The sequence below is a fragment of the Tamandua tetradactyla genome, chromosome 6 (assembly GCF_023851605.1).
Source record: "Tamandua tetradactyla isolate mTamTet1 chromosome 6, mTamTet1.pri, whole genome shotgun sequence".
Taxonomy (NCBI): domain Eukaryota; kingdom Metazoa; phylum Chordata; class Mammalia; order Pilosa; family Myrmecophagidae; genus Tamandua; species Tamandua tetradactyla.
This window is the reverse complement of record NC_135332.1, coordinates 9,450,033-9,686,210: the sequence shown is the minus strand read 5'-3', so window position 1 is coordinate 9,686,210 and position 236,178 is coordinate 9,450,033. Positions and strand designations below refer to the sequence as shown.

The 236,178-nt window shown below is 38.7% G+C and overlaps 1 protein-coding gene, 2 long non-coding RNA genes, 1 other non-coding gene and 1 pseudogene across 8 annotated transcripts; 4 read left to right on the top strand and 1 right to left on the bottom strand.

Moving 5' to 3' along the window:
* Window positions 1-5,378: 5,378 nt before the first annotated feature.
* LOC143686558 (isopentenyl-diphosphate Delta-isomerase 1 pseudogene) lies at window positions 5,379-6,579 on the top strand (annotated as a pseudogene).
* A 55,325-nt stretch (window positions 6,580-61,904) lies between these two features.
* On the top strand, window positions 61,905-61,975 carry TRNAD-GUC (transfer RNA aspartic acid (anticodon GUC)). Its single transcript has one exon. It is a non-coding gene; the product is annotated as a tRNA-Asp (tRNA).
* A 1,070-nt stretch (window positions 61,976-63,045) lies between these two features.
* On the top strand, window positions 63,046-139,103 carry LOC143687063 (ABC-type organic anion transporter ABCA8-like). 2 transcript variants are annotated; one of them, XM_077163677.1, is made up of 39 exons: window positions 63,046-63,301; window positions 74,768-74,869; window positions 75,520-75,724; window positions 82,317-82,487; window positions 86,240-86,343; window positions 87,009-87,235; window positions 89,439-89,580; window positions 89,844-90,029; window positions 90,946-91,093; window positions 92,561-92,729; window positions 94,572-94,630; window positions 95,516-95,626; window positions 96,404-96,579; window positions 97,021-97,140; window positions 97,383-97,521; window positions 98,090-98,180; window positions 101,050-101,189; window positions 102,797-102,916; window positions 106,379-106,577; window positions 107,912-108,078; window positions 109,667-109,800; window positions 110,358-110,495; window positions 114,986-115,093; window positions 118,736-118,909; window positions 119,110-119,223; window positions 127,007-127,126; window positions 128,202-128,264; window positions 128,714-128,805; window positions 129,990-130,110; window positions 130,726-130,843; window positions 131,509-131,600; window positions 133,577-133,737; window positions 134,099-134,174; window positions 134,245-134,339; window positions 135,030-135,149; window positions 135,336-135,476; window positions 136,770-136,849; window positions 138,230-138,285; window positions 138,387-139,103. In XM_077163677.1, exons 2-39 carry the CDS (start codon window positions 74,774-74,776, stop codon window positions 138,483-138,485), a joined length of 4,872 nt encoding a protein of 1,623 aa, XP_077019792.1. In that variant the 5' UTR covers window positions 63,046-63,301; window positions 74,768-74,773; the 3' UTR covers window positions 138,486-139,103. The 2 variants fall into 2 exon arrangements, with proteins under 2 accessions (XP_077019792.1, XP_077019793.1); XM_077163678.1 differs by lacking the exon at window positions 74,768-74,869.
* Window positions 139,104-143,252: 4,149 nt separating this feature from the next.
* On the bottom strand, window positions 143,253-218,111 carry LOC143687062 (uncharacterized). Of its 2 annotated transcripts, XR_013177377.1 has the most exons (5): window positions 217,919-218,111; window positions 159,609-159,668; window positions 156,529-156,617; window positions 148,687-149,337; window positions 143,253-145,368 (listed from the first exon to the last, which is right to left on the bottom strand). It is a non-coding gene; the product is annotated as an uncharacterized LOC143687062 (long non-coding RNA). The 2 variants fall into 2 exon arrangements; XR_013177378.1 differs by lacking the exons at window positions 143,253-145,368; window positions 148,687-149,337; window positions 156,529-156,617; window positions 159,609-159,668 and adding an exon at window positions 170,774-171,013.
* Window positions 163,085-171,776, top strand: LOC143687061 (uncharacterized). Of its 3 annotated transcripts, XR_013177376.1 has the most exons (4): window positions 163,085-163,881; window positions 166,980-167,101; window positions 168,421-168,854; window positions 170,454-171,776. It is a non-coding gene; the product is annotated as an uncharacterized LOC143687061 (long non-coding RNA). The 3 variants fall into 3 exon arrangements; XR_013177375.1 differs by having other exon boundaries at window positions 163,085-163,492; window positions 168,421-171,776; XR_013177374.1 differs by having other exon boundaries at window positions 168,421-171,776.
* Window positions 218,112-236,178: the final 18,067 nt, after the last annotated feature.

The window sequence follows — 236,178 nt, the reverse complement described above, 5'->3', positions numbered from 1 at the left end:
AACAGTATAGGACTTGGGGTGGCTTGGAGCTGTATGTACCCCCAGAAAAACATATTCTTAAACTTAATCCATTCCTGCGGGTGTGAACCCATTGTAAGCCCTTCTGATGAGATTACTTCAGTTAAAGAGTGGCCCACTCTTAATCCTATTACTGAAGTCCTTTATAAGCAGAATGAAATTCTGACAGATAAAGAGAATTTAAGGAAGCAAGAAGTTGAAGGTCAATGGAACCTGGAGAAGCAGCGACAGGGCAAGAGGGGTCACGACGTGCACTGTCCTGTGACAGAGAAGCCCAGGACCACGGGTCACCCACAGCCAGCCCCAGAACACCAGCCTTCAGAAGAAAGCTTGGTCTTAATGATGGCTTGGTTTGGGCTCTTTCCTATCTTCAAAACCATGAGCCATTAAATTCCCATTGTTAAAGCCAAACCATTGCATGGCATTTGCTTGGGCAGCCAAGGAAAACTGAAACAGGATGTACAACGCAAATAGGGAACCTGAATGTAAGCCATGGACTATCATTAGTATAACTATAATAATATTCTTTCATCAAGTGTAACAAACGTACAGCACTAATATAAGGTGCTAATAAAAGGGACCAGAGATAAATAGGAATTCTATTTTCTGTATTATTTTTCTGTGAACCTACAACTTCTCTGGTGAAAAAAAATTTTTAAAGAAAAATGGGAAATAATATAAAAGGATAATTCACAAAGAAAGTATTTTAAATGAAAGGATGCTTGATTTCTCTGGAAAGCAAAGGAATACAAACTAAAGCAGCATTGACATACCTTACACATTCATCAGCCCTGCAGGACTAGAGAAAATGGAAATATTCAGCATTGCAGTGAATGTCAGAAAGATGAATTCCCATATAGTTCAGGGGAGAGTATAAACAAGCAAATCATAAAATCATTTTGCATATTCATATGTATATACACATATACACATGCATGCACACACATACGTCCTCTCTACATAATTCATACCTATATCTATATATATGTATATATATTAATCCTATAATTTCCATACTCTATAACTCTGCAATTCTCTTTTAGGTATATTACCTAGAGACATTCTCACCCTTGTGCACCAGGAGTCAAAATTATTCTTCATATAATCCTCTCTACATTGTCAAAAAGCACAGAATCTTCTGGGTCTAAAAATGCTGGTAAGGTTTCTATTTCAACACCAATGTTTTCAAAGAAGGAAAGTGAAGATAAAATTTTCCTTACAGGGTGCACGGGTAGTTCAATGGTTAGAGTGCACGCCTTCATGCAGGAGACACGGGTTCAATTCCTGAACCATGCAGCCCCCCCCAAAAAATTTTTCCATACAGAACAGAGGGACTTCAGTAGTGACCCACCCAAATTAATATAAATAAAATGATTTCTGTAAGAATTAACAAAGAAGCCCTTACATTGTCCTAGATAAATCAATTTCAGGAAATTGGTATTTATTGAGGTGTTTAAATGGCTAAATATTATAGAAAATCTAAGTTAAAATACACATGTATTAAAATGTACTTATGGAAACGAGAGATGTGTAGAATTTTTTAAAAAATGCAATGTTGAAACAGTCTGGGCATAGGAGAAGGGAAACACAGAGGGTACCTATATGCTACAAACCTGTAAGTCAAATTTTTATATGCTACATATCTATAATTAAGTATCCATACATTAAGACTTATACATTTAGTTTCGAACTCAGAAATTTTAAGCACTTCATTGGAAATGTAGAGTGATTAGGCTATGAGTTGTTTGTGGGAAATTTCTTCATTATGAGATCCTAGCATTTATTTTTTTCTTCTCTTTTCCTTTCATATTAAAAAGGAAAAAAAGAGTGAGAGATAAATTTATGTCAACAAGCATGGGCCTTATTATGCAAGAACTTCTTTAATAAAAAGAGAATGAAATGAGACACTTTAATGGTATGAATCAATATCTATATTGCTTTCTATTTATAATAGGAAACTGTATTTCCCCCAGGAAATTTAGTTTTGTATATCTCTAATGAAAAATAAAGCCACACCTTCATAAAACAAAAGCATGGAGCTATAAATCAAGGGTTATAAATGTGAAGTGGGTGAGCAATTACAAATCCAAGAAATATTTAAAAGCTACTGGTGCCACTTTTTACTAATGTTTCCATTCATTAGTACTAAGGTTAAGATAGTGTTGATTTGAATAAGTAGTGCACATATTAACCAATAGACACAGTTTAACCGAGATTTTTGTTTTGGGAGTTCTTTCCTCAAAAAAAAGGATTTATTTTCTTGAGAAAATAGAACAGAATTTGGAAAATTCAGAAAACAGTGGAGCCGAAATATGACCTTTAGTTCTTATATTCTAACCATCTAACCATCAGACAGATATAGGTAGGTAACATTTTTAAACTAAATTAGAATTATACTGAATATGAACTGTGGATTGCTTTCTAAGGTCAAGAATTTTGGATGTAAAAAAGTGATTTGTAATTTGCAGTTTCCAAGATGGATAACTAACCAACCAGAGCAGCGTTCCCAAGATCTCCTACATTCTGTTGAGTTTCCAATCCCAGAATCTTGTCATGTAAACAATATATTGATTATTATTAAGAAAGAAATGCCTTAGAACCACCTCTTCTCATACTTAGACTTGCAGCAAAATCAAATATGACAGCAGCACATCATAACGTTTAAGCACCTGATAACAATTTTTCAACCTGCTACCCCTGCCTCTGATACTCTACACAATCAAGTGCATGCTTTAGTGCATTTGTCGAAGATCAATAAAATTGAATTCTGATTAAAATCCCACTGGAATCACTGAGACTGCTCAATTTATATACTGTGCATATTTCAAAAGGCACATACAGAGGGAAATATAGGAATTAGAAAATTGGTCAAACAAAAGCCAAGTTGTATGACTAAAGATAGTGGCTATTTGGAAATCATAATTTTCTTTATTCATTCTCTTGGACTGTGTAGGAATTTTTTTTAACTCTTTACATATTTCCTAAAAATCGCTGAGTTAATTATTTTTCATCACTGCCTACCTTAGACCTGGGACATGTAGATTCGTTAAATGATTCTAAATGTTAGTGCATACATACCTTCTACCAAAACAACTCTACAGTGATGAACAGTCTCTTTTGCCTCCTTTGTGGTAGGTGAGTTTTCTATCAAACCAAGAGGAATTTATGACATTAATAGCTCACTCCCTGGTATATTTCCGACACTCGTATCTCATTCAATCAATGAATATCTCATTCATTGGTATATCGTCTGATTATACATACCTGTATTTAATTTGAAGTTCATGTGATAAAAAGTGCAATGTAATATGGCATGCTAATATACTTTCCCTTGATTAAAATAAAGGGACATCATTCAAGATCTGAAAATAATGAAATCTATTGCTTGCTACACAAGGGAGAATTTGCTTAGAGGACACAATCTCTGAACAAAGCAAATAGCTGAACTCATATACGTTATTAGGAGCATGGAATAGAGAGTGTTCTAGTTTGCTAGCTGCCAGAATGCAATATACCAGAAATAGAATGGCTTTTAAAAAGGGGTGTTTATTAAGGCACCAACAAGAGGTTACCTTTACTCAAGAAGGGCCAAAGGAGTTCAGGATTTTTCTCTCAACTGGAAAGGCAAGTGGCAAACATGGCGACATCTGCTATTCTTCTCTCCAGGCTTCTTGTTTCATGAAGCTCCCCCAGGGGTGTTTTCCTTCTTCATTTCCAAAGGTCTCTGGCTACGTGACCTCTGTGGTTCTCCTAGCTCTCATGTGGCTTTCTCATGGCTCCCTCTCTCCCAAATGTTTCCTCTTTTAAAGGATTCCAGTAGAGTAATCAAGGCCCACCCAGAATGGATGGAGTCACATCTCCCTCTCACCTAAGGTTAATAACACCCACAATTGGGTGAGTCACTTCTCCATGGAGATAATCTAACAAGAAAATTCCAACCTACATTATTGAGTAGGGATTAAAAGAAACTTGCTCCCACAAGATTGGGTAAGGATTAAAACACGGCTTTTCTAGGGTACATAATCCTTTCAAACCAGCACAGAGAGACTGGTGGCTTTTCAGACACAGGACTGTTTAGGGAGTTCTTGCTATATTTTGATCAGCTGACTTTCAGAAGTGTTACTGATGGTTGTTTCTTGACTAAAGAACAATTGGCCTTTACTTTTCTTGAATTTACATTTAAATCACACTTTTTTACCAAGAAGGTTTTCCTAACCAAGTTTGAGGGTTCTATTTACGAATTTCTGTATTTCAAAGTTTCTCCTTTCAAAATTAGGGTACTTATTTAACATGTGAGGAGAATATTACTCCTGCCAAGATCACCTCAATAAATTGTTTTTTCACAATAGCAGAGAGACAGAAATGGACTTGGGACCAGAGAACTTTAGATTGACAGTGGTTATTCTACATTGTGCTCTAGTATCTTGTGTATGCAATAAAACACATGTGAGCTCCATTATTCTCATACAGAAATTAAGCTCAATAACATGTTATTTCCCTTGAATTTTTTAGTTACCACTGAAAGAATGCAAGCTCATACAGTCATGAAAAAACAAGGAAATTAATTGCTGGCTGAATATTTTCCAGATTTGGTCAACAGACTTCCAAGACTTAATCCTACCTTATTACCAATGCCACCGGAAAGACAGCACATCTTTCCCAATAGTTCAACCCCTGTATTCCCAGGCCACTCAAATAACATCACATTATATTAGCGGAGGGGGCAATATCCCAACCAAATCTTAGGTTGTTTACTAGAAGAAGGAGAATTGGATGTCAGGGAGAAAAATAATAACAGACTTTATTTCTAGAAATACCAAGATATACTTCACAGTGTCCTTTAACATAAAATGGAAAATTAGCAAATCATCTTAGTCTTGGTGAGTACTCCAAAAACGTGAGTTGAATCTGAATTAGGAGGTTAACTTAGAAAGGACTTGGCATTATATGGGAGCATTAAAATCCCCCATCAAGAGCACTTCTTGTTTGAAAACCAAGGAAAGATAGGGCTTTCTGGCTAAACTTCCTGATTTTCGAGAAGACAGTTGTGGTAGGGGACAGTCCTAGCATGGCCTTCTGCCTTTCCCTGGGACCCACAATTACTTCCTGAGCTCTGGACCAGGTAAGTCAGCCAGACAGGATAAAACACAAACCCCTGGTAGTATGGGGACTGCCAGTCATTCGTTCTCTTATTGTCCCAAGTAATGTAAACATTCACTGGAGTCAGTCTGCCTCTGGTGGGTATGTTTTAGGACAACCAGCTCGCCTCTTGGGCAAATCTGTCCCTGGTGGGGAAGAAGCAGAGTTCTTGCCTAGGTAACTATTTATATTATTTGGGTTCTAACTCCAAAAGTGGACTCAGTATTCATGAATCTACCCTCTGAATCTGGGTTCAGTCACTCACTATTTAGTGTGTGTAATTCCCTACCAGGCTGAACATTTCCTTCCTGCCTGTTCTTCACTGCCCTCTGCTGGACTGGAGGATGTGAGCCACCCTACCTTGCTTTTTCCGTGAATCCTCACCAACCATCACATCACTTCCACCTGATTCTGAACACCTGCATGGTGCATCTTGCCTATGAATAGCAAAGCCACTTCTGATTCAAGTTCTGAACTTTTCACCTAAGGCCCGATCTCCCAACTTATTTTGAGGTATGAATGCTCTTACCCTCTGTTTCACAGACATCGTCCAGAGGGTCCCAATTTCACAAGTTAATGCTTCTCTATACCCTTCTTCAAAGTCACATGGTGACAAAGGCAGATGGTGTTCTCAAGGAGAGGCTCAGCGACCTGGCATCCTTCCGTGGCAGGAATGCAGCTACTTTAGGACAGATCAGAGATATTGTAGCAATGACGGAAATAAACACCGGACAACCTCCATGAGCAACAGGCTCAACTTTTGGCAGAGATGTGTATTATTATTGATGAAACTGATAATAAAATTGGAGCTGAGACCAAAAAGGAATTGTCACCTGAATGAACACATTGACGAAGGATTATTACACAAAGACTTTAGTGTCTTCTTATTCGACACTGAATATAAACTCCTACTTCAGCAGAGATCAGATGCTAAAATTACCTTGCTAGGTACCTTACCAATACTTGTTGTAGTTATCCATTAAGTAATCCAGAAGAACTTGAAAAAAAAAAAAAACATGACGCAATTGGAATAAGACCAGCAGCAGAGAGGTGTTTAAAAGCTAAATTAGGAATTCCTGTGGGAGAGGTTCCTCCAGAAGAAATCAATTATGTAACATGAATTCAATATAAGGCTCAATCTGATGATCAGTGAAATTGATTACATTTTGTTTGTGAAGGAGAATGTAAATTTGGATTCAGATCTCAATGAGATGAAAAGCTATTGTTATGTGTCAAAGGAAGAACTAGAAGAATTTCTGAGAAAAGCAGTCAGTGGTGAAATTAAGATAACTCTTTTACATTTACAATTACAATATTTGTAATTGGTTTACAATTATTGCAGAAGCTTTCCTCTTCAAATGCTGGAATAATTTGAATCATTTGAATTAGTTTATTGACCATGAGAAAATATATAGAACATGAAAATGGGAATGAATAATTAGTAAAGTCCTGATGATTTCTATACAGTAAACTTAGAATGATTTTTAATTTGGTTCTCTATTTGGAAAACTCTCATTCGATACACTGATACTTTTACAACTAGAATTTGGGTGGAAAAGACTATTGACTTCTTAATTTTATATCATATGCCACACTATATGGATCATTCTTTGTAAAAGAAAACATTTATAAGACATTTGCATTTATGAGACATTGTAAAATAGAATAAAATAAATTTAACCAATTGAAAATATGCTTAGAACAAATTTGAACAAATAAGTGAAGGTTTTCATTTTGTATATTGTTGTGGTAAACATATTCAGAACATTTGTACAGAACTTTGCTATTTACCAGATGCTTTATATATCATTGATTTCTATTCTTAAATCATGCCAGGAAAATGTACAAAGAAGCTATTTGCATGGCTACCTCAAAACAGTGCTAATTAAGTTTCATTATTAACAGACTAAACTAATAGAGAAGATTCAAGAGAAATTAAATGGTATGTATCCTAATCTGTATCATTGTAAGTTGATTTTGTGGTTTAATATTTCTGGAATATCATTTGAAATTTAAAGTTAGCTATTATTTTTGGTAATTGAAAGGTTTAGGAGGTGAAAGGGTGAGAAAGAAGGAAGGTAGACCGGGAAATTAAAAGCGGGCGGGTTTATTTCTGCACTCCCAGGCAGAGCTCACCAAATCCAAGACGGAGGGAGGTGAGTCCATGCCTGGTGATGGCGTGGGCAGTTTTTAAGCAAGCAGGTCAGGTGATGTCCAGAAGGGGCGGTTCTCTGGAAGTCAGGTGACTGGAAGGGGCGGTTCTGGAAGTCATGTTGGGACAGGTGACACAGCCTCCGCAGCTCCAGTTGTAGTGCCCTTCCCCATTCCCCCGACCTCACATTCCAGCCTTTTTGTGATAATAGGGCGTCGAGGTTCTTCTGGCTACTTCCTGCTGTACTGGGGTGATGTGGGGTGATAGGCTGGGGTTGTCATGGTCAGGAGAAGGAGGAGGTTAGCTATAGGAATGCGGTGATGAGGGTAGGCGGTGAATGAATGTAGGTAATGAAGCAGGAGCATTTGGTTGACTCTTACCCATGACGGTTCCTTCATGCGTCCCTGAAGGAAGTTGAGGAGGCAGGGAGCTAGGAGAAAAAAGAGACAGATTAAGATAACTGGTCCTAGTAGTGGGAGGAGCCATGTTGCAGGGGGAAATAAAACCAGTCTAAGGCACAGTTGGTTCCTTGTTTTCTGTGGTAGAGATCCTCTTTTAGTTTGTTTAAGGTGTGAATATTTTGTTCCACCAGATCTGACTCGTTGACGTAATAGAAGCATTATTCTTGAAGGAATATTCACGTTCCTCCTTTTTCGGCCGTTAGCAGGTCTAAGGCCCATCAATTTTGAAGAGTTACCTGGGCTAGTAAGGTAAGTTGACATTGTAGAGAGGAAAGGGATTCTGATGTCGATTCCAGGGCTACCTGTAGTCGAGTCTCAAAGTTTTGAGAGGTTAGAATACCATGTCCCAGTGCCCCTCCCACTGTGGCTGAGGCTGTGACTGAGGCAGTTAGGCTGATGCCTACCAGGATGGGATGAAAGGCAGCCCTTTTGGAGTGAGGAGAGTGCAGTGGCCAAGTTAGTTCGGATTCCCCACAGAGAGTTAATTGAGGAACAGTAGTTACCAGGAAGCATGGTCCTGGGATAGTGGAGTTAAGGCACTGGGTAAGAGTTCCATTACACCAAAAATATTGTCCTTTGGGGGCATGGGTGGTGTTGCGGGTAGTGACATTAGTTTGGCATTTATTATGAAGTTTTGTCTGATTTATAGTTGCATGTGTAATGTAGCAGGTTTTAAGGGGGAAGGGAAGGTCTCGGGCTCTGGTTCCCATAGGGGGGTGTTCTTTAGAGTGGCATGGCAGGAATCAGGGCTATGGTTGTAAATTTGGGTTAGATTTATGGGGATGAGTATAGGCTGGCTAAAACCTGTCAGAGGGCAGTCTTTTGCACCAATTATATGAGGGGTTCATTCATCGTTTTGGTTAAAAGTTTCCCTGATTTTAAATTCCCATACATAGACTGTGCCCTCATTGGGGGTTAGGAGAATGAATAGCACGAGTGATGCAGACATGAGTGGGCCCCGGGGATTGACAAGTGTAGGGGTGCTCATCCTGTTTATATAGTTTGACCCATGATAGGTGATGCCAAGAGGAGTCACCCTATAGTTTTACTGCCGTAGGAGTGGTGAGAATCACTGTATGTGGGCCAGTCCACCATGGGTTGAGTGGTCTGGGCTGAAGCTGCTTAAGGAGTATTTCATCTCCTGGCTGGAGGCTGTGAGGAGGATCAGCGGGATCAGTTTCCCTGGGTTGTGGCAGGTATCGATTGGCGTGTTCCTGCAGCAAATTCTGATTAAGGAGAGATATGTTAAAAGCCCAAAGGAGGGAGCTGCACTGGCAGATGGTGATTAAGGAGGAACAGGAGGCCATACATGAGCTCAAAAGGACTTAAGAAAGTAGGTGCCCATGGAGCAGCGCATAGTTGGGCAAGGGCTAGAGGAAGGAGGTCGACCCAAGATTGTTGTAGTTCAATGGCTAACTTGGTTAGTTGTGCCCAGATGAGACTGTTAGCTCATTCTACCTTGCCAGAGGATTGGGGTCGGTAAAGAACATGTAGTTTCCATTCTATTCCCAAGGCCGACGAGGTTTGCTGGACCACCTGAGAAGTAAAGGCTGGGCCATTATCGGATTGAATGGAGGTGGGTAATCCAAAGTGGGCAATGATTTGTTTCAGGAGGATGTCAGCCACATCAACGGTCTCCCGTGTAGTAGGGAAAGCCTCTATCCAGCCTGTTAAGGTGTCAGTTATAGTTAGAAGGTATCGTAATTTTTTGTGAGTGGGCATGTGTGTGAAATTGATTTGCCAGTCCTGCCCTGGAAGGTGGCCCCTCAGTTGATGGGTTGGGAAAGTGGGGCGCAACCCTCCTTGAGGGTTTGTTATTTGGCAACTGGGACAGGAGGAGCAGACCAATGTTATGAGGTGAGTCAGGGATGGGTGATGGAATAAAGGCTGGAGGAACCGTGTGAGGGCCCTGGGTCCAATATGAAGTGACAAATGTACCTGAGAAAGAATATCGGGGGCCTGTTTGATTGGGAGAGCCACTTTGTTATTGAGGAAGATCCAGCCCTCTGGTGTAGCAGAACCTCCCTGTGCAAGGAGGTTTTCACATTCCCTGGAAGAGTAGGCAGGTTGGAGGGAGGGGAAAGTAAAGAAAAGAATTGGTGCTGGAAGGTTTAAAGGTGAGGACTCTTTGGTCAGTCCTCGCGTGACAGCATCAGCCCAGTTATTTCCGCGGGTGATATCGGAGTTATCTGTTTGGTGCCCTTTGCAATGGATGATGGCTACTTGTGAGGGCAATAGAAGTGCTTGAAACAAGCGTTGGATAAGCTTAGCGATAATTACAGGTGAGCCATTGGTGGTAAGGAAACTTCATTCCTTCCAGATGGCTGAGTAACAGTGTGCAATTAGGAAAGCATATTTAGAGTCCATGTAGATATTAGCGGATTTGTTTTTGGCTAGGTGTAAGGCTCTAGTGAGGGCAATTAGTTCAGCTTTTTGGTATGTGGTTCCCTCTGGGAACCGTACGGCTTCAAGTATTTTGGTGGGAGACACTATAGCATATGAAGCCCTGTGCCTTCCCTGTTGGTCAATAACTGAGCTGCTGTCTATAAAAAGGGTGAGATCTGCTTGCGACAGTGGTGTGTCTGAGAGGCCCTCGTGTGGGGAGGCAAGCTCATCCATGATTTCGGTGCAAAGGTGAGTGGGTTGTGGAGGGGGGCCTGACAAGGGATCGTGAGGAAGAAGAGTAGCAGGGTTGAGGCTAGGAGAGACAGAGAGTGTGACTTCCGAGTTTTCTAGGAAGAGCAAATGAAATTCCTGAAGATGGGAAGGAGTGAACAGAGAGAGAGATTTATGGGATAAGAGGTCTTGTAGACAATGTGTTGATGACTTGGAGAGGCCTACCCAGAGTAAGTTTAAGAACTTTATGTGTTAGGGTAGCATCCACAGCCAGCGCTCAGAGACAGGGAAGCGATCCACGGGTGGTGGGGTCCATCTGTTTAGAGGGATAGGCTACTAGATTATAAATTGGTTCCAGAGGTTGGGTTAAGACTCCCACCTCTATTCCTTGCTTTTCATCAGTGAAAAGGAAGAAGGGTTTGTTAAGATTTGGAAAAGCAAGTGGAGGTGATTGAAGTAAGGCATCACAGAGAACAGAGAAAGTTTTGGTTACAGTAGAGGGGTCGTTTAGGGGTCCCACGGGCGTCGCCTTGGCTCCCTCATAAAGAGGCTTTGCTAGGAAGGAAAAGCCAGGGACCCAGTGTCTGAAGAACCCCACAAAACCTAGGAGAATAAAATTTGTTCAGCGTTTTCTGGAGGTTGGAGCTCTCAGAGGGCTTGCTGTCTGTCTATTGTTAGATGTTGGAATGTAGGAGTGAGGCAGAGCCCCAGGTAAGTAACAGTGGAGGAGGAAAGTTGAGCTTTGGCGGAGGAGACTCCATATCCTTTTTCAGCTAAAAAATTTAACAGGGTGTCTGTAGCCTTTGTGGAAGTTTTTTCAGAAGGGCTGCAAGTTAACAGGTCATCTACATATTGGAGAACGACACTGGGAGTTAGATTACACTATTTTTTTTATTAATTAAAAAAAATTAACTAACACAACATTTAGAAATCATTCCATTCTACATATACAATCAGTAATTCTTAATATCATCACATAGATGAATATTCATCATTTCTTAGTACATTTGCATCAATTTAGAAAAAGAAATAGAAAGACAACAGAAAAAGAAATAAAATGATAATAGAGAGAAAAAATTTTTAAAAATTAAAAATAAATAAAAAATAAATAATAAAAAAACTATACCTCAGATGCAGCTTCATTCAGTGTTTTAACATAATTACATTAATTAGGTAGTATTGTGCTGTCCATTTCTGAGTTTTTGTATCCAATCTTGTTGCACAGTCTGTATCCCTTCAGCTTCAATTACCCATTATCTTACCCTATTTCTATCTCCTGATGGTCTCTGTTACCAATGACATATTCCAAGTTTATTCTCTAATGTCTGTTCACATCAGTGGGACCATACAGTATTTGTCCTTTAGTTTTTGGCTAGACTCACTCAGCATAATGTTCTCTAGGTCCATCCATGTTATTACATGCTTCATAAGTTTATCCTGTCTTAAAGCTGCATAATATTCCATCATATGTATATACCACAGTTTGTTTAGCCACTCGTCTGTTGATGGACATTTGGCTGTTTCCATCTCTTTGCAATTATAAATTGCAAACTTACTTCGCAATTTACAAAGTTGTATAACTATTTACAACTGCTATATACATTGGTGTGCAAATGTCCGTTTGTGTCATTGCCCTTAAGTCCTCTGAGTAGATACCTAGCAATGGTATTGCTGGGTCGTATGGCAAGTCTATACTCAACTTTTTGAGGAACCGCCAAACAGCTTTCCACAGTGGTTGCACCATTGGACATTCCCACCAACGGTGGATAAGTGTGCTTCTTTCTCCACATCCTCTCCAGCACTTGTCATTTTTTGTTTTGTTGATAATGGCCATTCTGATGGGTGTGAGATGATATCTCATTGTGGTTTTGATTTGCATTTCTCTAATGGTCAGGGACATTGAGCATCTCTTCATGTGCCTTTTAGCCATTTGTATTTCCTCTTCTGAGAGGTGTCTGTTCAAGTCTTTTTCCCATTTTGTAATTGGGTTGGCTGTCTTTTTGTTGTTGAGTTGAACAATCTCTTTATAAATTCTGGATACTAGACCTTTATCTGATATGTCGCTTCCAAATATTGTCTCCCATTGTGTAGGCTGTCTTTCTACTTTCTTGATGAAGTTCTTTGACACCCAAAAATGTTTAATTTTGAGGAGCTCCCATTTATTTCTTTCTTTCTTCAGTGCTCTTGCTTTAGGTTTAAGGTCCATAAAACCGCCTCCAATTGTAAGACTCATAAGATATCTCCCTACATTTTCCTCTAACTGTTTTATGGTCTTAGACCTAATGTTTAGATCTTTGATCCATTTTGAATTAACTTTTGTATAGGGTGTGAGATATGGGTCTTCTTTAATTCTTTTGCATATGGATATCCAGTTCTCTAGGCACCATTTATTGAAGAGACTGTTCTGTCCCAGGTGAGTTGGCTTGAGTGCCTTATCAAAGATCAAATGTCCATAGATGAGAGGGTCTATATCTGAGCACTCTATTTGATTCCGTTGGTTGATATATCTATCTTTATGCCAGTACCATGCTGTTTTGACCACTGTGGCTTCATAATATGCCTTAAAGTCAGGCAGCATGAGACCTCCAGCTTCGTTTGTTTTCCTCAAGATACTTTTAGCAATTCAGGGCACCCTGCCCTTCCAGATAAATTTGCTTATTGGGTTTTCTATTTCTGAAAAATAAGTTACTGGGATTTTGATTGGTATTGCGTTGAATCTGTAAATCAATTTAGGTAGAATTGACATCTTAACTATATTTAGTCTTCCAATCCATGAACACGGTATGCCCTTCCATCTATTTAGGTCTTCTGTGATTTCTTTTAACAGTTTTTTGTAATTTTCTTTGTATAGGTTTTTTGTCTCTTTAGTTAAATTTATTCCTAGGTATTTTATTCTTTTAGTTGCAATTGTAAATGGGATTCGTTTCTTGATTTCCCCCTCAGCTTGTTCATTACTAGTGTATAGAAATGCTACAGATTTTTGAATGTTGATCTTGTAACCTGCTACTTTGCTGTACTCATTTATTAGCTCTAGTAGTTTTGTTGTGGGTTTTTCCGGGTTTTTGATGTATAATATCATATCATCTGCAAACAGTGATAGTTTTACTTCTTTCTTTCCAATTTTGATGCCTTGTATTTCTTTTTCTTGTCTAATTGCTCTGGCTAGAACCTCCAACACAATGTTGAATAATAGTGGTGATAATGGACATCCTTGTCTTGTTCCTGATCTTAGGGGGAAAGTTTTCAATTTTTCCCCATTGAGGATGATATTAGCTGTGGGTTTTTCATATATTCCCTCTATCATTGTAAGGAGGTTCCCTTGTATTCCTATCTTTTGAAGTGTTTTCAACAGGAAAGGATGTTGAATCTTGTCAAATGCCTTCTCAGCATCAATTGAGCTGATTATGTGATTTTTCTGCTTTGATTTGTTGATATGGTGTATTACATTAATTGATTTTCTTATGTTGAACCATCCTGGCATACCTGGGATGAATCCTACTTGGTCATGATGTATAATTCTTTTAATGTGTTGCTGGATACAATTTGCTAGAATTTTGTTGAGGATTTTTGCATCTATATTCATTAGAGAGATTGGTCTGTAGTTTTTGTTTTTTTTTTTTTTTGTAATATTTTTGCCTGGTTTTGGTATGAGGGTGATGTTAGCTTCATAGAATGAATTAGGTAGCTTTCCCTCCACTTTGATTTTTTTGAAGAGTTTGAGCAGGGTTGGTACTAATTCTCTCTGGAATGTTTGGTAGAATTCACATGTGAAGCCGTCAGGTCCTGGACTTTTCTTTTTGGGAAGCTTTTGTATGACTGATTCAATTTCTTTACTTGTGATTGGTTTGTTGAGGTCATCTATTTCTTCTTGAGTCAAAGTTGGTTGTTCATACCTTTCTAGGAACTTGTCCATTTCATCTACATTGTTATATTTATTAGCATAAAGTTGTTCATAGTATCCTGTTATTACCTCCTTTATTTCTGTGAGGTCAGTGGTTATGTCTCCTCTTCCATTTCTGATCTTATTTATTTGCGTCCTCTCTCTTCTTCTTTTTGTCAATCTTGCAAAGGGCCCATCAATCTTATTGATTTTCTCATAGAACCAACTTCTGGTCTTATTGATTTTCTCTATTGTTTTCATGTTCTCAATTTCATTTATTTCTGCTCTAATCCTTGTTATTTCTTTCCTTTTGCTTGCTTTGGGGTTAGTTTGCTGTTCTCTCTCCAGTTCTTCCAAGTGGACAGTTAATTCCTGCATTTTTGCCCTTTCTTCTTTTTTGATATAGGCATTTAGGGCAATAAATTTCCCTCTTAGCACTGCCTTTGCTGCATCCCATAGGTTTTGATATGTTGTGTTTTCATTTTCATTCACCTTGAGATATTTACTAATTTCTCTTGTAATTTCTTCCTTGACCCACTGGTTGTTTAAGAGTGTGTTGTTGAGCCTCCACATATTTGTGAACTTTCTGGCACTCTGCCTATTATTGATTTCCAACTTCATTCCTTTATGATCTGAGAAAGTGTTGTGTATGATTTCAATCTTTTAAAATTTGTTGAGACTTGCTTTGTGACCCAGCATATGGTCTATCTTTGAGAATGATCCATGAGCACTTGAGAAAAAGGTGTATCCTGCTGTTGTGGGGTGTAATGTCCTATAAATGTCTGTTAAGTCTAGCTCATTTATTGTAATATTCAAATTCTCTGTTTCTTTATTGATCCTCTGTCTAGATGTTCTGTCCATTGATGAGAGTGGCGAATTGAAGTTTCCAACTATTATGGTAGATGTGTCTATTTCCCTTTTCAGTGTTTGCAGCATATTCCTCATGTATTTTGGGGCATTCTGATTCGGTGCATAAATATTTATTATTGTTATGTCTTCTTGTTTAATTGTTCCTTTTATTAGTAGATAGTATCCTTCTTTGTCTCTTTTAATTGCTTTACATTTGAAGTCTAATTTGTTGGATATTAGTATAACTACTCCTGCTCTTTTCTGGTTGTTATTTGCATGAAATATCTTTTCCCAACCTTTCACTTTCAGCCTATGTTTATCTTTGGATCGAAGATGTGTTTCCTGTAGACAGCATATAGAAGGATCCTGTTTTTAAATCCATTCTGCCAGTCTATGTCTTTTGATTGGGGAATTCAGTCCATTAACATTTAGTGTTATTACTGTTTGGGTAATACTTTCCTCTACCATTTTGCCTTTTGTATTATATATATTATATCTAATTTTCCTTCTTTCTACACTCTTCTCCACACCTCTCTCTTCTGTCTTTTTGTATCTGACTCTAGTGCTCCCTTTAGTATTTCTTGCAAAGCTGGTCTCTTGGTCACAAATTCTCTCAGTGACCTTTTGTCTGAAAATGTTTTAATTTCTCCCTCATTTTTGAAGGACAATTTTGCTGGATATAGAATTCTTGGTTGGCAGTTTTTCTCTTTTAGCAATTTAAATATATCATTCCACTGTCTTCTAGCTTCCATGGTTTTTGCTGAGAAATCTACACATAGTCTTATTGGGTTTCCCTTGTATGTGATGGATTGCTTTTCTCTTGCTGCTTTCAAGATCCTCTCTTTTTCTCTTTGACCTCTGACATTCTAACTAGTAAGTGTCTTGGAGAAGGCCTATTTGGAGCTATTCTCTTTGGGGTGCGCTGTACTTCTTGGATCTGTAATTTTAGGTCTTTCATAAGAGTTGGGAAATTTTCAGTGATAATTTCTTCCATTAGTTTTTCTCCTCCTTTTCCCTTCTCTTCTCCTTCTGGGACACCCACAACACGTATATTTGTGTGCTTCACATTATCATTCAATTCTCTAAGCCCCTGCTCAAATTTTTCCATTCTTTTCCCTATAGTTTCTGTTTCTTTTTGGATTTCAGATGTTCCATCTTCCAGTTCACTAATTCTAACCTCTGTCTCTTGAAATCTACCATTGTAGGTTTCCATTGTTTTTTCATCTCTTCTGCTGTATCTTTCATTCCCATAAGTTCTGTGATTTGTTTTTTCAGACTTTCCATTTCTTCTTTTTGTTGATCCCATGCCTTCTTCATGTCCTCCCTCAATTTATTGATTTGGTTTTTGAAGAGGTTTTCCATTTCTGTTCGTATATTCAGAATTAGTTGTCTCAGCTCCTGTATCTCAGTTGAACTATTGATTTATTCTTTTGACTGGGCCATATCTTCAATTTTCCTGGTGTGATTTGTTATTTTTTTGCTGGCATCTGGACATTTAATCAGATTTCCCTGAGTGTGAGACCCAGCAGGTTGAAAGACTTTCCTGTGAAGTCTCTGAGCTCTGTTTTTCTTATCCTGCCCAGTATGTGGTGCTTGTCTGTCTGCTGGTCCACCAGCAGGAGATGTTGTGGCTCCTTTAACTTTGGAAGGCTCTCCCTGCTGTGTGCGTGGTGGAGACAGAGGAAAGTTTGTAGGCTGGTTTTAATGGCTTCAAATTGCGAAGTCCTGGAATCTGAATTCCTTGAGAGAGGAATTCCGCCTGAGTTGCATTTCACCGCTCCCCTGGGGAAGGGTCAGGTGGTAGAGAGCCCTGAAAGCAGCCTGTTTCTGAGTTTGGGGCAGTTGCAACTTGTGTAATCCCGGCGCTGAGCCCAGAGGTAACCAAGCCTCCGTAGAAACAGCCGCAGAAGGCTCTGTTTCACCCCCTTTCCTCTTTTTCAGTTAGCCCAATAGGCGACTTCCACCTTGATCAGTTTCTCCTGAACTGGGGGCCTACTTCTGGTAGTCAGAATTTGTCCATTAACGCCACTATTGGTGTTTGGCTGGACTCAGTCCCCACTACTGTTGGAGACTCTTTCCTTTCCCTCCAGATAGCCGGCTGTAGGGGAGGGGCACCCGTCGCCGACCGCAGCGGCTTGGGGAATTCACTGATCGAGACCCACGGCCGGACCGGGAAGCCGCCTGTGGGGGAGGGGTGCCGGTCACCGGCCGCTGCAGCTTGAGGAATTCGCTGATCAAGACCCACTGCCGGATCGGGAAGTTCCCTGTAGGGGAGGGGCGCTGGTCGCCGGCCACCGCGACTTGGGGAATTCGCTGATTGAGAGCCACTACCGGACCGGGAAGCTGCCTGTAGGGAAGGGGCACCGGTCACCGACCACAGCGGCTTGGGGAATTCGCTGATTGAGACCCACGGCTGGACCGGGAAGCCGCCTGTGGGGGAGGTGCACCGGTCGCCAGCTGCCGCGGCTTGGGGAATTCGCTGATCAAGACCCGCTGCCGGACCGGGAAGCCACCTGTGGGGAGGGGCACCGGTCACCGGCCGCTGCGGCTTGGGGAATTCGCTGATCGAGACCCATTGCTGGACTGGGAAGCCGCCTGTGGGGGAGGGGCGCCGGTTGCCAGCCACCGGGCTTGGGGAATTCGCTGATCGAGACCCACTGCCGGACCGGGAAGCCGCCTGTGGGGGAGGGGCGCCGGTTGCCGGCCATCGGGCTTGGGGAATTCGCTGATTGGAGACTCCCAGCCGGTCTGGGAAGGAGGGAGGGAGGGGCGCTGGTCGCCGGCCACTGCGGCTTGGGGAATTCGCTGATCTGAGGCTCCCAGTTGGTCCGGGAAGGAGGGAGGGAGTGGTGCTGCCAGCTGCCAGCTGCCGCGGCCCAGTGAAGCATGCGCCGCTCAGGGAGCTCACCACAGCAGAGTCTCGCAGCGGGTCCAGCCGGTCCAGACTGGGGTACACTGTGTGTCCAGTCTCTATCGTGGCTCCAGGAGCTGTTCTGCACTATTTCTGGTTATTTAGTAGTTGCTCTGGAGGAGGAACTAAGACGCACACACCTTACTAAGCCGCCATCTTGGCCCCCTCTCCACTAGATTACACTTTATTTGGTCCGTGGCTAGAGCTTGGCCGAAGATATGGGGGCTATCACAAAACCCCTGAGGTAATACCGTCCATGTAATTTGTTGGGCCACTGAAGAGTCTGGGTCTTGCCAGGTAAAGGCAAATAAATTGTAACAGGAAGGGTCTAGAGGGATTGTGAAGAAGGCATCTTTAAGGTCCAGGACAGAATAATGAGTAGTGTGAGGAGGATGTGTGAGAGAAGAGTATATGGATTGGGAACTACTGGGTGGATGGGGATGACAGCCTCATTAATTAGTCGGAGGTCTTGGACTAAACAGTAAGAACCATCAGGTTTCTTGACAGGCAAGATGGGAGTGTTAAAAGGTGAGTTAGTGGGTATGAGGAGTCCCTTTCCCTTGAGACGATTAATGATGGGTTGGAGTCTTTTCCGATGGGTTTTGGAGATAGGAAATTGTGGCCTAGATGGGAATGAGGATGGATCTTTTAGTTGGATAAGTACTGGTTTATGATGGGAAGCTGTTGGGGAATTGAGGTAGTCCATACTTCTGGGTTTACTAGGTGAGTTGGTAGGGGAAGAGCGGGAGGGGTGGAAACCTGAGTGGAGGTGGAGGCCACACATAAAGGTAATAGTAAATTTGTTTGGGTTTTTTGTATCCAGTGAAGTGAGGCCCTTAACTTGGTGAGAAGATCCTGCCACATTAGTGAGCTGGGGCAAGAAGGCATCACCAAGAAAGAGTGTGTAATGGGGTACCCTTCTATTAAACATGTAAGTGGTCCAGTAGTGAAGGGGCATGAAGGATGGCCATCTATGCCCATAAACATGACCTGGGAAGGAAGGAGTTGACTTGTGTAGGAGGGGAGAATGGAGAAGGTAGCCCCCGTGTCCACTAAAAGGAGGTGTACTTACCTGCTACCTAGATTGTTACCCTGGGCTCTACGAGGGTGATCGGGGTCGCTGAGGCCGGGTGTCATCAGTCGTCAGTGGCCAAGCCCAGGACCGCCAGCAGTGGGTTAGGGGTTGGAAGGACGGCCCCTCCACGGCCGGGCACTGAGGGGCAGTCACTTTTCCAATGTCCCTTTTTCCCACAGAGGGGGCATGATCCCTTGGGCGGTCGAGGATTGGGGCACTGGCAGGACCAGTGTCTGTCAAGGCCACATTTGAAGCACTTGCCTGGTGGTGGATTAGTCGTAGCTGGCTTCTTGTCAGTTGAAGTGAGCTGCAGAGCCGCAATCAGGGATTGGGTTTGTAAATTCACCCTTCAGCAGTTGCAGGATTCCTTTTCCACCCTCTCCAACTCATCATGAGTATTAGAAATTTTAAAGGCCGTGTTTACCAGGTCACAAATAGGGACCTGAAAACCGTCCTTGATTTTTCTAAGCTTGAACCTAAGGTCTGGGGCTGACTGGGTTATAAAATGTGTGGCTAAAACTGTTTTACCAGCCTCCCAGTCAGGGTCTAGGCGGGTATATTGGGAGAAGGCTTCTGTAAGCTGGTTTAGAGAAGCGGCAGGATTTTCTTTAGGACCTTGAGTGATTTCCCTCAGTTTATGAAAGTTTACAACCTTGTAGGAAGCTTTCTGCATGCCGGCTGTGAGGCACGTAAGCATTTTGTCTCGCCTAATTTGTCTGTTTCTCCCCGCTGGGGTGTCAATCTGATAGTCCCACCCTGGCTCTTGATCTGGTACTGCCTTGGCCCCCACTGGCATGGTGTGGTTGGTTATATGCACCTGGTTAGCATGAGCTCTGGCTGCATTGAAAATGTGGTCCATTTCATCTGTAGTGAGGGAAGAAGAGCAGATGACATGGATATCATGCCAGGTAAGGTTGTAGGCATTAGCCAGATATTGGAATTCTTTAGTATAGGTAGTTGGGTCATTGGAGAAGGAGCCCAACCATTTCTCAATGTGTGAGAGATTGGCCAGGGAGAAGGGAGTGTGTACTCGAATTAGCCCTTCAGGTCCTGCAACTTCCTGGAGGGGACAGAATAAAGTCTTTTTGAGTGGGTACAGGAGCTTACAGGTGACGATGGCAAGGCTGTTGGGGACAGTGAAGAATTAGGCAGTGGTGGAAGAGCCAGTGGAGGGGGAAGTGGGCGGGGAAGAGGGAACGGTGGTGTTTGGAGAGCCACTGGAGTAGAAGGAGAAAGGGAAGGAGAAGATGGCGGCTGGATAGCTGCTAGTCCAGAAGGGGAGAGATAAAGACAAGATGGCGGCTGAGGTGCTGCCAGAGGGAGAGGAAGGTAGAGCTGGGGAGGAGAGGATAATTTCCCTAAATCTGGTGGATGCCATGGTCATTTAAAGGGAGATAAATCGAGGGGATTGGAAAAGGTGGAAGTTTTATCGGGCTGTTTGTTTAGTGTGCATTGTAGGATGTTTAGTAGCATCACTGACCTCTGCATACTAGAGACCAGTATCACTCTTCTTCCCCAGTTGTGACAACCAGAATGATGACAGACATTGCCAGATGTCCACTGAGGGTAAAAGTTGCCCCTGCAGTCAAGAACCTCTGCTTCACAAAGTCAGGGCATAGTATAGGAGGAAAACAAAAATAACAAAGAAAAAGATTCAGGTTATGAAATATGTGTATAATAATATTAAAAGTATACCTTAACTAATGCAGTTTTTAAACTATTAACATAGATTTCTTAGGTTTGAAATCTTAAGACATCTTTATAAATGCTGTGTAATAATGAAAAAATAGTTTCTTACAAAGTTAAACAATTATATAGTCAATATAAAAATTCATTCTTTAACTCTGTACAGTGTGCTTACACTTTCAGGTAAGGACTGCTTTATGTAGCAAGTACTTATTTCATTGATAAGTAAAGGCAATAAAAACGTACTACATTTAAAAAAAAAAGGCACATGAAGGCACAATGGTGGCATAGGGAGGTGTGGGACTTAGTTTGTCCACTAGGGGAGATAGTAAGTAGTCAGGAACTGTCAGGAACAACTATTTGGGGGATTTCTGTGACCAGATGCATATAGTACACCAGCCTGGAATAAGTGGAAGCACCAAGTTCACAGCACAGAACTGTAAGTAAATTATTCCACACTGTAGAAGCTGGTGCTCCTCTCCCACTGACACAGCCATCTGACTCGGACTCTTTCCCAGTGGGAAACAGAAGCCCTCTCTACTAGGAGCAAGGGATGGAGACCTCAACCAATCTCCAATTGTGGATTTACTAAACAAACTCAAACTACTACATATCAGTTCTGAGGACAGATATATCTACAGTGCAAACCAGAAAGCAATCGGGAGAATGATAGCAGCCCTGACCCCAGTAGGAAGTAAACAAGGCTGGTGAAAAACAACAATCAACAATAACAACAGAGATTTCTGGCATGGGCCGAACTCAGAATACTGGAAAAGGGCTGTGCCTCCAAAAAGGGGCACATAGAGCCAGGTGCCAAGTCCAACTCTTGATTGGCAAACCCAGGTGGGGGAGGGTGATGCTGGGGATTGGCTCTGAAAAGGATTTTTTTTCCTTTTCTTTTTTTTTTTTTTTATCAACGTATTAAAGAAAGCCTCAGGAATTTGAAGTTTTTAGCTGAGCCCCAAGCAAGAGTGTAATTAAAGAACGGCTGAGAGACAAAGTAACTAATCAAGTGGAGGAGATAGTTTCCTAAAGGTCATATCTTCCCCCAAGAAAAGGGGGGCTGGGGTCTAGATTCTCTGAATAAGAACTGCCAAGTACAAGTGGCAGCTCTGATTCAGAGAATTCAGACCCCAAAAGCTGGGATATCAGCAGCCACTTCAGCCTACAAAAAGTGAAGCTCAGCTTCTGCTTTACGTGTAACAGTTTCAACCTACAAAAACTGGAGCCCAGCCTGTATCAAACATGTTCCTGGCATGGGGGAAAGAGGAGTGGCTTGAGAACCTGTAACATTTCCATCCTGCAGGTAATAGGGGCCTGAAAAACAACTCTTGCCCCCCCCCCCAAAAAAGAGGGGGCCAAGGCCCAGCACAGATGGTAACATTTATTTAGAGAATTCAGACCCCATCTGTATTAGCTAGGGTTCTCTAGAGAAACAGCATCGGCAGGAGATATCTGTAAATTTAAAATTTATAAAAGTATCTCACATAACCATGAGGATGTAGAGTCCAAGGACCGTAGGACCGGCCATGAGCTGGCAGCTCCAATGAAGGTCTTCGGTGAACTCTCAGGAGAGGCTGGAAGCAGGAAGAGTTATTGTCTCTTCTGAGTCCTCCTTAAAAACCTTCCAGTGATTAGATTAAGCACACTCATTGCAGAAGAAACTTTGCACATACATGGTAGCAAAAGGAGTGCTAAAAACATATAAAAGCAAAAACAAACAAACAGCAGATCAACATACAGTGAGGATGAAAGGGAAAGAGATACCTTTTGCCTGGGAATGAAACAACTACAGACACAGAAAAGGTCAGTCTCAAAAAACTCCCATATAGGCAGGGCAAAAATCAAAAAAATAATTGCTGAAAAATTCTAATCAGTTAAACAGAAGCTATGCTAGAGGTCTAGAATATGTTGAACTGAATGTCAAAAAACAGTTAGAGAACAAAGCCAACCAACAAGAAAACCTTAGGCAAAAAGAGTGAAAGCGACCACAGAATAATCTCATTAAGAAAATCAGATGCCTAAACACCAGGAAAAAATCATGGGACATACTAGGAAACGTGAAGATATGGCCCATTAAAGGAACAAACTAACACTTCAAATGAGATACAGGAAGTAAAATAACTAATTAAAGATGTTCAAACAAACCTCCTAAATCAATTAAACAAGTTGAAGGAAAATGTGACAAAAAAATGAAAGATGCAAAGAAGGCAATGGTTGACCATAAAGAAGAACTCAAAAGCATGCACAAACAAATGGCAGAACTTATGGAAATGAAAAACACAGTAGAAGAGATGAAAAGCACAATGGAGACAGACAACAACAGATTTGAAGAGGCTGAAGAAAAAATCAGTGAACTAGAGGATGAGACATCTGAAATCCTACACACAAAAGAACAGATAGACAAAAGAATGGAAAAATATGAGCAGGGCCTCAGAGAATTGAATGACAACCTGTAGTACATAAGTAAACACGTTACACATGTCCAAGAAGGAAGAGAATTGAAAAGTGGCTGAAAATATAATGGAGGATATAATCACTGAAAATTTCCCAACTCTTATGAAAGATATCATGAATCCAAATAAATCTACTCCAAGACTTTAATAATCATATTGTCAAATGTCAGAAACAGAGAGTGAATTCTGAAAGCAGCAAGAGACAAGAGGCCCATCCCACACAAGGGAAGTTCGATAAGACTAAATGCAAATTTCTCAGCAGAAATCATGCAGATGAGAAGGGAATGGCATGATATATTTAATATACTGAAAGAGAAAAATTGCCAACCAAGAATCCTATATCCAGCAAAACTTTCAAAAATGAGAGTGAGTGTAAAATATTTACAGATGAACAAACACTGAGTATTCATGAACAGGAAATGTGGTCTACAAGAATGCTAAAGAGAACACTACAGGCAGATAGGAAAAGTCAGGAGAGAGAGGTTTGGAGAAGAGTTTAGAAATGAAGATTAGCAGTAAGGGTAAGAACTGAGGTAAAACAAGGAAAAAATAGGATATAACATATAAAATCAAAAGAAAAAATGATTGAAGAAAGTACTGCTTTTACAGTTATAACATTGAATGTTAATGTATTAAATTTCCCATCAAAAGACATAGGTAGGCAGAATGGATTTTAAAACAAACAACAAACAAACTGGATCCATGTATATGCTGTCTATAAGAAACTCACTTAATTCAAGGACAAAAATATGTTGAAACTGAAAGGTTGGAAAAAGATATTTCATGCATACAACAACCAGAAAAGAGCAGGGGTAGCTATGCTAATATCTGACAAATTAGACTTCAAAGCAAAACAATTAAAAGAAACAAAGGAGGACACTGTATTAATAAAAGGGCCAATTCATCAAGAAGAAATAACAGTCATAAACATGTATGCACCAAGATAAAGTGCCCCCAAAACAACTCTACGGTAGTATTTGGAGACTTCAATACACCACTTTCATCAATGGATAGAATAACTACACAGAAGATCAAAAAAGAAACAGATAACATGAATAATACGATAAATGAACAAGACCTAACAGACATTTACAAATATTACACTCTACAAGAACAGTATAAACATTTCTCTCAAGTGTTTATGGATCATTCTCCAGGAGAGACCACATGGTGAATCACAAAGCAAGTCTGAATACATTTTAAAAGATTGAAATTACACAAAACACTTTTTTGGATCATAATGGAATGAAGGTGGAGATCAATAATAAGCAGAGGGCCAGAAAATTCACAAATATATGGAGGCTAAACAATACACTCTTAAACAACTAGTGAGTTAGGGAAAAAAATAGCAGAGAAACCATTAACTATCTCTAGGCAAATGAAAATGAAACCACAACATATCAAAGTTTATGTGATGCAGCAAAAGCAGTGTGGAGAGGGAAATTTATTGCCCTAAACATCTATTTTAAAGAAAGAAGAAAAAAAAAATCAAGGACTTAACTGCTAACCTGGAGGAACTATAGAAAAACAGCAGACTAATCCCAAAGGAAACAGTAGGAAAGAAATAATAAAGGTCAAGGTAGAAATAAATGAAATCGAGAACATGAAAATAAGAAAGAATCAACAAAACCAGAAACTGGTTCTTTGAGAAAATCAATAGAATCTATGCACTCTTAGCTAGGCTGGAAAAGAAAAAATGCAAATAAGTACAATCAGAACTGGGAGGGGAGGACATAACTACTGAACCTACAGAAAAAAGGAGATAATGAGAGGGTACACTGAGCAACAGTATGCTAATAACCTAGACACCAGAGATGAAATGGTCAACTTCCTGGAAAAGTATGAACAACTAACATTGACTCAACAAACTAATCACAAGTAAAGAAATTGCATCACTCATCAAAAATCTCCCAAGAGCCTACCCACAGAAAAAAAACAAAAAATAAAACTTTCCAAGATATGAGCCTTGCCCTGGCACTGTGGGATCAACAAACCCATCCTGACCAAAAGTGGGAAAAGAAGTGTAACAAATAAGGTATCAGTGGCTAAGAGAGTTCAAATAGAGTTGAGAGGCTACTCTGGAGGTCACTCTTATGCAAGTTTCAGTTAGTCATTGCTACCTATCATAGCTTGCCAAACCCCAACCAAAACCATTCCTGCCAATCCTAAAGAATACCCAGGGCATTATATAAGAATTTACAAAGGTTCAGTGCATTAGGGTAACTTTCCAGAAACCTAAAACTTCTAGATGGGTCCCTGGATCAGATTAATTCCTGAAATGCAGAGGAGCCAGCCTCTCCAGAACATCAACTACTTCAATTTCCCATCCCATATTATCAACAGCTCCTTCCAACATGGAAAGTTAGAATGGGCATGGCCCAAATACCCCTAAAGAATGGAAGAATGATCAAAGATGATGGTGGGAGTTATGCAGAGAAGGTAGGGTTTACAAATGAGTATGATTGCTAAATCATTATATTGATATTTCTTTTAGTCTCCCGTATCTTAGAGCAGCTAGAACCAAAAGCCTAAAATTGTGGAATTGTAACCAATACCAGACTCTGAAATCTGTTCTACTACTAATTGCTGCGATGTGCTTTGAAATTAATTGCTTTTTTTTTTGTATATATATTATTTTTCACATACACAAAAAAGTCGATTGTGATGATAAAAAACAGAACCATTAACACTTGGACAAAAAAAGAAAAGAAAACAATTATGGAATAATTATGCTGGCTAGAGCAAAAATCTGGGTACCTATACTTAAATATAATTCAGATTTCTTTGTCTTCAGAGCAACAGGACCTTGTGCCAAATGCACAACCTGTGATGTTGGCATCACAGGAGATATTCATGAGTCAGAATAAGCAAAAGTTAATGACTGATGGAGTAGTTTAGATATGATATTTCTGAAAGGTGCCTGAGATATGCAAGAAATGTCATCCAGGCCTGGATATATAAAAATGTATATTATCAGCATTAGATGGTAAATTAAGTCATAAGAAAATACAAGACACTTTAGGGGGGATCTACTGTAGGAAGAGAAAAGAGTTCAGTTATTCTTTTTTTTTTATTAATTAACAGAAAAATAAGAAATTAACCCAACATTTAGAAATCATACCATTCTACATATGCAATCAGTAATTCTTAACATCATCACATAGATGCATGATCATCGTTTCTTAGCACATTTGCATTGGTTTAGAAGAACTAGCAACACAACAGAAAAAGATATAGAATATTAATATAGAGAAAAAAATAAAAGTAATAATAATAGTAAAAAAAAAAAACCTATAGCTCAGATGCAGCTTCATTCAGTGTTTTAACATGATTACTTTACAATTAGGTATTATTGTGCTGTCCATTTTTGAGTTTTTGTATCTAGTCCTGTTGCACAGTCTGTATCCCTTCAGCTCCAATTACCCATTATCTTACCCTGTTTCTAACTCCTGCTGGACTCTGTTACCAATGACATATTCCAAGTTTATTCTCGAATGTCGGTTCACATCAGTGGGACCATACAGTATTTGTCCTTTAGTTTTTGGCTAGACTCACTCAGCATAATGTTCTCTAGGTCCATCCATGTTATTACATGCTTCATAAGTTTATCCTGTCTTAAAGCTGCATAATATTCCATCATATGTATATACCACAGTTTGTTTAGCCACTCGTCTGTTGATGGACATTTTGGCTGTTTCCATCTCTTTGCAATTGTAAATAACGCTGCTATAAACATTGGTGTGCAAATGTCCGTTTGTGTTTTTGCCCTTAAGTCCTTTGAGTAGATACCCAGCAATGGTATTGCTGGGTCGTATGGCAATTCTATATTCAGCTTTTTGAGGAACCGCCAAACTGCCTTCCACAGTGGTTGCACCATTTGACATTCCCACCAACAGTGGATAAGTGTGCCTCTTTCACCGCATCCTCTCCAGCACTTGTCATTTTCTGTTTTGTTGATAATGACCATTCTGGTGGGAGTGAGATGATATCTCATTGTGGTTTTGATTTGCATTTCTCTAATGGCCAGGGACATTGAGCATCTCTTCATGTGCCTTTTGGCCATTTGTATTTCCTCCTCTGAGAGGTGTCTATTCAAGCCTTTTTCCCATTTTGTAATTGGGTTGGCTGTCTTTTTGTTGTTGTTGAGTTGAACAATCTCTTTATAAATTCTGGATACTAGACCTTTATCTGATATGTCATTTCCAAATATTGTCTCCCATTGTGTAGGCTGTCTTTCTACTTTCTTGATGAAGTTCTTTGATGCACAAAAGTGTTTAATTTTGAGGAGCTCCCATTTATTTATTTCCTTCTTCAGTGCTCTTGGTTTAGGTTTAAGGTCCATAAAACCGCCTCCAATTGTAAGTTTCATAAGATATCTCCCAACATTTCTTCTAACTGTTCTATGGTCTTAGACCTAATGTTTAGATATTTGATCCATTTTGAGTTAACTTTTGTATAGGGTGTGAGATATAGGTCTTCTTTCATTCTTTTGCATATGGATATCCAGTTCTCTAGGCACCATTTATTGAAGAGACTGTTCTGTCCCAGGTGAGTTGGCTTGACTGCCTTATCAAAGATCAAATGCCCATAGATGAGAGGGTCTATATCTGAGCACTCTATTCTATTCCATTGGTTGATATATCTATCTTTATGCCAGTACCATGCTATTTTGACCACTGTGGCTTCATAATATGCCTTAAAGTCAGGCAGTGTGAGACCTCCAGCTTCGTTTTTTTTCCTCAAGATACTTTTAGCAATTCAGGGCACCCTGCCCTTCCAGATAAATTTGCTTATTGGTTTTTCTATTTCTGAAAAATAAGTTTTTGGGATTTTGATTGGTATTGCATTGAATCTGTAAATCAATTTAAGTAGAATTGACATCTTAACTATATTTAGTCTTCCAATCCATGAACACGGTATGCCCTTCCATCTATTTAGGCCTTCTGTGATTTCTTTTAACAGTTTTTTGTAATTTTCTTTGTATAGGTTTTTTGTCTCTTTAGTTAAATTTATTCCTAGGTATTTTATTCTTTTAGTTGCAATTGTAAATGGAATTCATTTCTTGATTTTCCCCTCAGCTTGTTCATTGCTAGTGTATAGAAATGCTACAGATTTTTGAATGTTGATCTTGTAACCTGCTACTTTGCTGTACTCATTTATTAGCTCTAGTAGTTTTGTTGTGGATTTTTCCGGGTTTTTGATGTATAATATCATATCATCTGCAAACAGTGATAGTTTTACTTCTTCCTTTCCAACTTTGATGCCTTGTATTTCTTTTTCTTATCTAATTGCTCTGGCTAGAACCTCCAACATGATGTTGAATAATAGTGGTGATAATGGACACCCTTGTCTTGTTCCTGATCTTGGGGGGAAAGTTTTCAATTTTTTCCCATTAAGGATGATATTAGCTGTGGGTTTTTCATATATTCCCTCTATCATTTTAAGGAGGTTCCCTTGTATTCCTATCCTTTGAAGTGTTTTCAACAGGAAAGGATGTTGAATCTTGTCAAATGCCTTCTCTGCATCAATTGAGATGATCATGTGATTTTTCTGCTTTGATTTGTTGATATGGTGTATTACATTAATTTATTTTCTTATGTTGAACCATCCTTGCATACCTGGGATGAATCCTACTTGGTCATGATGTATAATTCTTTTAATGTGTTGCTGGATTCGATTTGCTAGAATTTTATTGAGGATTTTTGCATCTATATTCATTAGAGAGATTGGTCTTTAGTTCTCTTTTTTTGTAATATCTTTGCCTGGTTTTGGTATGAGGGTGATGTTGGCATCATAGAATGAATTAGGTAGCTTTCCCTCCACTTCGATTTTTTTGAAGAGTTTGAGGAGAGTTGGTACTAATTCTTTCTGGAATGTTTGATAGAATTCACATGTGAAGCCGTCAGGTCCTGGACTTTTCTTTTTAGGAAGCTTTTGAATGACTAATTCAATTTCTTTACTTGTGATTGGTTTGTTGAGGTCATCTATGTCTTCTTGAGTCAAAGTCGGTTGTTCATGTCTTTCCAGGAACCCATCCATTTCATCTAAAGTGTTGTATTTATTAGCGTAAAGTTGTTCATAGTATCCTGTTATTACCTTCTTTATTTCTGTGAGGTCAGTAGTTATTTCTCCTCTTCCATTTCTGATCTTATTTATTTGCATCCTCTCTCTTCTTCTTTTGTCAATCTTGCTAAGGGCCCATCAATCTTATTGATTGTCTCATAGAACCAACTTCTGGTCTTATTGATTTTCTCTATTGTTTTCATGTTTTCAATTTCATTTATTTCGGCTCTAATCTTTGTTATTTCTTTCCTTTTGCTTGCTTTGGGAGTAGTTTGCTGTTCTTTCTCCAGTTCTTCCAAGTGGACAGTTAATTCCCTAATTTTTGCCTTTTCTTCTTTTCTGATATAGGCATTTAGGGCAATAAATTTCCCTCTTAGCACTGCCTTTGCTGCGTCCCATAAATTTTGATATGTTGTGTTTTCATTTTTATTCGCCTCAAGGTATTTACTAATTTCTCTTGTAATTTCTTCTTTGACCCACTTGTTGTTTAAGAGTGTGTTGTTGAGCCTCCACGTATTTGTGAATTTTCTGGCACTCTGCCTATTATTGATTTCCAACTTCATTCCTTTATGATCCGAGAAAGTGTTGTGTATGATTTCAATCTTTTTAAATTTGTTAAGACTTGCTTTGTGACCCAGCATATGGTCTATCTTTGAGAATGATCCATGAGCACTTGAGAAAAAGGTGTATCCTGCTGTTGTGGGATGTAATGTCCTATAAATGTCTGTTAAGTCTAGCTCATTTATAGTAATATTCAGATTCTCTATTTCTTTATTGATCCTCTGTCTAGATGTTCTGTCCATTGATGAGAGTGGTGAATTGAAGTCTCCAACTATTATGGTATATGTGTCTATTTCCCTTTTCAGTGTTTGCAGTGTATTCCTCACGTATTTTGGGGCACTCTGGTTTGGTGCATAAATATTTATGATTGTTATGTCTTCTTGTTTAATTGTTCCTTTTATTAGTATATAGTGTCCTTCTTTGTCTCTTTTAACTGTTTTACATTTGAAGTCTAACTTGTTGGATATTAGTATAGCCACTCCTGCTATTTTCTGGTTGTTATTTGCATGAAATATCTTTTCCCAACCTTTCACTTTCAGCCTATGTTTATCTTTGGGTCTAAGATGTGTTTCCTGTAGACAGCATATAGAAGGATCCTGTTTTTTAATCCATTCTGCCAATCTATGTCTTTTGATTGGGGAATTCAGTCCATTAATATTTAGTGTTATTACTGTTTGGATAATATTTTCCTCTGCCATTTTGCCTTTTGTATTATATATATCATATCTGACTTTCCTTCTTTCTACACTCTTCTCCATACCTCTCTCTTCTGTCTTTTCGGTTCTGACTCTAGTGCTCCCTCTAGTATTTCTTGCAGAGCTGGTCTCTTGGTCACAAATTCTCTCAGTGACTTTTTGTCTGAGAATGTTTTAATTTCTCCCTCATTTTTGAAGGACAATTTTGCTGGATATAGGAGTTTTGGTTGGCAGTTTTTCTCTTTTAGTAATTTAAATATATCATCCCACTGTCTTCTAGCTTCCATGGTTTCTGCTGAGAAATCTACACATAGTCTTATTGGGTTTCCCTTGTATGTGATGGATTGTTTTTCTCTTGCTGCTTTCAAGATCCTCTCTTTCTCTTTGACCTCTGACATTCTAACTAGTAAGTGTCTTGGAGAATGCCTATTTGGAGCTATTCTCTTTGGGGTGCGCTGTACTTCTTGGATCTGTAATTTTAGGTCTTTCATAAGAGTTGGGAAATTTTCAGTGATTATTTCTTCCATTAGTTTTTCTCCTCCTTTTCCCTTCTCTTCTCTTTCTGGGACACCCACAACACATATATTTGTGCGGTTCATATTGTCCTTGAGTTCCCTGATACCCTGTTCAAATTTTTCCATTCTTTTCCCAATATTTCTGTTTCTTTTTGGAATTCAGATGTTCCATCCTCCAAATCACTAATTCTATCTTCTGTCTCTTTAAATCTATCATTGTAGGTATCCATTGTTTTTTCCATCTTTTCTACTTTATCCTTCACTTTCATAAGTTCTTTGATTTGTTTTTTCAGTTTTTCTATTTCTTCTTTTTGTTGATCCCATGCCTTCTTCATGTCCTCCCTCAATTTATCAATTTCGTTTTTGAAGAGGTTTTCCATTTCTGTTCGTATATTCAGCATTAGTTGTCTCAGCTCCTGTATCTCACTTGAACTATTGGTTTGTTCCTTTGACTGGGCCATATTTTCAATTTTCTGAGCGTGATCCATTATCTTCTGCTGGCGTCTGGGCATTTAGTCAGATTTCCCTGGGTGTTGGACCCAACAGGTTGAAAGATTTTTCTGTGAAATCTCTGGGTTCTGTTTTTCTTTTCCTCCCCAGTAGGTGGCGCTTGTGGCACACGTTTGTCTGCCGGTCCCACCAGTGAAAGGTGCTGTGGGTCCTTTAACTTTGGAAAACTCTCGCTGTGGAGGAGGTTCGCCAGCTGAAGCGGCTTGGAAGAGTGCCAGCTGGCCCGGGGGTCCGAATGCAGGGAGGGTCGCCAGCCGCCACAGCCCGGGAGAGCGCCCATCCGAATTTCCTAGTCAGCTCGGGGCACCAAGCCTGGCGGGAGGGCGCCAGCCGCCGCAGCCCGGAGAGTGCACCGTTCCCAGCCGGACCGGGGAGTCACATGTTTGGAAGGGACCCCCCCCGTCACCATTCTCCGCGGCCTGGGGATTTCCGATCCAACTCTCTCAGTTGGTTCGGGGGGCCGCGCGTGGTTGGGGCACCAGCCGCCTCGGCTTGAGGGGACCGCCTGCCCAATTCTGCCAGCTGGCCCGGGAAGGAGGAAGGGAGGGACTCTGGCTGCTTGCCGCCCTGCCCAGGGAAGCCCGCACCCCTCGGCGATCTCACCGAAGCGGGTTCTCTCAGCCAGTCAGCCTTTCCAGGATGGGGTACGCTGTCTTTTTTATCTCTGTCGTGGCTCCTGGAGCAGTTCTCTATCGTTTCTACTCCCCTAGTAGCTGTTCTGGAGGAGGAACTAAGATCCGCGCGTCTTACTAAGCTGCCATCTTCTCCGGAAGTCTCAGTTCAGTTTGCTTATATTTAAAGTCAAGTTGAAGAAGGAAAGCCAGTAAATGAGGTTGAAAAGAATTACCAAAGATGTTGAAGGGCAGTTAGAACACGATGCTGTAGGTAGTTGGAATGAGTTCTATGTCTATGCTGTTAGGAGAGCAAGTATAATGATTATTTAAAAATGTGTATACTGAATTTAGCCACATGAAGATAATTGATAATTGACGTATGGGCAGCACAGAAGGTGGCGGGGAGAAAATACAGTTTGGAATATTTTGAGGTGGGGAAAAAGAGATGAAGAAATTGAGGGAATGATTGTTGACCAGAAGTGGCCTGCAGACTGCATTTAGTAAACCATGACCCCCTCCTTTTGTTTTAATGACATTAATCACCAATTTTTAAGTAAGAAGTTATTCTATATAAATTTTCAGATTCCTGGCTTCTCTTTAAAAATATGATAATTGCTCTTTCCAAACTTCCACCATGGAAAGTAAAAATAGCTAGAACTGAGTAACTAGTAATTTACACTAGTAATGAGTAATCTGAGGAGAAAATCAAGTGGAAAATTCCTTTTAATAGCAACCAAAAGAATCACATGCTTCAGGATGAATTTAACCAAGGACATGAAAGACCTATACACAGAAAACTACAAAATATTTCTAAAAAATATCAAGGAAGACCTAAATAAATTGAAGGACATACCATGTCCAATGAATTGGAAGACTAAATATAGTTAAGACATCAATTCTACACAAATAGATTTATAGATCCAACGCAATGCTAATTAAAGCCCTAACAACTGACTTTGCAGAAATACAAAAATCAATAACCAAATTTATTCATAAGGGCAGTGTGACCCAAATAGCAAAAAATATCTTGAGAAAGAAAAATGAAGGAGGTCCTGCACTCCCTGGCTTTATAGTGTATTACAAAGCTATAGTTGTCAAAACAATGTGGTACTGGCATAAAGATAGATCTACTGGCCAATGGAATCAAATTGAGTGTTTAGAAATAGACCCTCTCATCTACAGACAATTGATTTTCAATAAGGCAGCCAAGTCCACTCAACTGGGACAGAGCAGCCTCCTTAACAAATGGTGTTTGGAGAACTGAATATCCCTACTCAAAAGAATAAAAGAGGGCCCGTAACTCACACCTTATAAAAAATTAACTCAAAATGGATCAAAGATCTAAATATTAGCGATAAGAGCAAAGCTTTTAGAAGAAAATGTAGGGAAATATCTTAATGATCTTATAGTAGGAGGTGGTTTCCTAGACCTTACATCCAAAATACGAGCAATGAAAGAAGAAATAGATAAATGGGATCTCCTCAAAATTGAATACCTCTGTGCATCAAAGAACTTTTTCAGAAAAGTAAAAAGGCAGCCCATGAAATGGGAGACAATATTTGGAAACCACTTATCAGATAAGGGCTTAATATCCAGAATATATAAAATGAACCTACAACTCAGCAACAAAATGACAAACAACCCCACTGAAAAGTGGGCAAGAGGCATGAATTGACACTTTTCCAAAGAAGAAATACAAATGGCTCAAAAGCATATGAAAAGATATACCACTTCACTAGCTATTAGGGAAATGCAAATCAAAACCACTAAGAGATATCATCTCACACCTGCTAGAATGAACATTGTAAAACAAAAATAGAAAACAACAAGTGCTGATGAGGATGTAGAGATTAATAACACTTATTCACTGTTAATGGGAATGTAGAATGGTCTAGCTGCTCTGGCAAGCAGTTTGGTGGTTCCTCAGGAAGCTAAGTATAGAATTGCTGTATAATACATTAATTCCGCTACTGGGTTGGTCTATATTCAAAAGAACTGAAAGCCGGGACATGAACAGATGTTTGCACAAAAATGTTTATAGCAGCATTATTCACAATTGCCAGTAGATGGAAATAGCCCAATTATCCATCAGCAGACAAGTGGATAAACAAACTGTAGTATATACATATTATGCAATATTACACAGCTGTAAGACAGAATGAAGTCATGATGCCACAATGTGGAAACCTTGAGGACATTATGTTGTGTGAAATAAGTCAGAAACAAAAGGTCAAATACTGTATGGTCTCATTAATATGAATTAACTAAAATGAACAAACTCTGAGAGTCGAAATTGAGAACACAGGTTATCAGGAGATCGAAAGAGGGTAGAGATTGGGCATTTTATGTTAAAGGAGTACACAATGTTCAACAGGATTGATTGTAAAGTACCAGAAATAGATAGCACAATACTGTGTGATGGTAGCACAATGTTGTAAGTATCATGAACAAAGCTGAGTGGGAGTATGGTTGAAATAGCAAAGCTAGGGGCGTGTATGACCAAAAGAAAGACAGAGGATAAAAACTGGGTCTTTATAATTTAGTGAAACCTACAGTGATCAATGATGGTGAGTAAATGTACAACTATAAGAAAGTTTTTACATGAGGGAGAGCATTGTAAGTTGTTAAACTGGGATAGTATGTGGAAAAATTACAATTAATGGTAATTAGGGTCTATAGTTAACAATAACATTGTAATATTATTTCATTAATTGCAACAAAATCAATATACCAAAGCTAAATGTCAATCAGAGGGAGATATAATGGAGGGGGGTGGGATTTTTGTTGTTTCTCCTTTTTTTCCTCTCTCTTCTTCTTTCTTTGCAGAAAAAATGGAAATGTTCTCTTATAGATTGTGGTGATGAGTGTGTAGCTATGTGATTATACCACAAGTGATGGATTGTACAATTAGGATGGATTATATGGTGTGTGAATAAAACTGTTTAAAAAAAAACAGAAGATACAAGTTCTGGAGAAGAGGTGGAGAGAGAGAGATAATATACCTATTCACTGGTAGTAGGGAAGTAGAATGGTGCATGCCCTCTGGAGGCAGTGTGTTGGTTCCACAGGAAGTTAAGTGTAGGGTTGCCGCATGATACTGCAGCCCAGTTATCAGGCATATACTTGGAAGGACTGAAAGCAGGGACAGGAATAGACATTTAAGCACACAGGTGTTTATGGTGGCATTATTCATGATTGCTAATGGATGGAGGTGGCCTAAGAGCACATCAACTGATGAATGGAAGGGCCAACTGGTGTACACACATGATGGAATATTGAATGGCTGCAGGAAGGAATGAAGTCATGAGGCATGCTGCTAGATGAATGAAAGTTGAGGACATCATATTGAGTGAAATAAGCCAGAAATGAAATGACAAATATTGTATGGTCCCATTAATGTAAACTAACTATAATGACCAAATTCTGAAAATGAATTTGAGAACATAGATAGAAAGTGGGAAGATACTGGTCAATCAACTAAGGAGTACAGAATGTTTATTAAGGACCATTGTAAAGATTCCTTAACTGAAAGCTCATAAGAGCAGTTACATTTATTCCTGAGTTTTAACTGTTATTTCTAAATTCTGAGATGCTGTGCTCTTTATATATAGCCTGGTAGTTCCCTGGAACTTTAGGTGTTTGCTTGACACCTGAGACTCAGAGTTATATTCCGCAGCTCTGAAAGTCAGCATTACTCCATACAGAAACAGTTAAAGACGGTGAAAAAGCGATCAGACTTCAATTAGAGATATGAATGAAGTGGCGCTGGTTAGGACTAAGATAATCAGAAAAGGGTAAAGGATGATATTGTTTGTATTTTAAAACTTCAATTCAGTGTGAGACCAAAGAGAGAGATTTTTACTTTGTCCAAAATTTTAATTTTCTGTAGCACACTATCTAATTTAACCTCTTGTCAGTTTATTTAAACAACCTAACTATATGGAACCTAGAATAGGGAGTGACATGTTGTTATTCTGTAATGTAATACGCTGTTACATTCCAAAATATTTCAGGCAGAAAATTTAAAAATATGTATTTGCAAAGTCCCCTTGAAGGACTGGGGGAAATATGTGGAACTACTAAACTTGCCCCCCTGGGGAATTCCTGACACTCTCTTAAGCATTAGGGACTCCCACTACAGATATTTATTATTTTGGAATAAAACATTATCACATTCCAAATGATGAGCTCTGGAAAAAATTTAAAATTAGATGTCCTTTCAGAAATATCTAAAATATTGAAAACAAGACAACTGTTTATTTCTTTCTGTGCTTTCATGTAGATACAAGGAAACTCTGGTGTTTCAAAACAACTATGATTGGACAATATTGAGATTTCAGAGATTATAGCATAAATAACCAGAGATAGTGAGAGCACAGTGGAAGTACTAAGAACAAGTTGAGTTAACTCCTAAAAATTAAAAAAGTAAATATATACGTAAGTATATATAATATATGTCTGTGTGTGCATGCGTATATGTATATTTATATGTGCACTAAAAATCATTACCTGGCATGATTTACTTGCCGTTTATAGAAGTCAGCCATTATTGCCAGCTATCTACACAGGAGTCCATAGACAAGAAGAAACAGCTCTTTTCCAAGAGACAAAGAAAAGTAACAAGTAATACTTCTTTCTGTGTTAGAAACGGTTAGACACAGAGGCTCCTCTGACTTTTGGCTCAAGGCCTTTCTCAAACTTGAGAATCCTTGAACTGAAGAATTCTTCACAGTCAGATTGTAATGCTAGCTTTGTTTGACATACAGGGTGGTCTTGTTTGTTTCTTTTCAACTGAAATGAAATTTTCCCCATGATAAGGACATGGTCACATCTACATTAAAACCCACAAGTTTCTGTTAAAAAAGAAGTGCTGAACCCACAATCTTTCCATCTAATTAATCTGATTGATTCCTAATGGTCAGTAGTCTTCAAAGGAAACTGACCGGGGTCATGCTAAGACATCTGAAAGCTTGGCCAAGGTCTGCAAGGCAAGGCCACTTTGTTGACTTGTGCCTCCCTCCCTCCAATGCAGCTGGCCTCCAAGGGTGCCTTTGCTGGTCCCCATCTGAGTGAAGTTGGGCAAATAACTGAACTTCTGGCAGTTTCCCTCCCCAAACCTGTGAAGAAAGGATTGTGAGAATAACCTCTTGGTGTTATGAGAATTAAATAAGATACTATTCATAAAACACATAGTGTCACAAGTTGTCACATAGTGAAACGTCTAATAATGATTTTTCTATTATTTCTATCTTTTTTTTTGAGGTGAGGTTTTAGGGTTATTAGGACATACTGGAAATGGTAAAAGTATAATAACATTAAGACAGTAACTGGACACACAAAACAGAGCACAGAATTGGTGGGTGGGGCTAGATGCATCATGTTATCTAACAATACCCAGGGTAAATTTATAAAGATGTTAAAACTGACAAACTTGGCAACTCATTAGTTGATTGGAGCAATTTGGGGACTATGTTGCAGAATAAATTTATAAATTCTTACACCACCAGGCTTTTACTGTCCCTCTTCGCCTACAATTTCTTTCCTCTGGCCTTTTCCAAGGCAGTTGCTTCTGGCTCTTCTGCTAAAATAGCTGCTCAGCAGACAAGCTCTCTCTAATCACACTTTCTAAAGTCACTTCCCCTCTTATTCTCCATGCCATCATCCTGAATATTTCCAATAAATCACCAATTACAAACTGCATTTATTCGATTACTAATTATTTGTTTATCATACAAACAGAGACTGGAAATACCCTGTGGGCAGTGATACTGGTCAATTTTCCTCTTCTTTCTGGACAAAGCATCCCTGACACAGGAGGAATTTAATAAAAATGTGCAAATGAAGCAAAGTCATGACCATTTTGCTTAAGATGCTTTATTCTGACAATGATGAAGGAATTTATTGTCATATTTCAACCATAATGGCAAAATGAATGGATTTGGGGTACTTGATTTTTTCAACATCAAATGCTACCTTTGCACACACTTAACTGTGTGTGTTCATTTTCTGACCTCCTTTTACTTTTGCTGGTCTATTATGGAGCCTAATATAAAGAGAAAGATAAACGCAAATAGAAAGGCAGTGCAGAATGTAGGCTGTAAGAATGAACCCTTCCCTTTAAAATTTGTTTTTAAATGTAAACACCACACATATCATTTAGGACTAATATTTCACCAAAAAAATCCCACTCACCTATTATTACATTATAAACTTTTGAAAACTTTTCATTTTGAAATACTGTCAAACTTATAGGACAGTGACAAAAATAATATAAATACCATATAGAGAACTCCAACATATCCCAGATCTACCAATTTTAACGTTTTCCATAATTGCCCTGTCTTCTACCTTCCTTCCTTCCTTCCTTTCTCTCTCTCTCTTTCTTTCTTTCCTTTTTTCCTTCCTCCCTTCCTTCTTTCTTTCTTTCCTTCATCATCTATCATTTATCTATCCATTTTCTGAACACTTGAGTGTAGGGTGTATACATTATGCTCCTTGAATGCTTAACATTGTGGTTTATATATTATACTTAATATTTCTTAAGAGCAAGGATATTCTGTAATCACCTAGAGTGCAGTTGTCAAGTTCAATAAATTTTAACATTTATCTACAGTTTGTAGGCTGTATTCCAACATTTTCACACTCCAATCATATCCCTTAGAGCCTGTTCTCTTTCATTGCTAGATCCCATCAAAGATTGTATATTGCATTTAATTGTCATTGGCTCTTTAGTTGCTTTTTTTAATTGTGAGAACTTATGTACAACATGAACTTTCCCACTTCAACCACTCCTGAGCATACCATTCAATAGGATTAATCACATTCACAACATAGAGATATCCTTACCATCTTTCCTTACTCAAACTTTCTCTTCACCCCAAACTAAAACCCTACACCTATTGTACATTAACTCTCCATTCTCCCTGCTTCCCTTCCCTGAAAATTTATACTCTAATTTCTGTCTCAATGAGTTTGCATAATCTCTGATGTTTTCTTTGCAGTTTTCATGGGGGCTTAAATTTAGAATCCTGTATCTATGAAAGTCTAATTTGCTTTGATAACAACTTAACTTCAACAGTATACTCAAACTATGTTCCTAAACCCTTTCATCCTCTAACCTTTGCGTAGTTTTTGTCACAAGTGGCATGCTTATACTTTGAGTCCAAAGTGACCAGTTTATCATTGCATTTTATGCATTTGCCTTTCAGATCTTAAAGGAAGTAAAATATGGAGTTGCCAACCAAAAACATAACAGTAGCGGCATTTATATATTTATTTAAATTTTATTTATTTATTTCATTTATGTTTACACTTACCAGAAATCTTTATGTTTCATGTGATTTCATTCTATTGTCTATTGTCTTTTCCTTTCAACCTGAAGAACTGTTTTTGGCATCTCTTGTAGGGCAAGTCTAGTGGTAACAAACTCCCTCAACTTTTGTTTATCTAGGAATATTTTAATCTACCCCTATTTTTTTTTTTTTGGCATGGGCAGGCATCAGGAATCAAACCCAAGTCTTCAGCATGGCAGGTGAGAACTCTGCCTGCTGAGTCATGATGGCCTGCCCACCCTCATTTTTGAAAGTCATTTTTGCTGGATATAGAATTCTTGGTTGGCATTTAAAAAAATATGTCATCTCATGGCCTTCTTGCCTCCATGGTTTCTGATAAGAAATCAGCACTTAACTTATTAAGGCTCCCTTGTGCGTGACACATCGCTTTTCTTATGCAGCTTTCCAAAATCTCTCTCTTTGGCGTTAGTTTAATTATAATATTCCGTGGTGTGGATTTATTTGGGTTTATCCTGTTTGGGGTACACTGAGCATCTCCAACATGTATATTCATGTCTTTTGTTGCATTTGGGAAGTTTTCAGCCATTATTTCTTTGAGTATTATCTCTCCACCCTTCTCTTCTCCTTCTGGGACTCCCACAATATGTATGTTGGTAAGTTTGATGGTGTCCCACAGGTTTATCAGGCTCTGTTCACTTTTCTTCATTCTTTCTTCTTTCTACTCCTCAGATTGAATGATTTCAATAGTCTGAACTTCGAAGTTCTCTGATTCTTTCTTTCTGATTTCTTTCTTCTGCCAGCTGCAATCTGTTCTTGAACCTCTCTAGGGAATTTTAAATTTCTGTTACTGAGGTCATCTTCAGGTATTTTGGGTTCCCTTTCCTAATTTCCATCTCTCTATGGATACTCTCTTTATGTTCATCTATCATTTTCCTCATTTACTTCAGTTTTTTTGTGTATATTTTCTTTAACTTTTTAAACATAGGTAAGACCATGGTTTTGAAAGTCTTTCTCTGGTTGTCCCAGGTGTGGTCACCTACATTGATGGTTCTCTATTATTTTAATCTTCTTCTCTGCCTGGGCAATCATGTCCTGTTTATTTGTATGGTTTGTAATCTTTTGTGAAACTCAGACATTTCAACATTTTAATAATATTTTAATGTGTTATCCATGGAATTTAGACTCTGAAGTATCTGTTCTTTAAGCTCACATCTGGCTAAGGTTATGACAGGGCTTTCCTTGATTGCCAGGAACTAACAGAGGGAGAGGGGAAAGAGAGAGAAGAAGGAGAAGGAAAAGGAGGAGAAGGAGAAGAAAAGAAGGGAGAGAAGGAGAAGGAGGAGGAAGAGAAGAAGAAAAAAGAAAACACCTTTCCTACTCTTTGCAGGTTCATCTGTGTGAGTACTCTGCTTTAGGGCTTATACAAAACAATGAGATAAGAGAATAATTCCAGGCCAAAGCATAGGGGCCTCCCTGATCCTTTCTACATGTGTATCTTGTCTTGGGCATGCATATATGGCTCTAGGAATGCCACTGTTTAAACAGTTTCAAGTATCCCCTCTTCCCAAGGAAGCAGTTTCTTCACAGTTCCCAGCACTGCACTCTATGTCCTACAGCCAGCACTCCAACTCCACAAGCAGCACAACCGGCTGCTCACCCACAGCATTCTGTAAGTGAGCTCTGTGAATTGGCTCTACATGCAGGGCAAGTTCTGGGACAGCAAGTCCTTCAGGCCACAACCAGACAGAATGGGCCAGACATATAAGCTCTCCGTATGTGCGTGAGGGTTACTCTGTCCCCTCTGAAAACAGGACACCCACAGCATTCTGTAAGTGAGCTCTGTGAACTGGCTCTCCATGCAGGGCAAGTTCTGGGACAGCAAGTCCTTTAGGCCACAACCAGACAGAATGGGCCAGACATATAAGCTCTCCGTATGTGCGTGAGGGTTACTCTGTCCCCTCTGAAAACAGGACACCCACAGCATTCTGTAAGTGAGCTCTGTGAACTGGCTCTACATGCAGGGCAAGTTCTGGGACAGCAAGTCCTTCAGGCCACAACCAGACAGAATGGGCCAGACATATAAGCTCTCCGTATGTGCGTGAGGGTTACTCTGTCCCCTCTGAAAACAGGACCAGGAATCCCCATTGGGGGTACAGGCCAGCTCCTCACTGAACCATTTAGGGTTGAAGAGGGCCCAAGTGTCACAAGAGCCTACCACTTTTAAAGAGCCTTCTTGATTTGGAACTTATCCTGCTATTGCAGGCATTAAATTATTTTCTGAAAGTTTGAGAAAGATGTTTCTGCCAGTTCTTAGTGGTTGTTCAAAGCTTCTGTGAGGGCATGGAGCCTTGAAGCATCTCATTCCCTTATCTTGATTGGGGCATGGCCCTAATATTATTTTATATTCAATACTCATTCGTGGAAAAATAGACTTTCTGAGTCCAGTACTCTCTCAGTGTTTCTGTTGTTTGTCGATATGCAATCACTCCATGTTTTTAGTGCCATAATACAATAATTCTAGTACTTAAACTTAACTTGAGGATAGAGTTTTCTATGGGCTATACAGTTTAAGTTTCAGGATGCTCTTAGTTTTCATTTCCCATGTGTTTCCTTTCTTCCTGGCAGGGCCTGGCAGTTCTGTAGTCCAGTTAGGTCTCTCTCTGCTCACTTTCCCACTGCCTTCTCATAAACAATTGTCTCTTGCTCTAAATTTTTCTATTAAATGTATTTTTTTCACATCCCTCTTCCAATTTAAGTTGCCAGTTTTTCCTCTCTAACCTGATTATCCTGTCCCCATCCTGCCAGCCTCCCTTTCTCGCTTAATCTGGGTTTGCTAACTGTTTCATATTTCTGATATTTGTAATTTTTTTATTGCACCATTTTGATTAATTAGAGGATTTCCTTTAATTGCAGACATCCTCTTGACAGTTTAGACAGCTGATCTGAGTCACCTTTAGAAACACCTTTAATAACACATTACATATCAGAGGCCAAGACTCTGCGTGACCATGTGACCATCACAGTGTCTGGAATGCCGTGGTGGGTGCCTGTCCAGAGCTAACTCTTGACCACCACGTCTTATGACCAGAGGGAAGCAGGTTTTGCTGTTGAGAGAGTCGGTTTATGGGGAAGCTGCAGGGACTGCTGCTTCCTAATCTGACATTGATAGGACTATGGTATTTGCAGTAGACTCAGCAACTTGAATATTGTCTTAAATTTATTTCTCTTTTTCCTCTTGTCTTCTTATTACTCCTGCTCCTAGGTGTATTGGTTCCATCCAACACCTGAAATTTGACAAATACTATCTTCTCAAAATAAGGTGAAGACCCCTCTCCTCAAAGGAAGCTTCTTCATGCCCAACATTGTGCAGCTTTTCCTCCAGGCTGCTCAGCAGAATTGGTAAAGATGTTTACTGTTTTCATCTCATACCAAATTCAGCTTTTTCCTTTTAGTTATTTTGCTTTGTAGACACTGGGGACTACTTTAATCACAAAAGAAAACCCAAAATAAAGAGATTATTTGTAAGAAACTCCAGGAAGTAAGCTAGAGAAGAGAGAGCTCATTTAGAAGCTGATGTAGCATGGGTTGCAATCCTACCATGTGCCAAGTGTGTCTGGTTTTGTGTTATCTTATCCAGTCCTTCCAGAGACCTTTACAAGTAGAAACTGGCATTGTACGAATAATTTGAGTAAAGCAAGGTAAGGTACTGGCTTTACCAATGAGTTTGATGCAGGGCATTTAGTAGTATCTTTATTAATAGGAAATTGTTATATAAACCATTTAGGTCATGTGATGTAACTGACTGATAGCCAAACTAGATGTAAATCTTTTTTTTAATTCAAAGTATACAAGTGCTTCCAATTTCATATAAAAGCTCATGGATGACACCATACTTAGGAAAGTAATTCAGAAATTTTACACCTAGAATTTGTGGCAGAAGTGAGATGGATTAAGAATTAGAGAAAAAAAATCAGATAAATAAGGAAATTAGCTCACAATGGCAAGAAGAGAAGATTATAATACAAAGTAACCTGTGTAGCCTGTTACTAAATTTGAATGCAAGGACATAATAGTAAGTAAATATCGTGGGTGGAGATTATTGCCTCATAAATATAAGAAATTAAATCCTATGAAATTGGATCTAATTCATTCTGGTTATTAGTGGTGTATAGACAAAGATTTATCTGAATAACAAATGATGAACATCGGACACTCCTAAATGGAATTTAGTGCTGAGCTCCTGAAGATATTCAGTTGCCACCAGAAACGTGTTCACTTTATCCTGTATTAGGAAAGCAGTTTGACTGGGTGAAGGGAGAAATAATGGGGCTCTAGAGAGCCTAGAGATCTAGGTTTCTGCTATATTAGGAAATGATAGGGTGCTGTGAGGAACTGAATTTCTGGTTGGCTGTGAGTATGACCCCAACGGCCAGTCTCACATTGTCTCTTGGACTGCCCCTCCTCAATTTCCTCCAAGGACCCTGAGTTACTAAAGTGACTGGTTCTCACTCTCCTGTCCCAAACCTGCTTGGGAACAGGCTTATTTTAATTATGGTGGATTCACTCCAGGCTTTTCTGCCATCCCAACAGACTTCTCTTTATGAAAATAAATAGTGAGGCTGTTTTCCATAGATTTAGATGGGTCATAGGAGGTGATCTGGGAGCCCAGACTAGTCTCATTCGAATCTCTTCCCAGGTACTTGTGAAGCAAGTTTTTACACATACATATCTTACACATACAGGCTCAGGCACAGCAGGAGCTTTCAGAAAATGACTGCTTTATTACTTACACAGCACAAACAGTCCAAAAAATCAGGGGAAGAGATCTCATCATGGCCGGTCTCCGGAGGAGGCCATCTGCTCAGGTCAGGGTAGTTGGATGGCAGCACCGCACACTCTACCTACTGGTGGGAAGGAGAGACTCTCTGCTGTTTGAGTGTTGAATATTTATGCAACCCCAGAGGAAGGAGTCTTGCCACTGAGATTTCCTGTCCTGCCACTAGGGTTGTTTGTTCTTGGTTTCTAGGTTCAAGGTATTAGCAGGCCTTTTCATTAGACCTCACATCTCCCCTGGACTTTGGATGGAAACAGACTGAAACATCTGCATGTGATAGAAGAAGGGTGGGGAGATGGCTGCTGAGCATGTGTCTGTGACACCCCCCACCCAGTACTCCTCTCTGATGGTTTATAAACGTTCCCATGGAAGATGTGTGACCTTTATCACATTATCACAAGCTTTCTTCAAATTAAAGACAGGTAAGAGAGTAAGTTGGAAATAAGACCCCGGGAAGCAGGTAGTTCCAAGACTTAAAATAACCTGCCTAGATGATAAATTGAATTGAGCTCTAACATACTAAATCTCAGAGTTAAAACCTCACTTTGAATGTCAGGAGCACAAAACCAATGATGAGAGGAGGCTCAGTGTGTGCCTGTGTGTGCAGTGTGCATGTGTGTGTGGAGTGCAATTGGTTCTTTCCACTTCTACTTAGTTTATTTTTAATTTTTTGGCACATATAAGGCTACTCTAGCCCATGGACTCTACTGTTCTGAACTGTGCCAGTCTGAACTCCCTTTCTCTGCTGTTCTTTTTTTTTTTTTTTAATATAAGGAAACAAACAATACACTTAGAACCACCCAAAAATGGACATCTTAGTTAGCTTAACCATAAGCATATTTAAATAAAGTATCCATATAATCATTGTAAAGGTTGTGTTTGCGCAGTAAGTTTCATAAGCCAATTTAAAATTAAGGCAGCAAGGGAAAAAATCTACATATTCAGATAGCAAAGTTCTTAAACTCTAATTCTTAAATTCTAAACACTAATTTAGATACCATTTGATCAGCTGTCAAAAGTGGAAATGTTCTCAAAATAGCAAATAGAAAATTCTTGCAAATATCTGTGTTGCTTTAGTAATGACTTACATTACTAAATATTTTCCTAACTTCAGGAAATATGAAGATGCAAATATTTTTACCATTAACATATGGAAATCTTAACCCCTTAAAATGGATATCCTAGTTCGCTTATCCATAGGCATGTTTAAAAAAACATCTAAGTAATCATCGTAAAGCCTGTTTATGCAATCTATTCCATAAGCCAATTTAAAATTAAAGCAAGGAAGGAAAAATAGTCTATAAATACAGATATCAGAGTTACTTGAACTCTAAATATTAAGCAGTATCTTTTTTTAATCCACCATTCCATTTAATTCTCATAACATTCTTCTTTTTTTGAAATTCATATTAACATATATACAAAAAAGCTATAAATTTCAAAGCACAGCACCACAATTAGTTGTAGAACATATTTCAGGCTCTGACATGGGTTACAATTTCACAATTTTAGGTTTTTACTTTTAGTTGCTCTAAAATACTGGAGACTAAAAGAGATTTCAATTTAATGATTCACCATTCATATTCATTTGTTAAGTCCTATCTTCTATGTAAAATTCCACCATCACCTTTGATCTTTCCATACCTCTCTTTAGGGTTGTTTGGGCTATGGCAATTCTAAATTATTGATATTGGAAGCATCTGTCACTAATATGGAGTAGGGAGATGGAACCATCTGATGTTCTGGAGAGGCTGGGCTAGGTTTCAGGACTTATCTGGACTAGGGACGCATCTGGAGGTTGTAGGTTTCTGGAAAGTTACTCTAGTGCCTGGAACCTTGTGGAATCTTATATATTGTCTTAGGTATTCATTAGGATTGGCTGGAATGGTCCTGGTTGGGGGTTGGCAGGTTATGATAGGTAACAAGGTCTACCTGAAGCTTGCATTAGAGCAACCTCCAGAGTAGCCTCTCGACTCTATTTGAACTCTCTCTGCCACTGATACTTTATTAATTACATTTCTTTTCACCCTTTTGGTCAGGATGTAATTGTTGATCCCACAGTATCAGGTCTGGATTCATCCCTGGGAGTCATCTCCCATGTTGCCAGGGAGACTTTCGCCCCTGGATGTCATGTCCCACGTAGGAGGGAGGACAATGATTTCACTTGCAGAGTTGGGCTTAGAGAGACTGAGGTCACATCTGAACAACAACAGAGGTCCTTCAGAAGTAACTCTTACACATACCTATAGGCAATCTAAGCTTCTCTGCTACCTACACAGGTTTCACAAGAGTAAGCCTCTTGATTGAGGGCATTGTCTATTCATTTGGATTCCCTAAAGTTTGACACAGTATCAGGGGATTCCCTGATGGTAAGGCTTAATAGTTCCATATTCTTTCTCTTCTCCCTCAGGGGACTTTGCCAATACTTTTAAATTATCTGCTTAATATACTTTAGGATGTTTCTAGGTATTACAATAATCTGTACAGGATTAAAGGACCTCTTTCTTAATCTGTGCTTCCTGTGTTTCAGTTGTTCAAATGAGCTATACAGATAGGTTGAATTAAATTATGCACTACAGAAAATTTCAGTTCCAGACCAAATAAACCTTTCTTCCATTGGTCTCAAGAGTATGTGTGTTTCTAAAATACAGACATTGTCTTCCTTACCCCTATGTCCTGAATTACTTTAACCCCAGCCTGTTCGGCTTTGTTCTTATCTCTGTATATCAGGTTACATATATAAAAGAGCCTTTCAAAATCCACAAATAATAATCACCACTCAGTACTTAATGTGTCTACTCTAAAAGCGTACACTCTAGGCCCTTGTTTTCTTGTAAGCATTTTCTAAAGGTGACCATACCATTGTTGGTTTTTTGTTTCTGTCTTATTTTGTCTCACATGTTCATTCACATCGTTGCATGCCTCCTGACATTATTCCTTTTTGTAGCAGCACAACCTTCGTTCATGAATATACAACATCGTTTGCCAATCTACTTCTCTGTCAGTGCATCCTTCAGCCACCTGCATTCATCCAGCATCATGTATAGGGCCCAAAGCCACAGTCCATCAAAATTCTCAATTTTAGAAAATTTCATTGTTCACAAGAGGCAAAAAACCCATAAACACACTGTCACCAAAGGAGAAATCTAAATCTCCTCTTAACTCTTGTCCCTCACCCCATTATTTACCTCTGCTGTTGCTGTGGTAGTGTTGATGGTTTCCTTTTGAGCACAGCTCATAGTATGCAATAACAGTTTTCCTCCTGAACCCTAGACTTAAACACTCTTTATATAAGAATCATTTCTTTGAAGTAATACTTGCAAAAACGCATTCATATTTCAAGTGTGAATCAGTGGGACACGTGGGTCTATACAGCCCCTTTCAATCTTCAGTATGGTAATGTTACTTCTAGACCCACTAGAGAACCACCTTCACTCCTATCTATTCCCTTACATTGGAGTTCAACCTCATTAGTTATCGGTTCACCCATCTCTAGCTTCTATGTATCTCTAAGTCCCCTATATTCTGTATTATAAGCCTCTAATTATACCTTTATGCTGGTCATAAAAGTGGAATCATACAGTATCTATCCTTTTGTGTCTGGCTAATTTCACTCAGCATTATGTCCTTGAGGCTCATCCATCTTGTCATGTGCTTCAAGATGTCATTTAGTCTTACTGCTGCATAATATTCCATCGTATATACCACATTTTGTTAATCCATTCATCTGTTGATGGGCATTTGGTTTGTTTCCATCTTTTGGCAATTCTGAATAATGCTGCTATGGACATCTGCGTGCAAATGTCTGTGTTGTTGCTTTCAGCTCTTCTGGGTATATACCAAGTAGTGCTATTGCTAGGTCATAGGGCAACTTGATATTTAGTTTTGTAAGGAACCACCAAACAGTCTTCCATAGTGGCTGCACCATTATACATTCTCACCAGCAGTGCATAAATGTCCCAGTTTCTCCACATCCTCTCCAATATTTATGATTTCCTGTTTGTTTAATAGAAGCCTTTCTTATAGGTGTGAGGTGGTATCTCATTGCTGTCTTGATCTGCATTTCCCTTATAGCCAGTAAAAATGAGCATCTCTTCATGCACTTTTGAGCCATCTGTAGTTGCTCTTCAGAAAAATGCCTATTCATATCTTTAGCCCATTTTATAATTGGATTGTTGTTCTTTTGTTGTTGAGTTGTATGATTTCTTTGTATATACAGGAAATCAAACCTATGTCTGATATGTGATTTCCAAATATTTTCTCACATTGACTTGGCTGCCTCTTCACCTTTTTGACAAAGTCTTTGATTAGTTGTTCCAATGTCTGTGTCTCCTCTGGTGTTTTAATTTGGTCATTAGGCAGGTCTATATCTTTCTGCTTTGTGATATGCTTCGTGATTTTCTTCTGTCTTCACAACATGTAAATATCTTGATTGATTTATTTTTGGAGTTTATTTCTTTCAGTAGTCTAAGGTCTTGTGTTTGCATGACGGTTGTGCAGCAGGGAGCAAGGCACAGGGTGGAGCACTCAGTATAGTGCTTTGTTTCAGGGTAGGTATGGGCACAGGTTGGGGATGTTAAACTGATGCTTATGAACGTGGGCACCCAGTGGCCAGGGAAGATGTAGCTATGCGGGTACACCGGTCTGGGGGATGTAACTTAAGGCATGGGGCCCTTTGTGTGCATGCTTAGAGCCGTGGCAGCAGATTGTCCTTCATGGAATGTGACCTGGCTTTGCAGGTCAGCACTTTCTCAGAACTCAGTAGTGAGGCTGAGGGCTGTGCACATTGGTGGTTCTAGGACTGCTGTAACATGTGCTCCCAGAGTTGAATGACGTGATTGGGGGCCTGTGCGCATGCGTGGGCCTGGGAGTGCCGTAAAGAGATGCATTGAGCTCGGGGGTGGGATTGGGGGTGGGGGCGTGGGGGGTGAGGCTGTGCATCTAGGTATGGTGACACTAGGTATGGAGGTTAGTGTTCATAACCTTTATGCGTTGGCAACAGCTGCAGGGAACAGGGAAGGGGAGGTAGTGCTCAGGAGGGGTGCAGGAGAGGTAGGATGAGCTGCACTTGGGGTGGGAGTGTGGGGCAGATGTGTGCACTGGAAGCTGGTGGGGTAGGGACACCTGGAGGGTAGGGAATGGGAGTGGGTGATGGGGTTCAGAAGGGTGTGGTGTGGGGTGAGTCACTGGCCACAGGGCTGCGCTGGTGAGGGCAGTGTGCCCAAGGAACATGGCCTGGCTTACTTCTTAGCCCTGCATTCCTATCTGTGCACTCCCGCAGGTTCCACGCCTCCATGCCAGTCTCCAGCTTTCTGCCTCTCAGTTCCTCAGCCTCTGCAACCAGGGCTGCTGCACGTGGTGCAGAAGGCTCTCCCAGGTCAGCCTCACTCCCGTATTGCTGCTTCAGTTGTCCTCCTGTCCCTTCTCTAACTTCCGTGGAGCAGGACTCATCTCGAGTCACTCTAGTCCACCATCTTCCCAGAAGTGTCTGCTGTTCTTATTGTCACTGCTTTTCTCTGCTTGCTTGCTTAACACTCGTCCTAAGGAAGAGGATGTCCCCTAGTGCTAGAAGAGGCTCCTTTGTACTGGCGACAGCATCTGGGCTCACAGTGATACATCTTCTGTCCATTCTTTGGTTGACATGAGCATCCAACTTTCTGGATCTCATGGCAATTTGTTTTTCTCACCAAGTTGTCACTTTGGCAGTACTGGCCTGGGATTGTGATGGCATATGTCCAGTCTGCTGGTCTTTCACTGTCCTTCCCAGATTATTTTGGTAAATGAAAAGGGTTTTTAACTTTTTCTGTGTAGGGGTCCATGAAAATATTTGCTCCCTCAAAAAACACAGATAATCTTTCTCTGCAATCTTCTGAACTTCCCTCTTCAAAATGTCTCTTCCTTCCACAGCTTCCTGTTACTGTGCTGAATGCACCATAATGCTGGTTCACATGCTGGTAAGAAAGCTTTTCTGCATTGTTTGCTCCCTTTAAATCCTGATCACAATTATTGCACAACTTGGAAACAACGCAAGCCCAAAACCTAAGCAAATGTGTTTTTATAGTTTAGCTGTGAGATGGACTCTGGACTCTCATCTCGTCATTTAATGCATTTGCTACTTGTACCTTATAATGACATAGTAACCCACCTTGTGCAGTTACACAAAACTTCGACCCTTCAGTCCACCCTGGAACAGTGGGTCATTTTAATGATTTTATGTCATTCATCTAATATAAAGGTATAATCTGTGCATATTCATTGCACTCATGTGGAGCACTCTCTTTATTCCTTTCCTCCCTTTCAGATTTTCATGGAACTCTCCAAGGAGCAGGAGTTGGGAGATTTTGAGGAAGAAACTTGATTCCTCAGTGAAATGGAAGCTCTTCTGACCCCTGATATTCTATATTTCTATAAGAGAACTATAATGTTATAATTCCACTGCAATATTGTACAATTATAACACTTTTTCTTTTTTGATCATTCTTTTCTAACGGTAATATTTTAAAGTTTTAGTTGTAATGTTATAATTTTACTCAGAAAGGCTGAAATGTTTCTTGCTGTGGCGGGGAGTGGGAGAGCTCATGCTGGGTAGACACAAGGACAGCTCAGAGGTACTTGGCTGAGCAGAACCCCGCCGCTATCCCAACTCCAGTTCCAGCCTCTTTCTCTGCATGTCACACCTCTTTTGTGTCTACCTTGTTTGGCTTGACATTATGACTCTGAAAGTCACCCATACGGCAGCAGATGACTTTTATTTGTGGCTGTGTAGTATCCCATTGTATGACTATGCCACAGTTCATGTATCTATTCTGGCTAAAATGAAAAACGCTGCAATCAATGCCCTCGCACATCTTTTGGTACAGAGAAACACTCATTTCTCTTGTGCACTTGCCTAGGAGTATAATTGTGGAGTCATAGAGTAGACGTTTTATTTACCTGTAGCAGATACTGTCAAACAATTATGCAAAGCAATTATGCAGATTTGCAATCATATCATCAGTATGTGAGAATTCTGTCTTCCACATAATTACTTATCTGCTTGATATCAAGCACTTTGTTGGGTGTACAGCATATGTCCTTGTGATTTTAATTTACATTTCCCTGATGACTAGCAACATTGAACATCTCTTCATGTGTTTATCAGCCTTTGAAAGTTTTTGCATCAAGTGCCTACTCAGATATAACTATCTGCCTCTTGTTTATTGACTTTAGGAATCTCACATATATTATAAATATGAGTCCTATGTTAGATAGAACTGCAATGGATATATGCTGTGAATAGCTTCTCCCATGGTTTGCATTTTCTCTCTCTTAATGGGTCCTTTCAGTAAACATAAGTTTGCTACTAATAATAATTTATTAGTAGTACTGGTGTATACTGTTTTAGCAATACTTTGTTTATCCCAAAGTTACAAAGATATTCTCCAAATGATAGTCTTAATTCTTTGTTTCTAATTATGTCATTTATGTCTGTTTTTTCCATCTTTTTGACACTGCTAAGATCTTCAGCACAATTATGAATACCACTGCTGATTGTGGAAATCTTCCTCTTTTCCCCGAACACAGGGGTAAAACATTCAATATTTTCACCATTGAGTGATATTAGGTTCATGGATTTTTATAGATATCCTTTATCGTATCAAAGAGTTCCTTTCTTATCTTAATTTGCTTGAAAGTTTTTACTATGCATGGGTATAGAATTTTATCAAATGATTTTTCTGTATCTTTTGAAATAATGATATTGTTAATACAGTTAATTAAGTTGATTGATTTTTAAATGCCAATCAACCTTGCATTCTTGGAGTGAACTCAGTTTCGTTAAGAGATATTACCTGGATTTTATTTGGTAATATTTGTTTAGAATTTTTTGTCTATATTCACGAGGGACATTGTGTTTAATTGTTCATTTCTTGTAATATCTTTGTCTGGATTTGATGTTAAAGTAGAGTTGACCTCCTAAAATTGATTGGTAAGTTGCAGAGATTGCACAGTGTCAGCTATCTGAAAGGACTTCTTACATAAGGCTTTAATAAAGGTCAGGAGTATGGTACAGTGGAAGAAACAAACAAAAGCAAGACTCAGGGGCCTGAAGTTACACGGAAAATGCTACCTCTTTGGATTAGGAACAGCCAAAATATGTGAAGAAGTTTGACATCAGGAGAGCCTGGGAAAAAAGTTTCCAGCCAGGTCTTCTACACCCCGCTGGTCACTTAGTCAAGCCAGATTATGGAATCAGTTTAACCCGGTATAAGTGATTAATCCATACGTCTCTCCACAGTGTGGACAAGCTAGCCCTGGGGGCCACCAGGGGAGTTTCCACCTTTTAAAAGCACATTGTAAAGCACTAGCTGGCCCATACTGGCCTTGTCTTGACGGAGGATCAGGATCCGACTTCCAAGCATTCATGGAAATAAACACAGAATGGTCCCAGGCCAGCTGGAAGATGAGGCTTTCTCACAGAGTATACTACCCTGCTCTTGGGCAAGCTTCTTAATTATGGATCACTTTTCATCATCCTTTCTTCTGTAAATCTTTACACCATTGACAAAACCAAAAAAGCAAAAAGACAAACATTAAAATTCTAAATGTGTGAATCACTCAGTGACCTGGAAGGATGGTTTAAAACAGCGTAGACAAACCATGTTCCACAGTTTTGGTATGACCTGCAAGATAAAAATGTTTTCACTTTCTTAGAAACGGAAATAATGAAACAAAGAAGCACATGTTACCAAGATTGTGTAGCCCACAAGGGCTGAAATATAAATTATCAGGTCCTTAAAAGAAAAGTTTTGTTGATCTCTGATTTAAAAAGACATTTTAAGACTGCTAACATTTGAAATTTTGAAAAGTAACAATAGATAGATTCAATGTACTAGTTTATTATTAGCCAAATCTGGTTTTTCGTTCAGCCTACCAGCTTCCTGAACATGTAGGGGTTTTAAATTCAATTTTGCTATGTATTTGATCATTGCTACCAGCCTTTTATAGGCTTTGTTAAAAGTAACCTTACCAATTACCAATCAGTATGATAACAAATTACATTATAAGTGAGACTAAGATCATTAAAAAAAATTAACCAGTTAGAACTATAACAGTATTTTCTCAAACTTCCAACAAAAGCAGTCCTTTCCTATACATCAAATGTTGTCATGGATTAGGGTATAAATCAAGTGTGGATTCCAAGTTTCTTGGCATATCCATATATTTTGTTTACTAGCATATGTTGTACTGAAGTGGATTCTCAGTTAACCTTCTTTTTAAATAATGTCCCTTTCTCCCCAGCAGTAAAATCCTATTCAAGTGTAACAGGTTTTCATTTCCAAATAACTGCACTATCGGTTTATGAATAGGGTCTTGGTAGTAAGAGTGCATCAAAACAAATTACAGTCTCCTTTTACGTATTTGCGTGGGTTTGAGGATTCATCCCTTTTGCTATCTCTTCCAAGATCTCAGGTCAAGGTCCCTATGCTATCTCTGCTTCCCTCTGGATGAGGAGATGTGTCAACTCTTCTTGGATCAGGTTGCATGCTCTTTCCCATCTTTATTCCCTGACATGATGTCTAATTATACATTAAGTTTCTTTTTTAATCCATTTTTCTAAAACTGTGTTATCGATTCAGGATGCATATCATCCTTTCCCTTCTTCCTGAAATAACGTCAGCATATTCCCCTTCAGCTTGTGCTTCTAGACTTGTACCGATTTCATCTACTCTTTATGAGCTTTCACCAATGGCTTATCCACCAAATTTGTTGGTATTGAGCGCTTATTGCTTGAGTATAGTTTGAGGATGTATTTTGATTCAGAAATGGCAAGCATCCCAGGATAATATCTTATGGGTAGTAATCACCCCAAAATGTACTTTAGTTGAAGGATACCAAAGAGCTTCCCACAACACCTTCAGTGGACATGGGGGCTACCAGAAATATGTATGTGACCCACCAAGTCGCCTCTATACTGATTTAGGTTCAGTTAGCCAACTTCTTTTTGCCGTGATGACTGCCACCCCTCCACAGAAATGTTACCTGCAGGCACATGAAGCCATGCCACATTAGGTGCACTGCACATATTCTATGTTCATTACATCCAGGAAACTTTCTCAACGGGTTATCAGTTAGATAATAGTTGCATGATGATTTGTAGCTCTGTTGTTAGACAAAGTTATTTATTTGTGTTCAGAAGCAATTTGAAAGCCAGCATTTTACCTCTCATAAGGGGCATCTCTGTAAGAGGTATAACCTGTTAAACACAAACCAAAAGATAAAGCAGCCTTAAAATTATTTCAAGGGTTCATTCACAGGAATTCCCAGTGTCATCAAGTTGTATTGGTTAGAAGTTTTGTTCATAAATTACTACTTTGGGTCATACTTTCCCTTGTAAGCCTTCCATGGTTGCATCACCATACCCCTGATTTAATTCTGTTGTTCTTTGACTTTTCATTGGCAGATTTAGGTTTGACTGTATTGTGCACCAGTGTCCAGCGATCCAAATGAACATTTGCCACCATCCCCAGGCTATCTTACCCATTAACAGTGCTCACCTTGAATATTATGCCACAAGAACCTGGTTCTCCCATCTCTCAGGATCATAAGCCTATCATTTATCTTGCACTATTTTAATTGGCATTGACTCTGAAAGTACCCTAGATCCTTCTTATGTGTAATCATCAAAATTTTAAAAATTCATCAAGGCCAGGACAAATCGAGTGGCTTTGTCGAAAGTCTTTTTACAGTTCGAGGTGTTGATGGAATAGCTAGAATACTTAATCTATTTTAATTATCCATTTCAATTTTAGTAGCTACTTTATCATTTTCATTTTGAAACATATTTAGTGAATCATATGAACACCACACCCAGTTAATTGTTCCAAGACTTTTTTCCCACAGCTTCCATTCTTGTTTCCTTTCTTCTAAGTAATTCTATTACTTTCCCTTCCCTGTTCACTGACATTGGTTGTAGCAGAGTGAGGAGATTTGCAACCCCACATGTCATTCTGTCCCCCTAGCAATAAATTCCCATAAGGAAAGTAAGCAGCTGGAGCCCCTTTTATCATAGCATCAACCCTCACTTGGGTTTAAAGCCAAGTATTAGGAGAAAATTTAATATTACATTTAACATATCCAAAATTGCTTACATTCTCAACATTTTAGCAGCCTCAGGAGTATTCCATCTAGCATCTATGGAAGAAGTTGCTTAATTCCCTTTCCCAATGTGTTTTATTTAACCCTACATTTGCTCAGTTTAACATTTTTGGGATTTGCCCATTTATACACATTTATGCAAAAGCTGCTGTAATTGAGAATCAGTTGCAAGGATCATACTCCTATGAAACAGATAAACACCAGTGTCCCACTTGGTGTTGTGTCCCTCCGCTTTATTAACCGTACCACCAGCCATGATTCAGTGACTCTGGCAGCCTTGGTTTGTTTCTCAGTTACTTTCATTTTTGATGAAAGATCCAAAAGCAACTTAAACGTCTTTTGTAAGTCACTTAGCTGTTTTCCTTGGCCTTGTATGTACCAACTCCAGGTCCCATCGATATGCTTTTCTTCTTGTTAGTGGTGGCAGAGAAATCAAAGATTGTATTAATTCTGCCTTAAATTTTTAGCATCAGGGGCTTGAAAGACTTCCAGAAGTAGCTCCACAGGATCCTTTCTCAGTTACGGAGGATAAGTTTCACCTTTGAATTATCAGGTTCTAAGATAAATGCAAGGAATATTGGTTTCAGGAGAGCGGAGGGGAAAGTTGACAGCAGAGTCTTTTATGCCTAACTGGTCATGTAGTGAAGCCAGGCTGTGTGACTGGCTAAGCTGAGGGTAAACAATCAGTTCTAGGCGTTTCTAAACCATGACACAGGGTCGCCTCAAGTGCTTTCAGGAGAAGTTTGACCTTCATGCTGTTCATCAAAAATCACTAGCTGGCCAAGCTCATCTCCTGGCCGAGGGTCAGTAGCAGACTTTCCACATCCTAGGAGATGAGCATGGATCTGTCCAGCCACTATAATAAGGTAACTCTCATTTTATGAAGTGTTCCTTCTTCTTCTAGTCTCAAGAAAAGTTTGCAAAAGATTGTATTAATTCTGCCTTAAATATTTAGAAGAGTTTGCCATCTAAACCTGGATATTTGTCCCCTAGGAAAAGGTTTATGATTATGGATACAATTACTTAAATTTAGATAGAATTATCCAGGTTTTATTTTTTTTATGCCACTTTTGATAAGCTGTGTTTTTAAAAGATTTTCCATTTAATCTATTTTTATTTAAATTATTGAGTTACAGTGTTGTGGAATGCACCGAAAGAGCGACCACGCAATTTAAATTGCAAGCCAATCAGGAGTCTTTATTAGCCGGCCGGCAACTGCCTCAGAAATCTCCGAGAAGAGATTCAGAAAGCAGTCCTGATTAGATTTGCAGAATTAATTTATAAAGGTTAAAACCACATCCTGGTTCATAGCTGAGAGCAAGCAAGCTTGACCACAGAAGCAGAAAAATGCTGTTAGCTCGTGCTAAACTACATCCTATTCTTTCCATTTTTTCCTGCCCTTTGTTTTGTTGGTTTGGTAAGTTGAGTCAGTTTTAGCTCTTGGGACCTTTCCACCCTAGTTGTTTTAGGGTTTTGTCGTTGTGGTGGGACCTGATTTATAGTTCCTGTTTCTGACCCCCCAGCACAGTAGTTCATAACATCCTCATTTACTTTTTGGTATCACTAGGTATTTTAGTTTACTAGCTGTCAGAATGTGATATACCAGGAACAACGGCTTTTGAAAAAGAGGATTTAATAAGTTACTAGTTTTCGGTTCTAAGGTCATGGAAATTTCCAAATTAAAGCAAGTCTATAAAACGTCCAAATTAAGGTACCAACAAGAGGTTACCTCCACTCAAAAAATGCTGATGACATTCAGGGTTTTTTTCTCAACTGGAAAGGTACATGGCGAACAGGCAATGTCTGCTAGTTTTCTCTCCAGGCTTCTTGTTTCATGAAGCTACTCCAGGGGCATTTTCCTTCTTTATCTACAAAGGTCTCTGGCTATATGGACTCTTGGCCTCCTGACTCTGTGATAGCCCTCTTGCTGTCTCCAAAATGCTTCCTCTTTTAAAGGATTCCAGTAAACTAATCAAGCCCCACCTACAATGGGTGGAGTCACGTCTCCCCCAAATCAAAGGTTAATACCTGCAGTTGGGTGAGTCAATCTCTGTGGAGATAATCGAATCAAGTGTCCAACCCAAAGTTCTGAACAAGGATCAAAAGAAACAGCTGCCTCCACAAGACTGGATTAAATCATGGTTCCTCCCCCCCAACTCCGGGATACGTAATCCTTTCAAGTCAGCCCAGGAAAATTTATAGAGATTCTTCCCTATCATTTTTGCTATAGGTAATCTGTTTTTCTTTCTTTTTTTCTTCCTCAGTTCTCCTAGTAGTTTATCAATTTTTACTAATTCTTTTCCAAAGAACCAAATGTTGTGGCTTTTTTTTTTCTTTTGGGCTCCAATTGTCTCTAAAAGTTAAATTTACTGTTCTTTTTCTAGTTCTTAAGATGGAAGTTTACTTTCAATCTTCCCTCTTTTCTAAAAGAAAATCTGCACTTAGTACTATAGCTTTTTGCTTAATTTAGGTACATTCCACAAGTCTGACATGCTATAATTTCATTATCATTCAGAAACAATATTTTGTAACTTTCCATTTTGATATCTTCTTTGACCCATTTCTTATTTAGAATTGTATTATTTAATTTCCAGTCATTTTCAAATATATTTTTCTGGATTGAATTCTAACAATTTGGCTGCAATCAGAAATCAAATTGTATGATTTCAAACCTCTGAAATGTATTTCTGCCTACTTTACAACTCAGCATATGGTCTGTTTTGGTTGCTGTCACCCAGGACATTTGAAAAGAATGTGTATTTTGCATTTGGCATAATGTTTTATATGTGTCAATTAGGTCAAATGGGTTAATTGTGTTTTTGAGGGCTCCTGTATCCTTACTTATTTTATACTGTCAATTACTAGGAAAAATGGGTTAAAATTTCATCAAAAGCTATTGCATTTGTCTATTTCTCTTTTTAGTTATGATACATAGATACACACACATATACATACTTGCAAACATATATACACATATAATTTCTGTATTCAAATTTAGGGTTGGTATATCTGTGTAATATCCTTATCTCCATTAAAACACCTTTAAATTTAAAAAAAATTGTTATAAATTCAGACTTACAGAAAAGTTAAAAGAATTGTAAAATTAATTCTTGCTTATCCTTAACCAGTGGAATCATACATCCATGCCCTTGCATCTGACATTTCAGAGGGAGGTGGTTTTGTCTCTTGCTTTGTTGTTTTTCATTTGCTTTTCATACGCAATAAGACAAAACACAGTTATACATTCTTCAAAGGAGATTATATTTTTTTAGAGCATAAAGATACACACATTAAGTTTAAAATGTGGCCTCTTTTACTTGTACATTTTATCAGTTTATGCCATAGATTAAGAAACAGACCACTCTTCCTAACATGATGACACGCTGTCCTTTGGCTGGTTACACTTTGCAATTGCACATCCTATACTAGCCCTGTGGTGGCTGGGAGCTGCACGCATCAGAGAAAAACATGTTCGTAAATTTAAGCCATCACTGTGGATGTGAAGCCATCACAAGTAGGACCCTTTCAGCCCAATCAGGGTGGGTCTTAAGCCTATTACTGGAGTCTTTATAAACAGAATGAAATTCAGACATAGAGAGAAAGTCACAGGAAGCCACCAGCAGCTGAAATTCAACAGAAGCTGGAAGAGAATGGGGAGACCAGGGGAGGTTATGTGACCAAGGAGCAAAGGAACTAGTGCCACCAGCAGCCAGTCCCAAAATGCCACAGTCTTTGGTGAGAAAACATTGCCTTGATACTCTGATTTGGACATTTTCCTGCTCTCAGACCATGAGCTAATAAGTTCCCATTTTTTTTAAGCCAAATCATTGCACTGGTATTTGCTTAAGCAGCCCACTAAAAATAAGTCCCTTCAGGTGCAGTTTTATTTTTCCTTGCTCCCAGCGCCCATGAACTATTAGTCTGAACTCCCTTTCTGTGCTATTTATACACTCTGTGCTAGCCTTCATCTGTTTGCTTGTTGCCTGTCCTAAGGAAGATATTCAGGTCTCCTGGTTCTAGAGGAAACTCTTCTGTCCTGCTGACAGCATCTGGGGTGATGCTGATGAATTTTCTCTGCATTCTTAGGCTGCACAGAGCACCCCAACTTTCTGGTGTTCTTTCACCATCCTCCCCAGGTTGTCACTGTAACAGTACTGGCCAGGGACTGTCCATGACATTTATCCAATCTGCTAAGCTCTTGCCGATACTCTAACTATCCCAATGACCACTGGGCCCAGAGGATGCCCACTGAAGTAAAGAGTTCCTGACTGCTCACGGTATTTATCTCCTGAACTCTGGAGCATGTGTGTTCCCCAGCCCTCCAGTGTACTAGCCATCTCTTGCTTGTCCTGGCCGAACCATTCTGACGTCATCAATGTATCAGTATGACATTTTGTGGGACATCCAAGTGGTCCAGATATCTTAAGACTATGACAGGCAGAAGAGTTAATATAACCTGGGACAAAACTGTAAATAAATACTGTTATATAATCAACCTTAATGTGAACTCTACCTGATGCATTATTCTAATCAGAATAGAAAAAAACCCAGCCTAAACACTGGCTGGATATCACGTACCAGCTCCAGGAACAAATACCACAACCGACTCAGCAGCTATGATGGGGACCCATACTTGTTTCAGCTTACCGTAGTCTATTGTTATTTTCCATGGTCCATCTGTTTTCTGCAGGCACCAGGTTGGCAAGTTAAACAGAGCTGTGCTAGGCACCCACTTCTGCATCTTTTATGTCACTAATGGTGGCATTAGTCTCTGCCATTCCCCTTTCCAGGACAGTTTTTTTCTTGATTGATTGTATTGGCTGGGATTAGGGGACATGACTACCAAAGTGTCCACTTCCCCTTCCCCACTATGATAGCGATTTGGACATTTTCCTGGTCTCAGACCATGAGCTAAAAGAAAAACAAAATAGGTTAATTAAAGTGGAATACTGAAATATGTTCAAATAATCCCAAAGAATGCAGGGAATAAGGAATAGAGAATTAAAAATGAGAGGGAACAAAAACCCCACAGGCCAAGGAAGTTGGGGTTTTTTCCACCTTCCAAATGTATTAATTCTAATAAAATGCATGGGGGATGGAGAGCTGGACTTTAACCAGTATTCCATTTGACCTGCCCCCTCACACCCACTCTAATAGGAGGAACATAGTGACACTTTGCATTCCAGATATCAATGTCCACTCTGACCCTATGCCCAATAGCCCTTGAAATGTCTAGAGATTTCCTTTCTTCAGTACATTATCACCCAAGTAAATGACTGTATGTCCTTTTGACAAAAGGCTGGGGGAGTCATCACAGCATATACTTGTTGAGGTCCTGCATGAATCTTCTTCCTAGAAGCCTGGCTACTTTTTCATAAACACTTTTTGGGTCTGAAAATTGGCTCAGGATTAGAAATTAAGCAACAGATCATAACTTAACTTGGAGAATGGCTGTCCTTAGCTCTTCTTCCTCCATTCCTGCCTCTTTCTGGTTATAGCTATTAAGCAGCACTCTTATTGGCTGCCTGTCTAGTTTGCCCCTATATAATGTTAAGGTTCTACATTCTACTTGAAGTGCTAAAATAGCTTCTAAGTAGACCATCACAAGGTAAGCATGTCCTCTGTAATATCTAGAGCAATTGCTAAAGTAACTATATGTTCTAGTTTGCTAGCTGCTGGAATGTAACACACCAGAGACAGATTGGCTTTTAATAAAAGGGGATTTATTTTGTTAGTTCTTCAGAGGAAAGGCAGTTAACTTTCCACTGAGGTTCTTTCTTATATGGGAAGGCACAGGATGGTCTCTGCTGGCCTTCTCTCCAGGCCCCTGGGTTCCAACAACTTTTCCCAGGGTCCTGGGCTGAGCTGCGAATGCTGAGATGAGGTATGCTGAGCTGCTTGGGCTGTGCTACATTGTGCTCTCTCATTTAGCACAGCCAATTAAGTTAAATGTCATTCATTGCAGCAGGCACACCTCCTAGCTGACTGCAGATGTAATGAGCAACAGATGAGGTTCACGTACCATTGGCTCATGTCCACAGCAACAAAACTAGGTATGTTCACCTGGCTAAGTTGACAATTGAATCTAACTACCACACTATATAAACAGATATAATAAAAAAAAAGAAAAACAAAATAGATTTATTAAAGTGGAATACTGAAATATGTTCAAATAATCCCAAAGAATGCAGGGAATAAGGAATAGAGAATTAAAAATGAGAGGGAACAAACAATAAACGAATAGCATAATGGTTGATGTGAATGAACACACCAATTAAAAGATAATGTCAGATTGTATTGAAAACAAACAATAAACAAATGACTCCATGACCTTGCGTCTACAAGAAACACTCTTCAAATAAAATGATATAGGTAGGTTGAAATGAAAGAATATATAAGGACAGACCATGAAAACACTTATCAAAGAAAGTAAAGGTGGGTGCGAGGGTAGTTTAGTGGTAGAATTCTTGCCTGTCATGCTAGAGACCCGGGTTCGATTCCTGGTCCATGCACTTCTCCAAAAACAAGCAAGCAAAACAAACGAACAAAAATTCAACAAATGGTGCTGCAATTATGGGATACTCACATGAAAAAAAGAATGAAATGTAAGCCTGCCATACAGCATATGAAAAAAATAAAAAGAAAGTAGAAATGCCCATATTAGTATCCTACAAGGTAAACTTTAGAATACAGAAAATTACCAGGGATAAAGATAGACATTACATTAATGAAAAAACGGGCCAATTTTCATATGCAATGGATGAATCTAATGGCATAGCTTCAAAATGCATCTGAAAGGAGAAACAGGTGGTCCATACTTTTCATAATGAAAAGAGGGACAATTTTCATTATGCAATGTAGGCATCTAACAGCATAGCTTCAAAATACATCTGAAAGGAGAAACAGGTAATCAATCCATACTGTTCATTAGTGCCTTCAATACTTCTTTCTCAGTAATCAACAGAATTACTAGAGAGAATATCGGCAAGAATACATAAAAGCTGAACACCATCATCCAACCAGATCTATAGATATTCATAGAATATGCCACACTACAGCAGCAGAGAGCACATCTTTCCAAGGACACATAGAATAGTAACCAAGACAGATAATATCCTGGGTAATAAAACAAGCCTAATAAATTTGACATACAAAGTCTATTTTCCAACCCTGATGGAATTAAACTCAAAATCAATAACCAAAAGATAACAGGAAAATCTCCAAACACTTGGAAATTAAACAACACATATCTAAATAATCCATAGGTAAAAGAATACGTCTCAAAGGCAATTAAAAATATTCTGAACTGAGTGAAAATTAAAATGGGGAAGAGAGTAACAAAAATCCTAAGAGATTAGACAAGTGAAATATGAATCAGACATTCTACAACTCTAGGGTAGAGAGCAGAGCTTTTCTCTGACTAAACTTTACATTCTCACAGTTTAAAGATAGAGTTTTTAAATTTCGTTATATTCACTTTAGACATCAAAGAGAAAAGTTTACACAGATTGGATTTCCTCTGAAGATTGCTCTTTATAATATGGTACAGCAAGTCATCCAAATAACTTCCTCTATTCTACAGAAACTAGTTGGAAACCAGTGAAAAGGCACAGTCCAAAAGTGGTCACGTGAACATGATATTTGGCAAGCCTACGGAATTGAGATCTTAGCCTTCATCTGAAAGCAGTCATAACAGGAGCTTTTCACAGAAGGCAAACAATTAATGCAAAATCTGGAGGTGTGGTGGAGAGCAGGAAATAATGTGAATTATTTTCTTTAAATTACAAGACCAGTGGATAAACTGTGCTTCTAGAGTCCTTGCGTCAAATTTCCCAAAAGTAAGTTCTTTGCATTTTTTTTCTGTTTTGCTTTGTATTTTCTGTTTTCTTCTTTTTTCTTCCTTCCTTTTTATAATCATGCAGTTGTAAATAACTATAACTATAAATATCTATACTTATAAATATTTATAAATTTATATTTATAAATACTATAAATAACTGCCTGCCAACCATCTGTGGAAAAATTATTTTGAAAACTAATGGGTTATTTTGAAGTTGTTCAATATCTGGTGTTTTATACTAAAAGCATAAAAGTGTTGACATAAAATATAAGTTTTTTTAAAAATATGCAACCATTGTATCATTTTAAGCTAGACAACTGAATATGGGAATAAACTGAAATTTGCTAACAAATTGATTGTCAGGAATAAAGAATCTTGAGGACCAAATTATAAGCCTGAGTTGTTTTTGAAGTTATGGTATTCACTGCAAAATAATTTTCAGGCATTTTGTGTAAACTGTTTTTTGGGCTTTGAAACCATTATACCAATAATATTTATAGAAATATTTTCATTTCCCCTACCACCTACTCTAAGGCTACAAGAATTTTTAAAATGTAGGACGCTTTCCAGGATATTTTACTCTTTGGATCAATGTGTTGAGTCAGCATGTGAACTATGTAGCTTTTCATTACCAGAATATTATTTCAAATACATGTTGTTTGCAGTGAACAGAGTTTTATGCACCTACACATTATGTTCCGAATTTACCAATGGTACGAGAGGAGAAATATCAGAGATGTTACAATTTGAAACTACTTCTTCCTTGTACATGAAGGAGTTCATGGGTGGTCAGTCTCCCAAAAAACTACAGAGCACACACGAATGAAGGGTGGTGAATAAAGCAGGCAGTATTAATGTGGAATGGAAAATCTAAGGGATGGGAGTGAGACTGAGTTCTGTACCTTATTTTGAGCCATGGCCAATTCCAAGGTGGGACGATCATTCCCTTGGCCAGCTCACCCTCCCATAAAGCAAAATCCTTTTAAGTTCCACGCACACTTCTCCACACTAAGGCCAGTCTATAGAGCTCCTCAGTTCCCGCTCCTTGTTTGTCCCAAACACCCTGACTAATGCTGCTTTATTCTCAGAACTATCTTCCCCCCTCCTTCTTTTATTCCAGAAAGCTGCCTTTCATACTGAAAGGTGTAGGTTCTTCCTCTGGCAGTTGCTGCCTGGGGATGCCCTGGCTGATATGCCTCACCTTGGGTGGAGGACACCACCTGAGCTCTTCTCTAGGAAATAGCACTTCCTTGGGCATGATCCTGCTGCACGAACAGGATGAAAGTTCCAGGGGGGGGGGGCGCACCCACTCCTTGTCTTTCCAAAGACTTCCTGGGAGTTTTGTGGTTTCTACCTCTGGCAAAACTGGCATAGAGAGGGAAGGATGAGACCCCTTTCTTCAAAAGTCGGCACCTATGAGCCAACGCACAGAGGTCGGAGTGGGGCTGCTGGCTTTGCGCCTATAAGTCCTGATCCAGTCACCCAAGCCGCATCTCTGGTTTACTTCCCAGAAAACTGATGATCCTTCCAAACTCTCTTTACTGTTTATAATTCAGATTAGAATCTCTATTTCCTCCCACAATAAAGACCTTTGGGAACCCTCAAGCCCCACAGTTTTCACGAGAGGCTCAGCAGATCATCTTGGCGTAGCATCAGTTGATGGGGCCATGGAAAGTCGTGGTTTTATTATTATGCACTTTCTAGGAGATAATTTGGGGTCCTGCTGCCATAAAATGCCTGTATAAATTCCCTGACCAGACACCCTCCACGCACACACACTCAACACAGACACACTCATGGAATGTGCTAAAACTAACTTGCGCTTCTATGAGGGTGGGGGGCAGGTAGGGGGCTGATCTACTACTGGACTTCCACTCTCTGGTTACTGATGCAATATCCATGGGAGAATCATGCTGCTTTCTGCAGGCAATTTTAAGTCAAGTCCAAGGGAAGTTTTTCACAATGAACTAGCCTACGCATAGGTTCTTATAAATAAGAACATGGGTTCTTAATTCAACCTACTTAAACCCAGTTCAGATAGAATCTCTTCCTACCACGCAAAGTATAAACCCATATAATATCATATGACCAATTGATCAATCTAATTAATTATGGATGGCAAAATAAATCTACTGTATGGATGCTTCAAATTTAAAATTGAACCAAATTTCTATAAAATAATAGCCAAGATGATCAAGGTTGCAAGTTAGCAGAGTGAAATAATCTAGAAGTTCTTTTTTCATAAGACGAGGATAGAGCTAATGAATGGTGATGTTTCCATAAAATAAATTATAGTTCCCTAGAAAAGTCCAAAATTTAAGAATTTAATAAATTTATTTATTAGCAAATAAAGGAATAAATGGAAAAAAAAATATATATATACATTTTATATCTTTGGGACAAGAGAGGAAACATGGGGGAAAAAACACTTTATCAATTCAATACAGGGTAAGAATATAGATGAAATTAGAAGCAAAGGAGAAGCAGGTTTAGCATAAGAATAAAACAATGACATAATAAACAAAATATATACATAATTAAATTCACCACTAACATACAGTATTTATCAGATTGGAGTTTTAAAAATAAAGTGGCCATGAGCTTCCCATATACTAATCAAGTGTAAAAACAGTCATCAAAAAGTTAAAAAAAAGATAGATCAAGCTATACTAGGCAAATATTAGCCTAGAGAAACCTAGAGTCTCTGTGTTATTATTAGAAATAGAAGGAACCTACTATTAAGACATAAGCAATATAAATTTTGTGCACCTAACATCTTAGCCTTTAAAGGTACATACATAACACTTACAGGAGATAAATAATAATAAATTGACAACTCTATCATCAGAATGGGAGATATTATAGAATTCTTTCATGAACTGATTGATCAAATAAATACAGCATTAGAAAAGATGTTGACAGTTTGAAGAAAACAGCTAAAAAGAAAGAAAATATGTACAAAACACAGTCTAAAAGGTGATACATATACATATCTGTTTCAAGCGCACATGGTGCATTTACTAATATTAAAATATGCTGCATCACAGAAGAAGTCAAGGAATTCCCAAAAGCAACCTTAAAACCAGTAATCTCACAGATCACAATAATTAAATTCGAAATCAAAAATAAAACATCACTAAAAACAAAGGAACATCAGTATTGTGAAAACTAAAAAGACAATTCTAAATAATATATCTGTGGTTGATTACTGCATTTATGTTACATAAAAACATATACATGTCATACAGTAGCTACTTATGATATATATATAAATTATATATATATATATATATATATATATATATATATATATATATATATATATATATATATATGATGTAGTAGGCAGTCACTGCAGGTATCTAGAGTGGTTGCTCAGAGGCTCTGCTGATCTTAGATGGACTTGCTCACCTCCCTGGGGAGTTGGCTGCCCATCCGCTGTCAAGGCTACCCTTAGGTAGGCTGGCTGGGATGGCAGCCTTGCTTTACTTGCCTTTTGTCTTCCAGCAAGCTAGCCCAGGCGAGCTCTCGTGACAGAGACACAAGGGAACAAGCAGATACACTAAAGGCCTGGTAAGGTCTGGATTCAGGACTGTCACATCATCATTCCTACCTCATTCTATTGACCAGAGAAATGATCTGCCTTAATGGAAAAAACTCCAACCTCACAAGACAAGGAGAGATGAAGAGTGGGCCATCAATGCAGCCAGTCTACCACACTTGGACCCCACCCAGCTCTAGAGTTCATGAGCTCAACCACTATGCTGAAATTAGTTCCTCATGTAAGTCAAGAAACTAAGGGAAAAGGTAGCAAGCAAACATAAAACAGTATAAATCTTAACCATAATAAAATAAGGAAGTAACTTTAATAAAATTGAAAGCATAATGTACAATGGAAATGATCAAATGATAACACAGCTGTTCTTTTAAAAAAGACCATTAATAAATACAAAATTCTAGCAAAACTATCAAGAAAAATAGAAAGAAGATAAATATACATATATATATACATATACACATACACATATATAGACAGATATAATTTTTTAAATGTATCCTCAGTTATAGTATAGATTTTTAAAATTCCTAAAAGTATGTTAACAACAGTATGCTATTAAATTTTAAAACTTGGATAATGGCTATAGATAACCTGAATTAAACCAATCATTAACTGATTGACTCTTTGTCAGTTAATAATAATAATCTAGTCCTATCCCCTTCCTAAGACATCAATCAGGTTCATAATATTTAATTGGCAAATTTGTTAGCCTTCGAAGAACAGAAAATTCCTATGTTTTACAAACTGCAGCAAAGAATTGTAAAAGAGGGAATGCTACCCATATTGAAACCAATATAACACTAGGACTAAAATTAGGTAAGACAGTAAAAGACAAATAACTTATGGTCCATTGTAACTTATCATTATCAAAATTCCAAATAAAATATTAGCAAATTCAATCTAGTAGTATTTTAAAAAAATCTTATGAGAAATTATAATATTTCTGGAAAACGTGAGCAAATCTATCAATCTATCTTACATATTAACAGATTATATTAGAAAATGCCATAAACATCACAAAAGGATTTGGCAAAAGTATTTCCAAAAGGTAAAATTCATCTATGAATGAAAACCTTAGGAAAGTAGGACAACAGTGACTTTCCTTGGCCTAATAAAACCCGTCATATACCATTCTTAATGGTAAAACTGCCATGAATTCATATTAAATCAGGAAGATAACAAGAACACCTCCTATATCCCTAACTTTTCAATGCTGCAGAGTGGTCCCTGCCAATGCATTATAACTAGCACAAATGTAAAAAGTTAAAGGATTATTTTCAGATGATAGAGCTGTCCAATCAGAACTTAATATTATTTATTAATTAATGTTTCTCATATCCATTTAGAAGAGTGTCTTAGTTAATGTAAATTAGGCTCCGGGGCTAAATCTACTCAAAATTATATAACAGCTTAAGTACAATACAATAGAATATATTCTATATACATACAACAGAATATGCTTTCTTGCTCATTAAGCAGCCTAAGGTGTCTGGGCAACCCTGATTTTCCTCCCGTGGTGACTTAGGGAACTGGGTTCCAACCCTGTGTTAGTTAGATTCAGTTGTCAACTTGGCCAGGTGAACGTGCCTAGTTCTGTTGCTGTGGACATGAGCCAATGGTACGTGAACCTCATCTGTTGCTGATTACATCTGCAGTCAGCTAGGAGGCATGCCTGCTGCAATGAATGACATTTGACTTAATTGGCTGGTGCTTAAATGAGAGACTCCACATAGCACAGCCCAAGCAGCTCAGCATACCTCATCTCGGCACTTGCAGCTCAGCCCAGGCCTTTGGAGATGCAGAAAGGAATCACCCCTGGGAAGGCTGTTGGAACCCAGAGGCCTGGAGAGAAGGCCAGAAGAGATCACCCTGAGCCTTCCCACATAAAAGAACCTCTGATGAAAGTTAGCTGCCTTTCCTCTGAAGAACTAATGAAATAAATCCCTTTTATTAAAAGCCATCCATCTCTGGTGTGTTGCATCCGGCAGCTAGCAAACTGGAACAATCCCTCTTTTGGCTCTGCTGTCTCGGCAAGGGGAAGAAAGGCACGGAGACACCCACCCACCTGCTTCACAGAGCACGGGCTCCGAAGTGGCACCTCTTACGGCTGCTTGCTTCCCGTTGGCTGGAGAGCACTTGGCCAATGAATGGATGCAGATCTGTACTCAGGAAGAAAAGGAAATGCATTTTGATGAAGAGCTACCAGTCTCTGCCATAAGTGGTAAAATCCTAGAATAGCCAAGAATTTCTAAAAAGAAGAATGAGAAGAAGGACCGTTCCTACCACTTATGAAGGCTTATTCTAAAACCCGTATAACTAGGCTGTGTGTAAGGGATGGCATATAACAGGAGATTAACAGAAAGGATGGAACTCTTTGAAAGGCACACACACACACAACCATCCACATGCACATCTAGTATATGATGAGAGGAAGCATGAGAAATTGGTAAAGAAAAAAGGAACAAAGGATAAAAGCAGATGATCACCAGAGATGACTTAGGTCACTGTCACATTGCACACAGAAATAAATGTAGATGGATTAAAGAGGTTAATGTGATAAATATATGTGAATCTGTTAAAAGAAAATTGAATAGATTGTGTTCATGCCTTCCAAAAGGGAAATGTTTCCTAAACAGGACACATACACAAAGAAAAGTTTGTTAAATTTGAGTATAACCAAATTAAAACTGATGTATGATAAAAAAGAGATAAACCAACTTGAGATCAACAAGGTTAATGAGTGAACAAAAAGAAGTATTTGGAATACATAAAGAACTCCTACAAATAGGAGTGACAAAAAAAAAACACCTCCCATTGAATATGAAAAGGCCATTTGCAGAAGAAGTCAACGTGTGACATTATGTGCAATGTCCCTGGAAAATAAGGCAATGCAAATTCAAATAAGGAGATACACTATAGACACATCAGATTGGCACATTTAGGTCATTTCTATTTACCTATCTTTTAAGCTCACTGATTTTTCCTCTGCAGATGAACCTGTCAACAAAATTATTTATAATATTGTGGACTTTTTGGTAAAATTGCCATTCTACCCTGCATAATTGCTTCCATCTCTCTGCTAAACCTTTTCTATCAGATCTTTTAATGTATTAATCATGGTTATTTTAAAGTTTTCATGTGGGAGTTCCAACATTTAGGTCATCTGTGGGTCTGCTTCTGTTAACCTCTGGTCAATATTTTTTTCTTGCTTTTTTGTTCTCATAGTTTTTAATGTAATGCTCACCACTATACGTAAAAGAATAATAGGGACCAGGGTAAATAGCATTTATGGTGGAAATGGGAAAATTAATTCCCCTGCCAGACCATTAACGTGGAGGATTGAGTCAATCTCATAAGCAGTTAGCTGGAATTGGATTTCCTCATTGTTATTGATGCCTTCAGAGCCCCTCATGCGTCACACTCCTCCAGTGGTGGACAGCTGCTAATTTCTGCTCTTGTGGGGCCCAGGGAGCTATAGGTGTTTTCTCTGTGCTCTTGTTCCACTCTCGACTTTCAAAGGCCCTGCACATCTGAATCACAAAGAGAGTCCTTCTCCATTCTCTTCCTTTTTGCTCAGCACAATGCTTGAAGTAGAGGTAAGGAAAATTCTAGATTTTCTGCTCCTGCCCCATATTAGACAAGTGCTGGGGACTTGGGACTTGGGATAGGCTTTCAGCAATTTTCCCTTACCAACATAGAATCCAAATCCCATCTTGTATCTGTTGGGAGAACTTGGATAAAAGAGGGCTTCCTCTCCCTCCGCCATGGGAGTCAGTCTCTTCTCTGTATCAATTGAGTCTGAGCCATGTGCCTCAGCAGCAGTTCAGCTTTGCTTGGGAATGGAGGCAGGAGGGTCCCTCAGACAGCTGTGCTCTTTGCTCATGGTAGTAGGAGCCTGAGCCAAGAGCTGCCCTCCCCGGCCTTTTGCTTCTCGCCATCCTTCATCAGCAATGTCAACTTGCCTGGAACTGGAGTGGGTGTGGCAGGAGGATTTAATGACTGTCCCCCAGTGGGAGTTGGCTTTTGCTTCAACCCCTACATGAAATGCAACAGCGGGTCTTTGTGCAGAGCTGGCAGGCTTCCCTGTCTCTCTTCCAGAGGCTTAGGACGTTTGTTTTTGTGAGAAAATCTGAGAAGTACGCAGGTTTTTGTGACCTGTGAACCACAGAGAAATCTCTCAGGTTTCTTGAAGTGCTCCAATCTTTTTTATGAGTCCATCCTATGGAAGGGAGATGGCAAATGAGTGTGGGCTCCCCTTGTGTCTGGGGCTCCCAGGAATTGTAAACAATCATGCTGGCCCACGCTCAGCCTTTAAGGTCGTTTCAAAAAATATTTCTACTGTTTCCTTTTTACCTACCTTTACGGTGGCCGCATCCTCCTCCCACACATTGCCGAAGGAAAATCTATTTCCACTCGTGGACACTGCCTGTCTTAGGAGGGAAGGTTTATCATTTGGGATTCAATTCACTGGACTGCCTAGAGATCTCAGCACTCTGATAAGCTCAAGAAAAGTCATAATTTTACAAATTATCTGATTTTCTCTGATCGTTAGTAGATCCAGCAGTGTTCTCCTGAGGCTTTATGCATCCTAGTGAAAGTGGATCCAGGAAGTCTTGCAGAGAATGGCAATATCAAGCCTTGGTGAGGACTAGGAAAGGAGAATTTTCATATATTTCTTATGAGAGTACAAATTCTAGTACAAACTGCTACAATTGTTTTGGAGAAAGAAAGAGATAGAAAAATATAGATACAGATAAATAAAAACACGTATTCCTGGTGGCTCTACAATTCCTGTTCTTGAGACATTCTTGAATGCTCAAACATAGAAATAAGTAAATGTCACTGTTAATATAATCCTCTTTGCATGGTCAAAAAGCACACTAGCTCTGGGAACTTTTATATCTCAATTTTTTTTTCAATTTTATTGCAGTAATACACATTGTATATATGTATAGTGTTAAATTTTCCATTTTAACATGTGTACTATTTGTAGCCATTAATTATATCCACATTTTTTGCAGTCATCACTTTCATGCATTACCAAAACTTTTTTTTATCATCCCAAACAGAAATTCTGTATTCATTAAGCAATAATTTTCCATTCTCACCCATTCCCCAACCCCTGGTAATGTCTAATATACTTTCTGTCTCTAGATAGTTCATAAATGTGGAGTCATACAACATTCGTCCCTTTGTATCTCTCTTATTTCACTTAGCATAGGATTTTCAGGGATTGAGCATGTTGTAGCATGGATCAAAATTTCATTTCTTTTCGCGACTGAATAATATTCCATTGTGTGGCTATATTACATTTTGTTTATCCATTCATCTGTTGACAGACACTTGGGTGGTTTCTACCCTTTAGCTAATGTGAATAATAGTGTTATGCACACAGTTGCACAATTATCTGTTTGAGTCCTTATTTGCAATTATTTGGGATATGTATCTATGAACTGCTGGTTCGTATAATAATTCAATCTTTAACTTTTTGAGAAACTGCTAAACTATTTTCCACAGAAGCTATACCATTTTACATTCCCATCAGCAATACACTAGGGTTCTAATTTCTCCACATCCTTAATAACACTTGTTATTTTCCATTTCTCAGTAATAACCATCCTGATGAATATGAAATGGTATCTCACAGTTTTTATCTGGATTTCCCTAATGACAAATGATGTTGGGCATCTTTTCTTTGTTTATAAGGCAAATGATATCTTTTTTAATAAATGTTATTCAAGTCCCCTACCCATTTTTAATTAGGTTATTTGTCTTTTTCTTGCTGAATTGCAGGAATTCTTTATATATTATGGATATTATACCATTGTCAGATATATGATTAGCAACTATTTTTCTCCCGTTCTATAGGTTGCTTTTTCACTTATTTGATACTGCCCCTTGATGCCCAAAGTTTTTAATTTTCATGGAATCCAATTTATCTATTTTTTCTCAATTTGCTCATGCTTTGGGTATGAAGTATAAGAATCTATTGCCAAATCCAAGGTAATGAAGATTTTTCCCTCTGTTTTCTTCTTAAAGTTTTATAGTTTTAGCTCTTAACAATTGGATATCAACATTAATTTTTCATAGAAGGTAAGTGAAAATTAAGTTTTCTTTTACTGGGGAAAGGACAGATGTGGTTTTGCCACTTTGAAGTAAAAGAGAGTGCAATGACTTCTAGAAATAACAAAGTTCTCTCTAAATTGCCTTAGATAAATCTGTAAAGTTTATTTATTTATTGTGTGCTGTATGGCAGGGTTCACATTTCATTCTTTTGCCATGTGAATATCCCATTACTGCAACACCATTTGTTGAATTTTTGTTGTTTGTTTTTGTTGGTTTCTTTTGTCTGTTTGTTTTGGGAAGCACATGCGCTGGGAATTGAACTTGAGTCTCCTGCATGGCGGGTGAGACTTCTACCACTGAACTACCCTCGCCCCTCACCCCCCCCATTTATTGTTTCTTTTAAGGAGCTAAATAGTACAGAGGTGTTGATTTGGATGTAAAAGAATGTACTTATGGAAACAAAGAGGGATGTGTGCATATATTTTTCTGGGTCCAGTCAGGAGAATGAATCCACATGGTGATTTAATCAATGTGGATTTAACGTAAATGATTATTAATTAATGGTAGGATACTAGTTATAAAGATGGACTAAAGACTCTAAAAAGCACCCAAGGGCTGAGGGAGAGTATCCAAGGAAGAACAAGCTTGGAAGGTAAGATCAGACCTTGTTTTGGGGAAGGTGTGATTGCAGCCCCTGCAGAGCAGAGATTGTAACTGGACCTGAGCTGGTCCCAGCAAGTAGGAACAAGCCTCTGGGCTACAGACACAAAGGGGCTGATGGATGGGCCTGCAGAGGGAGACAGAGTGTTCCTGTGTGCCAAAGGCTTGCAGTGGGCTGAGTCTGTCAATAGAAGAGTCACAGGAAGCAAAGCCGGGGCAAGGACCTCCGCTGTCTGGGACTCCTAGCTACCTGACTGCTGCTGAGCCAAGAGCTAGAGAAAAAAAAATGAGCTGAAAGCTGTAGACCACAGGCATTTGGCATTGGAGAAAACCATTATCAGCCTACCTGAGCAAGAGGTTAGCAAAAAACGTGCATACTCTAGGAGCTTGGCAATGGAGCCACGGTGGCACTAGGAAGGATTCCTCCTGCACTGTCTCTCTAGGGCTCTCTACTGCCAAGATTAACAGTGGCAGTTGACAAAGAAGAAATAGTCAAAGGGCCCTGTCTTAGTTTTCTAAGCTGTATAGCAACTTAACACAAGCTCAGTGGCTTAAAACAGAAATTTATTGTCTCAATTCTGAGGACTAGAAGTCCAAAATCAAGTTGTTGGCAGGAGCAGGCTTCCTCTGAAACCTGTAGGGGAAAGTCCTTCCTTCCTCCTTCTAGCTTCTGGGGTTTGTCAGTAACCCTCGGTGGTCCTTGACTTGCAGTTGCAGTAATTCAGTCAGCCACTTTGCTGTCACGTGGCTTTTCTCCTTCTTATAGGGACACCAGTCATACTGGTTTAGGGCCCACCCCATTCCAGTTTGGGCTCATCTTAATGAATCACATCTTCAAAGACTTTATTTCCAAATAGGGCCACTTTCACAGGCCTGGGGGTTAGGACTTCAACATCTTTTGGGGGGGTTACAAGTCAACCCAAAATAGCTTCCTGTTTATTTTCACAGGCCAGGCAACAAAAACTAAATCTGGAACTGAGAGGAAACAAATTGGCAACTGGCGCACTCAGTGCAGTGCCAATAAACAGTCTAGAAGTAGAGAAAGGAGAGGAGCAGGGGAATAATCAAAAGCTAACTTTGGAATGCTCAGATTCAAAGTGCTCATTTGGTACACTGGATTTCTTCTTATTAAGAACTTCACATTTACTTCCTCTTCTCCTGTTCTTTCTTATTAAACAGGGGAAAATGAATGGAAGAGAGATAAGCGTGAGTCAACAAACCCGGGCCTTATTATGCAAGAACATTCTTAAAAAATGGAGAATGAAAAGGGAGCCCTTCCTGGTATGATTCAATATCTGTGTCACTTCATATTTATGATAGGAAAATGGATTTTTCCTCGATGGTCTACCTTTGTGTACTTTCTCCCTAAAATGAAGAACCTTTCTATAACACACAAAGTTGCATCTCAGACCATGAATCTACCTGTAGACATTTCATTGGCAAAGGGCCATAGATTAAAATCTGAAAGCACTGAAGCTGGTCAGCAACTGGGAATTTTAATAAATGTTTTAAAAGCCAACGGTCATACTTTTTACTGTTTCCACTCGTAGGTACTAGGGTTTAGATACATGGTGAACAAATTAATCCATGGGAACAGATAACTGGTATTTTCACTTTTGGATCTCTTGCTCCGAGATAATAGCAGATGATAAAAATGTATCATAGCTTGCCACTCTCACCTCTGATGTTTTTCATCAGCCAGTGTATGTTTTAGTACTGATACTGAGGGTCTGTTTTCATTCCCATTAATCATTTATTAGAAGTACTGAGATTGCCAAACTTTATACTGGACATATTTTCAAATGTTCATAATGTGGGATATATTGAAATTAGAAAAGTGGAAAAAGAGAGACAGTCTAGATGGCAAAACTGATTGTTCACGTCTAATTTGAAAGAATAATTGTATCTATTCTTTCTCTTGTATTGTATAGGAATGGTTGAATTCATTGTTCCTACTACTGATTTTGTACCTATTTTCTGGTATTCATGAAGCTAATGATTTTTCTTCACTTCCTGTCATGGACCTGGGACGGGTAGATTCATTTACCCATGCTGAGTTTACCATTGTATACACACCTGTCACTAATGCTACCCAACAGATAATGAATAAAGTAGCCTCAACTATCTTCATGACAGGTGAGTTGTCCAACAGCACAAGAGGAGTTTCTGATGTAAATATTTGTTTCATTTGACCTCAGATGCATGCATTTAAATTACATTTCAGTTAATAAATGATGTCAATTGTCAAAATTTCTAGATTATATAAAATAGTAGTATGCTTTCCCTTCATTGTAAGTAGAAGGCCACACAATGAATATCTAAATCAGAAATGAATGTGCACAGGTTCATTTCCCAGACCATGCACCTCCGAAAAAAAATGTACACAATCTCATAAGGAAGAGAACTAACTGCTCCTATTATATATTATATAGAATTAGGGGAAGTATGGAACCACAAATTGGTGAACTTTGGAAAGCAGGAGTTTTAGAGATTTCTTGGCATGTAGCTATGAAGGCCCAGTTACTAAAATGAGATATTGCTCTAGTGTTTACCTGGCAAAGAATGACCACTGTTTTCTTTTCTTGAAAATTGATTATAGGAATTTTATCTTCACCTCTTAACACCAAAAATATTTTCTTATTCCAGTTGAAGTTTCTACTGAAGAGAATTCTGTGTATTAATGCTTCACTCTTAAAGTCCGGCAGTGAAGAGTTAGAGTACTTATCAATGAACACTTAAAAAAGAGAATTATTACCGAAAAGACCCCTCTCTACACGTTCCTGACATTAGAGGAGAAGCAGCATAGTGCAAAGATAAGATCATTGGACTTAGTGTCAGAGAACATTTGACAGAAGCACTTCAACGATTTTGGGCTTCAGTGCATTATGCAAATCAAATCCTCTGAACCTCATGATTCATATATCATTTAAGATAAGCAATACTTAATTTCTCATGAACATTTCAGTGAGGGTGAGAGAATTCCAATTAAGTGTTTTTGGGGAAAAAAGCAATCTTTGCCTAGCTTAAAAGTGCAGATAATACTAAGTCAAGCCTGGATGTACGCATAACAACTGATGAAGAAATGTGCTTCCACCCTTTAGGTTTGTGGGTCTGTGTGCTGACTTCATCCGCAGTTTAGCTTTCCCCAAACAGAGGCGTGGTTGGTTTGTAGAATCTTCGCATTTCAAACCCTTCCAGATAAGCAATCCCAGGGAGAGGATAATAGATCTTTACTAGTAGTTCAAAAAAATGTCAGGGCTTATATCCATTGGTTCAGATGGGCTGGATTGGGTTAATTTGATCTTACCCCACCAAGAACTGATGGTTCTGAAGAGGGGGAAATGGTATTATCATCCATTGATTGGATTTTGCAGGGTCCGTGATTATGTTCCCTCTCCCATTTCTGATTTTATTTTTTTACTTTCTCCCTCTTCCCTCCCTCCCTCTTCCCTCCCTCCCTCCTTCTCTCTCTCTCTCTCTCTCTCTCTCTCTCTCTCTCTCTCTCTCTCCAGCCTAGCTAAATTTGTTTCTGCTCTAATCTTTGTTAATTTCTTTCTTTTTGTTTGCTGGGGTTAGTTTGCTGTTCTTTCTTTAGTTCCTTTACGTGGACAGTTAATTCCTCTATTTTTGCTCTTTCTTCCTTTTGAATATAGATATTTAGGGTAATAAATATCCCTCCCAGTACTGCTTTTATTGCATCCCATAAGTTTTGATATGTTGTGTTTTATTTTCATTTGCCTCAAAGATATTTACTGATTTTTCTCACAATTTCTCCCTTGGCCCACTGGTTGTTTAAGACGGTGCTGTCTAACCTCTATATAATTGTCAATTTTCTGGCCTTCTGCCTGTTATTGGTTTCCAATTCATTCCATTATGATCTGAGAAAGTGTTATATACAATTTAATTTTTTTTTAATTTATTGAGACTTGCTTTGTGACCCAAAATGTGCTCTATCCTGGCGAATGATCCATGAGCATTCAGAAAAAATGTGTATCCTGCTGTTGTGGAGTGTAATGTTCTGTAAATGTCTGTTAAGCCTAGTTCATTTATTGTATTATTCAAAATCTCTATTTCCTTGTTGATCCTCTCTGTGTAGGTGAATTGGTTGAACTGAATGACAAAAAGCAGATAGAGAACAAAGACAAGCAACAAGAAAAAGAGCAAAAACGACCTCCAGAATAAAATAATCAAGGAAATCAGATGCCAAGACACCAACTAAAAATGACGAGTCATACTAGGAAAAATGAAGATATAGCCCAGTCAAAGGAACAAACTAACATTTCAGAGAAGACACAGGAGTTGAGACAAAAAGAAAAGATATGTTATGGGTGTCCCAGAAGGCGAAGAGAAGGGAAAAGGGGCAGAAAGAATAATGGAGGAAATAATCATTGAAAATTTCCTATCTCTTGTGAAAGACATAAAATTACCTATCCAAAAAGCACAGTGTATCCCAAACAGAATAGATCCATGTAGGCTATACCAAGGCACTTACTAATCAGATTGTTAAAGATCAAAGACAAAGAGAAAATTCTGAAAGCAGCATCTCATCCATTGATGAGAGTGGTATATTGAAGTCTCCAAATATTATTGTACATTGTCCACTTCTCTCTTCAATGTGTCAGTGGGTGCCTAATGTATTTTGTGGTACCCTGGCTCGAAGCATAAATATTTATGGTTCTTATGTCTTCTTGATGAGCTGTTCCTTTTCTAATACATAGTCTCCTTCTTTGTCTCTTTTAATTGTTTTATGCAAGTCTAATTTATTAGAATATTAGTATGGCTACCCCTGCTCTTTTTTAGTTGTTATTTTTGTGAAATATTTTTTTCCAACCTTTTACTTTCAATCTATTTTTGGCCTTGAGTCTAAAGTGAGTCTCTTGAAAATAGTATATACATCATTCCTGTTTTTAAATCCATTTTATCAATCTATGCTTTTTGATCGGGGAGTTTAATCCATTAACATTTAACATTATTACTGTAAAGGCAGTAATTTCTTCTATCATTTTGTCGTTAGGATTTTATATGTCATGTCTTATTTTTTTCTGTTTTTACCCTTATTGATTGTCTTCATTTCTACACTCTTCTCCAGACCTCTCATTTCTGTCTTTTCCAATCTGCCTGTAGTAATTTTTGTAGAGCCATTCTCTTATTCACAAACTCTTTCAGTGACTATTTGTCTGAAAATATTTTAAACTCTTCTTCATTTTTGAAGGACAATTTTGCTCATATAGAATTCTTGGTTGGCAGTTTTTCTCTTTCAGCGTCTTAAATATATCATATCACTGCCTTCTCACACATATTCTTATTGAACTTCCCTTGTTATGTGATGGATCATTTTTCTCTTACTGCTTTCAAAATTTTCTCTTTGTCTTTGACCTTTAACAATCTGATTAGTAAGTGCCTTGGTATAGTCTATATGGATGGATCTATTCTGTTTGGGGTACACTGTGCTTTTTGGATAGGTAATTTTATGTCTTTCATAAGAAATAGGAAAATTTCAATGATTATTTCCTCCATTATTCTTTCTGCCCCTTTTCCCTTCTCTTCACCTTCTGGGACACCCATAACATACCTTTTCTTGGTTGTCTCAACTCCTGTATCTTCTTTGAAATGTTAGTTTGTTCCTTTGACTAGGCTATATCTTCATTTTTCCTAGTATGACTCGTCATTTTTAGTTGGTGCCTTGGCATCTGATTTCCTTGATTATTTTATTCTGGAGGTCATTTTTGCTCTTTTTCTTGGGGGTTTCTTATTGCTTGTCTTTGTTCTCTATCTGCTTTTTGGTTCAGTTCAACTAATTCTAGACCCCTAGCATAGTTTTTATTCAACTGTTCAAAATTTTTCAGCTCTTCTTTTTCTGGTTCTTGCACTGCCTAAATGGAGACTTTCCTTTTTTTTGAGGATGATCTTCCCAGATGTGATTGACCCTAATCAGATTTTCCCAGACAAGACAGGCCCAGGTCTCTGGAGGAGGGTGCAATTAGTATCAAATTTCCCAAGGAATGAGCTGCCCCTGGTTGTCAGAGATTCCTGTGAAGCCTTTAGACTGTGATTTTCCTATCTGACCCAGGAGGTGATACGTGTAAGCCTGAAGCTCCCCGACAGCATAAAGTGATGTGGTGCCTTTAATTCTAAACAGACACTGTATCTGCCAGCCACATAGTTGAGACAGAAGTTGAGATAGAAGGCAAGCTAAGGGCTTAGCCCTTGGGATGTGAATGCTCTAATTGAGCTGGGCCTCACCGCCACCCCATCCCCCCCCCCCCCTTTTCTTGGGGTAGATAAGACCTTTAGGGAATTACGTCCTTCACTTGACTTGTTATTTTGTGTCTCAGACCTATATTAACTCCACTTTTGCCTGGGTCAGGGCTGACAATGGAAAATGCCTGAGGCTTTCTCTGAGGAGCTCCTTAGGATAGTTCAAAAAAAAGATGGAGAGAAAAAAAAGAAATCCCTTTTCAGAGGCAGTCCCCAGAGCCGAAAGTTCATCTGTCAAGAGCTGGAGTTGGTATCTGGCTCTATGTGCCTAGGGAACAGCCCTTTTCTAGTATTCTGAGCTGAGCCACCTCCAAAAAGTCTCATTTTCTTTTCATCAGCATCATCTCCCATCTGTTGGGAGAAATCTCAGGATTCCATTCCTGCTTGTTCTTCTTCATTTTTATTTTATTTTATTTTATTTATTTATTTTTTGCATGGGCAGGCACCAGGAATCAAACCTGGGTCTCCGGCAATGCAGGCAAGAACTCTGTGTGCTGAACATCTCTGGTCCACCCCACCCCACCCCCGCCCCCCGCTTGTTCTTGGTTTATCTGTATTTGGAGCTTGTATTCAGCAATCCAAATTTGTTAATTAAAACTTTATAATTGCTTAGCTGAACTGCCGTCCCTTGCTCCTGGTAGGACTGCTTTTTTTTTTCCCACAGGGAAGTGTTTCTGACTGAGCCTGCCATGCCAATTGGGGAGGGATACTAGCCTCTGGAATTCAAGGTCTTTATTTACTGTTCTGTGCTGTGTTCTTGGCCTTTCCACCTGCTCCAGACAGGTGTGTGATGTGTGTCCAGTTACAGATGTCCCCCCCACAGTTGTTCCAGACAGTTCCTGGCTATTTGCTAGCTGTGCTAGAGGACTTACTAAATTCTACACCATCTTGCCTTGCCTTCCATTGATTGGGTCACCCAGTGAGCCACATCCAAGATCCATCAAGGAGGAAGGGCAGTATCCTAAATGAATTCTAGCATGTTAACTAGAAGGAGAATTGGATGTCAAGCAGATAAAAACAATGCATATTTTTTACAAATATAAATGCATACCACAAAAGGGGAATCTATTGTGATTGCCCTCTAAATATATGTTGAGTTATAACGTAAAGGTTACTTAGGACATGTATAACTCTGTGACTACACTAAAAACATGTAAGTATACACTTTAAAAGGACAGCTTTTATGATACATGAATTTTATCTCAATTTTTAAAAAATATACACAAGTGTCTTAGAAGGCACTTGGGATTAATTTTAAGCACTATAATTCCCCACAAAAGAGTTCTATTGGAAGGGAAACCACTGGATCTTACTTAATCCAGTTACTGGAAGTCTATATAAGCTCTCTTCTCTTTCTCGTCAACCACTGTTCCTAATTCCTGTCCTACACAGGTAGCCATCAATTTTGTGCTTAGATTCTGGTCCCTTAAGTGGATTTGGTATCCAAGAGTCTACCTCTCTGTAGTCTCTGTTCAGGCACTTGCTAGTTAAGTTTCTATGGCCACAGTTCCCACATCATCTTGGACATTTCCTTCTTGTCTATGATTCACTGCTCCCTACTAGGCTGGAAGATATGAATCATCCCAAACCTGCTGTCCCATAGGGCTTCATCAACCTTGTACCATTACTTCCACCTGATTCTGAATCTTGCCACAAATACTGAAGCCATTTCTGATTCAAGATCAAGCCCTGATCTGACCTAGTCACCCAAGGCCTGGTATCCCAACTGACCCTAAGAAGTGTTTGCTCTTGTCCTCTGTTTCATCAATGTCCTCTTAGGGTCCCAACAATGCATGCTTGTGCTTCTCAACACCTTTATTCAAACTCACATACAATTGTAATAGATATTCATCAAACGCTACTCTGTGCCAGATCTTTACAGAGTCGTTATTCTCATGATGAAATGACAAAGTAGATAGTTTCATGTTTATTTTACAAATATGGCAGTTGAGTAATAGAGATGAAATGATTTGCTTACAATCACAGATTTAAGTAACAGACTGAAGAATAAAAGTAAGTTCTGTCAGAATTCACGGTGCCTGCTTCCTCCATCTTTATCTTCAATACTCTTGCCCCAATATAAAACTTTTTACGTACCCCTTCTCATTCTTTCACTCTTAACTAAACATCTATATAGAGTTGGAACACAACATCAGAAGAAAATAGTAGTTATTTTGGTGATTTTAGCATTGTCTCTTGACATATGTAATTTTTTCACTATTTTTAAGCACATCAGCTATATTGTCAAGATTGTTAAAGGAAAATAAAGGTGCATAGTTATTTTCACCTGATATAAACCAGTGCCTAATTGTGATATAAGTGTATTCATTGTTTGACTGCCTAACTTATTTAAAGTTAATCCTTGATTTCACTTTATTTCCATAAATGACTTTATTAAAAACAATTAAACATGACATCCTAAAATTGTGCCTCTTAGTAATCAACTTACAACAATATTCTTTTCTTGTAGTGACAGATAATAAAGTCTTGGAACTATCTGATGATGAAAGTATTGAAGAATTAACTAAAAATTACCCTGGGGAGATAGTAGGAGTCATCTTTACTAATACATTCTCATACCATTTGAAGTTCTTGTTGGGTCGCAGAATCCCAACGAAGAAGGAGCACCAAGACCATACAGGTAAATTTCCAAATCTAAAACCCCATCACTGTCTGTTTCTATGATGTCATGAGCCGTATATGCAGATAGATGTTAGTGGGGCAAAGTCGGCAATGCCTGTCAGCACCATGGCGTCAGCATTGCCTCCCCACCCATTTAAAGAATGTACACTCACTTTTTTTGCATGTATCAACATACTGTAACAGTCGTTAAAGGAAAATAATGTTGGATATGGATAAAATAGAACAAAAATCTCTTTAAATGCTTAAGTAAATTCATATAAAAGTGGGCAAAGTTTTCAAGAGCCCTAAATGGAAGAAGGCAGCAAATCCAGAGTGAAATGTTATTTCTTATGTTAGATGATTTTGCCAGAGTCAATAGCCAAGAGGTTTGAGTTTTAATATCTATATGAGGACAGGTGAGAAGCCCTTTGATTTGCATGAGGTGGTGATTCTTGCATTAATTTTGAACCTAAAAAGTTATGAATTCATTGAAAGAGAAGACAAGAGAAAAAATCACCGAATGGTAGAAGAGGAACAAAAGGAAGGTTGTTTGTCCTATCCTGGGCTCTGAGGTGAGGAATAGATTTCTCCTTTGAGGATTTGTAACCCTTAGCTTGCCTTCCTATGGGTTTGGAGTTCTAATTTACCCCTAACCCCTTCCTGGGCTTGGAAAACCCAAGTACAAATATAAAGTGATCCTGAGTTTGTGTGGTACGGGGTGCCTGGAGAAGAGATTATAAATCTTCTCTAGAAAAGTACAAACTAAACTCAGGTCACAAAGATAAAATATCTCTGAGTATAAATTTACAAGCTAATATGAGAAGACCTGTCACCACAAGTGAGAGTTAGCATCATAAAAAAAGTAGAATAGATTTTCCATAATAGAATTACAAGACAGAGAATATAAAATAGGTATGCCTAAAATGTTAAAGAATAAAAGAGGAAATCAAAAACACAAGAAAGGAAAAATAAAATATAAAAAAGAAGTCCTAACAATAATTAATTAGAAAATATAATTTTAAAAGCTACAATCAATGTGCTAAATAAATTAAAATATTAGTAATTGAATTTTACATAGGAGGAAAAAAAGTATAATACTTTATACCTTCAAAGACCCCAATAAATTGAAGGATGCATTACATGCCTAGAGACTTGTATCTTATAAATTTTGTATTAATTTTCTACTGGTACATAACACATCATCACAAACTTTGTGGCTAAAAGCATCACCCCTGCATTAGCTCACAGTTCTGTAGTTGAGCAGTCTGGGCACTTTTGGCTGGATTCTCTGCTCAGGGTATCTCAAGGCTGAAATAAAGGTGTCGACCAGGCTAAGATCTTATCTGGGAGCTCTTGGGAAGAATCCACTTCCAAGTTCATTCAGGGTGTTAGCAGAATTCAGTTCCTTCCAGCTGAAGGACTGAGGTCCCCATTTCTTTGCCATCAGCCAGGGGTCATTTTCAGCAATTGGAGACCACACTGTGGTTTTGGCACAGGAACTACTCCATCTTCAAAGCCAGCAATGGTGCAATGAATTCCTTTCTTGTTCAAATCCCTCTGACGTCTTCTTCTGCTATCAGCCAGAGAAAACTCTCTGCTTTTAAAGTGCTTGTGGGATTACATTAGGTTAACTTGGATAATCTCCCCATCTTAAGTCAACTGTGCCTAATAATAAAATGTAAGCATAGGGTGATAGCTGGTCATTTTCACGGGTTCCACCCACACTCATAGGAGAAGCAATTATACAAGAGTGAGGCAGGTCATTCTTTAAATTATACTTAATGCAGATATGAATTCTGCCCAGATTGCTTCCTGGATATATTGCAATTCTAGTCTAAAATCTCAAAAGATATTTTCATAGAAATTGACAAGTTAATTCTGAAGGTTACCTTTAAAATGGTTCACAGAATAGTCAAAATGCTTTATAAAAAGAATGAAGTTATAGTAATTATGACAGTGTTCTAGTTTGCTAGCTGCCAGAATGCAATATACCAGAAATGGAATGGCTTTTCAAAAGGGGAATTTAATAAGTTGCTCGTTTACAGTTCTAAGGCTGAGAAAATGTCCCAATTAAAACAAGTCTATAGAAATGTGTAATCAGAGGCATCCAGGGAAAGATACCTTGGTTCAAAAAGGCCGATGAAGTTCAGGGTTTCTCTCTCAAGTGAGAAGGCACATGGCAAACACAGTCAGGGCTTCTTTCTCGGCTGGACAGGCACATGGCGAATACGGTGTCATATGCTAGCTTGGTCTCCTGGCTTCCTGTTTCATGAAGCTCCCCAGGAGGCGTTTTCCTTCTTCATTTCCAAAGGTCGCTGGCTGGTGGACTCTCTGCTTCATGGTGCTGCAACATTCTCTGCTCTCTCTGAGTCTCTCTGAATCTCCAAAATGTTTCCTCTTTTATAGGACTTCAGAAACTAATCAAGACCCACTCAAATGGGTGGAGACATGTCATCCCCTAATCCAGTTTAACAACCACTCTTGACTAAATCACATCATCCAGGGAGATGATCTCATTACAGTTTCAAATATACAGTATTGAATAGGGATTATTCTACCTTTATGAAATGGGATATATATTAAAACATGGCTTTTCTTAGGGGGCATACTTCCTTTCAAACCAGCACAGACAGTATGATATTATCACATAATAGACAGATGGGCCAATGAAACAGAAGAGAGAATACTGGAAAAAACAATGTAAGCATGAAACCTAAAGTAAGACAGAGAGGACATTGCAGCTAAGTGGGGGTGATTTCTAAAAAAGTTGTGTCTCCATAAAACACAAAATGAAATTATCTCACACACACAAAAAACAATCTCACATACATATGAAATAAGAAAAACAAGTCTATGCCACTTTTGGAATTCAGTATAGAAGAACACCTTTATAGCTGTGGAATATAAAATAATTTCTCAAGCAAAAAATAACCTCTAAAAGAAACGATTGATTAGTTCAGCTAGATCAAAATTAAGGGATTATCTTTGTCAAAAGACACCATAGAGAGAGTGAAAAGTAAACTTGTGATAAGATAACAATTATCATCAACTAGAGAATGGATAAATAAATTGAAGCATATTCTTATAATGGGGTTCTATAAAATCATATGAAAAAAACATCATTTATATAAATTTCAAAATCATATATAGAATGAGTGAGGTAAAGTGTAGAATCACAAATATAATGAGATGTGTGAATAGAATTTTAAAATAGAATTTTAAATAGAATTTTAAATATTTTTAAATAGAATTTTAAAAAATTTTAAATTATATATGTAGTTTAGGAATACACAGCAAAAGTTTAAAGACATTCTAACTGACACTATTTAAGCAAAAGAAGTTGTCCCGTTCAAACTTCCATTTGCTTATGTGTTATTTCCAATGTTAGTATACTAGAAAAAGCTTTAGGTAACTAAAAGCTTCTTAATCCATGTTAGACTCTGTTAACTTTTGAAAAACAAAATAAATATCTCATTTTCGCAATCCAAAATCAAGAAGGAGAATTGTTCAACAATGTCCTTTACTGGCAGATGGTAAATTACGTAAGAGAGCCTGAAAAAGTGCAGAGTATGGTTATAATTTAAGGCAGAACATTTCCTAAGAAAGCTCTGTCCTCACCACTTTGAGAACCTAACTGTAATTTTGTTTTCATATGCTTTGATTCAACATAAGAGCATTTGGGATTTGGAGTTATTGTAAAATGCACTGTTTCTTATAACCAGGACTGAAATAACCCATAATGATAGTTATGGTTTTCTTTTTTCCCCAAAGCTCATTGTTATGAAGTATTTGGAGGTATTGACTGTGAAATTTCAGAATTCTGGAAGAATGGTTTTGTGGCTCTTCAAGCTTCCATTAATGCTGCTATTATAGAAGTGAGTACAAAATGCCCCATGAAAATTAATGTTCAATGCAAGTTAATGATATTTGAGGCATCAGAAGTTTCATGGAAGAAAGTATAAATGGATAACCCGGTCTTTTCATTTACTCACTGACTTCTTTACAACAAAGTTTATTGAACCAGTTACATGTCAGGGCCACACAGACACCAGTAGAACAGAAACCTTCTCTGGAGACCCAACCTTTCTAGAAAGGGCAGGCATATAATAAGAAGAGTCTTAGGGCAGGAGAAGCAGGCTGTCAGGGAGGTATAAATAAGACCCTTGTGAGCAAACAAGCAAAAGATTCTTGGCCTAGAATATCATGGATTAATTCCTAACTGAAAGGACATTCAAACCTGAAGCTTGAAGTAGGGGGAGTTGGTGAGCATACATGGGCAGCAAAGATGTTGCAAGCAAAATTTCATGCAATTTTAGACAGGGAAGTAATAAAACATGTAGTAAATTCTGAGAACTTCACATGTTCAGAAAACCTGGAGTCCAGGCTACCAGCAGGCCAGTGACCGAGCATGGCCACAGAGAGTTAGAGCAGAGCTGGACTCACGTAGGCCCATCATGCCAGCTTCAAGAAAGAGGGGATTGAAGGAAAACAGAACATGCCCTCCATTAATAGACAAATTTTGTTTAATGTCGTTCTTCAGATCACAACGAACCATTCAGTGATGGAGAAATTGATGTCAGTTACTGGAAAAAGTATGAAGATAAATCCTTTCATTAGTCAAGGAGGAATTATGACTGATTTCTTCATTTTCTTCTGCATCATTTCCTTTTCCCCATTCATTTATTATGTATCTATCAATGTTACAAGAGAGAGGAAAAAGATGAAGGGATTGATGGCGATGATGGGTCTTCGGGATTCAGCATTCTGGTGAGTCAAAAGTAGCTCAAATAAAATGGAGGAATTCAGGAGCATTGGGCTTCTTTTACCTACAAAGCATCATGATGAAAAGCTGATGATTTCATAGCATTTTCTTTTTTCCCTGTGAATGGAACAAATGGAATAAATTATCCTTGGTGTAATGCTTTACAGGCTGGGTGCTGCTGTCCTCTGAAGTGAAAAAAACATGACGGCAGTCAGAGAACTTGTCAGTTAAGGTGATGTTTCAGAGGCTGGACAGCCTCTGACACTTGCTGACCTGTATTAAAATATTTAACTTAGTGCTATGCTAACAATGAAGACCTGTTTAGTTCAACAGCTGAATAAGTCATCATATTTAGAGCGTGAACAGAAAAGCCATCACAGTGCTGGAGTGTTCTGGGAAATAACATTTTTATTTTTCTCCCGTGTCAGCCTCTATGCAGGAGCATCAGTGTAGCAGAGTGATATAATGTGACAGCCAGGCATCCATTTAAGTCTCAGCCTCACTTCTTACCAGTCATGTCGCCGGTGGGAAAATTGCTGAAAATAGTTGTCTGGATAGGCTCATCTGCAAAAATCAGTGATAATATTTACCCCTTCCAGTTTCCACAGGTTGTTGACTTGATTAATTAGTGTGATGCTTGTAAAATCCTAACTTGTCTTTTAGGATGCTCAGATATATTGGTTTTCTGTTGCCACATAATAGATTAACCCAATTTTAGAGCTTAAGCATCATTAAGTTTCTGTGAGTCAAGAGCACAGCCACTGGGTCCTCTGCCCGGGATCCCGCAAGTCTTCAAGACGTTGGTTGCACTGAAGCTGGGGGTGCCCTCCCACATGCATTCGGTTCATTGGCAGGATTCAGTCCCTTGAAACTGGAGGGTTAGGATCCTGTTTCTCTCGGCTTCTGGAGCACCCCACAATCCATCAGCAGTTCACACTGTGCCTGTCTACTTCCTTCCTGGAAGGCGGCAGGAGCAGGTTTCCCTGGTTTCTTCCTCCGCATCCAGCTGTAGAAAACTGCTTTGAAAGGGCACCCCTCCCTGGGTTCGGTGCACCCACGATATTCTCTCTCTAGTCAGAGTCAGCTGACAGTTATTCTGGTCTATTCATAGGTTCCTCTTTCACTCAAGGACAGAGGGACACCAAGGGACACCAAGGGGCAGGAATTCAGGGGAACCTCTTAGAACCCCACCTACCACATTTAATAAAAATTAACGGTAAAAATTGATTTGGGCAGTTCCGTGTACATGGAAGAATGCAGAATTCTGGGCCCCAATTTACCACTTAACAATGTAACACCCCTTAGTCAAAGGATCTGTTGCCATTTGAAGGTAAGGGCGTAGGTCTGAATACCAGATAAACGGGTTTATCTGAATGTTTGCTTGTATTCAAAATTTGTGGTGAAGCAAACTTATTATGGGAGTTACATGAAAACCAAAAGGTTTGTAAAAAAAACTGAATATCGATATTCAAAGAATATCGAAAATATGAAATATCCTGAGAAAATAGACAAAATCTTGCCTAAGAATTATTTTTTTAGTGTTCTATCTTAACAGAGTATGAATGTAGCAAAAGACAAGTATGCAGACCTCATGGTTTCCACGTGAAAAGATGAAAATGGCTTTTGAAAAAAGAGAGAGGTGCCAGGAGTCCAAAGAAGGAAGGCTTTCTTATTTCCAAGGAAATTCACAAAGTGCCTCTCTCCAGAGGGTCTCCACAGAAGAGAGGAAGACCTGAGATTCACTGAGGGATTGCCATGTATCACAGCACGTTCCTACACAGACGCCACGTCAGGAGTCCTCACTTTAGAATATTCTATTGCCCAGGGGCATAAAAGGGCTAGAATAGTGAGACTTGGTCCAGCCTCACAGAGTTAGAATGCAGCAGAGAAAATGTTTGAACCCAAATCTGTCAAACTGGAAGCCTAGATTTTCCTCTTGTGCTCAAAGATTTGTGTGTGTGTGTGTGTGTGAAATTAATTTCATTAATTATAATGAATGCTGACTTCATTAATATATATTTAATTATAAATTAAATATAATTAATCATGTATATATATTTCACCCACAGTGTTTACATATCTTCGAAAGCTTGATAAATAAATGGTAAATGAGAAAATGGATGAATGATGTTAAGATCCTTCCAGATCCTTGTTTCTAATATTCAAAAGAAAACAAAATACTGAAGACCCACTCTGTTTCCATCTTAGGCTCTCCTGGGGTTTGCTGTACGCTGGTTTCATCGTCATTATGGCCTCTTTCTTGGCTGTCGTCATTACATCTATCCAGTTTGTCATCCTGACTGGCTTCCTGGTGGTCTTCACCCTCTTTCTCCTCTATGGATTGTCTCTGGTGAGTTGGTGAATTAACCCTCTCCCCCCGCCCCACCAGCTCTCACCCTCAGGAACAAGTGTTGGTTTCTAATCTCTTATAACCCCGCCTGCTCCTTTCTGTTTGCATGAGGAAGTCTGTAGATGAGTACACTTTGATGTGTCGTATTTGGGGATGTGACTTGCAGAACACAGTATAATTTTGTATATTAAATTTCTTATTTTTATGATGCCAATGATAATTCTCAAAGAACCACAAACCGACTGGGCCTTCTCTCATCGTAGATAGCGTTGGCTTTCTTAATGAGCGTCCTGGTGAGGAAACCTTTCCTCACTGGCCTCGTTGTGTTCCTTCTCACTGTCTTTTGGGGGAGTCTGGGATTCACCGCACTGTACAGACATCTTCCTGTGTCCTTGGAGTGGATTTTAAGTTTTCTGAGCCCCTTTGCCTTCACGCTTGGAATGACCCAGGTGAGAAGCCGTCATTGTATGTTTATGGCTTTTCCAAAATGCTTTTCTTCCCTGGAATTGAGTGATCTGTAATCATTACCAGGCTCAACGTTATAAGCTTTAAAACCCTAGAGAAGGCGCTCCTGTGAGATTGCAAAGATGAACTTTGAAAAGTTTTGCAAATATTTAGCGTAGCAAAATAGTCATTTAGTAAGTAAACAAAACAAAACAAAAAAAGGTCAATATATATTTTTGTACCCGTAATAAAGATTGTTTTCCTAGGCTATTAGATATGGCCTTGCTGTTGCAAACTAACTCTAAATAATTATTGCAATTCATATTTTACCTTAATGATTGAATAGCACACATGACTGTAAAAACCATGAAGTAACAAAGTTAAATTAAAAATACCCAGAAACACATTAATTGATTAGTAGGTTGTATATTTCTGTTCCTAAGATGTCCTTTCTCTTTATTAGACTCTTAGAACTCATCTTGCCATCCCTCCAATTAAATGATAGTTCCAGTCATTAAATACCCATTATTAAGTGCTGAACAAAAGCAATTTTTCAAGAGCATGAATTCTCTCTCAAGCTGACATCTTCAAAGAACACCATATCTTTATCCTATTTTCCATTTGATAAAGTTTGCTTAAGTTCAAGCTCAAATCTTATCATTTCCCATAGTTCCCTACCTCCTCCTAATGCTCTGAATTTTATTCGAAACATGTTTAAATAGCAGTTACTGCATTGTCTCATGGTTGTTCAGGTCCATGCCTTCCATTAGATTTGAGAACTGTAAGGCAGGCAGCCTCCTCATTTACCTGCATTCCCCAGTATGAGGCAAAACCTAGCTAGTTCCTTCCTGAGCTAAAACCTAAGTGTTTAAAATCATCATAAACCTAATCTCCTTTATTTAATTACTTTTCAATTTTCAGCTTTTACGCATGGACTATGATTTGAATTCCAATGCATTTCCTGCTCCATCGGATAGCTCCTATCTAATATTAGCAACCCATTTTATGTTGGCTCTTGATATTCTCCTCTATCTGACATTAGCAATTTACTTTGAAAAAGTCTTGCCAAGTAAGTAGTAATATTTTTTAAATCAAACATCATTTTAACAATTTTATTTCTTTAATTCAGTGTTATTTCTATTTTAAGACCCTCCTTTTGTTTGACAGGGATGAGGTGAGCACATTTATGCCACTGACAGATTGAGTTCTTCATATTTCTCTTGCGACTTGACTGGTCATAACTAAAGCCTCAATTTTATTTGTAGAATTACTAACCTTCGAAATTCCCTCTGTCTTACGTGTAAGGTTTGCTTCTTTTTTAAAAGAGATGCTTAGAAAACTAGTTCCGAAATGGGTACACCTGGAACTTAATCCTAGAACTGTGTAGCTGCTTTTGCCTAACTATTGAGCTCAGTGATTCTGAACCATCAGAACCACCAGGGGAACTTTAAAGAAATTCAGAGCCCAGCTGAACCCCAAGAGACTCTAATTTGATTAATCAGTAGTAGGACAAAGACATCTAAATATTTTACAAATCTCCCAAGGATTTTCACAATAGGAAAAGCATTGTCATAAATTTTAATTTCTATTGCCTTGCGTGTTACAAGAATATAAGTTCTACAAAAGCAGGGATGTGTTTTGTTTTCGGATGCACCCAGGCATCCACCACAGTATCCAGTGTACCCTAAGGGCTTGATAAGTGAGGCAGGAATGTTGGTTTGCTTTTCTATTCCTTCTTCTGTAATCAAGGGCAAGACCAGTGTCTTTCACCTCAACATTTCCTATTCAAGGCAGAATGCCAAGACCCTTTCATTAAAGAGGCAAGAGAAGGAAAGGTCAGTTGCAGAATATTAGAGAAATATAATACCTCCTATCATAATGTTTCCTAACAGCAGGAAGAGAAGTGATAACAAAACACAAGTATACTGTGTGTTAGTTTCCAGCAAGAAGTTCATGAATGATGTTAGTTTCCAGAAGAAGTTCTTAAAGCAGATCACAAATTGCTTCAGAGGAAAATTATTGCTCTGGGAGGAGATAAAGTATAAGTACAAAGTTGCTTTTTAAAAAATTCCATGCTATGTTAAGTTTCAGTAACTTCGTTTGCCCCATTCTTCTCCTTTCTTATGGCATGTCACTTTGTTTTGTTGAATCTGTCCTATCTTCTCTTGGAAGATTTGTCTTATAGATCCAATACTGGCATCTCAATTTCTTCTTCCTTTGCCAGTACAATGGTCTAGACAGAATTCAGCATGCACAAAATATATTTAGACTGTATTTCAATATTTGGCTTTCTTGAAGTTAAGAAACTTCTTAACGATTATTTAAAGTCCCCCTGAATTTTTAAAATAGGAGCAATTATTATAATAGATATATCTCAGTGATTTTTTTTTTCCTTATGATACCATGTGTATCAAGACGTATGCATCACCTTGTGTGGACAGTGTGTACAGGTTTAGCAACAGCACACTGCCATCGGTGAGACAGTATCCCTTAAAGTACAACTAATTCTATATGTAATTGTTTCCTGCTCATGTAGGTAAGTATGGACGCCACTATTCACCCTTGTTTTTCCTGAAGTCCTCATTTTGGTCACGACAACAAAAGGCTGATCATGAGGCATTTGAAGATGAAATAGATTCTAATCCTTCATCTAACGACGCTTTTGAGCCAGTGTCTTCAGAGTTCCGCGGGAAAGAAGCCATCAGGTAACACGGAGGCAGAGAACAGGCCAAAGGCTGAGAAGTGTATAGCTAGCATTGGGCCCGCCAAAGGCACAAACCAGGCAAGCAAAAACCTGAAGCTGCCATCAAACCTCACCCAGGTTAAATCCATCACTCCCCACTCAAAGTTTAAAGAAAAAATTCCTTCAAGAACACCTAGCTGTCTTTTAATGTTGACATTTACATGTTGCACCCCACCCAACTCTGAGTTCTATGGAAGGATAGTATATGGGATGGAAAATCACCAGCAGAGATCATTTGACAAAACTCTTATCGGGTTCCCAATTTTCCGTTTGTTGTTTCTCTTCTCCTCCCTTTGCATCCCTCATTCCTTTGTTAGTTCTCCCTGATTCACACTTTGTCCCCACCTCATTTATTATACCTCCTTTTTCTCCCTCTTAATTTTTAAACTTCTCTTTCCTTTTCTATTTATTGCCTTTTACTAGAGGATTAAAAAACCGGGAAGAGGAGGTGAAAAATGAATAAACATAAAAGGGATTGAGGAAAATATGCTTTTTGGAGCCATGCATGGTTCATTCTGGGTGACAATGAAAAGTCCTTTTCTTTTTCTTTTTTGTTAGCACTAATTGTCCTTAGTACCAGAAGAGAAAATAATACGAAGAAAATCCTCAAGGTCCTGAGGTTTCGGATCTGACCCATCCTTCAGTGGCCAGCACCTGTCCGTTCCTCTGTGAACGTCTCAGATTACACCAACCTAAAGAGCTTCTAGAACATATTTCATTTCTCACTTAGAACCCCTTCCATATTTGGCTTTGGTATTTATATTTGCAGTCTGACAAACTGGGTTTAACCTCAGGCAGAGCAGCTAAAAGCAGAACAATGGCTTTATTTGCTTTGGTTATTTGTTTCTGTTTGTTCCTCTTCTGTTCTCTGTTGCACCCCTCCCAGCTCTGAGTTCTATGGAAGGATAGTAAAATAGATGGAAACAGAGCTGAGAAAATCCAGTTAAACAGTTGAATGGGACCAGGGTAGTAGATGACAAAAGAAGAGCCATACTTTGAATTTAGTTTATGGATTTTAAACTTACCTGGTGAATAAAAACATGCAGATGAAGTGCCTAAGATTCCAGACCTATAATTAGTACCCAGCATATGTTAATTCCATTCCCTCCAATCACCAAGGATTCTAACTACCATCATCTTATGTTTATTGAATGTTTACCATGAGTTAAGTCCTGTGCTTGCAACATGAAATATTTCATTTACCTTTAAAATAACCCTAAATTACGAGTTTTCAGGTTGTAAAGACTGATGCTTACTTGAGGTAAGTGCACTGGTTAAACCGAGAGAGCTACTAAGTGGTATAGATGGAATGAGCTCAGATGAATAGGACTCATGCTTTTGCTATTACTGACATTTTAACCCTCTTCCTTCTACAATCCTTGCATTTCCTAACCAACCTCAGGAGACCTGATCCAAGATAACCAAAGGTATTATACCTAACCTGTGCCCGTGGTTCATGATGCCCTAGTGTTATCCCTTGAGCTGGCTTCCTTGGCTTTGCAGTTCAGAAATGGTTCTGGTTCCCAATACTAACGTTGGGCCGTAGCTCAAGCTATGAAATCAGAGTCTCTATTGATGGGCACCAAGTACAGGTACAACTTTAAAACTCCTCAGGTGAACTAATGTGTAGCCAGGATTGGGAAACAGTGTCCTAACTGCATTGAGCATGTAACCATGACTATGAAAGTGAAGGTCTTCCAGAGATTCCTGTACCCTGCAGATAAGATTCATTCAACCTGTCAGTCAAATTCAGAAATGCAAACTGAAGAAAACTGTCACCTTGAAGGTTTTTTCTTTTTTTCAGAATCAGAAATGTTACAAAAGAATATAAAGGAAAGCCTGATAAAATAGAAGCTTTGAAAGGTAAAAGAAAAAAAAAGGTTGTATTGATATTGATTGCCTGATTTTGTTTTTGTATGCTGTATGGTGGGGTCACATTTCATTCTTTATCCATGTGAGTATTCCCTTATTGCAACACCATTTGCTGATTTTTTGTTTATTTGGTTTTTCATTTATTTGTTTGCTTATTTGTTTGTTTGGGAAGTGCATGGTTCCGAGAATTCTACCATGAACTACCTTTGCACCCCCTGATTTCCTGATTTTGATACAATTTGTTTTGCTATTGGTGGGCATGTAGTGGTGGTATTTCAAATTCATTTGAGGCATTTTATACATTTTCCCTCCGAACTGCATTATTTCTACTGTGTGGAAGAAAGAATTAGATAATTTTGAAATTATATACATTTAAAAGATATATTGTGTTATACTGGATAGCATAGGGATATTCTGGGGTTTTTTCTGTAAACTCAAATTTTTCTAATTCTAAAGCTATTTACATAATGTAGGCTTTTCTTTTGCACAAAAAAAGTTACCTGCATCAAATAATTTTTAACCAGATAGTAATTTACTATTGATCTATTCTTTCATTCAATAAATATTAGCATCAACCTGCCATATGCCAGGAAATGTCAATGAATCAAGGAGTATAAAAGTGCTTCATGCCTTTAAAACCAAGGGAGTTCAAATTTTTCAAGAAAGGTCATTTTAAAAAATAAGTTCATTAAGAGAATGTTTTGTTATTTTTATTTTGAATTTAACAAGTTAATGTGTTTATACTTAGAAAGCATTTCATTCAGGACATAAAGAACAATTCATTGGCTCCTTAATGAAATTTTGCTTACGGTTTTAATGGTTTTCCTCCTTTCCTTCCTGCCTCTTTTACTTCTTTTCTTTCTTCCATTTTTCCAGATCTGGTATTTGAAATATATGAAGGCCAGATCACTGCAATACTTGGTCACAGTGGAGCTGGGAAGACAACCTTGTTAAACATTCTTAGTGGATTGTCGGTTCCTACCAAAGGTAAGAATTTTTACCCAAAGCAAGGTTGATAAATAAATCACTTGTTAATATAAATATAAAATAGTTCTGGCCATCACTCATAAATACATATACCTAGGGTTATAACCCTTGAACTTTGTATTTTTAATTTATAGAAAAATAATATCTCATTGGTATATATGGGACTTGAGTATTCCTATGATAATTATTTTCCTGGTCATTAGACCAATTTGGCATTTCGACTTGTATCAGTTAGCTTTTGCTGCATAACAAACCATCCCCAAACTTAATGGATTAAAACAAAGGCATCTTCTTATTTCTCACATTTCTGTGGGTTGGCTGGGCAGTTTTTGATCTAGACTGAAGTGGCTGAGGCTGGACAGATTAGCATGGCCTTGACTGGGTGATTTGCATTTCTCTGCCCATATGGACTTTGATCTCCTAGGAGATTGGCCTGGGATTCTTCACCCAGTTTCCCCATGTACCCAGAAGCATGAAAGGAGAAAATGGTAGTGTGAAATTACTCTACCATCCTCTGCTAGTATCATGTTTACTCAGGCTCCGTTGGTGAGATAGACAAATCTCAATGCTGGGGGTAGGAGGAATATGCTTCAAGTGGGGCCTTTTTGTTTTCTTTAATGTACCACACAACTAAAACGGAAGTCATAATTCCTTAATTGTATAATCCTTGAAGACAGAATCATACTTCTAAAATTTAATTAATAATTGTACTGTGATTTCCTCATTTATAAAGATCTTCAACATTATCCTGATGGGAACTTTTAATCTTTCTTATAGGTTCAGTCACCATCTATAATAATAAACTTTCAGAAATGGCTGACTTGGAAGATATCAGCAAGCTCAGTGGAGTTTGTCCACAATCCAATGTGCAATTTGAGTTCCTGACTGTGAGAGAAAATCTCAGGCTCTTTGCTAAAATAAAAGGGATTCTGCCAAAAGAAGTGGATAATGAGGTAAATAAATACAGGAGAACAAATGTGTTGGTATGAGATGCATGAGAATGTTAACTCTATCTGCATTCTTTATTTTTTCATTCAATTATTTGTGGGCAAATGATTGTATAAGTATTGGGTAAGAAGATAACAGTTAATATCTAAAATTTACATGTGCCATATTATTATCCTTAACTTTAATACACTAACTCATTTATTCTCCGCAACAAAATTTTGGAATAGGTACTATTTGATATCTGCATTTTGCACATGTGGAAACTGAGGTTCAACGAGGGAAAGTAATTTACCAAGATTATGCATTTAGTTATCATGGAATGATATTCAACCCAGGCTAGTCAGTCTGACTTTTAATCATTACAATGTACAGTCTCGTATTTATAAATTAAAAAGAAAGAAAGAAAGAAATTGTGGTTCACACTGCAAATGTTGTCTTTTGGTTAGGTACAAAGAGTTTTGCTGGAATTGGGAATAAATAACATTTCAGATGTCCTTGCTCAAAATTTAAGTGGTGGACAAAAAAGAAAACTAACTTTTGGGATTGCCATTTTAGGAGATCCTCAGGTAAGGTGAACTAAATTTGCAAGTGAATTCAAATTTTAAAATTACGAAACTTGTGATTAACAGTTCAAATCCCTTATTTGCAAAGGATATCTAAGATAAAATATTTGTTGTAGAACATTCTAGGAACAAAATCTTAACCATGATACTTTTTTAAATATAAATAATTTATAGTTTCTATATTGCTTTCTGGAATAATTTCACCTTAAGTGGAAAATGCCTTTATGTACATCCCTCCTCTGTAGGTTTTGCTATTAGATGAACCAACTGCTGGATTGGATCCCTTTTCAAGATACCAAGTATGGAACCTCCTGAAAAAGCGTAAAGCGGGCCATGTGACCCTCTTCAGTACCCACTTCATGGATGAAGCTGACATACTGGCTGGTGATTGCCAATTTCCTTTAGTATTATGATGAGGACATCAGGAGACCTGAGAAATATGGATTGGAATTCCAAACTTCTGTATTTTTATTGGTGATGATATCAATTAGACCCAGAGAATCTGACTCCCAACTCATTTGAACATATCCTGTAGAATTCTGTGTCACTGCAATTACCCAGGGACATGATCTGCCAGGAAATTCACTGATCTCAACATAAGTGATCGTCTATATTCTAGGGATTTACATTTTTATTCAGAATTTAAGTAAACCAATTTGAAATACTCAAATAACTTTAAGGTGTGATTCATTAAAATATTTAGTGCCATGATTCAGTATACTAGAAAATACACCCACATAATCTTGCTGATGAGTTGGACGGCAAAAGAATAGCCTAAGGTATATAAATGGGAACAAAATGCATCTATTTCAGTTAATCCTTTTTAAGCTCTGTATTTGAGACCCCAGAAGTTCATGAATTAGAGTTAGACCATGTAGCCTACTCCCTGTCTTTTCTCAGAAATGAATGCATAACTTCCTGACAAGCTTTCTTCTTGCATCTTTCCTTTCAGAGAGGAAAGTATTTCTCTCCAAAGGGAAGCTGAAGTGTGCCGGTTCTTCTCTGTTTCTAAAGAAGAAATGGGGGATTGGATATCACTTGAGGTATGGCCTCTTGAGGAGGCTGAGAATGAGAACTGAACTACAGAAAGGCCAAGTGCCTGAAGCAAAAACGAAAGAAAACCTTTATTATTATACACAGATGCTTGTGTATACACACACACACACACACACACACACACACACACACGTGTGTGTGCATTAGCATATGCTGTTTTATGTATATATGAGAGAGACTGGCTAGCAGATCTGAGAGATTGAAAATACAAATTGATTTAACAAAAGTTTAGAAAAATGTGATGGAAAATCCCTCTATAGCACACTGTGTCTTGAGGGAGACGTGCATTCAGAGAACTTTCTCCACAGTGACACATGGTTTTTCACGCCCTGATAATCTCTCACCCAGGGTAATAATGTGGTTTCTTATGTATCTCCTAACTTTTATTCCTCCTCCAAGTTCTTTTTCTCCTTTCTTGTTCTTTCTCTCATTTCCATCTTCTTCATTGTATTACTATTATTATTTTCAATAGCAACATGTTATTATTATTTATTGAGTGATTCAGAGATATAATTTTTTTACTCAAATCTTTTTTTTTTTCAATTAGTAACTATTGTTCCTCTTACTCTACAGATGACATTATAGGCTCCCTAGGTTATTGATTAATAGCATCAGGAATTGATCCAAGATATTTTTAACTTTAAGTATAGTATTCAATTCCATATTATAAACTAACTTTTAGTTTATACATGAAATTTGCTAGTTCTTCTGTAGGACGGTGCCCATGTATATCATCCATACTCAAAAAAAAATTGTGAGAACAACCAAAAATAAAATAAAATAATAAAAGTACTCTAATGGTCCCATTGTATCTACCAGAATCCCAGCCACTTAGCCAAGTAAGCTTGTGACTGCCCGTCCTGACCTGCATGATTTGCTGCAACTCAATCCAACACTCTTTAGTTAAAATGAACTATCGTTGCTCCTTGTACATGCCCTGTGATGGTCCATGTTTTGCCTTTATTTGAGGCACTTCCTGTGACAGACACAGTCTCCTTAAACCCATGCCCATCTGTCTAAGTACAAAAGAGTTATTTGAATGATCTCATCATGTAGACTCTCTTAGCCTCCAGCTCTATGTAAACTCCCAGTTTCCTGATTTCCTAAAGCCATTTGTTTGAATCTTTTTTTTTTTTTTTTGGAAATTAATTGAACATTCTGACTCTCATACTTAACCTCACTTATTTCTCACTTATAAATTGGAAGTAATAATTCCTAGTTGCAATTAAAAATTATAGAAAAAATAAATGAGATAACACCTGCCGCACTGCATGGTGACATAATGTGTTGGTGGAGGGATGCCCACTCATAAATCTCTCTTCTTATTATTTCTTCTAAACCAGGGATCAGCAAATAATTGCCCATGGCCAGACTCTGGACCCACTTCTTATTTTCGTGAATAAAGTTTGATCGGAACACAACCAGGCCCACTAAGTTCCATATTGCCTGGTTGTTTTTGCATTACAGTGGCAACACAGTTGAGTGGTTGCAGCCCAGACCCAACAGAGGCAAAGCCTAAAGTACTTACTGTCAGGCCATTTACAGGACATTGTTTGCTGAGCCCTGCTCTAAACTGGAAGCTCCTTGAAGGAGGGTGCTATGCCCTGCTCACGCAATCTTTACAGTACTCATCAGCACAAGTCCTTGTAAGTAAGCAAGAGATATTTCTTGAATTACTTTTAATTTTTGAAGTGGCATCAGTGAGGGCAATTATGATTTTTTTCTTCATTCCTTCAGTGTATTTCACTGGTTCTAACAATGGCATATATTCTTGCAAGTTCATGCATATCTTATGAGGAAATAGAATACTTTTGACTTAAACATTTGGTGAAATAAAAGTGCTGCCATTATTTGAGGGTTTGCTAAAAGAAAATCTCACTATTATTCAGTTCTTAAAACAACCCTATATATTAGGCATCATTATTCCATTTTACTAATGAGTAAACTTTAGATAGGTTAAATAACACATTTCAAATGGCAAAGCCAAGTCTTGAAGCCAGGTCACTCTCTGTTTCATCTACTTTATAACCTCGATTCATAGATTTTGTAGACCTATTTTATGTTTTCTACAATGACAAAGTATTTGTGGTGTTTTCAAAAAGCTGGACACATTTTCTCAGTAACTGTTTGTTCTTATTCAAAGTCCTGGGACTAGCACAACAGAGAATGCAAAATTTAATCACCCTACCACCCCAAACCCACATTCATCCTTAATTAGATTCGACTTCAGGGCCCTGTTACCTTCATATCACTTATTACCATTGATAACTATCTTACTTATTTGCTTGTTTGTTTTTTTGCTTGTCCTGCCCAGTAGACCATCAGTCTCATAGGAACTGACAGCACTTATTCACTACTTTCCTCAGTAATTCAGGCAATACCTGTTACATTACTGAGCACTGAAGACATTTGCACTGGATGACTAAGTGGAAAAACTGAACCAGTTTTGCTCCTATGCCTATCAAAAGATTTGCCCTGTTCTTGCTCAATGCAACAATACTATTTAGCCAGCTTAATCTTCATTTGAAGAGAATCTTCAACATTATTCATTTTGTGCTGGTATCTTCTCAGTAGTTGTTCTCCCCTTCAGAACTTGGACAAATGTCGACTTTCTCTGGGTATCATCCCCAACTAACCTGACCAGTCATTTTCATTAGCTCATTCTTTGCTTTCTGCCACCACATTTATAAGATGTGATTTTTGCCCTCTAATTTCATGTCTGCATTGGCCCGTTTCTTGCATTACATCATAACTTATTTTTGATTCATCCCGCAGAGATTACTAATTTTTTTTCCTAGTATTGGAGGATACGTCAAAAACATATCCTTTTTTTTTTTTTCTTTTTTTGAATACCAGTTTGCAGTTGAACGAAATGTGTGTTCAGGAGAAAGTAACATCACTTATTAAACAGCACATCCCTGATGCCAAATTATCAGCAGAAAGTGAAGGAAAACTGATCTATACGTTGCCTATAGAAAGAACAAATAAGTTTCCAGGTAATGTACATGAACACCATGAAATCAAATATGTAAGTAATAACAGTATGATAGCTGGATTACATAATTCATAGTAATAGTTGCATTATCATGCCTGGACATTTTAGAAAACTTCGAGTCTTCTTTTATCTTGCTATGTGTGGCAGGACATTCTAATATTCATTCATAGCCATGCATAAATGGCTGAAATGGTTAACAACCTCTGATTTAACTACTATGTTAAATGATCCATGATGTGACTGTTTCTTGCTATGACTTTTGTGATAACTTTGGATTTTTCAAACCAATACATAAAAGTTTATTGATGATGTTTTTATACAGGGACTCTGCTCACTGATAATGGGGCACAGCGGGGGTACAGGTTGAGTGACTGAAACGAATGACCTTGTCATATGAGTGGAAACTAAGGGCACATAAATTACCTCACAGTCATTCAAATATACATTTTATAATGACAACACAGGTATCCCTAGGAAATTAGTGAATTTTTATAGGAATTATAATTTGGAGAACATTTATAAAACTTTTAGGTAGAATGAAAATGACACATCATGCTCACTAACTGTTTAAATCTTACTTACTTTCTGCTTTTCTGTATATGGTACTCCAACTGAGATAGTAAGTAACATAATTCTCCTTTCATCTGCATATAAACCCAGATTGAAGCCCCAGGACTTCTTAATCACACTAGGATTTAGAAATATGTTTTAATTTAAACTTCATTGAATTAGCCATTATAATTTAAATCCATATAGGTAGAAAGATTTCGATGAATAAACTAAAAAACGAATGGATACAGAATTTCCTACTATTTCCAGAAAATGCCCTGAGTCTATTCCTCATTTCTTTCTATCACATCTAGTGAATTTTTTCTTTCATAGTCAGAAGCAGGAATGAAAAAACAAATAAACATGTATCCTATGTGCTCCCTTTAACAGATATTTTCTGAACTAGTGACGGTTCTGTACCATCCAATTATTTCTCAAAAAATTGGTACTTTTTCTTCTGTTGGATAGAATTAAAATAGCACTCTTAAAAAGACCCTTCAATTAATTTGACTTAGAATTGGAACAATCCAGAGTTCCATTATTAGATAAATTTTTAAAGCAAGTCATATAAAAATTAAAATGAAATTCTAATAAAAATACGAGTGAGTATAAAGTAATATTTGATTATAAATTAATATCTAGCACATGACATAAATGGAAAATAAAATATAAAATTTGAAGAATTGGTTTACTGCTTATGAAATTCTGGTTTTTTTTTTTTAAAGGAAAGACAGAGAGAAGGAAGGAAGGATAGAAGGAAGGAAGGAAGGAAGAAAGGGAAACATCTTTAAACATTTTCTTGTTTTTTTATTGTATTTTGTTTTTCCGTTTTTTGTTACATGGGCTGGGGCCGGGAATCGAACCGAGGTCCTCCGGCATAGCAGGCAAGCACTTTGCCCGCTGAGCCACCGCGGCCCGCCAAATTCTGGTTTTTAAACTATCTTTAACATATCACAAATACAATGTCATGTAAATATATGTATCTTAGTTTTAAAAGTTGTACTCAGTGCACTTGTGGTTTTCGTTGTTTTGATTTGCTACTGTGTGTACGTTCTTTAGAACTTTACAAAGATCTTGATAGCTGTCCTGGCTTGGGGATTGAGAATTATGGTGTTTCCATGACAACTTTGAATGAAGTGTTCCTAAAACTAGAAGGACAATCAGCAATTGATGAATCAGGTAAGTAAACTGCATGAAAGCTATCATACAAATGTTAGTAGTATTCACAATACTTAAGGCAGTATATATTGCAGGAGGACACTGTTCCAAAGATGTTTTCCTTAGAATGGATTATCTCAATGTATGCTTTGTCATGTTCACTTATTCTTTCCTCCCCCAGTTCAAATCTGCTGTTGAGCTCCTCTTTTCAGTTATTGTACTTTTTCAATATATATATGATCCTGTTTTATTATTTTTATCTCTTTAGTGATATTCCCTATTTGATGAAACATTGTTGTCATCCTTGGTTATTTGGGTGCTGTTTAAGTTGCAAATTTTTGAGGATTTCCCTGATATTGTCATTATTGACATCAAATGTTTTAGAGCAATGATAAAACATAATTATTACTTAAAATCTTTTGAAGTTTTTAAGACATAGCTTGAGCCAACATCTGGCCTGTATTGGTGAATGTTTCATGCTTATTTAAAAAGATATATCTATGTGTATTACATATGCGTGTGTGTATATGTTTAAAGCTATGTACTTTATGTATATATATATATTTATACATATATATTTATACATATATTTATACAAATATATATGCATATACTTTATGAATATATATTTATGGAACTCCTGTTGTTGTGTGGAGAGTTGTGTAAATGCCATTTAGGTCAAGTTGAATGATGGTCTTGTTCCAATATTCTTTTGCCTTACTGATTTATTTTTCTGCCTACTTCTTCTATCAGTTACAAGTGAGAGGTATTAACATCTCCAACTATGAATCTAGATGTGCCTAGATTTGTCTACTTTTCTCCCTTTAATGAGATAAGTTAATTTATCTAATTTGAGTTTCTGTCATTAAGCAAATATACATTTAGGATTAATATGTCTGTGAATTGCCTTCATTGTCATTATGAAAGCTCTCTTTTTTGAAAGTTCTCTTTTAACTCTTGTAATAGAAGTTGTCCTGAAGTCTAATTTGTTTAGAATTAATACAGCTAATTCAATTTCAATGTGATTTGTATTTGCACGGTGTATTATTCCACTGTAAATTTTTTTTTACTTGCTTATTCCTTTGAAGTGTTTATCATTAAACAGCATATAGTTTGAATTTGCTTTTATATCCATCTTTCAGTCTGATTTCCTGTCTATGTTCGTTTAGTCCATTTATTTATTTTTATTTATGCTGTGTGGCAGGTGTTACATTTCATTCTTTTTCCATGTGAATATCTCAGTATCGCAGCACCATTTGTTGATTTTTGGGGGGTGGAATGGGGAATGCATGGGCCGGAATTGAACCTGGGTTTCCCACATGGCAGGTGAGAATTCTACCACCAAACTACCCTTACACCCCCTGTCCATTTATTTATTTTATTGTTATTTGGGGGGGGGGTGCATGGTCCGGGAATCAAACACGGGTCTCCTGCATGAAAGGCAAGCATTCTGCCCCTGAACCACCCGTGCACCCCATTTATTTTTAATATGGCTATTGCTATGACTGGGTTTAAATCTATCACATGGTCCCATTTGTTCTATAGTCCTTCCTGCTTTCCGTATTTTATGTATTGTTAGTAAACCATTTTATCTCTATATTTCCTCTGTAGATGTATCTTTGTGTACATGTGTGTGTTTTGTGATCACCATATATATTATAATAGGGTCTTTTCATAGCATAGTCTATATTCCAATATTAGTATACTACTTCACACAAAATGTAATTATCTTCAAATGTATACTTCTATTCCCCCCTTTTCCTTCTGGTTGGTCTGTTTTTATATAGTTTACCTTTATATCTATTTCTTATAGCACATTAGTATTACTTGTACCACACAATTAATTGTCTTTTGCAAACTAACTCATATTTTCTGAAAAAGAAATATATATATGCAGAGAAAGAAAGTGAGAGAACTTTTGATTTTCCATTATACTTACCAGTGTATTATTCGTTTTTGCAGCTGTTAATTCTTTCTCTCACAATTTGCCTTTTATCTGGTGTCATGTACCTTCAGCCTAAAGGATTTCATTTAGCATTTCTTGTAATTCATTGCTAGAGACAAATTCTCCCATGTTTTGATTGTATGAAAATGTCTTTATTTTGTATTTTATTTTAATAATTAAAGCATAATTGCAAGTGATACAGAGTTCTGTAAAGAGTGTAGAATTCTAAATTCAGAGGTGTTTGTTTGCCTTCAGTTCAAGATATCATTCCTTTTTCTTCTAGTCTCTATTGATTGTGAAGTAGAGCTCACCATTGTCCGTATTACTATTCTCGTTTACACAACATGTTCCTTTCCTGGTTGTTTTTAGGATTTTTTTCTTTGAATACTGCTTCATAGGAATTTTTTATGTTTTTTTTGTTGTTGTATGCCATATTGCGGGGTCCCATTTCATTATTTTTCCATGGGAGTATCCTGTTATTGAAGCACCATTTGTTGAAGTTTTGGTTGTTTTTGTTTTTGTTTTGCTTGTTTGTTCGTTTTGGGGGGAAGTACATGGACCTGGAAAGGAACCTGGGTCTCCTGCATACCAGGCAAGAATTCTACCACTGAACTACCGTTGTAACCCCTTACTGTTTCATAAGAATTTGATAGCTTCATTTTGAATTTATATTGCTTGAGGTTATTAAAATTTTGGATCTCTGCATTGATAGTTTACATCTACTTTGGAAAACTTTACTCGATATTTCTTCATATATTTCCACTGTCCCATTCCTTCTCACGTCTCTTTCAGAAGCTATAATATTTTTGTTAGCTGTTTGATATTGCCCCATAGATCTCAGATGTTCTGTTTAGATTCTGCATTCTTTACTTCTTTCTATTTTGGAAATTGGATTTTTATTGACCGGACTTCAAGTTCATAAGTTCCAGGCATTATTGTTTCAGTATGCTGTAGAATTTTATCTTATTTTAGATCTTTACATCTACAATCATAATTGGAATGGTTTATTGATGTGTTTGTGTTGTGCTTATGCATTTATGGGTATGTGATTTTGAGATTTGGTATGAGGCTTATTATATCATTATATAATGGTCATCATGCTTGATATTTAAAAATTGTAGAGAACATACAAAAGAGTATACCTCATGAATAGATTATAAATCCCTCCAGCAGCAACCGTTTATAGTTCACCCCAGGTTTATAGCTTGTCATTTCTTTAGGTGCACACTAAGGTAAATTTTCCTTTTCCAATTTTATCAATCTAGGCACTGCAGTGAACTTGTTTATTTATTGTAGCCTCTTTAATGTGTTGTCTGTGTCTAAATCATTTTTCTCAGATCTTCTGCCTATTCCTTTTGTTAAATAAGTGAATTTTCATCTATTTTTTATATCAAGACAGCAATTGATACCACATATATTTCTGCTGATTATTTTGATTTTGCAGAAATTTCTACAATGATATACTTAATAACTATAGTAAGCTCAATAAAGTACAGCTGGAGTTGGATTTTATTAACTGCTTCTTTTGTGTTTTGCAGATGTTGGCATTTTGGGAGAAATACAAGAGGAAAGAGCTGGAAACACAGAAAGGCTTGTTGAGATGGAACAAGCGCTTTTTTCATTTAATGAGAGGAGAGAGACAACAAGTGCATTGGCTCTTTGGAGACAGCAGATTTGTGCAATTGCAAGGGTTCGCTTCTTAAAATTAAAGAACGAAAGAAAAGCTCTTATGACACTGTGAGTAGCAGTGCCATAATCTGTTTTTCAGTCAGTGAAAAACAAATCTGAGGTGGAAAACAAGAGCTAACAATTGCAAATAAAAAGAAACTTCTACATCTACAAAACACGATAAAGCGTAATATGCATTGTAGTCAGCGGTCCCAGTAGTCATCTACTTGCAGACCAGCAGATTGAATTTATAATGCTTCAGAGGGAAATTTAGGGGAAAAGTTGGAGTAATGTAAGTTTTTCTTAAAAGTTTTAAAATGTCAAGTTTTCTCTTTCAAATTCTCAACTATGGCAGGTGAAGGACACATTGGAATGTGTGTTTCCTTTCCTGGTACCCAAATAACAGGGCCTTAAATAGATGCTATGTGGTTATCCTACTGACTCTTCCCTGGATATCCTGAGTCTCCTATTGCCATCCTGTGGTTCTTCTCTAGATATCCCAACTAGTCTCCTCCAGCCCGCTCGAGTGAACATAGCTTGCTTTTCCTTCCCATTAAGTGTATAAGCAGCACATTCCCTAATTCCAACAGCCATGACCTCACACACGAGCATTCTGGTGTCCGTTGCACTTTAGCTGTCAACAAATACTTTGACCAAGTATCATAGATATAGGAGGCCCGGCCCCTAAGGAATCTTAATAAACACTTGCTGAATGAATAGGCAATGAGAATTCTTGAGATTAGCATGATCAAAGAAAAATCCTTGATTTAAGCTGGCAACACTGGAGACAATAAAGGATAGAGGGATGCCAGCCATTTAGCAAGAATCCACACAAAATATAACACTGTAAAATTAGAAATTATGAGTGTAGAAAGGTTTGAGGTAAGAAATATAAAGAAACTATCATAGCTAAGATTTTCAACTTGCTTGAAATGGGAAACATGGGAAAGGAGTGAAAAATAATTAAAATTTGAGCCTGGGAAACTAAGGAAATCATGCACTTACTGAAAGAAATAGGGACTATGAGAAGAGAAGAGAACATGAAGAAAATTCCACGTAGTGTTGATAGATTAGTTAACAGAAACAAGGAGCATCACATTGGAAGTCCAGGAGAAAGGTGATATCTGGGCATACAGTTAAAGGATACATATCCCATGAAATTGTCTGTTATATCCAATGGCCAGGAAGCAACAAGCGAAATGGACAAATGATAAATCTATATTTTTTACCTCCAATTTAGAGGTAGGAAAAGAGCCAAAAAGGCATTTCATGAATGAGACAGATAGCTATAGATGTTTAATTTTCATAATTTCTTTATTTCATTAACTTATAAACTGCTCAGACAGTTTTAAAAAGGTTGGGAAATGTCTGTGTGTTTATATCGTCAATTTTCCTCTATGTAGGCTGTTGATTCTGGTGTCTGGATTTGTCCCATTTCTTTTGGAGCGCATCCTCTTCAGAATACCTCAGAGCAGCTACACTTGGGAGCTTTCTCCTCATATGTACTTCCTTGCTCCTGGACAGCGGCTACGTGACCCCCTTACTCCTTTATTGATCATCAATAAAACAGGTGATAACGTGGTAGATACTCAATTTAAATATTTATATATATTTATACTATTCAGAGCACTATGTAGAAAATAGAAACGAGAGAGAAGAAAGAGTTTTCTCTTCTTCATCTGATGTTAAAAAAACTTACGAAACTTCAGGATGATGAGTGTGAGCTGAAAGGGAGTGGAGGTCATCAGAGTGCTTACTGGAGGAGAAATAAATTGCTTGGTGACAATTTAAAAAACTAGAGAGTTTGTACCAAGAAACATTTTTAACAGCTTTATTGAAACATCATTTCCATGCCATACAATTTACAGAATTGTACAACCATGACCACAATCAATTTTAGAATATTTTCACCACCCCAGAAAGAAATTCCAAGCCCATCAGCAGTTACTCTAAATTTTCCCCTCCACTAAGCCTAGACAACCATTAATTTATTTTCTGACTCTATAGACTTGCTATTCTAGACATTTCATATAAGTGGAATCATATAACGTATGGGCTTTTGTGAATAGCTTCTTTCACATGACACAGTATTTTCAGGGTTCATCAATGTCATAACATGTATCAATACTTCATTTCTTTTCATTGGTGAATAATAGTCTATGAATAAACCACATTTGATTTATTGATTCTTTGATGGGTGGTTATTTTGGTTGTTTCCAAGAATTGCTATTAGGAATACTGCTGCTATAAACATTCATATACAGGTTTCCACTTCTTTGGGGTATATCGTTAGGGGTTTAATTACTGGGTCATTTGGTGAATCTCTGTAACCTTTTAAAGAACTACTGAACTCTTTTTCAAAGTGGCTGCACCATTTTATATCCCCACCTGCACGTTTTGAGGGCTCCAATTTCTTCACGTCTTCACCAACTAGTGTTATTTTCTGTCTTTTTAACTATAGCCATCCTCACGTGTGTTAAATGATATTTCATTATGCTCTTGATTCACATTTCTCCAATGGCTAGTGATGTTACACTTGACAGTTGTGTGTCTTCTTTGGAAGAATGTATATTCTCTTTCCCTATTTTCTAATTGAGCTATTTTCCAATTTATTATTGTGTTCTAAGTGGGTTTTTTTTTTATGTTCTAGAAACAAGTCCTTCCTCAGATATGCTCCCATTTTGTGGTTGCCTTTTCATTTTCTTGAAAGTGTCCTAGAAGTTCATGGAAATCATATACCACCATTTCACATCTGTCTTCCTATACCAAGAAATGTCCTGTAACAAGAAACTAACGTACTTGTAGTAAAGAGAGCTTTAGTAAATTTGGTGATTAATTAGTAAAATTATATTCATCATTAAGCCTTTATTGGTTACAATTGTTCATTGCAAGATTCTAGGAAATAAGTATTGCAAATTGCCATACAGTGCCTTTTTATATTAGCAGTAATCATAAGCAAATGAACATATATTAAGCAAACTCAATGAGAAGGGAATAGATTTTAATGTCATAGCAGCAAACATATCCTCATGCAGACAAATATCCTGACAGTCCATGTTACAGTGTGTCATATAACTACATTAACTGTTATCTGTCTACTAATTTAGCAAGTTATTTTATTTGTAGTGTGATACTTAATATGTTTAACTACATATTAGGGACAAGAATTGATGATTTTATACATTCTGTGGAGCACCAGGACATAGCATTGGAAGTGGATGCCTTTGGAACTAGAAATGGCATAGACGACCCATCTTATAATGGAGCCATCATAGTGTCTGGGAATGAAAAGGTATGCAGGTCTCTAGTTAATGATTTTTCCCAAAGGTGTGGAAAGCTATTTAAATGTAACATTGTTATATTCAGGTCCCCAGTTGAAGAAATAAAAATGGAAAAAAATTTTATTACTTAGTGAATTGTATTCATTGGTTATAATAAAAAAATTAATTTGTATATCAATAATTGACGATCAATACAAAGTGTGTATATTAGCAAAATATGTGCTATGCAATGTCCATTGTCAAATGCAAATTTAAGTCCGCAAAATTCATATTTCCTCTCAAGGGTTTTATAATACACATATTCTGAAACTTCTGCTTTGTTCTTAAACAATAAACTTTCAACATCTGGCTTAGATATTCTTTGATCAGGCACCTCCAACTGATGTCCTGAAAATCACATGCATATATATCCAGGTTTTGTTTGACTCCCAAAGTACTTGTTTTTATTTTAGTTATTTTATGCCATTTTTAAAATCATGGCTTTTAAGTTAAAATGTTGAATTTTTACTTCTTTAGGAAAAAAACTAACATCTTTTAAAATTTATAATCTCATTTTTTTGTGTTTTAGAATTACAACTTTTCATTAGCATGCAATACAAAAAGACTGAATTGCTTCCCAGTTCTTATGGATATTGTTAGTAATGGACTCCTTGGAATGTTTAAACCCTCAGCACACATTCAAACTGACAGAAGCACGTTTTCTGGGGTAAGTATGTAATCTTACAGGTGCTATTCCATCAGGAATTTCCCAGGTCACTCCTTTAAGTACTGGAATATTACTCTTAATGAAAAAAATCAGTATATAATAAATTAGCATTTCGATTCATGCTGGCTCTGCAGCTTTGGAATATTAATACACTTTTAAGAACTTCAGGTTTTTACATGCAAAATAAAACTAATGAAAAAAGTTTTTAAGAGCATGTGAGGCAATGAAAGTGAAATTGTATAGCAATGTGACTAATATATAGTTGATAAACTATGTATCTGTTATAAGAATAAAAGATGTAAAAATAATTGACAAAATAAAAGCTTTATTATTTCTTTTAATAATGTTGCAAAAAAAATAGGACAAAACTCAGGCTAGAACTGCAAACTGGCTGCATTGGAATAACTCCAGGTTCTTGCCAAAAATATGAGTTCCCTGGGCCTATTCTAGACTTACCAGACCAACATGTCCATTTGTGGGGCAAGAAAATTCTGTTTGAACAAAAGACCCAGGTTTTTGGAATGTGTAAAGTTATTTAATTTTATGAAAACATAATATCTTCTATAGTTTGTGATTGTTCTTTTTTTGAGTATTTGGTTAATATGTTTGACCCTATTAGAAAGTTATTAGAACACAGAGACCATGCACTTTTTAATACTGCATAATTCCCTATACCTAGGATAAGGCCTGGAACATGATAAGCACTAAATTATTTGTTACATAAATAAGTGCAGATGAGATATCATCAAGTTACTCATGTCCCAGTCAAATCTAGGATTTTATGATAATAAATATGACTAATAACTATTTACTAAATAAATAGTGTACATAAAATGAATAAAATCTCCATCATTGTTTTCATATGCTCCAAAAGTTCTTTTTTAAATATTTTTATTGACAAATTTTCACACACATATATTCCATACATGATGTACAATCAATGACTTACAATATCATCACATAGTTGTGCGTTGATCACCATGATCATTTTCGGAACAGTTGCATCACTCCAGAAAAACAAATAAAAAGGAAAACTCATACATCCCGTCCCCCTACCTCTCCCTCTCATTGACCACTAGTATTTCAATCAACTCAATTTATTTTATTCCTTATCCTCCCATTATTTATTTATTTGTTTGTTTATTTATTTATACTCATCTGTCCATAGCCTAAATAAAAGGAGCATCAGACCCAAGATTTCCACAATTACACAGTTATATTGTAAAAGCTATATCATTACACAATCATCTTTAAGATCAAAGGAACACAGCTCAACGGTTTCAAGTACTTCCTTCTAACCACTCCAATGCACCATAAACTAAAAGGGGTATCTATGTAATGCATCAGAATAACCTCAGAGATAACCTCTGGACTCTGTTTGAAATCTCTCAGCCACTGTGACTTTATTTTGTCTCATTTCTCTCTGCTCCCTTTTGGTCAAGAAGATTTTCTCAATCTCATGATGCTGGGTCCTGACTCATCCCAGGATTTCTACCCCACATTACCAGGGAGATCTACAACCTTGGGAGTTATGTCCCATGTAGGGAGAGGGCAGTGAGTTCACCTGCCAAGTTGACTTAGAGAGAGAAGCCACATCTGAGCAACAAAAGAGGCTCCCTAGAGATGACTCTTAGGCATAATTTTAAGTAAGCTTCCTATCCTTTGCAGGTATATGTTTCATAGGGGCGAACTCCAAGATCAAGGGCTCAGCCTATTGATTTGGTTGTCCCTAGTGCTTGCAAGGCTATCAGGAATTCCCCAAATGGGAAAATTGAATATTTTCTCCCCAGCACACCAAGGGGACTTGGCAAATACTTTTTTATTCACTGCCCAAGTTACTCTGGAATATATTAGGGCATCACATTAACCTGGACAAACCAACAAGATCTCACATCCTGTTCAAGATTTCATGTAATTATGGTGTTCAAGTAAATTGACCATACCATTTAAATTAGATAATGTACTACCCAAAATACAAAACTTTGCACCAAATAAACATTTCCCCCTTTGGTCTCACACAGACGTTGAAGTTTTAATATATGGACCATATCATCCTTTACCTTGTATTCTGAGTTACTTCGTCTTATCCAGATCAGTGTCATCCTTATCTCCAGTTAAAGTCTGATCCCTTTTTCAACTTTTTAAACAGTTCTAGTATGGGGTAATTCTGATTTTCATAGCTGCAGAGCTCTAATTCTGAGTCTCAGTTGTCATATAAAATATTCAAAGTTTCTGGGTCTGAGCAGGTTACATAATAACAGCTCAGTATCTCAGAATTTAGATATAACAGTTACAACTCCTGAATGTATATGACTGTTGTAAGAGCTTACAATCTAGGACCTTTTGCAATAAGCCCCAACCTGATAACCCATGCTTTGACTTTAGTTCACCAAATTTTTATATCATAGTTAATCCGTATGATTGAGGCATGATAATATTCGTCTTTTTGTTCCTGACATTTCATTCAACATACACTCCTTAAGTTTCATTCACCTAGTTGCATGCCTCACAACTTCATTTCTTCTTGTGGTGGCTCAGTATTCCAGTGTATATATACACCACAGTTCTCCCTTCTTTTCCTCAGATATTGTACCCTTAGGACACCTCCATCCATTGCGAATCACGAACACTGCCACCATAACACCAGTGTGCAAATGTCCATTTGTGTCCCCACACTCAGTTTCTCTAGATATATACTGAGCAGCGGGATTTCAGGATCCTATGGCAACCCTACCCCTAGCCTCCTGTGGAACTACCACACCGCCCTCCAAGGGGCTGCACCCCTCAGTTTCCCTTCCAACAATGAGCAAGTACATCTTTTTCTCCACATTTTCTCTAGTACTTGTTTCTTTCTGTTCATTTTTAAAGTTTTATTAGAACATCATACAGTCCAACCTAAGTAAATAGACATGCCTTAGCCACCATAATCTATATGAAGACATTTCCTTTTCTTCCACAAAGAAGCTATACCTCTCCTCCCACCACCTGCTGATGTTTAGTTTTGGTCTAATGCCTTTGTTACATTCAGTGAAAGCATATTACACTGTTACTGTTAACTATAGACCCTAACTTGCATTGATTGTACTTTTTCCTATATACCATCCATTTTCAACACCTTGCAATGTTGACGTTTATTTGTTCTCCCTCGTGCAGAAATATTTTTATATTTGTACATTTAATCACCATCATTGTCCACTGTAAGCATGCCTAAATTATACCATCTCAGTCTTTCCAATAAGTTCTTAATTTAGGCTCTCATCCATACCTCACCGTGTGCTTCAGAAATAAAAAAATTCCTCTCAGTAAGAAACATAATTGTCAAAACAAAAAGTGTTGATCACCATCAAGTATTATATACCCTATGATTTATTTAATTACCCTACCATGACTCTGATGGCTTTTCCAATTTTCCAGTTTCTAACAGCAAGATAAAATATTAGAGCAAATTACCTTGAGCTTCCTTTCACCTACAAAGACATACTGTTTAGCTGGAGTGTCTGACACCAACCATCTCAGTTGATCTTGGATTTATGTGCCCAACATATTAACTTTAAATAATGTCTCTGAAAACTCATGGCATTCTTTATTTGAATCCACCTGTTTATTGTCCTCAACATAAGAAGCTTCTGTAGCAGTTTCAGAGCTTGCTTCTATCTTGTCCAAAATTAATGGATTTGCCAATGGATACTGAACTCATCCAATTCATCCTGCTTGCAGCGTGTTCTGGAAGAATTCTAATAATAAGCTTTAATCTCACCACCTTATGTTTAGCAAAGTGTTTTACTGATGGCCAGGCTGAAGACCATTGTGCCTTGGAAATCACATTCCTCGTAACGTGCTCAATCAAGCTATCACTATGTGAATCATAATAGTAAAGTTGGAACTGGCTTTCAAGACAGTTTGTGAATTTTCTATCCATACAGATTATTTAAAACAGGAGCAACAACAGGTGTAAAGGAGAGCAAAGTTTCACCTTGAAATTTTTACTTCCCCTCCTAGTACTTCATCTCAACTTTTGAATCCTCAACCAGTATTTATGGGGTCTCATAGTATATAAAAACATAACTTATTATCACTGCATCCATAAGACATCCAATATGATATTTTAGTCAAGCTGTCACATTTTAAATAAAGATCAGTTAAGAAAATGAATAGGATAACTATGAATTGTCATTATTTATTATTTAGCATCAGAATGAATTTTAGAATCACAAAAGGAGAAATAAAGAAATTTTGCTCTTTTATTACTTTCCAAACTGTATAATATTATCAATTAACTGACTTTCTTTGAATGAGTTTCCTTATCCATAAATGTGGGTGGAAAGGCAAAAGTCAAGCTCAAAATTGGATGGATGATTTAAAAGTTTGCAAATCTCAAAAGGGATCTAAGGCAGGATTACTTCTAATCAGTTTAATATTTTTTACAATGAACTCTAAAAAATGAATTTTGAATTTGCTCATTCAGGTCATTGTATTCTTTGCATTTTCAGGAAGAACAAAGTAACCCATTTAAGTTCCCAAGTCATACCATATTCTGGCTGATTTTGGCATCTGGTTGTCCTCCTTATATTGCAATGAGCAGCATTGATGATTATAAGGTAATAAAGAATAATTGAAACATACATTGCTTTGTCTTCTTAGAAGTTTTTGGTAGCATGATTATACGGTTTTTCATGAAGATACTTATATCGATTTACGTGTTGAGCAACCAATTGATATATAAAATCCAAGCTCTAAAACCAAAGGAGATGGGTAGTTGATAGATAGGTAGGTAGGTGGAAATTTATGTATATAATATTATGTAGTAAAAACTTTTGCTTCCAGCCATGATTTCATCATGAATAACTACGAAAATGGGCAAAATATTCACTCTTTGACATTGAATAGTGAAGAACTATGATCTCTTAGACAAGAGAAATAAATGAGATGAATCCTATGAGATCTCTGGCTTTCTTTCTGGTGGAATGTTCTGAACCACAGTGCAAGCAGGGACAATCCAAGGAGAGCACACGGTCTTCCTGAATTCAGAAGACAGAGCCCAAGGTTTGAGCTGACTGTGGTGGTTGAAATGTACATGACAGAATACCAGAGAGAAGGGTGACACGCAGAGAAAGGGATCTGAAATCAGCATAGGGGTTTCACAGAGTCTGATGCTGAATACAAAGCTGAGCATGTATGGGGTGAGGCCAGCCAAATAACAATTAGGGAGGTGTAAGATGAACTATGTTACAGGGTAGGGGAGTTCTTGCTAAGTACCTGAGTATTTGGTAGATACCTTAGAAGGATCATATTTTAATTGTAGGGCTAAACTAGCCCTAGAGTAAATCCTACTCAGACTGACCACAGTAAACTTATAGGCAAACTTTGATTGGATTAAACTGATCCACAAAATAACTTAATTGAATTCCAGAACAATTCAGCACTTTTTAATGGAAGCATAGAAAATATTTTCTTCAATAACGTAAAATCATCATGTCCCATATTCAGTAAAAAATTACTAGACATGCAGGAATAAGAAAAATAAGAAAAAATTAATAGAAACAGATACAGAAAAGATAAAAATGGTGTATAAATTAACAGACTGATTCTAAAATCTATATGCATATGCAAATAATCTAGACAAGACAAAATAACTTTGAAAAAGAAAGCACCCTTGGAAGACTTACCCCTAGACACCCAATAAAATGACTAAAGTTAAAACGACAACAATGTCAAGAGATGGTAAGGATGTCAGGTAAACATAACTCTCATTCATTGCTGGTGAGAATGTAAAAATATGCAATCACTTTGCAAAGCAGTTATACTGTTTCTTGTAAAGTTAAATCTTATAAAGCTTGTATCACCCAGAAATTCCTCTCTTAGGGAAAAGGAAACGTCTTTCTACAGAAATACTTGTGCATTAGTATTCTTAGCAGCTTGAAGTGTAGTAGGAAAACTGGAGAGAGCTCAAATGTTCATCAACCTGTGAATTGAAAAACAAATTCTGGTATAGCTATACAGTAAGATACTACTCAGCAATGCAAAAGGAAGGAGCAGCTAATAAATACATAATAAGGATGATTCTCAGAACTATTATACCAAAGGAATAAATCCAGACACAAGAATATGCACCGCATGATGTCTGCATGTAGAACTGTCTGAAAGGTGAAAGTAATTTATAGTGATAGAAAGCAGATGAGCGGTTGCTTGGGGTCAGGGGTAAAATGAACTGATGCAAAGAAGCAAAGGAAACTTTGCGGGGGGGTTGCGGATTGGAGAGGAAATGTTTATACCTTGATTATGGTTGTGGTTACAGAGATGTAGGCATTTATCAAAATTCATGTAATGGTATATTTAATATGGGTACCTTTATCATATGAAAGTTATAGCTCAAAAAGTTGATTAAAAATAGATTGTTAAAAACAAAATGATATTTTGGAGATGTGAGAATTGGAAGAGATTAAAAGAAATTCCCATTGTTTAACAAATTAATTACAAATTTTTATTTACAGACATTCTTTCATTAATACAAGTGAATCTTTAATATGTATACAAATTACTTGAGCATCTTGTTAAATTTAAGTTTCTAATTCATTAGATCTGGAGTGGAGCCAAATTTTGAGAGGCAATTCATAAGATGGTGAATTTAGATGATTACTCAGCCCAGGCCAACTTGCATTAGTTCTACCTACAAATTTCAATAGAATACTCATTAAAATTCTATTTTTGCAAATTCGTTATACACAATCCATGTAATCATGAGCTTCTCTGTTCTAGGTATTATCTTTATTCTACTTCCTGCCCTTCCAAGGTACTTCTGGTGGCAGGAATCAGCACTATCCATTTGGTGCTGTCTTTCTAGTATAAAACTCTCCAGGAAGCTTGGGAAATGCCATTTACTGACCTGGAATAACTGTCAGTCATTCTGGTGTTAATATAGACCAAACTTATCAACTTTTCCCATAGGAAACAAGAAATTGTTCTTCTTTGACTTTTGTGATAATGCCAAAATTTCATCGTTTTACTCCTAATTCTTTGGCCATTGTCTGTCTGTCCCCTTTGGCATATCTTATTCCTCTATATATTCTCTACATTTTGTAAATCCTCAGGGCTCTACCCTTGGCTTTCTAGGCCCACCTGACACACTGCTGTCCATGGGCAAACGCATCGAATTCTGTGGCTTCAAATTCCCTTCTCTGCTGGATACTCACAGAGTTGAGGCCCAGCTCCGATTTCTATTTGACCTCCAATCCTGATCCCAACTCCCCGGTAGCATTTCCACCACAGGCATCACAAACATCTCAGACTTCCAAATTTGTGACCTTTAATCTGTTCTCCCTTGTATATTTTCTCTCGCCATAAATGGCAGCACCATGTACTCAACCATCATGTCAGTAACCTCCATTCCTCTCTCTTCACCTACATATTGAGTTCATACCAAGTCCTTATCAGTGCCAACACCTGATGTATAATGCGTCTGTTCTCGGGAGACTTGGACAAGAATGCTTAGGTTAAATTATGTCTCAAACAGGAGTATCATTTAGCCAATCAGAGTCCATCAACAAATGAATCAAAATATATTTAAAAAGAAAAAACAATTATGTATTTTCAAAATTATTAAAATATTTCATTATAATTTGTGCTAAAAACCATATCACCTTGTGAACAGTTTAAAATCTGCATTTTTAAAATTTATTCAGGGAATAATGGAATTGAATTATATTTATATTTATGAATATATATTTATGTCATTATGCATTAATATTTGAATGGGTAATAAATATTTAAATATTAAATATTAAAAAGCTTATTTTATATAGATTAAAAGACTATTGAAAAGTTTATTTTATATAGATTAAAAGGATAAACAAATCCTATATATGTATATATATATATATAGAGAGAGAGAGATCTTCATATTGAGTCAAAGTGAAATCACTCTCTGATGGGGAGTTAGTTGCGTAGATAGATAAACTTTCCCCTGTAAGTCACGGTTTTGTTTACTGGGATGTCTTGATTACTCTGAGTTTTTCTTTCATATCTCTGCCAGCTAGGTGATAAATGTCAGCATCGTCCATTAAAGCAACAAACGGATGAGTTATGTTTGAAACTATACATATCTCCTAGCCCGGCTGACATTTGTAAATAGAATGTAGAATTATTACAAATGAAATTGTATTTGAACATTTTCTTACATAATCTACATTTTCTTAAACCTCAAATTGAAGTACCACTGTGTATCTTTGCTGTCTCCTAATCAGAACAAAGCTCGGACCCAGCTACGGATTTCTGGTCTCTTTCCTTCTGCTTACTGGTTTGGGCAGGCGCTAGTGGATGTTCCAATATACTGGTCCATCTTCATTTTTATGTATTTAGGAGACCACCTTTTAAACTTCCAAGAAACCATGTTTCAAGTTATAAACATGACTATGCAAGTAAGTGACAATGTGCATAAAACAAACATCATTGTATACTTTAAATACAAAATTTGACAATATAAGCCTTTTCAGTAATATTTAAATTATCATCAATTGAAGAATTACAAAATCCTTGGCCATGACAATATTTTGCATGCTAAATGTTTTCCTCATTTGCTTTGGTCTTTTGCTTAACTTAACAATCCTGTTCATTTCAGATCCCATGTGCTATTGGTTATGCCATATCACTTATCTTCTTGACATACATCATTTCATTCATTTTTCATAAAGGGAAAAAAAATAGTGGCATTTGGTCATTTTGCTTCTATATTGTAAGTATGTTTCTCATGAACATTTATTTTATATATTTAATATATAATTCTGAGCTAAGACTTTAAAATGTGCTCTTGGTAGAATGATAAATTGATATGGAACCTAAAATATTTTGTTCACTTATGCATGGATTCTTTTCAAATTTCCATCTTCGTTTCTTACAATTTTCATCTTTGTCTTTCTTTACAATACCTAAATTTTCTTTAGAACCATAAGATATTGAGCTAGAAGAAAAACTGGAGACCATCTGTATGTTATTTTCACTGAAAATGAAACAATCTCAAAGAGCCCCATGAACTTAAACAAGTTTACAGATTCTGTAATTAGCAGAGCTAATATGAGAAATTGTTTCTCCAAACTCCCTACTGAGAATTACTTCCATAAAACCACACTTCTTTTGTCTAAAGTAAGGAGAAAAAAATTAGGAGGAATTTGTATCTATTCTAATTTCCTGTGATTTCAGATACCAAATGGCTGTTAATTCAATAAACATTTGTTAACTCCCACAATGTGCAGCAAACTGAGACTGATAACAGAGAAATGATATGAAATGTGTAGTTTCAGCCCCGAAAGAGATCTGAAACATGAAACTGATAAAAGTAAACAGACGCCTATTAAAGCAGAGTGATAAGGAGAAGATTATCAACTGAGGTATTGTCCATTTTTAAAAGACTGGTATACAACTGAGTTTTAAAGAAGGCTAGGAATCCAAATTAATTCCTGAAAATGAGAGCAGAGATTGCCTTTAGGAAGGGAAGCTAGTAAAAGGGTAAGATTTCAACAGCTAGAGAGGAAGGATGGAGCAAATAGAAAAGAAAGTCCAGGCTTATTCTAGGAACTAGTAATAATCTGTTTTGAATATGGATGAAACACAAGGGGCAGGATGGGTTTGATCCTAGCTACAGTGAATTTAAATGTTGGTACTACAGATGGCTCTTAAAGGATGTGGAAGCTTTTAGTGTAGAAGAGATACACTTTTAGGGAGAGTACTCTGACAATTGTGAAAATGGTAGTTTGAAATAGAGACAAAGTAAAAGTATAAATCCTTAAGAATACGATTGCAATGGTTTAAAAGTGAAAGCCGAAAGACTTCAGGCTTCAGATGTGCCTATAACTTTCTTTTAACCCAGAATTCTGTATTTTGGAATGACTGCCTAAGCCACTCCAAGTTGTTAAATGCCTATATTTCCCCATTGTACAGTTAATCAAAGTCCAGTTTTGTTGTTCTTTTTGTCGTGTCCTGTTTCAGAGTAATTCCAAGTTTTCTATATGATTCCTACTTATCTATTGTTCTTAAACTTAACTTCAAAGCCCATAGTGCACCAACTTTTTTTTCCTTTTCTATACATAAAATATTCTATATAAGATGGCGGCTTAGTAAGGTACGTGCGTCTTAGTTCCTCCTCCAGAGCAACTACTAGGTGAGCAGAAACAGTGCAGAAGAGCCCCCAGGGCCACGGCAGGGAATGGACACACAGCGTACCCCAGTCTGGACTGGCTAGTCTAACTGCGAGACGCTGCTGCGGTGAGATCCCCGAGCAGCGCGCGATTCCCCGAGCAGTGGCAGCTGTGACGGCCAGAGCTCCTCCCTCCCTCCTTCCCAGGCCGGCTGAGAGTCTCGGAGAGGCAAGTTTCCCAAGCCGCGGCAGCCGGCGCCCCTCTTAGCGGGCGGCTTCCTGGACCGGCTACGAGTCTTGGATCAGGGGGCTACCCAAGCCGCGGTGGCCCTCTCCCACGGGCGGCTTCCTGGTCCGGTGGCAAATTCCCCAGGCCGCGGCAGCCGGCGACCGACACCCCTCCAGGGAGAGGAGGGAATTTCCGACAGTGGCAGGGACTGGGTCCAACCAAACACCAATAGGGGAATTAATAAAGGAGCCACAGGGTCTCCTCAAGCAGCAGTGGCTGACGCCCCCACCACGCGCGGCCCCCCGAACCAACTGAGAGAATTGGATCGGAAAACCCCAGGCCACGGAGAACGGTGACCGGGGGGGGATCCCTTCCAAACACGTGAGACAAACGTGTGCCACGAGCGCCATCTACTGGGCAGGATAAGAAAAACAGAACCCAGAGATTTCACAGAAAATTCTTACAACCTTGTTGGGTCCAACACCCAGGGAAATCTGACTAAACGCCCAGACGCCAGCAGAAGATAACGGTCCACGCTCAGAAGATTGAGAATATGGCCCAGTCAAAGGAACAAACCAATAGTTCAAATGAGATACAGGAGCTGAGACACCTAATGCTGAATATACGAACAGAAATGGAAAACCTCTTCAAAAATGAAATCGATAAATTGAGGGAGGACATGAAGAAGATATGGGCTGAACAAAAAGAAGAAATAGAAAAACTGAAAAAACAAATCACAGAACTTATGGAAGTGAAGGATAAAGTAGAAAAGATGGAAAAAACAATGGATACCTACAATGATAGATTTAAAGAGACAGAAGATAGAATTAGTGATTTGGAGGATGGAACATCTGAATTCCAAAAAGAAACAGAAACTATCGGGAAAAGAATGGAAAAATTTGAACAGGGTATCAGGGAACTCAAGGACAATATGAACCGCACAAATATACGTGTTGTGGGTGTCCCAGAAGGAGAAGAGAAGGGAAAAGGAGGAGAAAAACTAATGGAAGAAATTATCACTGAAAATTTCCCAACTTTTATGAAAGACCTAAAATTACAGATCCAAGAAGTGCAGCGCACCCCAAAGACATTAGACCCAAATAGGCATTCTCCAAGACACTTACTAGTTAGAATGTCAGAGGTCAAAGAGAAAGAGAGGATCTTGAAAGCAGCAAGAGAAAAACAATCCATCACATACAAGGGAAACCCAATAAGACTATGTGTAGATTTCTCAGCAGAAACCATGGAAGCTAGAAGACAGTGGGATGATATATTTAAATTACTAAAAGAGAAAAACTGTCAACAAAGACTTCTATATCCAGCAAAATTGTCCTTCAAAAATGAGGGAGAAATTAAAACATTCTCAGATAAAAAGTCACCGAGAGAATTTGTGATCAAGAGACCAGCTCTGCAAGAAATACTAAAGGGAGCACTAGAGTCAGATACAAAAAGACAGAAGAGAGAGGTATGGAGAAGAGTGTAGAAAGAAGGAAAATCAGATATGATATATATAATACAAAAGGCAAAATGTTAGAGGAAAATATTATCCAAACAGTAATAACACTAAATGTTAATGGACTGAATTCTCCAATCAAAAGACATAGATAGGCAAAATGGATTAAAAAACAGGATCCTTCTATATGCTGTCTACAGGAAACACATCTTAGACCCAAAGATAAACATAGGTTGAAAGTGAAAGGTTGGGAAAAGATATTTCATGCAAATAACAACCAGAAAAGAGCAGGAGTGGCTATACTAATATCCAACATATTAGACTTCAAATGTAAAACAGTTAAAAGAGACAAAGAAGGACACTATATACTAATAAAAGGAACAATTAAACAAGAAGACATAACAATCATAAATATTTATGCACCAAACCAGAGTGCCCCAAAATACGTGAGGAATACACTGCAAACACTGAAAAGGGAAATAGACTCATATACCATAATAGTTGGAGACTTCAATTCACCACTCTCATCAATGGACAGAACATCTAGACCGAGGATCACTAAAGAAATAGAGAATCTGAATATTACTATAAATGAGCTAGACTTAACAGACATTTATAGGACATTACATCCCACAACAGCAGGATACACCTTTTTCCCAAGTGCTCATGGATCATTCTCAAAGATAGACCATATGCTGGGTCACAAAGCAAGTCTTAACAAATTTAAAAAGACTGAAATCATACACAATACTTTCTCGGATCATAAAGGAATGAAGTTGGAAATCAACAATAGGCAGAGTGCCAGAAAATTCACAAATAAGTGGAGGCTCAACAACACACTCTTAAACAACGAGTGGTTCAAAGAAGAAATTGCAAGAGAAATTAGCAAATACCTCGAGGCAAATGAAAATGAAAACACAACATATCAAAACTTATGGGATGCAGCAAAGGCAGTGCTAAGAGGGAAAATTATTGCCCTAAATGCCTATATCACAAAAGAAGAAAAGGCAAAAATTCAGGAATTAACTGTCCGCTTGGAAGAACTGGAGAAAGAACAGCAAACTAATCCCAAAGCAAGCAAAAGGAAAGAAATAACAAAGATTAGAGCAGAAATAAATGAAATTGAAAACATGAAAACAATAGAGAAAATCAATAAGGCCAGAAGTTGGTTCTATGAGAAAATCAATAAGATTGATGGACCCTTAGCAAGACTGACAAAAAGAAGAAGAGAGAGGATGCAAATAAATAAGATCAGAAATGGAAGAGGAGACATAACTACTGACCTCACAAAAATAAAGGAGGTAATAACAGGATACTATGAACAACTTTACGCTTATAAATACAACAATTTAGATGAAATGGACGAGTTCCTGGAAAGACATGAACAACCAACTTTGACTCAAGGAGACATAGATGACCTCAACAAACCAATCACAAGGAAAGAAATTGAATTAGTCATTCAAAAGCTTCCTAAAAAGAAAAGTCCAGGACCAGACAGCTTCACATGTGAATTCTATCAAGCATTCCAGAAAGAATTAGTACCAACTCTCCTCAAACTCTTCAAAAAAATCGAAGCGGAGGGAAAACTACCTAATTCATTCTATGAAGCTAACATCACCCTCATACCAAAACCAGGCAAAGATATTACAAAAAAAGAAAACTACAGGCCAATCTCTCTAATGAATATAAATGCAAAAATCCTCAACAAAATTCTAGCAAATCATATCCAACAACACATTAAAAGAATTATACATCATGACCAAGTAGGATTCATCCCAGGTATGCAAGGATGGTTCAACATAAGAAAATCAATTAATGTAATACACCATATCAACAAATCAAAGCAGAAAAATCACATGATCATCTCAATTGATGCAGAGAAGGCATTTGACAAGATTCAACATCCTTTCCTGTTGAAAACACTTAAAAGGATAGGAATACAAGGGAACTTCCTTAAAATGATAGAGGGAATATATGAAAAACCCACAGCTAATATCATCCTCGATGGGGAAAAATTGAAAACTTTCCCCCTAAGATCAGGAACAAGACAAGGATGTCCACTATCACCACTATTATTCAACATTGTGTTGGAGGTTCTAGCCAGAGCAATTAGACAAGAAAAAGAAATACAAGGCATCAAAATTGGAAAGGAAGAAGTAAAACTATCACTGTTTGCAGACGATATGATACTATACGTCAAAAACCCGGAAAAATCCACAACAAAACTACTAGAGCTAATAAATGAGTACAGCAAAGTAGCAGGTTACAAGATCAACATTCAAAAATCTGTAGCATTTCTATACACTAGCAATGAACAAGCGGAGGGGGAAATCAAGAAACGAATTCCATTTACGATTGCAACTAAAAGAATAAAATACCTAGGAATAAATTTAACTAAAGAGACAAAAAACCTATATAAAGAAAACTACAAAAAACTGCTAAAAGAAATCACAGAAGACCTAAATAGATGGAAGGGCATACCATGTTCATGGATTGGAAGACTAAATATAGTTAAGATGTCAATCCTACCTAAATTGATTTACAGATTCAAAGCAATAACAATCAAAATCCCAACAACTTATTTTTCAGAAATAGAAAAACCAATAACCAAATTTATCTGGAAGGGCAGGGTGCCCTGAATTGCTAAAAACATCTTGAGGAAAAAAAACGAAGCTGGAGGTCTTGCACTGCCTGACTTTAAGGCATATTATGAAGCCACAGTGTTCAAAACAGCATGGTATTGGCATAAAGATAGATATATCGACCAATGGAATCGAATAGAGTGTTCAGATATAGACCCTTTCATCTATGGACATCTGATCTTTGATAGGGCAGTCAAGCCAAGTCACCTGGGACAGAACAGTCTCTTCAATAAATGGTGCCTAGAGAACTGGATATCCATATGCAAAAGAATGAAAGAAGACCCATATCTCACACCGTATACAAAAGTTAACTCAAAATGGATCAAAGATCTAAACATTAGGTCTAAGACCATAAAACAGTTAGAGGAAAATGTAGGGAGATATTTTATGAATCTTACAATTGGAGGCAGTTTTATGGACCTTAAACCTAAAGCAAGAGCACTGAAGAAGGAAATAAATAAATGGGAGCTCCTCAAAATTAAACACTTTTGTGCATCAAAGAACTTCATCAAGAAAGTAGAAAGACAGCCTACACAATGGGAGACAATATGTGGAAATGGCATATCAGATAAAGGTCTAGTATCCAGAATTTATAAAGAGATTGTTCAGCTCAACAACAAAAAGACAGCCAACCCAATTACAAAATGGGAAAAAGACTTGAATAGACACCTCTCAGAAGAGGAAATACAAATGGCCAAAAGGCACATGAAGAGATGCTCAATCTCCCTGGCCATTAGAGAAATGCAAATCAAAACCACAATGAGATATCATCTCATATCCACCAGAATGGCCATTATCAACAAAACAGAAAATGACAAGTGCTGGAGAGGATGTGGAGAAAAAGGCACACTTATCCACTGTTGGTGGGAATGTCAAATGGTGCAACCACTGTGAAAGGCAGTTTGGCGGTTCCTCAAAAAGCTGAATATAGAATTGCCATACAACCCAGCAATACCATTGCTGGGAATCTACTCAAAGGAATTAAGGGCAAAAACTCAAACGGACATTTGCACACCAATGTTTATAGCAGCGTTATTTACAATTGCAAAGAGATGGAAACAGCCAAAATGTCCATCAACAGACGAGTGGCTAAACAAACCGTGGTATATACATATGATGGAATATTATGCAGCTTTAAGACAGGATAAACTTATGAAGCATGTAATAACATGGATGGACCTAGAGAACATTATGCTGAGTGAGTCTAGCCAAAAACTAAAAGACAAATACTGTATGGTCCCAATGATGTGAATCGACACTCGAGAATAAACTTGGAATATGTCATTGGTAACAGAGACCAGCAGGAGTTAGAAACAGGGTAAGATAATGGGTAATTGGAGCTGAAGGGATACAGACTGTGCAACAGGACTAGATACAAAAACTCAAAAATGGACAGCACAATAATACCTAATTGTAAAGTAATCATGTTAAAACACTGAATGAAGCTGCATCCGAGCTATAGGTTTTTGTTTTGTTTTGTTTTGTTTTGTTTTTACTATTATTACTTTTATTTTTCTCTCTATATTAACATTCTATATTTTTTTCAGTTGTGTTGCTAGTTCTTCTAAACCGATGCAAATGTACTAAGAAACGATGATCATGCATCTATGTGATGATGTTAAGAATTACTGATTGCATATGTAGAATGGTATGATTTCTAAATGTTGGGTTAATTTCTTTTTTTCTGTTAATTAATAAAATAAATAAATAAATAAATAAATAAATAGCTTTGGTGTAAAAAAAAGAATTACTGATTATATATGTAGAATGGAATGATATGTTAATGTGTTTGTTTGTTTGTTGTACATTTTTCTAATTAATAAAAAAATTGAAAAAAAAGTATTCTATATATTAGATCCTGGATTCTTCTAGCAATGTCACATTCATGACTCTCTAGGCCGAAGGAATTTGGCTACCTAAGTGGAAATGCTAATGGAGATATTATTTCAAAATGGTTTATGAGGTTGGGGTGGAATTAGCTCCAAGGTGAACCATCTTAATTTGGAACATATATTGAAATTCAGAGTGCTTTGCATAATAACGTATTTGCATTTTCTTTAGATCATTATGTTTTCACTGGTTATATTTCTCGCCAATACCCTTGGAAACACTGCACTACTTTGCATCACCTTTTTCATACCACATGCCACGTTGATTGGTTGTTTGCTCTTATCTCTTCAAGTAAGTAATGCCACTCTCATTCCTGATGTCCCAGAATTCATGCCAACTGGGAAAGCTTTGCCCAGGGTGGGGATTCTACAACACATTAAGCATGCATGACATTTGAAGACTTCTACTTCTTTTGGTTTCTATTTGATCTTCTCCCAGATAGAAGAATGTACTTTGGTTGACCCATAATAGGAAATGATCCTGATTAATATGGGGTGGGGGCAGGTGGAGGGTGGCAGGAAATAGAGCAGCCTCAGCACTCATGAAGTTCCTGGGGCTTACATACTCTTGGATATGTCACTCAGCTTTAGAAGTAGACAAATTAAATGCCCCAAATCTTTGGAATATTTGGTTCTAAAGAAGCATCCTAAGTGAGCAAAGTCCCTTTCTTCTAGCTGATTGATGTCTAGACTTCCATGGAAGTAAGGAAAGAACAGTACATGTCCTTCATCCCTAATATATCCTATAGCAAGTAAGAGGTTTTCTGGGTTTCCAGATTTGAGGATCTGGAGAAATTTATAGACCCTCTATCTCCTTAGAAAAATACTCATAAGAATTAAACTTTACATGAACCCCAGGTTTAGAGCACCTATTTGTGGGTGAAGCGGTATCTATGGAGAGGGGAATTGAAGGACAATGGGCACAGGAAAATGTGTGACGTTCTGTGCTCTGAGAATAAACCCTGAAGCTCTCGCTGTTTGGATTTGTGTTTGCACAGATCCCCAGGATTGTCTCATCAGAGCGTAATGATAGCTGAATCCTTTCACCTCAAACAAAAGCATAAGACCAGGTGATGCGATGGTGACTCAGTGGCAGAATTCTTACCTACCATGCCGGAGACCCGGGTTCAATTCCTGGTGCCTGCCACTGCCCCCATGCAAAAAAAAAAAAAAAATGCACAAGAGCTCATTGACCTGGGAATAAGGAAAACAGCCCCTCGGTACACATTCAGAACTGACCCTTACCTGACACACATGGTGGAAACAGAGGGAATGCTAACAAGATGTTCAATGGACTAAATCATTTATTTTGGACAAAATTCTTGGAAGAGAAACTTTGCATTTAACCATTGTCTTTCTGTTTGCAGATTTTGTTTTCTGCTTTTGTTGGAGAAGAAGCGGATGTAGAGCCATATATGGTGTTCCTAATAGTAAGATCGCACTCTCATTTAAAATTATTGTGTCTTTTACCATACTCAACTATTTTAATTCCTGTACATACTATGAAACTTTGATTAAGGGGGAGTTATAGATATTTGTAGCCCATAAAGAAATAATATCTATAAAATAAGTAACTATTTTTTATAAAGATCAATTGATCAGAAAATATGCTTCCCAAATTTTAGAACATTGTTCAACTGTTAGACAAAATACATAAAGTAATAGTATCACATAATTGCGTTTGTTTCTAATATTTCTGTAAATGAGGTTGAAAATGAATTTGATAGTTTCATAATTTGCAAAATAGATGATGAGAAATTTGTAAAGCCTTCACCAAATGAATTTTTGTAGGAGACCACATATTACTAATTCACCTCTAATGTTAAAACGATTATCTTTCAGTGTCTCTAATTGTGCATATCCTTCTTTTTACCTCTAGCCTTTCCTTCATTTTATCATCTTCCTTTTTATACTCCGATGCCTGGAATGGAAGTTTGGAAAGAAATCAATGAGAAAGGATCCTGTCTTTAGGTTGGGAGAAATCAAATTGGATTCTGTATTTTATTTCCAGGATCAATATTTTAAAATATCTTTTCTTGCATAAACCAAACTACCAACAAAAAGATGTTATGTGCTCAAAAAGTCTCAGGCAGGAACCACATGATGATATGAATAATAGAGATATGGGTGCCTAAACCAAAGAAGATTATAATCTAGTAGAGGAAATAGAAGTAACACACCTGAAAGTTGAAGGCTCAATTGACACTACATGCAGTGAGTCCTGGGAAAAGTTACATGGGGTAGGTTCAGTTGACCAGCAATCTATAGGAATGGATGGGCTGTTGGAGCAAAGCGCCTGTCCAAGAAAGAGGAGAAACAGGACAGACATAGAATGAGTGACAAGGACAGCAAAAACTGTGCTCTTTTCTTGGGGGGTGGAATAAGAAGCCTGGAGGTGGATCATGGATGGATCTGGAGATGCAGGGTCTTAAATGCAGAGACTCTTTTTCCCCATTCAAGGATGCAACCATAAGCATCTTGTTCCTTCATCTCCCACATCACCCCAGTTTCCTCTTTGACTATGGGATAGGGTTGGACGAGAGATGACCAAAATGAAAGCAAACCTTTAGGAAATCTAAGATCAGTTTGGGGGTACAGTGAAGGGAGATCAGTGTAAATAATATTCTGGGTTGAAGTATCAAACTTAGAACGAGGGGGAAAAGACTGAATCTGACACGTATTCCAAAGAAATGACCAGGCTAAGTGAAAGCTCAGTCACCTTATTGTATTTTCTGAGGCAGTCTGAATTCACATATCCTGGCCCATCCTCCCCACAAAAGCATAAGAGTGCCAACATGTTGGTTTCAAAGCTGTGGTTCCCAGAATAATTACTTCATTAATTTATGATATAAACATCTGTGCCAGGTAATACTAAGTTGTCCATTGAGATTTTAAAAAGACGTTATTGCTATAGATAATATGATAGATAAGTAAAATACCTATAGATAAGTAAAATAAAAGACACGTGAAAAGCAAAGGTCATTAAATGTAGTAGTACCGCTGACAGAAGCAAGGAGATTTTAAAAGGGGCAAGTTTGTGGTATTAAAGGGAGATTATGGTGATCTATAATTATCTGATCTACATAAAGAATGCAATATTCTTGCTACAAGGCTAAAACCAGAAGTCAATTATTAATGGATGCTCTTGACTCTAGAATTTCTCCAAGAAGCAATGATGTGACTCAAAACCCAGAAAAGCCAGAAGAGGAGGATGAAGATGTTCAGATGGAAAGAGAGAGGACAGCTAATGCCTTGAGTTCCACAAACCTGGATGAGGTAAAACACACAATGTACTTATAATACCAAATAACAAAGATGCTTATCAATGGCCATGTCCCAGTATAATTCTCAAATGATTTTGAGTCTCTCCAATTCACATAAATGAGGATCATTATTTTAGTAGGTAGTTGTCATTCTTACATCTAAATGAGCATACAAAAATCTAGTTAATTCTCTTAGAATAGAGAGAGAGAGAACAACTGGAATTGAAAAAACCTGGAAAGAACTTGTGGTTGTTAGAAACTGAGCTAAGCATAGTGTCCAAAATTCACGACAAAGCTCAGTCCACATCATGTGCTTTTTGATCCTTTGAAGAGGATCAAGTCTCTTTGTGGCTGATCTGCAGAGAAGAGAAGGTTGTGTAAAATAATATGTACCTGAGCAACTGCCTTTGCAGGAGAGGAAAATGGCAGCCTCTTCAAGAATAAGTGCTGGGACAGGAGAATTGCCAGTGAGTGTGACACTTAGTAGAAGCCTCTTTTGATGCATGGCTTGGGCAGCAAGCCAGTGAGAGGATAGAGCTTTTTTGAAGTTAATGATGAGCTATGATTAACTAATTTGTTGTTGGTTGATAATAACTAATGTCTGACATGAGTAATTTGTTGTATGCAGAAACCGCTCATTATTGCCAGCTGTTTGCGCAAGGAGTATCCAGGGAAGAGGAAGCACTGCCTTTCCAAGGGGAAGAAGAAAATAGCCACAAGAAACATCTCATTCTGTGTTAGGAAAGGTTGGACACAGTAGCTTTTCCACTGTTGGCTTAGAACTTCATGTGTCTTGATGAGAATTATTCTGTACATCACGCCTTATTTCATATACAGACCCATCAGCAGGGCAACCTTGACAAATCCTTTTACAAATCTTGTCTCCAAATGTAATTAACTAACTCCTTCCCTGAATAGGGACATAGTCACGTCTACATTGAAGCTCTGAGGTCTCTAATAAAATGAACCATTGAAATGCTGACATTTCCACGGTTTACCATCGGTTTCCTAACACCTGTTATTCTTCACAAGATAACTGACTGAGGTTGTGCTAGTTCATTCTGAAGTCTTGGCCTGGGGTGACTTTGTGTCTTTATCACACAGTGTTTTAGGATCACAGGAGTCTGACATTGTTGGCTTCCAAGGGTGGCTTTGCTGTTTCCCATGAGTGTGAACATTTAACCTCATCTCTGAGAACTTTTGTCCCCAACTATATAAGAAAGGATTGTGATCCTTCTTCAAAACCTCTCAGTGTGCTTGTGACAATTAAATGAGATACTGCATAGAAAGCACATAGCACAATGCTTCTCACATAGTGCAACTCAGACTGTATTTTATTCTTAGTTTTATATCTTAATAGTTTATATTAAAGTCATTAATATTAAGTATATTAATATACCATGTTTTTCAGGTGAGGTTTTAGGATTATTAGGGCACAATGGAGCTGGGAAAAGCACATTCATTAAGCTGGTAACTGGAGACACAAAACCAACTGCAGGACAGGTAAGTGAATTATGTGGAAAATATGTCTTCTAGTGGTGCTAACAATAAATTTTATAAAATGTTACAGCCATAGAAGGTGCAAAATGCCATTAACCATTAGTTGATTGAAGTGATTAATACAATGTACAGAGAATAAATTCACAAATTGTAGAGTTTGTATATACAAAAACTAACTATGCAAAAGGAATAGTTAACTATCTTATGCTATTTAAAGACAATGAGATGGAATGTAACATATTCCGATCAATAATCATTATCAGAACCCATATAAATTCTATTCATAGAGCCATAAAATAGATTGCTTTGCTCTTTTAATGAGCATTGTCTTCATAGTGTGTAATATTTTAATCTTGAAAGAACTGTTAAAAATAAAACCCCCTCAGTAAGCAATTATATTCGTTGACCTTCACAGAGTGCTTACTTATTGGGGCCTACATTTTTGTGCACATACTATATTTACTTTAGGGAGCAACTGGACATTGAGCAGTGAGGATGAGAAGTTGACTTTAATTGAACATGCAGTTGAACTGAAGGAGGTGGCCGCAGGAAGGTCAGGCAAACAGGAAAAAGAGCTCAGTTTTGTCAAAGAAAGAGATATCAAAGAGCAGAGAGAAATCATTTTTATTTCTCAAATTTTAGAACGGAAGGTAGAAAACTTTATCAACTTTTCGGTAAGGTTTAAGGCAGAGGTCTGTGGAACTGCTTCATGGAAAAGGGATTAGTGATCAAACCAAGGATGGGAAAGCCAGCCAGGAACATTGTTGTCTGGAGAGGGAAGAAAGAATGGATGTCCATAGTCCCTCTGAGTAGGACCAGGGAGGGTGCTGGAGAAGGGAAATTGCTCAGTCATAATGACAGCTCAGCAGCTGACAGCTCCTAGCTGGATACCCTAATTCAGCCATGACCACATTCAAGTTCAATCATCATCATTTTGGGGAGGGGGTAGGTTGCAAACTACGAATTTTTTTTCTCATTAAGAATGAAAGAAAAAGATAGCTGTGCTTTAGAAAATTGGAATACTATATTTTTAAAATGTTAGGTCTAAATTATAAAGCCAACTCTCTAAGTGTCATGAAATCAGCTTTAATCAGGATCAGCCAGGGTGATCTTCGCAAACCATGTCATTCTCCTGCTTAAATACTTCCAATGACTTCTTACTGCAGTGTGATGGAAGGACACCTTCTCCTCTTGTTCTGCAGACTGCTGCAGAAGCTGATGTTTGCTGCCCTCCACCTGCATCTCTGCCATTCTCCCCTTGCTGACTCAGCTCCATGACCCCGTGCTTCCTTTGGGTTCAGGAGCACAGCAAGCCTCATTCTACCACTGGGCCTTTGCTCTCACTCCATCTACCTACAATTCCTTCCCCTTGGCGTTTTCCCTGGCTGACTGCTGCTTATTTTTCTGTGCAGCAGCCCCCTCTGCAGAGAGCCTCTCTCTGACCATACTGCTTAAAGCCACTTCCAGCATCCTGAATACTTCCCATTCCAGTGCCATTCATTTTCTGTTTTTATTCTATTTGCTCATTTCTCTACTCATTTATTCCCTGGTTCAATTCTGTGAATGAAAATTTCAGGTTACAGGAATGCTGGGTTTTTTGTTCTTCATCCTTTCCAAAGCACACACAGAAAATACCTGTCTCTTAGAAAACCTTTGTTGAATGAATGAATGAAGTTAAATAGTGAGTCATTAAGTTAATACACTTTATTCTGACAGTGATGGAAGGATCTGATATAAAATGCTAGCTGCAATGGCAAGACACCAGATTTATGGAATATTTGATTTTTCAGCTTAGATTCAGTTTCTGGTTGTGCAAGTCTACAACTTTTTCCCCATGCTAAATGATTACAGATAATTAAACTCTATTAGGTCCCAGAGTTTCTCTTGTTTTCTAAGTTTATAAGGTGAAAGACATCAATGAAATACACATAAAAGCAAAACATTTCAGGGCACAAGAGTCAACTCGTGCTTCCCCGCAGGTGCTACTACAAGAGAACCAAGGAGGGGACGCCGCAGGCTTCGTGGGGTGCTGTCCGCAGGAGAATGCGCTGTGGCCCGGCCTGACCGCGCGGGAGCACCTGGAGGTGTTCGCCGCGGTGAAGGGGCTGCGGGGCGCGGCCGCCCGGGACGCTGTGACACGGTACTCGCCCAGCCGCACCTGTTCCCTACCCCGGGGAAGGGGGAGCCGCGATGTTCACCCAGAATTAAGACAGAGATTCTTAATTCTTGTGGTCAGTTAGACCCCAAGTCCAGTGTCTGCTCACTTTAAGCCTGGAGGAAAAGTGTGTTGATTCTTCTTAAAATGGAAGAAAGTCATTGAAAAATAGGAATTTCACGACCAGGAAAGGTTCAGAAAATACCCCAGGTGGCCTCCCATCAGTTTTCCCATCACCCTGACTTGGAAAGATTTCTCTGTTACAGTTTTTCTCCTGATCTGCACGGTGCTCTCTATAGATTCCTGTTGTGGGGATAATGTGCGTTTTATTGACTGTTTCCGTCAGGCTAGTGGATGCGCTCCAGCTGCAGGACCAGCTGAAGGTTCCCACAAAGGCCCTCTCGGAGGGGATGAAGAGAAAGGTAAGGGGGTCCCCCGGTCACCCCCCACCCCCGCGTGGCCCGGCGCTGACCCGCTGTTCTCTGCTTGCAGCTGTGCTTCGCGCTGAGCGTCCTGGGCAACCCCGCAGCGGTGCTTCTGGATGAGCCCTCCACGGGCATGGACCCCGCGGGGCAGCAGCAGATGTGGTGAGCAGCCGCAGGGGCCTGGCGGGACTTTGTGAACTGCACTTACTCTGTTTTAAAAAAAATCAGCATTTCAATCGTTTCTTAACATGGAAAATGCTACCAATATCAGGAGTAAAATCTCTTCTCTGTTAAAAAACAAACAAACAATCTTTCTGACAATATCATAACCGTTTCTCATTGAAAGAAGATTAAGCTTTGTCAGGGCTGGGCAGACTCGCTCTGAGTATGATAATTGCTCCTTTGATCTTTTAGGTAGGTTTGGTGCATTTTTGCACTACAGGTACTGAGGCTCTGAGGTTTAGCAGGGGGATTACTAGTTCATGTTGTCAAGATATGTGGTCTCTGGATGTCGTCATGGAGTCACCTTCATTCATTTTGCTACATCTCAGCAGCTCCGCGTTGGGCTCTGTGTCACTCTCCTGCCCATTGGGTGGACAGGGCTCGCCCGCGACGGCGTTCCGGTCTCCCTGCCGACCACGCGGCGTGTTTAAGCACCCCTCTCCCAGCGCGTGCCCCACTTCACCTGCCCTCACCTGACTTGCCCTTTCGTATTCCCCACCCCACCTTGCCTTGCTTGATGCCCGTTTGCGAACTGTTTCCCACACATGCCAGTTAAAAATTCCATTCTGCGTCCTTTCCCAATTAACTGGAAGACTGCCTTTAGCTGCAACTATTCTCTTGACAATCCAGGCGTGCGATCCGGGCCGCCGTCAGAAGCGCCGAGCGGGGCGTCCTGCTGAGCACGCACTACATGGCCGAGGCCGAGGCTGTGTGCGACCGCGTGGCCATCATGGTGTCCGGGAGGCTCAGGTGGGTGCCAGACCCCAGGGGCTTGGCCGGAGGAGCTTCTCTGCGAGCAGAGGGGGTGCTGCTGTGCTCCTGGGTTTCGCAGCGCCAACCTGGAGACAGTGTTAGCACCAAGTCATGGGCTTGGAACATTGTATCCCGTGTCTTTTCCTCTACTCTACCTCTACCTCATCGCCCTCCTGTCTCCAGATGTATTGGTTCCATCCAACACCTGAAAAGCAAATTTGGCAAGGATTATCTGCTGGAGATGAAACTGAAGACCCCGGAGCAAGGGGAGCCCCTGCACGCTGAGGTTCTGAGGCTTTTCCCCCAGGCTGCTCGGCAGGAGAGGTAAAGGGGATTTTTGACCTGGAAAGAAATATCAGCCTTTCTCTGTCGTTTATATTGGTCTGTAGCCATTCAGGGTCACTCGTAGTACACAAAGAAACCTTAAAGAAAGAGATTGTCAGAGACTCCAAGAAGTAAACTAGACAAGAGAGAGCTCCTTTAGAAGCTGATGTAGCGTAGCTTGTAGTCCTACTATGCGTCAGGCACGGTCCTGGACTTGTGTTACCATGTTTGAAGTAGATACTGTCATTCCAGTGAAAAAGGAGATAACTTAAGAGAAGCATAGTGAGGTTCTGACCTTCACAAGGAACTTAATAGATTCAATTATTTTCTATATGAATAGGAAATTGATAGACACAAGTTAGGTCACAGGACAGAGCTAACAACTGGCAGAACCAGGATGGAAACCTGATTGTTTTATTCTAAATCTATTACTATTCGCAAATCCTTTGGAAAGTAATACAGCAAAAAATTAAGGTTTAACTTTATGTTCATTCATAACACCTAGGATTTACTGCAGAAGACAGGTAAGTTGGAAGGTAGGAAGGAAATAGCTAAGAGAGAGAAATAAATGAAAATCACAAGGTGGGAAAATATATCTCTTCAGTGGAGTTTAATAGAAAAGCAATGCTCTAACTCAGCATGCAGCCCATCATGGGAGAGAAATTCATCATAAAGGTGCAAAGAATGAGTCGCATGGATGAAAGTAATGGCCCCGTAAATGTATGAAATTGTATCTCATGAAATGGAACCTAAATCTTCCTGAGTTTTAAATGATAGTAATACACATATGAGAAAAAATTATTTAAAAATTGATTATTCACTCAACATAATTTGGTGCTGAATTCCTGAAATTTCTGGTCTCCCACTGAGAAACCCAATCATCATATTCTGTATCAGGAATAGTTAAGTAGGATGGAGGGAGGGGGTGAGACAGGCAGTTCTGTGGAGAACGGACCTGGATTTCTACCCTTGTTGGGAACTTTAAGAAACTAGAGGATGTCAGCTCCTGATTGGAGGATAACCACCAGTATCAAGTGTTCAGCTTAGAAAAGAAGGTAGACGATGCCTCTAGCAAATGTTGAAATTTCATATGGACAGTGCCATCCTAGGAGCCAGACACCATAAACTGCCTGGTTCTTCTCCTCCTATCCTTATGAGCTGCTTCTTTTGGGTCACTATGGATTCACCCAAGGATTCCCACCTGTGCCAAGCAGACTCTTATTTACAGAAGCAAAGACCAGAAAGATGTTTTCAGTCATGGCAATTAAGAACGTCTGTCTAATCTCCTCTCAGGTTTTCTTCTCTGATGGTTTATAAGTTGCCGGTGGAAGATGTGCACCCTTTAGCACAAGCTTTCTTCAAATTAGAGAATGGTAAGAATTATAATTTGGAAGTAAGACCCAGGGAAGCAGATAATTCCGAATCGTAAAATGTCCATGGGCATGACAAAATGAAACGTGAATTAATGTGCTCAATTTAAAAGTTAAAAGCTCAAATTGAATTTTAGGAACACAAAGCCAAGGAGGTGGAGGAATTCCGTATGTGTGTGTGAGTGCATGAGTGTGCATTTGTGTGTGCATGTGCTGGGGAAATGGGGTTTGGGAGTAATTTTTACATTTGCCTTGTGGGTTTTATTCATGTGTTTTTGCATATATATGCAAGTGATATACATGTATGACTTGCCAAAACTTGATTATATATTCACTGAAGGAAAATTCTGTTACAGCGTAGATACGTACATGTAAAAATTAAGTTTTTTGTGGACTTACATGTTGTTTAATTGCCTGAGTCTGTAGATTATGAAAGCGACTTCCTTTCTGGTCATTAAAGCAACCTTCTTGGCTCTGCTGTACTTTAAAACTGGGCACACTGCCCCATCACCTCGAGGCTCACTCTTTTCCTTGCCATCCTAGCTTGTACTAGGATGAACTTGTGATGTTCAGAGTGGCATCACACTCTGCCACTGTGAACTCTGCTGGTCTAAACTCCCTCCCTCTGCCATTTTCATTGTCACTACACAGCGATATTTTGCTTGCCTGTCACCTGCCCCAAGGAAGACAGTCAGGTCCCCAGGTTCTAGAAGAAACTCTTTTCAGTCCTGTTGACAACATCTGTGGTCAGTGATGCATCTTCTTTTCATTCTCCATTGAACTGAACATCCAGCGTTCAGGGTCATGTGGTCATTTGCCGCTCTGCAGGTTGGCACTGATGTTGGAACTGGCCCGGGACTGTGGATGGCTTATTTCCAATTCACTGACTGCTATGATGGCTCCATCCACCCTTCCTAATTTACTTTGGTCAACAAGAAGCATTTTCACTCCTATCAGGGGAACTGCTGTGGCTTCCAGAAAGAGATTCCCATAGATATCTGCTTCTTAGAAAACCACACATGTCATTCTCTACAATCTTCTGAGCTTGCCTCCAAATGTCTCTTCCTCCCACAGCTTCCTGCTACCGTGCTGAATGCACTACAGCACTCACTTTACATGCAGGGAAGGAACGCAGCCAGCACTGTTTCCTCCCTTTAAATCCACATCTAAAACCCTGCGGACCATGGAACCATAACACGTCCACCCCTCCATGCCCAATTCAGTGCCTTGCGGTGGTATATTTTTAACTGAATGATGTACTTAGGACACGAGCAACTATTACGTTAATTTGTTCGACATTTTTTTAAAAAACGTTATGTACTTACCGTATATCTGAATATTCAAAAAAATAAGAATCCCTAATACGCGATCATCCTCATGCAGTGAAGCAGAGCTTCGACCTGGAGGAGTACAGCCTCTCCCAGTCTACCCTGGAGCAGGTGGGCCATTCCAGCGATTTCCTGTGTTCATATTAATGCATGCTATGCGCCTCTCCCTTGCACTCACTGGGGCTCTTTCTTTATGCCTTCCCCCTTTGCAGGTTTTCCTGGAACTCTCCAAGGAGCAGGAGCTGGGGGATTTTGAGGAGGAACTTGACCCCTCAATGAAGTGGACGCTCCTCCAGCAGGAAGAGGCTTGAAGGCTTGATACCCCATGTTTCCATTTAAAGTTATGGTTGTTTATTGAAGGCATTTATTTTTATAGCCTCAAGGTCATATTTGAAAAATGACATTATAAAAACTGAAGTGGTTCTCGGTGTTGTGAGACAGGAGTAAGGGATGGTGTGCAGATATGAGGACAGCAAGGAAAGGGGCGCTATCCCCACAGGCCACCCCTAGTTCCTTTATTCTGTGTAATGCTGAATAAATAAATTTACTTTTATATGATTAAGTTTCTGAGTATGATAAACACATTTCATTTAAATTTTTTATTAAAATTCTAACTACATTCTTAACCTAGAATGAGGTTAAGATTCCTAACCTAGATTGAGAAGTACATATATTTACTCATCTGGAAGTTGGGTATTCTGTAAAGCTGATATTTTAGTATGACTTTACATGACCATGTCAAAAAAGATCATACTTTATAAAATATATTTTAGTATGCTTTCTTATGGCTAAAAACACAAAAATGTCATTCATCATAGTATCTGATATCAATAGGTTTGAAAACATGTAAATATATTCCAAATGGGCATGCGATCAATGATAAAGACACAGTCTGGAAAACTAAAAAATAAATTGCCACTAGGCATTTATTGGACTTTTCTATTTCTGTAAACCAATTGAGTATCATTTTCATTTTGTTTCTAAATCTGAGCTTTAAATATACTTGCTTGTAACTGATCTTCTGTGAGTATTTGTCACCTGGTCTCAGAAATCTGATAACTGTAGTAACAGCTTAAATAACCAAGTGGGTAGAAAATGTAAAATCTCATATGTTTAGTTTTGAAGAATGTTTTTTTTTTTTTACCCCATGACCTCCTGTTTACATATTTCATTGAAATCTAGGTAAAAATAATCTCTAATACAAACATATTTGATGATAAATCATTAGGGTATGCATACTGGACTTCAAGACCATCAAAATAGATTCGTCTGTTGCACTAGCATTTAGGCTACAGTTTTGGATATTGGCCTAATTATTTCCCTTGTCTGCTGAGTATAATAATAAATATTAATTCCAGATACTTCCTGGGACTTGCTTTAGTGTTTATGATCATAAAAACAGTTGATTCACATAGAGGATCATACTCATATTTCTGTTTGCTTGGACATGAGGTTACCTAATACTTCCTTTAAGCTATGTGGAAGGATGTTGGGATTTAGTGTCCCAGGAAACCTAAGTCCAGGTTGGCCTCTTCCTTGGTACATGGTCATGACTAAGTCCTGCCACTGTGCCACACGTAGGATACTTTTTTTCCCACATGTGGGACGTGAGCCTGTTCTAGTTTGCTAGCTGCCGGGATGCAATATACCAGAAATGGAACAGCTCTTAGCAAGGGGAATTCAATGAGCTGCCAGTTTACAGTTCTAAGGCTGAGAAAATGTCCCAGTCAAAACAAGTCTATAGAAATGACCAATCAAAGGCATCCAGGGAAAGATACCTTGGTTTAAGAAGGCGGATAAAGTTCAGGGTTTCTCTCTCGAGTGAGAAGGCACATGGCGAACACAGTCAGGGCTTCTCTCTTGGCTGGAAGGGCACATGGCAAACACGGCGTCATCTGCTAGCTTTCTCTCCTGGCTTCCGGTTTCATGAAGCTCCCCGGGAGGCGTTTTCCTTCTTCATCTCCAAAGGTCGCTGGGTGGTGGACTTCAGCCTCTCATGGCTATGTCGTTCTGCTCTGCTCTCTCTAAATCTCTCATTCTCCAAAATATATCCTCTTTTATAGAACTTCAGAAACTAATCAAGACCCACTCAAATGGGTGGAGGCATGTCATCCCCTAATCCAGTTTAACAACCACTCTTGACTAAATCACATCAACCAGGGAGATGATCTCATTACAGTTTCAAACATACAGTGTTGAATAGGGATTATTCTACCTTTATGAAATGGGACTTATATTAAAACACGGCTTTTCTTAGGGGGCATGCTTCCTTTGAAACCAGCACAGAGCCCACCAGGATTCAGCCAGGCCCACACATTCTCCCCACTCCCCGAAGCTGCCTCATGCACTTAGTGGGATTGCATTGGGAAGGCAACAGACATAGAAAATCCAGTTCTTCACCTTGACATGGTCACAATTTAATCAGGAAGTTAACTTATAGATACTTGAAAAGCACAGACCAGAATAGAACAATATATAATCAAATGTGACTATGTATCAACAAGGATGCTGTCTACAGAATGTTTTACATGCTTCGAACTTTTGGATTTTATTAAGAGGCAGTTGTACAAAGGATCCCAGCATCTGAGAGTAGCAAAAATAAACATTTTAGAGAGGGGCCATTCAGTAACTCTGGAAAATAAACATTTTTACATTTTTTTATTTAAGTTTTATTCACATATCATACAATCCATCCTAAGTGTACAATCAATAGCTCTTGGCATAATCATATAATTGTCTGTTCACCACTACAGTCAATATGAGAACATTCTCATTTCTTCCAAAGAAAAAAATCCCAGTCCCTTATATCCCTCTATTATTGATATTTAGCTTTGGTATCAAGCCTTTTTTTACAGTTAATGAAAAAATATCACAATGTTACTGTGAATCACAGACCTTAGTTTACATTAATTAATGCCACCCTAATGACACCTTGTAACAGTAACATGCATTTGTTCTAGTTTTCTAATTTTTATATGATCAACCACCTTCACTGTTTTCTCTACATTTTGCTAAGTTATATCGCCCCAGTTTTATCCTCTGGCTTTCGTTTTGGTGACATACACAACTCGAGCTTTCCTCTTTCAACCATACCCATACACAGCTTTGTTAATTACACTTACAGGATCGTGCTACCATCACACAGTATTGTGCCATCCACTTCTGAATCTTTACAATCAACCTTATTAAACATTCTGTACTCCTTAAGCATCGATTGCCCAATTTCTTCCCTTTTTCTATCTCCTACTAACTTGTGTTCTCAACTTTTGCTCTTAAAGTTCACTCGTTAATGTTAGTTAATGTTAGTGAGACTATACAGTATTGGCCCTTTCATTTTTGGCTTATTTCTCTCGATATAATGTCCTCAAGATTCATTCAAATCGCTGCATGCCTCAAGACTTCATTCCTTTCTGTAGCTGCACAATATTCCAATGCATGTATACACCACAGCTCGCCCTTCTGCTCATCACTTACTGTACACTTTAATCTTCCCCCACCCATTGGCAATCATGAATAATGCCACCAGATGTCATTGTGCAAATGTCTTTTCATGTCTGTGCTTTCAGGTCTTCCGAGTATATACCAATTAACGTATATATCCCTCAGTAAAGTTTCTCTCATTTAGAAAGTTTAATGAGCTAATGAGCTAGATTCTCAGAGATGGGTCAAAATTTTATTACAGCCTGTTGTATCATTTTAGCTCTCTCAGTATTTCCTCAAAGTCCCCAAAGTCAAAAGAATAAAAATTTTAAGTATAGAATTTGTAGCCAATATTTTCAGTAAAATGACCTTTCAGTAAAATTGAGTCTCAAAAGATCTCAAATCTATAGTAATTTCAAAGATGTAATAGGAAAAGGAGATAGTGAGTTCTAAATAGCGACCATTTACTGAGCATGTAACGTATATATATATATATGTAAATACATGCATATATACATATATGTTATTCATTCTTACTGCTAATTTTCACAGAAAACATGCAAAGAAAGAATATGATCTTCATTTTACAGGCAAGCAAACAGGCATTTAGAGCTTTGGATCCATGGTAGAGCCAAGTGAATTCTCTGTAAGTCTAAAGCCATTGACAAATTATGCTTCCAAGCATTCATTAAACACTCTATTGGAAACACAGTGTGAACTGATACACAGTTCTGCTCCTTGAAGTGATTATAATTGAATTAAGAAGGAACAATGTGCATACCTATGAAAATCGAAGAAAACCTACAAACAATAAACAATAAATAGCTAGTTTGCCACTTTAATGTGCTCTCAAAATATAAAGAAAGACACCACATGATCACTAAGGAGGTAAAAGTGGCAGTAAGCAGAAGCATCTCCTAAAACAATCTTCCAAAAATAACTCATGTAGTAACCGTGAATTAAAAATAGTTAAATAAGATACTCTGCGCTGTGGAGATGATTTTCTGAGTTTTCATTTCCAGTTCTTTGAACATCCTTTCTTCCCTTTTAAAAACCCTGGTCTTTCTGGTCTAAGAAAATTCTTCACAGGTCAAAAAATTGTGCCCTGGAGAGTGCGTCTCCCTGATTCTTTTCCCCCACCCCCATCCTCGGCATCCTATCAGGTCTGTTTCTTCATCTTGCACTGGGTACAAAAGCATGAAGAAAGCTCACCTCCCACCTGCAGTGAATATGTCTCTGTGTGGCACAGTGATCAAGGCTGGGCCTAAGGTCAATCTGGATCTGCTGCCTACTATCTCTGCAGACCTTTTTTTTCTCATCTGTAAAATGATGGGTTACTGTGACAACCAATGGAGACAGAGACAAAGGCAATGATAGTGCCAAACCGTTGCCTGCCTGTCACTCCCAGAAGCTCCCCATGTCCTGCACAGGTCCTTTCTTGCTCATACTCCTTCACTTCTCACTGCCCCATCAAGATGTATTTGTTTTTTGCCCATTTCCCAAGGGCCAACCAAGGTGTCTGCAAATAATCCACCAAACATATTGATTATAATGAAGGACTTCATGTTGTGACCGAAAAATAATAAAAACAAGCTCTTTCGATTCCCGGTGTCTGCCCATGTAAAAATAAATAAATAAATAAATCAAAAGTAAAAAACAAGCTCCATTTTTGTTCTTAGAAGCCAGTCGACATCTCACTAGCACCCAAGAGGCTTTAACTCAATCTGTGGATCAAACCATCCTTTTTATCATAGAAAACCTGGTCTTCAGAAAAAAGTAACAGAGAACTGTGTCAAACCTGACCTGAGCTTAAGTTTCATATCTGCTCTTTTAAAAGGGAAAACCTGCCTAATTCTTGACATAGCTTTGTTTGGGACCAAAGTCTGAGTGTAGACTTTTCCCAATATATCTGCGAAGGAAATCTGTTACCACAAGCCTGGTACCACCCAGAACACGGTAAATTGTGGGATGTTTGATGACTGATTGGCAGGTATTTTTTAAATGCAATTTTATTGAGATATATTCACATACCATATAGTCAGGCAAAGTGTACAGTGGTTCACAATATTCTCTTGTAATTGTGCATTCATTATCACAATCAATTTTGAACATTTGCACTGCTCCAGAAACAATAAAGATAAGAATAAAAATAAAATACAAGTAAAAAAGAAGACCCAAAGCATCCCATACCCCCTATTTGGCCCTATCATTTATTTATTTATTGTCTTTATTTTCTTACTCATCTGTCCATACATTGGGTAACAGGACAACTGTCACAAGGTTTTTACAATCACATGGTCACACCTTAAAAGGTATACAGTTATACAATCATCTTTAAGAATCAAGTCTACTAGATTACAATGCAATGGTTTCAGGCATTTCCTTTTAGCCATTCCAATATACCATAAAGTAAAAAGTGCTATCTATATAATGATTAAGAATAATGTCCAGAATGACTTCTCAACTCTGTTTGAAATCTGAAACTTTATTTTGTCTCATTTCTCTCTTCCCGCTTTTGGTCAAGCTGGCTTTCTCAGTTCCATGATGCCAGGTCCTGGCTCATCCTGGGAGTTCTATTCCACATTGCCAGAGAGATTTACAACCCTGAGAGTCATGTACCACATAGGGGGAGAACAGTGAGTTCACCTGCTAAGTTGGCTTAGAAAGAGAGGCCACATCTCTCTAAGAAAAGAGTGAGTTATAAGAGGACTTAACTTATCCTTTGCAGGAAGAAGTTTCATAAGGGTAAGCCCCAAGATCGAGGGCTTGGCTTTTTAAATTGGTAGTCCCCAAAGCTTATGAGAATACCAGGAATTCCCCAGGTGGGAAGTTTAATATTTCCACTTTTCTTTTTTAACCAGTCCCTCGAGGGGAATTTGGGAATACTTTTTAATCTTCTGCCTAGATTACTCTGGGTTGCATCAGGACATCACACTAACCTGTACAAACCAACAAGATTTCACTCCCTACTCAAGCTTCCATGTAATTGCAGTGTTTGAATAAACTGACCATACAAGTTAAATTAGACAGTGTGCTGCAGAAAATATAAATTTGGCATCAAATAAACAACTCTGCCTTTGGTCTCACACAGAGGTTTAAGCTTTAAAATAAAGACAATATCATCCTTTATCTTGTATTCCGATTTACCTTAGTCCTGGACATGTTCACTTCATTCATGCCTCTAATTGATTTCTGGTCTCTTTTTCATTCACCTAGCTGCATGCCTCACAACATCATTATTTTTTGAAGCTGTTCAGTATTCCATTGCATGTACATACCACAGTTCACCTTTCTATTCATCTGTCAATGTACACTTAGGCTACATCCCTTCATTGCAGATCGTGAATACTGTCACCATAATGTCCATTCTTGACCCTGCTTTCAGTTCTTCCAAGTTTATACCTAATAATGGGGTTGCAGGATCTTATAGCAACCCTATCATTAGCCTCCTGTGGAACCACCACACTGCCCTCCAGAGGGGTTGCACCATTCTACTTCCTTACCAACAGTGAACAGGTACATCTCTTGTTCTAGTTTGCTAGCTTCCAGAATGCAATATGCCAGAAACGGAATGGCTTTTAGAAAGGGGAATTTAATAGGTTGTTAGTTTACAGTTCTATGGCTGAGAAAATGTTCCAGTTAAAGCAAGTCTATAGAAATATCCAATCTAAGGCATCCAGGGAAAGATATCTTGATTCAAGAAGGCCGATGAAGTTCAGGGTTTCTCTCTCATGGAAGGGCACATGGCAAACACAGTCAGAGTTTCTTTCTCATCTGGAAAGGCACATGGTGAACAAAGTCAGGGTTCCTCTCTCATCTGGAAGGGCACATGGCAAACACAGTGTCATCTGCTAACTTCTTCTCCTGGCTTCCTGTTTCACGAAGCTCCCTGGGAGGCATTTCCTTCTTTATCTCCAAAGGTCGTTGGTTAGTGAACTCTGCTTCTCTCGGCTATGCCATTCTCCTTTGCTCTCTCTGAATCATTCTCTGAAACTTTTCATTCTCCAAAATGTTTCCTCTTTTATAGGACTTCAGAAACTTCCCACCCAAATAGGTGGAGACATATCTCCCCTAATCCAGTTTAACAACCACTCTTGATTGGGTTACATCTCCAGGGAGATGATCTAATTGCATACAGGACTGAATAAGGATTATTCTGCCTTTACGAAATGGGATTTAGATGAAAACATGGCTTTTCTAGGGGACATATGTCCTTTCAAACCAGCATATCTCTCTTTCCACATTTTCTCCAGCACTTGTATGTTCCTGTTTAACACAGAAGTTGAACAGATTTTTATTTGGTAATTATCTTTTCTCAGATATTTGCAAGTTTCAGGTGGTTTTGGTCTTTATTTTCATAAAAAGGAAAAAACTAAAAAACAAAAAGTGAAAAAACCAAGAGTCCAGTAAAGTGATGATCCCAGAGAAGTTCTGCTACCTAGAGAGTTTGGGGCTCTCAGTAAGACACAGATGTTCTAGTAATAAAAGTTCCACTGGGTACCACTTAGCACTAGCCTGAAGTTAGTTGACTTCTAGTCATGGTTTCCAAATAGGGTGAAAGAGTAGGCACATACACATCCAAAGAACTTTTGGATGACATAAGGATGAATTTAACATTGATGGTCAGGAGACCTCATACATGCCTTGTTCTAGAGATAGAGCCAATTCAGCCAGCCTGAGGCTTTTGTGGTAGGGAACTGCCGAGCTTTGTTTGGAGGATGATAAAATCGTTGTATTTTTCTTCTAATATTTTTATTGTGTGTGTGTGTTTGCATGTGGTATTAAATCTGGGGGTTTTACTTTGAAAAATGAAGTAGAGGTCTACAGTTACTTTTTAATGCACTTAATTGAAATACATTCATATACCATAAAATCATCCAAAGTGTGCAATCAATGGTTCACAGCATCATCATATAGTTGTGCATTGATCACCACAGGTTTTGAACATTTTCATTACTTCAAAGAAAAAAAATAAAAAGAGCACCCAAAGCATCCAACACCCCTTAGCCCCTCAATTATTTATTTGTTTATTGTCTTACGCATCTGAGCACACACTGGATAAAGGAAGCATCAGACACAAAGTTTCACAATCACATGGTCATACCATAAAAGTTATAGGTATGCAATTATCTTCAAGAATCAAAGTTACTGGATGTGCTGGTTTGAAAGGACATATGCCCCCTAGAAAAGCCATGTTTTTATCCTAATCCCATTTTGTAAAAGCAGCCGTTTCTTCTACTCCCTATTCAATGCTGTATGTTTGAAACTGTAATTAGAGCATCTCCCTGGAGCTGTGATTTAATCAAGAGTGGTTGTTAAACTGGATTAGGTGGCAACATCTCTCCACCCATTTGGGTTGGTCTTGATAAGTTTCTGGAGTCCTATAAAAGAGGAAACATTTTGGAGTATCAAAGAAATTCGGAGAGAGCAGAGAATGCTGCAGCACCACGAAGCACAGAGTCCATGAGCCAGTGACCTTTGGAGATGAAGAAGGAAAATGTTGCTTCTTATGAAACAGAGCTCAAAGGATATTAAGGAATGATGAGAAAGAAAGACAGACAGGAACAGGGGGTCTGAAGATCAACCATAACAAACAACAGACTCTTTGCTTTTTACACTGATTATTTAGAGAAAATTTTTATATCTTTTCATTAGAACAGGCTAAGAGTCCAAGAAAACATTGTCATTTTAAACTCATTAAATCTTTCTTGATTTTAATCACAATTTCCATTTTTATAAACCCTCAGCAAGTATTATATTAGTTCAGGCTTTGTCCTACATTTTTCTCATTTTGTAACAGTTATTCATTTCATCTTAGGATAAAACTATTCTCTTTTTCCTATTAAAAAAATGCATCTTTTTTTATTTTTCATACTGAAGTCATTATTTTAAACAAATATTTTACCACATATAATTACCATCAAAATTAAATTTGTTAGAATAATGTTAAATACTTAAAATACTTTAGTTAATGCATAGTCAAAATATCAATATATAGTTTTTAACAAGAATTTTCAGTTTTAAAGTTCTTAAAATATATTTCTTTTTCAAATGTGAATACGAGCTAAACTCATGGCCAGTTTCCAAATTGCTGTTTGTTGAGGATCTAAGTTAACAAAAGGAGATGGGGCTGCCATTCCCATTCCTTGTCACAGATTTTATTTGTAGCATTGGTATAAATTTCAGTAAAATAGTTATTTAGATTAAACCAAGGTAACTTAACAGAACACTTTGAATCAGAACTACAATCCTGAATTGCATATTCCTCAGGGGACCAATCTGTTACAATTCCATAGGAACCATTAATGAGTACTGACTTTTGTTCAGCATGGCATTGTTCCTATTGAATATTTTATGACTCGGGTATATATGAATTTTTATATAAAGGCAGCTCATTAAGAACAAGCTCCAAAATTAATTTTTTTTTATCTTGCTCTGCTAAAAGTATGGTAAGGAAGCAATTTTTAAAATCTATTGTAATAATAGAGCGGATTTTAGAAATTAAAACTGGTGTGGGCAAGGCAGATGGTAATGACTCCATGGATTGAATTACAGCATTGACTTTTATCAAATCAGTTAACATTCTCCATTTTCCTGATTTCTTTTTTACAGTAAATGTTGGAGAATTCCAGGGACTATGAGATTCTTCTATATGTCCCACTTTAAACTGTTTTTGAACTAACTGAGTTAGAGCCTCTAACTTTTCTATAGATAAGGGCCACTGCTCAACCCACAAAGGCTCATTTGTTTTCCAAGTTAAAGGTGTGGGTTGGAGTGTTATGCCAACAGTGGGCTCAATTATATATTTGGATAGCTGAGAAAAAGTACATACTGGAGTATGTTTAAGATTAAGTGTCTCATATCTGTTTCTTAATTGTTTTCCTGCTTTTGTCCAAGTTTGAGGATTAACTGTATTTTCTTCTGAAAACCATGGATAATAATCCTGTACATGACAAAGAAAAGTTTCTAATTGAGACTGAGAAAATTTTGTGCCTCCAGTGGACAGCATAGATTTATAGAGGTTCCTTTCTGCTGAACCTGAATACCCCATCCTTTACATCTAGCTGAAAATATCTCCAATTTGCTCCTTACCTTTTTTTAGCTCGTTCGCTCTTTGTAGTATCTGAAGTGGACATCCCTGGAGCGTCTCCTCACTTTATGCTTTAAGAGTTCCCTTATCAGATCCCTGTCTGGGCACCAATTGCTGAGTCTAGTTCAAGCAACTGTCCAAACACGATCAAAAGGGCAGTGGGAGATTGAGAAAAAACACAGCACAGAGTTTAAGAGAAAGCGGGGGCTAGGTGGTTCATTGCCTGACTGAACACAATGACCACATAGAAACAGGAATATCTTCCCCATTTTGTTATGCTTGCCACAAAGCCTTCATAACCAATTTCCATTGCTTAAGATTTAAAACATTACGGGTTAAGGCTGAAACCAATAACAATGCTTCTGAACCAAAGAAAAGAGCTCTAGTGACTCTGAAGTCTTCATTGAGACCCCTGTAGTTTTTAATAATGTTTTTAACACACAAACATACTCCTCCAGCCACTCATTGTGATTACCTGTTACCCTGATGCTACAAGGAAAATGCTTACTTACCAATATGGCTCGTCGAGTCCTCTTCTATCGGCTGGACAAACGTCCCTCTAACGGAGACTTTTCCTTGGTTCCTTAATATCGTCCTGGAGTCTTCTTCTTCTTTGTGCCCCACGTTGGGTGCCAGATGTTTCTTCCTACAGACTGGAGTACAAAGGATATTAAGGAATGATGAGAAAGAAGGAAAGACAGACGGGATCAGGGGGTCTGAAGTTCAGCCATAACAAGCAAGACAACTTTATTCTTAACCAGATCCTGCTTATATACTGCAGGGTGACAAAAGGCATGCATGCATTTCCTGAGGGAACAGAGTGCTTATCTTTCAGTGCTCTCTTCCTTCATACTTAACATAACCGTTAGGGGTAAACAAACATTCTCTTCCTCCCAGACTGTTCTACATAAAGCAGATAATAATCTCCACAGTTTACTGCCACCACCACCCTGATGCCAGATGCTCTCAACAAATTCTTCAGGTCTTGTTTTAACCTTTGGCTCCTACAAGAAAACGCCTCCCAGGGAGCTTCATGAAACCGGAAGCCAGGAGAGAAAGCTAGCAGATGATGCATTGTTCACCATGTGCCCTTCCAGCTGAGAGAGAAGCCCTCACTGTGTTCACCATGTGCCTTCTCACTTGAGAGAGAAACCCTGAACTTCATCGGCCTTCTTGAACCAAGGTGTCTTTCCCTGGATGCCTTTTATTGGACATTTCTATAAACTTGCTTTAATTGGGACATTTTCTCGGCCTTAGAACTGTAAACTAGCAATTTATTAAATTCCGCCTTCTAAAAGCCAATCTGTTTCTGGTATATTGCATTCCGGCAGCTAGCAAACTAGAACACTGGATTATAGTTTATTTCAGGTGTTTCCTTCTAGCTATTCTAATACACTAAAAACTCAAAAGGGATATCTATGTACTGCATAAGAATATCTTCCAGAATGACCTATAGGCACTATCTGAAACCTCTCAGCCACTGACACTTAATTTTGTTTCATTTCTCTTCCCCTTTTTGGTCAAAAGGGCCTTCTTAATCCTACAATGCCAGGGCCACACTCATCCCCAAGAGTGATGTACCATGTTTCCAGGGCAATTTACATCCCTGGGAGTCATGTCCCATGTAGGTGGGGAGGGCAGTGAGTTTATCTGTACAATTAACTTAGAGACAGAGGTCACATCTGAGCAACAAAGAAGGTTCTCTGGAGATGAGTATTAGGCATAATTATAAGTACCCTTAGCTTTTCCTTTGCAGGAAGAAGTTTCATAGGGGCTTGCCTATGAAGATCAAGGGTTTGACCTATTAAATTGTTAGTCCCCATAGCTTGCAGAATATCAGGAAATCCCCAGGTGAGGAAGTTTATTATGTCCACTTTTTTCAAGAGTCTTTCAAGTGGACTTTGCAAATATTTCTTTATTTTCTACCCAGATTACTCAGGGATGTATCAGGGCATCATGCTAATCTGTATAAACCATAATATCTCATTCCCTATTCAAGGTACTGTGTAATTATGGCATTCGAATAAACTGACCATACAAGTTAAATTAGTGTGCTACAGAAAATATAGATTCTGCACCCAATAAACATCTCTTCCTGTGGCTCACACAGAATTTTAACTCTTAAAATATAAACAATATCATCCTTTACCCTTTTGGCTGATTTACCTTAGTCCTAACTATATTAGCTTCATTCATGTCTCTAATTGAAGTCTGATCTCTTTTTCAGCTTTTTTAGCAGTTGCTGTAAGGGATAATGCTGATTGTCAGAGCTGCAGGACTCTAGCTCTGAGTCTCAGACATCACACAGATACCCAAAGTTCCAGGGGGTGGCCAGGTTATACAAAAGGGCTCAACATCTTTGAATTTCAAAATAACCATTGCAACTCAGGAACAGATGTGACTGCTGTAAGAGCTTACAGTCTAAGAACCTTTACAATAAGCCTTCCCCTGATAACCTACGTTCTTGAATTCAGTTCTCAGAGTTTTCACATTGTAGTTAGTCCATGTTAGTGAGGCATTATAATATTTGTCTATTTATTTCTGGCTTATTTCACTGAGCATACTGTTCTCAAGGTTCATTCACTTAGTTGCATGCCTCACAACATCATCACTTCTTGCAGCTGCTCAATATTCCATTGTATGTATACACCACAGCTCACCCTTCTGTTCATCAGTCGATGTACCCTTAGGCCACCTCCATCCATTGCAATAAATACCAGTGTGTAAATATCCATTCATCCTCCTGCTTTCAGTCTTTCCAAATATATACCTAATAATGAGGTTACAGGATCTTATGGCAACCCCATACTTAACCTCTTGTGGAACCACCACACTGCCCTCCAGAGGGGTTGCACCATTCTGCTTCCTTACCAACAATGCATAGGTGCATCTCTCTTTCCACATTGTCTCCAACACTTGCATGTTTCTGCTTATTTTTAAACAGTTTTATTGAAACACCATACAATACATACTAAGTAAACAGTCAATGGTTCTCAGAATAATTACATAGTTAGGTATTTACCACCACAAATTATATGAGGACTTTTCCATTTCTTCCACAACAAAAGAAGAAGGAAAAAAATAAAAAAGGGAAACAAAAACACTACTGAGAATCCCATACCCCTCTCTTATACCCCCTTTCCTGACATTTAAGTCTGGTACATTGCCTTTGTTACACTTAATGGAAGCATATTATGATGTTACTGTTAACTGTTGGCCCTAGTTTGCATTGATTGTATTTTTTCAGTATAACATCCCATTTTCAACATCTCGCAATGTTGACATTCATTTGTTCTCCCTCATTCCTTTCCCTATCTGTTCTTTTGTGTGTTGATTTCAGATATTCTGTCCTCTAGTTCACTCGTCCTTTCTTCTGCCTTTTCAAACTGCTGTTGTAATTTTCCATTCTATTTTCATCTCTTCTATTGTCACTTTCATTCCCATAAGTTCTTCCATTTGTGTTTTCAAGCTTTTGAGTTCATGTTCGCTCAATGTATTCTTTATATCCTTCATCTCTTTTGCCATATCTTCCCTCAACTCATTGATTTGATTTTGAATTGATTTAGCATGATTTTTTGAACATCTTTAATTAGTTGTTTAAATTCTGGTGTTGCATTTGAAGTGTTAGTTTGTTCCTTTGACTACCCATATCTTTATTTTTCCTGGAATGACTTATAATTTTTTGCTGGTGTCTAGGCATCTGATTTCCATTATTCATTTATTCCAGAGGTCACTTTCACTTTTTTACCTAGGGCTTTCTTATTGGTTGGCTTTGTTCTTTATCTGGTTTGTTTGTTTGTTTGTTTGTTTTATTTTGTTTTTGCTTTTATTTTTGTTTTTGGCAATCAATTCAAGTTATTCTAGACCTCTAGCATGGCTTCTGCTTTGCTGATTAGAATTTTTCAGCCCTTGTTTTTCTGCTTCTTGCCCTGCCTGTATGAAACTGTTAAGACCCATGATGATAGCTGTGGTTTAGAATTGAGAGGAAGCTTGTATCCAGGTTCTAAGTAAGTTGCTACCAGTCACAGAACTAATGAAGATAAAGCAATATAAATGCTAGGAATTCTGATGATCATGGTTTTGATTTGAAATCTTCCTCTTTTGGCTAGTTTGAGTGGTTCTGAAACTAAGTAAAGGAGACTTTGTGGCTGTGCTGGTTTGAAAAGACTACATGCCCTAGAAAAACTAAGTTTTAATCCTGATCCAGTCTTGTGGGAGCAACTGTTTCTTTTAATCCGTATTTAATAATGTAGGTTAGAGTTTTTTTATTAGACTATCTCCATGGAGATGTGACTTGCCCAGTTGTGGGTATTAACCTTAAATTAGAGGGAAATGTGACTCCACCCATTCCAGGTAGGTCTTCATTAGTTTACTGGTATCCTATAAAAGAGGAAACGTATTGGAGAGAGGAGATCCATGAGAATGCCGAAAGCCAGAGCCCACACAACCAGAGACTTCGGAGATGAAGAAGGAATATGCCCCTGGGAGACCTTCATGAAACAAGAAGCCTGACGGGAAAGCTAGCAGACATTGCCATGTTTGCCATGTGCCTTTCCAGTTAAGAGAGAAACCCTGAACTTCATCGGCCTTTCTTGAGTGAAGGTAACCTCTTATTGGTGCCTTAATTTGAACATTTTTATAGCTTTGCTTTAATTGGGACATTTTCTTGGCCTTACTACTGTAAACTAGCAACTTAATAAATTCCCAATTTAATAAATTCCCCCTTTTTAAAAGCTGTTCCATTTCTGGTATATTGCATTCCAGCAAAGCAAACTAGAACAGTGGCATTTTTGATTTATAGCCTCTGTATTACTGGAAAGCACACAGGAAGAAGGATGTAGTGAATGTTGAAATCCATATTCAAATACCACGAAACTTTCAAATATCCCCAGCCCTGACTTTTCCCTGGACCCCCACTCATATATCAATGACTTGGTCTGATTTCTTTGTTTTAGTGTCTGTTCTGGTTTGAAACTATTATGTACCCCAGTTTCTGGTGGGAAACTTTGACTGGATTGTTTCCACAGAGATATGACACACCCAGCTGTGGGTGTGACATTTTGGTTAGATTACTTCCATGGAGATGTGACACACCTAATGTGGGTAGGCCTTTTGATTAGAGGGAGATATGACTCCATCCATTCAAGGAGGATCTTGATTAGTCTACTAGAATCCTTTGAAAGGGGAAACATTCTGGAGAAACCTCAGATGCAGATGCTTGGAGAACAGTTGCTTCAGAGCTGACACAGCCAGAGACCTTTCAAGATGTGGGGCCCAGTAGACATCACCACGTGCCTTCCCATAAAATGCTAAGCAAGCCAGAACCTGGAGAGAGCCAACAGAAGCAAAGAGATGGAGCTCAGCTCCAAATGAGGAACCTTTACAGAAAGCAAAGGCTGAATGCAGTGGAGCCTAGGAGCAAGGGACAAGCAGGTGCCAGCCAGGTGCCTTCCTAGTTGACAGAGGTGTTCCAGACAGCATCAGCCTTTCTGGAGTGAAAGTAGCCTCTTGTTGGTACCTTAATGTGGACATTTTCATGGCATAGGAACTGTAAAGTTGTAATGTCATAAATTCCCTTTATAAAACCATACCCTTTCTAGCATATTGCATTCTGGCAGCTTTAGCAAACTAATACAATGTCTAATTGGCATTTCAAGCAAAATGTGCCCAAAATAGAGCATTTAATATTTCCCTTGGCCTTCCCAGTCTCAGTAAACAGCAACATCTAACAGCCAGCCTAGGGACCAACCTTGGTTTCTCTCTTCTGTCCTTCCACTGAGCTAATCCAATGGCAAGTAGTGCTAACCCCTACTCCAAAATGCATTCCAAATCCATCCACTTGTTTGTATCTCCACTGCTACCAGCCAGGTCCAAGTTGCCATATTTCTCATCCAGATGTTGCACCAACTTCCATACTGGTTTTCCTCTGTCCCATCTTGCATCTTATGTTTCATTTTTAGCACAACAACCACAAATCAGATCATGTCATCCATTCCCTCTCTAACATATACCACTGCACTAAAATATAAATAAAATTCAAACTGTTCATTCAGGCTCACAGATCCTTATCGTGTGTGGTCTCCGCCCATCTCTTCAGACTCCAGTCACATTGGCCTTCTTTCCGTCCTTTAAACAGACTAAGGCTATTCTTATCATAGGATTCTTGCATTTTCTGTTTCTTTTGCCTAAAACTTTCTCCCAAACACTCATATGTCCAATTTCTGGAGTCCTTCAGGACTCTACTAAAATGACCCCTCTTAAAAAATAAGTTTTTTATCTACTTGTGGATGACCTATCTCCCTCCCCGACTTGAATGCAATCTTCACAAGTGCTGTGGTCTCGTCTGTCTCGATAACAATTGTTTCTTCAAGGGGCTAAAACAGCGCTTATCCCATACTAAGCATACAATAAATTATCATCAAATTAAAGTATTAGCTAACTAAGTACACCCTTGGTCCCCGCTGTTCTAGCATTTACTATTCTGTATTGAAACTATCTGTCATTAAAATTTCTCCTTTATTAGACTGTCATTTTTTTACAGAAAGGAGACATGTCTTATTTGTCTTTGTATTCTTAGTGCCCAACACAGAGTAGATGCTCAATTAATATCAAGTGAATATTCAAAGTGGCAGAAAAGAACTAAAGGAGGAAGTGAAAGATCATTAAAAATAATTGCTCCTTAAAATAATTCATGTAGCTGAAATTATCTGAACATTGTTTAACCAAAGGGCTAAGAACATTTGAGCAATGATCACTGGTTCTTTTAGGAACAAATCTGAGAAATTAAATTTCAAATTAAAAATGCAAAATCAATGAAGATGGATCACACAAGGTATGAGCATGTACCGGTTTGAATCTGTTTCGTACCCCAGAAAAGCCATGTACTTTAATCCTTATTCAATATTGCTGAATGAGAGCTTTTTGATTATTCATGGGGAAGTGACCCACCCAATTGTGAGTGGTAACTTTTGATTAGTTGGTTTCCATGGAGATGTGTTTTCACCCTTTAAAGGTGGGGTTGCTTACTGGAGCCCTTTAAGAAGGAACCATTTGGGGAAAAGCTTTAGAACCCATGCAGAGACCTTTGGAGATGAAGAATGAAAATGCCCCTGGGGGACCTTGATGAAACAAATGAGAAGCCTGGAGAGAAAGCTAGCAGAAGTCACCATGTGCTTTTCCAGTTGGGAGAGAAACCTGGAACATTGTCTGCCTTCTTGAATCAAAGTATCTTTCCCTGGATACCTTAGAATGAACATTATCATAGCCTTGTCTTAATTTAGACATTTTCACAGCCTTAGAACTGCAAAATTGCAACTTAATAAATTCCCCCTTATAAAAGCCATTCTGCTTCTGATATATCGCATTCCAGCAGCTTGTAAGCTAGAAAAAGATAAACCCAATTAAACAGGTAAAACAAATTAAACAGGGCAAATTCAAATTAAAGATGAAAAATTGACAATGTAATTTATGCTCCATTCATTTCTTCAGTAAATCTATACCATGCATCCCCTATGTGTCAAACACTGACACACAGAAATGTCACAACAAATAAGGCAGTGTCTGGAAGGGGAGAGAAAATATGTCATATCGAGTAAGTATCTTCTATATATATCAGACACCTGACTTACAGTCTTACAAGAAGGATAATTATTACCACTTTACAGGTGAAACTGAGTTGCAAAGAGTTTTAGTAGCTCACCTATGATTGCACCATTGGAAGATCTGGAATTTGAAATCAAGTCTGTTTGATTCCAAAGCCCATGACCATGCTAGCAAGTCTAGAATAAAATAGAACATAATTAATGCAATGCTAAGAGAATTACATATAATTAAAGTGGCAGCACCTAAAAGAGTAAATGACTCTTGGCTCTTCCTGGTAGGGAGTGTAGCATATGAAGTAAACTTCACAGGTAGGTTTCCTTGAGCTTGAGTCCTAAGGATGAGAAGGAATACGACATGTTGTCAAGGAAAAGGAATGGCAGGCTGAACGAAAAGTAGGTACAGTGCTAGAGAGCATGGAACAGCTTGGGCCAGTCCACATTTCACTTTGAAGGAGGGAAAAAAAAACTATAAAATAATTGTTTTATGTACCTAGAGAATTGGAGGAGGGGATACTAGGATGGGGAAATCAAAAAGGTTTCCAGAACCACTTATTTTCAGACCTGTGCATGATCCCAACATCATTTGAGCATTTTTATATAATAGCCATGACCATGATTTGTGGCTATCTGGTATCAGATTATGCTGGATTTGTTGCAAAATGCAAACCACAGTTGCTGAGCATTTGGTGGCAGCTGTTTAAGCAATGAAATATCCAGTTTGTACTTGTAAATGTTGTAAGTTCCTTTATGATGGCCATTTCCTTTGTTTTCTTTGAAGAGGGAGACTGAACAGCAGAGGTGTTTAAAAATAAACACAAGGAGATTGCTATTTTTATGTGGACACAGATTCTGAAATTCCATGTTGCGCATCTACTATTCAAAAAATGTGAGGTTGTGAAGTCATGTTCCGTGGTTCAGAGAGTTGAAGAGTCTGGCTCCTTTAAGAACTTCCAACAGGGAAGAAAGTGGATGTTGGCAAAGCAAACAGGCAGGAAGAAAAATGAGTTCTAGAATAAGAGGAGTTGTGTGAAGGGACCACAGGTTGGAGAGGGAGGGAGTTGATGCACTGCCATTTAATGTGGGAATAAAAACTCGCTCAAAGCTCTAGCAGGGGAAAACTTGAGAAGTTTAGTTGAAAGGTAACAAGGAAGTTCTGTTGAGCCATTGCAGACTTTAAGACCATTGAAGAAGAGCTACTGACATAATTAACACAAATATTCCAATTTGAGTTAAAATTATGATAGTGCTATTTCTTCTCCACTCAAAACCACCATGCAAGCTCCCTTATACTAAACCACACTGCTTAATTGTATACACCAAAGGCTTAAGAACAAGGAATTAACAAAAGTTTAGTCTGATATAGTTTTCCTTACCCTTTGTAGTTACCAATGGCAGGTAATTACAGTTAAATGTAATGTAACAGGTCACTTGGGTAGGTAGAGATTTGGGTTTTGACACTGCCCAACATACTCATGTTGCATTTGGGACTTTGATGATAACAGGTCAAATTAGCTAAATGTTCTCCCTGGAGCACTTAATTGCATTTATGAATTAGAAGAAGTAGAGAGTATACTAAGGAAAGGTATTAGAACTCCAACTTCCTCTTCCTCTGAGATTCAAAGATGTTAAACTGATAAATTGATGTCAGCCAATTGAACAAGATTACTGTATATTGTTTTTAATTTCTCATATTAATAACATAGTGAGAGTATTTTGCTTATTAAAGTAGAACTTGGATTTTAAAAGACTTTAAAAACCGATTGAGTGGTTTATTTATTCCCTCTAGTCATTTGTTTTCTTGAGTTTTTTTGTAAATAGCAGATGCAGAAAGTATAGTATGGCTTCTCCAGCAGTAGGTTTTAATTGTTTCTAATAAGAATGTGCTTCTTTGCTTAAAAGCAGCAAGCCTTTAAAGGAAAAGGAAAAAGATACGAATTATAGACTAGAACATTCTCATTTATTATCCCTCTCATATTGATAAAAGGAGTTGAGATAGCTCACAACAACAACAACAACAAAAAAAAAAAACAAATGCAACCCAACTGTTAGAAAAATACAGTACAAGAACAAAAAAACAGAGACCACAATACCAAGAAAGCACTTAGTGAGCAAAGGAAATAATGAAGCAAACTTCAAAACCCTGTGAAACGATTTTTTTGTTTCTGCAAATAGTTTTAAAAGAGAACTGGACAATTTTCATCATTAAAAATGGCTACAGCTGGATCTCAAAAGGATTTATTCTAATCTGCCAGCCAGATGTCACAATAAACAAACACTTGAAAATACTGCAGCTCCAAAATACCTCTGGGAGACAGGCATGTCATTCTGGAACATTCCACAGAACAAAGAAGATATAAAAAATGGTCTTGTAGGTAGGTAAGAAAATAATTCCATAATATTGACATTCTATTAAGAAAACCTTCCTTTTTTATAAAAAAAAAAAATGTAAATACCAGTATTGGGGAAATTAAGGTGACCTGAAGAATTAATTCATCTTGTTTCACAGACCAAAGAAAGATTGTAAGAAGACTTCCAGTAAAGGCAGCACGAGGACATCAGATAATCCCACTTCACAGAAAACAAGTATAGAAAATGGGCAAAAGAGTTAAAAGCAACCATTTCAAGGACTAGCAATGACCCAAAGAAGGCAGCCCACTGTGAAAAGTCCCTCTTGACAAAGTGCTGCCACCTGTGGTTGGAGCAGCAGGAGGTATGCGGCGTTGGTGCCTGGAGGTCCTCCCATCCCACCCACACACTCAGGGGCAGAACCTAGGGAACTGCCCAGGGGAGGAAGTGCTGAGCTCATTTGGGAGCAAGCAGCAAACCCTCCAGCTCTACTACTGAAGGCAGAAAATTCAATTCAGGACAAGTAGGAGACCAGCCAGAAATTTAATGGAGAGATCCTGGAAGTCAGAAAACCAGAGAAACACCAAGAAAATAAACCTTCTGCACCTGTCTGGTTGCCTGCAAACTTGTGAAGATATGGGGGAGACCCATGAAAGCCTGGCAAAGTGGACCTGAGAGCTTGGAATGGACTCCTCAGCTCACACGGGCAGCAGAACTCAGGTCTGGAGCTTGAGTTCTGCCCAGATCACTGTAACCTCCCAAGTGCAAAGACGCTGGGGAGACTCTTCAAAAGCCAGATGTAAAGACAATTTTTAAATGATACAATGCAACATCCAAACATTAATTGTATTTCTTTACATGAAATTAACTTTTCAAAAATGTATCTTTTATCTCTGCAATATGATTTTTATCTCCCTGAGGACAAGAATTCTCTGTGATGTTTTCTGGGTTTGCCACCAACAGAAAGTCAGATTCACCTTTGAGTCCTGAAAGTCACTTCTCAGGGACCATGAGCTTCTTAGTGGCCTTTACATTTTCTATAATAGAAAAAAAAATGTATCAGTTCCAAAATACAAAAATAAAAACTCGGCCATATTGATATTACTAAATGGTAATTAGCTAGCTACAAAGATGATATCTCAACATTAACGATTGCTCAGTTTAGTATTTGAAAGAATTTTACTAAATTTGAGAGATGTTGCATGAGGATTAGAAGAATGGATTTTTTGAGTAAATAATGCCACAGGGAATGGAAAAGAATGAGTCATCATAGAAGGTTCATGAGCCTCCAAAAAGACAAAGCTTCACAGAAGAGAACATCTAGAAGATAAGCAGCTGTGAACGTGCTTATTAGAGGAGAAAGATTGCTTAATGACAGACAAAATCAGATTTACCAGAGGACTTTCTTGTTCCAGTCTTTATTGTGTTTTCATCACTAACCTGGGATCATTATACTTGCCTTCATATCCATCAATATTTATTTATGTTAAATATAAATGTTTTAAATATTTGATTTCTATATAAAATTGTCTTCTATACCCAAAGAAAATATCCTGCCCCAAAACAAAATAAAGTTATTAAACATAGTCCTTTTATCTCAGAAACTTTTTCAGTTTAATACTTTTATTTATCTATTCTATGATGGTGAGAATAATTTTAAAATGCTATTAGTGATCTTTTCCTTAATCTCATTGACAGTTCCCAACATGATGACCAAAGAAAACTCAGTTACACGTTGCGTGTTGTACTTTTCTCATTGTGCAAAAATTCTCTGAGATTTCACAGAGATTTCAAATAACTCTTTATATGTTGACAGTATTGTTCTGGTTTGCTAGCTGCTGGAATGCAACACACCAGAAATGGATTGGCTTTTAATAAAAGGGGATTTATTTTGTTAGTTCTTCAGAGGAAAAGCAGCTAACTTTCCACTGAGGTTGTTTCTTACATGGAAGGCACAGGATGGTCTCTGCTGTTCTTCTCTCCAGGCCCCTGGGTTTCAACAACTTTCCCAGGGGTGACTTCTTTCTGCATCTCCAAAGGCCTGGGCTGAGCTGCGAGTGCTGAAATGAGTCACGCCGAGCTGCTTAGGCTGTGCTACGTTGCGCTCTCTCATTTAAGCACCAGCCAATTAAGTCAAACGTCATTCATTGCAGCAGACACTCCTCCTAGCTGACTGCAGATATAATTAGCAACAGATGAGGTTCACGTACCACTGGCTTATGTCCGCAGCAACAAAACTAGGTACGCTCGCCTGGCCAAGTTGACAACTGAATCTAACTAACACAAGTATGAATGGCTGTCTTCTATACCTGAGTCACCTCTCTTAATGACAACAGTGATAAAGAGTTCAGACTCTCCAGAATCACCCCAAATTTTATTGGATTCCAAGTTTCTATTTAAACTGCCTTCTGGGGCTTTCTCCTCTTTTCTCAAGCCCAGACTTGCAGTTTCCATACATTTTTTAGGCAAACATTGAGCACTGTCTTCAACATGGGATTGCTGCAGTTCAGATAATTTGCCAAGTGAAGCAATCCAAAATCAAGAAGGAATCTTAGATTTCACAAATTTTGGATTAAATATTAGCAATGCATCAAAGAAAACCTTCACAACGCTGTTTCCATCTATATGTCAGAAAAATTATCTCAGATATGAAATAATAAAAATCTTTGATGAATGCTGGGAGAGAAACAAACTACTTAAGCTCTTACCTAAATTATCTTTTTAAAAAAGCAATTAAAATTAAGTGCATTTTACCCTTTTGCTTGTTCTTGAGAACAAGAAACTGAAACTAATTACGTTCTCACCACTCTATCCTGTGATGACTTGACGGAGAATGATAGATCCTCACGCTACCTTCCTTCAGTTACTCCAACTGAAAGTCTTTATGTGGAACTTTGTTATGGAAAATAAAGAGAAGGGCAAAAAGAAATGGGGGGTGGGTGGCTGCCACATATTTACCCCTCCACTCAGGCTTGTCATGAGGGATCCACAACATGAAAGGAAGAATTCAGAGTCACATGCAGGAGTGAAGTGCTGAGTCAGCCACAGCTGGTTGGAAGTAGAAAGGAAGTGCAGAAGTAACCTCAGTGGGTGACTCAGGAGTGAGTATGCCAAGTGCCCATTCTTTCTCAAATGCCCTAGAAGGTGGTGAGTCTGATGGAAGTGGAGAAGGCTGAAGGGAAAAAGGCTGATGCTTGGGTTTCCTATTTATTTGCTATCTCAATCTTAAGTGGAAGCGTTCTACTTCAAGACAAATATGTCTTCCTTCCCCATTCCAAATCCTCAGCGATCATGGAAAAGATTGGGGTACAACAATACAGAGAGATGGGCGCGGAAGGTTCCATAGCGTGGAGTCCTGTCAACTGTGGCAGTGGATGTGATTTAAAAGCTGTTCATACCAAAAAGAACAAAAAACCTCTTCTATCAGGTATAATGTTTTGATCAAATACAATCATTTAGATGGATCCTTGTCTGAGTTATGATATTACAAATAGATTACAGTTGAAGCAGTCTAAGTTTCAAAAAATATATAATCCATACTATTAAGTAATTCGACAAAAAATAATTTTAATACCTTGTTCTCCTGAGGACATGAGACTAGACCTTGATTTCTGAGATTAGAGCTGCTTGAGGGAGATTGTTCTTTTTTTTTTTTAATTGTGTTCTGTGTTCCCGTAAATATGATCTAAGCATTGTGTCAGCTTCATCAATAATTTGGGCCCCTGTTTTATTTTGGAATAATGTTTATTCTGTTCACATTAGCATAACCCACTATTAGAATAATTCTTTTGGTTTTAATAATTTTGGCCTTGGCTGTGTTAGTGGGTAATTTACAGGGAGGCTTTATTTTTTGGCAAACTATTAATATAGGGATTAAAATCTCAGTTCCATTACATAGTAAAGTCTTTAAAAACCATCAAAAGTTTCTGGTCCTTCCCCAAAAAGAGTTATCATTTTCTCTTTTAGGTTATGAGTATTTAAAGATTTCTTCTTTATGATGACAAGTGAACTTTATCGCCATAATATCTAAAACGTACGGGAGACAAATACTCTGCAGCAGACTTCTGCTGTTTTCAGTTTCCAGTATCGCTTTCCCCCCTTTTCTTCTTTAGTGCCCCCCTCTCCTTGAGGGAACAGCCACCCCACACTGCAACTGCACAGCTCATGAGACACTGGCAAGCTGGGATCTTTGGGGGGCACCCTCGCTCTCGCCTCTGCAGTTAGTCCAGGGCGGTGAGCCTCTGACTGCAGAATGAACAGAGATTCATCACTCAGGTGTTTAGAATTGAAACATAGGACCCTCTTCTCCTTGTGATGGTTAAGGCAGGAAAATGAAAGCTTGGAGTTGCCCTCAGACAGGATTCCAGAATCAGGGAGAAATGCCGTCTGGGGGAATGGAGCTCATAGAAAAGGCAGGTAGAGATCAGAGGTCCAGGGCTGTAGCAGTCATGTTCAAGAATGAGTTCAATTAAGGTCTTGAACGGAGTTTCCTAACACATGCCTGCAAACGGGTTGTGTTAGGAGAAGGAACAGCAAACAGTTCCTGAAACTCTTATCTCGATTTGGAACATTTTCTTGTGATGCCAAATCAGTTAAACATTCAGATGTTAAAAAGAATAACAAGGAACACACTGTTTTGTTCTTGGAGAAAACAGTAACTAAGAGCACATGTTTAGTTTATGTTTCACTGGCAATCACTTCCTCTTTGTTCTTACAAGCAATTAAAGTTATGCAGAGCAAGCTGATGCTGCTGTTTGCCTTATTGAGCTTCAGCCCTCTGCTTCACACAGCATTCAGTCTGCTGTCTCTTTTTTTTCGTTCGAGCTCGATACAACTGCGCCCAACGTGGGGCTCGAAAAAGGTAAGATTCGGGAACAGACTGAACCGGGAAGGAAGTGGCTGTGCGATAGAACGCAAAACCCACGGCATTTAAGGGGCAGTGTAAGGGAGAACATGGGGAATTCCCCTTCTGTAATGGATACTTATGTTAATGTTTTAAAATCCTTATTAAAAAGTTCTGGTTTGAAGGTTAAGGATGCTGTTTTGCGAAGTTTGCTTCGTCACGTTCAGAAGCAATGTTACCGGTTTACTCCGCAAAATAAAAATCAGTTTAATTTGAAACTTTGGCAGCAAGTTGGAAAAGCTTTGCCTAGAGCTCATCAAAGAGGCGATTGTCAGCTGATGAATGGGCTGCTTTTAATTTAATTTCATTAGCCTTACAACCTTTTCAGTAAGATTCTGAAAATTCAGGTAAGAAACCTAAAACTTCTTATTCTGATGGTGAGGATAAACCTTGTAAACCGACGCTTGATTCATTAGATGTTATCCGATTTGGAAAAAAACTAGGAAAAAAAGATTTCTAAACTGAGTGAGCATACTGAGTCATCTTCCTCCTCTGATCATTATGAAAATGTCGATGATTTACCTAAGCCTTTAAAACCTGAAAAATTATATCCAGGTATCCCGCATGCCTCTAGTATGCCTGAAATTTCGATTTTACAACGACAGCTTAATGTTATTCAGCAAAGATTACATGCTTTTCAAATGTCTAATATTCAGGCTTTTCCAGTGGTACCTTCTGCGCCTCCCGGAGATGAGCAAATACCTGTTAATCAATTGCCCATTCCAGGCAGAACTCCATTTACTGTGCCTGTTGTTTCTTCAGAAATTGTTAAAATTTTATTGGATGACGATCCTATTGTTAATAGTGGTAGTAGCGGGCTTGCTAATGATTTAATGGCCTTCCCTATTGTTCGGCAGAGAATGCCTCCTGATGCTCAAAATCCCGGAGGATATTTTCGGGGAAATCATGACCCCGTTCCTTTTCCTTTGTTAAAATTATTTTTAAAAATGCAGCTACTACTTATGGTGTGAATTAACCTTATACAGTGCCTACGCTGATGCAAATGTTTTAATCCCTTTAATTGGGAATCTATTGCTAAAGCTTGTTTAGAGTCTCTTCAATATATACAATTTAAGTCCTGCTGGAGAGAAGAAGCAGAAAGAGTTGCTAGACTCAACATTTCTCATGGAGGAGCTGATATAGATGCTTTAACTGGAACTGGTCAATTTTCCACTATGCAACAACAATTTGGCCTTCCTGATGATGCCTTAGCTCAAATAAAATCTATCTGTTTGAGAGCTTGGCAACGCAGGAACCATATGCTGACTTTATTGCTCGATTGGGAAATGCAGTTAACAGATCTATTGCTGATGATGGTGTAAGAGCCATTTTATTAGAGACACTTGCTTATGAAAATGCTAATGCTGATTGTAAAAAGGCTGTAATTCCAGTAAAAAATGCTGGAGGTGGCTTAGATCAATATGTTAAAGCCTGCAGAGATATTGGATCTAGTTCTTATCAGCTTAATTTATTAGCTTCTTCAGTGGCATCTGCCTTAAAAACAGGAACGCAACAGCAAAAAATTAAATGTTATAAATGTGGGAAGTTGGGACACCTAAAAAGAGAGTGTCGCAAAGGGCAAAATAATACTTCATCTGTTCCAGCTCGCCCTGTACAGCCTCCTGGATTGTGTCATCGCTGTGGTAAAGGTAGACATTGGACTAATGAGTGTAGATCTAATAAAGATAGGATGGGAAATAGTATTCCGCCTTTTAGCAATTCACAGTCCGGATAAAGGGCTCAACTCGGGCCCCAGAAACAATACGAGTCAGGTACTTCCTGCCCAGTATCCAATGACCGAGTCAATGGACTGCGAACAAAATTAAAAATTACTAATTTAATGCATGCAACATCAGGGAGTGCTGCTTTAGATATTCCTGCTCCACAAGATTTTACAATTTCTCCGGAACATGGAATTATTAAAGTTACTACTAATATTTATGGCCCCGTTCCGGCAGGAACAGTTGGACTATTAATTGAAAGGAGCATTTTAACAATTGATGGCATAAATGTACACTTAGGAGTCATTGACTCTGATTATGATGGTGAAATTTTGGTAATGATGTCATCTTCTAAACTGAAACATTGGAGAAAAGGAGACCAGATTGCACAATTATTATTGCTGCCTTATATTCGATCTCATGCAGCTCCTATAAAACGTGAGGGAGGTTTTGGAAGTACTAATCATTTTGCTTTCTGGCATTCATTAATTACCGATCAAAGACAAAAAATCATATTATATTTTTCTCCTGATGTTAAAATTGAAGGTCTGGTGGATACAGGAGCTGATGTTTCTATTATTTCACTTGCACACTGGCCATCTTCTTGGCCATTGCAAACTGTTAATGCTACTTTTACCGGTCTAGGACAATCGAATAATATACAGCAGAGTGTAAATATGTTATCCTGTTGAAGACCTGATGGACAGTCTGCACAATTACAACCTTATGTTACTGACATTGCCGTTACTCTTTGGGGAAGAGATTTATTAAAACAATGGGGAGCCTCTATTCAAATACCCGCTCTAGCTGATGGCTTTAAACAACATTGTCTGCATAAAACACAAACATTACTGAGATGACTAATCCTTTTTATTAGGGGGCCCTGTCATTGAGTGCCTATGTTTGAAAATAACCTGGTTGGATAATAATCCTGTATGGATAGAGCAGTAGCCCCTTACAAAAGAAAAACTGTTGGCGCTCTATGAAATTATTGACGAACAATTACAAGCTGGTCATATAATTCCCAGTTCTAGTCCTTGGAATTCTCCAATTTTTGTAATCAAAAAGTAGACTGGGAAATGGAGAATGCTTACTAATCTAAGACAATAAATAAATGTATGCAGCCTATGGGAGCTTTACAACCTGGAGTTCCAAACTTAGCATTAATTCTCCAAGGCTGGTTTTTGATTGCCATCGATCTCAAATATTGTTTTTTCACACTACCTTTACATCCTCAGGACAGTATTCGATTTGCATTTACAGTTCGTCTTCAAATAATGAAATTCCGAGTAAGAGATATCAATGGAAGGTCTTACCTCAAAGAATGATGAATAATCCTACTTTGTGTCAGCACTATATAAACCAACCACTGGATATATTAAGAAAACAGTTTCCTAATATATGTTTCATCCATTATATGGATGATATTTTAATTGCAGAACCTCCTACAGAAGATAAACAGTGTATATATCAACAAACAGAATCTCAGTTGTTAAAATGGGGATTACAAATTTCCAAAGATAAAGTACAATGACAATTACCAATTACTTACTTAGGATATAAAATTTCTGAAACTTCCATTGTTCCGCAAAAGGTTCATATTAGAAAAAATTCTCTTAATACTTTAAATAATTTTCAAAAACTTTCAGGGAATATTAATTAATTGAGGCCATCTTTAAGTATTCCAACCTATGCTTTAACACATTTGTTTCGTACTTTAAAAGGTGATCCTGCTTTAAATAGTCCTGAACATCTTACTAAAGAAGCAAAAAACGAACTACAGCTCATTGAACGAGTTCAGGATGCTCAGCTACAACGCATTACATCTGTTGTTAATCTTTGTTTGGTAATTATCCATACGGCATATTCTCCTACAGAACTTTTACTACAAGATATTTATCTTATTGATGGCTGTTTTTATCTAACAAACATTCAAAATCTTTGCAGGTTTATACCGACAAAATTAGCCAATTAATTGTTAAAGGTCATCTTCATTGTCGACAACTTACTGGCTTAAATCCTGTTATTGTTGTCCCACTAACTACTGCTCAAATTAATGATTTATTTGCTTTGTCTGATCAATGGCAAATAGCTCTAACTAATTTTTTAGGACAAATTACAAATTCTTACCCAAAATTGAAATTATTACAGTTTTTAAAGTTAACTCAATGGATTTTACCAAAAGTAGTTACAAACTATCCTATTAATAATGTTAATACCTTTTTACAGATGCAAATAAGTTAGGGATTGCTGGATATACTAATAAACATATTTACCGTACTGTTCAAAGCCCTTTTCGATCTGTTCAAAAGGCAGAACTATATGCTATTATTTTATTATTACAAGATTTTCCGAATGTGTCTTATAATGTCATTTCTGATTCTCAGTATGCCACATTGGCTGTTCAAACATTGGAAACTGTTACTGTTCCTCAAGATAATACTAAATTAAATAACCTTTTTCTTTTATTACAATCTTTATTAAGAAATAGAAGTAATCCATTGTTTATTACTCATATCAGAGGTCATAGTTTATTACCTGGACCCTTGACAGAAGGAAATGAATTGATTGATCATCTAACAGGCAATGTAAAATTAGCTGTGGATAAACATAATCAATTTCACAGTAATGGTAAATCGTTAAAGTAGAAATATAATATTACCTGGCAACAAGCTCGTCATATTCTACATTCTTGTAAACCATGTCAAATGATTAATCAAAAGACTCTTTCAGCTGGAACTAATCCCAAAGGTTTAAAACCTTTGGAAATTTGGCAAATGGATATAACTATAATTTCCTCATTTGGTCATTTAAAATATGTTCATCATTCTGTTGATACGTATTCACAATTTTCCTGGGCCACAGCTATGTCTTCTAAAAAGGCTGATGCTGTTATTACACATTTATTAGAAGCTTTTAATGTAATGGGTATTCCTTCTATTATTAAAACAAATAATACACCTGCATATACTGCTTTTAAGTGTAAGCATTTTTTTCAAAGTTATCATATTCAACATATTACAGGAATTCCCTATAATAATACTGGCCAAGCGATTATTAAATGCAAACACAGATCTTTGAAATATGCTCTTTTTGGAGAATATGTGAATGTAGCCAAAAGGCAAATAATGAAAGTTTTATTTAAATTAAATTTTTTGGATATAGGTACTGATAATAGTACTGCAGCAGAACGTCATTGGAAACGTTCTGAGCAAATCCAAGATATTGAGCAGCCTGCATTATATCATGATCTACGAACTAATCAATGGATCCCGGTGACTGTCATTAGATGGGGCCGTGGATATGCTTACGTCTCAACAGGTTCTGAAAGGCTGTGGGTACCTGATAAATGCCTGAAACTCCATGGCAGCTAAAAGAGAAGAAGTGGAAGAAATTAGAGAAGGCACCAAGATAATCCGGTTGGGGAATGGAAGAGCACATTTCCAAGTACCAGTAGAATCAACTAGGAAGGTGATTCCTCTACATGGGGTCAATTGAAGAAATTAACTACACAAGCTGAACAAGTGCTTCAGCATACAGGGACTCCTAAAAATACATCTACTTTGTTTTTGGCTATGTTATCCATTGTGACTATACAGGTGTGTTTGGGTAATTCGGATAATTATGCATATTGGGCATATATTCCTAATCCCCCATTAATGAGGGGAATTTCTTGGTATGATTCCCCGTTCCTGTATATTCTAATGAAACTTTTTAGATGCCTGGACCTTATGGTGGTCATGGGCCTTTAGTCCCAAAAGAAGAAGGGATGAAAGTTAATTATTCAACAGGAGTAATAGGCCCCCCTATATGTTTTGGAAATGGAGATCATTGTTTAAAGCATAGAATGCAAGCTTGGTTATCTGTACAGCGAAATTCAACAAAAAAGGAACATATGCATAAGCTTTACCTTTTAGCAGCATATGGGTTTGGGTGGAAACAGTTAACTAATGAATCTGCTCCTGATGTAATACTTTGTCAATTGCCTATAGTAACTCATTTAGCCAATTGGGTTCATTGGAGCCATTGTCGGGGAGATACTGGCCGAGTTTTACTTAATACTTCCTATGGAAATGTCATAGATTGGGGTCCTTTTGGATCTGCTCGAGCCAAAGGCATTGGAGGTGATTTAAGATGGCATCGAGATATTACTAACCATAGCTTTAGTATTCATACGGAAAGTAATCATTATATTACGTGGCATGGAGGGGGGTTTTGTGCTCCTAGTCCCTATTTACCTGGGTTTCCAGCACAGACTCATTTATGGAAAATTCTTAATGCCTTTTATCCTATGAATTCTTGGGTAGGAAACATGGAAAATAATACTGGAACTTTGTCTCTTAAATTTACAAGCAATCTTACCCATCCTGTGTTAATTTGTCTTCCATTACCTTACTTGTTATTAAAAGGAACTATTGCGTGGAATTTCACTACAGGAGAGATCAATTGTACAAATTGTTCTTTATACTCATGCTTAAATAATACTATTGCTTATAATGAAAGTGTGGAAAGCATTTATATTTTACAGGCTAGAACAGGATTATGGCTACCTGTACAATTAAACAGACCTTGGCAAGATAGTAGTGCAATATATATGCTTAATCATAGCTAAAAAATTAATTACTAGAGGAAAGCGAGTATTGAGATTAATCATAGCTGCTATAGTAGGATTAATATTGATTGTAACTACAGCAGTCGCCGCTAGTATTTCTTTAAAAGAAAGTATTCAAACTGCTGATTTTGTGCAAAATTGGCATAAAGATTCAGAACAATTATGGAATGCTCAAAGACAAATTGATACTGAAATGCAAGCTGAAATTGCCGATATTACTGAAGTTGTTAATATGCTGGGTGATCAAATTGTTAGTTTAAAAAGACAAATGTCTATGAAATGTGATTGGAATCATACTTCATTTTGTGTTCTTCCAGTTCCTTATAATGAAACAGAATTTCCATGGGAAAAAGTTAAAAAACATTTACTTAATCATGATAATGTAACTGTTCATATCATAGATTTGCAAAAGAAAATTCAAGAAACTTATTCAAAAAATCTGGATAAATTAGCAGGTGACCAATTGTTTGATAGTCTTATGGATGGACTATCCCAGTTGAATCCTATGGAATATCTTATGAGATTTTTGGAACTACTGCAGGATCATTGTGTATTGTATTAATGTTAATTTTCATTTTATATTTAGTCATCCGAAGAACTAAAAGAAGACAAAGAATAAATGAGCAAATGACTGCTGTTTTCTCCGTAATGCTGCACAATTTGACTATAAACAAAAAGGGGGAAATGTAGTGGCCATGTTCAAGAATGAGTTCAATTAAGGTCTTGAATGGAGTTTCCTAACACATGCCTGCAAACGGGTTGTGTTAGGAGAAAGAACAGCAAACAGTTCCTGGAACTCTTATCTCGATTTGGAACTTTTTCTTGTGACACCAAATCAGTTAAACATTCAGATGTTAAAAAGAATAACAAGGAACACACTGTTTTGTTCTTGGAGAAAACAGTAACTAAGAGCACATGTTTAGTTTATGTTTCACTGGCAATCACTTCCTCTTTGTTCTTACAAACAATAAAAGTTATGCAGAGCAAGCTGATGTTGCTGTTTGCCTTAATGAGCTTCAGTCCTCTGCTTCACACAGCATTCAGTCTGCTGTCTCTTTCTTTTTCGTTCGAGCTCGATACAACACAGGGCACCTCCAAGCACGTTCAGTTGCACATGGGGCATTGCATCATTTTAGGTGAGAGCATCTGCGGCATTGCATAAAAGAAAGTGAGTAGGTGGGTGTGCGGAGCCAAGTGGGGGGGACTAGGGCAAAATGTATCTTTCCTAATAAACCCCTCTTTCCAAAATAGTCTAGAAGGATGTGACCCATAAAAGTTAAGAGTATTGTGTGAAGATTGACGTGGCTCTAAAAGTAACAGGATTACTTTACTTTTGGACATGGTTCCAAAAGCATACTTATATACACACATACTTACACATTCATACACCCTCATATGTGCATGTATATTCTCCTTATTTGTATCTTTCATCTTTACTAATTTATTTAGTGTGAATAAAGGAAAAGTCAGGAAAAATTGAAGGGGAATTTCACTTTATCAAGCAGTTTATTCCCTTCCTTTACCAGCACTCTCTTCCAAAAGCTATTGTTAAAGCATCACTGACAACAACGAGTGGAATAGCCCTAAAATAAAGATGTTACTAAAACAATGTATAATTCACTAACACTGCATACATGTCATTTACAACACATCACCTGGAAAATTACAATTACACAGACAGAACTATCTGTAGAGATAGCATGAGATAGCTCCCAGGCATACTCTGAATCTGTGCATTAAAGGTCCTTGTAATGATATGTATTTGCACTTATTTTTCACTGGCTGAAGTTAAAGTATTAGGAACTCATATACATGGCATGAAACAGAAACAGCCTAATGTTTCAAGAAAAAATGTCCCCTAATCATGGAGTCTACATAGAGAGGGAAAAATACACACACACACACACACACACACACATACCATTTTCAGCTACATGTCAATTCTGTGCAAGTTTGTGAAATGAATACTTTTCTTTAATAGTTTATGATGAGCATATGAACATTTTCAATAATTACGGAATAACCATGAAATAAAGTGAAAATGATTGCTTGTATCCTTTCTATAGTTGAATATTTTAATGAAAAGAATCAGGTGCTTACAACTTAAAAATCCATTACACAGAATTCAAACTTATACAAGAAGCAAAAAAAATCAATTTTTATTAATCATGAAACTTTCAAACTCTTGTTCTCAATCCTTTTTTTAAAAAAAATTACCTTAAATGCCCAAATTTGTCTGGCAAAGATTTATGTGAACATTTAAATTTATATAACATTTTTTATGCAGAAATCTAAGTACAAACAACCTCATGCAAAGAATAGCTTTATTAAAGAAATCAATGCTAACCTATTAACAGTATCAATTTGATTTCATAGTAATTTTGCCAACTAATATGATTATTTGAAATTATTTACCAATTTTAATAGTCTAATTGTATATTAAACAATTGTACTGTAGTATCCAAATTAAAAATGGAGGCCCAGAATGGCCAAGAGAATTAGCATTTATTAGTTACCCTTTGCCATTCTTGAGGTTAAGACACAAATATTAGGAGGTTTTCAGCAAATCCAAGACTGGGAAACCACATGGTACAAAGTAGACTTAGCGTTTATACGAAATACCAACCCTACTTATTTTCTAAATATTACAAAACAATTTTAAAAGTCTGTAATAGACAAAGGAATTTTACAAGATTATCAATCTTTAATCTTTCTACTTATGTTTATATGTGCATAGATCTCTATTTCCATTTCCTTAATGTTTCAACTATTTATTTGATTCATTTGTTCAAATAATTTTTAGGAGGCCACTAATATGTGCTAAACTGTGGGGCTTTAAGACAAATAAGAAAACCTCTTGCCTCAAGAAACCCAGCTGAGTGGAAGAGAGTGAAGCAATTTAGATATCTCTAATGAACCGTAATAGACATTCTAATTAGCTAGTGAAGAGTATGTTATGCAAATAAAGATGAAGGACCTGCAGCCTCTCTCCCCTCTCCCCGCCCCCAACTCTCTCCCCCAAAGGCCATTATATCAAAGTAGAGTGTGAATCTTATTTCATGTTATCTCATAATATAATTTTATATTTCTTCACCTTAATTCAAGGAGACAATGAATTTAAAAGCTACTTTTTACTTATGCAAAATTTTCTGAAGGCTAAGAGCCTAGGAATAAAAATATAAATATCACAAAAGCATATTTTGAGGCAGATGCACAAAATAATTTTATGTTAGATCTGATAACTTAAATTTTACCTCTGATTTTTTCTCTTACCTACTGGCTCCAGGACAATACAGTTACTTTAATTATTATGGGATTAAATATCCACTTCACTGATTTTTTTTTCATTAACATCTTCCCTCTCCTTTGTATCTCTAAGTTAATACCATCTAATACTTGACTGCATAGGAGTTGCCCATCACTCAGTCAATCCATAATCAATGTTCTCTTCTAATAGTTGAATCTAGCCAAATTTGAGATTTGGAGCACAATTTATATGGACTTGCTTAGGAGACTTGTAATGTGAAACATATAAGATGCTGTGGCTTGCTTGTGGAACTCAGAAATCAATTATGATTAAAAATTATCTCTTTTTTTCGGAAATAAATGAACTAACTGTTTGGCCTCTGATACCCACCTAAACTGGTGTGGAACAAAGAGTAGTCCAGTCCTGGGACTATGCTACTGAATCTCTTTGAAAAGAGGCAGTTAGCATCTGCATTGATTCGTGTGGTATGAATCAGTAAGCATTTTGCACATTTTCCTGTTGATGTGAGAATTTAGTGCTGTGGTCATCCTGCACAGATAAAGCATTTGTAATGTTGCCTATTAAATTGTTGACTTCCTGCAGCTGTTGAAAAATCTCTAATTAATGTTGACAAGAAACATCTGGAGGAGTCTAGGCTTCCTGTTAATATGTTGCTTCTCACGGCTGCATGTCAGTAATGAGTAAATCCCCAGCCCCAGCCCTCTTTGGGAATTTGCGAGTTAGCAAATGCAAACTGATGTCACTTGCATTAAATGGGGCAGCTGAACAAAATGATCACCCGATTTTGCTTTAAACTCAACTTTAAGAAAGATTTCCTTTGAGAACCAGAAAATATGATCCATTGTGTTCTTCTACCAAGAAATGTGAGAGTAAAACTAAAAGGTGCTAAAGGAAATAATGCAATAAGGAGGAATGCTCCTTGGCAGCAACTGTTAAGGGAAAGTATTTATCATTTGCAGTAATCCTTTGTTCCAAAAACATTCCTAATAACTACATGCTCTGAACTTACTGCTGCCTGCCCTTGAGAGTTGAATGTTCTTCCAAAAGTGAGAATCATGGATTTTTGCTATACAGTAATGACCCCCATTCATTGGCTCCTGTGAAATTGTGTGGCCTTGATATAATTGTCCCCCTTGAGCCACCCTTGTTCCAACCCAGCTCTTGAAGACAGGTTGGCACAGTCCGAAGACCAAAGAACATGCCTAACAGGAATTAGACATGAATTTTATTAGGACTTACAAACAGGAAAATATTCTCCCCAATGGCAGCCACTAAGGAAATGGAAGTTAGTGCTCCACAAAGGTGGGGGTGCAAGACACAGCTTATGAGGGTTTAGAATCAGGACATGCCATAGCGTATAAGAACAGTGTTTCAGCAGGGTCTCATGACAGAGGGGTTTGGAGATTTGTTATCAATATATTAGGGGAGAGGAGTTGTAATGCTTCACCAGATAAGTTGTTAATGATCCCATCTGCACATTCTTTTCCTCCCTGAGGAGGTGTGTTGACCTTTAGCTTCTGTCCAAGACCCGTAAGCAGTTACTTGCCATAACTTACTTTCAGTTTAGAGGCAGAGCCTGAGCCCTTGGTCTCCACCACCCTGATCATGCTTTAAGCCTTGTCTTAGTATATTGACATGGCTTTGGGGTAAGGGTAGATGTAGTGAAAATTCAATTCCAAGGGTGCTGAAAAGTATTGCAAACATTTACTGAAAAATTTCTCTGAAGCTGAAGGGGGGATGGTGTATCTCATCACATAGCAAAGATTTTTCAAAGTCCTCTTTAAAATCTCTGGCACAAAAGCCCCCCTCTAAGGTAGGTACCACACTTTCTCCTCTTTCCCTGTTCCCTTCTTCATCCACACCCACCGGAGATTTCTGACTCCCGCCCTCATCCTCCCTGTCCACATTGCTAGATAGACTCATGTTCCTCAAAAAGACACATTCAGGTACTGTGGGTGTGAACTCATTTTTAAATAGTATCTTTGAGGACCATATTTAGATGAGGCCAAAATGAATCAGGGTGAACTTAATCCAATATGACTGGAGTCTTAAGGAGAGGGAATCTAGGCAAAGTGAGACAACTGAGCAGCAGTAGAAGCCAGAGGAGGACCCAGAGGGGTCAGATCTCTATGTGATGGGGGCAGAGGTTGACTGCCAACAAGCTACCACCAGAACACTGCAAACTTCAGAAAGTGTCTTCGGTGTTCCAAAGCTCCACCTGTCAGTACCTTGATTTTGGACTTCTAGTCTAAATCTGTGAGGCAATAAATTCCTGTTAAGCTGACCAGTGGGTGGTATTTGTCATAGCATCTCTGGCAAACTGAGACCCCCTGGATCATACTAACCACCCTCCCCATTTTCCTATGCAGAACAATCCTTTTTAATTCAGCAAACCAAAGAGACCCTCTTCATAGCTCCCCTTCTTTGGAAGGTAATGAGAGGGAGAAATAGGAAATAAATAAGACCTCGCTTTTTCTGTTTATCACTGCACACTTGGCAAGTAACTCAACTGAATCACAATGGCATTTGCCACATAGACACAAGTGCAAATATCATCACCTTTAATTTATCCTTCAGAATTCTTGCCATTTATTCAGACATAGATGCCAACATGAATAAGAAGTACCTTTTCATTGGTTCTGAGTGGTTTAGCTCAGCAAAGTTGCACTGGCAATTTTAGAAGACTTTATTTCAATCAAAAATCTTTTGGGGTAATTTTTTTCAGCAGACTTCCCTTTGTTGTTCAAGAAGAGTGGAAATTTCCTCTTTAGGAATACCATATTTGTCTACAAAATATGAATACAAGATTATGTCCTTCTTTGTGAGACATCTAAATGAGATAACGATGTGTTTGGTTTCATAAGACATAAGAAGCTGCTCTTATCTTAATCATTCCATTCCATTCTCTCCATTGTCTGAATTAGAAATGCTAGCTGGTGAATAAGCAACCCCACGAGTTTCAGTGATTTTACAGGGTAAGTGATTTCTTCTTGTGCATGCACAGCACAGGGTAGGGCAGAGTGGGGTTCAGGTCCCCTAGCTTTTGCAGAGATTGTCATCTGTTCATGCCTTGGATCTAATGCAGCCTACAGACCCATTCTCAGAATAATGTTTTGAAGCATAATAATGTGTGGCTTGAAAGGGTACTGCTAATAGGTACTGCTAATACTATTGTGATGATACTAAATTTCAGTAGACATTAGTGAAAATAAAGATACATATTTTTCCCATTCAAGTTCTATTCATGGACCCTTTGGGAACCTATAGGCTACAAATTAAGAAACTCTGACCTAGAGTGTCCGTCATCCCCAGGGCTTTGGACTTTTCCACTGGACCTTCTGAATCCCATCAGTAGAAAAGAGGAGAGTGAATATGGAGGGCACACATGCCTTGAAGAGGCTACCCATCACTTCTATTTATATTCCATTGGTGATTATTACCCATCACTTCTATTTATATTCCATTGGTGATTATGAGGCTTAGGGTCACTCCTAGTTGCAAGGGGGCTGAGAAATGCATACTGGACAAGAGCTGAAGAAGAGGATGAGAACACTGATGCTGATGAGCGTTGAACCAGTCTCAGCCATCTTTTTTCTTCTCTAAACGTCCTAGGGCTCCCTTACAAGTAACACTCTGGGTCCCTTTTCATACAAGCCTCTCTGTCCTATCCAACATTGCAGTGGGTACAGATGAGACTCCTGCTTTGAGTTCCTCATTTCCACATGTGAAGTTTTAGCGTCTACCATCTGGTTGATGTTCAGAAAGAGTTTTTGTGGTAAGAAAGACACTTCTTTTAGGATCAACATAAAGTCTCACCTCCTCTGAAAACTTTCCTCCCTAACTCTAAATCTACATAAGTTTTCTCAGCTCAGAATAGTGTTAACCTAGAAACTTCAGATTGAAATGTCCGTCTAGTCCAAATGATCATGGAAATATTGAATTCATGCCTTCAAAACTTTGTCAAGCTTAATCCATGCTTGGAGGCCTCTAGATTTATCTAAAGTGTCACCTTAATTAGTTCATTTCAAGTTTTCATTGCTGGGACAATTTGAAAGTCCTTCCTTATTTAAAGTTCAAAAAGTGTCTCACATTAAGAAAAACTCCTCCTATATCCAAATTAAATCTTCTGAAAGATTGTTTTAAGCACAAATGGATGTTGAATTTACTCAGATCCTTTCTTTAAGCCACCAGTGAAATTATTGCAAGTTTGCCTTCATTTTTTCATATTTCAAACCATGTTATTAGATTTCCAAATATTGCACTATTCTTCAATTCCTTCAATAAATTACATTTGCTCAGGATTTATGGTTTTAATCCCATGTGTGTGTGGTTTTTGTTTGCAAATATGTTTGTTTTCACATGGGGACTTGGTAACTTGCAACCATATTTATTGGTTTTGGGGACAGGAATAAAGAGTACAGACTTCCCTGCTCATGCACGGGAGGGATTTCTTGATTAGTTGATCTAGCAACCCTTGGAAGGCTAAGCTGAGTCTTCTGCATTTTTCCTGTGGCCATATGTGAGAACAGCATTGCTGAACTTTTCTGTAATTTCAAGCAGCCTAATTTCAGTTGGTGGCTTGGGTGATAATGTACTATCTGAGGGAATAAGTAAATAAAGGACAGTTTTTCTCAGGTCTAATAGAGTTTCTTTAGCAAAGCAAGTTCCTTAAAATTTCATCAGACTGCCAGAAAATTTTTTTTTAATTCCTTTGGCTTCTCCTAGCTATACTTTCCTTCTTTTAATTGCCACTTGTCTTAGTTTCCCATCTGCTATGACAAATACCAGCCGATAGGTTAGCACGAACAATGGAAATTCATTGTCCCTTGGTTTCACAGGCTAGAAGGCTTGCTTCTTCCTGGGATGGGTAGCCTTCTGGCTAGCTGGCCATTCTTGGGGTTCCTTGCTTTTCTGTCAGGGGAAACGTTCTCTCCTTTCTCTTCCAGGTTCCCTGGCTTTCAGAGGCTCCCTGTGGTTGTTTACTGCCATGTCCAATTTCCTTTGTTGATAAGAACCCCAGTCATATTGGATTAAAGCCCACCTTCATTCAGTCGACCACACCTTAACTTAAAATAACATCTTTAAAAGGTCTTATTTGCAAATGTGTAGGACCAGGGTTTGGTACCTGAACATGCCTTTCACTGGAGGCATGATCCAATCCCCAATACTGTCCAAGTCATACATTTTCTTCAGAGTGAAGGTCAAATGTCTAAAGCCCCTATGAAAAGACTTCCTTAGCTGTTTCAGGCTCACAGAGGAGTTTTCTTCCTTAAATTCTTATTGGCGACACACTTATTGGTACCATGCAATTTCACATTTGATTGTTGTTCTTTTCTCTTCCTTGGGTTTTAATTAGTATCCATATTTCCTTTCTGGATCAAATAATGAGAGGATCAAGGAGAAGAACTGAATATGCCCAATGCCTTTACAAACTAGCCCTTGATGAGTATTTGAGGCAGGTTGGAGTGGTTTGGAAAGCAGAGGTTTGGCATCAGGCCAATGTGGGTTTTAACCCTGGCTGGACTTATTACTAGGTATATGACCTTGGTGAATTACTAATCCTTTCTGAAAATGCATGTGTTGTTCTATAACAGTCAATCAATCAGTTGCTGGAATCATTGTATCAGTAGGAGTAGAACAGGCAGGCAGGGGCCTGTTTAACAGTGAAATGTAAATTCTATGAGACAGACTCTTCGTTTAGTCAGTTTCAAACACTGCACACAGCTACACAAGCTTACTATTTCGACAGACGTTGTGTTTAAAGAAGGTGTGCTGGTTTGAAAGGATATATGCCCCCTAAGAAAAGCCATGTTTTAATATAAATCCCATTTCATAAAGGTAGAATAATCCCTATTCAATACTGTATATTTGAAACTGTAATGAGATCATCTCCCTGGTTGATGTGATTTAGTCAAGAATGGTTGTTTAACTGGATTAGGGGATGACATGTCTCCACCCATTTGAGTGGGTCTTGATTGGTTTATTGGAGTCCTATAAAAGAGGAAACATTTTGGAGAGAGAGACTCAGAGAGAGCAGAGAATGCTGCAGCACCACGAAGCAGAGAGTCCACCAGCTAGCGACCTTTGGAGATGAAGAAGGAAAACGCCTCCCGGGGAGCTTCATGAAACAGGAAGCCAGGAGACAAAGCTAGCAGATGATACCATATTCGCCATGTGCCTGTCCAGCCGAGAGAGGAGCCCTGACTGCGTTCACCATGTGCCTTTCCAGATGAGAGAGAAACCCTGAACTTCATCGGCCTTCTTGAACCAAGGTATCTTTCCCCGGATGCCTTTGATTGGACATTTCTATAGACTTGTTTTAATTGGGACATTTTCTCGGCCTTAGATCTGTAAACTAGCAACTCATTAAATTCCCCTTGTTAAAAGCCATTCCGTTTCTGGTATATTGCATTCCAGCAGCTAGCAAACTAGAACAGAAGGTTATGATTTACAAGAGCTTTTCATTTGAGTTGCACAGCAATCCAGTAGGTGAGTAGGATATGAGAGAAACCCAAGAGTAAACAGGACTATAGAATTTACTTATGACCACAAAAGCTACAAAGAAGTTACTCCACTTAGATTGCTTGGGATTGCAAATCCTTTTGATATCAAGTCATTTAACTTTCTCCATGGCATATAGATATTGGTATCCTGGTTTTCTTATCATAAAGGGGTTGAAGAAATAACTAGAACCATCATTTACCACTAATTATAATATATGCCAGACAAGTAGACTAACAAGGCCAACGTTTGATAACATCAGTCTACATGTTCATTTAATAGAATAAATTAGCTCAATGCTCTTAAAATCTGCTATTTATTCTTCTTCACCAATTTCTTTTGTTAGCAAAGATAATTCAGTATTAGGAATTGTGATCAATGACATTTTAATCATTCATAAATGTGTAGAACACTGAAATACTTATCAAATTTCAAAACCGTGTATATGATATTTATTCTAAATTTTCTACCTCCTTGGATATTAGACCTATGCTACTTTTATCAACTTCCTTAGGCAACATGACAAATGCCCAAAACAATTCAGCTAAAAGACAAACTTCTCTACCTAGATTTAGAAATACAGTGGAAAGGGAATCAATGAGTTTACAGAAATAAAATATGATATAAAATAAATTCTTAAAAGCAAATATTTAGCTTTCTATTCAGACTCTAATAACACTTATTGTATTACCATATATGATATATCCAAGTGTATCAACTATGTTGATATCATAAATTATGACCAATAATATTTTATGTTTTACAACATGTTGATGAAAAACTTCACACTAAAATGTTGCACATGTATGTGCATGATATTTACTTTTAGACAAGAATAGCCAAACCAGTGTTGAAAAAGAAGAGCAAAGTATGAGGAATTAAAATACCTAATTGAAAGATTTATAAGTTTTTATTAATTTAGAAAGTATAATATTTTTGTTAAGGCAGATGGGTCAATGAAACAAAAAAGAGAGTCAAAGAGTAGAGCCACAAATGCTCATTTGATAGACATTACAAAAATGAATCTCAAAAACATTTTGTTGAACAAAAGAAGTCATGCACAAAAAAGTGCAGACTGTGTAATTCCATTTATATGAGGGCCAGAAACTATGGGGACACACATCAGAACAGTGGTTGCCTTAATGGACAGAGGGTGGGGTTGGGGGGTGCTAACTAGAAAGGTGGCACAAGTCAACTCCTTTGGGTGATGGAAATATTATATATATAGTTACATGGTTACATGGGTGTATACCTATCTCCAAAATCATCAAGCTGTATGCTTAAGATTTGCACATTTTATCTAATATAAATCAAACCTGGAAATGCATTTCTAGCATTAAAATTAAAAAAAAAACAACAAGATCTCTCTGAACTCCTATTTAAATCACTTGTAAAATAGGAGGATAACACTTACTTTCAGGTCCTTGTGGAACTTACGTTAAAAAATATGTGAATGTGAAATGTCTGGAACATTCATAGCTCTTTGCTGCCTCCTTTCCCTGTTTGTGAGACTCATCCTTCTGACCTTACTGTAGAGTGAGATTCTGAGACCCAAGGTTAGGGAAGGATCAGTTCATTTTATAAGGATATTAGATTTAAATTCTCTATGTAAAGAGTACTTTCATCAACTTCTAAAGCTTTGAGGCAATACTGCAAAAGCTAAAATAATGCAACAGGCTGCATAGGTTGTTGGTTCGGTTCCCAGAGTCTGGCTTATTAAATTTTATAAATGGCAAAAGCTTTAGCAAAGTAGTATAGCCTCTGTGTTCAGAATACGAAAGGGACAAAAATCTTACAAAGATGGAAAGAATTAAATGCAGCTAGAACAACGGTTTGGTTTCTCTTGAGGCAGAGAATATGATTCTTAACCTATCAATGGGGCAATAGTTAACTAACTAGTTATATGAGAGTAAATATTATTGGAAACCATTCTTCCTGGGCACCGTTAGAAGAATGAGCACTAGTAAAGAAAAATAACTGCATCTCTGTCCCTAAGAATGGAGGGAATTATAATTAGGGTGGGCTAGGATACTGATCAATATGACGCTCTTTGGAGTTCATGTAGACGAGACTTCATATTTCTTTAACAGCACTGAGAATTTGAAAAGAATTTCTAAACTTAAACCATAATGGTCTAGCAGAATTCTGCCAAGGAATTCTGTTACCTGCAATGGCATTTAGTGCTCAGTACTTTTCGATTACCTAGGTGTGAAGATCTTGTCACACCTCTTTCCACAATGCAAAGTATCTTCTCTTGCAGAAAAAAGATTATATCCAGTTTAGAAACTGAGAGTACTGTTGTCAAGAGGGAAAGAGGGAGAGAGAGAACTTGATCATGCTATATTGAGCTCCAATAATTTAGAGCAGGTCTTCAATATGGGCCATGCTTAGGCATATTCTAGGGTCATGGAAATGTCCAAGGGCATATATGAGCAGGGAAAGCTTTAAAGAGCTTGATTTCCAAATACTCAATCTCCATAGGTATTCTTTTCTAAAAACTGGTCTGCTTGAGAGATCATCTTTGGACAACCAGATATTTTCCCCCTCTTCCCTTTTGGTGATTCTTCGGTCACCCGTCCTGAATCTTACTGCAGTGTATTGCCCTGGGGGATTAACAAAGCTGACAAATGCCAGCAACAAACCAACAAAAACCCTCTGTAGTGCCAACCAAAGGGACAACTCCAAAATGCTCATCCTGAGAGTGTTATCCCTAAAAGCAAAGCACAGAAAAAGTGCAGGAAAGAGGCCAACAGCTTAGCATACCGAGGTAACAAATCCATGGCAAAGTTTTGTGCCATTTCTGTCCCTCTACTTCTCGATGACTTAGAATTCAGGAGTGGAAGTTCTTGATGGAGAAGTGGATTAAGATGTTCATTTTAATTAAAAACAAAACTGGACTCTTTCACCAGAAAGAAATTCTGGTTGGCATGATTGGTTTGATAATGAAGACTCACTTTGCCAATTAACTCATATGGCAGATATTTTTAAATAAATTTTCCATATAGTAAACAAAAATAAATTGGCAGCTCTAAGGTTTTGAGGGAAAAAGTGCATAGTGCATGTGTGTGCATGCATACACCACATTTTGCTGGAGAGAAGATCCTTTACAAAGATTTAAACCTAAGAGTAAACATTGGAGATGTTAATTTTAAACTGTGAGAGGGACATTAGAACCCCACAATAAGGACTGCTGCAGCCAAGAGCCACTGTTGTTGTTGAGATTAGTGGGTAAGCGCTAAGGAGAAGCAGGATATTTTCTTAGTCTCAGAATATTACCCCCCACACACACACACACACACACACACTACCAAATATTTATTATTTACTGTGGTGGTTTTTAATGCATGACCACAAATTTCTTCATATTCCCCCATCAAAGAGGTTTTGTTTAACTCTCCTCATCTTGGCCGTGGCTAGACTTAGTGCCTCCCTTCTAGTGAAAAGGGAAAAGAACTTTATAGTAGACAACAACTTTCCCAAGAGCTCAAGGTCAACATTACTGGGGAGAAGTTGTGTTGATAACCATTGAGATGATACCATAAGAAGGGCACATCCCCTGCATGGTCTTCCCCCAAATCCCTGACCTCAGTCTAATCAAAAGAAAATACTGAACAAGGGACATTTACCAAATACCCAACCAGCACATTTTTAATGTGTCCAGGTCATAAAAAACGGGGAGACTGAGAATTGTCACCGATAGGAGGACACTGAAGAGATTTGATAACTAAATACAACATTGTACCCTAGACTGGATTTTGGAACAGAAAATACATTAGTGGAAAAACTAGTAAAATCCAAATAAAGTCTAGTTTTGTACCAATATTAATTTCTTAGGTCTTGATCAACACACTATGGTTGGGTAAGTATCAACATTAGGGGAAGCTGAAAGAAGGGCTTATGGGAATTCTCTGTACTATCTTTTCAATTCTCCTATGTATCGCAAATCATTTCCAAATAAAGTGTTGTTGTTGTTGTTGTTTAATTAACTTTTTTTTTGTGTGGGCACAGACAGGCTCCGGTATCAAACTCAGGTCTCCAGCATGGCAGTCAAGAATTCTGCCACTGAGCTACCATCGCATTGCCCCAAATAAAGTGTTTTAAAAATACCAAGTTCACTTCAACCACAAAAACAACAAATATTGTGTGAACAGAGTACCTGTTCTAGTTTGCCGGCTGCCAGAATGCAACACACCAGAAACGGATTGGCTTTTAATAAAAGGGGATTTATTTCGTTAGTTCTTCAGAGGAAAGGCAGCTAACTTTCCACTGAGGTTCTTTCTTATGTGTGAAGGCACAGGATGGTCTCTGCTGGTCTTCTCTCCAGGCCTCTGGGTTCAGGGGGTGACTTCTTTCTGCATCTCCAAAGACCTGGGCTGAGCTGCAAGTGCTAAGATGAGGAATGTCGGGTTGCTTAGGCTGTGCTACATTGAGCTCTCTCATTTAAGCGCCAGCCAATTAAGTCAAACGTCATTCACTGCAGCAGGCCCCCCTCCTAGCTGACTGCAGATGTAATTAGCAACAGATGAGGTTCACGTGCCATTGGCTCAAGTCCACAGCAACAGAACTAGGTGCCTTCATCTGGCCAAGTTGACAGCTGAATCTAACTACCACAGTACCTAAATTTTCAAAATTAATTAGTAGCAAAACATTTGAGTCTCTCTGTCCTGGAAGTTGTATTGCAAAGAGTTTCAAGAAAGAAAGGCTGATCCATTGTCAGATGCTGGTGAGAGATTAAGTAAGATGACGATTGAATATTGGTTAATTGATTGAGCAATATATAGGTCATTGATAACCTTGAGAAAAGCAGTACATGTGGAAAGGTGATGAAAGCCTGGGAGTGAATTTAAAAGAGAATGGGAGCAGAAGAAGTGGAAGCAGTGAGTATACACAACTATTTCAAGAACATTTGCTATAAAAGGAGATCAAAGACATGAGCAGGAGTTAGAGGGGGGTTGAGGTCAAGAGGATTTAATTTAGGATGGGATAGATTACCACATATTTTCCTTCTGTGTGCTAGTGGGAATGAAGTAGAGGAAGGAAGAATGATAAAGCAGAAGAGAAGGTAGATTTGATGAACATCTCTGAGTGGATGAGAAGGAACGGGAGCCATGGTGCAATTAGTTGTCCTTGGATAAAATCCCTGAATTAAAGCACAGACATTCATCCATAACAATAGGAAGGAAGACAGAAGAGGTGGCATCAGTTGGACCAAAATGCTGAGGAGTCTGTAACTTAGCACCTGGAAAGAGGATCCCCTAGATGCCCAAGAGTTAAAGAAATTTTCTTCGCTATTTTAACCTCAGAGGGCTCCAAGCAGAAAACAAGGCATAGAAATAAGAGACAGTTGTGGCACATTGAAGAATTTCTTGAATTGGGCTGATGCCCAACTATGCAAATTGGATCATTTGCCATATAGAATTTCTTTGTGTGTTGGATGAGTGAATTAGTGAGTTTTATGGGGCAGGACACCAACAAACTACTAGAGCAAACATGGAATAAAGTTTTAAAAATCAAGAGAAGATTTTAAAAATCACTTAATGGACTCAACTGTTTCAAAATCTCGTTCACTAGATTTCACACAGCTCCACCCAATAGCCAGCCCTGAAAGCACATGCACAGAGGTAGGGGGATCTGCTGGGAGCAATTAGCAGGGAACAGTGATGGTGCCCAGGAGACCAGAGAGAGCCCTGCACAGATAGTAGTTGTCCTCATGCTGAGACCTCATGAGGTAAGGAAGAGCACTTAAGGGTCAGTGGGGTTGTTTAGGCCAATGACCCCTACAGTCACCCACCTAATGGAAGCTAGCTCCCAGTGCAAAATAAATCCTAAATGCAGCAAAAGATTTCATGCAGAAAGAACGTCTGTGCAAAATGATAGACTAAGCACATACTGAAATCTTCCCCCTGCTAAACACAAAAATAATGATGAGGATTAAAAAAAATGTCCACTGAACATCTCTAATCTTTTTGTCTCTGTGAATTTGCCTACTCTAGATATTTCATTTAAGTAGACTCAAACAATATTTGTCTTTTTGTATTCAGCTTATTTCACTTAGCATAAAATGTTTTCAAGTTTCAGCCACGTTGTAGCGTGTATCAGAACTTCATTCAGAAATATCAGAAAAAGAGAGGGAGAGATTGAGGACAAAGCAAATGTAGCAAAATGTTAATATTTAGGGAGTTTGGACCAATTGGTATTGTTACTTCATTTTGATGCTAATATGGCCATGGGCATTGCCTCATGATACATTAGCAATCTTTCCAATATCATATACTTTAGATAATCCACTTTAAGTCGATAACTTATCCAATTGGACTGTTGGGTTGAAGGTCTCAGCTCATCACTGACTATAGGCTGGAGGCTGCCCTCAACTCTTAGCCTGATGGGCCTCTCCAACTTGGCAGCTTTCTTCATCAAAGCATGTGCATCAAGAAAACAATAGATAGAGTCCACTAGCAAGATAGAAGTCATAGTCTTTTATAACCTAATCATAGGAATGACATTCTGTCACCTTTCCTGTGTTCTGTTGGTTAGAAGGCTGTCATTAAGTCCAGTCCACCCTTGAGGGATTGGTACTTAGATAAGGGAAGAATACCAGGAAGAGAAGATCATGGGAGGGCTATGATACTATCCACTCACATCATAACAGCAAAGTTAGAAATTCATGAATAAAATACTGCATGGTTGGTCAGATAAGTAAATAAGACACATATAAGTATATAATTGTGCCATAATCACAAGCTGTGAGACTCCCAAGGCAAAAGGAAATGCAAATACCTCCTTAGATAAGAAAATGCAAATATTAGACCCATCATAAAGAAATTTGATCATAAAGGTTTCTAAAATGGGCAAAATAAAGACAAAGAAAGAAACCTGGCCCTTGAGGGTTAAAATAATCTCTACAAGAATCTGAGTACCCAGCTCAGTCAGTTCCACTTGGTTCCCAGATTCCCTTTGTAGAACTTGTCAATATTTACTTGAACAGGGCCCTGTGGAAGATGCAAAGATAAACAAAGGCCCCTGACTTCACGAAATTGTAATCTAATATAATTATTTACAGATACGGTTAATTGAAATACAAAGCAGATGATGGTAAGTGCAAGGCAGGGAAAAAATGCTAAGGGGGGAACCTAGAAGGTGGGGAGTAAATTCAACTACAAAGATTCCCTTGACAAGTGATATTTGAGCAGAGTTTCAAATCTTCCTTAGAAATAAGTGTAGGGGTGCAGTATATTCCACAGGACATGAACTACAGAACATTTGGCTCACAAGAGCAAAAGCTTGGAGGAGAAAATTTTGGTCAATGTTCAGGGAACCTTGACTAACTTTATATTACAGACTAATATCAGATGGAAGGATCATGGATAATTGTAGCATGGAAATAAACTAGATGGCCTATAAGATTCCTTCCACCTCTATAATTCTAGTATTGTAGATTCAACCCAAAAGGTAAGAAATTCTTACTAACATAAACAGATGTGTTTAAGCCATCTCTATGCTAAAAAGATAAAGTTGATTTATCTGGGGTATAAGGCTTAAGAAGGGTTGGTTCTATCATTCACCAAATATAGAACAAATTCTTCTCCATCCAGTTTGGAAGATGTAATTAATTCAACCATTACTTGTAAATGCTTGGGAAACATCAATAAATGAAACCAATTGAAATACCTGCTTTCTTGGAGCTTTTCATGGGAGGAGGCAGTCAATAACAATAAACATTGTAAGTAAAACATAACTTGGTGCTAAGCATGATGGCCAAAAGGGGGATGGAGAATTATGGGCAAATGGAGAGAGAGGTGCTCTTTTAAATAGAGTGGTTCCAGTAGACCTCATCGAGTGCCATCTGAGCCAAGACTTGAAGAAAATGAGGAGTGAAAGATATGAAAGAATATTCCAGGCAGAAGGAACAAGAGTGAAGTTAGGATAATATGAAATGAAAGGAGCAGAAGAGGTTGTAGGATAAAACCATGGAAATTACCATGGGGGTAAGTGGGTGGGATGGCATTGTAAGTCCTTTTGTTTGTACTGTAAGTGGGATGGAGAGCCACCAAAGAGTTTGAGCCTGACGTGATATGCTGGCATATATTCTGAAAGGGTTACTCATTGCTGGTGGACAATAAACTGTAAGGATGTCTTGGGGATTAAATCATGTCCCCCACAAGAAATGTCGGTCCCAACCCTTGGTCCTGTGGCTGTCACCCATTGTAAAAATAAGATTTCTTGAAGATGTTACTTCAGTTAAGGTGTGGCCTTACTAAATCAGATTGGGCTTTAATCCAGGTTACTGGAGTCCTTTACAAGCAGAATGAAATTCAGACAGAGAGAAGCCACCTGGAGCAACCAGAAACTGGAAGTCAAAGGAACTTGGAAAATAAAGAAAGAAATGCTGTATGTGCATTCCATGTGAGGAAAAAGTCAAGGACCAAGGATTGCAGGCAGTCCGAGGCCACAGTCTGTGAGGAAAAAACATCACCCAGATGCCACCTCAATTTCAGACTTCTTGTGGCCTCAAAACCATGTGCCAGTAAATTCCCCTTTTTTGAGCCAACCCATTATATGATATGTGCTTTAGCAGCCAAGAAACTGAAACAGACTGAGAAATGGAAGACTTAATTTCTGTGATATCTAAGTAAGGATAGTTTGTGTTTCCCCTACCACATCTCCCAGAAAATCATGCCATCAGAATAAACCCATGATAAAAACTGGACCTGAATTGACCTTTTTATCGCACTCTGACTTTCTCACTTGAACAAACAAGTGCTCTTAAAGGCTTTCTGACTGTATGCCAGTCTTCAGGCAACTTCTGAAATCTATAAAATGCTCCGAAAGCTCAGAGAATTCCTCCAAGCTCTGCCTTCCACTTTTGACTTTGAATTTTGTCATTGAACTCATAACTGCATTCTCTTCTTAACCTTGTTCTTTGGGATCCATAACCAAGTTGGACTAGCTGCTTGGCTCTCTATTTTGGTTTCTTCATGAGATATCTTTCCTCCATCTCTCGCTCTTAGCTTCATCTGTAATAGGTTATGAACAAACAACTCTCTACTCTCTGATGACAAATCCAATTCATATTGAAAAAATAATGTCTATTTAGTTGCTATTAATGAAAACAAAGATGTAATTGTGACCTATCCAAACTCATGGACCCCTGAATTCTATCTTTGAACCCTTGTTCTGTGGACCCCATTTAAAGTGTCCCTGAACCACATGGAAGGAGCCTTAATGTCTGAGCAATAAGTCGATGAGACTTGAGGGTCTTTGTAATAGCATTTAGCCTGTCCTGATTAATGTATTTCTTACACCGAAAATCTTTTCAACTCCCCTCTCTAGCTTCTGATCTCAGCTTTTTGCCTAAGTCTTAGTACACTAACTGGCGATGGGATGCAGATGGCAAAGACATGAAATTGAAGCAAATTTCAAGAGCAAGAGGTAGAAACTCACGATCACTCCTGTTTCCTTCCCTTTACAGAGCACTGCAGTCCCAGACTACCTACAGCCTAGACAAAGCATGAAGCTACTGGTGGCATTTAAGGCACAAAACCTTGTAGAAAGGGCCTCCTGCCTCTAAAACAGTCACACAAACTCCTCAGGTTCACAGCCCCCAGTGCAGCATTGATTCCTGGAGCCATCACTCTTCTAAACTTGATCTATACCTGAATTAAGAGGAGTATATCAAGCTTTTGACTGAGAGAAATATTGGGACTTACAATCTATTATCCTGTATGTAATACACTATATTACACTAAAATTAATATCTGAACTTCCAATTTTCCACAATTATAATAGTAATCTAATATTCTAGTATCTAAATGAAGTGAAAAGTATAAAAATTCTCTGAAATACAGCTAGCGCTTATTCCAAAAGTCAATCTCTAATGACTGATATGAAAATGCTATTAGTAGAAAACACTCTTAAAACTAATATAATTAAAATACAAGTATAAAAAAATTTTAGATGACAAAAAAACAAACTCTGATCAATTTCTATAATGAGGAGGCAATTTCATAAGATTCCATTTCAGTTCAACAAGTAGAACCTCCAAAGTTTTTTCTTTTGAATTTTATTTATATTTGTTTGGACACTAGTTAATCTCATCCCAGTGTCTGTACTGGGAGCTGATCCAGTGCTCTCTGGTTCTACTATTCCATGTATTAAGTGTGGGTTGGGAATATACTTGGTACTCAGATGCTGGGAACACACAGACATATCTGAAATTTTGCCATTACTAGTTGACAAGTGCTGTAAGCTATAAACTGTCCAGAACCCTTAAGGAGGGGATATGAGCATTAGATGGGACTCATGAAGAATGACAGCTAAAGCTTTGACCTGTTTTTCTGTTGTGATGATAACGGGAGAGGAGCTTGGATATGGGAAGGCTAGGAACAGATATTGTAGTAATGAATCAGGTACATTCTCACAGGCTCTGGGGAACACATGCTAACAGACAGAATGGTGGTTCAGTGGATATAGATGGGAAAGATATAAGCAGATAACAGAATCGTAAACTAGGTGTAGAGCCAGAAAATTATGAAACAATATCAAGAGCTTTGTCATCTGGCATGTCAGGAATAGCTAACTTGCTTGGAAGATGAAGGGGTGCTCTGATTTCCAATAACACACCAAATAAACAGTTGATCATTGTTCAATATGGGACACAAAGATGAATATATTAATGTTATCCATTTGTATGTTTGAACATGGAGACTGTGGGGTGCAGAAAATAAATCAGACCAAATTATTTACTTCCAAATAAGAGCTGGGGGGAACAATAAATTATGCTTCTAGAAAACAAGAAAACACAGCCAGTCCTCAGCAGAGTTGCACAGTAAGTAATATTATCTCTTTGTAATTTTGTGTGTGTGTGTGTGTGTGTGTGTGTGTGTGTGTGTGTGTGTGAGTCCCTCCCCAAAAGATCTCCCAATTTGGTGGTCAGAAGCTTGATGCCTCCATATGCTACTTTATTGTTGACCAAAATCACCATTTCCTCTAAATTTCTCTCTGTTCCTTCTTTCACCTCTCCCATCCAACTGGACAAAAACCCACTTCTCCTTTGTGTAACATCACTATCTTTTGGGAATGCTTCATCAAGAGTAGCTGGGTTGGAGAACAGATTGGGCAGTAAAATCATAGAAGGACTAATGAGGAGGGTTTGGCAAAAAGGTTTCAATGTATATGGGGTGAAGGGACAAGAATGCATTTGGAGAAGGAATAGAAGTGAAACTAAGACTCTCCTCAACATGCAGAGAAGGTTTCATGCAAACTCTGTGCAATTCTTAGAGCAGAGAAGGAGTTCTGAAGACCATGAGCTCAGATGGTGGGTTCCCAAAGCTGGTGGACACACATATTTAATTGTTTATTTTATCTCAGGCTCTGGAAAAAGGTTGGTCAGCAAGACTGCCCTAGTGGATGAAACTCCTTCATTAGAAAATCATCTCAAGTCAACCTAGAGGACCCATAAAGATAGGAATAGGGAAGTATGAAAGAACAAAAGGGGTTTTTCCAATTTTCTATAATAGCAATTTAAGTAAATGTTAAAGTTTCTGTTCCTATGTTTTTTGAACTACCAACCTTTCAAGATATGGGGATCAGAGATGAATACCATCTGATTTAGAGTGAAAGATATTCCTACATATTACAACTTCTAAATATAGCAAGATTTTTGTGAAATTCATATACTGGGCACTCTTGGTTCATTATGGGAAGAACTAATTAAACTAAATGCTAGGTATTAGAATGTTAACTAACTACACCTGCCCATAATATCAGTATACTGGGTCTCAGGGCCTAGTCCCTTACTTCATTTTATTATTATTATTTTTTATTTTATTGCCTCCTCAGCAACTAACTGTTCTTACCTAGAAAAGAGAGAATGGAAAAGAAAAAAAAAGTCCCTGACCACCCTATTATTTACACGAACAAAAGAGGCTTTGTTTGCAATTTTCTTTGGAACATTGTAAAATGTCTCCAACTTTCCCAGAAAGGACAAATCAGATTTCTTTGCCAATTTTTCAAGACAAAACAATTTAACAATAGCAGAAAAAATCCCCTCCGAGTTTGAAACTGTTATTAAGATGCCATTCAGGGTCTTTCACAAAAGCTGTTCTTTTTCCAACTCTGCATTACATTTCTGGAATTGACATAAAGAACACGTGTTTTTCCGTATTTTGTTTTTGTTTTTGTTTTTGTATGCTGTATGGTGAGGGTCACATTTCTTTCTTTTTCCAAGTGAGCATCCCGCTATTACAGGATCATTTGCTGAATTTTGTTTTTTGGCAGGGGTGGGGGGGTGGGGTGGCCAGTACATGAGCCGGGAATCACACCTGAGTCCCCGCAGATGAGCATTCTACCACTGAACTACCCTTGCACCCCCAGAACACGTTTATTTCTTTCATTTGCCAAGCTAAATTTTAAGAGTGCCATCTTTTGATCTGGTTTTTTAAACGTACATGATCTTCCAATTTAAGACACTTCTAGAAGCTTAACATTCAGTGGCCCTACACTAACAGAGGAATATTTACTTTTCACTTCCAGCCACTTGGGTGGCATCAGATGCTTTGGTCGTCTGAGAATCTGACCCAAGCCTCTTGGAAGGCACTGGCTGGAAATGCATTCTAACAGGATGAATTGTTTTAAAAGTGTAATGTCTGCAGACTTGAAGGCAGCTTTTAAGTATAAACATTAGGTTTTACAAATACACTTAGTCCCTACAATAGGAATAAGTTGCTACCCCAAAGTGATCCCTCCTGCCAAAAGAACCAGAGCCACACAAGTCATGTGTTTTCCAGCCTTTCATACATATTCAAAACAGCATCAATATGCAGATAATTCCAACACAATATATTTTAATGCTCCTTATTTGAGTCATTCAATAATTTATCATGTCAAATTTTAAGGTCCTGTCTTACTCCTTTGAGTGTAATGTACAACTGAAGTCCTTATTAGTGAGTGCCAATATCAACCATGACAAACTAGCTAATGTCAGAGTAATCCTCCTGAAGATAACAATTATGAAACTGAGGAAATGGGAAGTGGGAATGTCCAAGGCACTGAAGAGCAGCCAAATCAGAAATTGGAGTAGATACAACCCTTGAAAGAAGGGATGCACACTTGGTGGACTCCATATTTTCCTGGCATTTCCTCTAGGGAAAATTTCCAATACGCTCCAGCACTGGAAATAAGAGTCCAAGTAGGAGGTAAGAATTTTACTGAATTTAGGGTATAGAAATGAGAATCCAGGGTTTCTACAGTGGCTGGGATTTAATCCTGGAGAGAAAGGAGTCACAGGGGGTAAACCCAAAAACCTGCACACAAATCCCCATCCCCAATAGTTAGCTAATGCCTGAACTGTATGTGTGAAGAGTGAAACTCCAAGAAATCTAATGGAAAGTGGCAGGAGGGAGGCTAAAGACCTGAAAGAGATTTCATTAGCTACTCTATACTTGCAAATATGGCCAAGTTAGAGGGTCTGTAAACATCTTGAAAATCCTGTTGAAAACCAGAAAAGCACAGCTTAAGTAGACAAGCCTTAAAAAGCTCATGATAAAGGGGAATTGCTGGTTATCTATCTGTTCTCAGAAAATTTAACCCTCTTTGAAAGAAAACATCTTCCATAATCCCTATGGGTTAACGATTTTAAAAGGATCAGTTGACTATAAACTAAGAGAAACAGCAGACAAGAAAACCAGAACAAGGGGAGATTCAGATTATTGGTGTTGTCAGACAAGGAATTTAACAGCCATCCTGAATTGTTAAAGAAAATAGAGACTAGATAAACAAAATGGAGTTGAGGAATTATACAGAGAATTGGAACTGATTTTTTGAAAGAATCAAATGAACATTTTATAAATGAAAAATGCAACACCTAAAAATCAATAGCCCATTCTATATGTTCAATAACAAATAAGACCCAAAAGAAAGCATAATTAGTGATTTTGAAGACAAGGCATCAGAAAATACCCAATCTAAAACACAAACAGAAAAAAAAAATAAAGGAAAGATAGAACAGGAAACATGTGAGATATAGTCAAATGGTTCAACACACATATTATTGGAATCCCAAGAGGAGAGGAAAGAATGAATATGGCAGAAGTAGTATCTGAGGAAAGACAAGCAGAAAAATTTCCCAAACTGGTGAAAGTATCAAACCATAGATTCAAGACCTTCATGAATCCAAGCCAGCATAAGTACAACGAGAACACACCTAGAGAGTGGTAAACATTTTAGTTCCAAATTTTTATTATTACAAACATGGCTATTATAAAGACTTTTACACAATATTTCTACACAAATGTGAGTATTTTGTTAGTGGGGAACAGAGGTGATGGCTAACAAATGGTGCTGAAAGAGTTCCAATTCCAAAACTTGCTGGAATATAACTATAGGAGGAGATGGGGCAAGATGGTCGCTTAGGGAGGTGTGTGATTTGGTTAGTCCTGTAGAGCAGCTAGTAAATAGCCAGGAACTGTCTGGAACAATGTTTGGGGGACACAAGTGACCAGACACACATCGTACACCAGTCTGGAGTGGGTGGAAGGGCTGAGATCACAGCACAAAACTGTAAGCAAAGCCCCCAAACTGCAGAGCTGGTTCCCTCTTCCAATGGCATGGCAGGCTGTTGAAGACACTTCCCCATGGGAAAAAGAACCAGTCTCTACTAGAAGCAAAAGTTCAAATAAGCTCCAAATGTAGTTTTAATTAACAAATTTGGACTCCAAGCACAGAGAACCCAGAGCAAGCAGGAAAGGAACCCTGATGTCTCTCCCAGCAGAGAGGGACAGGGCTGGTGGAGAAAAAAAAATGGAGGCTTTGGATTTAGCCAAGTTCAGAATACTGGAAAAGGCCTGTGCCCCAAGAACAGGGGCACATAGTGCCAGGCACCAGCTCCCTCCAGCTCTTGAGTAGTGAAGCTTGAGTACTGGAGATTGGTACTGTAAAGGAATTTCTCTCTTTCTCTCTCTCTCTTTTTTTTTTTTAACTATTCTAAGTAGCTCACTAGAGAAAGCCTCAGGCATTTTCAATTGTCAGCCCTGACCCAGGCAACAGCAGAGTTAAAAAAAAAAAAAAGGTCTGAGAGACAAAGTAACTAGGAGATAGTTCCCTAAACTTGGTATATTTTCCAAAAAAAGGGTTGGTGGAGGCAGACCTAGATCAAGTATCAGCCCACATTCAGAGAATTCAGGCCCAAATGTTGGAAAACAGAAACAGCTTAAGCTTGCCTTCTACCTCAGCCTCTGACTCAACCAAGCCCCTGGCAGGAATAGGGTCTGTTGAGAATTAAAGGCACTGCAGCACTTTACACAAACAGGGAGCTGTGGGGTGTCAAGGGCCCCCTGCTGAGTAAGATAGGAAAAGCACAGAGTCTAGAGGCTTTACAGGAAAGTCTGAAAGCCTGCTGGGTCTCATCCTCAGGGAAGCTTGATACTGATTACTCCCTCCTTCTGAGACCAGGACTTGCCTTATGTGAGAAAATCTAAAGTGGGGTTGATCATATCTGGGGAGACCTTCTTCAAAAAAAAGGTTCCATATAGGCAGGGTAAGAGCCAGAAAAGCAAGAGCTGAAAAATTCTGATCAGTTAAACAGAAGCTATGCTAGAGGTCTAGAAAACTTGAACTGAATGCCAAAGAACAGATAGAGAACAAAGCCAAACAACAAGAAAACCCTAGGTTAAAGAGTGAAAGGTGTTCTTCAGAATAAACTAATCAAGGAAAGCAGATCCCTGACACCAGCAAATTTATGAGTCATTCTAGGAAAAATGAAGATATGACCCAGTCAAAGGAACAAACCAACACTTCAAATGAGATATGGGAGTTGTAACCACAAATTAATTAAAGACTTTCAAACAAACATGCTAAATTAAATCAAATCAACAAGTTGAGGGCAGATATGGCAAAAGAGATGAAGGATATAAAGAAGACATTGGGCATCCATGAAGAAAAATCCAAAAGCTAGAAAAAAAGCAAATGGCAGAACTTATGAAAATGAAAGGCACAATAAAAGTGATGAAAAACAATGGAGATTTACAGGACCATATGTGAAGACGCAGAAGAATGGATTAGTGAACTAGAGAACAGGGCATCTGAAATCCTACACGTAAAAGAACCGATAGGGAAAAGAGTGAAAAACTATGAGCAGGGTCTCAGAGAATTGAATGACAACGTGAAGCACATGCATATGCGTTCTGGGTGGCCTAGAAGGAGAAGAGAAGGGAAAAGGGGCAGAAAGAATAATAGAGCAAATAATCACTGAAAATTTCCCATCTCTTATGAGAGATATAAAATTGCAGATCCAAGAAGTACAGTGTACCCCAAAGAGAATATATCCACATAAACCTACTCCAAGACACTTACTAATCAGATTGTCAGATGTCAAAGACAAAGAGAATTCTGAAAGCAGCAAGAGAAAAGCAACCCATCACATACAATGGAAACTCAATATGATTATGTACAGATTTCTCAGCAGAAACCTGGAACTTTGGGTATCTGTGTGACACCTGAGATTCAGAGCTAGAGCTCTATAGCTATAAAAGTCAGCATTACCCTATACAGCAACTGAAAAAAGAGCTGAAAAGAGATAAGACTTGAATGAGAGATATGAATGAAACTAATATAGTTAGGACTAAGGTAAATAACACTAAAGGGTAAAGGATGATACTGTCTGTATTTTAAACTTCAACTTTGGTATGAATCAAAGGAAGAGATGTTCCCTAGATGCAAAATTTATATTTTCTGTAGCACACTAGCTACATTAACTTGTATGATCAGTTTATTAGAATGCCATAATTACACAGAATCTTGAATAGGGAATGAGATATTGTTGGTTTGTACAGGTTAGCATGATGCCCTGATACCTCTCAGAGGGTATCAGGCATCTGGGCAGAAAATAAAAATGTATTTTCAAAGTCCCCTTGAGGATCTCATGAAAAAAGTGGAAATATTAAAGTTCCCCACCTGGGGAATTCCTGGTATTCTCACAAGCTTTGGGGACTACCAATTTAATAGGTCAAGCCCTTGATCTCGGGCCCTGCCCTTATGAAGCTTCTTCCTGCAAAGGAGAAGCTAAGCCTATTTATAAATTATGCCTAAGAGTCACCCCCAGAGAACCTCCTTTGTTGCTCAGATGTGGCCTCTGTCTCTAAGTCAACTCTGCAGGTGAGCTCACTGCCCTCTTCACCTATGTGAGATATGACAGCCAGGGATGTAAGTCTCTATACTGGATGCATAGCACATGACTCCTGGGGATGAGCCTGGCCCTGGCATCATGGGATTGAGAAAGCCTTCTTGACCAAAAGGGGGAAGAGAAATGAAACGAAATTAAGTTTCAGTGACTGAGAGATTTCAAAATAGTGTTGATAGGTCATTCTAGGAGATTATTCTTATGCATTATATAGATATCCCTTTTTAATTTTTAGTGTATTAGATAGCTAGAAGGAAATACCTGCAACTGTTAAACTACAATCCAGTAGCCTTGATTCTTGAAGATGATTGTATAACTATGTGGTTTTTATGGTGTGACCATGTAATTGTGAAAATTTTGTGCCTGATGCCCCCTTTATCCAGGAAATCACATTGACTCATCCTGCATAGGAATGCTTGGAGAGGGTGATAGGTTGTATAAGGTAGACTTTTATGTACTTCCCAATGCAGAATTACAGTATATTACATTAGCTTGACACATTCCATTAGAATGCTGAAAATAAAGTTGTTTTCCTAATACTAATAAAAACTGCATCAAATTCTATGGACACCTAAGTTTTGGTTCTTAAAATTAAAATAAGTGCATGAAAGTTGAAAACTGTGAAGTATATCTTCCATTTCCCAAAGAATAAATCTTTATTTGGCATTTATTTATTATTTCAACACTATTTTGTTCAGTAAGAAGAGATAGAGCGTCAGATAAATATACAAGATTTTTCTCTATATTTAGCAATATTTTTTATTTCAACATGATAACACAGGAAATATTATAGCCACCATCTTCATAAGGATTTATTTTTACCTTAACTCTTGACTATTCATGTCTAAATTTATTTTACGTAAATTTTTTCCGTGTAAACTTTATCAAATCTCCTACGTTTATTCTAAGTGAAAGAATTGCTGAGGCTTATTTTCAAAATACGTTTTTGGGAAGCAGTATTACCATAACAATTTTTTGTGTATTTCTATCTACTAGTAAAACCCTTTGCTGCCGAAAGAAATTGTGTATGGTTCAAAAATTGGTGGTAGAGACTCTGAGTTAACTCAATGCCAATTTCAAATTCTTTCTCACTTTCCTTTCTCTTGTATAGAAACTAGAATGCTTAAGATTGCTTTGCAAAAATAATAAATATTTTTATTATTATATAAAATAATAATATATAAATAATAAATATAATTAAAAAAAGATTCTCTTGCAGCTACAGCTGGACATGTGACTCAGTTCTAACAATGAGACATAGCCAGAAGCCCGCTGGTGCTGCCTCCCTTCCTTCTCCACGTTTCCTGCCAGGAATGATATGATGCCATTGCCAAGGACAGCAGAAGAGGGAGAGAGAAGGAGCCTGTTTTTTGGTGTCATTATTGAGCCACAATACCAGCCAACGATTGTTTGCTTCTCAATCTCCTGTGGTGTGGGACTAAAATACTCCTTTCTGTCTGAGCTGCTGTTTCTTTAGGTTTTCTGGTCCTTGAGGCAGAACACAATGCAGCTATATCCCTTCGTGGACATTCTGGTCAGTTTCTCAAAGTCATCTAATTGACAAAAGTGTGTGTTGGGTACTAGTTGGGGTAAGCTGGCTGCTGGACCACTGCAAATCTCAGTGGCTTAACAAAATTGAAGGTTAGGATTCATTCATGTCACAGTTTTTTCAGGTGTTTGGCAGGTGACCTTCCAAGTAGTGATTCAGAAATGAGGCCCTTTCCCTCTCGAAGCTCCCTAGCGTGTCCTCTAGATGCTCTGTGTGATTAGAAACCCGGGAGGAGAGAAAGCAAGGAGAGTGTTAATAGGTGTTTTAGGGGTCCAGACCTGACATTGCATACATCACTTCCTGCCACATTCCATTGACCACTAACAAATTGCACTAGCTACCCAACCAACTAGAGGGAAAATTAGAGGATTAGTTTAGCTGTGCATCCAGGGGAACAATGAAATGGGTCTGGTGAACACAAATTATTGTCTCCTATGGATTACAGACTCATCAAGTTCTAGATCAGGGGATGGCAAACCAATCTGGCCCACCACCTATTTTTGTAAGTAAAGTTTGATTGGAGAACAGCCATACTTGCTTATTTACATATCTCTGTGTCTATTTCACACTACAATAGCAGAGCTAAGTAGTTATACAAGAGACCACTTTGCCTATAAAGGCTAAAATATTTACTATCTGACACCTTATGGAAAACATCTGCCAACTCCTGGTATAGAGTGATAACTTTAAGCAGTATATTTTACTCTTCTTGCTTCTTGCAGAACTATTATAGAAAAAATTGCTTAAATTATAAGTCTGCATAGAAGTAAAATGAGTTTACAAATAACGCATTTAAAGTTTCTATACCTTATACCTTTTCACAGTGGATTACAGTATATAATGAGGAAATACTAAAATGTCAAATGCTGATTTCTTCAAACGTTTATGTCTTTCTCTTTTATTATTTTTCCCAGTGTTATGCTTTCCTCTGAAAGTTAAATCTCCAGAGAATTCAAAACTTTTATAAATGCTTTACATCACAGTTCAGTGTTCTATTGTTAGCCCATTTTCATTTTTTATCAGATGGTTTATACATTCTTTCCTTAAAAGTATAATTTCTAATTACTTTATCTCACAGGCTAATTAGCTAATAATTTCCCTAATTGCTTTCATAATGTTAATCTCTTGGGGAAGTGCTGCTTCTGATTCTGCCAATATTTCTTTTGGTCTTGACCAAGTAGAATGCATTGTCTTTCCTTTTTTCCCTCTTTCTTCATAAATGCTTGCAAAACTCTTGGCTGTATCATTTTCCTTTTCTTGGGAGGTCTCCTACTCCTTTGGCGGAGTTTTCAGTGGTTAAGGAAGTACAAGATGAGGAAAAGACGGAATAGAAATAAGATTATTTGTGAGAATCTGGCTATGAAAGAAGGATAATAGCATAATAGTTGGAAGGGATAAGAATATATTAGTCAGGGTTGTCTAGGGAAACAGAAATGACTCTGGGGATAAGCAAGTCCAAATTCAACAGGGCAGGCTGCAAACTGGGAACTCCAATGAAGGTGTTAGGTGAATTCCTCAGGAGAAACTGAGTAGAGAGGGAAATTCTCTCTTCTGACTGCAGAAATCATCACTTCTCCTTTTAAGGCCTTAAACTGATTGGATTAGACTTCTCTCATTGTTGAAGGCAGTCTTCTCGTCAACTGTAGATGTAATCAGCCATAGATGCAATCAAATTACTGATGATTTAAGTCCACAAAATATTCTCACAGTAACAATCAGACCAGCGCTTGCTTGACCAACCAACTGGACACTATAGCCTGGCCAAGTTGACACATCAAAGGGGGAATCTAATGAAGTTGTGTTGTCATTACTATTGCTTTCCCCAAGTGTTTTTTCATGGTTAGGTGGTGATTTAGTGGTGTCCTTTACCCACCTATATCAATAACCTAATTCGCCTTCACTGGTCAAAATGTTTCCTTACCATAATGATCAAATCACCCCAACATAACCTCATCAACTTTTCATTATATTCTCTCCATGATTTTATTTCTTATTCATTTACTTATATTCCATATTATTCAAGAAGATATTTGAAATGATACTTTCCATGTTGGTGGAGAAGTGAAAGTTAGAATATTACATCAATAGACTCTTGTCCTTTGAAAAAATAATGGTATTTGAAAAGTAAAAACAATGTTTTGAATTCTTGAGGTCTGTGGGTAAGTTTTCCACTGATAAGCAAAAGAATATATCCATTATAGAATATGGTAGCTTCCCACAGACATGTTACAAGGCAATGGTGGAGAGATATCACAAAGTTATTCCAGATTTTTGTGAAAACTAAAGACTACAAAACAGTTTAAATAAGGACTTAAAAGACATCATCCAGCAAAGTAAGTATATCCCTTTCCAGCAACTAAATTGGAAAGTTGGAAAAGCCATCCATGTAGGAAAAGTATATACAATAAAGCATCAAGAAAAATTGTGAAAGATTTTGAATTGAGATTTTTAAAAAAGAGACTACTGAGTGTCCTGTGAGAGAACTCTTCTGGAATCTCTCTGCCTTTCATCGTCTTGGAGCTATATTACCACTATGTAAATTGGAAAAAACTGAAAAAATGCAAATGATTCCTGTCCATAGAAATAAAAACAGTGTATCCAGGGGAATGCAAGTGAATATTGTCCCATGGGTAGAACTTTTTAACATCCTATTATGATTCTGTACAATATTCCTCATCTGTCTATATCTGTACGCTACTTTAAATTCTCCTTTGAACTGGTTATAACATCTTACTGGTTCTCTCATAAATTAATGATTGAAATAAAATCTTTGATATATTTTTCTTTCATATCTACATCAGAGATATGATCATAAATAATCTCTCAAAGTTATCTTTTATCAAAAGAAACTATAATTTTTCCTTTCATGTATACTTTCTATTTGATTGGAACATTGTCTTCATCCCTAACGACAAAGGTTGGAAGTAACCTGATGTTTTAGTTCGCTAGCTGCTGGAATGCGATATACCAGAAACAGAATGGCTTTTAAAAAGGAAATTAGTTAAGTTGCAAGTTTACAGTTCTAAGACCATGAAAATGTCCAAATTAAGGCACCAACAAGAGGCTACCTTCACTCAAGAAAGGCTGATGAAGTTCAGGGTTTGTCTCTCAGCTGGGAGGGCTCATGGTGACATCTGCAAGCTTTGTCTCTAGGCTTCTTTTTTCATGAAGTCTCCTGGGGGCATTTTCCTTCTTCATCTCCAAAGATCTCTGGCTGTGTGGGCTCTATTGGTTCTGGTGTCTCTAAAGCTTTTTCCAAAATGGTTCTCTCTTAAAGGGTTCCAGTAAGCAACCCCACCTTGAAGGGGTGGAGACGTATTTCCATGGACACCATCTAATCCAAAGTTACCACCCACAGTTGGGTGAGTCACATCTCCACGGAAACAATAAAAAAGACTCCACCCAGCAATATTGAATGAGGATTAAAGGACATGCCTTTTCTGGGGTATACAATAGCTTCAAACTGGCTCACGTGAAAATAGGGTTTTGCTCAACCTCATATTTACTTCCCTGCAGAGTTCTGCACTGTTGGATGGAAATCACAATGAAGAAGACAAAAGAAACAACTTTTATTAATTAATTCCCAACTCCATTAAAAAATTCTCTACCACGTTTGCAAAAAGATTATTTTCAAAAGAGAACAACGGGTCTTATTTTTTTAAAGGCAAACACTGTGTAATCATTACTGAAGGTCTTGATGGAGAGAAGCCAGTGCCTGACTGTATTTCCTTTTCTTAATCAAACATGTCGAGTGATTGGAAATGCAGAGCCAATCCCCCACCCACCCCACAATAACTTCTTAAAAGAGTTCTTGGGATTTCCTCCAGTCCAGTAGCTTTTATGCTTTAAAGATCATTTTCCAGAGGTCCTCCTTCTCTCCTTCCCAGATGCCCTCCACCTTTTGGCATTTCACGGTTTCTGGTACTCACCCCAAGTGCTCAGTATCTTCGTGCTATTACCTGCCCCCCCCCCCCCAAAACTCCCTGGCAGCATTCACCCTCTGGCTAGTAACACAACACTTAAGTCCCAGGGTTCTACTAGAAACGCAACTGTGTTTGAATCCAGACTCCACTTAACTTCTCTGAACCTCAGTAGGCAACTTTCTCTTGATAATGTTTTTAATGGACAGAACATAAGTTGGCAAGGGTTAATTGCTTAGCACAAAGCCTAGTGCATTGGAAGCACCTAACAACTATTTAGCTATCCTCCTGTGTTCTCTGCCCATTTTCCTTTATTAAAATCCACTTGTCTCTGCCTAATCAAGCTAAAATAGCACACTAATTCATAATGAGATGATAGGAAGCAATCGATAATTACTTAATGTTAAAAAGGTTTTGTTCTTTACATGCATTACATGCATCATCTCGCATAATTCTCACAACAGCCCTTTCAATGGATGCATTTAATAAGGCTCTTTTTTTGCAGATAGGTTAAATAATGTGTCAAATATCGCACAGTGGGAGGATGACAGAGACTGCCTCAGATATCTTTCCTACCTGGTACAAATCACATGCTCTACCTGCCCCCATATTCTCTATCCTCCTGCGGCAATTTAGGTTCACCACATTTCCTCCTCCTCTTGCCACTCAATCCCCAAACTCCCACTTCTTCCCCACCCCAAGGAAGTGCTGCATTTTAGCCGAGACTCTAATGTTTTAACCTAGATCATGAAGAAGTACACTTTTTCTGTGAAGATCCAGATAGTAAATAATTTAGGCTTTGCAGGCCATACAGTCTCTATCATAAGTATTTATCTCTGTCAGAGTAGCTGAAAGCAGCCATAGATGAACTGTAAATGAATATACACGGCCTTGTTCCAATAAAACTTTATCTACAAAAACAGGCAGTGGGCCAGATTTGGCCCCTAGGCAAGAGAATACTGACCTGTGAACCTGGATCATAACTTCAAATGGCAGTTTCAGGCATCACACAGCCAAGCACAGAAGATTTTTAGGGTATTTTTAATAATAATTCTTATACTAGTATTTATTTCATGCTTATTACAGGGTGCAAAGTTTGTGCATAGATATCTCATTCATCTAATTGCTAAAACTGTCTATGATGTAGTTACCTCCATTCCACAGATGAGGCAGAGAGCAGTTAAGTAACTTACCAAAAATTTTCAGAAGATGTTCTAGTTTGCTAGCTGCTGGGATGCAAAAGGGAATATTAATAAATTGCTAGTTTATAGTTCTAAGGCCGAGAAAATGTCCCAATTAAAGCCAGTCTATAAAAATGTCCAAATTAAGGCACCCACAAGAAAGGCCAATGAAGTTCAGGGTTTCTCTCTCAACTGGAAAAGCTCATGGCAAACATGGCAGTGTCTGCTAGCTTTCTCTCTAGGCATCTTGTTTCGTGAAGCTCCCCCGGGGGTGTGTTCCTTCTTCATCTCCTAAGGTCTCTGGCTGTGTGGGTTCTCGTGGTTCTCCTAACCTTGCTGGTGGTTCTGTGACTCTCTCCAGAATGTTTTCTCTTTTAAAGGACTCCAGTAAACTAATCAAGACCCACCTGGAGTGGGTGGAGTCACATCTTCATGTAACCAAAAGTTCACACCCACAATTGGGCATGTCCCATCTCCACGGAAATAACCTAATCAAAAGTTACTGCCCATCAGTATTCAATTAGGATTAAAAGAGACGGCTGCCTCCACAAGATTGAGTCAGGATTAAAACATGGCTTTTCTGGGGTACATAATCCTTTCAAACCAGCACAGCAGGTAAGTGCCAAGAGCTGAGATGAAGAGTCAATGGACACCTCTTAACCGAAATTGCTACACCATCCTGCTTCCCTCAAGAGCAAATTCTCAAAACTCTTTTGTATCATCTTCTTGAGAGGTAACAGCGGCATAGTGCTTACATGCATGCAAGGGCCTGGGGTCAGTCTTCCTGGGTTGAAATCCCCATTCCAGCTTTTCTCAGTTGTGTACAATGGGGATTAATAGTTTTGCTTATACTGTTTTGTTAGGATTAATACACAAATACTTGGAACAGCTGCTGGCCCATAGTCATAAGTAGCTCTCGGTAAATGCTAGGCTGTGGTTATCATCATAAGAGCAAATATCTAAACAAAATAGATGCAACGTAAAGTGGTTTTAAGAGGGCCCAGGATACTGGTCCCTCCTGGCAACACCCCAAACTTTTTCTGCAAAGAGTCAGATAGTAAATTTATTAGGCTTTGCAGATCACATGAGATCTCTGCTGCATTGCTCCTCCTTTTTCCTTTTTCACATCTCTCTAAAAATATAAAAAGCACCCTTAGCTCATGACGGGTTGCACAAAACAAGCCAAACTGAACACACACGCTGAGACACCACCTTCTTTATGATATTTACTAGAAAGAGGCTAACTGTTAAATGACCGAACTGATGAAAGTCAGTTTGTAACACATGTGATCATCGTGCACACGCTATGCCTAAATTTGCCTCATCTGCAAGGATATTAAGTGGAGCCATAGGAATTGCCATTTCTGTAGGTCAAAACACTCGATTATTGGCACTTCCCTGTGGCTCAATCTAACGGTACAGGCATGCGAACCAAGACTTGGATCCCTCATGGTCTTACTTTATATTTTTGTTTGCATCCATAGATGGCAAGTAAGTTGTTGCCATGGAAAAAGGAAACCTACCAAATCTCGTGTTCTGCAAAAAGGAAAACAAAATGCATGGATAGTTCAATTTGTTTTAACTTTTCAACTGCTTGTCTTCACAAGTGTAAACATTTCCTCCACACTGTTTTCTAGCCTCTTCCCTGATCACCAATTTCCTTGGTTTTGGGTTTATGGCTCTTTTCTGTCATCTTTTTTCTATCTTGCTTGTGTTTATTTGTTACACACTTAAGAGATTCTGCAGGCTGCCAAGCTGCTTTGAGGTAAGAATAATGGATTGTTCTGTGTAAATGATATGGAAAAAGATTGAGTAGGTGGGAGTTCTGGAGACAACTTGAACTTGGGGCCCTGGGAGCACTTTCTATGCCCAAACCTCACAGCAAGAACATCTGGTACTACATGCAGCTGCAAAATGAACTGATTTATGAAAAAAAAAAAATACACAAAGCCTACTATACAAGGAAAACCATGTTTTTTGTTGTTCTTGTTGTTTCAAGTTTACATGTGCTCCATCTTCTGTCAACCTGAAGGATTTGTGTTCTACCCAGCCATGCTGCACATCCAGGAAAAGAGTCCTCAACCTAAATAAAATAGTGATCCAGAATAAAGTTCTTAGCCTGTGGAAGCTTGAATTATTTAAGCCCTGGGTGAGAATGCAGTGACATTTTAGAGGGTAGCATGAACATTAAATGAAAATGGTGGTAGAAGCCAGAGTTGTATTTGGATGGCCAAGTCACTTCACTGCAGACATGAGCCAGTTTCCTGGAGGTTAATTTCTTATTCTAAAGGCTCCACATAGTTCACTGAGTCTGGACTCATAGACAGATGACTCCAAAGCATTGAAGCTTCTCACTCCAACACTCCAGTGCCAGCCCACTGGCTCCATGACTCTGACTGAAATCCACCAGAAGATAAGAGGCTTAGAATGGGTTTATTCATGTTACTGTTTTTTGTTGCCTTTTGCAGCAGAATCCATTAAAAATAACGCCGAGAAGCAATTACTTCCAAGGTCTTTCAAAACACATTGTCAGGGTCTTCGTTTTTGAGTGAGACACTGCAAACTTCTAACATTAGGATCGGATCTCATCTGAAAATCAGAAAACTTATAATTTAGTGACCCCAGGTTCCAGCCTTCTGGGCAGTCTGAGTGACTTTGGAAACAAAGTATAAAGAATACTTATAAACTGGCACATTTTTACATATTCCCACTGGGATGCTTGGTATCCTTTTGCAGCCAGATTCCTAATGACCCCAGTTGCACTCAAGAAATACACAGGAGAGAGGATTGCCAGCTGAGGGGAGAAAAAAGGTTTGGGCCAAGGGTATTGTCAGGTCTCAGAACAGAGACCCCTCAGTTCCCTCCCCACCCCTCAGTTTCCTCAGCAGGGTTCAGGAATCTAGATGTCCATTAACTACCCATACCAGCTGGTGCTGCATCCTGCAGATGGCGAATGAAGGCATCCCACATAACTAGAAACACAGGCATAATCTATTTCTGTTGACAACACCCTTCCCTAACGGGGCCTTACTCTACCTGATGCCTGCAGGTGCACTTCAAAGGAGAACAGCGTGCCGGTACCGCAACAATCTATTGCACCCTAAGTCAACAAGGCGCTTCCCTAGTGCAGTCTTGTTGGCAGGATATTTTTCTTTAAAAGGCAGCCCCCTAAAAGGGGACCCGAGGCCACATTTCTAAGTCCCTCAGACCTTCTGTGTGGGTAGCTTCCCTCTGCTCTCTCCCGCCTAATAAATCTATTTCTTTACTTTGACTTGCTGTCTCATGTGGAATTCTTCACGACTCTGCCTAACAGATATATGCTGCCTTAAAAAAAACATGAATGAATAATGCATGTGTTTAAATTTTATACTCATAAAAAGAGCATTTTAATGAAAAAAGTCACTCAATATTTTAGCATGTCTTATTACTGAAAGGCAATTTTGGAAGTTACTCCGTTGCCTGCTCTTTTTTTTAAACTAGGGGTGCAAGGGCAGTTCAGTGGTAGAATTCTCGCCTGCCATGCCAAAGACCTGGGTTTGATTCCTGGTCCATGCACTTCCCCAGACAAACAAATAAAAATTCAACAAATGGTGCTGCAATAAGGGGATTCTCGCATGGAAAAAGAATGAAATGTGATCTCTGCCGTGCAGCATACAAAAAAAAAAAAACTCTTAGACAAAAATAAACATTTAATCCAATCATGTATACTTAAATTTAACGATACTATTTTGAAGTCCTTTTTTCTCAATTGTCATCATGAGAAACCCTGTGGAAAGTCGAAGTTACAGAACTGAAGCTTCTAGAAACGTCCAGAAATAACCCCAGAATTACACGTTTCTCCCTTTGGCATGGAATTTGAAGACTGACCTTGAATTCCATCCTGGAATGTAGCATTGGTCAATTACTGTAGCAAAGGACAATAGAATGCTTAGAAGAAGTTGTAGGGAGTCAAAATGTGGTTAAGTCTACCTGTAGCAAAATCGTAACAACGCCACAACCCTGGAAACCTGGGGATGTGATTTTGATGAAAAGTAACAAAAGATACTACAACACTCCTTTCCCAGAAAGCATGATTTACCAGCAAAAGGACTTGGGTCCATCATAAAACGTCGTTCGTAACCTTAATTGATTATGGGTATTTTGGTGTGACTAGATTTAGTAAATTCTGAAGGAAGCAGGAAGCTGAAATAGAATAAACAGGCCAAGGTTTCACTGCAGAATGTCCCAAAGCCCAAAAAAGCAATATACAGACAAAATAACATGCATATTGTCAAAATTTTCATTAACTATGGTCAGGGTTTATGAGAAGAGAGAAGACAGCAAAGAGTAAGGCTAAAATTTTGGTCTTCCATCAAGATTTGTCATGTGGATAGACTTACCCGGTAGTCTATGAACCACAAAAGGGAAAAGGGTATTACCCAGTCCTCAAAAATTTCTGTTTACAAATGAAAACCTTCTGTGACAGTGTTTATGCAAATAACTCTGCAAGTTAGGCAAGTGGCTGAGCTGGCTATGGATAGAGGGATACCTGGCTCCAAAGCCTGGAATCTTTCCAATATAATTTTAAAGATAAAAGAAAGGAGAGAGAGGGAGGGAGGGAGGGAGGAAGGAAGGAAGGAAGGAAGGGGAGGAGAAGAGAGGAAAAAGAAAACAGCACAGCAATGCCTGTGTATTAAAGCTGTGTTTGCCTGCTTTGGTTGAGGCAAAAATACCAAGAAGAGTGTGGACAGGGAAATGCAGTCCCCGATGGCTGCACTGGAGCTCTGCAGGAGATGAGGGTAAATCTCCACCTCCAGGGCTATGGAGGCAGTCCCTCTCACTTGTTTACATCCACGATGTTCTCAGAACAGATGAGAGCTAGGAGAGTGGTTCCTGGGTCTCCCCTCGCCACCTGGCTGAACTTCCAAACGCGGAACCAATCTTGACCAGCCCAATCATTCTCTCCACGCACCCCCTCACGCACAGCTGCCGTCCGACTGCAGTAGGTGCCGCGCAGCATTGCTGGCCAGCCTGTACAGCTTTCACGTTCTCCGGCTTTAGGCCAGCTTTGCTGTCCTGCCACTCAGGTGAAGGCAGCCATTGCATATCGCCCCGGACCCACGATCTTCACAGTGTGTTATGGGGGAGCTGGCATGGAGGTGCATGCTTGTCCCCGAGGGGCATCCCAGAGCGATTCATTGATGGCTTACTGGAATGATTCCTTTTCGGTAATTGTTCGGCAAACACGTGTGTGCTTTCTGATCGCCAATTTGCTCCCAAACTGCCAAATGCACACCCTCTGTGAAGTGCTTAACAAGATAAGAGACCTGAGAGCATTTTTTAAACTTCAGCACAGAGTGAGCCTGTAAGAAATTAGTGGTTAACAGTCAGACTGCCTGGCCCAGCCATTTATTCCCTGGGCAATCGGGAGCAAGTTCCCTGGGCTCTCCAGCCTCAGTTTCCCCATGTGTAATAAATGGCTGACCACAATACCTACCTCATAAGTGAATCCCAGGCATGAATTGGGATGACAAACAGAAAACCCATTATTGGCATGTATTTGACTCTTGGTAAGTATTTAATAAATGTTAGCAAAAGTGTCGCCATAGTCATTAACACCTAAAATTTGAACAATGGGTTATGGCCATTCACGGGAACTGAAAGTTTCTACTGTGGAAATTGTGTTAATACTGGCATAGAGAGACACTGCTTGCCAGTTGCCTCACTGTATGTCTTCATTGTCAGGTGTTATTTTTTTGCTTTGACTGAATTTAATAAATCTATTTGAGATAAATGGAGGAAAATATAACCAAAAAAAAATCAGGAGGGAAAGCATGAAAACTACTTACAATAAAGGAGACAGTTGTGACAATTGTAAAGATTAAACCTATCCCAAATTGGCTTTTCAGCAGTGAAACCCATCAAAGAATATATAATTCATAAAAAATATTGTATGGAGATAACCTGAATAATTCTGACCCATGTATTAAAAATAAGTGGTAAAAAAACAATAAATAAATAAGCAGTAGTCAGGATTAAAGATCGAATATGATCCACAAACACTAGCTCTTGGGCGGTTTCTCAGTCGGGCTGGAAGGAGGTTTTGGTGCTGCAGTTATTCCCAGGCAGAACAAATATTGGTAGGTCAATGAAATGTCACAGAGCAGTCTCCTGACCCACCTCATCTCAGCTGCAGTATGAGTCTGTGTTTGCATTACGTAAGATGAGAATCATATTCCTAAAATAATTCACAACATGTTCAGAGCGTGTTTGTTTCTTTAGTAACCTCGCTTGTGGGGAGGAAAATGTACCTTTTCACCCTAATTGCTATTGCATTCATACTCAGTGGGGTAAGAGCAGAAGTCCCTGCTGCTTTAAGCATCGAGTGGCAGGAGAGGGCTTCCTGTCTGCACGCCGGGAGCGGGAGTCCTACAGTTCCATGAATGTCATGGGCACTTCTACCGCATCAGGGGTTTACTGAAGCTGTAATTCTGTCTTTCCTACCGGGAATTCAACGCTGTAATCTGAATAAATTCCACTCTGATGTTTCTTGTTCTTAAACTACTGGCAAAGAACAAATAAGTGAGCAGGATAAATAGGGCCGAGTAGAGTCTCAGGACCAAAGAAACAAATTCTCACAACGACAGGATCTATGTGAGAAAAAAAAAAATCCCTGGTTCCTCATCCCTCTAGGCCCGTTCTTCCCAGTGGCTGACGCTGTTGTGTTCACAGGATGGCTACAAAGAGCAGATTCCCAACGTCAGAGATGCTCGACTCAAGTAGGCTTGAGTGCCCTCCTTGCTGCTGGACTCTGGCACGCGACATGTGTGCCCAGGCCAAGGGAACAGGCAGTCCCTTCTCTAGGAGGCCTCTATCCTTAGGACTGGCATTTCATCCCCGACAGGGGAGCCTCATTACAAACCTAACTCCTGTCCCCGCGAGTAGCGACACGACACTCCATCCCAGCCTCCCAGCACGGCCACGACGTCCCAGGCTCTTTTCTAGTAAAACACAGCAACTCAGCAACAAGTAACCCCTAAACCCGTCTGTGTGGGACCTTTTGGCCAGAACCACTCGAGTCAAAGGACATTCACATCTTAACTGCTTTTCAATAACGTTTTGGGGTTTTTTCCGGGAGAAATGGAGGGGCTTGTCAAAAATATTGATCTTAATTAAATTTTTGCACACCTAATATTAACCAAACTAAGAATAAGGAGGTGGGTTTTTAAATGAGCCCCTCACCCCAGAAAAACTCTCAGAGGCCTGACACTTCATTAGGGTGAAAAAGCACCTAATCCATGGCTGATGAGGAGTAAAATTCTCAGTGCCACTCAATTTCATCTCTTATCTCCTTTATGGAAAGGGTTGCATTTTTAACATTTTTCTAGATGTGGTAGGAGCTCATATTTTTAAGTGCCTGTGGTATGCAGGCAAGGAGAGAGACATTCCCTAGAGGAGAGGCTGCTCCCCTCCCTAACGGACCCCGTCATCGCATTCTCCATCTTTAATCCCAGGACTCGACATTGCAAGATTGCCACAAGCCAAATTCCATCACCCTAATGCCACGGCAGCCAAAATCTCCATCTGCCTAAAAGATGTCTCCATCTTGGCCTGGCCCCCTTTACCGAATATAATCTGAAGCCGCAGAATTCTATACAGAAGAACCATCATGATAATTTAAGAGTCCCTTGGTGTTGTCAGAATGAGAAGTTGTCCACCATTAGTTGACATACCCAATGCAGCTCCAGTTGCGTGTGCTCACGGGTGTGTGTTAAGTGGCCAGGTCTCCAACTGGGAACGGCACAACTGTCAAGACTCCGTGAGGTTTTTTCCCCAGTACAGAAACGAAATCAATAAACACTGGAGACCTAAATGGAAGAGCTAAAAGTATAACATTCTTAGAAGGAAGCATGTATAGAAATCTGAGGTCATTAAGCTATTACACCAAAAGTACAAGCAGACAAGAAAAAAATATGGGAGTTGGACTTCATCAAAACGAAAACTTTCGTGCCTCAAAGGACACTATCAAGAAAGTGAAGAAAAGCCACAGACTGAGATAAAATGTTTGCAAATCGTTTATTTAACAAGGGTCAAGTATCTAAAATATATAAAGAATTCTTGCAACTCAAAACCAAAATATTCCCAACAATGAAGCTCTTACCAGGGAGCTGTGAGCCCAGACCCCAGGTATTGGATTGAGGGCCCAGAAGCCAGAAGTTCTGTCTTTGTTACCTTCTTTCTTTTATTACTATAGACTGAGAACTTATTCTGTTCCACACACTGTGCTAAGACCTTTAAGTTCAGTATTTATGCTCATAATTATACTGTTCTTTATTTTACCCTAGTATATAGGTCTGTTTATTTCAATTCACAATGAGGAAGCCAAGGCTTAAAAAGCCTCAGTCAGTTGCCAGATATCACTAAATGTTGAACAGCAGAAGTGGGGCCAGAACCAAAGTCAACATGACTTCAGAGTCCACATAGCAAACTATCTACTAAGACTCTGAGCCTATTCCATGGGCCCAGCTACCCGCATTGTAAAGGGTAAATTGCGATCATGCCCAAATGACCGATGTTAATTAGGGAAGACTCAAGGGCCAGGAAGCTCACCACTGAGGAACTAAAGATTAAAGAGCACCTGTGAGCTCCTCTCTTTTAAGGGGAGAATTACACGTGAAGTCATCCTCAGACCAGAGGGGATGCCGGCCTAGAGCCTCTGACCATGGCTTGGAGCAGGGACCCAGAGCCCAGCAAGGTGCAAACGCTCAAGAGGGACATCCTTTCCTATCTGCTGATGGGTAGAATTGAGCTCTGATCCTGGAGAGGTGAGTGAGTGCGTGGTCCTTACACTACCACACAAGAGCAGGATTAAGACCAAGGAAGCTGTGAGTCCCCTGAGTAGCTTGGTTCCCACAAAGCATGCTGCTCCAGCAGTCTCCTCTCCCTATAAGACAGATACAAGAACAGCACGACCCTTCAAGGAAAAAGCAGGGTAAGATAAAAGAGTTTACTATCATAAAGATTGTGTAGATCAGAATGAGAAACTCTACTTTTCCACTGGCATGACTTCAAGCCAGGTGCATTAGAAAAAAATGTCATGAGCGTTGGGTGGAGTGGGATTCCCAGGGCTTGGGGCTTAGGTGGCCATAGAACCCAGCCTACCTCTGCAGAGGGACCGAAGCAGAATAGCTGGGATGGAAGGAACACTTTCCTTAGCTTACTTAGATTGCCCCCAAGAGACAGGCCACCTAGACCACGACTACCAAACTTGAAGGATGGAGTCCCCCTGGCAGGGAGAGAAGCCATGAAAGCTACTTTTGATATCTGAGACATTAAAAAACTGCTGAGGGAATTTTTAACAAGGTTGAACTTAAGTGTTTGGAAATGGATAGAGGTGACAGTAGCTTGTTATCAGGATTATAAGTAATCGTGCTGAATTGTAGGTGAAGGGCTGTTGAGAATCATGTATGTCACCAGACGGAAAGCTAGAGGTTTGAATATGGGATGGTGTAGCACAGTGAACCCTGAGGTGGGCCTGTTTAAGATTAAAACTACAAATATAAATAAGTTCTTTTATGAACTAGTACAAATGTATGACTCCCATACAAAGATTTGGTGATAGATTGGTATAAGGGGGAAACATACCTATTGCAAGCTATGGACTATAGTTAACAGTTATATCTTAATATCCTCTCATCAGCAGTAACACGTACACCACGCCAAACCTAGGGGTCAGTCATATGGGGAAATAGCAAGTATGTGATGTTTGGGTTTTTTTTTTTTTTTATGTATATCTGTTATTTCTCTTTTGGGAGCAATAAAAATAGTTTAAAATTGAATGCAATGATGAATTGCACAACTAGTTGATGACACTGAGACACGCATTGGATGCTTTGGATGGATTATATGGTTTATGAATAGATCTCAATAAAATTTGCAGATTTAAAAAAAACCCTGAGGGTGGTCAGGACTTACATCAGCCCTTATGAATTCCTGTTATAGTAGAGAAGCCTGAGGCCTCATATAATAGTTCCATTGAGGAACTATTATATGTTCCAGTGAGGGAAGGAGCATATTTAGCCTTTTTTGTATTTGTTAGAGAATTTTACTAATAGCATATGTCTAAGAATAAGAACATTAGGAAGAAGGGACTGCTGGAGCTTGAACGGGATCTCTTGCTTCTAGAAGGATCCATCCAAAATCATCCTACACTAACATGTCCCAAGACATCCCATGAATAAAGGATTCTGTAGTCCTTTATTCAGGACTCAGGTAAGAATGGAAAACACTGGAGTAAAAAAAATGTAAAACTGGTTTCTTTACTGAACATTATGAATCTCCTAGAGAGGGATATGGTAGACTAGGGTTTTTGTGTAAGAGCTAATTAGAGGAAGTTCCATAGAACAGTTTGTAGCTTCTAATTTCCATTAGAAAGTAGAAACGAATTCCACCTACTTTTAAAGATTTCGAGCAAAAAAAATCATACACCATCATCACCAGTATTGATTTCTCTTAATACCCTTGATTTTAGTACTCTTTCAGGTCCAAAATGGACGAAGTATTTTAGGAACAGATTACCTTTGATTACACCTGGTGTAATGCAGTCTCTTTAAGTCATTTTCTCATTCATCAGTAAAAACAGATTAAACCATGTCAGTACCTTCCTGTGTTTGAAACAGGTCCTATTCTGTCACATATATATCTTTTTTTCCATCAAATGAAACAAAAGCAAGCACATTGCTTTTGTGTGAATAATCAACACCAATTGAAACCTAATTAATTCATTGAATGCTGCAGTAAAAGCGGTAGGTTTATGCTGCACATATGTAAGCAATATAAGTAGATGGAGCAATAGAAAAAGTGCCAGAATTACAGATGACGAAAATAGTGCAACTCAAGTAGCCAAGAAGGATTTGCTGAACTTACCAATAGGACTTTAAACTAGATGATGGTATCTAAGCACAGAGTAGGCTCTTAATAAATACTGAATGAACAACTGAAGAAATGAATGAATAAATGGCTGAGGAGTTTTGCCTTCCAAGCAAATCAGCACGACTTTATAAAAAAGTATCTGTAATTGAGTCTCTCAGTAACGACAGCAGCATTTTTTTTAGCATTACCCAGTACTTTTACATGCAACATCTTGTCATTTGTTTCATGCAGTTATGCTGTGAAGAAAGAAGAGAAGGTATCATTATCCCCGCTTAGTGATTCAATAACTAAGCAACTGCCCCAGGCCAGAAAAGGACCAGGCCCTAGGGATTCACAAGTGAGCAGAACAGCTGTGGCCTCTGACCTCATAGTGTCTACTCGGAGAGGCAGATGTCCAACGAGTCGCTGCTAGTCTCAGAAGTTTATGACAGGGAAAAGGAAACAGAATCCCAAAGAGGTTCAGTGATTTTCGTGGGGTCATAGTATAGCTGGCAGGTTATAGAAATATAATCAGAAACCGTCCCCTGAGAGAGCACTGTGTGCATTAAGGGACATGGCCGCACCCCTGTTCTCTGGCCTGGTTGGGCACCCTTTGTAAAAAGGGACTGGTGACTTAAGGAGCTTGCGGAAGGAGCCAATAGGATAGTGAGGTCAAAAGACATGTCTACTAAGGAGCTGTTTGGGAAGCTATGTCTCCTGAACTAAAAAAAAGAATGGGTGCCAGGGTATGATCATAGCATTCAAATACTTGAAAGATTATCACATGGAAGAAGAAGTAGACTTCATATTGTGGAGCTGCAGAGTATGATGTACAACCAGGTTCCCTTAAGGCAGCCGATTCTAACAAGGTTTAACTGAAAATGTTCAACCACCAGTGAGAAGGCAAGATCCCTAATGGGCAATCCACTTGCAGTGAGCCTTTGGTCGTAGAACAGAGTATGACCTATGGGTCTGGCAGACCTGGTTCAAAGAAAGCGCCTCTATCCTCAACACCACTTATTAGCTATGCTTTCCTGAGTGAGTGGCTTAATCTTCCTGGTCTGCAAATGGGAGATAATAGTCAGATCTGTCTCAGGTGCTGGTTGTGGCTTCAGTGAGGAAAGCCATGTAATTGTTTTGCCAAATGCCTGGCAGGAAGCCTCAGGTAAATGCCTATTAAATGAACAAATCAATAACCTGCTCAATAAACATTGTTAACAGTCATGGCAGTAGCATAACAAAAGCAACAACCACACTTGGTGAGGGGAGGATGAGAAATGAAAGACACGGGAATTTGCTGCTGTTGAACCAAGTGTGATTTACAACTAGGTGGTGTTTCCACTATACAACAGGGAGACATTGAGATTAGTTCCTGCGCTGGATAAATGTTGAACAAACTGTCCTCGAAAATCCTTTCCAATTCTTAAATTCCATGAGAATAAGAAATATCGAAAGGTCCTTTTGTACAAGTCAGGAAGTTTCTGCTCCTTTGGGGTACCAAGAAAGGTCATGGAAATGGGAACATGAAGTTGTTTCTTTCTAAAAGAGGAATGAAAAGCCCTTCTCTCAGTCCCTACTCCAAATCGTTATTTACAATAACAGAAAAGTGCTTTGTTTTTGTACCTTTCTTCTAAAAGAACATGGTGAGCTGTCTCTAAAATTCCCGGAATGCACATAAGAGATTTCTTTTGCCTGTATTTTTTTGTTGTTTCTGTTTTTCGTTTTGGGCCAAGACCTCACACAGAAATACACCATCACCACCACCCCCCAAGAGCTGTAAGAATCTTGAGGATATGAATCACGGTCTTTTACAATTTTTGGTCTTTTTCCAGCCCTGCTTTGGATCTTTGAACTCCATGTGCAAAACAGGAGTCCCTTGTTTCTACTGAAATGGGAAATAGGTGTTCACATTGTGCCATCTTCCGGTCAGACTTGGAACCCAGTATGGCAGGCTACTTACTTACTGGCCTTGAGCGTGGCACAGAGCCGGTGTCACCAGGGAGCCCAGGCAGAAAACATCTGTCCTCCCACAACCGAATCATCTAATCTAGGCCACTTGGGAGATGACAGCTGAATTGCATTCAAAGTCAAACCATGGGACAGTTTCAAAAGTTCACGGAAGCACATGTTTCTGCTAAAGAGCAGTTGAGCATAATGACCACTATAGATATTGATACAGATTCAGTCTCTGCAAAGGGGAAATGGGACCTTCCTAGAATGCTCTTAGCTGCCACCCATCATCAAATGTATAAGGTCTTTGTGTTTTAGCTGTCTGAATATAAACTACTTTCATGTCTCTCATAGAGACAGAGAGGGAAAGAGAGCTAGGATTCAGGATCTGAAATTTCCAATCCATTTCTTAAGATCAAAGGTTATATGCAAAGGGTTCATTCTAGGAAAACTCCTTTATTTCCTTCCACAAACCTCTATGAGGGACTTTTTCTACAAATTAGCCACCAAGACTTCTTTTGTACATCTCTCCCAAGCCCAAGAAACAGAAGATTGTGCGGCCTTCTTGGCCAGTTTTTCCTGCACCCACATCATAATCGAAGTCAATAGCTGATGGAAAGAAGAGGCAAGGGAAAAAGAACCCGAATTAAAGAGCCGCATAGATAACCAAAATTCTTTGTAGATCTCAAAGACCTAGGTTCAACCATCCTGGCCATCCCAGGACAGAATGGAGGGTATATAAGCAGGTTTATCCAGGAGGAAGATGTCTCCACGTCTCCCTTGTACTTAAGCTTCAAGACGCTGAATCCTCATAAAGGGCTCCAGCCATTTCAACAACAGCTTAATCCAGCTCTGTGTTCCTGAAATGACCCTAAAAGCTCACTCTCCCCAGTGCCTCTTCTTTATAGAAGAGTGGAGGGGACAGGGACACTTGAATAGACTCCTCTTCTGGGAGCAGCAGGTTTCACCAGAACAAAATTCACAAGCACTTTTTGAATCTAAAATAGGTTGGGCCTCTAATGTATACCTGTAACTGACTTGATATAAAAAGTGCTACCTTCAGAGAGCGGAAACGTCACTACTCTGGCAGTTTATTGTATGCATAGAGAGCTGGTATAAAACACACTTCCAAACCTGGCCACGCTTTTTAGACAAAAAGGTAAATTTTACTTAGAAAAAAAAAAAGAGGAAAACAGCACTATGAATTAGTTATTCTCTATAAAACGTGCCAATATAGATGTTTTACAAAAGAGCAGGATGTGAGGACATATCCACACTTGGGCATAAATATGTACCTGCTTTGCCATAAGGTGAGTACCTGGACTATGTCTAATTCCTGCTTTATACAATTTCATGTAAAACCTTAGTTTATAGTTTGTTTGTTTTGCAGTAACAGGTAGCTGCCAAGAGAACTTGGTCTGAAGGCAAAGGTTGAATTAACACAGCATTTCCCAAAGTATGTTCCTTGGAACACTGATCCCTCAAGATGCTGGGTGAAAAGGGTGTCTGTAACCAACCAAAAGATGGAGACGTAATCCCTGGTATATCTTTCAGGAGATTCACAATGCACATGAGCTTATGAAGGATTTGGAGGTATATGAGAATATTTAATAACTTACGTTTACTTAACATCAAATTTTTCAAACTTCATTGGCCGAGAAATACGTATGTAGAGGAAGATCTGACGAGCTCTCGAGGTGTTTGTGCTCTAAGGATCAAGTAACAAGAAGCTTTGCACATAAAACAAGCAGGTAGGGGAGGTTTTTGTTGTAATTGATGGTGGTGAATTTCCAGAACGCTAACAGATATGCAGTTGCTAGGTAACAATGCAAACAACCCAGTGACATCAGTGCAGAGAAGGAGAGATGGAACCAATGGGTCCTTGAGCAGTCGACACGTCCACATCATTCCGTGAAGGCTTTGCCCACAACAGCTATTTGAACTCCAGGAACTGAGACCCCAGTCCGTAGTTAGGACAACATGGAAACACTGGCTCCTCCATAAATGAGTTATGAAGTGAATCAACTATATGGCGTTTAGATTGCTGAATTCTGATGTTCTTCAGAGTATTGTAATATTCTGTCTGCACTAATCCCTGTAGAAGTCTTGTCCTCTATCTCATTCTTCTAAAAAAGGATTGGATCTCGGTGTCTTTTCTGTAAAATGAGAATGGATGGGCTGGGATGGCTTGTGAAAGGCTCTCTACAGTCTTGAAATTTCATAACACTATGGTCTGTATGACTTGTGAATAGAAGAAAAGCAAACCCATCATGTTCTCCTTTTTGCTTCTTTTCCTACGATTTTAGACTTGGGAGAAACCTCTGTGTATGTTTCTCATACCAGACAGAACCGCATTTTATTTCCGGAGGACTGTCCCAGGACCTTGTGTTTTCTGGTTGGGGCCGGGGGCACCATGAGCCCCATAATAATCTCCTGGGGACTCACAGATGGATTTCTCTGGCTGGAACCTAATAAGGGTTAATCAGATCTCCCTGGAGAAACTCAATTTGCTTTGCCACTTGAGAGCAGCTAATCATAAACTGGCCACACTCTCTTCCCCTTAGACCTCATCTCCCACAGGGACTTCTTCTGCAAGCATTTGATTCCCCTTTATTTTGCTACTTCAAGCAAAAGAAAATTAACACCGTACCCCAGAGACTTACTCTCGGCGTTTTGGATTTCTTGAAAGCTCATATTTGCAATGAAAAAAAATGCATCAATCACCTTGAGAAGACTTGCCACATGCTGTTGGAAGCAGAGATCCCATCTCCTTTCTACCAGCAAGTGCAACCTAAAATACCATTACCTGAGGGTTCCTGTGACAGGGGCCCGCTTGCTTCAGTAGACTCAGAGAGGACTGCACTTTTGGTTACATATCAGAATCTTTATCTCCATAGAAGGATGCTGGACCTGATTCCTCCAATAATTTTTCGTTCTGTGATGGGAAAATCCATATGCAACCAAAGAGCTGTCCATGGGCACTTCTGTTCACCCTGGCCAAAAACAGTGATTTCAGATCACAAATTGCGGAAGCCATAGGCAGATAGCCAGGAGACCTAACTAAAAACCAGATTCAGGCCAGAACCTGCTGCTAATCAGAATTCCTTCCTCTCCCATTACTAAAATTCTTTCCTGGGTTTGTCTTATAGGCAAACTCAGCCCCAGATGGAGCATGCCCAGATGCAGACACATTGTGCCCTTCCCCCTTGAACCACCCCTGAGATGCTAGGAACAAAAATTGCTTTCCTCAGAACCAAAATTACGGGGATGAGGAGTTATTAGAAGCAAATAAAATGTACGGGGTCCCTCAAAAGGAAGTTAAGCTGCAGCCCCTGGCATATTTCTACCATCTATATATAGATTTTCCTACAAACTATAGAATATATCAACCTGAATCCCTGTCACTGTTCTACCCTCCCTGTGTTTCCATCCTGTAAGTCTCCCTAGTTCTTGGGTTGGGGAAATGGACTGAGCTTGCCTCTTGTCTCCTTGCTGGCTGGCCTCCCAGTAAAATTTTCTTTTCTCAAAATCCCGATGCCATAGTATTGGCCTCAGTGTACCTCAGCCAGCCAGCCCTTGCTCGGTGACGATGCTGCCACTATGCCGTGTGACAAATCAGTAAATGTGAGAAGAAAAGTAAAACGGCCAAGTCGAAAAACTCAAAAACCCCTTGCTCTCTGTAACTCAGTCAGTCTCGTACCGTTGGGAATTTCTAAGATCCTTTGGACTTTTTTCAAAGGAGTCACTAACGGTCAAGTCCCTAACTGTCACCAGGGGCTTGTGAATCTATGAATATTCGAAAAGGCAATATTATCTAGTGAAAGTAACCCTCTAGCATTTTTCTCCATCTGTGTGATCAAGGTGAGGAGAAGTCTGGAAATGTCGTTAAACCTGAGTCACCTGCAGTGCTCGGAGAAACTGTTTGCTCTCCCCTTTGGGCTCCTGCAAGAGTCCAAGATTCAGAAAGTTGAGGGGGTACCTGAGGCAGGAGTCCCTGAGTATAGTTGCCACCTCATTCTCCCTGAAGTTTGACTCTCCAAGGGTTCCAGAAGGCTCTGTCTCAGTTACTCTAAGTGCTGGGGTCACCAGACAAAGTTCTTTCTCAACAAGGTATTCTCCTTCAGCCTTACACTCTAAAACCCTTGTTGACAGCAGGGATGGGGCAAGTTCTCTACAGAGGGTAAGAGAACTCTCACCCCGGAGTGGCATTCTTAGCCTGGAATGGTGGCGGCACCTGTTGCCTGACCTTACGAGGATTTCAATTTTCTTCCTTCTCATTCTGAAAATCTTCCTGCTTCTTTCAGGCGTTCCTGCTGTTCCCCCTGTATTCATTCTGTCTCTATCTTTCTTAATGCTCAGTTCTCAACTCCAGCATCCAGGAAGTCAAAGGAATAAGTTCCAGCAATAATCCAGTGCACTGTCAATGATTTATCCTTTCCACTGGACATTTGTGGTCGAAAACCCCAGAAGTTTCTCTTCATTCTGTCTCTGTCCTTCTTTGACGCAGCTACTTTGCCTTGTGGATGCGTACAGAGTGAGAGAGTTTCAGGCAAGGGGAAATATTGCCATCTACAGGGGAAATCTCAGGGTTTTATGGGCACTCAGAAGCATAGTACATTCATTTTTACAGATTGTTCTTTTCTTTTTATTTGAGGTTAATACAGCCAGTGATAATCTTGATTAGAATGACTTCTGGACACATTCATTGCTCAAGTATAAAAAACAATAATGCCAAGACAATTTTTTAAAGGTCAGTTCTTCTGTGGAAGCCACTGACTGCATGCTATTCCCAAAATCACATAAGCATTTTGGGCCCGAAGTTCAAAAGAGCCCATTGGTGCAGTAGGAGAGGCTGTTTCGTGAAGTTATAACATGACACCAGACAGCTGGTAGTGAAGGGGCACCTTGAGTTCTGTGGGTTTTCCTACCAAGCCTTCTCTGGAAAATAAGGAGCTACATTCCCAGCCCGTGTGTGGTTCTACACATCAGCTACACTCTAACTCCTTAACAAATGTGAAGTTCAATGAATATGATTTCATGACTGCAGTCTCTAATGACCTCAGCTAAGCAGAATCAAAGGAAAAGGAAAAATAAAATAGTTCCATTCCAAGGGCAGAGTTATAACTTGCAGAAGATTTGGAGGCGTAGTTGAGAAATGCGATGTACGTTTCAAATAAAGCTAAGGGGATTATCAGGAACTAAAGATGGTCCTAAATACAGTGGATTGATTAGAAAAGATGAGGAAAAGCAATCACGTTAAATAAATGCTGAACAGGCTCCTTTAGCTCGCTGAGGGAATTTGGGCTAAAAGGCGAACACTAGAAAGTAAAAACATCAGACGTTCTTGGGACATAATTATCAGTAAATAATTGAAACATTTTACTCAAGAAATAATTGAGGACAATTCTGTGTGCTAAGTTATAAATATTTTAGTGTGGTTCTTAGACTGGGCGAGGGCTTCTGAGAAAGTGTCCCAGGCAAGTGTACGAACAAAGGAGATTTTCAAAATGATTCCTAACTGCATTTCAGCCGAGCACTTTAGGAAAGTCAACTTCAGAGGGCTGGTACCCTCTGCTGCCTTCTCTTTCAGCTGTCAACAGAAACGTCATCCCTTCCCAACCCAGGCTGGAAGCCTCAGGTACAGACACAGCTTTGTCACCCACACGCCCAGTGACTCACCAATCCTGTGGCTCACGCTCTGGGCATCATGGTTCTCTCTGGATCTGCGCCTGCCTTGTACATCAACAAGAGTCCTGGAGGGCAGAGCACAGAGGGCAGAGAGATAGAACAGGCGCCTAACATGCACAGAGCGTCTAATCAATTGTCCAGGATGTTAGTCAGTCCTCATAACATTCCTGCAAGGAAACGGAGGCTTGGATGGGCCACAGAGCTCTCCCATCACCTCCAAGCCTGTGGGAAGACAGTGGTCCAACCTTCTCCCATCCACACTTCTCTCTCTGCTGCCTCTGCCTCCCTGGCAGTCACTGCATGAGCCAAGCATGGATAACAGTGTGAACAGGGTCCCCTGGTTGCTGCAGGATAAGCCCCAGCAGCCCCACCTCCAAAATGTGAACGAATTGTTTCCAGTGGAGAGAATAGCCCCATATCCAGCCTCTCGACCTCTACTCTGAACTTTCTTCAAGCCACTCAGATAATTCCTTCCAAACAAATCTTACTAAGCATGAGTCTGTGCTGCCCATTAAACATAGAATTATGGCATCAAGGGATTGAGAAAACCTTATCAACTACAAGGGGGAAGCACGAAATGAGACAAAATAAAGTATCAATGGCTGAGAGATTCCAGACAGAGTCGAGAGGTTATCCTGGAGGTTATTCTTATGCATTAAATAGTTATCACCTTGCTAGTCAAGATGTAATGGAGAAGCTGGAGGGAACTGCCTGAAAATGTAGAGCTGTTTTCCAGTAGCCATGTCTCTTGAAGATGATTGTATAATGATATAGCTTTCACAATGTGACTGTGTGATTGTGAAAACCGTGTGTCTGATGCTCCTTTTATCTACCTTATCAACAGACGAGTAAAACATATGGAATAAAAATAAATAATAGGGGGAACAAATGTTAAAATAAATTTAGAGAGGCTAGTGATCAATGAAAGGGAGGGGTAAAGGAGAATGGTATGTATGAATTTTTTTCTGTTGTTTTTTTATTTCTTTTTCTGAATTGATGCAAATGTTCTAAGAAATGATCATGATGATGAATATGCAACTATGTGATGATATTGTGAATTACTGATTATGTATGTAGAATGGAAAAAAAACCTAACAGCAAAGAAAAGTCCAGAAACAGATGGCTTCAGGGCAAACGTTACCAAGCATTCCAAGAAGAATTAATACCAATCCTGCTCAAATTCTTCCAAAAAACTGAAGAAGAGAGAACACTACCTAACTCAATAGTACAAGAAAAGAAATCTACAGACAAATCTCTCTAATGATTACAGATGCAAAAATCCTCAATAAAATACTTGCAAATTGAATCCAGTATCACATTAAAAGAATTATGCACCATGACAAAGTGGGTTTTATTCCAGGTATGCAAGGGAAGGTCAACACAAGAAAATCATTTAGTGTAATACAATGCATCAACAAATTGATTGATGCAGAAAAGGCAATTGACAGAATCCAGCATCCTTTCTCGATAAAAACACAATTGAAAGGCAGGAATTGAAGGAAACTTTCTCAACATGATAGAGGGCATATATGATAAATTCACATCTCTCATTGTATCAATGGTGAGCAAATGAAAGCTTTCTCTTTTACACCAAAAAAAAAAAAAAAAAAAAAAAAACACCATAGAATTAACCTGGAACCACACACAAAGCCCTCTACTCTCTGGTAAAGCCCGAAAATTCCTGCTGTCCCTACACGAGCCGTCTGCTAAGGCAAATGGGAACACTCACTTTAACCTAAGTGTGTGGCACATCCCGTTTAGGCTTAAGCAAGTGCCTGTTTCTGGAAATTTTCTTGAAATATTTTATGTTTCTGTCCTATCTTCCATATCAAATATCCTGCTTATTTTTATCACCAGTATTTTCGAACAGAATAAACCTGAGCTCAGATATATTTCTACAAAGGGAATTATTGTCCCTTTGTAGAAACCACAGTGGTTTCGCCCACTCTGCAAAGTAGGATCTTGATTCAAGTAAAGCTAGAAACCGTGCATTCAGCTGACATCCGCTGAGCGTGTGCTGTGTGCCAAACACTCTGCTTAGCACCTGTGCTGGTTTGAAAGGATGTATGTCCTCTAGAAAAGCCATGTTTGAATCTAAATCCCATTTCTTAAAGGTAGAATAATCCCTATTCAAATTGTCTGTTTGAAACTGCAAAGAGTGGTTGTTAACTGGTTTAGGTGACAACATGTCTCCACCCATTTGGGTGGGTCTCGAGAAGTTTCTGGAGTCCTATAAAAGAGGAAACATTTCGGAGAATGAAGGAGATTCAGAGAGAGCAGAGAATGCTGCAGCACCATGAAGCAGAAAATCCACTTGCCAGGGCTCTGGAGCTGGAGAAGGAAAATGCCTCCCGGGGAGCTTCATGAAACAGGAAGCCAGGAGAGAAAGCTAGCAGATGATGCTGTGCTCACCATGTGCCCTTCCAGCCAAGAGGGAAACTGTGACTGTGTTCACCATGTGCCTTCTCACTTGAGAGAGAAACCCTGAATTTCATTGGCCTTCTTAACCCAAGGTATCTTTCCCTGGATGCCTTAGGTTGGACATTTTTATGGACTTGTTTTAATTGGGACATTTTCTCAGCCTTAGAACGATCAACTAGCAACTTATTAAATTCCCTTTTTTAAAAGCCATTCTGTTTCTGGTATATTGCATTGTGGCAGCTAGCAAACTAGAACAGCACCCTACAGACACCTTCTCATTAAATGCCCTCAATAACCATATGAAGTGCTACCATTGACCCCATTTCATAGATGGGAAAACCGAGGCTTAGGAAAGCAGGCTACACCTAGTCAAGTAAGCCCCGCACACACCCAAAAGGACTAAGGCATCTGTATACTCCCACTGCACAGTCATAGGCACAAATAATGCGGTTCACTTTAACATACTTGAGTTCTCACTTGAACTTTTGGGTCTTTCTCATTAAGACACTGTGGAAACCCTTAGCCAGGGTGGCCAAGAACCTCTGTTCTCATCAGCGCGCCCTCTGTGCCCGTGGACAGGCCGAGGTGACCGAGCTCCAGCCGGAGGCGCTGAGCCTTAGTCCAGGGACCCGCTGGGGCAGGGAGCCAGAGGGCCCCAGCCCACCCAGCCCTCCCTCGCCCTGGCACCCTCGGCAGTAAGCAAGATAAAACAGGTGTGAGTTGGTCTCCAAACTGGGAGCTGTAATGGCCCTTCTTATACCCTAGATTATACAAAGACTAAAGGAGATTCTGGGGAAGTTCCTCATGACGGAGGCATCAGAGTGTTTGCCAAAAAGAAAGCACAGCTGACATGCTTAGGAACCGAAGTGGGCAACGGGGAAGATTAATTATCCAGGGAGTTTGTGTGCAATAACCCAAACAGCAACAGGACTCGGGGCTGTGGGGAAAGCGTTAATATCTGACACCCCAGGACCCTCCTTCCGCTGTGGGTTTCAGGGACTCTCCTGGGAGACTTGGGGCTTACTAAAGAAATAATGTGACTGTCACATTCTCAAGGTTTCTAGTGTGTGCCTGCCTTATGAGGAAATAAAATGATGCATTTTGAAAAGGAGAAAGGAAAAAAAAAAAGGAACCTCGGTTCTAGAATCTTTCTCTCTGTCTATTGCCTACACTCCCTACACTCATTCCCTTGCTGATTTCCTCCAGCCTCATGGTTTTAAATAAATCTGTATGCTGACAACTTCCCATTTTTATCTCCAAGCCAGACTTCTTCTCCTGAACTCTTCACTTACATATCCAACTGCCGTTTGGATAGCCCCCTTAATATATAATAAGCGTCCCAAACATAATATGTAAAAACTTAAACTTATGATCTTACTTTCCCAAACTTACTCCAACCCCAGACTTTTAATTAAAGAAAACTCCATCCTTCATACTTTTCCTGTCAACCTCCACACTCAATGTTTCAAGAGATAAGGGATACCCTCCGAAGTCTATTTAAAATCTGAACTTTGTGCAGCACTTCTACAGTCCCGGGCTTTGTCAGACACCATCATTTCCTACCTAGATTACTGCGATTCTGCCTGTCTCCCTGACTCCACGATGACCTCACCACAGGTATTAGAGAGATCCGTGAAATCACGTCAGGTCCTGCCACGCCTCCGCTCAAAACGCAACAATTCAGCATAAATGCCAAAGACCTTCCAATCATCAGGAAGTCCTAAACGACCAGCCCCTTTATCTCCCTGACCCCACTCACCTACCTCATACCGCTCCAGCCGCATTGCTGTTCCTTAAACACATCAGGCACAACCTTACCTCAGTGCCTTTGCACATACTGTTCTCTGCACCTGGAAAGCTCTAGCCCTGGATATCTCATGACTTGTCATCTCCCCCACTCAGGTCTTTGCCCAAATGTCATTTTCTTAAGGAGCCTGCCCTGTCCACCCTATTGAGAATAGCAATTCCATTCTTCCCCCTGCTGTTTTTCCTCTATAGACCTAATCACCTTCAAATATAATAATTTCCTTATGTATAATGTTCATTGTTAGTGTCTCCTTGCTAGAGATTAAGCCCCAGAAGGACAGGATTTTTATCTGTTTTATTCACTGATCCAAAGCACCGAGAACAGTACCTAACAGGTGACAGGTGCTCGATAAACATCCACTATATGAATAAAGTAGTAGAGCTCAGAGTCTAACCCAAGTTGTCTAAGCTTCTAAAACCTTGTGGTTGCCATGGAACCCTCAAGCAGAGGAGAGTTGTATGGGGGTCTATTTGTCTACAGCTGACGCCCTCTGATGCAAACCTAGACTAAGATAAATAATCTGAGTTACCATTCCTGAGTTAACACCATCACACATCCACCCACTGAGTTACTTAGAGCCATCACATTTAACGATTTCTTGCTCTGTATTATCTGGTCCCTATTAGGAAAGTACTGGGTAAAGAAATGTAAAAAGGCAAATATTTGTGCTTTTTTAGCTGAATTCGGGATAACAGGAAAAGAAGGCAAGAGGCAGGACAAGATCCAACCACTAGAGCCAGGCCAGCTGACAAGAAGCCCCACAAAAGGACGCTTCGAATGCAGGTTTGGGTTGATCCAGGACCTGGTTCTCCGGCCCAGGAACCTGGTCTGTTTATGAATTTAGGGAAAATTCCAGTCTCAAGAAGTGACGTCATTAACCAGGAGCCCCAAACTGATGATGGAAATCAAATAGGCAATTAAGAATTTAAAATTTCTAAAGACTGCAGAGACTTCCAAAGGTCCTCTTTGCACCACCCAGTGCCTTTTCCCCCATGGGTAAGCTACACAGGAGGCCACAGCATAAACAGGGGGTCATCGTATTAATGTGCTAAGAAAATTACACAGGTAAAGCAATCTTGAGGACTGCCACCCCCGGTGCTCATTAATCCGAGATCCAGGTGGTCTAATTTTGTGATGAAGCAATTTGTATCTGCAGCTGACCAAGCAGAAAGTGAAAGCTACAAAAATGCCTAGGAAGAGAAGACTGATGCATCCATCCAGTGGCCCATAAATGGTGTTCAGTGGCACATTACCAGCCATAAGCGTGACCTGAGCCATAGAAGGAGGGGGTATAGCACATAACGGGATGAGCCAGGCCAAAGGAGGGCCCCCAAGGATCTGAGATCCCAACCCACGTCAAAAAGTGCAGTTTGGGAGGGTCTTATAGGCTCAACAGGGCCTCATAATAAAGGCCCTCGAGTGGGAGTCTGAAATGATGAAAGTTGCATTTTAGGAAGTAGTGCTACCCCAGGTGTCTACATAGAAAGACCGCCACAGGACAGCAGGCATTTTAGGAGTGACCAGTTGGGTTTGTGGCAGTAGGATTAGAGGAAGAAGGAGCCCATCTGAGAGAATTTTGCAATAGAAATGTATAGGGCTTACTAATTAGTCCAGCAGAGGAGTTGAAGGAAAGAGAGTAAAAATATTATTCTACACTTATTTAACCTGTGAGCAAAATACCACAGGCGTCAATCGACCAAGTCAGGGAGAGGGAGCTGTTTGAGCAGAGAAGAGAGTGTGATGACTTTTGTCACCTCCTGTAGGATCCCTGATCCTGGCCAGGGACCACGCAAGGCACTGTGTGTACAAAGACACATGCACACGAGCCCAGCGTTCGCAGCATGGGTATGTCTGCTGGGAGATTTATGAGCAAATAACCACAGAAGGAAGGAAGAAAGGAAGGGAGGGAGGGAGGGAGGGAGGGAGGGAGGGAGGGAGGGAAGGAAGGAAGGAAGGAAGGAAGGAAGGAAGGAAGGAGGGAGGGAGGGAGGGAGGAAAGGAGGAAAGAAGGAAAGAAAGAAAGGAAGGAAGGAAGGAAGGAAGGAAGGAAGGAAGGAAGGAAGGAAGGAAGGAAGGAAGGAAGGAAGGAAGGAAGGAAGAAAGAAAGAAAGAAGGAAAGAAAGAAAGAAAGAAAGAAGGAAAGAAAGAAATGTGTGAGCTGGGTGTTATGAAAACAGGGACATGGGCATGTTTATGTTTGTCTGAAGGAATCAGGGAAGATATCACAAAAGAGGAGACATTACAGCTGAAACAAAAAATATAAGTAGGATTTACTGGGGCTGATAGAGGAGAGAAGATGTTGTAAGCAGAGGGAAGAGCAAGTCAGTGAGCTGGAATCTGAGATAACATGACGTCTTCAGAGAATAGCGGGAAGTGCATGAACCTAGAGAAGACGTTGAGGTAGAGTTGGGAAAGGAGAGGGAGAGTGACTGAAGATGATTCTAGAACAGTAGCCTAGGCTGCACTAAGGGAGCTCGAGTCTTATCCAGGGAGAAAAGCATTCCTGGTTTGGAGTTTTAGGAAGGACCTTGATACATGAACTACGGCTGTATCCTGCAAGCCAGGTGCACCCTCGAGGTTTATGTTGCTTAGCGCAGAAAACCCAGTTCAAACTATAAAGGGTGTTCATTGTTTCTTATAACCCGAGACATGGAATGCTTCAGGTGCAGGCGGAAGAGATCTCAGCTCCCATGTGCCCATCATTCTCCCAGCTCTGCCCTCTGTGTACTGCCTTGTGCTCAGGAGAGCAGCACTCCTCATGAAAGCAAAATGTCTACAGAAGTTCTAGGCTTCACTTTTGCAGGTTGGATAACCGTGCAGCAAAATAAAAGAATGTGAGTATTATTTGTAAATTTTAAATGTTTCAGAAGCCTTACTTTAAAAAAGGAAAAACAAGTGAAATTGGTTTTAATAGCATGTTTTGTTTTGTTTACCTCAACAATCCAAAATTCTGTCATCTCAATAGGCAGAGAGTATAAAAATCAATGATGAGATATTTTACATCAGTTTTTAAATTCTGTCTCCCAACAACACCTTCAGGTTAGAGGAGGAACAAATCCCCTCAAAGGATCTGGGTAGGGATCTCTTCTTTCCATTGCAGCCATGGTCCCCAAACCCTCCAGCATCTTCGTTCTAGATCAGACTTTTTGCTATCTGCTACAATTTATTTGATAAAATGGTCTCTGTTCTCCCTTCAGACTGAGATGCTCTTTCTTCAGCTATCTTATTCCTCTTTGCTGATTTTTTTTAGCAGGGAAGTGCAAGTTTGCTGTTCTGCTAGCAGAAGAGATAAACTGCCACCGTCTGGCCAGGTATCCTTGTCTTCAAGATCCATCCATTGATCTATTTGCATTAATTAATTAATGTGCATTTCCAAACAGAAGATATTCCTCCACCATGCCTGTCCTTTTAGCTGTTGTCTTGGGAAGCTGGAGGCCCCACCTATACCTGCCCCTTATAGCATGATACTCACTCCCACCGGTTTGATCTCACTTTCCTTACCAGGACTCAGAAGGACTTTTCATTTTCCCTCCTTGTCCAGCATGAGCCACACTTCATCATGTCCTCCTCTGCCTTACTCCTTCATTGTCTGTAGCAATTAACTGCACAAAGCTGTCAGAAGAAACTCAGGTTGATTAGGAAGTGAAACGCTCAGGAAGGCACATCATAAATTACGTCCTACGTACCATCCTTCCCTGGGCAGCAGTTTCATCTGGAAGAGGAGAGATGAAGCAGGACAGGCACATTCCATATGCAACCTACAAAGCTTAGTAAAGAAATCGACCAGTTAGAGAAGCAGCCCTTGGCTTCGAAAGACAGCCAGAGTCAGGAAACCCCACGGATGATTCCTGAAGCCACCCGTGCATCTTCTGTTTGCTGACTGAGGCCAGTGTTGCCATAATGAAAGCCATCAAAGAGAAGTGAGGTTGCTGAATAAGGGGGGAAGGGGAGAAGTTTCCTGTCTGAGAAAAAAAAAATGCCCAAGGTAAGTTGTGAGCAGAGAACAATCTGGCATGTTTTGTTACAGATGAGCAGCAAAGTCTTTTCCCTTTTGTTGTGTTGCTTGTTGTTTTTATTTTTCTACACATGGCCATCTTTCATATAGTAGAGGAAAATATTGTTCCATGAAATTATCATTTCCATTACATATGTGGTTGGGTGTGTATTAGTGAATAATATAAAATATATTTGACTATAGGTCACAGTTTAAAAAGCTTGAAAGCCATTGCCTCAATGAGAATAAGTCTTTAGACATGCAAACTCAAACCTGTTAAATGACATCAGACCTCATAATCATAGAAACCTAACAGAAAAGAGAACTTTACAAGGTGGATTCATTGTACAACCTACAGCAACTAAACAAAACACGCTCGATAAGTGTTTGTGCCTCAATTGACCATACTGACCTGACCAGGGTTTTTCAAACAGGTAAGTTTTGGAAGTGAGCTACTGTGTGTAAGATTTTTACAGATGGGATGTGGGAGAACTTTTTAATTTTTTTTTTAAAGTTTTATGCACGCACACATACACATATATGAGCAAGAGAAAAATGCAACTAGCAATTAAATAGTGACGTTAAGTGGACAATGAATATAAAGACTAGAAATACTTGGTTAGATAAATTATGGAAACTGGCATTATATACCAACAAGTATGTCCTCTGGTATGTACAGAGGTGCTGTGGATTCTCCCTCCTCTCTGCACAGATTCTTTGGGATTGGCCTGCCTTTGCCAGCTGGACAAAGATTTCCAGTGAGATCCAATTTCTTCTTTTTTTTTCCAGCAAGAACAAACTATGACCTTCTTGGTCTCTTCGTCTGTGATTTCTGAGTGTCAGAAGAGGAGGAATTCTCAGTATTTGGGACCACAGACCCCTCCTTCAAAAATCATCAGAGGTAAAAACTCATCAAGACAGCCAGACAGGCATATCTAAGTGGGAGCATTACCCAGGCCAGCTATGCCCCTCCACGGGACCTACCCAGGCAGAAAGCTCTACTCCCAGCTTCTGCGAGAAGTGCTGGGCAGAGAACCATCAGCTTCTAGGGACCTGAGAAGAGGCCCTCCAGCAGTCCCAGCTGCCTGATACCGCGTGGCAGGGCCCCAGTGTGACAGCTACACACACATGCAGATGCACAAACACCAGCCCTGGGAAATCATCCTCTTCATTATGACACATATTCCAGATATCTTTGTGATGGCTTTGGGGGAAGGCAAAAGCACAACAGAAGCTAATCCAGCGTCATAGGGAATAACTTCAAATGGCAGCGGACCCAATAAGACCTGAGGTAGAGTTCAATCTGTATAATAACGAAACAAGTGAAGAATAATTAATACCTACTAATGTTAAAAATATTTTCTACCTCCACTAATATTGCTAGCTTTTGCTAAAGTAGTTCAGGGTGTCATAGAAATAACCCAGCCCTTAGTTTCCTGCTTTTTTTTACAAAAGGGAACCAGTCCCATTGCCCCATCTCTCAGAACTGCTAATCATTCAAGTAGGAAAGACTTTAAAAAAAAAACAGTTTTATTTACACAACATGCATTTCATCCAAAGTGTACCATACCGTCAGTAGATCTCACTATAATCACAGTTGTGCCTTCACATCATCACAATCAAAGGGAAAGTATTTTCGTGCTACAGAAAGAAAAATCCCATGCCCCTTATATCCCCCTATTATTGACACTTAGAATTGGTATGGCACCACCGTTACAAATTGATGAAAGAATATTACAATATTGCTGTTAACTATAGCTCATAGTTTGCATTAGTTAGGGGTTTTTGTTGGGGCTTTTTTTGTTTGTTTTTGCAGGATTGGATTTAGACCTGCACTGTCCACATACAACTCAAGGGGGCGCGCTTGCTCTATTCAAAAGAGACAGGTTTTCCTGTTGCTAGCCGCGCCTCAGATGTCACCCAAGACAGTCCAGTGACTCAGCAATGGGAAAGATGAAGGACAAAATGTGGACCGTGGATGCTGCCTGCATCACCAATGTACGCAAACTTGCTATTGCACCACCAATAGGAAGATTCACGTTTGGATGTGCTCTCTCTTGGGCCCGCCTCTGAAGAGTTCCATCGCTTTAATAGGACGAGGGTACGCTAAGCAAATAACCACTTGAGAAACCCCACAAAAAGCCCCGATGAATAGAAAACCCTAATCTAATGGAAAAGGAAGATACCAGGCTCCTTGAACGCTGGCTGGCCATTTTCTTAACCTCAGGAACAGAAAAGAAGCTGCCAGCTCATTGTTCTTGGTTTTCTTTCCCATCTAAGTTCTCAGGGTCTTCTTCTTTTTTTATTTATTAATTAAAAAATAAAGAAACAAAATAAAACATCAACATACATAATCAGTAATTCACAATATCATCACTTAGTTGCATATTCATCATTTCTTAGAACATTTGCGTTAATTCAGAAAAAGAAATAAAAAGACAATAGAAAAAGAAATAAAATGAACACAGGAAAGAAAAAAAAAGATTATACCTACCATACCCCTTACCCCTCGCTTTCATTGATCACTAGCATTTCAAACTAAATTTATTTTAGCATTTTCCCCCATTATTTATTTTTATTCCATATGTTCTACTCCTTTGTTGACAAGGTAGATAAAAGGAGCATCAGACACAAGGTTTTCACACTCACACAGTCACATTGTGACAGCTGTATCATTATTCAATCATCCTCAAGAAACATGGCTACCGGGACACAGCTCTACATTTTCAAGTAGTTCCCTCCAGCCTCTCCATTACGTCTTGAATAACAAGATGATATCTACTTGATGCATAAGAATAACCTCCAGGATAACCTCTCTACTCTGTTTGGAATCTCTCAGCCATTGACATTTTGTCTCATTTCCTTCTTCCCCCTTCTGGTCGAGAAGGTTTTCTCAATCCCTTGATGCTAAGTCTCAGCTCATTCTAGCCTTTTTCTCAATCCCTTGATGCTGAGTCTCTGTTCATTCCAAGATCTCTGTCCCATGTTGCCAGGAAGGTCCACACCCCTGGGAGTCATGTCCCACGTAGACAGGGGGAGGGTGGTGAGGCTGCTCGTTGTGTTGGCTGGAGAGAGGGGCCACATCTGAGCAACAAAAGAGGCTCTCTTGGGGGTGACTCGTAGGCCTAAATTTTAAGTAGACTTGACCTATCCTTTGTGGGGTTAAGTTTCATATGAATTCAGGGTCTTCTTTACTGGATTTAAGCCACTGGAGCCCAGGGGTGCAGCATGTGTGCCCATGGTTATGCAAATGTTACCACCCAAAGGCCATGGATTCTTTTGCCCAAAGCACTCAATAACCAGTTCCTGAGACACTGGGGTTTCCGAGAGAGAGAGTTTATTACTAGGCACGTAGTAGGAGAGCAGATGACCTAACAGCCCAAAATCTTTCTCCTGGACTCGAGTAATTCTGATAGTTTTATTAGAGGACAGATGGTCAGGGTTTAGGATAATGAGCACAGTGGCCCCAGATGATGTAATTAGAGGTGATTTGATTACTGAACATGTGCAGATTGATTACATGTTTAGAGAACGTGTGTAAGAAAATGGTGGAATGAGGTATGGGTGACTTATAGGTTAAAGGCTAAACTACTGTGAATATCAGGCAAGCCTCTTTTGGTTAGATCCAGTCTTGGTTATCAAGATAACTTTGGACTTGCGGTGGGTTAGTTCTGGGCTAACCCAAGACCCTTCATTAATAAACATTAGTGGCTGTGTTTAGTGATTACACAACTCTAAAGTTGAAAAGCTGGATAACTGGGTGTAAATGAAGGCTAGTCACAAGGTTGTTACAATCACAGGGGTAGAAGATAGGGATTATGCAATCATTATCAGAGATCAAGGCAGTTGGATTACAATTTAGAGATTTTAGGTATTTGCTCTGTCTACTCCAATACACCAGAAAGCAAAAAGCAACCTTTTGTTGGTGCCTTAATTTGGACACTTTCACTTCCTTAGAACTATAAACTTAAATAGTTCTAAGGAAGTGAAAATTTAATAAACTCCGTAACTTATTAAATTCCCCTTTTGTAAAAGCCCTTCCGGTTCTGGTATATCGCATTCCGGCAGCTAGTAAACTAATGCATCCCTTAAATCCTAATTTCTTGGTTACACAAACAAGGCATGACTCATGCTGACCCCAGGATGTCACTTACCTTCGTCCTTGGAAAACAGGCTCTACCTGTCTCTACTCTGTGAAGCCCTTCATTAATGATCCTACAAGGGGTCAGGCCGCTACCCTGCCATTAACCTGTGCACTTGACCAGAAGCTCAAAATATTTTAATGGTATGGGTCCATTTAATCCTTGCAATATTTTGTAAGAAAAGTTTGAGATGACCTTACTTTTTCACTTTCTGCTTTGCAAATGGGGAAAATAGACCAGATACGTTGTGACCCTGGGAAGGTCACTCGGTGATTCTGAATTTGAATTATGGTCTCTTGGTCTTCAACGCAGGGTGCTACCGTTTCCTAAATCTCTACCACCCAGGCCCTCCCTCTCCCCCACCACAGGGTAGTTTGTTCCTTCTGCATATGACATATGTTTGGTTCTTTTTTAAAGTATACACATTTGTATAAGCGGAAAAATCCATTTCTATATTTCTGTGACTCTAAACAATGTGCCAGTGGCCCTATGTAACTGGTACGACTCTAAAGGAAGTAGAAGTGTTACCTGGCTTTGACATTAAAGGATGTACAATTCAGGATAGTGATGAAAACTCCTGAGAAACCCTGCAGAAAATACACAGTTTAACTGCTTAGCCACATACTTTCCAAACTTGCGTGAACATACATCACTCTTTTTCCAAATTAGTGCTCCCCACCCATTAATACTGTTGGAGGAGCACTCTGTGGGATGCCGGTTCGGAAATGGTGAATAAAAGGATGACCAAAGCTATTACCCCTCTTTTCCATGCAATGTGAGAAGCTCTAACCCTCTTTCAGAAACACATTTCTCATCTCTCTTACTTGTTCGTGAGAGCGGACAGCTTCACACCAGAGCTAATGTTTCCCACACGGCTTCCGTGGTCCTAGTAGCTAGGGAGAGGCACGTGTGAGGTCTTCTGGGGGCCAAGGACCCCATAGTGACCCTAGGTAGCAGGATTTTGTGACTGGATGTAACTGCATGTTAATATTCAAACTCAGTAGAAGTTTCATATTGGCTTGGAATAAAGCTGTTGGGCAAGAGTAGTTGCCCCATATTGGATAATTTTCTTGAACTTTTACTTGTGCTACAAGATCCATTAATAAGGCTTGTTTTCACTTTGCAGTCCTGCAGACATTCTTACCAGGACAGGAATCCTAGTTCTTCAGCAAGCTATTAAAAGTGCTAAGCCTAAAAGGACCTAATAGCTCTCCTCCTGGGGAAAATTAGATTTCTGTTGAGAAGATATAGTTTCTTAGGGACTGAACGACAATAGCAATGAAAACAAACAAAGTCAGTCATGCTACTTATCAGACTAGTAACATCTACATTTAGAGACAGTCCTATCTAAATATTGCCTTCCTAATGCGCAGGATCCAAAGCAGATGAAAGAGTCTCTTGGGTAAAGATTTTAAGGAGAGAGAAACCGACTAACTTGATGGCTTGAGTTCTATCCAGCTGGATGTTGAAAAAGAAACTCATCTCTTAAGACTTCACTCAGGTCTCCTTCCTCCAGGAAGTACCCCCTGACCACCAGTCCTTACAACCCTGAGCTCAGCTGTCACCTATAGCCAATCTCCAAGCACATTTCATAGACATTCTGGACTCACCACCTGTAAAGCTTAAGGTCATAGCCTCAGGTATTCCAGGGATGCAGTGAGTGGGCTTTGCTTTCATTGTCTGTTGCTCTCCCTAGAGCAAGCCTGGTGGTCTGCACACAGTGAAAACAAGAAAGGAGAAGAAGATGTTTCCTTCTGGCAGTTTTTCCTTAGCAGAACCCCCCTGCTTCTCCCTCCTTTAAGGGGAGATGACTTAACAAACCACCTG

What these genes read in the sequence shown, in the direction of transcription:
- LOC143687063 (XM_077163677.1), top strand. Translation starts at nt 74,774, where the DNA reads ATGAATGGAAGAGAGATAAGCGTGAGTCAACAAACCCGGGCCTTATTA. An exon ending in GGTCATTTTGCTTCTATATT is followed by an intron (nt 119,224 to 127,006) that starts GTAAGTATGTTT and finishes CATTTTCTTTAG; the next exon opens with ATCATTATGTTTTCACTGGT. An exon ending in CAGGCTGCTCGGCAGGAGAG is followed by an intron (nt 135,477 to 136,769) that starts GTAAAGGGGATT and finishes ATCTCCTCTCAG; the next exon opens with GTTTTCTTCTCTGATGGTTT.